This window comes from Chelonia mydas, chromosome 17 (genome assembly GCF_015237465.2).
Source record: "Chelonia mydas isolate rCheMyd1 chromosome 17, rCheMyd1.pri.v2, whole genome shotgun sequence".
In the NCBI taxonomy this organism is placed as follows: domain Eukaryota; kingdom Metazoa; phylum Chordata; order Testudines; family Cheloniidae; genus Chelonia; species Chelonia mydas.
The window spans coordinates 16,612,203-16,860,835 of NC_051257.2; the positions used below are offsets into that span (position 1 = coordinate 16,612,203).

Below are 248,633 nucleotides of genomic sequence, written 5' to 3' on the forward strand. Positions count from 1 at the left end.
GAAATGGTCTCTGGTACAGTCCCGGATGGACATTCATGTAAGTCGCTATGACTGGAGAGGTCTCCTCCCCCACGCCTCCCCCCAACATCCGTCCTCCACTGCTCCAGCCGAGAACTGCAGGGCTTGGTTCCTTTTAACTCTCCCAGGCTGGACTGGGGCCCATTCACAAGCCGAAGGTGCAGCCTCGGCAGTGGCTCTGGTCCTTGCCAGCCTGGGAAGCAGGAGCTGGGCTGTGGGCCAAATTTCCAGCAGGTGTAAGTGACACCTTGGCATTATACCCACTTACGCCAGCGCTGAGTGCTTCCCATTGGAGCCACTCGGGTGCCCTCTTGTGCTGTGAACGCAGCAGGCCCCCTATCGGCCACGCCAGAGTGACGCCCTCCTGTCTCCCCCTTCGCAGTAGGATGGTCTCTGTTGAAGCAGCATTTACCGGGAGGGTTCATGTCGGGCCAGAGGCCCTGCTTCCCTAGGGCTGGGATGTGGGTTCCAGCATTGCTGCTTCTGAACTGCTTTACAGCTGGTGGGGTCGGCGTTCTTGACGGATCTGCCCCAGATTACAGGTATCCTTTCCATATAGTCACCCTTGATAAGTGCCTGTAGTTAGTAAATGGAGACTAGAATGTCAAGAATCGATCGCTTCTTTTAAAATTTACCTGTAGAAACACTCACTGGGTCTTAGAACTGGCTTCAGCTGCGGTTCACCCTCCCGGCTCCTTTCCCAGCTCTCCCTCCCTGCCCAGAGCACAGCCGAGGCTGCTGGCAGGGAGCGTTATCCCCAGCAGGGACAGGGTCTCGGGAGTATCCCCCTGGATTTAGAGGTGTATGGGCTGGTGGGAAGGGTCTGGGTTTTTAGCTGTTCCTCCAACCTCCTTCCCCTGCTTTATTTCCGCCACCTAAAGGGCTGCTTCTTGCTAATCCAGGTAGGTCTGACCCCCCCAGGTTTCCACCCTGCAAGAGGGCTTCCTCCACAGCAGCTGGGGGCCCTGTTCCAGGCAGCAAATGCTGATGCAGAGGGAAGTCCCATCTGAAACTCTCACTTTCCCCAGGAGGTGGGGTGAGCTTGCCCATTTGTGGCCTCTGTCAGCCTGGCTCATCTGCTTCCCCACTTGCTGCTCCCTGCCCCATTGTACCTGGGCAATGCACCGCTTGAGCTACCCTACGGCATCTCCCATCCTCCTGCGTATCCCAGAACGGCACTGCAGCGCCCCCTGCCCTCATGCTGGTCGCTTTCCAAGGAAGCATTCGGCACCAGCCTCAGCAGCAGAGGCGGGAGATCCCTGTGATTCATACCTGGCGAATCCGTTGCAGAAAGCTCTCCTGCAATATCCCTTCCTCCCTTGGGGTGAGGATCCTCCTCTGATGTTGTGCCCTGTCCGGGGCTGGTTTGGATTTTAAAGTGTGGGGTGGGGAGGTGCAGGTTTCAGTGAATGCTAAACCCACGTCCCCTTTGCATGCCAATTTGCTGCCCCATTGTTCTGTAGTGAGACTTTGTGAGTGATTTTTCTCCCCCCAGTGCACCGAGGAGGGAACAGCCGGTCTGCCCAGCTCCAGGAGGACAGCAGCTGCCTTCAGGTGGTGCAGAGCTGTAGTCACCAATGACGTGAGTCACACGGACCCTGCCACCGTTGGCACTGATCACCAGTTTCAGCAACGAGGCTGGAGATTGACGCTGACGTACCTGCTCTTCTAGGAGGTTTGATGACACCGTGGCTGGCGCAGGAGGTCGAGCTCCCGCAGCCTGGGCTCAGCCTGTTAGTGCAGTGGGATGAAGGGAAGCTTCTGTATCCCATGCTAGTGAACACACTGTGCCCCTTTTTCCATCTCTGCACAGTCCAGAGATGGAAAAAGAGGCTGCTGCTGCTTAAGTAGCCGAGAGGCTCGTGCTTTTAGATCCAGGGCGCGGGGATCAGTCCCTGCCAATGACCCATCTAGGGCCTCGCTCCAAAGCCGTGGCCGTACCAGGTTGCATGGGTAATGCTTGTGTGCTGGCTGCCCTCGTGGCCGACACACCGGGGATCAAACCGAAAGCAGGAGCGGCTATGACTAGAGCTAAAGAGCTGTGACTCAGGAGCTGGGATGGTTCCTGCTCTCTGTGGATTGGCACAGCGGGGACCTTAACACGTTCCCCGGTGGGTTGCACTGGCACAGCCGCTGTCCTTGCTGTGCCCGCTCTGTTGCTCACCCCGCCCGAGGGAATTCTGACTGTGTATGGCCTGACTGAGCGACTCAGGCTTTACTTCCAAGACCACTTGCTTTTAGGGTTTGAAGGGTCCCTGGTGACCCATGGCTGTTCCTGGAGGGACTGAAATAGCCTCTGGTTTAGCCTGCGGAACATCTGCGAACCCTATCTCATTCCCAGCATCCCCCGGTCAGCTATTACCCTTGATACGGCCAAAAAACCTCCCTATGAACTTCAGAGCAAGGTGATGACACGCAGGGCACCCTCTGCCACCTGGAATTAGCGGGGCCAGCACCTTTCAGAGCCTCTGCCCTAATAAAGGGCCCCACACTTCAAATGCCTTTCAAGACTCCTCCTAAGAGATGACGGGTGATAAATTATGCAAATGGAGTGTGTGGCGTTCAGGCCTGGCCTGCCTGATGATCTGCCATGGGACTGAGAGGGGTCTGAAGCTGTGTGTGTGTATCCGCTGCTGATTGATTCTCTCCTTTGGAAAGCTGCCGCCGCTGCTGCGGATCGGGATTTGCTGTCACTGCCCCTGCAGAGCTGGGGAATGAAGCAGCGCACGGGCTGGGCAGCCCCCTGGCAGCAGAGGTGAGCGTGGGGATGGGGTCTGGCTGAGCTGTCTCACTTCCCCCACCCCCTGCTCCAGAGGCTGCCCCTGGGCAGTATTTTAAGCAGCAGTTGAGGGGCCCGATTGCAGTTAAAATGAGACTCAGTGTCCTTGTGCTTGGCCTTCCCGTAGCCTGGTCTGCTGGCTGAGACGAGCCTGGAGCAGAGCCAGGCACGTGTTGCACACAGGCCCCCTTGTATGCGGGTGTGGAGCCTGCTGCCCCAGCGGGAGCCTTCTCGTGGGCCTGATCCTGAAAGGTGCTGCGCACAGCGACTCCCATTGATTTCAGTGGGCCAGTACTCGGCCCCTTTCAGGACTGGACCCCGTGTGTGTGTCTTCCCCTCCTCTCCCACCCCGGGTACAGAGTGGGTGAAGCAAGAGCTTGGGATGTTTTGAACAAGGGCCTGCAATGCTATTCAGTGGCTGGCTGGAGTGGAGATCAGATCTCAGCAGGACTGCAGGGGAGCAAAAAGCTCCTGGCAGCACTGAAGTGTTTCTAGGAGACTCCCCTTCGCTCTTGCAAGGGACGACAGGGCAAAAATACATAGGACCAAATTCTGCTCCCAGTTGCGGTGGCTTTAGCACCTAGATACCAAAGGGGAGGGCCTGTCGTTGGCTGTTTGTGCAGCAGCCGGCACGAGGGGGCCCTGCTCTGTAGAGGCCTCTCCTAGAACATAAACGATTGACTCTGACAGGTGGGTGGTAAATGTAGCATAATACCATGGAGGCTGGTTGAGTTACACCAGCGTACATCCAGAGTAACTGGGAGCTGAGTTTGGCATTTTGTCCTAGTGAGGAAGAGGCCAAAGACGGGAGAGGTATAAGCCTGAATTCCTGTGCCCACGATGTTCATCCACCTCTGTCTGGGGGATGGAACAGATTGCAGTGGGGCAGTGTGGTTTGTAGCAGAAGAGCTTGTGTGAACTGTCACCTGGCAGTAGTATGTGTAAGGCCATGTCTACACTATCACGTATGTCGGCAAAACGTACGTCGCTCACGAGCGTGAATACCTCCTCCCACCGACATAGCTACCGCCGCTCGTCGGGGGCGGATTTTGTCGACGGGAGAGCTCTCACCCATTGGCATAGAGCAGCTACGTGAGATCTTACAGCGGTGCAGCTTCATTGGTACGGCTGTGCCGCTGTAAGCTCTCTAGTGTAGACATGGCCTTACTCTTGGAGATATGGGGGGCAGAAAATCCTTGTGGGTTCACCCAAGCCATTGTGCTAGGATAACAACTCTGTTGCCATTTACATTGCCTGGTGGAGCCTGGCTTTGATGTGCAGTTTACAGAAAGTGTTTACTAATCCACCAAGTCCAATCTTGTTTCCCCGGTACTTAGTTGTGCCTTTTAACAATTGCAAAGGCTTCATTTCACTTGGTTTCATGTCCTGCCCATCGCCCAGTTTTCAGGAGACAGATGAGGTGTTGATTTCAATTAAGGCTTTTCTTTCTGTTGGTGTCTCAAAAATTCCAGGCAGAGAAACTGGTCAGCAGCCTTGAGAATATAACGGGGTGAGTGCTGAGGGCTGCTTCGGCAAGCAGTATAGTCACCCGGGATCTGGACTCACTAAGGAGACCAACAAATCTGTAGTAAGTAATTATGTAGAGCAGCATCTGTGCAGAATAACTGGGCTGTGGGTCTGAAGACAGCACAGGAAAGATAAGTGACAGCTGCCCTTCCAGCTTATTTGCCTTAGACTACAGAGAGTGGGTTGGTGGTTGGAGCAGGGCACCAGAAGCTGGGGCTGCAGGGTTCCCTTCCCAGCTCTGCTTCTGCCTTAGGCAAATCGTTTTGTGGTGCTGTGTCTGTTACAGCAAGGGCTGCAGTGGTTGTTAGGTGACGACCTGCCTGGTGTTTCTGGGCCAGGGGTGGTCCGTTGCCTGCGTCAATCTCCCAGCACATTCAGTGACTGCCTCCACCTCCCCACAAGACCCTGTGGAGGCAGGTTTGCCCAGTCCCGGGGCACTCGGGACTGGAGAGTCCATGGGGAGCTCCCTTTCAGAATTGCAGGTTCAAGTCCTGCTGGAGAATTTTAACAAAAACAAGAGTGAGTGGGAGCCAGAGGAAGTTTGTGCTCCCAGCCACGCAGGGAGCGAGGCAGCAGAAAACAGTCTGGGGGTGGTAAGGAGGACCCCCATTAGCAAAGTGAAGCAAATTAAAAATCCGTGTGTCAATCGCCCCAGGGCAGGGCCCAGGGCGCCGAGGGACCCTTGGCCGGGGTGGTCATGGAAGGGTGGGCGACAGGAGCATTGTGGGAGCAGCATCTGCACCACGGTAGCTGCGGTGCTCCGGGGTTCCCATCCATGACTGGAAGAGTTGATTGGAGCCAGCATGGGGGGGGTGTGATGGAGTTGGGGCGATGCTGGCAGTGCCTGTGAAATGTTAGCAGCACTTCAGTGGGGATGGTTACCTCCAAGGACCAAAATTCTGAGTTCAGTGCCATTTTCCTTTGCATCCAGGACACGTTACGCTCCTCACTGGGCGGGGCGTACGACATGGAAATGCAAGGTGTGGGTGTTAACAAACCCTCTGTGGCCAGTATGCTCCTGGTCCTAATGACAGGGTGCACAAATTCACTAACTAGGCAGCCGCTTGTGCTTGGTTTGTTTAAATGAAGAAATAGCGTTTACGTCTCCTAGGAAAAGTACGTGGCAACAGATGCAACGGCATTCAAGACTGCGCTCGTCACCTGAAGTGGAGTAGCCACAGGTGGATTGCACAGCATTTGGGGCAGGGCGAGGGCAGTGGCACTGCATAGCCAAGAACAATGCAGCTGTTTTACGTGCACAAAGGCTAAAATCGCTCCAGGGATAACTGGAACTTCTGACTCTCAGTGGATCTCTTTCGGGATTGCTCTTGGCTGCCAAGAAACTAACAGTAAGGGGTGTTGATTTTTTTTCAGCTGCTACAGTTGTCAGCTGTGTATGGACTGGGCTGGGCCAGACCCTGCTGTGAAACCAGCCTGGAGGAGGCACAGAGAGACGAGGACACAAATATGACCTGCTAGTTGAGGAACATTTAACGAGGAGTGCAGCGTGGAAAACTGTGAGTGTTTTTCCCAGAGAAATTGGGAATAATCCTAGGAGACGCTTCCAGTGTCTCAGCTAGCCGTTTGCACCCTGCTTAATGAATTTCCAGATTAAGCAAAGGTTGGGGGGGGGCTCTGGGGCGGTACTAAGGAATCAGCTCTTCTCTGGGGAGCTCCTAAACTCAGCAGGCATAGGGTTTCAGCACTTAGCGCTGAAGCGGTGTTATCCCAAGCCCCAATTTGGACAAAGGTTTGGAATGCTGGCCAGGACCTTTGTGTAATCAGGGTTGATAGTGACATGTCTACAGTCTCCAAAGGGTTAACCCTTGACCCAAAGAAGCCCTAAGGATAGAGGACAAGACTCTCATCTAGTAAAAGCTAAAGCCAGTTTACGTGCCTCTAAGAAACCCTGGGGATTGGCACATTAGTGCAGGCACAGGCAGTCTGAGGCCTTGTGCTGTGATCCCAAGAGCTAAGAAGCTATGCAGGGTCTGTCTTGAGTCCATATCCCCAGGGGAGGCCTGCTGCAGGAAGTGGACAGATTGAATGAGTAGTAGTTCATCCCGCTGTGTCAGGATGGGCGCTGAGCTGCAGGAGAAGGGAATGTTTTGGATGAGCTTTGAAATGGATCATGAAAGATCCAAAGCAAGACATTGTGGTGTCCTGGGCTCTTTGTTGTGTGGAGACCGTTCTCTCTCTCTCTCTGCATCTGTCTACCTCACTAACTGAACAAATAAAGACTCAGGTATTACAACTCGTACTGAATGACTTCATAACCCTTGAGAAATCCCTGTTAGAAAGCGGTTTTCCCCTATATACTGTAATTGGTATTTCCACTAGTGCAGACTGACGTTTTTTGCAGCCGCTGGTAATTGTGGAGGGTGGGTGAGGGAAGCTTAACGCCTTCCCTTAAAGCATTTGTTTGTCACATTGTGAGTGGTTTTCAGTAAGTGTGATATTCTGAGTTCTAAACAAAGCTCTTGGGCAGGGAACACAGGAGTCATTTGCAGTGATATGTCTATTGCAGTAGAGCCTAGAGGCCAATGCGATTGGGTCCCTGTCATGCTGGCTGCTGTACAGATGTAGTAAATGGCAGTCAGTCATACTGCGATCAGGAACTCTGTGAATGAGACTTGGACTCCCAGAAAAAGCGCGCGTTGGCATTTCATAAGCAGATCCCATTCACAACGCGGGAGCGTTGCCCTCCATTGAAGGTGGCGTGAGTTGCAGGAGCTCAGCAGGTCTTAGGACCCTGGGTCTCTGTACCAGGACTAACCCAGTAAATTGGGCTGTGGTCTACTTGTCCTATTGCAAAAGCCCTCAATCAATGCCTTGGAAAGATCTCCAGGGCCAGCAGCAGATGGGAAAAGGAGTGACTAAACTAACATGGTAAAGGAGAGGAGTTGGAGGTGCAGTATCTAATCCAATTTTTGTCTCATCGCTGCAGGGCCTGCTAACGAGAGTGCCATGTACCTCCTGCCACAGCCCCCCAAAAAATGTGACCAGGAGAGAGATGCTGAGAGCTTTGGCTTCCAGCTAACTGGGCAAACGCTGCTGAGGCTCCAAGTTCAGCTGCAGGAGTATCTGTATGCATAAAAACCTGCATAATCAAATCATTGGCACAATCTGATCAAGCTGAACGCCTGATGCTCTCTGCCTACAGGAAATTAGCACTGATGACAATTTCTGTATTTAAGGGGCGCTGGGATTTGTGGTGCATTCCCTGGCTGGCACAAGGGCTGGCAGCACATCAGCTTCTGCTGGTGCGGTGTGAGGAGCACTGGAACTAACAGATCACTCCTCTTGGGCTGGGGGAGGACCCCCGCCACCTGGGCCTCTTCCCCCCACTCAGGCTGGGGGCTGCCAGGAGCGTTGCGCCCACTGTGCAGTTCAGCTGAACGTGTCACCGGCTTTAGGTTCTTGCTAAGTTTAGCCCCTTTTCTGTGATTCTCATCCACAGGACGAATTGAAGCCATTCCTTAAAACGGGTGAAAGGTTTTGCCCTGGCAGCCCTGGAGATGTCAGCCTTTTATCCACAGAACAGATCCACCAGCGGGATTCTTCTTCTGCACCTACCCCAGCTCTGCTCCCACGTGCTGTGCCACCCCTTGCACTGTGGGCAGTTCAGTCTCCCGGGCTCCTTCGAGCCGGGGGCTGGAGGCTGCCTGAGGTTGTACTTCTGTGAGACAGATGAGTGTCTGGCCTCTGGACACCACTCCCCTGAGAGCACTGATTTCACATGGGTCACCAGCTGAACACTGTGTTTGCCAGCCTGGTTTAGACTCAAACCAGCACCCTGAAGAGGCTCTGTAGTCCCCTTACTCTCCTCCCCGCTGTGTTTCCTTTGGATCCATTTAAGAAAAGGTTGATGCTTCTCCCATCAGGAGCTGCTGCAAACGCTGTTGGAGCATGACTGTCCAGCTCTACGTTAAATCTAAGGCAGCCCTGAGCAACCTTCTCTCTGGGAATTGCACCCCAGCAGTGCATGAGTGCGAGCCTGCAGCTCCTCTGGAGGCCGGAGCCATGACACAGACAAGAAAGCCAGGAGGTATGTTTTAAATACTTTTATTTCTTAATTTACATAAAGGTATATATTTGGCTTTATTTTTCTTTATACTCTGAGACTGACAATCAGTTGCTCTTAAAAAATAAAATAGCCATTTGCTTCTGAAAGAAATCAGAAAACTATTTTATACTCCTCCCTTGTATAACAAGAAAATGTACAATATACTCCCATACATCACATAGTAAAAGTGATTGCAAGTGCTGGTTTACAAAACAATAAAGCAAATAGAGAAGAAACCAAATAACTAGGATGTGGGGGAAAGTGAGACAACCTTAGCGTTCCAGTCTACAGAGAGTTTATTTATGTCTCCATCACTAGTTTGTCTCACTCTGAGGTTTGACTGAGATTAGAGGATGCTGGCCCAGTACTTCAAGCTTCACTCAGGTAAGCAGTCCTGTAGATTTTACCAAACCCTCAGCTATGAGAGTAAAGGCTGCAGGATGTGAATACTTATTTGGTGTGGTTTCAGTGGCACAAATGCCGCTCTTGGTGGCAGAGGGAAATGCTTTTAAGATGAAGTGAAGTATAAGGAAGCTCTTGCAATCTGTTGTAACAATCTGGTTTTGCTGAAGGCACCCTGCAGCCTCCCCAGCTCTCTGTAAACTTTACCCCACCCATTCATGCAGAGTGCCATTACACTTAATATACCAGGGTAACCCCAGACTATTGCACTAAGGGAGCAGGTGTCTTGCAGCAAAGCATCACAGGTGCTGAAAGAAGGGTGAAATTAGGGATTTCAGAGGAGCACTGAGGGAGAAGGATGGACTTAACAGTAGCGTGGGCTAAACCTGGACAAAAGGTACAGAGTATGCTTGCCCCTAGCATTGACCACCTCACCTCAGGTGCTCTGTGCATACGGGAAGGAGGGGGAAAGTTCGCCAACCCCCCCTTCCATTCAGACTGTTTTAGCTGCTCTAAGGTTTTACTAGACTATGCACTAGTTATCAACAATGCAGTTTGTTTGGGGTTTTTTTGGGGGGGTGGGGAGGGGAGAGAAGGTAAGAGGACAGTAGCCTTACAGATGCTCCCAGGACGCATTTAAATTAAAGACTTAAGTCTAATGCACTGAACCACATTTTGCTTACAAATAATCAACCCAAGCCATGCTTCTCTTTTGTGATGGGTGCTAATAGATAAAGTTTCTTAAGGTAGATCTTTAATTGTGGCCCCTCTAACAATTACACTGAGGTGTGTTTTCAAGTGGAGTTGATAGCTCTACAATCCTACATTTTGTGGCCTAAATACAGAAATGAAAGGGTCTCTCCTTCCATCAGCTTCACTCTAATTCTACCTTCATATCCTCCCTCTCCCCATTACGCCAGCAAGTGCAGATACCCACAAGACACTTTTGCTGTGTATGTTAAATAATAAGCCCATGGTTCTAGCTGTTAAGTGACAAGATCCCATTAAACAATCTGGATTGTGGTGCAAAACAACATTCACCACATTCTCTGTTTCTAGATGACTTTTCCTGAAGCACTTCTGTGGATAAAACTCATAATAGCTTTGTCAAAACTAACTACTAGAGACCCTGCCCTAGTACTACAGAGTAACCCTAGCGTTTGGCACGCTGCACCAGAATACTGGAATTGGATGTTCGAGAGGGTGGTAGAGAAGAGCATACTTCATTGAGACAGCGCCTCATAGGTCAAGTCTCTCCATTTTACAGCTGAAGAAACAAGCAGAGAGGTAGTGACTTGCCTGCAGTCCAAGTGGCAGAGCTGGGCCTGGAACCTCACTCTTCCTGTCAACAGGAATATGCAGCCTCACCAGAGGGAGTGGGCACTAGCAGACACCCAGAATGTTACAGCAGAAGGTAGGTTGTACCCGGCCACCACCTCTTAGTAGTGTTTTTCAAACCTCTCTTCTGAGAGTGGTTGGAAAGCTTGACTTGACTTACAGCTTTGTTATTGTCTTACCCCTTTTATCCCAATTATCTGGTTTCTTTCTAAGAGAATAAATATTTAATAGAAGCTCTAATAGAACAACCCTTGAAAAATTCCATCTCGGAATAGAAATATGTAGCTACAACTTAAAAAAATACCTTCATCTCTTCGGGTGGCTGAACTTGGATTATGGTCTGTCACGGGGAAGTGGCAGCCTCAGGATGGGGGTTCCAAATTCCCTGCTCCTTCCCCTCCCTTAGTTCTCATGGCTGGCTACTCTACCTCCTCCAAATGGAGAAGAAATCAATCAGTGAAGGATCATTGGTGTGTGGGGACTGGAACTAATTCTCCATTTGCCTATCCGTGGCTGTACTGGGCCTTGTTTCATAGGAAGTGAGGTCAGCCCTTCCCACCAAGGAGATGAAGTTGTTGTAAAATAGAAAATGCTGCCAAATGAAGGGGTATTTATCGGCTCTTTCCATTGCAAATTTATGGGAATAAAATCTCAGTAAATGCCAAGGTTCTGCTCTTGAGAGTAAGTGCAGTAACTTTTAAGACAAAGCACTTCAAATAATAATTTAGGAAATTCAGCTAATTTTCCCTTAGCCTCTGAGATCAAGTGACTAATTGTTGTTTGTTTTACATAAATTAACGGAGAACATCTTAATGAGAAGCACAAAAAATTCATGTGCTTCTAACTCAGGCCTTTGGCTGCCAGACTGCAGAGTTGACATTTTCTCCAAGTAATGTTAATAACGGTATGAGATGGGAAATGAAGCATTGTTTTGAACTTGCTTTGCTTATTATTTTAGTGACACACAAGTGCATTCACTGTTCTCCTGGGGGTAGGGCTTTTGTCTTCAATTGTTTGCTCAGCCTATAAGAACTACTTTAAAAAAAAACCAAAACAAAACCACCCTTTAAGAGTATTTTAGTGAAAAGAAGCCTTTGCGGAATTCTATAGGGCACTTCCATAACAGCCCTTTAATCCTTATTTCCACAGTTTAGAAGAAATTAAAACAACATCTTGTGAGATTTGTTTTAGCAAACAGGTAGGGTCACTAACCTCTCCATTTAAGGTAATCTAGGCAATGCTAGTTTCTCTAGCATTACTGTTCGCCAGCGTGAAGGCTTGTATTGCTCTCATTCCTCTGGTAGGTTATCCCAGATAAACCACCTCCTAGTCCCAACTACAGTTAAGAGCTGGTCTCCTTAATTCCAAGGGGATTAACAACAGATATTTCTGGTCTGTCTGGTTTGACCAGGCTGCTGGTAACTGGAAGTATCTGCCCTCGCTTGTGTTTTCACTGCAGATCACAGCTGCCTCCCTTCAATGTCAAGTGTGAAAGTGAAAAGACCTGAAGCATTTTAAATTGGGGTGGACTCTGATTACTTAATGCAGATATGCAGTCACTGCAGTGCTGCTTGAAAGGATGGAGACATTAGCCAATTAATCAATGGCTCCAATGATCTCAAAAACACTGATGAGTTTATGCTATTATTAAAACGATCCCAGAGCTGGTAATGCCTTTGCTAATTTAGTATTGTTTCCAATCCAGCCCTGGCCACAGTTTGAAGGGAAGTGTGTTCTGCTGGACTGGTTGAGAAGGTCTGAGGCCTACAGTGATGTGTAGGCCTAACAGAGTTTTCTCCCAAGCAGGAAAATAAGGTGAGTGGGCAAGCGGACATTTTTCTGGAGCCGTTAGCACTTCATTGCTCTCACAGCTGTACTACAATCCATGCTGGCATCGTGTACATTTTATCCTTGAATGTCAACTGCAAGAAACAAGACCCCTTTGTTCATCAAAATCAGCTAAGAAAGGCTCACTTCTTACTAACTCAGTTTAGACCAGTGTATTAAAAAGAAAATCCCAGTTGCATTTCTGTAAAGATCAAAGTGAACTTAAGTAATATAGTCACTCCCATGGGAGGGAGCAAACCTGAACAGTAGGACGGTGGGGAGGGGGAACGGGGTGTGCGTTGAATCTAAAAATCCTTCTATAAATGCAGTTGCTGGATAGAAACAAAGCTTTGACATCATAAATGTGCCTGAAAATACTGGAAAAAATTATTCGTATTTGCAACATGCTTAATGATGAACATTATATGCACGTAAACAAAGACGGATCATCAGGGCACCAATACCAGACTCCACATAAAGCAATTAATCTCTGGATTTTGGTATTCTGTAAACCTTCTTCTACCTGGAACTGAAACTAAGTATGTTAAACAAAACTGGAAGCCACCAGATATCACTGACCGTGCTTTTCCTGGCTCATCTGTAACAATCCCAAAGAACACCTTGTGCTGGGAGAGATTTCTCCTCCTTCCAGCTGATCAGGAACAAGAGACAGATCTCCATGCTAGCTCCTCCGGTACTTCCTTAAGCAGGATGCTGTTGCTTGAACATCTGTGCCATCCTTTCTGAATGTTCCGTGGAGCCCTCTTGGGGATAGATGCTGCAACACAGTGGAAGCTTTCACATCCAGTACAGGTGCATGGGCCTTTCGAGATGCTCAAAGTTTAAATACAACTCTATCAAATCTCTATTTTATGAACATAAAGCATCCTCTGACTTGTTTAAATAATAATGAAAGAAATCTGGCTTGAGCCTTCAATTTGTAAAGCTGTGATGTACAGAAAAGGTCCCCATCTAGCATAGTCTCTGGCTGACAGAACTGGTAGCATTTAATAGGACGGAAGATGCCCTGTGTGCAACACAGACTTCTTCACTGCCTAAACTTAAAACTGTATACACAATGTACAGTCACTCAGAGGGGTAGTGTGGTTGTGGGCTCTTCGGACACTCACTGTTGACACTCAGCAATGTGGGGAAACCCTACAATATCCTTAGGCTTAGGACCCCTGATATCTAGGCCATCCTCATTCATGTCTTTGACCCTGACCCTGCAGCTGGTTAGAGTGAAGTGATTGGTTTAGCACTCGATAAGACTCCAAATGCATCCCGGAGCTGGAACTTTTGGTTGTGTCCAGTGCTGGGGTTTCCTAGCAGGAGGTTGGAGCGGTGGTTGTGGGAGCTGGAGTCCACGCAGCGTTTCCTTCATCATCCATAATGGCAACTGTGAATAAAAGCGGGGAGTCTTGTTAGTGTGACAGGGGCTGCGTATGGATCTGTGAAGACAGGCACTGGTTCTGTTCTTCCCGTGAGCTTGGAAAACAAGCCCTAGTCTTCACTCAAGAGGTCGATCCGAACAGACGAGGCCTCATCTATGTGCAAGTTGTACCGCTTTAATTATGCTGGTATGGTTAAAGCAGTACCGCCAGCCTATTGCAGAAGCTTGTTCCCACAGGAGAAAGGGGAAATGTCGTACCAGTATAAGGTACCATGTACTCACCTTACTATATCCACATTAGGGCTTGTACTGGTATAACTAGAGAGGTTAAAAAAAATCACTCCCCTTCCCAAAATAGTTATACGGCAGCGTAGACCTGATTTGTCTTAGCCAAGTTCAGTGGTAATTTACGGCTGTGTAACCCACACCAGGGATAAGCACATGAAGAATGGACAGTAGGAAAAAACAAGGGAGGAGGCAGCGTAGGTGCACTTCGCCCTGCTGCAACACAACCAGCTTTACCCCATTGGCACATTCGACATCCCCTCTGAGACCAGCTCATTATCTCTATCACAGGACACCCAAGAAAGATGCTTGACTATTGCTTGAGGCTCTGCCAGTTACCGTGGCTGTTCAGATTAGAGCCACAAGCCTCACGCTTGTCTTTAGAGGACCCTAACCTGTGTCTTAAATTGCTCAAAGACTAAAAATTAAGTTTTACTAGGTGACATGGAGTACTGGGAAAATTCCACTAAAATTAGGAAGAAAAGGAAATCAGCAATTCTGCTACTAAAGATGATGAAATAGAACCCAGCTACCTCTCTTGGCACTGCAGGGGTCAAGGGAGTAAAAGGCAACATAAATTTATTTTAAGCAAGTGGCACCAGCAGTGTTGATACTGAATTCCCTGTTGAGTAGGGAAATACTATTCTTACATCACTACATGACCTTCCATTTCTCACTGCTCTAATGGGAAACATGTTAATGCCATTATAAGTAAGTCTTGCAGTCAGTCTTTAATGATTCTTTAACCATGTAAAACAGCTGCTATTAAATGGCATGAAGTTGGTGTTAGACTCCCAGCCCAGCACATGAAAGGTATGAGCTTGCCTATTAAATTCTTAGATTCTACAGTGATCTACGTCCCCCCATAGAAACAACACATCTGCTGCAGTCAAGATTGCATTACATCAGTCCCCCAAAAAGGCCATTCTTGATTGTGCTATTTCATGATGAGTCTCCCAGTGCGCTTAGTTTATGGGAAAGAAAAATCTCCTCTTTTTTTAAATGTGCTTAATTAATTTTGGCCCCAGTCAAAACCCAGGAAGAGTTTATCCTTTGCTCTAAGCTGTAGTTCTGTGACTGGCAGCCAGTGATTAAAAACACCCTGAGCTGGGGGGACAGGGGCTGGTTGTCCAGTAGTAAGACTTGCCCGGGCGGGAGGAGAATGATCCAGCAAAGAGCAAGGTCTTGCACTGTCAGAAAACATTTTTCAGTGAAAGGTCTTGGCTCTGACGTACATTTATGGATAGTCACATGGCAGTGCCATAGAAGATTTAATATATGCAAAAGAATTTCAGGAGGGGCCAAATACTGAACTTGGATGAGTGCAGCTGGCTTCCACTGAAGTCAATAGGGGTTGATTATGCACATGGGCCCTATTCTTTTAGAGAAATGGTCATGGTGTTCCTGGACATCAGTCAGTCCAGTGATGGGCTATGTCTATCGACACTGCAGAGACTATGCAGGCATAGCCCTTCGTGTGGACAGTGTATACTGATGGCCGGGTGGTTTTCTTCATATCCCTGACTGACACAGCTACACCAGGATAAATTTTAAGAGTAGACCAAGCCAAGAGCCGGTGGCTTGACATTAGTGTCAGCGTTCATGTGATGCTCCTTATTTGGTTGGGACTGCAGTATCTTTCAGGGGCTGCTGCAAAATTGGGAAGTGTTATGCCCTAGAGCTCCCCACTCTCCACCAGAGCAGAAAATGAAGGAGATGTAATGTGGTTCTTTTTCAGCACACGAGCTGGTTTAATAGCAGGGAAGCTGGATGAGGACTCAGACAAATTTTATAGGCCCTTTGTTCTCCACGTTTATTTATTTTAATCAAGGCAACAAATCTACTTCTCAAACTATATCTCAGGCCATGCAAAACACGGAGTGTTGTGCAGGCCTCTCAGATGCCTCAGTCCCTTGCACTTGTTTTGCCTAAAGTAGTGATTTTATTGCGAGAGTCACTGAGAGATCTGATGCACTGGGTTTTTGCTCTTATGGGTAAGCAAGGCTGGAGGTAGATCACATGTAATTTGCTCCTAGGAGGCTGTAACATAAGGCCTTGGGGGTGGGCAAATAGAGTAAAATGGAGAGAGTTTGCAGCTGGGGCTGTCTTGCTCTAATTATCAGAACCCACTTTGCACTCTATCATATTGCTCACCCTTGATCCCTGGAAGATGTATAGGGGAAACCTCCTAGTACACAGTTCAATCCCTCTGCCAACCTCGTGTCAGGAACTGGAATTTCTTTTCCAATGCCCAGCACACACACAAGTCACCATTGTCATTAAGAAACATTTTGTGTTGGTTTTGGTCACTCACCGTCTCAGACTTTCACAGTGGCTGGTGGCATCATCAGTTGATTCACCCTGGATGGGGGGGGGGGGGGGAAGAGGGGAGGGAATGTCAAGTATAAACCACTACCATGGAGGTGTTAGAGCATCAATTAGCCAAAAAACACTACCTAAAATCTACCGTCCTTGCATTGAATTGTCAAGGTTCATACCGGCAGTGTCTCTGTTATTTCTTTCAGAGTGCTCAGTCTCTAAAGAGATAGGAAGATAGCGTGCATTAGCAAACACAGGGCTGGGGCTCCCAGCTCTTTCACGGTAGTGTCTGATGGTAATTCTGACAGCCACTGGAACACACAAAGTAACACGGCTGATACTAATTGACAAGAACCCGGCAAACCTCCAAAGGCATTCAGACGGGCAGCAATTGTTTCCCTAAGCAGGGAACAAGGCTGTTTGTGCAGTAGCGATTGCTTGGTGTCCTTTTGACTGACAACATAAATGTAAACAGCCACCACTGATAAAGGTTAGTTAAGGCAAAAAAGTCATCTTTCAATCACTGGAGCTGAAAGAGTTGTTGGGCCTGACAGCAGCTCTCAGGGCCAGATTTAATCCACCAGGCTGTGCAACTTCTGCTTGACAGCCCTGTTCTCTGTCCCAGTCAAGGTAAGCTGCCTTAGGTCGACCTAACAATAGTGTAGACCAGGGCTCAGATCTCAACCAGTCGCTCATTCTGAAGCTATGCAGAACAGGTTAATTCTGCCAGCGTTTTATTCTTACCACAGAGTATGCATGTGCATTGCTGGCAGGTGTGCCAGGGACACTCAGAATGCACCGCTTGTGCTCCTTATGTGCAGCATGTGACGGGTTAAAATGTATCTTCTCCGTCTATCTTGGGTACTTCTATAGCCCCCATCACCATAGTATTTGAGTATCTCCATCTTTAACGTATTTATCCTCAGGCTCCTCTGTGAAGTACGGCAGTGCTATTACCCCCCACCCCCTTTTACAGATGGGGAACTGAGGCTCAGAGAGGTTAAGTGTCTTGGTCAAGGTCACCTAGGAAGTCTGTGGCAGAGGAGGGAACTGAACCCAGATCCTCACGTCTTACCCACTGGATCATCCCTCCTCTGCCAAACACTCCAAGTGTTCATATGGTTTTCTGCCTAATCTCCTAGGAACAGCCAAGTAGAACCTTCCTGCTCTGCTGCCCACCTACATCCTAAGTATCCTTTGATTTCATCAGAACTCCCGGGAGGCACCAGAAGGTCAGCAGTGAAGACTTACCAAAGGGGGGGAAATAAGGGAAAAAATGCTAATAATTCCAAATTTTTCAATGGTAGTAAAATGTCCCCCACGGACCTGAGCTGCCAGGAGGCTGAGGAGTATCCCAGACCTCAGAGGGGTCCCACTGGTCTAACAGCGATAATCCCACGTTGAAGAGTTTGTCACTTCCCGTTTGGGAATATTTGCTGACGAAGCAGCTATTCCTAAACTGTGCTATTTTCTCCCGAGGGAGGGAGATGGGAACCGTTCTGTTATTTCCTGACAGGGAAGGAAACTTCCAAACTGCCTTTTAAGAACCAAAACTGGTCAGAGGCACTTTTTTTCTGGTTGTTTTACTGTTATCTCCACCAGTTCCAAATGAGTCCCTGTCCCCAGTTTCCTCCATCTAGAAAACCCAAATATTTCTCCTAGATGTGATCAAACAGATTTCATGATATGTGACAGCATCTGTAATTACAAAGTATTCATAGAGCCATCTCTTTAATATTAGACTACATGTCTGAAATTATGTACTAAATATTTAAGGTTGTAAACAGATCTAATTTTGTTCTATCCATAGCAATGCCTAAGATAGAAACTTCTGTAAGAAAAAGAGCCAATTTAATATACAGTTGCTGTGACCTTTTATGGGTTATTTTCTCTATGCACCAGCCTCACTGGAAGTAGTCTGGGCAGTTTAAAAAAGGCTATCCTCCAATTACCCTTTTAATCCAGGCAGTATACATGGCCAGCCAACGCACCCCAAGATTTATTATTTGTAGCACAGTAGACGTCATTATGCTAGCAGCTATACAAACACATAATATGAGGCAGTCCCCGCCTCAGCTTCTGAAACAGAATTTGCTGCCAAAATGCTAGCAGAGCGAAATCTTCTCCTTCCCTATGTTCAGGCATAAAGAGGAAGTCAGCCTTCCCCTTCTAGCCGCCCACTCATCTTGTCCTCATTTAGGCTAAAGTTTTCAAAAGTATCTTAGTGGCTTGGGAGCCAAGCTGCCCTTTTCAAAAGTGACTTAGACAATTGGGAATCTAAGTCCCCTTGACTTTCCAAGGGATGTAGGTTCCAAAGGGCTGGAGGCACTTTGGAAAACGTTACCCTGCCTGTGCTTGTGACTTCCCAAACTCTAGGCTGAAGTATCACTGACTGAACTGAGGAGGAGCAGAAGGGAGAGAACACAATTGCTAGCTAGAACCTAGGGGCATTAGCAAGGGTGAGACTCAAAAGGAAGGAAAAGGCTGTGATTTTCTAAAGGGGAGCAATATTTGTCAGTGCTTTCCCAACCTTTGACCAGTATGTTTCGTGCACTGATTACATCTATAGTGTGCACGTTTTAGTAGCCGACACGTTTTCAAAACACCTCTTTTTGCAGTACCCAAATTAGAGCTATCGTTTTGCTACAAGGAGAGAGGGATATTAGGAAATAGTGCCCTAATTTTTACAGCCTTCTGTATCTAACGTTAGTTAACTTATGAACAGCAGTAAAATCCCTTTACAGGGTTCCTTTTGCCCTGTGATGTTAACAGCAAAACGTCATTCAACCTTCGCAATACTCAGGGCAGTGGTTCTCAACCAGGGACACGCATACCCCTGGGGGTACGCAGGGGTCTTCCAGGAGGTACATCAACTCACCTAGATATTTACCTAGTTTTACAACAGGCTATATAAAAAGCACTAACAAAGTCAGTACAAACTAAAATGTCATACAGACAATGACTTGTTTATACTGCTCGATATACTATACACTGAAAATGTAAGTACAATATTTATATTCCAATTGATTTAATTGTACGGTAAAAATGAGAAAGCAATTTTTCAGCAATAGGGTGCTGTGACTATTGCAGCCAGTACTTTTGGGAGCAAGTAGATTTTTAAGTGAGGTGAAACTTGGGGTACGCAAAACAAATCAGACTCCTGAAAGGGGTACAGTAGTCTGGAAAGGCTGAGAACCACTGATTTAGGGCCTTCAAATTCCATAACCCCCAATCTCCATTGACTGCAACTGGAGTCAAAATGCTAGAGCCCAAGATATACACAATGCAGGCTGGCACTAAGTTTTAGGACAGGTATCTGACCATTTGAAACACAAAATTCTCTGTGGTCAATTTCCTACAGAAATAGAGGCATCCTGCAGAACATCCCTTAGAGCAGGGGTTCTCGCAAGAAAATTTTTGGCCTCAGAGTGTGGCTACAAACTCTTGCTGGTGGCCACTCTGACAATTTTTCCTAAAATACTTTAGGAAAAACAAATATGCACATCTACATGTCCAAATCATTGTAATTGATGTAAGTCGGGTTTTTTGCTGACTCAATAATAAAAATAATGTACAACCGTCTCCAGTCTTTATTGGACAGAACAGAAACAAAGTAAGATGCTCTGCATGATCTTGCCTTTTTTGTTGGTTTTTTTATTCTTTTTTTGAGACTTGCTAGCTAGGAAGTCTAGGGCTGTGAAAACTGATATTTGTATGCTTGTTAATATCACTTTAAACAGCTGACTTACTATCTAGCTGGGAGGCAGTGAAAAGTGATATTAACAAACATTCAAATATTGTTTTTCACAGCAGTCTTACTCAGCTCTGACAAAAGCTGGGTGATAAATTAAACCCTGGATAGAGAGGTGGGTAGGGAGGCGCGGGGCCCAGGGGTGATGGAGGGCTGAGGGAAGCAGTGGGACCCAGAGACAATGGGGGTTGGTTAGCCTGCAGCCAAAGCTTGAAGCCCTGCAGCCGGAGGATGGAGACCCACAGCCAGAACCTGCCACAGGGCGGAAGCTGGAAGCCCAAGCCTCACTGCCCCAGGAGAGGGGCCACTGCTGTGTGTCCCCCCATCACTGTCCAGGAGGCTATGGCCGCAAGAAGAGCCCCTGGTGGCCATATTTGAGAACAGCTGCCTTAGAGTGTCTCCTGTTAAAGTGATGTGGCCAGAGGGACACCTGCAAAAAAAACTACCTTCTGTCCCACTAAAATGGTGCCTTTCTGCAGACACCAGTTACGTCCAAGAGAATTTCACCTAGTCTTTGGGAAACAGGAGCCTCCCCGAAAACACCAATGTCACTATTTGTTTCGTAAACACCAACACAGCTTTCAAAAGCTTTTTGTCTGTTTGAATATATATAATAACCGACCTAAGGAGAAGATTTCTGATACCAGAGTGTTCTTTAATCTAGCAAACCAAGGCGTAAGACCCAATTACTGAAAGCTGAAGCTAGACAAACGCAGACTAGAAATAAAGCACAATATTTGTTTTAAAACAGGGAGCGCCGTTAACCACCAGAACTAGTTCCTCAGGGCTGCGGTGGAGTCTTTCTAAATAATACACAATAGCTAAACCAAAAGTTAGGCAGGAATTGTTGGTGAAATTCTCTGGCTGTGTTACGTGGAAGGTCAAACTCGATGACCATAATAGTTCTTTATGCCTTTAAAATTATGAAAAGCAAACCTTTCCTTAAATGCTAGAAATAATTAATCTGCTCGATTACTTTTCTTAAAGGGCTTTTATACTCTTCTGCCCCAGAGCTTAGTTAGCAACAACTCTCCCCTGCCTTGCGTGTGTGACTACAATTGCCTGCAGTAACTATAGTAATTAGCAGCCCAGCAGAGTCCAGCAGTCTGTGAACCCACCCTCTGGAACTCATGGAATCTGTCGCGTAGCGTTAACTTCGTAACGCTTCTGTTTGAACCTGCCTGACAAAACTGGAGGCAAAGGATACACCACTCATAGCAGCCTCATCTTGTGGAAACGCACAGTGAATAAGTACGTTGAAAGAAGCCCTATGAATCGGCAGAGGAATAGAACGAGCTAATTGTACAATGGTTCAGCTCATATAGTGTCTAACCAGAGGGCCTGTACCCAGTGAACATCCCTGGCTGAATGTCCAGGGTAGGCGTCTACTATTGGGTTTCTTGGTCTTAGACTGGCGCACACCAGGCTTGTATTCCAGGGGGATAGGCAATGGTGTCAGCGTAGTCTCCCGACAGTCCGAAAGGGACTAATGCAGTTGCGGCCATCCAGAAGGAAGGTGGGCAGGGACTCTGAGGGGAAGGAGGATGGGTCCCAGCGTGGGGTGGGTTGTGGGAATCTCCATGTAGTCTGGGAGGAGTGCTCCCCGCTATGGAGCAGAGTACCAGCAACTCCCCCTCATTTACAACGCGAGGTTCTAATGGGCTTTCCTGGACGAGGAATACAACAGGAAAAAGCCTGAGCCCTGGAACCAGCTCACTTAATCAGTGTTGGGGTAACTGCAGGGAACATGTGAAATGGGCTCGTCCCTGTAGAAGCAGAGCACTGAGATAGCTGCATGTTAAGGTTTTGATCAACCCACCCTGAGTCAACTGTCTACCGCTATTGTTTCCGCAACTGATCTGGTCACATCAACAACTTCATAAACACGCTCCAAGTAGATTTAAAGCTAGTTGTTCTGCCAATCCTGTCCCAGCCTGTGATACAAACAGGTGGCCATGGACTAAAAGACACGTTCAGATTTTGTTAGGCTAGGGCTGACCCTGTTTAGCTCACTCGGACTCTGCACGTACCCACAAGCTGTGCTCAAGGCAGCGACAAAGCCGCTCCTGCCTCTCGCCATCATTATTCAGCCTCCACATAAATTACAAGCGCCCGTCTGTACAGCACCGTCATGGAGACTGCACCCAGCTGACATATCACTGCATGGGGATTCACACCACATCCCCTGGAGGGCTCTGAGTCAGTCAGACCCAGTTAAATCCAACTAGTTTCACCTGATGTTGCTTGTTGCCAAGCTGTCTATTGGGCCCAGGTTCGTTCAGAGGTTCTGCCCAGTATTGAAACAAGTCAGAAAAATCCCTGAATTTCCTTTAAAATTATTTTTTAAAGAGTCCAAGGAGCAACAAAAACCAAACCAGCTGTCTAACTATTGTACAGTGTTCTCTTCAACAGCTCCCCACTGAGCGCTCTCGCCACAGCTGCACGGGGAACAAGCACTGGTCACAGCAACGCATCCTCTTTATGTCAGTTGCCAGGCTCTTCTAGCCAATAGGAAAACGACAGCTCAGAGCCTCTAGCTCAACAATTCAGAGCTTCAGCTGCATGGTTTTTAATCCATCAACGTACACAATGCTTCAAACACCTCCTTTATCTCCTTCCATCCCCCAAGGCAGGAGGGACAGTCCAGTGGTTAGGCTGCCAGGCTGGGACTCAGACAACCCTGGGACTCAGACAGGTTCAACTTTCTGCTCCATCACAGACTCCCTGTATAACCTTGAGTAAATCAGTGCGTCTCTGTGCCTCAATTTCTCCTCTGCACAATGGGATAAAGGACACTTCTTTATCTCACAGGGTGCTGTGAGTCAACCCCATTCAAAATGGCAAGGACCTCAGAAACTATGGCAGTGGGGGCCATATAAGTGCAGTATGTGGCTTCCTGACCAGGATTTGAGAACAACCAGAGCAGAGGGTGCTTCCAGAGAGCCCCTGCCTGGCTTTACACCGAACCCGGTGCACTTTGGGAGTTTGGTCCGTACAGTGTAGATACTCAAGCAGTGCAGAGGAGGGTAATACCATGCAGGGTGGTGTACCTCACTACAGGAGGTCAGTGCTTTGATTTCAAGGGCTCCTGGTGACCTGGTACATTGAATGCAATGCCCATGTAAAACTGCATCCAAGCAAGAATGCAGGGAAGGTGAATGGTGATGATACAGCAACAGAGACAGGAGCCCAATAATTTGCAGGGGGAAGAGACGGAGAGTTAGTGCACAGCTAAAAATATTCCATCCAGTAACCATGTCCTGATGCAGCACGACAGATTTGTCTAGCCTCTCAGGAGCAGGATCCGTTTGATACAGCAAAGGTCAATCTGCCAAGGGAAAAGACACTAATGATTTGAGTGCTTAAAAATGTTAATGAACAAGTAGAGCTGGCAGTAGCTTGGTTTGGGGTGGGAACTGTTACTTAATTTAACTCTCCCTACTGCTTACCCAGGAAATTCACCTCTTTGCAGATGTGCAGCCCAAGGGTTAGACATACTTCAGCCCTCCAAAGAGGGAGTGACAGTGGGAGGTCAGTAATACACAGACCTCCTGCTAGCCCTCGGCATGGAGGTGAATTTCACCCTAGGCATTCGATAGCCGATCTCACAAAAGCACAGCCCTTTGGCGAGACAACAGTCTGGTCTGAGCTTCATTCTGGTGATGTTACGTGCTCTGCCAGCTGCCCTAAGAAATGAATTGGCTTAATTCCACTATTTCTTCCTATACATCAATGGCTTTATTGAATGGAATCAGTAACCACGTACAGTACTATTTTTCCTCTTCATTCACCTTTGTCCCTAAAAGCTGCACAGACTTCATTCAAGTTTTCCATCTGCAATATTTAATTCAGGTACTATGCATATTTACTTAGAGGGAGAAATACAGGCCAACTGTCTATGTTCCTTTGCTACAGAGATCTTGAGAGAGGGATAAGACTGGAATTAGGGGGAAAATCCATAACTTTCCATTCCATTTTTCAGGCAGCAGCCGAACGGTTTTGAAGATGAATGGTTAACAGCACTCATTAGGTATCAAGGACCTGGAAGGAAATAAACTTCAAAGATAAGCCTGTCACACTCCTTTGGGGCAGCAGGCTAACGTGAACCTTTAGAAAGTGCTATTAAAGCTGAAAATCTCTTTAAATCCTTCAAAACCTGCTGACAAAAGGTTTCTCTGTCATGGACAATTCTACCTTGGTGACAGTACAGCTCCGGTGGAAGCATTCTGGCCTGACAGCCAACAGTTCTAGTGCCAAGCTTGACACCCTGATCAATGAATAGCAGTATTGGAGGGAGGAGGAGGATTTTTGTTTTGAGTGGAGGTGGGGAAGAGGTGTCCTCTGGATGCAACATTAAACTCTGGCTCCCATCTAGCTCTGAAGATAATTTTTGATGCAATTTGGTTAGGAATGTACCTCACCCACGATATTTCTCTTCCATATAGTCCAGAGAGTGCAGGTAAGGACAGCCAGCTAACGTGGTAACATCTGTTGTTATTGTCTGATCTAATAGCATATAGAGAGACCTGAGTGCCTGACTGAATGTACCCCTTCCTTCAGCCTACTGTTAACAGTCTGATCAGGATCTGACTAGGATGTTGGAAATCACTTAAATTGGGCTGAAGCCCAGTGCTTACAGCATTCTTTGATCCAGCACTGGGAGACACAAGGAAACAGCTGTGGCCTCGTTTCACTAGTGGGTGCAGTCTGGGTCACCCCTCCAGACACTGTAAGTGGAGACAGCACAGTACCCTATAACCCAGCCTCACAACTCAGTAGAGTCCGCCTTACTGTGCATTTAAAGCCTACTGTCCTGATTCAGAATGGGTGTAAGTGCATGCATCTCCACTGATTTCAGTTATGCCAGGTGTAAATTAGCTGACTATTATTCTCTTGCCTTAATCATAAACATGTAATTCTTTATATGAACAAATGTTACCCTCCTTTGGCAAAGTATTTACGGTCTATGGTGGCATATTCATCCCATGACAGATGACAATGGTAGGCATCAGGAAATGGAACAGCAAGGCTGAGTTTTTCATGATTTGCTCTTCTGGTTCCTTGTGTCAAAAAAGTCCCTGGACTGGAAGGCAGCCTCCTGTTCCCTCATGTTAACCACCTGCCTGTGATCTGATAAGATTTCATATCTGTGCCAATGCGACATTATCAAAGAAACTGTCCGAGTATACACTTAAATCATTAGGATCTTCCAACTGGATACAAAATCCATTATAAACCCTATGTATGCCAAGAACTGTCCCTCTGCAATGATACTGCAGTGTATATAATCTATTGGGAAAGATAAGGATTAACAGCATTTAACAGTTACATAGCTCTTTGCAAACATGAATACTTACAATGCTTGGGAGGCAGGCAAAATGCTGTTTATCCCTATTTACAGATGGCAGATTTTTATGGAGAACTTTGACTTCCTTAAGGCCAAAGAGGGGAGTTAGTGGCAGAGCCAGGATGAGGACTCCAGGGCGTTCCTGGCTTAGTCCTGTGCTCAGACCACTAGGTCTCCCCGTCCTCTCAATTCAAGCTCAGGAAAATATTCCCTCCCGTCTGCAGCGCATCACACAATTGACTAGGAGCATTCTAGAGAGTATTTGTTTCTCAGCTGCATCAGGTATTCATGTTCCCGCCTCTGCAGGAGAGTACATTTGGATGACTAGTCCTCACATGGAATTGATGGGCTTGGAGAGTCGAAGTCCTGCCTATGTTTAGGATGCAGTTATAACTGCCAGTGCCAGCTGTCCCAGTCTTTCAGGCCTTACTCAAGCAAAGCTCCCGCCGCCTGCTGATTAGCTTGAGTGGCACATTTCAAACGCCACAGGAAATTTACCTCCGTAAGGGCTTCACTACTGGACCCAATGTGTCTGAAACAAAGTAATGCCACAGGCAACCACACCAGGCTTGGATGCCTTCCAAAATAACCTGCAGGAGATCAGGTTGGACACAGCAGTAAAACGCCATGACACTTTTTTGATAGAAGACAGTCTTTTCCCATCTGTACAGTGGAAAAAGCCTGCTGCAGTGAGCTAGTTACTGTTCCCATCTCCCCTAATCCCAAACGGTCATGTTTCTGAATCTATCAGCTTCTTTTGCCATTTTAGAATCGTGGCTGGGTAAACGGTTTAAAGCAATGGGGAGAAAAGAGAAAAGGTGGCTTTTTACACCAAAAATGGCAGAGATAATAAACCCCCCTTCATCTCCACTCCTGTTTCCCCTGCATTCCAATTCTCCAGCCCTTCCACTCCGTTTGGTGTCCTTTCCCCACCCTCAGCCTTGTGCCTGCTAATCCTGTTCTGCCCCCAGCACACACTCCTTGACTCTCTCCTTCTTTCAAACCTTTCCCCTTCATGCAATCTTCCTTTCCATCAATAATCCTCCAGGATCCTGAATCGTGCCCTGCATCTTCCTCTTTGTTAGTCTTATCTTATTAAGATTGTAAGCTCTCCAGAGTTGGGAGTGCGTCTTATCTAGGTTGGAGAAGCATAGGGAATGTTTATAGTGCCATGGAAGATAAGCTCTATTTTAGAGTGTAAGGCTGGGATTTGCAGTGGAACTCAAAGGAGTTAGGTGCTCAGTTTTCACTGAATTCCAGTGGGTTTGGGCTCCTAACTCCAACAGGCTCTTTGGAATATCGCAGCCTGGCTTTATTTGGGAAAGGACGATGCTTGAGATCTGCAAAGCTCACTAGGATTTAGCTACACAAGTTCCATTCTTTTGGGGATTTCAGTCGGACACATTGCTGGTTTGTGGTGATGCCGTGCACTGTTAAACAGCGATCATGTTATTCCTCACAAGCGGCTGTATGCCAATCGTGGATGAACTGACCCTCAAAGATCCCTTTACAGGAGTTGTGTAGGTAAATCACCAAGTCAGCTTTGAAAATATCAATCTACAACTGTGTTTTGTACAGCACTGCGCACATCACATCCCTCTAAAGCGGGTGTCTAGCTTCCTCATCAAGGAGAATTTTTATGAGTTTGTCTTAAATAGATTTGCAGAAAAAACATTTTCCAATTATGTAAATGGGCACAGCCCACTAACATGTAGTATTAAACAAACACAATGTACATATCAGCTTAATATTGCATACATCCTCTGTTGCGGGGACTGTATCCTGCCCCGGCAGGAACATGACAATATCTGACGCATCTCTTCTGTCTCTAACTACATTCCTACATAAAAGAAACTGAAAATAATTGCTGTAATGAAACAATGAAACAAAATAATTGCTGCAATGTGGGAATTTTGAGATGATTTTGTACCTGCCTCCAGAAAAGGCTAAAACAAGTCTAATGTAAAGTAGAAAAGAGAGTCTGAAAATGGATTGTTCTTCTCTTTGCTACAAGAAGAGTCCACAATTTGTAGACTGAACTCATTTAGGAAAATATAAAGATGCATGCTAATCAGGCAATGTTCTTTTTGGGTCTTGCATCACCTGATCAGTAGTGTAAAAGCAATAGCTTCCTCCGAGTAAGTGTCTGTACTAATCACGTTTAAATGACACATAAATCATAATAGTTACTCATCTGGAGTTTCTGCACTCCATCAAAGGTGTTAAGAGCTGCAGGGATTTTTTTTTTTAAATAAAATGTTTAATTTTTCATTGCAAATATTTCAGGGAGGGAAAAATGGAGCCCTTCAGCTGGCCTTATCCTTTATTGAAAACATGAGCTAACAGGTGAATTATTTACCCTCATGAGTCCCTTTGAAATTGCCTCAGTGTGCTATCTAGTTAAATACCTACACTCTTGTTTAAGCCAGCTGCATCTGGGCAATTCCTTACTCCTGTTCGTGGTTGCATGGGGGATACGTACAACAGCTGCATCCTGCTGCCTGATCCACATTGTCAAACATCTTGTAAAAACCTGACTGTGCATGTATCATGCAAGATTCAAAGAGGGACTGGCCGATTATATGGATAACAAGAATATCCAGCGTTATAACAGTTAATGCTAAAAAAGCATGGGAAGGGATGTAAGACCTCATGCTTTGGGGCTTACACTGGGAATTAGAAGGAGACCTTCATGAGCAGCAGATTATCCCACAACTGCTTATTGTGGGGTCCTTTCACCTTCCTCTGAAGCATCTGGCACTGGCCACTGCTGGAGATGGAATTCTAGGCTAGATGGACCACAGGTCTGATCCAATTTGGCAATTCCTCTGGTCCTATGTCAAGGAGGAGACAGAGTAGATGGTTCTTCCCACGGGAGGGTCAATCTTTAGATGTATGATAGATCAGCACGAACCATATGAAAAAGACGTCCAGTGAATGCGAAGTGGTCATGAGGGTCTATGTATTGACTGGCGTAAGGCCATGTATTGGCAGGAGCCTGTACCCAACATTCCTAGTAATGTGGGAAATGGCCCTTATTCTGTTTGTTATGAAGAGGGTAGATTCTCCCTAATTAAGGAGCACCAACATAATGCATTTCTTCCATGGCGCTCTACGTGCTTCATAGGGGTGGGCAAATATTTATTTTTCCAGGGGTTATCTGCTTTACAGACAGGCGAAGGATGTGATTTTCAGAAGTGCTGAGCACGCAACAAAAAGTGAAGTCCACGGAGCTGCAGATGCTCGCATGTCAGAAAATCAGGCTTGAACTGACTTCCCCCAAGGTCCCACAGGACGGCAGTGGCAGAGCTAAGAGTGAAATCCCCACCACTAAATTTACACTCAGGTGTTGTATGTACTCAGCTATGCAGTCACAACACTGTACTTGTATACACCGCTGAAAGAATCTCAGACTTCACGTACATTAATTAAGCCGCACCACACCTTTATGACTTAGGTAGGGATATTTTAGGAGGATCAGTCCACCCACAAATAACCTGCAGCCATCCCCAGAGAGCAACACAACAGTTGTTTAACAGTGCACCATGACACCGCAAAACAGGAAGTGACATCTTATTCATTCAAGTGCAACAACAGGAGAAATTTCAGGTGAACAATGTACTGACCCAAGTCTGAATGTGACCAAGGCCCAAAACTAATACTCCTGTTCTTTCAAAAAGGATTGAGAGAATTTTAATTACTATAGGTTGCTAAGACTCTGTAGACATCCCTCTCTCTCTGATCACTTTTTCTTGTTGGGCGGGGGAGGATTGGGGGGTTATATTTTATGTATATATGAAAACACACCAAAAGTAATTAAGTTACATTATGGACTAAATGATGTCCAGATTGTTCTCTTGTGTCATTCCTAAATTTACTGAAAACCTCTTGCAGCTAGAATATTTCCAAGGCCCTGTTATGTATGTGAAAGACCCAGTATTTGAGAACAATCTCATCTGAAAGGAGAAGATTCATTGTATTGCTCTTATCATGAGATTTTTCTGATTCGTCTTTACAGTGTGTGTGGAGGGGAAGCTTTATCTACTGGATTTAACATGCTAAAAAAAGTAATTCACAAAGTAGGCCAGGAGCTGCCGTGGTGACACAAGGAGCATAAAGACACTGCGAGGGAGTGACAGGTTTCATCTTTTACATTCTCTCTTCTGAAAAGGAAGAGTGGTGGAAACTGCAGTGCAGCTTTTCAAAAGGGGTCACAGGGGGTTGCTCTATTTACAGCTTGCGCTGCCTGGATGAGGAAATTTTTCCTAAGCAAATACCCAAGCACAAGCCATAAACCTTGAACTGTCTTTTAGTCTGGCAATTAGAGATAGGACAGATCCATCTCTCCCTTCCCCCTCAGCAGAAGAGGACTCCAGGCCACAGAATTACACCTCTTGGCCCCCATATTTATTCATTAGTCAGGGCTGTGACCTCCAGCCTTTGTAACCTGACCCTACCTGTGATGAATGGGTTTAATCTCAGGCGTGACACTGGGGCTTTCAATTCCTGCAGGTTAATCAATTTCACTTGGCAGGGCACATTTGGGAGTTCCGATGACTGATCGGTGGGATCCTTGGTAGAGGAGAACACGGATTCCTGAAAGAGCAGCGCTCTGTGCCCAGCCTATAATGGGTGCGTGGAAGTGGGGATTGGCCAGGGCAAGGAAACTATTCTAGCTGAAGATGCATAATGCCATGTACAGACTGCCTGTTTCCACCACCCAGGAAGCACGTATACAGCTGGAAGCTGGAGATCCTAATCCCAAGGCGCTCAGACTTCTTCTTATCACTGCTATGTGTTCAGCCACTCCCAAGCCCTGCTCCTCCCACCCCCACCTCAAATGCACCTGTTCCAATGGGATGGTGGTTAGGGACTATTTAGAAAAGCTGGACATGCACAAGTCCATGGGGCCGGACAAGTTGCATCCGAGAGTGCTAAAGGAATTGGCAAATGTGATTGCAGAGCCATTGGCCATTATCTTTGAAAACTCGTGGCGAACCGGGGAAGTCCCAGATGACTGGAAAAAGGCTAATGTAGTGCCCATCTTTAAAAAAGGGAAGGAGGAGGATCCTGGGAACTACAGGCCAGTCAGCCTCACCTCAGTCCCCGGAAAAATCATGGAGCAGGTCCTCAAGGAATCAATCCTGAAGCACTTACACGAGAGAAAAGTGATCAGGAACACTCAGCATGGATTCACCAAGGGAAGGTCATGCCTGACTAATCTAATCGCCTTCTATGATGAGATTACTGATTCTGTGGATGAACGGAAAGCAGTGGATGTATTGTTTCTTGACTTTAGCAAAGCTTTTGACACGGTCTCCCACAGTATTCTTGTCAGCAAGTTAAAAAAGTATGGGCTGGATGAATGCACTATAAGGTGGGTAGAAAGTTGGCTAGATTGTCGGGCTCAACGGGTAGTGATTAATGGCTCCATGTCTAGTTGGCAGCCGGTGTCAAGTGGAGTGCCCCAGGGGTCGGTCCTGGGGCCGGTTTTGTTCAATATCTTCATAAATGATCTGGAGGATGGTGTGGATTGCACTCTCAGCAAATTTGCGGATGATACTAAACTGGGAGGAGTGGCAGATACGCTGGAGGGCAGGGATAGGATACAGAGGGACCTAGACAAATTGGAGGATTGGGCCAAAAGAAACCTGATGCGGTTCAATAAGGATAAGTGCAGGGTCCTGCACTTAGGACGGAAGAACCCAATGCACAGCTACAGACTAGGGACCGAATGGCTAGGCAGCAGTTCTGCGGAAAAGGACCTAGGGGTGACAGTGGACGAGAAGCTGGATATGAGTCAGCAGTGTGCCCTTGTTGCCAAGAAGGCCAATGGCATTTTGGGATGTATAAGTAGGGGCATAGCGAGCAGATCGAGGGACGTGATCGTTCCCCTCTATTCGACATTGGTGAGGCCTCATCTGGAGTACTGTGTCCAGTTTTGGGCCCCACACTACAAGAAGGACGTGGATAAATTGGAGAGAGTCCAGCGAAGGGCAACAAAAATGATTAGGGGTCTGGAACACATGACTTATGAGGAGAGGCTGAGGGAACTGGGATTGTTTAGTCTGCAGAAGAGAAGAATGAGGGGGGATTTGATAGCTGCTTTCAACTACCTGAGAGGTGGTTCCAGAGAGGATGGTTCTAGACTATTCTCAGTGGTAGAAGAGGACAGGACAAGGAGTAATGGTCTCAAGTTGCAGTGGGGGAGGTTTAGGTTGGATATTAGGAAAAACTTTTTCACTAGGAGGGTGGTGAAACACTGGAATGCGTTACCTAGGGAGGTGGTAGAATCTCCTTCCTTGGAAGTTTTTAAGGTCAGGCTTGACAAAGCCCTGGCTGGGATGATTTGATTGGGGATTGGTCCTGCTTTGAGCAGGGGGTTGGGCTAGATGACCTCCTGAGGTCCCTTCCAACCCTGATATTCTATGATTCTATGATCTGCCAGAGGATCTATGCTGCTGAGCAAATCAGGAACAGGCTGACCACACAGACAGCATGCCCACCGCAGATGGCGAGCGGGAGGAGGGAAGAGGCGTTGTGGCTTGGTGGTGGCTCAGAGGATCAGAACTCAAAGGTTACTAATACTTATTAAAAATACAGTAGTATTCCTCAGTAATGGTCCAAAACATTGCAGTAAGCAACACCGTCCTGGAGCGTGACTGTAGGACAGCAGGGTATTTTTAACAAGGGAATAACTGTTAATGGGCATATTGAAAACCCAGCTGACGGAAAAGCAGAGAATTTACTTCGCCAGCCATGATTTATAGTAACTGTTCTATCTGTATTCTATCTGAGCCACTCAGCAATTGCACACGACGGAGCGCTAGCTAAATATCAGTAATACACAACCAGATGCGAGTCAGACAGAATGGAAAGGGGAAGGATGCTGAAGGGGAGACAGAAGTAAAAATAGGTTGGAGGTCTGTGTATGTTGCTTTGATAAATGGAATGACTAAGGGGAAGGAAACTGGGTGGTTCTGGACGTGAGCAGAATACATGAGGGCTCTGCTCAGGGTGGAGAGAACCATCTAGATACGAGCGATTTATATTTATTGCCGGGGAAATGAATGCTTGGGGGCTCCTGTCCCTTAGGATTTGGTTTGCATATATCAAGTCACCTCAGCCAATGGATCTTGCATGCTGCAGGGCTGCGCTGTAAAAGGATCGGGTAAAATATGCCACTGCACACTGGCACCGAGACGAGGTCAGCTAACAGCATGGGCATTTTCAATACAAGCTGAGAAGCACCCTCCTTTTTTGGACCAAATAAGGGCTCTTCCGGAACCATAACACTAGCCAGACACTGCAGAGAATTCACCAGCTACCAAGGGGTCTGGACTGGGCTGGTGCTTCAGAGTTGCCATTGCCTGAAAGCTGTTTCTCCCACACTCTAATCCTCTAATGCAGGTGCTAGTTATTCACGTGCACAGCTGAGGATGAAGGATCATACTAAACTAAGTGCAGAGAAGGTTGCTCAGCCCTACTGGCTGCTCTCACAACAGAGATGGAATCCACAAGCAAAGATTCACACTGCTGCCAACCCCCGTGAAGAATGAGATTTCTTTAAACTCATAACATGGCAATGTTACATGTTATTATTAAATCCAGTTATCACCCTGGACTCTCCGGCAACGAAAGCCAGCCTGAGTTCCTATTGCTGTATTAGAAGCATCCGTTCACCTCACTGCATCCCCCCGACGATTACCACGTTGATTCACGGCTAGGCACCATCTGCTTTACGACTCTAACAGAGTCAGGAGACAGGGTAACATACCGCTAAAAGCGGCAGTGCGGGGTGGACAAAATCACGCCCCCAAAGCCAGGTTAAAGTCTCTGACTGTGCAAGGCTGTAATTCAATTACAAGGGACATGACAGGGTCCTGTCCAGGCTACCCCTTGCATATTGGTTAGAAGACAACTTGTAAACAGGTCCCTTCCCACAATTATTGGTGACGCATGAAAAAAGGTCTGAGGGCGAAGAAGCAGAGACCTTTGCTTAATGTGACATCTTGGCTCTCTGCCACCCTGTCTTCTCTCTCCACCCATCAGCTGGCTCTTTCATTCACTTGCTGCGTCTTGACGTAACCCAGATTGTGAGCTTTTGGGGGCCTTTTGACTGCGTGTCCGTACAGCGCCTAGCCAAAAGGCCCATGATCCCCAGGGACTAATAAAAAGGAATGGCAGAACCACAGAGATCCAGCTAGCCTTGTGCACAACCCAGACCCCGTTATCAACTGCCCTGTGAGCCAGAAAGTGCTTCTAGCTATGCACATGTATTCACAAAGCGAGGTACTCCCAGCACTTCACTCTGCTCTTAGATTTCTCATATGTGATAACGCTGGGACACGGGGCTTTTTTAAACTAGAACAGGGTTTTTCCTCCCTCCCCTGAGCCTGGCTTGCAGACAGACACACGTTTGGCCCTGTTAAGGCTCTGGACCTCTCTGCGTTGAGGAGATTTGAACTGGTGTAACAACAGCAGTGTTACTACACCGGCACGAGCCCCTAATGCAGATGTGCTGCGCTGGAGCTGGCACCGGGGCAGCAGCATCCTGAACCCTCTCGAGGTCGGCTGCATTCGGTCAACGTATCTACATGGATGTAGCTGCACCGCTGCAAGTTTCCTTAATGCAAATGGGGCCTCTCTCAGAGCGAATAACGTCACCTCCTTCTTAACAAGCAGCAGCAACACAAAGGCTACTCTCAGGCAAACACCGGCCCAGGCACTGCCAGTGTTCTCACCGTGAACATAATACACAGACAGTCATAGTTTTGTGCAAGGATTACGAGAAAAAGACTAACCCAAAAACTGTGTGTCATGTGGAAGCGTCTTCTGAGTTACTGTAGTTGCCAACAGTGAAGTGATCTGAATCGGTTTCCTTACTGAAAAACACGTAGCTTTTTTTTATCAGCTGTAATTAGGAACCAGGAAAGACTATCTTTCACATAACAACTCGGGACTTAATATATGTATTATCTCCCCTCCGCCCCACGCACACAGACACAATGTTTTTAATTTTCTCAGTTGTTCCTTTTGACTATTTCACATACCGAGTAGTGCGAAGGTGGCCCAATTGTGTAACCATGAGCTAAAAGTTAACCACTGAGATCTACAATGTGGCTCACGTTCATCCTCTGCTTTAATGTGGAGAGGTGGCCCTGGGAGAGTACAGTTCCCAGAATGCAATGCTCCATCTTAATCCAAATGGACAGGATTCTAGTGCCCCCTGGACACACCCACGCAATAAAAGATCAAAAGGAGGCTGCAGTCTAAAATCAGATGCTAGCTCCAGGGTGTTGCAGCCCATGGTTGAGAACCCCTGGAAGCAGAAATTTAAAAGGATTCAAAACCAGCATAACTAATTCCCAGTGCCTCTTGCGGAATCATGTGCTCTGCTGCATCCTTTACCTGGAAGGGCTTGGTGAAACTCTCCAAACCTAACTGTGGTATGAGATAACATGCTCCCCTCCCTCCCCCATTCCTGGTTGCCTGGCTACTCACTGTTGTTCAGCTTTGGTGCGGTCATTTAGAAAGAAGAGGGCCGTGGCCAGGAAAAACATCCCTCCGAGGACGACGACAAACGGGCAGAGCATGAGTGCGTAGCCCAGGCTGAGGAACTCCCAGATCGGGGACTCCTTTGTGCTTTGTCGTATCAGGTCTGAGATCTACGAAAGAGGGGCAAAAAAACCCAACAACAACATTACTCACAACTCCGGGCACGGCGTGATGCAGAAAGTGATTTATCATCGTTATAGGCAAGGGAACATATTTCCTTAAACAACTACCTGCTGAACACGTGGGCTTGGAAGTTCTGTTTGTTAAGTATCTTGTGTCCTCTGTGTGCTTTAAGACACCTCCTCTGTACACACCATTATTCTCTGTTCTGGAGTCCTCAGGACATTTGCAGAGAGAGGTGTGTTAAGAGCTCTCTTTTCCTTATCTCTCTTGGCCTGCCTCCTTATTATTCCCACGATCCTTCCCCACCCCGCTTTGGCATCTGAATGAGTGAACAGCTAACCTATGTGTAACCAAGGCTGTTAGTGAGTCTGCAATGCAACATGGGGAAGTATGACCCTGCAGTGATTCCTGGTTATACCTACCCATTATCTGTCCTCCAGCAGCAGATACATCGAATTCCATGCAACTTAACTCTATATGTGTGTGTCAGGGGGTGGGCTTTCAGACAATGTCAAAGCTATGGTCCTATCAGCTTTTCATGGACATTGTGCACTCTTCTGAGAATAGGGACCCCTGTCCTCTCCCGTTCGTTATTTTGTGTGCCCATTATTTGTCTTGCAGTAGTGCCTAGGGAGACATGGAAAAAGGACGCACTGTGCTAGGTGCTGCACAAACGCTGAGCAAAGAGCCTTGCCCCAAACAGCTTCTAGGCTAAGTAGCTGGCTTATTCTACCAAAGTGGCGGCATGACTTCAGTGTAGGAGAGAGAGAGCCTGGAGCACTGGCCCTGGTGCAAGATCTCAGGCCTGAACGAGAGGCTGCAAACCAAAGTCAGGCCATGTATTAAAGCAGATAAGCATCCGGTACCTGAACTTGCTAGTTGTTGTTGCTAGCTGACTAGGTACTAGATATGTACGTAAATATATTCCAGCTAGTACAGATACATCCCAATCTAGTACAAGGTAGGTTGGTTTGACAAAATAATGAATAGGGATGTTTTGTCCGAGATATCAGGAACAAGGGAAGGTAAACAGCTGTCATGAAACATGTAAAGTGGTATGTAAGATATTTATCCCAGTTGTTTGTCCCAGTCTATAAATGTTGGGGTATCTCGCCTTAACCCTTTGTGTGGCCTAGGGGACAGCAGACATTTCTGCTGCTAACTGAAACATTCCTTGCCACTGGACACTCATTTGTTAGTGTACCTGTAACCACGGAGCCAGGGCACTAGGACTATGCCTTGAGGGCAATAAACCTGGCTGAGCACCTTTGTCACCGAACCATGCCTAGGGTCTTTTTTTCTGAGTAACATAGATGTCTGCTGAATTAGTAGGCTGCCTTATCAGCTGTTAGTACTGATAACACTGGAGCTCCAAGGCAGAAGCACTGAGCAGTGTTACTGAGGCAACGACATTCTAGCCTTCAACACTTAACAACATTCAGCAATGAAACGGCATAATTATATGACAATGTGCATGCATCTGGGGTGACAGAAATACAACGTAGAGTGGCATTATTTATTCCAATCTTCTGGAAAGTTTGGTTGTTAAAATGTAGTTTTAGGTAAATTATTTCTATAGGCAAAATATCAATCATCTCTTAGCATTAGCTGGTCAATGATCTAGTAAACAAATCAGCTTCCAATATGACAAGAGCTGTAACAATGATAATCCGCTGGAAACGGGTATTTAAATCTCAGTGCCCATTCAATCTGTGGCTTGCTTTTTTTTTTTTTTTTTTTTTTTTTTTTTTTGCTGATACTGCATTAGTGCCAAATACAGCAAGGTTTTTGTACTGCAGACTCCTGCTGAAGCCTGCACTGAGACCCACCAGACTCTTTCCAAACTATCTGAACATACACAAATCTTTAAAAAACCAACATTTCAATTCTAGGAATGGACAAAGGCTGTGCAAGGAGAATTCCCTCCTCCCTCTTCCCCCAAAAAACTAGTTTCACCTCATGAAGCAAGTTCCTCTGTGACAAGAGCAGCTGGCTTAAAGCACAAACCAACAGCAATAAGTGACATTTAAGTTTGAAATTTAAAGACATCGATTAATTCGAGTGGGAGAAAATCCTGTACCCAGAGGGAATCCCCAGCTCGCAGCCCTGAAGCTGAAAGTACCGAGGCAGCAGGTAAGAGCCATTATAAGAGGCACCTCTGCAGCTGAGAGAATTGAAAACAAAAGGTCATAGAAATATGGGACATATCGGGACTTCATTGAAACTGTAGCACAAAGTGCTCTAAAGGTCTTGTGGTTAGACACCCTCTAGATGAATGGAGCAGCAGCACTGGTCTCAATGTCTTACTATTCCTACCAGCACTCAGATTGGGGTCTACTATGGAGAAGCACATGTCAAGAAATATACAGAGGGGCACGTGGCCAGATGCTGACAATGAAACCTGTCTCAGCTTAGAACAGCAAGAGGAACATCTTTAAGGAGGGAGCTACCAGAAGTATACGGGGAATGTTTCAGTAACTATAGTATCCAAGCCATCCCAGAAGTGGAAAGGGATTTCTCCCTAGGAGTGGAAATCTGCCCCCTGGCCACAGGTGAAAAAACTGCACTCACAAAGAGGATTTAAATTCAAAATCTAAGGATATGTCTACAGTACAGCGGCACAAATGCAGCGGTCCGGCTGTGCCACTGTAGCACCATCGTGCAGATGCTTGCTACACCGACAGGAGGAGTTCATCAATTGATGCAGTTAATCCACCTCTCCAAGAGGCAGTAGCTAGGTTAATAGAAGAATTATTCCATCGACCTAGCGATGTCTAGTGGGGGTTAGGTCAACCTAACGACATCGTACAGGGTGCAAAATTTTTCACAGCTCTGAGCAATGTCACTAGGTCAGCCTAAGTTTTAAATGTAGCCCAGGCCTAAGCCTCTTTAGCCAAACTCCTGTCCCCCATTCCTTGCCCTAGAAAGGAGGAGATTTAAGTGTCTGGGATGGAGCAGAGGGAGGTTTTGCAGTCCTCTACAGGAGAGCTTTGTTTCAGCTGATCAATGCTTCATTTGCAGATAGGAAATCAGAAGAGTTGTCATATGGGAGGTTATTGTAAAGACTGGTTTTAGACTGAAAAGCAAATACAGTGGCTGTGCAGCATTTTTAAAAACATAACTACAAGACAAGAATGTGAAGAGCATAAATGCGCAGGAAATTAGCAGACCACACAGTGCAGCCTGTGTGCAGACATGCCAAACCTGTGGGAAAAAACGCAGAAATTGGGCTTGTTTTTTACTTAATTGGTTTGTGAGTTGCTTGTTGGCTAGTTTTGGCTTGTAGCTTGTTGCTTCTTTTTTTTTGTTCGGCTCCCGGCAAGCAGGGGCAAGGGCGGGAGAGAGTCAGGGGTGCACAGCGGGCCCACCACAGTTCCAAGTTGTACGACAGGGGTATCTAGTTACATAGGGTGTTGGGGTTCTTAGGAATTGGCTTGTTTTGGCCTTGTTTTGAAATGGGACTAGCTTGATTCCTGGTTTATTGTGAAAGTTGGGGTGCATATTTACCACATGGAAGTTGGCAACTGTGCCTGTGTGTGGCCAGGAGACAGGGACCTCAATTTGTAGCTATTATTCCCTGGCATGCCCAACTGTCATCAAAGCAGCATCTCAATGTGTAATAGCAACAATTCTTGCTTTGCACTTCAGAAGCACCTTTCACCTAAAAATCTCAAAGCCCTTTTCCACGGTGGCTGGTATCATCCTCCACAGGGTCAGGTGGCTTGTCCAAGTCACATGACAAATCAGCAGCGCCGAGAGGATTAGAACCTGGACTTCACCTCCCATGTGCATTTGCTAACCACTAGACATTGCCAGATGACATGACATTCCAGGCTACATGGAGCTTGTTACACTGAAATAGTCTAACACAAATACCAAGGTGGCCTCCGCACACCTGTTCCTCTCTTACTGACCCACCACCACGTCAACACCTGCCTTTCACCACTCTTGGTGCGAGAACTAAGCCAACCCCAGGCATTCTGCGGCTATGCATTGTTCAATCCAGAACCATCTGGATACCAGGGAGTAGCTGAACTGCCTGCCGAACTTCTGCAGAAAAAAAGCAGAATTCCTGCACAAGTGGCATGATGCTGGGAATAAAGGGTTTGAGCCTCAGTGGGGCTGAACACCCACAGCTCCCTAGCAGCTAGTGGTCGATGCAGAGTATTCATCCTATCTCTGGAGCAAGCAATGCCAAATCGTGAGACCAGTCAAATGACGACTAACGTGAAGGATCTAACTTCTTACAGGGTGTTACAGCTCAGACCGTTTGATTTTATGGGCAGAAAAAAAGGGGGCAACCCAAATGGGACCAGTGGGCAAGCAGTGTCCCCAAAGCTTACGTAGAAAGCAAGGCCCCTGAGTGCAGCTGGGCCAGAGAATTCCTGAACTTGATATTATTGCACCAAAAAGTTGACCGTGTATAAAACAGAGCCCAGCACGAATCCTGCTAGATGGATCCATTGGGGCCAGCCCTGCTTTAATCCTTATACCCTCATTCATTTGTCTGCACAGACTCAGGGGGAAGGCTCCTAACAGTAGAAAGCCCATTGTGGGGGAGGTGGCTGGTAGGGGGACCCAGCACAGCCCAAAATGTGGGTAGGGCTGGCTGGAAAAGAAGCACACCCAAGAGATCCCCTGGCGCAAGTCTAGTCACCATCCCAGAGTGGAATCCCTGAAAGAGGGCGAGATGGGGCAACATCCCCCCACGGAAACACAGGGTCTCCGGCGTGTGCAGAGAGCTCTAATGTACACCTCTCTGCACCACCAGGGGAGAATCTATCCCTGTGGCCAAGGGAAAGTTACATCTCAAGCCACAATACAGTGATTCCCCCAAGCAGACAGGCATCAAATAAACACCACCGTTTTGCAAGGGCAAAGTGAACTTTACTGCACATTTGATGTTATAATTGTCTCTACCCAGTACTTTCCAACCCGTCACCTCTTTTACCAGCAGCGGAGTGGCCCTTAGGAATACATGATAGGATGGCAAGACCAAAGAAAATCAGAAAAATTCCTTCTGATCTGATCTTTAAGAACAAAGCACCCCATTACCGATCAGTACAAGCTAATGGCAAATACATCAGCCCTCAATAGGAAATGGCATACAGGAAGTAGCATCCGATCCATCATTATAAGCAGAAATCACTAGAAACTCAATTCCACTCTGCTAGCAAGAAAACCCACAACATGCACTGTCCTTCCGACACTCCCTGGAAGGTGTCCTAGTGCAGTGGAGGTTTCAAAGCTTCTGCAGACTGTGGGGCACATCTTAACAGAGAAATTGTCTGGCAAACGTCTCCCCTCCACTCATAAGCTTACGACCTCTCTCTCGTCGTGACAGCAATGGCTCACACAGAGAAGTCGTATTGGGAAGGCACGCCACGCATTTTTAGCTGTTTGAGCATGGTAAGTGTTCGGTCCTTTTTGGATTCAAGTTCATCTCACACTGTACTTCTGCTCTTCATTTCACCTTCTCCTCTCCCATCAGTTCCGGTGCTTTCAGATGGAAACAAGGATGCCAGCCAGCACCAGGTGAGCAGCAAGTGCTCTGGAGAGCACAATTTGGAAACTACTGCATTACTCCTCTCAGGTCTGGGCTACTCCTAAAATGTAGGTCAACCTAGCAACATCACTCACAAGTGTTGAAAATTCACACCCCGGAGAAACACAGTTAAGCTGACCTAAGTCTCTTGTTTGTTAATGGCTGTTTTCACTGCAAAATAAAGGTGTGTTTGTACATCAAGACAGCAATCCTGGGGGAGACAAAGCACTGTAGTTTTTACTTTCATGTAGCAAGTAAAGGCAAACCTCAGGTGTAAAGTGTTAATTCTGAGATAAGAACTGGCTGTGCTTTGGCTCTACTAGGATTTTACATCAAGGGTGGGCCTAGTTGAGAAGTTATTCTGGAATAATTCCTGATTAACCCTATATGTGGGAATGTTCCTATTCTGGAATAAAGGTGTTTTATTCCCAATTAGTTTTATGCAGTGGATTAAGCTAAATTTGAAAGAGGGCACTTTTAGGGCTTTTCTACACTGGGAAGTTAATTCAGATTAAGATAGGGTATGAATTTAAAGATTAATATGGGGGGGTGAATGTAATTCCAGAATAATTCTCTTTCACAGTAGATTAAATTAATTTGGAATTAGACACTTTTGTTCCAGAATAAGAAAGTCCACAGAGGGAGTTAATCAGAAACAACTATTCTGGAGTAACAAGCACTTATCCAAGAATCAGGGCATTCACACATGGAGTTCATCTGCTTTAAATTCATAGATTCATAGATACTAAGGTCAGAAGGGACCATTATGATCATCTTGTCTCACCTCCTGCACAATTCAGGCCACAGAATCTCACCCAACCACTCCTGTAATAAACCTCTCACCTATGTCTGAGCTATTGAAGTCCTCAAATCATGGTTTAAAGACTTCAAGGTGCAGAGAATCCTCCAGCAAGTGACCTGTGCCCTATGCTACAGAGGAAGGCGAGAAAACCCCAGGCCTCTTCCAATCTGCCCTGGAGGAAAATTCCTTCCCGACCCCAAATATGGCCATCAGCTGAACCCTGAGCACGTGGGCAAGATTCACCAGCCAGATACCCAGGAAAGAATTCTCTGTAGTAACTCAGATCCCATCCCATCACAGGCCATTGGGCCTATTTACCATGAATAGTTAAAAGATCAGTTAATTGCCAAAATCATGTTATCCCATCATACCATCTCCTCCATAAACTTATCGAGTTTAATCTTGAAGCCAGATAGGTCTTTTGCCCCTACTGCTTCCCTTGGAAGGCTGTTCCAGAACTTCACTCCTCCCAATGGCCAGTTTATATCCATTTGTTCTTGTGTCCACATTGGTACTGAGCTTAAATAATTCCTCTCCCTCCCTGGTATTTATCCCTCTGATATATTTATAGAGAGCAAACATATCTCCCCTCAGCCTTCTTTTGGTTAGGCTAAACAAGCCAAGCTCCTTGAGTCTCCTTTCCCAGGAAAGTCTCCTTACCCAGGAAAGAATTTTCTGTAGTATCTGGCTGATGAATCTTGCCCATATGCTCAGGGTTTAGCTGATAGCCATATTTGGGGTTGGGATGGAATTTTGCTCCAGTGCAGATTGGAAGAGGCCCTGGTGGTTTTTCGCCTTCCTCTGTAGCATGGGGCACGGGTCACTTGCTGGAGGATTCTCTGCTCCTTGAAGTCTTTAAACTACGATTTGAGGACTTCAATAGCACAGATATAGGTGTGAGGTTTTTTGCAGGAGTGGTGGGTGAAATTCTGTGGCCTGCGTTGTGCAGGAGGTCAGACTAGATGATCATAATGGTCCCTTCTGACCTAAATATCTATGAATCTATGAATCTAAGACAGGTTTTCCATTCCTCGGATCATCTTAGTAGCCCCTCTCTGTACCCGTTCCAGTTTGAATTCATCCTTCTTAAACATGGGAGACCAGAACTGCACACAGTATTCCAGATGAGGTCTCACCAGTGCCTTGGTATAACGGTACTAACACCTCCTTATCTCTACTGGAAATACCTCGCCTGATGCATCCCAAGACCGCATTAGCTTTTTTCACAGCCATATCACATTGGCGGCTCATAGTCATCCTGTGGTCAATCAATACTCCAAGGTCCTTCTCCTCCTCCGTTACTTCTAATTGATGCGTCCCCAGCTTATAACTAAAATTCTTGTTATTAATCCCTAAATGCATAACCTTACACTTCTCACTATTAAATTTCATCCTATTACTATTACTCCAGTTTACAAGGTCATCCAGATCCTCCTGTATGATATCCCGGTCCTTCTCTAAATTGGCAATACCTCCCAGCTTTGTATCATCCGCAAACTTTATTAGCACACTCCCACTTTTTGTGCCAAGGTCAGTAATAAAAAGATTAAATAAGATTGGTCCCAAAACCAATCCTTGAGGAACTCCACTGGTAACCTCCCTCCAGCCTGACAGTTTACCTTTCAGTATGACCCGCTGTAGTCTCCCCTTTAACCAATTCCTTATCCACCTTTCAATTTTCATATTGATCCCCATCTTTTCCAATTTAACTAATAATTCCCCATGTGACACCGTATCAAACGCCTTACTGAAATCTAGGTAAATTAGATCCACTGCGTTTCCTTTGCCTAAAAAATCTGTTACTTTCTCAAAGAAGGAGATCAGGTTGGTTTGGCACGATCTACCTTTTGTAAAACCATGTTGTATTTTGTCCCATTTACCATTGACCTCAATGTCCTTAACTACTTTCTCCTTCAAAATTTTTTCCAAGACGCATCAATGCATACCCTATCCTGTTCCAGATTAATTTTCATGTGTAGATAAGCCCCAAAATAGCTCTCTAGACCCAGTGTATACACAGTTCTGCCACAAAGTGACCTTCCACCTGTATTTAAGAATATTCACGTGCATGGCTATGAACCCAGACAGCTCTTCAAAAATTAATCTGCAATGAGGCCACTTCAAACCAGGCCAAAAAGCCTGAGAAACCTAGAGCTCCAATTATAATTTTCATTAAATAAGTATCCCAAATGCTGCATTTACTCTGATTCTCCCTAGCTATGTTGCCGATCTAGTGCTGCTCTATATTTGTGCAACTCAGCACCAGCCATAATTAACACTGTTCTGTTAACTACTTGTTAAAAGAAAGTCATTAGCATTCTTGCTATTTAAGTAGCTCATTAGATCCATGTTATCAGCCCACTCAAATAATGGAGTTGGGACAGGGGTGGGAGGTGAAAAGTGACAGGTTTATGGCTAAAATTTTTCCAGGAACTATTCAGAGCCACACTAAGCTCTTTTAGAATAACAAAACATCTCAGATTTGCCTACAGTTGATTACAAGGTCACCTACATTCTAGTCACTGCAACCCTCTGTTTTGGGGTAAGATGGGTGGGTCAAAAGAGCAATGAGCCTTCTGCAGACACTGCTGTCATCTGCCAGCCACATAAACGAAGCTCCTGTCTTGAAAAGGAATACCTCCCTGGGTCCCAGAGTCTCAGGCCTGTGGGTTCCACAGGGAGGAGGCTGTGCAGAGCACAGGGACTCAAATGAAGCCAGCAGCAGAAGCACCCATTCACGCTACTGGGAGCTGTTCCAACAGCCTACACGAGGGGGCAGAGTGGGATTGTGAGGTCCTGAAGCCCAATGCCCACTCTGACAATGCACAGTGGAGATGTCACACACTATCTTCAGGATGTGTTGATTTGAAGTCACTTTAACAACAACAAGAATAATAAAAATGGCTCTTGAGGCTCTCCAAATTAAAAGAGGAATCTTTTCAGGGGATTCCTTATCACCAATACTGTTCGTGGTAGCAACGCTGCTGCTGATGTGGACACTCTGCAATTTAACTTCTGGCTCTCGTATCAGCAAAGACCCACCACCAGTTACCCATTTGTTATACACAGATGATCGATCACAAAAGGAGATGGGGGACACACAGGACAGTTTGGTGAAGATCTAAAGCTTGGCTTGGCTAAACACGCGGTGGTGTCTCAAAAGAGGGGTAAATTGGTACAATCAGATGGCATATAAGTTAACGAAGATACTATCCAAGATATCTCGCAGCATGCCCCCTACAAATACCTTGGAATCAGGGAACTGATGGAGTTACAACATAAGGAAGTCAAAGAAGAAGTGAGGAAAGAATATTAAAGACAAATAAGAATTACTCTAAGGACAAAACTTGAAGAATCTTGTCCAAGTCATTAATATGTGGGTCATACCAGTCGTATAGCACACTGCTGGACTGAACACGTGGAAACAAGAGGAGAAGAAAAAAACTGACATCCAAACAAGAACACTCCTGGCAATGCACAGCGTAATGACGATCACTCAAGAAGTGGAGGAAAAGGACCTGTAGAGGAAGCAATTGACAATGAAGAATACACGATCAAAATATCTGAGGACTCAAAGTAGAAGATCTGGTGGCAATAACAAGTGTTGGCTGAGTGTGCATCCCAGCCCAAGAAAGCACAAATGAAAGGAGAATGTAAATCACCAAAGAAAAACTTGAAAGATTTACACAGAAACCAACGCATGGACAGCGGTGGAGAGAGACTGAACCCATTAACGATCAAAGATTAACAAAGAGCCTCATTATGAGTGCACAAGAGCAGTCCTTAAGGCTTAATTACATGCAAAACAAAATTGACCGACAGAACTGCTCCCTGAGTTGCAGAACGTGTTCTGAAAAGGAAGAGATGGTGGAGCACGTGCTGAATGCAGGCAGGGGCCCGGCTGGCTGAGAATGAAGAAAATAAGGGCTAGTCCTCACTGGAACGGCTACATCAGTGCAGCTGCACCGCTGTAGCGTGTCTGGTAAGATGCTCAGTGCTGACAGGAGAGAACTCTCCTGTCCGCAGAACAAAACCACCTCTGTGAGTGGCGGCAGCTATGTTGGTGGGACAGCTTATTGTTGTCCACATCAGCACTTAGGTCACTGCTCTCATATAGTGTGTTTATGGTAGATCTCAAAGCATTTTACAAACGTTGCCATATCATTATCCACATTTTATAGACAGGAAACAGAGGCACAGAGAGAGCAAGTGACTAGCCAAAGATGACCCAGCAAGCTAGGAGCAGAGTCAGGAATAGAAACCAGGTTTCCTGAGTCCCAGTCCAGTGCTCCATCCACTAGAACCCGCAGGGATGATCTGGAAGTGGCAGGTCAGTGTGACAGACCTGGCTGATGGAAAGTGCTGTTGGAGGGATCCGAGTGCCTGGTCAAGCTGGATCCCTGGCACTCCCAACGCCTACTCCTCAAGCCTCAAAGCTGCCAGATAACCAATGGATACAGTTGAGTTTCAAACCCTCATGCAGGTGTGGGCCTCCGCTGAGGAGGATTTCTATAAAGCTACGAGGTAAACAGAGGAGGTGGCAGTGCGGACAGCTTGTGTCAGTGCATGAAACTTCTCTTGCAGATGAAAGGCAAGAGCCTGACACAAACCCCTGGTCGCCATCATGGCCAGGCCTGGAAGCAGAAGGGAGGATGAAGGAGGAAAGCACTGGTTGTGCTCAGATAGGAAGTGACTGAGCGTGAGAAGAGTGCTAAAACACAGCCTTGAAACTGACACCAAGAGAGCTGTCTGTCCACACTGGCTTTTCCTGAATCGAAGGAATATGTCAGTATACCAAGGAACACTGCCTTTCATGTATGGAAATACTGTAAATCCACACCAGTGAAAACAGGCATATACACACCCACCCACCCCCAGAAACACTTATTCATCCTAATACTATATCTGTAGAAGGCAGCAGAGACATGGCTGGTTAGAACGAAGAAAAAAGGCAGCTTGGCACATGAGGAGTTAACTATGTACCAAATACTACCCTGCATTAACACCCAGGCAACTTTACTAGGTGTGCAACAATGCAGCCTAGCACAGGATCAGGTTTTGGGAGGCTTGTGTTTTATGCCAGACAATACCACTGGGGGATTTTGGACAAGCCAGTTAACTGCTCTGTACCTCACTTTGTCATCCCGTCTGCAGAATGGGGATCACACCTTTGCAAAGTGCTTCAGAGCACTTCGGCTGCAAAGTGCTATATAAGGGGGAAACCTTGTTGGCCTCCCTGAGGCTGACCAGAGCACAGGGTATCCCTATGTTGTTCAACAGAAGTGACGTCAACTCTGCAAGTTACTGAAAGCTCTTTAAAAAGACAATTACAGCCATCGAGGAATAGAAACTATCTCACCCAAAGTAAAAGTGTAATGGTGCCTTCCCCTGCTTGCAATTCATCCGTCAGCACCAATTTACAAGTAATTGGTCCCTGTGCTAGGCAAGTAATAAAACCATTTATACAAATTACAGCCACTTCCCTAAATGAACACATTTGCACAGCATCTTCATAACACAGAGTCACGGGGCCTTTTACCACAATAAAGCTGAATGAAAGTTATCAATATTTTAAAAGCCGTGAAAAGCAGCCACACACAGACTTCTTGCCATTTAGTTTTAAATACTGAAACGCACTGGGAAAGTTGGATGATAATACGAAACCACATAAACAAGGAACATAATTACCAAATGCCCCAGCTCCTGTGGTCTCAAGGTTTGGAACTGGAATAGATTAAATGAACAGCCAATTCTGACCCCAGCAAACAACTTGGGGCACATGACAACAAAGGATCACTCGAGCATGGTAGGCCATAGCCGCTAAGTGTCTTATATGTACCATAAGAGGGCTTTAAAACCAATAGGACATTTTACCAACAGCTGAACCACGATGGAAACAATATGTTGACACAACCGAGTGCCTGCAAGGCCGTGAGGGCTTGAGTTCTTCATAGAGAGCCATTCTAGAACACCCACTCCCAGAGATAGCATCCAGCCTTATAATAAACATAGCGGCTTTTACACTTCAGATCAAAAGCCTCCTTGATGAGCAAGGGAGTCTCAGCTGGTTGATATTCTGTAAATGGCTAAATGAAATGAAATGGCAGAGTTTAGCGATTAAAGCACATGTTGCGGGACGGGGGAAGTTATCCACACTCAGAGCTTGCTTGTCACTTCATTCTTTTCTTGCCTTGCTTTCCCTCTCCCTAGGAGGATTTACACTATGCTGTAGCGTGCCACATGATCACTCTGGTCCAGCAGCAAATTGGTCTAAGGTCCTTAGGCAGAGGCTCACAAGGGAGCTAAAGGGACGTAAGTACCCAAATCCTATCGGCAGTCAATAGGAATTAGATGTTTAATTCCCTTAGGCTCCCTTGAAAATCCCAGTCTTAATCCAACCCCCTCTCACCTGTTTTATCACACACTTAGGACCTGATCCTGCAGCCCTTATTCCAGTGGGCAGTTTCACTGACTCACATGCTGAGATCTCCCTGCAGTATAAATGGCTGGCCTGTCTCCAGGAAGTCAACTGTTCACATTTTGGCTCTAAATAATATTTGCTCTTTCCCATTTTGAAAAATGACCAATTGGCCTTTCAGCCATCGCGCTGCAGGGACCGTGAGTCAGCTAAGCCAGGCCAGAGAGGGCTGCTGAACACAGGGCTCTGACACACCTCCCCCCAAAGGCTGAAAGCTTTCTCTCCTGAACCCCATTACAATTGGATTTGCTTTTGGGACGGTCTTCCTCCAAAATGAGAAGTGCTTTATCGCCAACACATGAGACACAAACTAATCAAAATCATTATTTAAAAAAAATATCTTCAACTAAGATAGGGCCAGAGAAAGTCTAGGGCTGCTGTTACCTCACACACCTTAATCACGCAGTTTGCAGGCATCCCTAGGTAATGGAGAGCTCACTCAGTCTGTGGAGACTGTAGGGTCAGGCATGTTATTTTTATGAAATCCAAGTCCCATCTAGTCAGTGGCACAAAGCAGCTCTGGGCAACTTTCACAGCTAATTACATTCATTTTAGGGTCTTGGTCACCTCTCTAGGACATCCCTTATATATAACACAATAAGCAAGGGAGGAAATGTTTCTTCCAGGATGTTTGCAAGGCGTAACTGTGCATGTGTGTGATATCAAACACAAATCCAAGCCTACAGAGCAGACCTTGCCTCTTATATTGCCTTCCTCCCCCACACCCACCACTTACGCCAGCCTCAGAGCCTGGTTTATTTTGTTCTCCCACCCGAATAGCCATGCCTTTCCCCATGCTGCCCACCCTACCCAGCCTCTCCCCATCCCTGGTTTGCTAAGCGACTGCCCTTTCCGCATCCAAGTCCCTTCTAGAATTCAATAGGGTGCCCACCAGATTTGAATCAATTACAAGTGAGTACAATTACACAGATTTATGCTGTAAGTTCTTCCCTTCCCGCAGTTGCCCCGCACATTCTGTCTTCTCGGTGCCTGTCTTTTAGCATGTAAGGCCCACGTGGCAGCAGCTTTCTGTGTCGTACAGGCAAACTGGTGGTACAGAACAGTCTAAATGTGTATCATGTTTCAGCTGCTGCCCCCTTCTGGTCGTGCAAGATGCACCTCATTGGATCTGAGACTGATGAAACAGAAATGACTTTTAACCATAGAAACCACACAGCTAAGTAACACGGGACGTGCCAGTGGACATCCAAAATACTCCAATCAAAGCCATGGCGCTCAGCTGGAAGGACTAGCCTGAGAGTGATGTCTATGACATGATGGGTCAAATTCAGATCCCAGTCATATCACTGTAAATCTGGAGTAACTGCAGTCACAACTCTGGCAATGCTACTCAAGATTTGCACTGGGGTAACAGAGCAGAATTCGGCTTAGCCTTTTAAGGCAGTGGGTCAAAATCTCCGATGACATAGCTGCATTGAAGACAGTGGAGTTGTAGTAGTAGAGAATTTGGTCCAATATACCCAGAAATGTTTCTTTTCACGAAGCTTCTTAGGCCTTACATTTTCAATAGGGAAAGTTTTCAGACTCTTGTCTTTTTGTTCTGTACTTGTACAGCACCTAGCGCAATGAGGTCCTGGACCATGACTGAGTGTCCTAAGTGCTACCATCATATACATAAATAATAAATCGTCGTAAAAGATACAACCACCCACACTGCCTTGCATTTTGTTTAATCATTTACGCCTATGAGAGTGTAAAATACCACCCGATCAGAATGCTGGCACTACCATAGCCACACCTTCCCAGAGATTTTTGGCCAATGAGACTAGGTATTTAGTTAAAAAACAAGAGACACACACACAGAGTGTCTAATTTCTAGTGCACACACGTCCATATCACAGAAACCACGGCTGTCTCCCTTGTTGGCATTTGCCTACACAGTGTGATGGGCCTTTACAGATTCCTTCAACTGGGATGCACTTAGAGTTCCAACTACCCTCCCAGAAATGGTCCCACCAAGTCTGCAGCGTGCACTTACGAATCCAATCAGGTAGGGGCTGCCAGCATCTCCCAGCAGGTGCGAAGTGAAGCTCTGCAAGGCCACAGCGGTCGCGCGTCGTGTCGGGATAACCACATACTGCAAGGGAGAGGGGAAAAAACACACAAGGGAAATGAAATAAATAACCTGCCAACCTTCCCTGTGTGGCTGGGTTTCTTTCCACCTACAGATCCAAGCTGAGTGCTTGTGTCGTCGGGGAATGGGAAAAACAACCCCATGGCTTTCAGTGGCAGCCATGTCCAGCTCCATACTCACAGCTGTCCTGCAGGGAGCTTTGCTATCGCCACCACATTTCTAGTGCGCCAGTCTGCAGATGGTTAACAAAGGAGACTCTCTGTCCCATCTGACCCGCGCCTTCTCTCAACAATATCATAAGCACAAAGGCAGCTAACAAACGGGCTCCAAGGTGTGCACCCCCTGCCAACTCCTCAAATCCTACCTCCCCCTACTTGCCCCATGGCACTAGAGCCCTTTATGCCTTAGGAGGAGAATGTAAAGGAGGGAGCATGAGTTTTCCAGGGTTTCACTTATGCAGCAGAATGGGGTCAAGCCACATGCCCCTGCCTCTCCCCCCAGAAACAAGCAGCAGCTGCTTTTTATAGGGCCAACGTGGACCTTCTTTACAGAGGAAGGGACCCTGTTATGTCGGCACCAAACTCAGCGGTGGCCTTGATCCCACAACGCTTGAGGAAACACCCAAAGCTTGGGGAGGCTCAGGTCTGGTTCTGAACTTTGTGGCTCTGACCCACCTCTACTAGAACAAAGCCATGTCCGAAAGGGAATTTCCCTGGGTGATTTCTAAGAGTTTAGTGGATTTTATACCCACTCAGGTGCCTGCGTGCTTGATCAGAACTTTGACTGAGTTAGAGCGGTGGTTCTCAACATGCAGCCCCGCTGCGTGCTAAAGGCTGCCAGGCCCACGTGGCGGGGTCCGGAGTCCTGGCTGCCCGATGCAGCTCCCGCCCGGCCCCACACAACAGGGGGCAGGGTTCACGGTCGGGGCGGGGCTGCCCTGCCGCCCAACCCAGCCTGGCCCTGTGCCCAGGGCTCCACTATTGGCCCCACTCTGTGGAAGGGTCTCTGGGCAGGGGGCGCTGGGTACAGGGGTCTGTGGGGGAGCTATGGTTCTCAACCTGCGGCCCACAATGATAAACAGGTTGAGAACCATTGAGCTACAGCATCTCTTTTAGAGGGAGATCCCGTCTGGATTTACAGAATGCAAGTGATGGAGACTCCACCATGTCCCTAGGCCTGAATTTGTTGTGTTCAGCTTCCAAGCACTGGATCTAGTTGAGCTTTTTGCTGCTGGATTAAAATACTCTATCCTACCAGAAATCTCTTCCCCGTGTAGATTCTTGTAGATCTTTTAACCTTCTCTTTGATAAACGAAGCAGACTGAGCTTCAGCCGTTTAATATCAGCCACTGTTTTTCTAGACCTCAAATCATTCATGTAGCTCTTTTCTGAACCCTTTCCTAGTGCGGTTCATTTGCTGATGTGCCACTCTAGCCCTGATGTAACCCCATAATGGAGTTCCACTAGGAACGACTCTGCCTCTGTTTCACTAATTTATTTATCCGGGGTTTTAGGGAGCTAATTGCTGCACAGTAACATGCCGCGCTCTCAGACGAAACGTGGCAGCTTTGCTTCAATAAAGCATCATTTCCTCCTAAGTGCTACCATCGTATACATAAATAATAAATCATCATAAAAGATACAACCACCCACACTGCCTTGCATTTTGTTTAATCATTTACGCCTATGAGACTGTAAAATACCACCCGATCAGAAGGCTGGCACTACCATAGCCACACCTTCCCAGAGTTTCCTTCCTTCCTAAGGTGGGAAGGTGCAATCACTGTCTCTCTGGTGTGTAAAGGGTTAATCACATGACTTTAAAAACTTTTCAAGGCCCCATAATGGAGCAGAGCCTACAGCAAACAGGCTCCGTGAGGGACATGTCTGCATGTGCATATATCACTTTAGGAATGATGGGTAATATGGGACTTGGGCACCTGGGAAAATTTTACCCCATTTCTTGTGATTTTGCCCCTGCTCCTCAGGAACACCTGGGGGGAGTGGGGGTGGGGTCTTTCATCCCAGCTGTGATGGGGCTGCAACGTAACCAGTGTGCACTTGAAGCAGCATGTCACTCAGACGTTGTTCCACTCCTGAGGTGCAGCAGCACTCCACCAAAAGAACGCAAAGCTCAGTCAGCCCCCCACGCAACATCCTGGTCACAACGATAATAGAAAAGGAGGACTTGTGGCACCTTAGAGACTAGCCAATTTATTTGAGCATAAGCTTTCGTAAGCTACAGCTCACTTCATCGGCTGTAGCTCATGAAAGCTTATGCTCAGATAAATTGGTTAGTCTCTAAGGTGCCACAAGTCCTCCTTTTCTTTTTGCAAATAGAGACTAACACGGCTGCTACTCTGAAACAACAATAATACACAGCCCTTCCAGAGCACCTTCCATGCCAGGAGTCAAAAACACCAGGCCTCACTGAACTCCCATGGCAGAAAGGAGCGTTATCCCTGTTTTACAGGTAGGTAAACCAAGGCACAAAGACATAAGATAGGTCACACAATGAATTAATGGCACATCTAGCAACAAGAAGCCAGGAGTCACAGCTGCCACACAGGTCCCCACACCCAGATGACGAGACAGCGTGCATGGAACTATCTGGGCTGGTGAACAGCAGGTGAACTCCAGCTCACCTACCCCACCCAGTTTGCACAGGAGCTACAGGGAACTGCTGTAAGAGTGACTTTGAAAAGGTACAATCACGTTCCACCTTTGAGGGGTCAGATCTGAACACAGGAGTATTCAGCTAAACACAGTAAAAAAATATGTATTTGTTATATTTGTTATAAACAGCAGGTGAATGAAACTCAGCTCTTCTGACTCACAGTCCCATGCTTTAGCCAGAAAGCCATCCTTTTCCAGCAAAACAATAATTTAAAGGCATTAGAATTTACTACTGATAAATGAGTAGCAGTAAATTAATGCTATTTGGGGCAAATACAGCTTCTTGTCTTGGTTAACTGGGTTCGGACCATTAGTTGTTCTTTTAAAAAAACATAGCATTGCAAATAGCAATACAACTTCCAGTAAGATTTTAAGCTAATGAAATTATTGATGGCTGAGACCAGACTTTATAATGCCAAATACATTTGCGTGTCTAGCTTGAAATCCTAGTGACAGAAATACAACACAGCAACCAAATGAAACGTGAGATTGTTTCTCCTCCCTTAAATAACGTTAGGGGGAAAAACAGTTATTCCTCCTTAAAGGATATTTTATTTTGACAGAGCGGAAATAGCTGGTAGTAAACCTTAGCTACTGTCCTAGGGAGGAGAGCAGTAAATTAAAGATCTGAACTGGGATTTTGATATTAAAATAGAGCTAAATTCAAACCATGCACAGGCTGGTTAGTTAGAACGTCCCCGCGGAAGCTGGAACAGCCACACCAGCCAAGAGGAAGAGTGTGGGATTGTCCTGGCTCGTCTCCCTGACTGCAGGTTGGGTGGCACACATCACACAGGATGTCCAGGGAGGCTGATGAAGCTGCTCTAGGGCGAGCCTCGCCTCTTTAAATAGAGGCTCAGAAAGGCTGTGGTTTTATTACTGACGTTGTACTCCCCTAGTGGAGCTGGCAGAACTGGTTTTCCCAGACATGTGCCCTGTCCTTACTCAGTTTAACTGTGAATGCCTCATAGCTAAAGGATAAAATATCTTTCCAATTTAGGGCTCCCATGTCAAAGACATAACTTCTAGATGATGGTGCTGAGAATAAGGCTTGTTTTGTGCAAATCTGCATTTGGAATAAATATCAGCCTTTTGGAATTTCAGACAACAAAGCACAATCCATCCTGAAGCACTGACTGTTTATCAAATCCAGTTCATGAGGGCGTTTTGCAAGACAGACATCAACCAGGGAGCTGGGAGCACAGATAAATCTACAAGAACAGAAGCGTGGCAACAGCATGGAGCTAGCTAGCAAGAACTAACATTTAAATATCAAGATAATAAGCAAACATAAGGACCTTGGAACCTGATCTTGCAAAGTCTATGAAGCTGCTTAGTAACCTGCAGAATCGGGCCCGTAAGTAGTCATCAGAGTTGCAAACCTTGGGTGACCTTGGCTAAGTCACTTAGGGTGAGATTTCCAAAAGCCCTCACTGCTGGCCTCATTCTGCTCCCACTGAAGTCAGGATAAAATTCTCATTGACTGCAATGGGAGCCAAGGTTGGCCAACCCTGAGAGCTTTTGGAAACTACCCTTCATCTCTGTGACCCAGGTTTTCCATCTGCACAAACAGGATAACAAGATTTGTGTGCGTCACAGGGGTGTCGGGAGTCTCATGTCCTTAATGTTTATTAAATACTTGGAGAGCCTCAGACTGCAGGCACCCCAGACCTGCAAAGTGCTGTTACTAGTCCACCAAATAAATATATTGCCAGTTAATTTCTACTGGGTGTTGTTCAAAGTGAATCCCAGCTGGAGCATTTACACACCTCTCTGCTGGCTAGGACTGTTATAAAGCTAGCTGATAAAACATGGTTATATAATCTTGGCTCTCACTGACTGTCTGACTACATATCCTTTCAAGGTCCACGTGTAATATAAACGCACTTCAGACCATTTCTTCAATTTATGGGCTAATATTGATCTGCATGGATGTTCACATTTATTTATACAGTGCTCTTAAGTTCATCCTCCCACTAATAATGTATTAAGCAGGGGCATTATTGTATATTACAGACAGCTCATTTGTGTAAACAGCCAACTGCAAGAGTGGCTTCAAAGTCTATGTCAATTAAAAAGTATTATTAAAAATCATTTTTGATGTGATTTTATGTTCTCTTTCCTGTGCTCACTTAAGTTTTGTTTGTTTGTTGTTTTGCTTTTAAACTGGATCTTAGAAATTATTTCAGTGTTAATTTGTTGTTGTTGTGAGGGGTTTTTTTTGTTTTGTTTTGGTTTGCTCTGAGACAATGCCTGGGACTACAGCAGTGTCTCTGCAAAAAACAAACAATGTAGGATCCAGTCATAAAAGGCAGACTGCAGACATCAGAAAATCTATTCAAAAGCTACAGGATCCTTCACTCCCATTGAAATCAAGGCAAATTTTTAACGGGTTAAAGAGGGTCATGCCCTGAGCCCCTGATTTAACCCAAAACATTTAGAGGAAGGATAAGGATGGTCCAGTGATTAGGGAACTAGCTTGGGACCTTGGAGACCTAGATTCAAATCCCTGCTCTACCACAGGCTTCCTGTATGACCTGGGCAAGTCATTTAGTCTCTCTGTGCCTCAGGTCCTGATCTGTAAAATGGGGGTGGATAACAGCACTGCCCTGCCCCACAAGAGTGTGGGAAGGTAAATACAATAGAGTGACGTGCTCAGGTACTACAGTGATGGGGACTATAAAAGTACCTTAGACAGACATACATAGGCATTTGTTCTGGGTTCGTACAGCACCTAGCACAATGGGGTCCTGGTCCCTGGCTGGGGCTCCTAGGTGCTACCATAATACAAAGAAATAATGTGCTTAACTTTCATCAGTATTCCCCAAAGTCTTTAAGCATGTGCTTAGCTTTAAGCTTAAGTTCTTTGTTGAATTAAGGCCTTAATGTGTAGAAATACTGGGCCTGATTCTTCACTTACTTACGTTTGTGTAAGCGAGGAATAACCCTATCGGTATGTCTACACTACCCGCCGGATCGGGTCCAAACTCTGTCATGTGACCTTGGGCAAATCCTGTAACCCCTCTATGCCTTAGTTTCCCCACCCGTGAAACGTACCTATTAATAACCTTTCTCACAATGGCACTGTGAGGATCAATATGTTTCGAGATCCTTGGGTGGAGGGGGCTACAGATGTGCAAAAGCCTGTTGGGGAGGTGAGTACTATAGGGCAGAGAGGCATGAAACGTTTTATGCAGAGAACAAATGGAAGATGAGGGACATGATGTGAAAAAGCCTTGAGTGTTTCCTCTTGGAAGAAGTGGACACAGTCCAAAACTTCTTCATACTTTTTTTCCCCCTCCCCTCCCCTCAAAGTGATACTCTATTGTGTGTGTGATGAATGGCTAGTTTCCTGGGGCTGTGAGCCAGAGGTAGATGGCTGGCTTTGTGTGTGTAGGGGGTGACTTCCTATTACTAAACAAAGCCAGTGGGAATTCTGGACGGTAAAACTGGCCAATTGGCAGCCTATTCACGAGCTCTCACTGAGCTCCATTCACAATTCCTTAGGATTTCAGGGCACCCGTGGAATTCTACGGAGGTTTCACCGAACTGACGTTCAAAAGGAAGATAAGGGAGGATATACAGCTCTTTCCCTCGCAGCAAAAAAAAAAAACCAGGCTGGAGTTGGAGTTAGACTTTTAAAGGGACTTATGAACACCCACTGGCTGTCCATTGCAATCTGAAAGGCTGTTTCGACCCCTCCGCCCCCAAAAGGAAAGATGCTTGGACAGCATAGACTCACCATTAGTATATCAGCTGTGATCGCCCAGTTTGAAAACAGAAGAGTTTCTCCGATAAAAATGCAAATCTGTCATAACAAAACACATACAAAGGACAAGGTTTAGTCACATGAAACTCAACTGGGGTATGGGGGGGGGGGGGAAATTATCTGCCACAAACCTTCCTATACTGTTTGTTTATTTCAAACTTATTCCAAGGCTTCTACCTACAATAAGTCCCCGGTTAATGTTCAGAACAGACCACATTACAAATACATAGATTTTTATCTCAACTCTGAGGGCTTGGATTAGGTCTCCTTTAGCAAACATTGTTTACAATCTAGAGAACAGTTAGGCAAAAGGCTGACACCTTCAGTGACAGATTAACATGAGAAGTCAACATGAGTGTACGTTGTCACGGTGGATTCCTGGCTTCAAAATATGTGGTCACATAGACCTAATCAGAAAAGGAACAACGTTTGTGTGAAATGGAACTCCCCGGGACACACAAGTCAGTTCCTTCACTAGCAATTAGGTTAAGTATTAAAGGTCACATAGCAAAGTGGGAATGAATTTCTCTAACCCCAGAACAGGTGGATCAGTGCAAGATTCCCTCAATATAATATTAGGTCTCTATCCCTCCTCTGGAGCGAACATACATCTAGGAATCAGCAGTAATAGTTTAGGCTCCAATGCACTAAGTGCATACTTAGCTTTCAATACATTCAACAAAACACACAGCACATGCTAGGTAGAACTGGGGCTTTAGTCTCTGTAGCTAAATCAGTTCTTGGCCTCTTGCGGAGAATCAACAAGAGTAACTAACTTATTCCAAAAGTACACCTAATTGTTTTGAAGACCCTAAAAATAAAGGTGAAATGCCTTAAATGGGGATTCATTCCTCCTTTCAACTTTATACCTTATGCTTTAATATCATCTGTTTGTAAGATGATTGGCTCAACTCAACAGGAGTACACACCATTTTGATAGGCTTGTGATGACCCAATACTCCCCAAATCAAGAAGGTAAGAAAAGCCACGAGTGTCATAATACGCCATCTCAACAACTTATTTTGCTTTGTCATACCACTCACTTTTTGATACTCTACCTAAAAGAAACAGTCTTCCTGAATTCAGTACTGGTGAACATAGTGGACCATGGTGGACACTTGTTCTCCACCTGTAAGGTAACTACCTTCTCTTCATGTGTGAGTATATTTATGCCTGCATCTGTAATTTTCACTCCATGCATCTGAAGAAGTGGGTTTTTTACCCACGAAAGCTTATGCCCAAATAAATCTGTCAGTCTTTAAGATGCCACCAGACTCCTCGCTGTTTTTGTGGATACAGACTAACACGGCTACCCCTCTGATAATAGACGGACTGACAACTCTGGAGACTCAAGCTCTCAATTTATTTTTAATTCACTTCTTCAGTATCCTCTCAGGTCTGGTTACCGATTCCACTTCTAACTGCCTCATTTCTCCTTCCTACTCCTTGACCTCATTACCTTCAAATGGGGTACAATTCATTTCTGGAATGAAACTAGCTATGGGGGATATTTCTGAAGTACATTATTTGCACTGTCCCTGTGAGTTCTGATGGCCTCTGAGAGGGAATGAAAGATTTAGCAACATGCCCACTGAAATGAATTGGGTTAATTTCTCTTGGTCGTGTTAGGGCTGAGCAAACTTTTTGTCCCGAGGGCCACATCTGGGTATAGAAATTGTACGGTGGGCCATGAATGCTCACAGAATTGGGATTGGGGTGCAGGAGGGGGTGAGGTCTCTGGCCTGAGGTGCAGGCTCCAGGTGGCACTTACCTCAAGCAGCTCCCGAAAGCAGCGGCATGTCCCCTCTCCGGCTCCTATGTGGAGGCACAGCCAGGTGGCTCTTCTGCGTGCTGCATCGTCTGCAGGCGCTGCCCCTGCAGCTCCCATTGGCCGCGGTTCCTGGCCAATGGGAGCTGCAGAGGCAGTGGTTGGGGCAGGGGCTGCGTAGGAGCCGGAGGGAGGACATGCTGCTGCTTCTGGGAGCCGCATGGAGCAGCCCCGACCCTGCTCCCCGGCTGGAGCACCACAAGCCCCAGACCCCGCTCCCCAGCAGGAGCTCAAGGGCCAGATTAAAACAGCTAGTGGGCTGGATGCGGCCCGTGGGCCATTGATAGCCCACCCCTGTGTTAGACGTACATTTTTTGGGGTGGAACATCTCATTGCTCCCTAGCAGTTCTGATCCGGACGTGGCCACGTCATTTGCTTTCACTGCGTGCTAGTTCCCTGAACTCTGATCCTTCTGTTGCTGCTGGGAAGAGTTTTCCTTATTTAGCAAATCTTCACCCCTGCACTTATTTGTTTCTAAAATTATCTTTATTTCCCACCCCACCTCTTTGTGACTGGTCTTGTTTCCTGTATTATGGTGACTGGGCCAATTACGACGGTACGGCTTCTGAGCTAGGAATTCTCAGTCCTTCCCTTGGTTCTTATGATATGCCTGTCTGCTCTGCCATTGAGTTCCTAGCTTCTTCTCCATTATGCTTTTACATTAGACATCTGTACATATATATACACCTGTATCTGTATACACATACACACACACACACACACACCCCCTACACCTGCTTGGCTATGAGGAATATATATATATGAATTATTGCATACAGTGGGTGAAATTTGACCCCATGCAAAGGCCCATCACCAGGCCATGGCACACAAGTCTTGTGCTGGCTCTGCACAGGGTTGTGTTTCTCTCAGTATGCCTTTCAGAATTACCCTCTTTGTATATGTGTGCTCGTGAAAGAAAAAGAGAAATAGTCAGAAAATCGTATTCAGCATTTCTACTGAAGAGAGGTGCCAAAGACATGTGCTGTAAACAGGCATTGTCCCAAACCGTACCGACTCTGCAGTTCTGGTACCAAGCACATTAGGAAGCATTCTGGATTCCCTACAGATGTTTTTGGTGTCTACAATTTAAAACTTGGTTTCATAGGCTTCAAAATGAGGTTCATCATTACAAGTATTCTGAAGGAAGGGGAACACAGCTGCTGTGCACTCACTCAAACTGAAGAGTCCCTAATTCTCAGTGTTGGATAGTATGCAAATCTCAAAAAGCGAAGGAGGAACCGCCTTCGGGACAAAAGACAGATCACAGGATTTGGAACCAAGCAGCCACCAAAGCTACATTGGAAGTGTTTCATTTGGGAGAAGCTGTTTGTTTTTAAGATGATCTTGGGAAACCGAAGTAACTGCTGAGCCCAAGGTACCGCAACAGCTAAAAGCTTGGCAAAAGGCACATAAAACACCACTTTGAAGTTGTCTTGAGATTTAAACTAAGTGTTCAGCACCTGAAATCTGCTTCTAGCCCCAGAATCTTTTGACCTACATGAGTGGCATGACATCATGATGCTGTGCAGATAATGGGTTTGGAAAAATGAGCTTGGATGTCCTGACACTGAAGGAGAAGTGCAAACTTCAGAGAAAGTGGGACTTAAAGATGTGCAAACTGTTGTTTTAATGTGCAGGATGACACCACACACACATATATATGGCAGAGTAAGGGGTAATCAGGATTTACAGCAAAACACAGTAGTAACCAGTGGAAATTGGAACAATCAGTGGTTCCCAAACTGAGTCCAGGGGATCACTGGTGGTCTGTGGACAGCTAGCTAATTGGTGCTCCCTCTCTTACTTCAGAGTAACAGCCGTGTTAGTCTGTATTCGCAAAAAGAAAAGGAGTACTTGTGGCACCTTAGAGACTAACCAATTTATTTGAGCATAAGCTTTCGTGAGCTACAGCTCACTTCATCGGATGCATACTGTGGAAAGTGTAGAAGATCTTTTTATACACACAAAGCATGAGAGTGGGTTTAGGGGGCGGGGGGGGGGAGGAAATGTGCTGGAAATGTCCCAACTTGATTATCATACACATTGTAAGGAGAGTGATCACTTTAGATAAGCTATTACCAGCAGGAGAGTGGGGTGGGGGGAGGTATTTTTTCATGCTTTGTGTGTACAAAAAGATCTTCTACACTTTCCACAGTATGCATCCGATGAAGTGAGCTGTAGCTCATGAAAGCTTATGCTCAAATAAATTGGTTAGTCTCTAAGGTGCCACAAGTACTCCCTCTCTTACTTGTTTCCAGCTACTTCTACTACAGCACAGAACAGCCTGGAGGCATGTAAAGATAGCTGAAAGAGAGAAAAGAAAAGGAGTACTTGTGGCACCTTAGAGACTAAGGCAGTTTCCACAGTATGCATCCGATGAAGTGAGCTGTAGCTCACGAAAGCTTATGCTCAAATAAATTGGTTAGTCTCTAAGGTGCCACAAGTACTCCTTTTCTTTTTGTGAATACAGACTAACACGGCTGTTACTCTGAAACCTGAAAGAGAGAAGCTAGCCTACATGGCCTGTCTAGGGGCTGCTGCTACATAAGAGAAAGATAAACAGAGCTGTGTTCAGGGACCAGAGCCACCAATGGGAAAGGAATGAAAAGGGGAGAAATGAACCAGGAAGCTGAGTACATTCAGGAAAGTGTAGACCAGATGGCTGGGCAGCTATACAAGCAAGCCTATATCCTTCATTTTTTTCCATATTCAGATATGACTTCCCAAGCTTATCAACTCACTTCTCATGCAACCCCCTGAGTGACCGTCTATTACAGTTACTGCTTATATTTTTTAAAACTCCATGCTGGTGTTTGGATTGTTTCATCACTTCCAGTCTCTCCTCAACAAATAGAATGGCCACACAGAAATATAATCTACATAAAATCAGCTCTCTTGAGATAATAGACAATGAAGAAATGATTAAAATGGGATCAATGAAAGCATAGTATTTGTCTTTTGTTGCAGAAATAGGTGACAGATAACTTTATTTAGAGCCAGCTAGGAATAAAGGAAGGGTAACAATTTTGCTAACCTTGAACACCCTTCTCTAAGGCATTGTGGTCATTTTTCTGCTGCTCTCTGAACCAGAGGTTAATACTAGACCAGGCCACGAGGCCATTGGTCTGGATTTCTTTGTGACTCTTACTCAGTAGGCAGAGTGGATTTTTTTTTTTTTAATTTTCACTCTCTTCTCAGAAGAGCCTGTATATAATGACCACAGCAGCAGCACACAGAACGATCCCAATTAACCTAGTGATGGGTTAGACAGGAAATTGTAGTGCAACTTTTTGTTTCATTTAAAATCAAGCCCTACATCCCTGGATTGATTGTGTTCTGGTCAGGGAAAGCAAGGTTTTGACTTTCTGATTTTACTCTACTCCCACCTTCCTGCTTAGTCCCTAAAAAACCCACCTAGCTTCTCTGTCCTGCATAAAAACACAAGGGCTTTAGGGTTTAATGTAACTGGGATCTGTTTCACCGCCCAGGATTTCCATTCTCCTGTGTTAAAAGCAAGATCCAGACCTGGGACTGGACTGTGATAGGAGTTCCTCCCCTAGGCCAGCCTGCACACAGTAGGGAAAGACGACAAAAGAAATGAAGGATTCTGCGTGGGAGTCTGAAGTGTACCTGGTCACACTTTATTACAGTACAGCGCTATTGCAGCTGTTGTGTAATCACAGACACTGTCCAGAAAACAAGAATTCCACTTTGTGAAAAATTCTGAGGTTTCAATATTTGTTTTTGTTCTGTATCAGAGTGAAAACAGGACCTTTCAAAGCTTTGACACACCCATCCACTCCAGAAGTTAGGGCACTTGCCTGGGATGTGGGAGACGCAGATACTCAGGATGAGGGGTACTGTAGCTAGGTTCAAATTTCTGCTCTGCCTGATTCAGAGGAGGGACTTGAACCTGGGTCTCCTACATCCCAGGCAAGTGCACTACCCCCGCAGGCTATTGGCTAGACTGAAATCTCAATCTTTCTTCACTACCATCCTGGACCATTTCTGTGAAAAGTTTTGGTTTTGACAAATTAGCATTTCCAACGAAAAAAACATGTCGCTGAAGAACTCCCAACCATCTCTGGTAATCACACACTTCTCACTATGTAATTACCACTAATTCTTCCAAATGTCCAGTGAACTGCATGACTGATTTACTTACTACCCCTTTGGTAGCCTTTTCATTATGCACTACCTCATTGTTTCCTTGTATCCCCATCTGTCTGTATCCACCTGTTGTCTCATACTTAGATTGTAACCTCTTTGGGGCAGGGACCATCTTTTTGTTCTGTGTTTGCACAGTGTCTAGCACCATGAACCTCCAGTTCATTACTAGGGCTCCTAGACCTTATGGTAATAAAAATAGATAATAATACACTGTATCTGCTCTATTATTCTCAGTCATGCAGCAAACTGTTCAGTCTCAGGAATTAAAAGGTAATTACCGGTTTCAAAAAGGATAGCCACAGTGCGACTGAAATTTAACTACATTGTAATGACAGAACTTTCATAATAAAAGTGACCGACATTTCCCGGTACTGGCATTCTGGACTAAGGCAATGCCCTTACCTGGCTAAAGCAGAACAAAGGAGGAGAACGATGGATTTCTGCACATGAGCTATATCCCTGTGTCTAATCTACAGCACTTATTGGTGAGATTTTGATGGGAAAGTGAAAACGGTACAATGCTGTTTTGCCCCGAAACAGAGCATGGTAATGCTGAGATGGAAGTGAGCAAAAGAAGGAAGGTCAAGCAGAAGAGAGGCACGTACAAACCAGTGTCTCAGCCCCATTGCATGGAAAGATGCACACCGATCTGCTAAGAAGTTTGGTGGACAGGGCACACGCGAGATGGCATATGCGTATTCAGAGAATGCACTATACTTACGTAGGCTCCCACAATGCTGCTCTTGGCAGCAACGAAGATCAGACAGATGAAGATGGCTGACCCTAGCATGCCGACAGCACAGACCAGGGGGTCAGCTCGCTGGGTTTTTAACCGGCACCATTTGGTTGCCCCAGCCCCTGTGATCACGCCCAGAAAACCAGTGAAGCACGTGATTGCTCCGAAGATCAAACTATTAAAACAAAATATTGAGAGAGGGTTATTTGTTCACTGACACACTAATGTGGACAAGTTTTATTCACAAACAAGCCGGGAAAATACAGGGTGATGGGATCTGAACTTCACTCTCTGGCTTTGCAGATTTAAGAAATACAGTCTTTGTCACTGTCAATTTTCCTTGAAGAAAAGAACGGCATACTAGGTGCCCCCAGCTCAAAGGGCTATGGACCTAAATGGGACTTAGGAGGTGCATGGGGCCTTCAGCTGGCTCTCTGAACAGGGGTGAATTTCATACAAAGTGCACCTGACTAAGCCTGCCTTATGCATCTGGGTGTTAAGCAGCAGTACAGCAGGGAAAATTCTCAGTGTTGTCAATTCTCATGATTTCATTGCAAGTCTTGTGATATTAGATGCTATTCTCAAAGCCTCAGCTGCTGGATTCATTTGATCGGGGGGAAAGTTTCTCGCCCGCATGGCTGCGGAGAAAAGCTTGAGATTTTAACATGGGCTCGGTCGGAACGCAGCGAAACGCTGGTCCAGTACTTATAAAGAAACGAAATGGCATCCTCTGCACAACAGGACCTCACACGCTCACGGTCATATTGGCAGGGGCATGCGCCCACTGGCAGGGATGGAGTAAGGGTCCTTAAAAAATCAGGACTGCACCTTACGCCCTAGTGGCTAAAAAAAGAAGGGAAATAAAACAATCTCCAGATCATCATTTGAACAAAATTCTCGTTGGGATTTTTAAGCCCCTCTCCGGATTTTCTGACACCTGACTCATGCTTTTTGAGTGCTTTTGGCATTGGCAACACTGAAAATCTGTAACTTGCAGTGACCTGTGGCAAATTCCTGGACTACCAAGGAACTGGGAATACCACGGTGACCATAAAAACTAGAAGGCCACTTGTTCCAAAACTGGTTGCCAGACCATGTCTGCAAAGTCTGCATGGGAAAATTTTGGAAAATGTCATGTTTGCATGTGAGGAAAGAACGGAATAGGTGTCCATTGTGGGGAGCCAGCAGGGGCCTCGTGCACAGTTAGTCTGACGCAGAGTTCAGAGTAGAACAGGGGAGCAGCTTATTTCAGACCCAAGCTAACACAGAAAGGGCAGAGTGGGCACATCCGGCAGCCTCACAGCACTCCTGGATCTGCCCTTAATTAATTCCAGTCTGCAATCTTTACCACTGTCTCTGCCTGTCAACAGGTTATCTTCTAGCTCCCTCTAAAGTACAGCAGCCATTACTGGTGAGCTGCGTGCAACTTAAGTGGCCAGTTTTGAAAACATAGCCCTAAGAGTCCAGTGCCAAAGCCGCTTTCTTCTTCAGTCTCTTGTCCTGTTACAGAGTTTTGCGGGCGGAGCTGAGACCAGTGCGGCTTTACAACGGTATCATGCAAGGAACTCTGTCTTAACTGGGAATGGGGAGGGAGTAGACAGTATATTAAATGCCCCCTGCCAGCTCAAACGTGGCCACATTATGGCATGAGAAACAAGCAACAGGTTGATGATGGATTAGGAATCACTACTCCACTGGAGCCCTCAGCTCCTCCCCCTATGCTGTGGGTCGAACGTATCATCCAAGTAAAAGGCAGGGTGAGTGCGAAGGAGTGTAAAGGGAGTTAGACACTCAAAGCTCACTGAATGAGGAAGGTTAGGTTCCTAACTCCCTTTGGTCCTTGTGAAATCCCATCCAAACAGACTCCTCTGCTGCTGCACTACAGATTTGCTATTTATTTGTCAAAATGTAAAGGAGTGTCTGTTCATCGCCCAGGTGCTCTGCATCTTGTGTGCATGATCTGGAACACAACAGTCTTTGCGGTAATGGCCAAGAAGCTTCAGGATAGCTAAAACTGTAGGAGGAGAAAACCTCCCTTTATGAACGAGAGATGGGCAGGCTGTTGGGGCTGCTTTCTCCACTAGCGACATTTTTGCAGGATGGACTGAGTCTGCTGGATTAACCACTCTTGGCAGTTAATTTATGATATGATATTCGCTTAGACAGGTGGATTTTCCTAATATTTGTTTTCTATAGTCAGTACAAAGTCAAAAAGCTGGCAACAGGATGCCTTCCTACAATTTTAACCCAGTCGGAGCAATGCTTTCATCAGCCTCTGAGCACCTTTCATGCAAAATATAACCGGAGACAACACAAAGCAACGTTCCATCAATGGTGCTGAAAGAAGAGACCCAGGTGCAACGTGAAGCAAAACAGAATGGAGCAAGAGCCTTCTGTTATACATTAGCAAAGCCAGTAGGACCCAAAGTAGGACTTGTCTTCTCCCATCATCACAGCTCCCACGCTCTCCCCCACTGCCGTGGTGGATACACATCAAAAGTAGTAACAAAGTACTAGCTCTTAAAGGACCAGAGGACAATGGTATCCAGGTAGGGCAATCCTTAAGTAATTTAATGTAAGATTAGTGAAAGAGGCACTTCAGGCTGTTAGAGATTTCATGGCACATGTTAAGGGTATTAACTAGAGCTGATCAAAAAATTTCCACCATTTTTAAAAATTAAAATGCAACGTATCTGAAAAATATTCCATTTTCATTCAAAATTCTCAGGTTTTTGTTGAATAACTGAGCTAGTTTTCACGTTTTGATTTAAAACTTTCAGTTGTTGAAAAATCTTCAGGTTTTTATTTCCCAAAAAACTTGAGAAAGTCAAGAGATTGTGACACAAATGAAAAAAAAATCATTTTTCCAAATGTTCTATATGGGGAAAAAATAATGATTTCCCAATCAACTCTCACATTAACTCTGGTGTGATGGCCAGTTTCCAACTCTGGTAACTGTGTTCTTACCCAAGTTCCCCCTGCAACTCGGCAGTTATTCACTGTTTTTTAAATAACAGGTTAGACAAACACTTGTCAGGGACGGTCTCGATAATATTTAGTCCTTCCTCCGTGATGGGGACCGGACTAGATAAGTAGGACTTTCAGTTCTGCACTCCTGTGATTTTATTCTTCCCAAATAACGTACTACAATGTCGTCCTACTGCTGCAATCTACTTCAGAAGCGGCTGCATGTTAGTAGCACATGAGCGACACCAGCATACACACCCCATCAAGAGCTTAAGGATATCTTCAGGATGAAAGGTAATTACTAATACTCCTCTTCGGTATTAAGCTACTCCAGCATGGCAGGGAAATTTACTCAGTCTGATACTCACAGACCTTCTCTCTTCATTGCCTTAGGGTCAGCGCTACAGTCATATTAAAGAGAAACTTTCACCCTGGGGCACGTTCAAACCAAGAGCCTTTATATGAAAACAGTAACAGGCAAAACCAGTTTTCGATACTTCCCCTGCAAGTCTGGGATCTCTCTTCAACTCATAAAGGACCCCCAAAGCCCTTCATCCAGTCAAAGATGTTTACAGCACATGGTGCATCGGGCAGAGGAGCGGTGCACCAACCACAGGGGCTGAGTACATGGCCACAAGGGCACTCCCTTGTTGGCTCCTAGAGGGAGAGCAACCAAACTGAGTCCTGAACTTTGGCCACCACGTCAGCCCAATCCCTGCTATCGCTGATGAAATGTGAGCCACGATAACAGCCTCCTCTCTCGCCACAGCAACCATCTTCTGCTGGATCCTGCAGTGAGGTCATAAGCTACTACTTATGACATCACAGTGTGCTGCATTCCATGGAAGATTTCCAAGCGCTATATACATACAAATCAATTAAACGGCTTAGCCCCTCTGCAGATAGTACATCCACTTTACAGATGGTGAAGCTCAGGCACAGAGAAGCCCCATCCCCAGGTAACATCGTGCTGGGAATCAGTGGCCACGACAGAGTAGAACTGAGATCTCTTGGCTCTCAGTCCTGTGCCCAAGTTACAAAGCCATCTTTCTTCCCTGATCACACCTGCCCAGTATTCCAGCTTCACTACAAGTTCATGTGCAGTAGGGAGGAAGGGATCAGCTGCAGCAGCGAAGAATAAATTCTGGATTTAAACCCCAGTGCTTCCTATCATTTTGCAAAGGGCCACAGGAAGTTATAGGGATCCTAGTCAATGGATTTCATTCTCTTAAGCCCAAGCTCTGTAAGTTTGAATGTCGGCTGCAATAGGAAAGCCCCCCTTTACAATAGCACAGGATGAGCCTTACCTGTCCTTTGTGCCGCAGGGCTCCGAACTGCAAGTCTCGACAGTTTTCTGCACAACTTGTGCCCTGTGAAGGTAGAGGGGGATCCACATGCCCAGTGCCCCTGTGGCAAAGGAAACGGCAGAGGTGGCCAGCGATGAGAACACATAGCTGCGGCTGTGGAGATGCAAGAGAGAAAAATCCAAGGGGAAATTTTAGGTCCAGAACTGCTTTATCCCTGCAGTAGGGAAACCCCGAAGGAATAAGGGCCATGGGAGGCAGCAACAGAGAAAACGGCATCAGCTCAGCCCCAAACTCATAAGCCAGGGGATCCCTAGAGCAAAGATCAAATCACTAGCTGCTCAAATAGGCTCAGATGATATAATTACAGTACTTTCTGTTGGAGCTGCCTCTGCATTTTGCAGTGGTCGCCGCTGTGGTTTTAGTCTGTTACAGGCCATACAACATAGGTTTGTAATTCAGGTTAAAGCATCACTCACAGTGTATACGGCCTGGATGTCCCTCACTTGCACCTTGTTCAGTCATTTACATCAGTGCAAAGCAGATGTAAAATTTTACCAGGCTTCGGTGCAGTACTGTTTTGCACTAACTTTGCACAGGTGCAACAATGGTGCCAGGGGATGGAAAATCAGGCCCAGAGTACATTTCTAACACACTATGTTGTGACAGTAACAATACGTCTCACCTCCTGGACAGCACTTTACATCCACAAAGTGCCATGTGACCATCAAGTAATATAGTCAGCACTCAAACATCAGGATGCCCTCCCTCTAGTCCTACCATCATGCCTACTTGCCTGCTCCAAATGCCATTCTCCCCATCTGAGTGACCCTGTCTCACTGGGAGAGTAGTGTCATAACCGTTTGGATTACCAGGCATTCAAACGATATGAGGGTAAGCCCCATGGAGACACCTGTGAATTAACCATAACCACGTGTCCGAACACCCTTGTTCTTGCTGACAACACCGGGAAAATGCACTAGTCAGTACTGTCAGAAGGAACAAGATCACGCGCAAGTTCCACTTTGGAACTCCATGGGCAATCTGCGGGTAAACGGAGACGTGCTCAGAGCAGTCGCAGAAACACCCTGACAGCGAGTGCAGCAGAATGACTGACACTGTGCAAGTGTGGGTGTATAGGCATGTGGAACTGTGTAAGCATGGGTATACCTGCAAGCAAGTGCAGGCATTTGTATATCTGCTCCTCAAAATTCACTATGACGTTTCACTTCCCCCCCTCCTCAGGAAGGTGTCTCCTTTCCTGGCGTCCATCAAGACAGAAAAAAGGGCGGAAAGCCAGTAACACCATTTGCTCTTTCATATGTTTCCACTTCCACACTTGAGCTTCCCTGAAGCGAGAACCAGATATGGACCCGAGAAAACCCTCCAATCTGAACCTTGGACAGGGTAGATCCAAATTTGGATTCTAACTGGGGCCCATTCCTAGTGAAAATACAACTGTGGCTTCCTTTCTCAGGCCCAAGGATCGTGCTTTCTGCTGCTCCTTGAGCATTGCCGCTTGCAAATCGAGCATTGCCACCGGCAAATCCTAGCTCACTCCCAGGCTGAGAGTTGAAGGCCAAGCGCATTTTAGCAGAGCTCTCTTACTTTCTGATCAGTGCCTTCATGTCTCTTAGCCATGAAGTCCGAGCCTTCAGCTGTCCCCCAAGCTGTTCCACGTTGCCTCTTTTAGCAGCAGGTACAAATATCAAGATGAGTGTCCCCGTTATCATGCCTAGGAGTGGAGATACCTGGAAAAGAGGACCTGGGAATCAGCACAGGAAGTTGGCAGTGGTTACCATGGCTAGTCAAAAAGAAACAGACTGCATTAGTTTCATTTCAGTGGCCAGATTCTTTACATCTGGTCCGAATCTGTATGTACCTACTGCCGCATCTGCTCCTCTCTGTCGAGACTCTTACTTACTCTTGTAGCTCAGCTTTGGAGATGCTTGTGATTAAGGTGGTCGCATTCTGTGTTACTGCTGTACCCGGCTCATCTTCTGTGACATTTAACCCTTAGGAAGCCAGCTTACTCCCAGGTGGGCTAGGGGATTGGCTAATTTCTAGAAGTATTTGAAGGGTATCTGGGGTGGTATGACAGGAAGGGGAAAGGTTTTCTGAATGTTGGGAGTCACTTTCTGACCTTTCCCGTACTTTCCCCTGTGTGCACATGCCCCTTGCCCACCTCTGGCTTTCCATTTTCAGCCAGTTCCTGACTGCTCCCTGCATAGGGCATTCAAGATGGAGAGGGGGGAAAACAGAAGAGGACACTGAGGCACACGAGGATTAGGTCTCCTGACTTCCAGTCCACTACTCCAATGACTAGAGAAGACTTGCATCATCCAAAGGATCTCAGAAGGCTTCACAAGCTATAAAACCGAACCACCTGTCTACTACTGAGATTCAGTCATCACCAGGGTGCAACACATCGCTGTTCAACAGGGCACTAGAACGCAACGGGTACATCTACCCAGCCTGCAGCAGCGAGCCACCCAGTGCGGGCCGACGGACTTGTGCTCGCAGGGTGTGCGCTAGCGCTGGAGACATAGCTGCGTACGCAGCACTTTGAAGTTATGGCTCAGGCTCGGACGCCTGGGGAGGGGGTGGGCTTCAGAGCCCAAGCTCCAGCCGGAGCCACAACTCCAGAGTGCTGTCTACACCGCTATTTGTAGAGTGCTAGCGCAAACCCCGCTAGACCAAGTCTGTTGACCTGCGTGGGGAGGCTCACTGCTGGGCAGACATTCCCTAAAGGGGGACGTTATCAATAAGGCTGAGGCCTCCCTTTTGATAGGTGCAATTTTTACATACAAATTCTGTGCCAGCCAAAGGAACTGTAGGCTCCAGTCTGAGTACTGGTGCCTCAGAATACCTAACCTACATGTGCAATGCAAAACTGCAGGCCCAAAAGAAGGCAGGTCCCAGTTTGGTTGCAAAGAGGAAACCTAAAACATGGGGGGAGGGATAGCTCAGTGGTTTGAGAATTGGACTGCTAAACACAGGGTTGTGAGTTCAATCCTTGAGGGGGCCATTTGGGATCTGGGGCAAAAATTGGGGATTGGTCCTGCTTTGAGCAGGGGGCTGGACTAGATGACCTCCTGAGGTCCCTTCCAACCCTGGTATTCTATGATTTCAAGACAGGAAACTAAGGAAAATACCTCATTCAGCTTGAAATGACAGGAGGAACTTATGGCTGGAAGAATGCAAGTAACTTAGCTGAAATTTGGCCAGTTCACAATGCCCCTAACTCTGGTGAAAAGTGCCATGGAATCCTAAAGGACCCCAAGTTTTCCTGACTTCTGTTTTATTTATCTGAAAGACCAGCTCCTCCAGCAACACAGCATCCTCTGGCACTCTGCTGGGGCACTGGAATTATTACTGAACCAGAGGGAAGACTGCCACCTATGAAGCACCTCTACAAACACTCCGGTTCTTCTTCTGGGGTCTCTCATCCAAGTACTGACCAACGTGACCCTGCCTAGATTAGGAGATCTGGTGAGATCACAAGAGGTGACACAGTAAAGCAACACACCTAGGAAATAAGCAATTACACTCATGATGCTACTAGATTTAGGGCTTGACGCTACTAGATTTAGGGCTTGTCTATATGAGGACACTCAAGAAAATTAATCTGAATTAATTTAAGATGTGAATTGAAAGTGGATGAATTAAACCACATGAAACTCCTCTCCTATTCAGAATTCAAGTAGTCTTTATTCGATTCAGTTTAATTAACTTGTGAGTTAATGACGTTTAACTAATGCATTTTAAATTCATACCTTTAGTAAATTTGGATTAACTTTCGTAAGTGTCCCCATGTAGACAAGACCAAAAGACAGAACAACGTCTCCTGATAGTTTCCATATGTTTTGTACAGTCAGGTTATCACTGGCAATTTGTTGTGATGTTTGCATAGAACATGATGGAGAGATTGATGCACAGGGAGCCTGGGATCTACAAGCACAGGAGCCCAGAAAGACTCTTGCCAGAAACAAAGGTGGAGATCTCACTTGAAGAGAAGGGAGCTAATGGCAACTTCCTGCATCAAATAATACCATTAGGCCTTTACAGCAAGGTTTCTCAGCCTGTGGGTCACAACCCAAAATTAGGTCTCCGGAATGTGTCAAGGAGTCACTTGGGCGGCCCTGGGGAGGGCTGCAGACAGAGCCCATCTCACAATCACCCTGCAGTGGTGGCCTCAGTCCCTCAGGACTGACTGGGCTCAGCACCCCACTCTGGGCCTTGCGACCTGGTCCACACGGTTGTAGTGCCACTCAGGGTTGGCCCAGCCACCCCTCTGTCATGATGATAGGGGGCTGGCTGAGCTAAATTTGAGTGAGTGAGTGATGTTTTGATACCATGCACCAAGCCACAACACCACTCGCATAGATTTGGCCTGGCTAGCCCCCTGTTAAGAGGGCTGGCCCAAATCTGAGCAGTGCTGTGACCCCAGAGGTTGCAACACCTGGAGCGGGGAGCTGCGCCCAGCCAGGAGCCGCCACTACAGTATGCATAAGTGTACTTTTTTAGCATTTATTGTGTTAATGTGTATACTATATATCGTGGGTATGAAATATTTCCTAAGCCGGATGTATTTGGCACTAAAGCTATATCCTGGGTCATGCCATCAAGGTTTATAACTGGGTCCTGAGCCCCAAAAGGTTGAGAATTATGGCCTTAGGGTGCCTTTCATTTTGATGCACTAGGCCAGCATGATCCTATGTAACACATCAGTCTCATTTAAGCACAATGGGTTGAGAAAGGGGCTAAGGCCTACCGCTGCTCCTCTGCTCAGAAGTCAGCTTCACCCTTAAAGTATTCCTGCCTTTAGGTAAGATGGCCAATTTTCTGGTCTGAAACTTCATGGCATTACACTTAATTCTTTTCATTCTAGGTTCCTGGTTGGAATCTGCTCCCCACTTAGCTGGCTGCTGATGGACTATTCCCGGTGACTTTACTGGCTTCGCTTCTCATTTCCAGCCGCCAAAAAAAGCCGTTTGTTTGAGGTAGGGAATCCATGTATTTCAGCACCTGCTGTTATAAACTGCATTGGCACGAGCTTCATGCAATTAATTGCCTTCAGGAACTGCCAGCCCTGAGAGAGCATCTCACTCAACCCCGTGCTGGCCAGACTGTCAAAGGCCAGAAAGCAGGTTTGCTGGGCCATTTCCTGCCAGCAATTTCAAGACATCGCTGTGTGTGTATGTGTTTGTGTGTGTGTGGTTTATTATCTTTTCAACACATTTATCAAGGTCCCTAGAGGTTAAAATAGAAGGAAACTGAGTGTCTCTGGGCAGAAAAACAAGCGGAAACTGGAACAAAGTGTTTTTTCCTCAAAGCAGGAGTTTCTTGACAGCAGGGGACTGAAAGGCTACAGAGTTGATTTAAGGTTCCTCCTATTCCCCAGCCCATCAAGAAACCACTGTCAACTGATAATGAAGTGATCGGAAATATGCTACTCCCAGACAGGGAAACAAGCACAAAGAACCAACAATAAACACCTTTCCCTTTTTGTCCAGGAGCTGCATACGTTTAATCTGCTACATGCTTAATATCTGTACACGTATCTTTCCAGTGCTCCAGTTTTTTAATCCTGCCCTGCCTAGAAGTCCTCTTCTGCCCTCAACCTGTTAAATACTGTTCAGTCAGAAGATGGTGCTGCCCACGGATTATGTAAAGCAGAATAAAACTTGGTGAGGTAGCACCATCCTCTTTTGAAATGGGATAAAGACTGTGACAATGACAAGTGCCAGCTTATTGGAGTATGTTGGAAATTTTCAATTTTGCTGGGGGAAAAGAAGATGGAAATTTCACCCACCTGAAAAACTGCAAAAATTCTGTCCATTTGTTGGCAAAATGTTGATGAAAAATGACAATGAAATTTTATATTTCAAAATTTTTGACCAGCTGAAGAGCTGGAAATTTTCAAAAAGTTTTCATGAAAGCTACACCCTGTTTTCTGGCCAGCTCTAACGTGTGTGTGTGTGTGAGTTCATGAGGGATATTTTAACAGACTTATTGAATATGAGACAGGTGCTTACCCGCAATGCCCAATGCCAGTCTCCTGCTACTTGCTTCACGCTTGATCCAGTGATGTATCCCAAACCACTGCAAAAAGTACAAAGAAGGGAGCCAGTTTTAATAATGTGCTATCGGTGTAGCTGTTCTCAAAGAACGTGAAATGCAGACAAACAGTCATGGTCACCTGCTGAGTCTGCAAGTTCCCTTTTCCTGCAGAGACAAGAGTAAGCATCACTAAAAGCAGAAAAAGTGGAGAACACGTAACTTCTAACAGCATGATGGGACCAAATATCCTCTAGTTTGATGGAAATTTAGCTACTGACCTGAACTTCGCTGCAGGCCCTTTGCCCTATAAGGGCTTGAAACAAAGCCCTAGGATCCAAAGACTGTCCCATTCAGATTCCTACATCACACCAATCACTGTAATAAGCTGAGCACCTGTGTTTTTGGGCCCAGACCTAGAATTAATAAGAAGTGCCATCAAGTTTATACTGCACCAAACCATTTAAATGCCATCTGTTAATTTAACAGCAGTTGTTCCCAAATGTGCATCAAGAGACTGTTTTTTATAAGTTCATACCAAAAATCTTAGAAGAACCAGCACATAGGGCTGATAGGCGAACACCATAAACCTGTCAGGAGGTTAGAGAAACCAGCAGACTTTCAGCCAGGTATCACAGAATTATGATCAGGTAATAAAAGGCAGCTCTAGCTGAGTGGTCCAGCTGGTGAACTGCAGTGATGCTTCCCTATAACAAACGAACAGGCACGAAATCCATCTTTCGGAAATGCCAGCATTCAGCGCAAAGGCTGCCTTGGGTAAAAGCTGCCAGAGCTGTTCCAGGGCGGCTGGCTGTTGCCAGACACATTTATTGTACAGCTTTCTAAGCCATGAAGGCACCTGAGTTACCATCAATACCATTCGGGTACTGAGCCATTCACAGATATGGCTCCAAAACCAAACCACAGATCCAAACTCCATTAGACTTTGGAAAAAATCAGGTCCAGAGCCAGATGAAGCAACTGGGGCCCATTTCTAGCCATTTGCCATTATCAAGCATGTTTGTCTTTGGAAGGAATTGATTTGTTGCCAACCACTGCTCAGCTCAATTCTCTACGTAAGTGTTCAGTTTCCGAGGGCTGTTTAGGAAAAAGTTATTTCCATCAGTTAAGGACCAGCCATTTCTTCTTCCTGAAGAGCAAAAGAATGTTTCAATCTTTGTTTCAAGGTTACTACAGTAAGTTCTAGCTGGCGTATCGCCACCCTAATCCAGATGTTTTTCACTGCAATGGTGGAGTTAACTGCTGTCCAGGTTTTCCCTTTCTGGAAATGAACTTATTGTGCCACTTCTTCAGAGGAAGTCATCTGCTTCTGGGAATCTGGATCCATATTGTCTGAGCCCACCCTGTCTACAACCTCACAATGCAGGGTCAACCATTGTAAAACATACAGGATCTCTCTAGTCCCAGCAATCAGATACTGCACTGGGCTGATAAGGGAACTCAATTGAAAGAAAGTGCCAGGGGAAATAATTACTCAAAGACTGAGTCTGTCTGTTACATTCATCAGGAGACTATGGGCTGTATGGTCCTAGACGACTCTGCGTAAATTGAAGCGTGAATGCTCCTTACAGCAGCTCTCCTCAGCCTTGTCTACATTAGACTTTTAAAAGTAATTTCCCACAGTGGTCGCTGCAATGGTGGGAGTACTAACAAAGACTAGCTACTGTGGTTTTAACCACTGGGTCCTGTAGAGCGTCTCAGCCAAATTTTGCAGATTCAAGTAGGTCGGAGTTTGAATGTAAGCTAAAGAATACTTTGGAAAGGCCAAAATTTCAAGAGCTAAATTGTGCCTCTGACCTGCACTCTCCAATATTCACATGCCTTAGGGAGATGTGCCTGCAATTACACGTGCACAGTTTTGACCATTTAGCCCTTAGTACCTTAACCTAATGACTCTTCTAGAGTATATGGTAACTTGGAGGAACTTGACTCAAAAAGGCCCATATCTCAAATGAATATAAACAGCAACTAAGAAAACTGGTATAATATTATTCATCAGTTATACAAGTAACATTGCTGTTATTCCAAAAACGTATATGCTGAATAGTTATTTTCTGTTTTCATCCAGCTCTGTTAATTAGTAATACCTCACCTTTATTCCATGCAAGGGTCTTAAACGAACGTGCACATGAATCAGTGGCAACACAGGTACCAGCACCTCTTTCTTCTAAGCAGCCCCTACTCTAGCCATCAGTCTGCAAACTTTTCCCTTACAAAACAATTCAAATCTAAGAAAATGTGTCTTTCTTGTCAGCCGCTTCGGATGTATGGTAATTCAAGAGAACAGCAGTGGACTGGTTACCTGCCAAGAGGGATTGCAAAGTAGAAGACAGACAGCATGAGGGTTCTGGTGTTTTTGGTGAAAAGGTCTCCTATGATGGTGGGAGCGATGGTGGAATAACTGGCTTCACCGATGCCGACCAAACCCCGTGAAAGGACGAGGAGCCAGAAATACTGAGGGAAGTAATAAGAAAAAATTAATCAGTCTTCAAAATGGTTCATAATTAAACAGTCCACAGGGAAATGCAAGCCCATGTGACCAGTGGATAACACTTACCCCCCTCATCCCACTGTCACTCTTACCACTGCTCCTTGTGTTTCTGTTCCCAGGGAAAATGTCAGTGCCATATTTCTGTAGTGGTTTACACATATTTTAAAAAATAACTGTAATAATAAACCCTTGCCCTAATTGGCATTCCAGAAGATGTTCCAAACCTTCTGGCTATGAAGGGTCCATTGGCAGCTAATATGGTTAAAGAATGGGAAGCAGGAGATTCTCATTTCACTCTCAGGGGGAGGCTCAACCATAGGAGGTTTATGGGTATAGACAGAGCAACCCAACAGAAGGTTTGCGGGGAGCTGAGCTGATGACGACTCTCGTATTTGGAGGTCTTAAATGATGAGTATAAATCCTCTGTATCCAAGTTGACACAGAGCACTGGGCTGAAAAGTCAATCCTGGTGCAATTTTTAAGACTCTTCAAAAAGTATGGAAGAGCTTCTCCTGTCGGCATAGATAATCCACCTCCCAGAGATGCGGTAGCTATGTGGACAGGAGGAGCTCCCCCATCGACATAGCACTGTCTATACTGGGGGTTAGATCGGCATAACTACATCGCTCAAGGGTGTGGATTTTTCACACCCCCGAGTGACTTAGTTATACTGATATAGGTCTGTAGTGTAGACCTGGACTAACTTTGCCCAGGGAGCATTGGTCTGCAGTCAGTGTGCTGCTTATCAGTAACAACAGCGGATTCAGGGACATCCTATGCAATTGTACCCATTGCACAAACGTAAAGCCGGCAACAGAAATCACTTGGAAACAAGTGCACTCTCTGAAAGCAGTGGAAGTGAGCAGACTGAATACAGACCAGAATATGTTAGAAAAACGTGAGATGCAACAAACTGAAATCTAATACAAGCCAACATGGAAGAGGAAAAGGAATTTTCTACAGATGTCACGGAACTAACAGAACGTATTTCCTGATGGTGGCTCCCCTCACATCTGACATTGTATAAAACACTGTAAGCGCCTGATTTTCAAGCAAGCTCCTCTGTACGCTTGCAGCTTTCTGGCTGCAACTGTTTGCAAGCATAGTTTATGCCACTTTGATGTCTAACTACCTGATGCACTAGCACAATCAATACTTAGACATCAAAGCAACATGAGCTGCACTCAGAAATAACTCCAGGTGCAGAAATACAAGAGCAATTAATTGCAGCTGCAGACTAAGGACAAAGAAAAGGGCTGGGGAAAGCCAAATTTTAAATATTTAACCCTTACAGGTCCCCATATACTGTCACTTTTGTTATCCAGTAGGTCACTTGGGAGAGTTGGAGCCATATGGATTACACTCGTCCCTCAAATGCAAAGGTGAGTATGTATTATTGATCCCCTTTTACAAAGGGGAAACTGAGTCAGTGAGAGGACAATTTGCCCTAGGTCACACAAGTCTAAAGTAGTGCTGGGATTGGAACTCAGGTCTCAGGTTCCCTACTCTAACCATGCAAAGTCCTTGCTGAGATGAGCTGAGAAGATGGGCGCTGAAGCACCTGCTTTACCATATATACACCTGCTGGTAGACAACTTCCGTGCTTCCTCTAAACACACTAGCAGTGCTGTGCACAGCCATCATCAACCTCTTATTTGGATGCCAGTTCTACCCTGGTACGCATTTTCTGAACGTAATTATAACTTGCTGGGTGTTTGCAATTACAGGTATAATTAAATGTCTCCTCTAGCCCTGTCATACTGAACAGATGCACGTGGGTGCCTGCAGAAAGGGCAATATCATGACTCAAACCAGTTAAATTATGTCCATTGCCCAATGCTAAACCATTCAGGAATGCTGCGGAGATACACTGCCTGTGACTGGCACACTGGTAGCCAATGTGGTTGGGATAAGCAGCATTATTCATATACATGCTGAATGCATTAGTGAGGCAGAATTAGAATTGGGCAAAACTGGAGGCTGGTTTTGGTTTGCACACATTCATCCGCTGGTTTCTGGTGTTGCAAAATCAAAACCAACCATGGTTCAGATACGGATCCCAACATGCGATGGAGATGGGGTTAAGGAGCCTCCGTTCCAGACCAATAACCAGTAAATATGAAATGTCAACCATGACAGGAAAGTGGCAATCTTGCTGACATATAGGACCTTTCTAAAACTTTATCTATATGAAAATACCACCAGAGAGATACAGCAACAAGTACAATTCTCAATAACCATTCTGCATGGGGTTTACTCTGACCATTGCTACAGCAATGGTGACCTCTCAAATCTTGCCTACAAACCTTGTGCAAAGCTTTCTCCCTGTTGTTAACACCAGTTCAGCTCCACCAATATTGATAACGTTGGGTGTCCTAGTGCACTGAAAACACCTGCAACCCCTAGTAGCCTATCCACATCAGGGCTCATTCTCACACAGAGAGCCAAATCCCCTTTCCAGTATTTCTGCCACACTCTCTCTCATGCTTTGAGAGTCTGAAGATGTGTCTACACTACAACAGCATAGCTGTGCCACTGTAACGCAGATGCTTCCTACACTGACGGAAGGGAATTCTTCCATCAACCTAACTGCGTCTGCAGTGGGGGTTAAGTCAATTAACTACGCTGCACAAGATGCAAAATTTTCCACAATCTGAAACGATGTAACTAGGTTGACCAAAATTTTAGGTGCAGACCAGGCCTGAGTGATGAGTTTCTGACTCTAGATGGTGATCAACATAAGACTCGCATAAGAGAAAAGCAACATATAAAGATGTAAGCAGTGCTGCATTTCACAGAAGGCATCTTCAAGGCAATGGACAAAAGCACCTAATCAGATGTGGCAGCTAGGCAGAAGATATAAAAACATAAAATCAGATTAGGGCATTATTTACAGTCATATCCTAAGGACTCAACCCCCGGATTAAACCTGATTTATATTACGGAGAGATTTCTCCAAGGTATTTCGATAGCACCTATCATCTAAGTACCTAAGTGATACAATTACTCAATAAGTCATTTCGCTGTATGAACCATACCCTAATCTTCCAAGTTTAAAACACACTGGACCATCGTGTTAACACTTTTCTTGTCAATGTGAAAAGAAAGCGCTCACTAGGTCCCATGGGTAAAGTATGGCCCTCTCGCAAGGAAGCAGACATTTTCTTCTGTCCACACAGACAAAAAAAACCCAGACAAAAACAATCACCCCCAAACTCTTATGCTATAACATGCTGAGGCCACAGTCATGTAGTGAACCAATAAGAAGTCCACAGATGTAATATATATAAAGAGACGTACCATACACATACATTCATAGTTCTAAAGGCCAGAAAGGACCATGTGATCATCTATTCTGACCTCAGACCTGCATGTCTCTTCCCCATGGGTGGGCAGGATAGTTTCCATTAGGTTGAGTCCCTTTCTTTCTGTTGCTTTTCCTTTTTGTCACACCCCGAGGCCTGGGCAGAACAATGAGACACATACCCTGGCCACCCTGTCTGCTCTGGACCAAACTGCCTCTGAGAACACCATGAGTAGCAGAGTGGGAATTGTTAATCAAATTTTACCCTTTCCCAAATAAGGATTGGTATGTATTAAAGAAGTTTATTCCTTCAAACATTACTGCGTAGTTCTTCCATAATTTGTTCCCCTGTGCAAATGCTTCTAACTGTGCTGGGGGATTCTAAAAGCCTGAGTCAGCTTTCAGCACCTAAGCATATTTTATATGCATACAAATTAAGACCAGAAACCTCAAGGTTTTGGTGCTTTTTTCCCTGGGTCAGTGATGACAGACAACTTGATGGAATTTTTGGACACTTAAGAACGGACAAAGCAAACACTTCTTTTTCAATAAAGGTTAACGATCACACTCGGGAGTATGGGTTTGCCATTGCTTCCCATCATGTCTGCCAATGACCTCCCCGGCACCTGAGGATGTATCCCCCAGAAGTGAATGCAGTGTGCAAATCCACATCCCTCCATCTGCTGCACTCTCAAGCCCTAGACAGACCAGCACAATTCCAGCCAAGGCGCTAGAAGCACCAAAGTGGGGGTACAGACAGCAGGAGAGGGAGCAGCCAATCTGCAAGGCCTAATCCCCTGGAATTCCCCCTGCTCAGCTTTTCTATACCACAAAGGGATGTCAGCATGGTAGGATTCAGGTGCACCACAAGCTGACATGGTGGAGAAAGGATGAAGGCTGGTAGAGATATGGTGCCTCTGCCACTCTTGTTGGACACTCCCCTGAAAGCCACGTCACCACAGGGCGTACCACCCGGAGGGGGCAGTGGAGTGGATGGCAGCAAGGCAGGAACTGTGGACCTGGCTCTTCTCTTCCAGTCTCTTTAAGGGAAAATGTGGCCTTTCTCCAAGTTCCCAGGGCTTTACTGCTTTGTCCACACATCCCATTGCTGGAAATACAGGGTTGTACATAGTCATAACTAAAAAAAAAAGGAGTTTTAGAAGATGTATAAATCTTTATGATTCAGGACATAAGCCAACCACTAAGAGGGGCTGGCAAGTAATTTTCTCTGGGGGTAGGCTATCCCATAACTGCCCACTACTGGGTTTCTTGCACCTTCAGCTGGGCTGACGGAGAGGGGACACTGGGCTAAGAGGTCCCTGGACTGATCCATTCTGTCAAACCCTACAATCCTGTTGAAAACTAGAGACCAAATTGAATCCTTACTCAGTTCTTAAACAGGCACAACACACACCGCAAAAAACAGTAAGGGCTTCATTATTGGACGCTACAGTATTTAAAAGGCACCAAGGCATTGCAATTTTCTGTAGCACACACACAAGAGGTTTACATTAACATCTTCATACTGTTTCTATTCCTGATCTCACACATCACATCAGAATTCAGTGGGCCAGGACATCCTTTGACTAAGCTGTACATGTGACTGCCTTTTATCATGTTTGAACGAAGCCCCTAATTACACATTTAGCCCAGTGGCACAGACCACTGAGTGAGTAATGTAGGTTTTAATAGGTCTAATAGTGACCTTACCTCTTTCTCTTTAAATAAGTTAACAAAAGGAATTAGGCCACGGTTTTCTACAAGATTAGTTGCCACTGATAAACCTATAATCTGCCAAAGTATGCATAAAACGCTGAAGAACCAGCCGTGTCTAGAGAGCCATGTGATCCGTAAGCCTGGTCATTAAGCATCTGAATGTGAAGTAGCTGTAAAGCATCCCATAATACAAAGGAAATATTGGCTTGTCCAGATTAGGGAAATTTGCGCCGGTCTAACTATATTCAGTGCTTAAAGTGGTCTGAAAAAAGCATGTGTGTGTGGGGGGGGTGTCTATTATTTCCTAAAGAAATGGAAGTGACATCACAACGGCCTCTCCCCCTAATCACCACATCAATTCTGCACCCCAGGCTCATCTCAGTTCCTCCTGCAGCTCCTAGGCCTCTTCACCCTGCCTGTTCTGTCCCCGGTAGGGGTGGGACTGAAGGAGGGGAGAACACGGCCTACTTCTGCAGCAGCTCTGATTGATTGCTCTGGCCCAGGAGGTGGGTTAGTGGGGAAAGCAGCCAGGGCTGAAATGTGTGCCCCTCAGCAACCCAGCCAGAGCTTGAGAAATTTTATTTGCTGGGCCCATAACCTAGCACACTTTAAGCACTGACTACATTGGAGTGGCTGCACCAGTGAAATCCCTAGTATAGATGCACTGCAGGTGTGCAATCCATGTTTTGCACTGGTGCAACCTTGTCCACAATACAGGATTGCAACAGTATAGCTACATCAATCGCAACATGTGAACATATTCTTCTATCTGACAAACACACAGAGTTGACCTCCTAAAGATCCCATATTTAATTTCCTTAAAGGAGGCTCAGCTCCATTTAATCAGGGTGTGGACTGCTGAGAGTTGCTAACATGGCATTATGATTATATACATGAGGCATAATTCAGTATGAGGAGTCAGACGGGACCAGTATTTTCTGACCAGATGAATAACACTTTCTGCTGTGTTCCATTAACAGCTTTCCCAAACAGATCAGCACTGTGTCAGGTTCTAATGACTGAAGTTGACACACCACACCTTCTGCCGTAGGTATGCAAAGGCGTTCCAAAATCATGATACAAGCCAGAATAGCAATGTGCTTCTCCAGTACCAGTACTGTGACTAATAGGACTGGCAGCTCTGAAATCACAGTTCAAATTTGAGCTCATAAATAGACACTCCCTAGGAGAAGTGAGCAATGACACAGCATGACAAACTCAGGTGACATATTTCTTTAAACTCCCCTGCAAAGACGGAATCATGTTTAAGAACCTGCGGGTTTCCAAACTGCACAGGGACATCCTCCCTTTGAGAAAAATGAGTAGATACTGGAGACAGCTGTAAGTTATTTTTGGAAACATGGTGGGGTGACAGGCGTTGCTTATGGTGGAAGAGATGGCCCTAACGATAAACTCCTGATCTGAAGCCCGCAAAAACTTTTATAGGTGTTGGAAATCCATAACTGAATAATGGATAAAACAAAAATCCTGGATCCAAACATCCCAGAACATTCTGGATCCATATCTAGATTTGGAATGGCAATGATACGTGCCTCAACTTTATTATACACCTGCCCACAAGAGTGCTCTACCCTACAATTTCATGCATTGTCAAATTAATTTAAAAAAGAAAACATTTTGGGGGAGATGAAGAGGGGAAGATATTTAGTGAAGATGAAAGCTGCTCTGTGAACAATCCGGGAGAATGGGGTCTTCTGTAGAACATGTTCAGGTCAGGCCGATAGAGACTGAATTTTAATATCATCTGATGGCCATTTCAGGATCTATGAACTGGGAAATCTTTGTCTAGCTCCTCAAGAAGACATGTCCATGCCATACAAACTACCTCAACAAGAGGCACCTAGCCCCTTGTTGGGAGTGCCAGCACAGATGCCGAAGTCTGAATGAGCCAGGAAGATAAGCCAGAAACTGAGGGCCAGCATATAAGCAGGGTGCTGTCCATGAAAAACTGGCTCCCCTCTAGGACTGAGGGCATGCTAGGAACTTGTTCAGACGCAACAGGTAACTTGTATTAGAAAAGGGAATTTAACTAATATAGAAGTATAAAGCCTGAGGATGTGTCTTCACGTTTATCTTCTGTGTAACTTGTACATATTTGCTTTTCCTTACTATTTTATCTTTGAATCTATGATTTTTCAATTAAATAAGCTTTTTGTTTATTTTTTACCACTAGCTTGCCTCTATTGTGCAAACCGTATGGAGTGTATCCCCCTGAACTGATAACTGGGGCAGGTTTCATTCCTTCGAGTGTGACAAACCATAAGGGCAAAGTCTGAGTGTCTGGTAGTGAAGAACTCAGGGAGATGAATTTGTGGGGTTATGGGGTGGGGTCTCAGGAGCAGAAGGGCTGTTGGAGTTCACCCTGCAAGGAGTAATAGGTGGGTGGAAGCCAGAGTGAGACCTTTATTCTTGCAAGGCTGGCAACTGCCGTCAGAGCTTGATCTTAAGGCATGCAAAGTCACAAGACAAGGGTGTGTGTGTGTGTGTGTGTGTGTGTGTGTGTGTGTGTGTGTGTGTGTGTGTGTGTGTGTGTGTGTGTGTGTGTGTGTGTGTGTGTGTGTGTTTTGAGGCTATGAGTTATCAGCACTGATGCAAAGCTATGAATTTACCAGCATTCACTTCTTTGTCTTAGACTTGCAAGGGCACATAGAGGCTTGGGTGATGGGCACTTGCTTGGCAGATGCACTTATAAACAACCCTCTCGCCCCTACAAATCAGCTCTCATCAGACATGAGTCACATTCGCAGAGTGGCCTGGGGAAGCTTTCACTGCAGCTGCCAGTTCTGTTCCCATCTGGTATATTTAGGCTTGGCAAAATTCAATTTTTTTGAAATAATTTCAACAGATAATATCAATGTTTATTTTTAAGCATTTTTACATTTTTTATGGATTTAAATTTTCACATTTGTGGGAAATTTTTTTTGGGGGGGGGGGGTCAAACAATCAATTAATGACAGCTGATATTGAGATTCAAAAATTTAAAGCTTTATAGCTATTAAAACATAAATTGCCAACATCACATATCAAAATATACACAGTAAATATCTTTACATGAAACTAAGAAGTTCTGAAGCAGCATTTTTCTTACTTTGCCTTTCTGCACATTTCAATGATTACGAAAGGAACCGTTTTTTGGGTCAGTTTGTGTGGGTTTGGTGAAATCAACCAATGTACTGATAAAACTCCATTCCTTCCAAGCTTAGGTTTATTAAGTAGTTTTCAGCGCTCCTCATCCTCCCTCCCTCACCATACCCTTCTCACCCCATCCAGGCTGTCACTAAATCCTAGTTTCAGTTACAGTTCCTCCAAAATCTGACCTTTCCTTTGAGACATAATCTGCCCAGAAAAGTTACATCAGCCTAGCTATGTCGGCCAGGGCGCAAAAAAACCATAGCACTGACCAACCTAGCTAGGCCGATACAACCCTCCATGTAGACTCAGCAAGGAATGGAAGAGTGCTTTTGGCAACATAGCTCACTTGGTTCAGGAAGGTATTGTTCCTACACTGACAAAAAAAAAACCCTTCTGTCAATGTAGATTGTGTCTACACTTCAGGGCTATGCCGGCATAATTATGGCGATGGTCTCCGTAGCACAGACATACCTCAGGGCATGCGGAACGCTAACAGTGCTGCACCTGTGCCACCGCAGAACAGACACGACAGCGACAGAAGGGCCTGAGAGTTGGTAGCTAGGTCGATGGAGCAAATCTTCTGTTGACCTAGCACCGTCCCCACCAGGGCTTGGGTTCGGTTTGACTCTACCTAATTTTGTAGTGCAGTCCAGCCTTCAGCCTCTACTGAAAAAATCCTTTTCCACACCTTGGGTCATCTCTGGTCTCAAGTACTGCTGTCTCCTCCTCGCTGGCCTCTCTCACCTTTCACATCAAGCTCAAGCTACTTGTCCTTCCCCGCCTTCTTCATGGCTCTTCACCTCCATCTGTGACTATGGCCTGGTCTACACCAGAAAATGAGGTCAACCCAGCTATGTTGCTCAGAAGTATAAAAAACCCACACCATGAGCTACGCAGATAAGCCAACCTAACTCCCAGTGTAGACAGTGCTGGGGTGACGGAAGAATTCTTCTGTCAACCTTACTACTGTCTCTCAGGGAGGTGAACTATCTAGCCCTCAGTCTCAGGTCTCATTCTTCCGGCTCCCCCTCAACACACACACTTGACATGTCCTCTTCCTTCTCTCGTCAGGCTCATCTACGCTGGAACTGGAGAAACTGAGCATTAGTTTTAGTCCATACCTTTAGTGATTTCAATACACGCCTGTGTGTGGACACTCTTATTTCACTATTGCATCAAGAGGACACGTTTATTCCCAAATTAGAGTGTCTACACACAGACTGCATTGAAATAACTAAAGGATGTAGATTAAAACTGATTCAGTTACTTCAGTTCCCAAGTCTGTGTGTGGACAAGCCCTCAACGAGCAGCTGGTAAAATAAGCAGGAAACTTGTGTTTGATTTTGCAAAGAGCGCCTGCAGCTTCAGGAGTCTGTGAAGCTTAATCCTGCAAGTAAGTGTGTGTGGGGAGTTGGGGGGACAGACAACAGCAGGGTGCACAAGTGGGGCCATTACGATTAAGCTCAGCACACGGAGTGATAATAAATCTCAAGCCCCTTGCACACCCTTACGCACAGGCTAAAAAAGGAGCTAGGCTGGAGTACGGGTATCTAAAGAGGTCTGTGCTTCAGTGTGATCTTCAGCATGCTAATTAATGAGGCATACAGCTCTGTGCTCCCCTCTTCAGTCTCAATCCTGCTCACTCCAGCAGCTTGAGTGTTTCTGAAGAGCCATGTGCCTCAGATTGGCCAGTGGCACAGAAAGCCCTCTCTGAAACACTGCTTTCCAGCAGGTGAAGCCCTTTCAAATCTCCCCCAGGCTCAGCTTTTACATACAGTAATTTATTCCTGCTCTAAGATTATTTCAGTCACACTTTATATTTAAGAGCATTTTTCTAAAGGGTTAACAAATGACTACTAAATGTTATACGCATGTTACAGACATGAGCAGTACCGGTTCTAGATTACTGACCTGTCAGCCTCTAACAATTGTTTAATCATTTATTCAAGTGTCTATTGATTTATTAAGCCTTTAGAAACTACCCTTAATATAAACGGTGGCTGATTTTTCTAGTCTCAATAAGCTAAAATCAACACCTCAGTTTTAACCGATTTCGACTGCTTTAAGTATCCCAGAAGCTCTCAGTATCACGCACCTGTCTCTAGAACACGCCCCCTTCGGACGAGTTTGGCTGCTGTTAGTACCCCACTAGGAGAGGAAGGATTTCAGCAAGGAGAAAAGGAAGAAATTATATTTAAATATAACAGTGAGGGAGGGAGACGATGCTAAGTCCACTAGCCTCTGCTCTAATTGTTCCTAGTATTTGTTAATAGCTTTAGGTCTCTCTGGTGACTTGTTCAGTCACACTTGATTGAATACAGAGTGTTTTATTTGGAAATGTACTTGCGATCTGCTTGAGATTCTGCCTGATTAAAATCCCCTCTAACTTTGTCAGATTTACACCACTACTTAGTACAGAAACCTATCCAGTGAAGGGAGCTTGGTGGGAAGTTCCATCCTCATTACTTGCACCCTTAGACCAAGATGTTTTACAAATGGGTGTCTACAGGTATGGCTCTAAGTCTCTATTTAGGCACCTAATTAAGCATTTGGATCTTCAAAAAAAAACCAACAACAAAAACAAACAAACAAAAAAACCCCAAAGAGTACTGTGCATCCCATAGCTCTTACGAGTCTATTCAAACTCAACAGGAGCTGCTGGGTGCTCATCATTTACAAAAACCAGGCACCTATTTCAGTGTCTGAACACAGATTTAGGACTGAGATTTTCAAAGCTCCTTAAGGGATGTCCAATTTCCATTCAGATTTGAAAGCCTCAGCCTTGGAAGCCTGACTTCAGGCACCCACTGTTGAAGGTCTTGGTTTTAATGCAGAAGACCTCAATCTGCCCCCATTTCTAACCTGTCTGGAGCCTTGGAGACTCTGCCTTCACATTTCAGATATTTTCAGATAAAAAAAGCATAACTCTAAGCCCACTCCCCACCATCACCTGATTAAGTAATTTAAATAGAGGGTCCAAATGATAGCCTCAGTATAGGCAAAGGCAGCAATTCAGTTTGGTAACTGAAGTACCTCTCATTTGACTGTGCTGTCTTGCAATAGAAATATTACTTGACACTCACACTGGCAAATTTTTGCTCCCTGAAATGTCAGTCACCCTTTCTGTAATTGAAGCTGACTGGCAAGCTTTCCCAACTAATAGGCAACTAATAGAAACACATACAGGGACATGTATAGGGATTTATTTATTCACCTTCTGCCAAGAGTAGACTCAGCCCTAGGTCTTCTAACACGCTCACCACTGGGCCAAGGTAATTATTTCAGTTTTCTTTCTCTCTGTGAAAGATTATTAATCAAGCTGTCCTGAAGCCCTTCCAAGAGTGAGACCTGGAGAACACCAACCATAAATGACCTCTTCTACTCCCAAAGCAAGGATACATTGGCTTACAACCCCTCTTCAAAGGGATCACTCTTCAAGACCTATATCTGGATAGCCTGAAGACAATCAAGCACCAGACTAACTCTCAGGTCTAAATACAATAGAACACAGAGTGCAAGCCAGGGAATAGCACCCACATATTTACCTTCTATCAGATCGTCACAATTTTTCATGGGCTTATCCTACCAACTTGATTGACAATTAAAGAGGCCTAACTTTTTTTTATGCTTCATGGCAATGCAACAATACATGAGTAACCTTATTTCACAATAAAGACACAAACACTGAGATGGCATGATATCACTGTTGTATCATCGTTTTATTTCACAGGATACCTGTAGTAAACGCCTTTCCCAACCTAGTCCTGGCCTCCTGCAGTTAAGAACCCACCTGCTCTTATCCCCACCTCAGACAACTGCCTTTCACCTTCACTTTATCTTCTCAACCTAGGACCACAACTACTGAAGTTTAATGCCTTCTCCTGAAGCTTTATAGGACATGCTAATAGTGAACAGGTTACACGACTGGACAGATGGGCTCATGTAGAACTCATCGATGAAATTGTTTTTAATTGTTCACTTTATTAATATAACTTCATAAGCAAAGTTTTATGAATGAAACAACTTTCATTCATAAAACTAGTTACCCCAATAACTGGCTAATTGAGTTTCACTTTCAATCCAATTGCTGCTTAAATCGCTGAAACTTACACTGTTTCAACATTGTAACTTCTGCTCACTGTTTGCCATTCCTTACACTTGTCCATATTGTAACTCAAACTCCATTTTAACTTGTCCCAAACTCCATTTTAAAATGCTCACTTCATTTTGTAAAAGCTTGCTGCAACCTTCATTTTTGCAAAACCTTGCTGTAATCTTATTAGTTTAGATGTGTGAATGAGGTATGTATGGATGATGGAATCAACCTCCAGCCCCAGCCTGTCCTGATGAAATAAAGTGTAAACACCCAGTGGCTGAAGATGCAGACAACAGCCCTGACAAAGTAAGAGGAGTCCACCCTCAAAAGAACAGAACAAAAGTACAATTGAAGAAACATCAAAGCCAGGTCTTAGGCTGAAAGTCATGTCTGCAATTGACGCGTGATCAATCACACCGGACCCAGAGGCAGCGTGACACAGCAAGACCTATAGACTCTGGATTCAAACTCAACCCTACAAAAAGGATGGGTGAGATGGAAGACTTTGGAGGGAAACATTCTGCTGCCAACATGGAAGGGCATCGGTGCATGTCCAACAGAGACCCAGCTCTTCCTTATGCCTGGCTTTCCTGGCCAGTTAGCCGCCACAAGCTACGGACCCAAGCCACGAACTCACACTACATTCAGGACTGGTAACTATACAGCAGCTGCAGAACCTGTGCGTGTGTATGAACGAACGTGTGAATGAATGTGAAACTGAATGAAATGTTATAGCTATAACTGACTGCCTACTATGATTCTTTCTGTATTCACAATAAATGTGACATTTTGTCTTATCCCCTTTAATAAGATCCTGCTGGTTTTTATTTTATTGGTATAACACTCATACGGTGAGAGACATTGTACACTCCACCAAATCACGTTTAATTCTCCAGAAACTTTAGGAACAGGATCACATGGGACTGCAAGGCCATCGCAGTCTAGCAAACTGCCAAGGCAGGCTTCCACAGTGTTGAAACGTAGCACGCAATGCCATCAGTAATGAAATGCTGCATACTGGGAAGGCGTGCAGCTGTCTTATCACCATCGTTAAAAGGACCACATGAGGTTTATGGGCATTTTATATGTACTCACTCTCCCCTGTAACATGCATTTAGAAGCTTACAAGCATTTCTGTCCTTGCCAATTCAGTCCTGTTTAATTTAAGGAACATTTCCCCCTCCCTCCATACAGCCCCTTAACTTTTTGAACAGGGCTGAAATGAACAATGATAAAAATTATTTATGAAGCACTCCCTAGCACTTAGTAAACATTCAAGGAGATAGGACTGACAGACACGCCAGCACCCTACGCAATATGACATCTCGGGTTGTGCACCATCAAGCTCAGCTCTGAGAATCCACAACAGCTGCAGCAGGACAAACAAAACACTGATGTTACGGGTCTCACAAAAATAGAGACCGCTTTAAAAATGTATCCTGGTTGGCAATGAATTAAATACAAACACACCCACTGAGCTTCCTCACTGAATAGCTCAATCAAGTCTAAAGGTCTTTCCCCACCAGACAGCTTAAAAGCTGAGACAGGATGATTTTTGCTCCTTGAAATGTCAGTTACCCTCTCTGTAATTGAAGCTGACTGGCAAGCTTTCCCAACTAATAGAAACACATACAGGGACATGCACAGGGATTTATCTATTCACAGAATGGGACAAAAATACTTAAGACTGCAAAGCTCTTCAGGGCAGGGTCTGTCTTCCTGTTATGTACGTACATTGCCTAGCACAACAGGATCCCACAATTTCAGTTGAAGCCTCTAGCTGCTACCAAGATACAAATAATAAATGAACAATAATAATATATAACCATGTCCATTTAAAGAGACAGGTTCTGATCCTACAACTCCCATAAAGACAGTAGAAGAAGTCTCACTGACTTCCATGGTAGCTGGATCAGGCCAACAATGCGTAGACTTCATGGCGATGTCCAAACATTTTTCAATAGCCTAAACATCCAACATCTTCCTAAACAGAGAGGGGAAATGCATGCGCACGCGCACAGATGCACAGAGCCACCTCCTCAGGTCCCTACTCCGTTTTTACTCAGCCCTCATGCAGGCCTGTTGAAGTTAACGAGAGTTTGCAAGAAAAAGGATCCAGCCCAGGGCGTGCGCAAGTCTCCTCTAGCACAGTGTTCTGTCAGGCTCACCCAGAAGGATGCCTGAGCTCCGATTAGCAATCCTGATGTCTCAGTGCTGGCTGCTGTCTTCATTACCATGAGCTGGCAGGGGCCATGAAAGCCTTTGCGGCAGCGTGCATGAGTTATGCTTACAGTGATTCTGAACGATAGAGACATCTCCTCTGATTTCAGCATCCACAGCGTTAGTTTCTGCATCTCAGGACATTAGACTAGCTAATGAACCCAAGAACAGAGAGCAGCAGACACACTGCTACGAACAGAACAGTATTGTGCATGCAGTAAAATCCATTCAGAGTTATTTTAAAGGTTTCAATAGGACACGGTGCCGTTCTGCCCCTACCAGCCAGGGAGCTGATATTCTGAGCAGGCAGTCAGGCTCTCATAGTGCTCCAGACCCCCGGCGGGGAGAGGAGAACCAGCAGAGATGGGAACTGTTACTTGAGAACAGTTGACAGGGACATCCTTCTTGATAATTTTGTCTCCTTTATTTTTTGTAGCAGAAATGAGCTCACCTTCCAATGAACGCTTCTGTCACATGAGGTGGAAATTCGGGGCTTTGGCGCTACAGCTGCACTCGAGACACCTTCATCACCAGCTGTCACGTCTTTGAATGCATCGCACGCTCCTGAATGCACGGACAGGGGGTAAGGTGAGGCGAGAACACAACTCCTCCCTTGCTAAAAGCAAAGGGGGGGCTGCCCTCCTTCTCCCCAACTTGGGTAAACAGTGCTCCCGCACAGCTCCCTCTCCTCCTCAATTGGTGCTGAGAGAGCTCCCCCTCCCCTTTCCATCTACTGTAACCACTGAGGAAGGGCCCTGGGGCCAGTAAGGGGTAGAAAAGGAGCACAGGATGGGTGAGAGACACCTGTATGACTCAGAGATCGGCAGAGCCCTCCTGCTTCAGTCAACTCGAACCACTTCATCCCTGTGGTAACTCTTGCATCTTTCCCCCACCTAGCAAAAGTTGAGAGGTTCAGTGGGGTAAGGGCCCAAAGTCAGGGTGACCATGACTCTGCGCAGGTCTGGCTTGAGCCCTCTCTCCCTGCGGGGCTGTGGTTGCTGCTCGCCCAAGCCCTCCCTGAGCCTTGGGTGAGGCTGTCACTGCACAAGGCTGTCATTGCTTGCTCCAGCCCTGCCTGGTCCTCTCCCTCCCACATGAGGCTGTCACTGCTCGCTTGCCCCTCTCCCGCCCCGCCCCCCACTTTTTTGACGAAAGAGGATAAAGTCAACTGACACAGTCAACAAAAGCAAATGGGACAAATGCCTCGTTTTGGGGGGGAAAGTCAGGATGGCTGGGACAGGGCTTAAAGAAGGAACTGTCCCGGTCAAAACGGGACGTATGACCATGTTACTCAAAGCTCAGCCACTCTTATTTGTGCAAACCTCTCAAGCACCGCTTAGCTTGTGATATTCTGGCCAGAGCCAGTCCGAGATTGAGCTGACCCCAGCCAAACTTCTGTGCCTGGAAACGACAGAAGTAAATGTGAGCTCTTTCCCTGTCTTCCCCCACCTTTTAAAAAAGTAAGAGGATAGAAGGTGTAGCAGTGGGAGAGAGGAACTGAAGAAAATGGCATTCTCCGGTTCCTTCAGGAATTCTCACACTTCCTGTAAAAATATGCAAGACAGGCTCTGATTTTGGCACATCTGGGTCTAGTCCTAGTGGGAACCAAGTCGTCAAGAGGCAGCCAGGAAAGTGAAGAGAGAGCTATCTGGCCGAGCTCCAGCTCAACAGGCCAGGGTTGAATTTGAGAGAGTTTGGGGTATTAATTGTAGATGAACCAAAGTATCCATGACAGCTACCAGAAAGTTCCCCTCTGGAGGAAAGAAACCATCTCTTCCCAGCAGAAAGCATTTGGACAGGACTCTGACACATGTATCTCTTTCTATAGGGTGGGTAAGGTGAGTAGTAGATTTTACTTTTCCCCTGAGCAGTTAAGACTAAACGGACATTTCATATCATAGGCTCATCCCTGCAAGGCTCTAACTCATGGGTGGGCAAACTATGGCCTGGGGGCCACATCTGGCCCTCCAAACATTTTAATCCAGCCCTCATACTCCCACCGGGAAGCGGGATCCAGGGCTTGCCCTGCTCCGGCGCTCCAGCCAGGGAGCAGGGTCGAGATCTTGCCCCACTCTGCATAGCTCCCGGAAGCAGCAGCGTGTCCCCCCTCCAGTTCCTATGCGTAGGGGCAGCCAGGGGGCTCCGCATGCTGCCCCCACCCCAAGCACTGCCCCCGCAGCTCCCATTGGCTGGGAACCGCAGCCAATGGGAGCTGCAGGGGTGGCACCTGCGGACAGGGCAGCACGCAGAGCCACCTGGCCACACCTCCGTGTAGGAGCCGGAGGGGGGACATGCCACTGTTTCTGGGAGCTGCTTGAGGTAAGCACTGCCCGGAGCCTGCTCCTCTGCCCCCTCCCACCCTCTGAACCCCTCAGTCCCAGCCCGGAGCACCCTCCTGCACCCCCAACCCCTCATCCCCAGCCTCACCTCAGAGCTTACACCCCAGCCCCCAATTTCGTGAGCATTCATGGCCCGCCATACAATTTCCAAACCCAGATGTGGCCCTTGGTCCAAAAAGTTTACCCACCCCTGCTCTAACACCAAGCTGTGGCTACCAAAATACTGCTGAGCCAACTTACAGCCCTTGTCCATCAGCACCTGAATTACTTTTAGCACAGATCGATTTAACAGCTGTGCAAACTGACAAGGATGTTAGTCCGGGGACCAGGTACAGCACAGCCACAGCTCCCAGACTCCAGATACAAAGCTGCATTGGGAATCTGTTTTGCCTGCCCTCTGAAACAGACTTCAGCTTGTATACAATGGTACACAACCATTCCATCAATTCAATGAGACTTCAGCAAAAACATCCAGTCCCCTTTAAACCTACAAAAAGATGGCCTACTGCTTTTAATTTTGCTTGTTTCTGCTTTTAAATCTCAGGATTTATTTTACTCAATAGCACCTAACACACATTATTAGGTATACATTTGATGAGGCAACAGACGCCAGAATGCTGTAGAGGGCTTGAGATTTTTCTTTGCTTCCAAGGAACCTCAGTTTTATTTTTTTACACTGAGTAATTTTCTGTGTCTCTTTTATCTGTCCTTGAACTAAAAGGACCTGAAGTAAGCCAGGCATGTTTCAAAGACATGATTTTATGAAGCACTGAACTCTCAGACGGATTTTTGCTTTGGCTGATATTTTGTTCCACAGGGGGTTGTTTCTTCCCTTTTTTCAGGGCCAAATTCAGAGTGGATGCACACAACAAAGGTACCTAACAGTAAGTCTGTATAATTTACCTGCAGAGGGAGAAGAAGCTGGGTTGATTCTGTCTTAGATATTTTTATAGCATCTGCCCTACTATACCATAAGAGCATTTAAGCACTGAACCAACCAACAGGAAGGTGCTGGAGGCTGGAAGATACAAGATACACAGCCCTCTGTTGGTTGCTCTTCCTGCTCCAGCCTCTTCTTCCCTCAGCATTTAATTCACACAGACTTACTGATGTGCAATTTACACCAGCTCCAAACTGCCATCACCTCTGAAAATAGCCCATTAATTTTCTGCCAAGTCAAAAACAGTTTGAGCCTCATATCAGAAGAGCAGTCCACAGCCTCAGGGCCAGGCACAGATTATAAAAAGAATTTGTGGCCCCTGTGCTACCTGAGCCTCCAGAAGTAGATGTGATCCAGCAAACCCTTCTTGGGTGCTCAGCTAAGTAATAAAAGGCAGGCAAACAATCCTCGAATCAATAGAGCTGAAGTTTGTTCCAGGTGTTCTAGCTTGTTCCCCCATTCAACCAGCTTTGTCACAACCTTATCTGGGTTGAGCCTCGTTTATACATAATCCCCTTTCATCCTGAAGGAGCCCCAAATGCTTAACTACACACACACACACACACACCACACTGAGATCATTTTGCCCATCTCTGAAGTACAGCCACCATTAAGGAGAGGGGAGCTTTACTCAAGCCATGTGTATGGGAAATATCACAGCACTGTGAGAAACTGAAAGCACTTTGCAAGCTTTCCACGCCTATGCACCTCCTCACTTTAAGAAATCGTAGCTGTCTGCCCACCAGAGAGCTGATTACTGGACCTTAGTGTGAAGGGAGGTGTGGGAGGCCAGCACGAGAGGGGGAAAAATACAACTCTTCAAGGCTTCCCCAGAGACAGAACTCTGGACAGATGAAGCAACCATGAGAGCTATTAGTCTGACTAACAGAGACAGTCACGGGGTCCCAGCAGCCACATCCAAACACTCAGAAGATCCAGCACATTCTGGTTAGTCCTGATAACTAAGTGGCTTTAAGGTAAAGTTATTTAGAAAGAGAACAATGGAGCAATCACAGGTTTATATGGCCTCCTGACGAAACACCATAAGGCAAGGCAGCCCAGGGAGGATCAGCCCCAGATATATAGGGCAATCAGACCTATGATTAATCAAAACACTATCCAAAAAGAAGACTTGACTTTTGCCATAGTCATTAATCAGTGATGACGGTGTTGGGCAAGGGGGCTGGAGAAATATTCACCTCTTCATGTGGAATGAAAATATAACGACTGGAGCCATGTTTTAGTAGAGGAGCTCTGTGGGGCCTCTTGTGCGCAGTAAGCACCTGAATGAATCGTTTCCCTTTGAGCTCCATGACAGCTCACTCAGGGTTTTAAGTCTGCATGTTGTCATTTCATTACTGAGCCTGCACCAATATCCTGAAGGGGTTTTCTTCAAACACTCACCAAAATGCCAAAAATGGTTTGCTGGTGAAACTGCTATGACTTGCACACGCACAGGGACAGGACTCCTTAAAGACCATGCACAAAGGCCTTGAATTTTTACTGGGTGTTTGCACGTGCAAAGTACAGGCACAGGTACAGACTTGTTTAATTCTGGGCAGGGAGTTGAACCAAAACCGAATCGGTTTAAACCAGTATCGAACCTGAACTATACTTTTGTCCTACTTGCTGAACCTCAACTGGAACTGAACTGGTGGGTTGGGTTACCGCTTCAAATAAAGGTCCGGCATTTTTAAGCGCAATATTTTAGAACGCTACTGTGATCTTATTTTCAACAAGACAACAAAAATAACAAATAGGTACATGGTGGCTACCAGAGAGGCCTGCCCTGGTATAATGAGATGAGAATGAGAAGAAAACAAGGCCAGTCACAAGAGCAGGGAGGGAGCGAGGAAGCTTAGGAGCTGCCTGCACACCACATGAGGCAGCAGGAGGCGCCAGAGATAGATGGACCATCTCTGAAACACCCTCCGGAGGACAGAAGCAGTGGAACGCTTCCTGGTCCCAGAAGTTAACAACTCCTCTTCCAGCCCGGCTCCCCAGCCCTTCTCCCCCTTAGATTCCCTCCTCCCACCCACCCCCAACCTCAGGGGCAGCTCCTCCCTCCAGTTCCCACACTTGAGGCACGACTCATGCACCAAACTCAGATTTATCCTCTCAAGGAATAAACATTAGAAAATGTTATTTTAGTTTTCTCAAACAAACTGTTCACAGAAAAAAAATAATTATGCTTATTTGACAGCACAAAAGCACTAGGAAAACTCATGTAAAGTTAAAGTTCATAAATAAATGGCCAAAAAGCAAAATAGTTTCAATTTTAAGTTTCAGCTCTCCTTCTTGAGTTTACTTCCACTGAGATCGAAATTTGATCTGAACTGGTTGAAACTGATAACCGAGCCATTTGAAGGAAAAAAAAATCAGAACTAAACCTGAACACACTGAACCTGAATCAAACCAAAATAACCATCAGTTTGACTCCCTGATTCTGGGCATGCACAAGTGGAGGCAGACCAGAAGCTGGCCTGAACATTTATCCATGTATAAGGAGCTTGCTAACTGCTTCCTTTATGTCCAATTTTCAGTCAGCAATGAATATTTATGACGCAGACCCCATAAAAGCCCGTTAACAATCCAGTGGCCTCATTTTTCATGGGAGCTGTAAGGTACTCAGCACCTCTGAAAGGCAGGCCCCTTGTATTTACAGTTAACATGGTAAATACCATGTAACCACAGGGATAGGTGCTTAGTAGTGTTATTCATGACATTGTGGTAGCATGCACCATGCAGTCAACACTTTACAAACAGAGAATGGCAATTTACCATTTTCACTGAATGGCTATTGTTTCTTGCCTACTTCAGTATTTCTGCTGTCACCACATAAAGGAGTTTTCTATGCTGTATTTCTATGGGCTCAGGCTGTGCCAACTTGCTGCTTCTCGACGGGTGTTTTCATGTCCACATGAACGTGGGCAACCTCTTCTGCTAACAGTAGATTCGCTGCTGCTTTTATTTAAACCAGTGAAGGGATCTTCATATTTTAAACCACCATCCCCTCCCACTATCACTTCTCTCCCTTCTTTAAGAACCACAAGTGTTTTCTCCTTAAGCTAACGTTAGAAATCAAAGATCATAAGCTGGGAAGCTACTGTATAAATAAAAACTGCACTTCCTCTTCTCTGACCTCTTGTCATTGCTATTTCAAAGAGTCACCTTGTGCAAGCTGGTGTGACTCGTCTGTTAGATTTCAGATTCCTGCCCAGGAGAGAGAAGTGGCAGCAGGACTGTTTTCAGTATGACCCAGGATCTCTGTCCTGTTGCTGCAGCCCTCTGATATACTGGTTAAAGAATGTCCTCCCACTGGCTGTAGAGTCTACGCTGGAGGTGGATCTCATGGCTTACAAGAAAGGTTTATGGTAAAGCTGAAGATCACAGTGGACCTTGGGCAGGGAATCAGAAATGACCCAGAACTTTTTCAGAATTTGGGGTTGTTTGGATCCAGGGTTTTGGTTTTGGCCCACATCTATTGGTGACTGCAATCCAGAAGGAATGAGTCTGTACACAGAACATATTCTCCTGTTACTTGATGTTTAGAGTTGTATCCTTGTTTTACGGCAGCACTCACTCTTTCTTAGACTAACAATAATCCCACATCCACACTGAGCTACAGGAAAGCCTTTCACCTGTTGGCTCTTCATGAAGGGTTTAATGGCTTAACTCTGTTGCATGTCCTCTGTGGCTTACAACAGAGGGGTGACAACAATAACTATCTTTTTGCTATAACCACAGTTGCTTTCACAGCATGTTTCCAAAGAAAACCAAAAGAAACCTGATATCATTCCAGATGGGAAGCGTTCTCTCTCCACTAAGAGTGCGGCATAACCGATTTTAAACAAGAGCAATTTGCTGGCGTAGAAGAGTATATCTACACTGCAATGAAAAACCTGCAGCACCGAGTCTCAGAGCCCGGGTCAATTGACTCAGGTCAGCGGGGGCTTGGGCTGCTGGGCTCAAAATCGCAGCATAGATGTTCCTGCTCAAACTGGAGCCCAGGTTCTGATGGGGGGTGGGGGGAAGAGAAGGTCTTGGGAGTCCAGCCTCCAGCCCAAGCAGGACACCTACACTGTTATTTTTAACCCTGCAGATGGAGCCACCTGGGCTCTGAGATGTGGCTCCATGGGGGGTGTTTCTTTGCAGTGTAGACGTTACCCTAAAGACTTCTACGCTTGGCCCTATGATTTATGGGGGCTTAGAAATGCCATCCTATCCAAGTGGATGTCAAGGTGAGCAAATCACAGGTGTGACTTCCACCACTTCCACGGATGGTGGTGGCAACCTCTGTATTAAAAACAGCACAGCATGCTTGTCATCCTTGGGGTGTGACCACAGCACTGCAACCTCTGGAATGCAGCTGAACCAAGAGGATGAATGGCTGATCCCTAGGGAAATCCGTCTGCGGCTCCCCTAGCTGTGATTTATCTCTCCAGGAATGCTGCCACCTGCAACAATTAAGCTTCCTCTGTGGTATAATTTAAATGAGAGGATTCTTTTCTCAAGCACTCCCAAGCCTTTGTTGTTTTGCAGTATCCTTGACAGGCAAGAAAACAAACAGACTGACATAGCCTCATTTACTGTAGGCTGAAACTGGGAGCATTGTGAAACGTATCGAAAGCTATCTTTGACTTTCCAAAATTAGGTGAGCCTGAGGATCCTATCATCAATTCCCAGAGAGATAATTTAATATAGAAAGGAGCTGACACTGTACTAATCTAAGTCCTATTATTCACCTTCACTGCCTTTCAGGGAAACTGAGCCAGGGTGGTTACTCAAAATCTGTCTCTAAACTCCATCTGCCCAGCATTTTGCCATTCTATATAATCTGTTCAAGCAGAGTTAATGATAACTTACCATGGTTTGTGCAAAGAGGGGGCAAAAGAACCAATATTTGATTATGGATAGGTTTTTTTGGTTCTGTAAACTCTCCCTTAAAATAAAGCCTACGCATCAATTTGAACATGTGTCTATATCTGCTTCCCCTGGGATGTTTAGGCAATTCACATGACCAGGGAAGAACACACTTCACTTTCAAAGAGACATGTGACCACAAACATTAAATACTTTATTACACAATACCCTATGTGATATGCCACACATACATCAACGGGGCATCTCACGTCCCTATACACTGTGTTGGGGAGTTTGGAACAGAATCCCATTACATTCAGTACACTATGTGGAATGCCTTTGCTTATAATCCCGGACACCACGCAGGTCTTACTTGCTCAGTGATGAAGGAGCTTGAAAAGGTGATAGCTGACCAGAAGAAGATCCCACAGCTGAGGATGATCTTCCTGTTGAAGCGGTCACCAAGGTAACCAAATATAGGTGCTGCCACCATGAAACTACAGATGAAAACTGCAGAGGGGAGAAAAGCAGGGGGGACATTTAATAAACATCAGGCAAAAATACGAAAACTAATTTTCTTCAAGCCAAGCCCTCTGGAAAGTAGTTCCGCCTAATTGGATGTTCTGCAGTCCTGCTTACCAAGTTAGGCAACCCAATAGGCTTTCAGAAAGCATAGTGCCCATAAGCAAACAGACTTCTCATTACCAGAGAAAATTCGGACCAGTGAACTTGCGTTACCTTTTACAACACTAACACCCCTCAGAGTCTGCTGCAAGCTTACAATTGAGGGATGGGCGAAACAAGGACGGGATAAATCAAGAGCCTCTGCTCAAACCTCAACAAGAAGCGGACACAAAGGTTTGAGAGCATTCAGATATAGTGTATAGATGCTGTCCCCCTTGTTGGCTATCTCAGCACAGACCCTGGGTGAAACACCCCATGGAGACTCACCCTTAGTAGCAGCCTTTTAATGCAGCGCTGAGGCAGCGTGAGAGGCGTTTTCACTACCATTCCCCTAGCTGCACCTGCGTTTTCACTACCATTCCCCTAGCTGCACCTGCTGTGTGGCTCAACAGAGGGCTCCACCCTCCAGTTCACCCACCAGGACCTCAAGTCACTTTTCTTTAAATTTTTGCCTGACCCAGCATGATATACACCAGGGAGTAACTATTCCACTACAGGGGATAGTTTTGACCTATAAGGCCCTAAATGGTGTGGGACCTCTATCTGAAAGATTGCCTTTCTCCACATGCCATTCTGACTCAGTTACAGTCAGCTGAGGTACCACTCAAATAAGGTAGGAGGCAGCTGGCAGAGTATCCTCTGCCAGGACTTCTCAGCTTGGGAGCTCATTCCTCCACCCGGCTCCAAAATAGTACTTGGGTCTTGTCCATGTTAGATCTAGGGACACCTCTATATACACCTAATGTAGGTGCACTTAAACTAGTTTACACACTGCTTGTGTCAATTTGGCTAGTAAAGAGACTTATGTTAAAATCTATACAAGCAAGGTTTAAACCAGCATGTGTCTATATTCAGGATTTGCACTGGTGCAACTACAGTGATTTTTACATCATTGTAGGCACACCAGTACAGTTCTTCTAACACAGTGTTTCTCAACCTTTTGGATACCAGGGACCGCCTTGCTGCCTTCCTAAACTGTATCAGGGAGACCTCATGCACCGGTGCTGGTCCATGGACCAGTTGTTGAGAAACACTGTTAAAAGACCCTAGTTTATTGACATCCAGAGCATGCTGCAAGGCCCATGTATTCCTTGAGCTGACAGAAACTCGATATGGTCTGGTGGCAAATTAGAGAGACTGGAAATATGTATTAAGGGGTATAAATCATATTAATTATTGGGTGGCTCCTGGCAGGCAAGGTGGGTTTCTGGCATTGTTTATTTGTAGCGTTCTATTTTTAAAACGCTAAGAGGAGACTGTGGAGCAAAGTACAAGTACTCCTTCTGATGAAATGTGTGTTTAAACAAAGTAATTAAGGGATTTTCATGGTAATAGGAAATAATATCCTAAAAAATGTGTGTAATGCTGGATCCTGGGAAGCTGTTTTAGAAGATATATGTGTATCTTTTTACATACTAAAATTCCAAAACCTTCAAATAAAACAATACATGTATGTCAGTCAAAGTCCATATTTTGCAATCCATACAATGGTACTTTATATTTTATCTCAACTTTTTATATTTCCTGTAGTAAGCAACATCACAACGCAAACATGTATCATGTATGTAAATAAAATGAAGGAGTAATTCAAAGATAGAAAAACTAGATAAAAAAGAAATAGAAGTGCAAGATTATACCCATGTTCCTGTTTCACTTGTAGTGAAAAGCCACTACTCTGCTATATGGACAATATACAAAATCTCACGCTGGATACATGGAGCCTAGTTTGGCAGTCCCTGCACAAGCAGAACTCCCAGTGGAATGTTCTATTTTTGCTGGAATAAGCTCTTTTCACCAGTAGATCACAAAGTGCTTTACAAAGGGAAGTCAGGATCATTATCCCCATTTTACAGATGAGGAAACGGAAGCATGAGCAGGGCCATGGTTTGCCCAACGTCACCCAGCAGGCCACAGCCAGGAATAGAACTCAGGTCTCCCAGTCCACTGCTCTATCCACTAGGCCATGCCAGCTCCATAAAAGGAGAGCAGGATAAGGCCTGTAGCTACTAGGATTATCAGGTGGTGCTACTCCTACATTGCTATAGTACATGGAAACACACTTTCATGTGTAGCTCACGAAAGCTTATGCTCTAATAAATTTGTTAGTCTCTAAGGTGCCACAAGTCCTCCTTTTCTTTTTACGGATACAGACTAACACAGCTGCTACTCTGAAAACTTTCATGTGTAGGAAACACAGAGGTCCCTGAATACAGTGTAACTGGTGCAATTCCACTATACACCAGATTTAGGGATTCTACACAGTGTTCTCCATATGCACCACTTACACCACTCTGCAGGACTCCCCCTGTGTCCTCATTGAGAAGGGGTGGGAGTGACCTGAGCAGGAGCCAGTTGGATTCACTACTTTGCTGGACACTGCCCCCCGTATTGCTGAAGGAGCTGGGGAGCACCTTGGCTGATGTTCCGTAGCCTGGGGCGGGAGAGGGGATTCCTTAGCCCCCTACCCTCCCCCGAGCCCCTCAATACACAGTACAGCTACTCAAGCTGTGCATTCAGTGAAGGATTTGCCCTGTACTGAACTCGGCTTAAAGAGTTTGACTCTGCAAGGTGCTAACCTCAATCTAGCAAGGCACTTAAGATTTAAGCACTTGCATAGTCACTAACCAAGTATTTGCTGGATGGGGGTGACAGTGGTCAGCACTTTGCAAGCTTTAGCCCACAATGAACTTGGATCTCTCTCGAGAGAAAATCTGTTTACAATGAAACAGAAGAAGATGACAGATCCAAAAAGTGTCAGAACGTAGCAAAAAGGAAAGGAGTACTTGTGGCACCTTAGAGACTAACAAATTTATTTGAGCATAAACTTTCGTGAGCTATAGCTCACTTCATCGGACACATGAGTGGAAAATACAGTGGGAGCTGGTGAGCTGTAGCTCACGAAAGCTTATGCTCAAATAAATTGGTTAATCTCTAAGGAGCCACAAGTACTCCTTTTCTTTTTGCGGATACAGACTAACACGGCTGCTACTCTAGAAGGTAGCAGTGTGCTGATTGCAGTTCCAGGTTGAGTGACCCTTTCGCTTGGAATCACACTGTAATTCATTCATTCCAGATTCACAAAGTCTGCCATTTTTATTCAGACAACAAAATAGAAAAAACTAAAGCAAGCATCCAAAGAAACCTCAGCCCTGCATTTCACTTGATTCAGGTACCGAACAGCCTCATCAAACCACCTCTGGGGCATTTAGGGCCTGATCCAAAGCCCACAAAAGACTGGGACTCACAAGACCTGAATTGTATTCCCAGCTCTGCCACTGGCTTGCTGGATAACCTTGGGCAACTTTTTTCTATTGGCTGTAACGAACTCTGGATCACACCCCTAACATCTACTTTCAGCATCTGCGTACAAGCAGAAGACAAGATCCTATGTGCATTCAAATATCCTCTTCCCAACTCACCCAACATCTCCCAGTTCCACACCAATAAATAACATGTTCCTTGCTACTCATGGGCCCCTGGGGGAACATGATGTTGGCAAATTCTCTTCTGAACCAAGCTGAGAGCTCTCTCACAGGTAAAAAGCTGAATTCACAGCTCCACAAAGGAGTAAACAAAGGGACAACAGAACCTAATAAATAATAGATAGCTGAATAAAGCTGTCACAATAATAAATTTAATTTGCATCAGATTATTTATGACCCAAATATGCATCAAAGCACTGATTGACTCTTAAGCAAATGCAGAAAATGATGGCTATGTGATCTGTCAAGCGGATCTGCCTGTTAGATGTGTGTCCCACAAATCAATTTTTGCGATTGCTCCTGTATATGACAGATGAGGTTCCTGAGCAGGACAGACAGGTGCAAACACAACAAAAAGTGACTCTACACAACTTACAAACTAGGACAGGAAAGCAGAGGAGAATGAATCCAGGGCACCTCACTGGGCAGAGGGGAAACCTGAGTTACTGTTCCAGATCTGTGTCTCACTCTGGATCCTGGCCCAGGTCTCAGTGCTAAGTAAACCTCATGGCAGGAAGGATTTTATCCCCCACACAGAGCTACCGCAAGGTTATTCATTAGGCAGAGGGGGAACATGAGGGTAAAGGAAGATCACTGGTCTGTAACACAAAATAAAGAGCTCAGCTCTCATGCTAGCCCCTCCTCATTTCTATTTCCCCCTCCAGCTCCTCTCCCCTTACACAACAGCTTTCACCTCAGAGCACCACACTGCAGCCACTGAGTGTCTACATTAGAGAGAGGACAGTGACAAAGAACCACCATGAGTCAAATGTCATTTCATTACCCTCCTCCCAATGAGCAGCTGCTCTTTCCATTTGCACCTCCTGCCCTTTCAGAATAGAATCAACTGCTGAAAAGAGAGAAAGTGAGATGGCACAGTGCCAGGCACCCACTGAGGTTCAGGATAAGCTGCTCAGGAGGTACAGTGGGAATGTCAGCGCAAACCCATAGAGGAGAGGGGTACAGGTAATGTGGGTTGACAGCCATTATGTAGGCTGAGAGGTGAAGGACCTAAAACAGGGCCAAGCAAAGCAGCCAACGCCCAGCTCCAGGATGGAGTTGACGTGCGCATCAGCAGAAGCAAAGCAAGCCTCTGAGGAGCGGATGAATAAAAATACATTTAATAAATGCCTCCCAGAGGAAGGCTCTTTTAAGCACAGGCGTTTTCGAAAGGGGAACGCATTTGTCTTTATCCCTCCTTCTACATCACAACTAAACTAAAATGCCTACTGTGGTGAAAACACAGGAAGTGTCTAATTGCCTAAACAGGATGGCTCCGTATCTATTTCTGCCTCTGAATGTCTGACCCACCCTGAGACAGGTGGGCCGGCACTCCCAGCAATCTTTCCGTATGTAGTTGGAATTATAAAAATTATATCTTTGAAAAACAAAAAGGCAAAGCATCCTCTCTGGGCTCCATTGCCTACTTCATGCACCGTTGCCCCCGAGTGCTCGTTCAGTCATTTTGGCCAGCAAGCTGCCTTTCAACTCACACGTTCCTCCCTCAGGAAATAACCAGCTGCCCGTTTGCCCAGTAGAAAAGAAAAACCCTAGATACTTGAGACAAAGGGCGGGAGGGAGAGAAAAGAGTGGAAGTGCAGAATTTAGTGTCTTATAGCCATGAAATCCTCCTGGAACTAGACCCATTGTTTTCCCCCACCCCCTCAATAAAGATTTGACCCCTGTTGTTGCACCCTGTAATGATGGCCCTAAAAGAACCTGCTGGTGAGAACAACCACCATCAGCTTTCCACATCCTCACTCTATTCCGATAGCACTGTCTGCTTTGCCACACTTGCTCCCTCCCTTGGGATGGACCAATCCTTTCAGGCTTGTGGGGGCCACAATAGCAAGTGCTCTGAGGGGAAGACTGAGGGGAAGATGGGGTTCTACCAAAGGAACCAGGAATAAGCTGCATTTGCCCAGCTACTGAAAAGCTGCTTGGCTCCCACTGCATCTGCCAGAAATAAAAAGTCCAGCCAGGCTGTGATTTAACCCTTACAAGGGTTGTTTTTCCATCGGGGATCATTTAAAAAGGCTCCGTTTCAACTAAAAATAGCTTTCTTTCTCCGAGCAGGGATGTTTCCTATAAAAAGTGGCCACTATGTTAGAACACTGAATCAGCATGGAGCTGTGTATTTACTACTAACTGAGTGCTGATAGTACACGTGGCTCTCTGGAAGGCAAAGCCAGACAGCCTCTGCCCCAAGGGACATGCAATCTAAACAGAAACAGAGAAGACAGATGCGCTGTGAGGTTGTTAATATTTTCCCAAGAACAACATATTTCTAAACAATGGTAACACCTGAAACACCCAGAGCACCTTTCTGGGCTCTGATAATATTCAGATATATACAAGCACAATCTTTCCCTGCACCTGCAATGGCAAATAAAGTTCTTACCATCTACATAGCCAGCTCCACTGTCTTGAGGACACTTTTGTTGAATACTGCATTATTGATGGTTGCTTTATTGGTATAATAATATCACTTAGCACATACATAGCACTTTTAATCGCAAAGCACTTTTCAAAGGAAGCTGAATATCATGAACTCCATTTACAAGATGAGGAAATTAAGATCCAGAGAGAGGGGAAGGGACTCGCCCAAAGTCACCCAACAGGTCAGTGGCATAGCCAGAAAGAGAATCCAGATCTCCCGAACCCCAGTACAATGCCCTACCCCTCATTGAAGTGCACCTAGACGGGAAGGTGAATGAGCAATGCTAATTCTTCCCAGGGCAAAGTCTAAGTTTTTAACCCTACGATCACAACTACTGAGAAGAACTTTTATTATAGCACCAAATGCAGGACTGGCCACTCCACAAGGAGTGTGCTCATCCTGTGGTACTGCATATCGCTGTCCTCGATACATGAGGGGTCGAACGTGGCTTTCTTGCCATGAACGGGGGGGTTCTGCTCGCTTGGCAAGCCGAAGCAGTCTATCATCCTTAATCATTTTGCTCACACATTTCATGCATTCGTCTCAGCAGCATCCTTATGAGTGAAGGGACAACTGCACTCACATGTGAGATGCCAATGCATTAATACAATCAGAACCAATGATACAGCCTCCTACATCAGAGTTCAGCCTCCACTCCATCATGACCACAAACGATTTGATTACGGTAATATTGTCATGTAACTCCCCATGATCATTATGTTTTACTATTTTCCTAGCTTCGCAGCCAGTGGCTGGATCATGCCAAACAAAAACAAATAAAAGCCATGAGATGGGCCGATTTGAGACAATGAGACTGAGGCGCACAGATTTCACAGATCAGAGATCTGTAGGGGTTGGAGGCCGATTCAAACCATGCCATCAGTCATATGCTGAGTATGCATGCTGTATATTGACAATACTGAGACAGCACCGCAGGGAAAATGCACTAAATTGATCTCAGCATCTCCAGAATGGAGCAGAGGCCAAAATCAGCTCGGGAATCTAATCAACGTTTCATCCTTGTGTACTCTGAATTCTTAGCATACTAATAAGAACACATGGACAGTAGGAGCCATTAAAAGTGAGATACTTCCCACTCACAGCAATTACATTTACCATAGTCTTCCTCTAGCTCTGTGCGAGGTAGGACATTCCAGAATACGTTTCCCCATGCTGCTGTGTGTGCATCTCCTCCAGACACTCTATATACTGCTGAGGGACTATGGGATAGCTGAACAGATTTTCCCACAATACACTGCTACAAAACATTGTTAGGAAGCACAGTCAGCGTGGCCGCACACACACAGTTGACATGTAGTTACGCTGAGAAACAGGCTTCTGTACAGACCCCTCTCAAACTGCTCACTGTCACAGGGTCCAATGGTTGTCACGATCAGGGTCCTGAATGCACAGCTTTCCCAACAAATTCATGACTCACTGAGCTTCTAACAATACTGTCTACCGGGAAGGATCAAATACTAACAGCTCCATCCCTCTTGATCACTTCAGAAACTGGGTTCTTCCAGAAAATAATTTCCAGGCTCCCAGCAAAGGATATCCTGAAAGTAGACTCTGTGTACCTTAGCTACCATGAATAATTGCTTCAGTGGGAATTGCTGGGAAATCCACTCCTCTTGGAAACAGAAGAGCAGATAAAAATAGCTAGAGAATCAATGCAATAGCATATTAACATACCAGTGCACTGGGAGAAACTGTGCTAGGCAAAAGGTATCCAAAGTCAAGTGGGTAAAAGGATGAGCTACAAGCTAGCACCACCTCTTACAGGAACATAAGATTTACTCAAAATTGGAGCAGACCAACAGTTCATCAACTCCAGGATCCTGCATTAGCAGGTATCTGATACTTCAAAGGTAGACAACACCCCCAAGCCAATTGTGCAATGCTATACAAGGGGGGGAAAGATTCCTTCCAGCCCCCAGTTTACAGTTTGTTTACCATTTTTTGTAGCAGGTCATGATTGCTCAAGAAAAATTACCCATCAATAAAATCAAGGCTTAAAGAATCAACTCAAATAATATAACCATCCACTACCAGCCAGAAGGCTCAGAGATAAGAGATTGTGCACAAAACAACATAAACAGTAGCAAAAGCCTATAAAGCACTACCCTGACAGCATTTAGATTTTCTGAAAAGCCTTTTACAGAAGCAAGATGGAGGATAAGGAGAGGTCATGACATTGATTAGTAAGAGCTGGTTACAGCCAACTAGCTGTCAAAAGGTGGCTTTGCTCATCATTGTTACTGGTGGGTTGAGACAGGCAGGGACTATGCCTGCAGCCAACAGGACATTACCAGAGGGAGAAAGAAGGGGAGGAGGAGGAGGAGTGTGTGTTTTCTGGTGGTGCTACCCCGCTCAGCATCACTCCTGTGCTGCTTGGTGAAGTAAAGGCTAAAAACATGGCTGCTGTTTACAGCATTTGTTGCCCACACTTGCATCAGTGAATTTCTAAACTAGCCACTGAACTAGGGTGACCAGAGGTCCGGATTTTATAGGGACAGTCCCGATTTTTGGGTGTTTTTCTTATATAGTCTCCTATTACCCCCACTCCCTACCCCATCCCGATTTTTCACATTTGCTGTCTGGTCACCCTACACTGAGCTGGGATTTTTCTGCCCCAGAAGAGCCACGTGACAGGTTTTCCCTGATGGGCGAGGAGGATTTAAAATGTCTGCCCCATTGGGATAAATCTCCTTCTGCCAGAAATAGTGTGTGTGTTTGGGAGAGAACTAAACAGAGTTTAACATTTTGGTTTAGGTCCCAGTCGGATCCTAGAAGAGCAGAGGCAGCAAAATGGTGGGCTAAGAGGATATAAACTGCAATTTTTTGAAATATTTCCAAACATCAAGAAGGTCTGAACAGAGTTTCAGTATGGTTCTGAAGTTACCAGAACCCATTCATTCACCTGTAGTCAGTGAGCCATCTCTATTTTGCCTAACTCCTCCCTAAACAAAAGGAAGCACTAGAAGTCCAAGATCACTTACTGAATTCAATGAGATTTGGATCAGACAATTTTTTATTTAGAATCAACTGAGATTTTTAAACAGTGAAAACATTTCTACCACCAATATGTTTTATTAAAGCTTCTAAAACACAACAAAAGCACAAAATTATAGTTTGCAGTGTTTCTTTAACATAAAACCTTTGTACTGATTAGGTTTAGGAAGACAACATTTCATCAACATAGTAGATTCAATCAGCTGAACTAGCAAAAGGTTTACATGTATGTCTACTGAAATGTACGCAGAAGAGTAAGATTTCTGGAGGCAGTTTTGTGGTTAATAAAGTTGTAATTCCAAAAGCTCAAAACAAACACACAGCCCCCTCTTTTGCTACTGTAAAGTAATAAGCTCCCTTGTCAGGCAACAGAAGTTTCCTTCCCTTGCGATTTCTCTCTCTCCATTTGATTTAACTTGGTCTGATGATTTGAGAACTTTGCAGATTAACACAGTGGAGTAAGATAGCAAGTCATCCCTTCACAAACACAGCCTCAACACACAGAGAACGTGTCTCGTGGGTTTATTTGCCATTGCGCAATCTTGTTAGGGATAATCTTGTTAACTGAACCAACCGATTAGAATGGATTTGCATCCATTTTGGTCAATGCTGAATGAGAACAGAAGTCCCAGAAGTACAGAGTCTGGTCGATAACTTTGCAGCACTGAAACATACTCAGAGACGTTTATACAGGATTGGTTTTGCTTTAGCACGACTGCTATACACTTAAATGAGATTGATTGCTGTTCTGGAAACAGTTGTTGACTGAGAAAGTTAAAGAAGACCTCATTTGAAAAATATACCAGTTCTCTCCCTTCCTTTGTGCTCGATCTGTCTATCTTTCTAAGAGGAATTCAGGTCATATAATGTATGTCCCCATCCTGATGAGAGTGCTAATTCCACATAAAACCCAGAGAGAGCAGAAGGCAGTGTTTCATGAGTACCATGCAGTGGGATGAGCAGGAGGATGGAATTTTCATTCCCAGTCTTTGGGTTAGAGAGAGATGGCTGGAAAGAAACACTAAACAGTCACGAAAATTGATTATTTTATCCCTCTCTCTCTAGCAGAAATATTTTCCCACTGTATCTATGACACAGCACGCACATGGCTGTTGCGTTCACTGCAGCCCCAATGAAACAAGGCCAAAATAATCTGAAATAGCTATGATTTTGGGGGCTGAAATTGAGATGCCTTAAAAGGGCCTCAGTGCCTGCACTCTTAGATATAATCAGGCCCCTATTAGGTGTCTCAAGTTGGCCACCCAAACACTGAGGCTCCAAAATCACTAGTCACTTCTGAACAATCTTGGCTCAGGGCTGCATTGCAAGTGTCAGGAGTCAGACTTCAGAAAGAATGGTAATGTACAACAGCTCATGCTGGCCTTACAGGGTGCAGAGGATGTCACTCGGCTGTGAAGCCCCATGCTGCAAATTTTGGTCACACCAGCTGCAAGTCTCTTCTTAGCCAATGGGTATTTTAAAACCAGCCACTGCCACCCGGAAGCCTGCACTATCATTTGGTAGAAGATTATCCCTCAAGCCTGGTTTCCTATGGCAGAAACAGATGTCCATGTGCTATGCACCTCTGCCCACTCAGCAGTGTCATCATGGGTGTGTTACAGCAGCAGGGTGGAAAAAAACCCAGCATGTAAGGAAGAAAAGGAACAGAAAGAAAATTGACTTCAGGGTCTAAAGGAGAGGGAGCCAATAGAAATGCCTTCTGTGCTCCTGACCAGGACTCTGGAACAAGTCAGTCCTGATGGTTTCAGGAGAATCCGTCCCAGGCTTTATACAGGAAATATTGCCTGTCAAATGAGGGTTTGTTTAGATCTCTAAAGCCCTCTAGTCCAAGCAGGGTACAGTCAAAGGTACTAGCTCTTAAGATCTGACCTTGTACTCCATATGCAGGCAAATTTCAAATGACTTCAATCAAAAGTATTCCTATCTGAGGAGTACAGAATTGGGATTCAAATACAGGCCAAATCGTGACCCTCTGGGCCAACTCCCAGATTTCCATAGGGGTCAGGGTCTGTTTTGTGTATGTAAAATCATCCCCCCTCCTGGAGGCTTCTCTGTGACTGCAACAACAGCCTCCAGGCGGCTTCATGGCACCAGCTAGACCAGTGAATGTGAGTAGCACAGATTTGTTTGCAAGACCTCCACCTCCACTGAGAAGGAATACAGGCAGCAGGCAAGGAAAGAAGCTGCTGAGACACATACCACTCTGGAGTCAGGATCCCCCATCAGCCCAGCTGCACCAGCCTGACCAGCCTGTAGGTCACTGGCAGGATCTGGTCTAATATTAACTGAAGGTGCCCACAGACCTTAGACACAGCATGGCTCAGTTGGGCTTTTAGTTAATACACCCAAAGATTTTTGCTATCTGTATTTAATTTGGTGAGGGTCAAAATAGCTGGTTTTTATTTAACAGCAGTATTTCCCTCAGCAGGGAAGGGGGAGGAAGGGGACTGTTAACTTGTATTGCAGACTAGAGCCTATAAAAGGGCACCCACTGCCCTGCTCACTGAAGGGTGGCAGGGAAAGAATTTCAGATGGAGATTTACTGCTTGGGACACTCCACTCCGGCTCCAATATAGCACATTTCCCCAATTCAGAACAACAGGGAAACCCCTTGTCTGCTCCTATGGCACATGTCCGCCCTCTCTCCCACCTCCGGCACTGCTGCCTTGCTTTTGATTTTTACCCCTTGTATTGATTTGCAGAAGGGCAGGCTGTGCTCAGATTGAGCTCAGCATTAATCAGTTCAAACCTAGGTGCAGGAGCGCTGCAGGCAGAAAGTCCAACTGGAGCATGGGGTCAGGCTTTTGGCAATGGCAAGTTGTGGTAACTTCCCATCTGTGCGAGGTGCAGAGCAATCAGAGGCCAAAACTGCCCAAAGTGTAAATTGCACTGGCTGGGGACAAAGCATGGCCAGGACATCTAGTGATTCCTGGGCCCAGAAAACCACTTAAGCATATGCTTAAATTTAAGTACAGAACTGGGATGATTTCATTGCTTAAAGTTAAGCATGTCTGTGCTTCAAGAGCTCTGCTAGATCAGTGCATCCTCCTATGGAGCCCTCTGGTAGAATTAAAGCTGCCCCAGAGGAAACCCCAACAAGGCAGTAACAGAGCCTGTCTTCCCAGAAGGTCAAGTCCCCCCATTAAAATGTGTAGCTCAGGAATTCTCAAACTTCATTGCACCGTGACCCCCTTCTGACAACAAAAATTACTACATGACCCCAGGAAGGGGGATTGAAGTCTGAGCCCACTGGAGCCCCACCGCCCTGCACGGGGTGGGCCCAAGCCCCGTCACCTGGGATGGGGGTGGAGCCCAAACCCAAGGGCTTCAGCCCCAGGTCGGGGACAGTAAACTGAGCCCCACTCCCCAGGCTGAAGCCTTTGGGCTTTGGCCCCGGGCGGTGTGGCTTGGGCTTTGGCTTCAGCCCCAGGGCTTAGGCTTTGGCTCTGGCCCTGAGCGGTGTGGCTTGGGCTTTTGCTTTAGCCCCAGGCGGCAAGGCTCGGGCTTTGGCTACAGTCCCAGAGCTCAGGCTTTGGCCCCACGCCCCAGCAAGTCTAAATACCGGCCCCAGCGACCCAATTAAAAGGGGGTTGTGACCCACTTTGGGCTCCCGACCCACAGTTTGAGAACTGCTGGGACTCTAGCTCGTTTAAGTTATAGGTCCCTATGTCAGTCAGAGTGAATCAGGTCTATCCCCTCGTTGTATCCCTAGCAATCACCATTGTGCTAACTCTTCCAGACCAGACGACCATAAGTGCCATTAAACCATCCCAGATGCTCAGTGGCACGGACCAGAGCTTGCCAGCAAAGATGGCACAAAGCAGCATCTCTCCTTCCCAGAATCATACCACGCCAATATCATTGGAACCTGGTGCACAGGAAAACGTGATGTTTCCTGATCCTAATTTTTATTTTTTTTACCATAAACACCAAGTCGACATTTCCCCCTTTCCAATGAATCACTAGTTCCATTTCTTGCCCCAGTAACACATCCCAATTCCAGATCATGTCCTAGTTTGCACTAAGTTATCCCGCCTCAGAACAAAAATCAGCCCCAATACCTGCTTTCTGCAGTAAGCAGAAAACAGGAAAGAGAGAGCGAAAATACACCATAAAAACACAGTGTATTCCGAGTAAATCCTTTGCTACTTTTAGCTCACCAATAGCAGCAACTTCCTAACAACAACATTACAATAGAAAGTACAAGAGCTTCTCATGCCATGGTTGCTAATGGAAACCTGCTAAAAGAAACATATTCCTATCCCAGGGCTTGAATTCAGGCTCTGGGTTTTAAAAAAATAAACTCACATGTAAATGCCTTTTCCCCACTGGGGGGGGGGCTTTTATTGTAATGGGCTCCTGGGAGGGTTCTGGCTGCACTTACAAAGCTGGAGAAATGCTGTGATGCTTGGACTTGTGCTTCAAAATATCCTGTCTGAACAACAGGGACACACGCCAGCAAACGGCTCCATGGCAGCCACTGCAGTGCAAAGCATGATGGGAAAGCTAGGCTTCAGTTGCTGTCCCACAATGCCCTCTCCCCCTACGTTCACCCAAAGCAGTTAGAGACTGCTGGGGACCCTGCAATACTCAGCCCCACGCAGAGTGGCCCGCATGGAAACGGGAGAGGACGACACCGACAGTGGCAGATTCTCTGCTGTGGAGAAGGCTCCCACAGCGCCCCAATCAGAGCTCCTGTCACACCACTTGTGCCCCTCCGCCGCTGTTTTACCCTGACGTCAGTGCTGCTGCCCCCCTGGTAACTGGTCTCCCGGTTACCATCCCCTGGCTCTTTAGGGGGCTGTTTTACTGGCTGATGTGGGATGTGGCAGAGTCCCTGCTCCCTATTTTGGGGGAAAGATACCCTGCTTACATTTTCATTATGTCATTGGCACCCAGACAGAACAGCGATGGACACAAGTACTTCCTACTCCTATCTGGCAGTGAGAGAAGCGAGATGCTAGGTTTTGCTGAAGCTACTGATCTAGTGGGGTTAGGTAGCCAGGAGCTGCTCTCACTATCTTTCCAGCACAGCCTGTATTTGGGGTGAGGTCCTGCTACTGTACCAGAGCAGCCAGAACTGTGGGAGCGAGGGCTTTACTACATGTTCTGGGCACTGCGTGAGTAAGCACAGTAGGGTGAGTGAACAGGAAATGCTCCACTATGGGGTGAGATGCTTAGAACTTGCTCCAGCTCCTACTTTCATATTATCCAAAGGAGCACTGCTGTGTGAGTGTTTCTCCTGCATGAAGGATAAGGAATGGCATTTGCAACACACTTTTCTACACAGGCAAATGAAAATGTGCAGGGTTTGAAAGCAAATTCCTTCACACGGCTCTTGTGTAAAATTCTGACCTTTTCAATCAAAGACATGTACGTACATGTGCAGCAGAGAACTCTAACAGCTCCAGAAACAATAGGCTATTAAAAAAAATGAATCTATGAATATATTTTAAAACACAGATAACGTCTTTGCAAACTGTGACCAACTTTCTTCACTGAAGTTAATTCAAATCCCTGTGAACTTCTGAAGAGATAGCACAAGACCAGGAGTGACTCTCTTGCTTCTCATTCTTTAGGGGAAGGAAGACATTTGTCAAATTACATTGGAATTCAATGGGTGGTAGGGGGGCAATGTATTATTATACTCCACACCTGAACATAGCCATTATATGAACAACATACCCCCATACCTCAATGTCTGTACTTTGACTCGTTAAACTTTTACCCCCAACTGGGGAGACTGCAGATTATGTATTCCTTATGCCAGCCGTTCCTAAACCGAATTTCGCACCTCTTGATAATCTGTACCTTATTCCTTGATAACCAGAAACTTCTATGCTTAAACTCTGTACCGTTTTCTTTTTACTTCAACACCTGGCAGCAAAGGCCTCAAGAGGATATTGGAAACCTCTGATCTTTATTCACCTCCCTGTTCTAAACTGGGCAGTGCATGGGCATGGGGTATAACTCTGAAAATCATGCCGTCAGCAGCTTTATGCTAATTCGGTTCTTTAGGAATACAAATCACTGTGGAATGGGAACACATTTTGTTTAATACCCAGGATTTTGTCTCTCTTCTTTACAAGTGATTTTTTTTTTAACTGCTAGTGAAAGATGCCAGGCTGACAAAGGGCTCCCTACATCCCCAGTTCATTAAGAGAAATCACACAAATTTCCTCATGTTGGCCTTACCTGTAGGGGAGTATGTTCCAGGGATTAGAGGGGATTTCAGACTCCATTGCTCCGTTCAATGGCCTGCCTCTGTGGCCATCAAGCAGGAGAGTCAGTGCCCAGTGCAATTACAGTTTTTGTGATATGAATGCCTCCTGTCCATTAGGAACTGGACCAAGAACACGCTCATTTCACAGAAGCCATCTAGTCCAGTGATTAGCACCAATTGCTTCAGAGGAAGGTGCAAGAAACCCTGCAGTGGGCAGTTACGAGATAGCTTGCCTTCAGGGAGCTTCCTCCTAAAAAACACATTAGTTATAGGCTGGGTCATGCCCTGAAGCATGAGGGTTTACATTACTTCCAAAAAACTCTTGTTTATTTTAATATTTACGGGAGGGATAGCTCAGTGGTTTGAGCATTGGCCTGCTAAACCCAGGGTTGTGAGTTCAATCCTTGAGGGGGCCATTTAGGGATCTGGGGCAAAACTTGGGGATTGGTCCTGCTTTGAGCAGGGGGTTGGACTAGATGACCTCCTGAGGTCCCTTCCAACCCTGATAGTCTATGATTCTATGTTCAGGCTTTTTTTTAAACATTCCCGCCACACTCTTAGCCTCGATGATATTGCTTGTGGCACTAAGTTCCACAGGCTAATCACTCATTGCATGAAAAAATGTTATCTCCTATGATTGGTTTTGTATTGGCCATCTTTCAGCTTCACTGAATGTCCCCTTGTTCTGGTATCATGAGAAAGGGTGAATAGAAACATCCAATCTACCTTCTCCAGACTCCTGGTCATTGTATGTGCCACCATCAAACTCCCTCTTATTTCTGAAGGGGAAATCTACAGTACACTCCTCATCTCTGAAACTGCTGCTCCAGGGAAGGAAGCGATTGGGGTAAGAGAAGGGACATGGAGACAGAATGACAGTTTATATAGGAGTACGGGACTGGTGAGCTGAGCTAGACATGCTAGCCAAGAATGTCTTGAGTGCAAATGAACTTGGTGTCTAGTTTCATTATGAACCACCAATTCCTGTGCAAAGCTGACAAGAGACTGTCTGCGCTGGCATTTATCCCCTACCCCAAATTTATTCTCACTTATTTTATTTCCCCAGCTGTTATAGTCTTCAAATCATTCACGTGCACAGCTACAGAAACAGTTTATTTAGTCCTGACAGCATCTGACCCAACAGATATTTGCAAGGGCCAGGAAAGAGTTAAAACAGACACATTTACAATATGCCAGCTTCACTCAAGGAGGAGTGTGGATACAGCACACAGCAAATTAAATTCTCAGCTCAAAACATGAGCTGAACCTCTGGAATCTCTGTAGTCACTGTGTGGCTTTTCCCTTGTAATAAAATAACACTCACTGCATCTCTAGCTACACTCACAGCTGCTACTCTAAAAACTCTCTCACTTAGTTATTTCTAAGCCATCTACCACCGTGGTATCTAATCTCCAATATATAGGCTTTCCATACATTAACCAGTGAATCCTACACCCCAGGTAGGAGGGAAGTAAAGTTCAGGACCCAATCCTGCGCAGTACAAGGCACCCTCAGCTCCCACGGACTTCAACAGCAGAGAAGCACCCTCTGCATACTTTTCAGCATTAGGCCCTATATTACTGGACCATAACCGCAGAGGGGGTCATGGTTATAGCTGGGATTCAAATTTGGAAAGGTATGGCCTGAGCACAGGACTAGAAGCCATAAACACTCAAGAGGGATAATCCCAATTTTAGAAGCAATTCCATCATTAGGTACAATATATACGCTAATATCCAAATGAATCTCTCCTCCTGCTTAGGCCTGTTGCCAGGGGTTTGCCAATCTGTTTCCCCAAACAGCTAGCAACCTTTTGCTGTGTCTTTTGCACCATTAGCGACTACAAAGAAATGTTGGCTATAGACTGTAATTTGCAGTTATGCATCAAGGGGGCTGCAGGACAAAGTGCTGCAAAAATGGCAAGCCCACAAATAAACACGTATGCTAACAGACAAGCTTCATCAGACAACGAAGAAGGATTACCAATTTTGTAAGGAAGCTTCTGTTTTACATTTGTAAATGGCTGGTGCTATTCCATAGAAATTATTCACGGGCAATATTTTCCTGGCAGCAGTTAGGAACTGCATTGCCTCATGCAGTTATAAAGCAATCTGTTCACGTTGGCTGGTTGCCCTTTCAAAGGGGCAAATTCATTCAGGTGAGTTGTTAAACAGTGATGCATCCCTGGATTGAGATTAATTTGAACTAAGAACAAACAATCCCAATTAGAGAGGGCCCTGGGATGGATCACTATTGATTTATAAGGGAACCATCCTGTTAACAGCCAAGTGGCATCACTGTGTAACCTGGAAACACCCCCAACCCTCAGTTTTTGGGAAATTCAACTAAAGAGCTTGAGCTGAACTTTGCAACTCAGGAGCATCTCTAGATACAAAACACGACCTCTAGACAAGATCAAGGCTATCAGCAATTCCAATTGCCATAGAGGGCTGCTATTCTTGTGATAAGTGTCCCCCATATTTAGGAGATCTATTCTGACTGTTATGCTCTATTTACAGAACTAGTGCTACCAAAATAAAAAAAGGCTGAGTGCAAACTACTGTAGAGTGTAAGGTTTGCAAATGCAACATATACTTGTGCATCATCAGTTACATTGTTAATTTATTCCTTTTTTTTTTTTTTTTTTTTTTTTTAAAAGGACCGGATGGCTCCAGGGATTGTTATTTGATTAAGGAGCCCATCACTTCCAGATTGCTTGTTTCGATCAGGCCTCAGTGTGCAGTGGATAAAAATAATGCCATCTGATGGGTGCTGAGTAGCTCATTTGAAATTAGTTTGTGCTTGAAGCCCAGTCCTTTCCATTTTTTAGGGGACACGGTGTTTGTAGGCATCCTAAGATCCCACCCAAGATAGCATCTTCCTTAGCAGTCTCTGCAGAGACCAAGGACTGAATGGTCCAATGCATACTGAATTTGTGCAGGGAACTTGTCCTGCTGTTGCCAGCACTATATCTTTCCTGTGGTCAAAATGAGGGCCCTAGTCTTTTGGACTGTCAATCCAGCACTTTTCACCCACACAAAATTCACTAGATGCCACTGTGAAATAAAAACAAACCAGAAAAACAGAAGTATCTTCAGCGTGTGAAGCGAGTGTTTTCTCAGCACGCATGTACGAGATGTACTCTATTATCCAACCCACTGTAAGCATAGTACATTAACGAGCTCATAGGTATATCTCACTGGGGAGCTTTTCGTGTGAATTCAGCATTTCATTGTGTAACATTCTGCTTTATCACCTCTAGGATCATATAAAATCCTCAGCAGGAGTGAGGGCAGATTTGGCCAATACGTTTCCCAGGGAAACCTGCTTTCTCTCTCTCTCTGCTTCGGAGTCCTTCAATCCCAAAGTCAGCTCTTCCCCCACACAGTAAGTTTTACATAACTTCAACACTTTTCCCTTCTTCAGCACCCTCCCCAACGAAGGATTTCATAGCACTTTGCAAATGTGATGATTGTCATGTTGGCTGGCACCTAGGACTGAACTGTGGACCTCTAGAGCTAAAATCATGAGTTTGCAGCTTGAGCTAAAGAACCAGATTCTGTAGTAGGCGCTGTATCAGACTCATCCTCTGTGAATGGGGGACACCTAAACACATACTGGTTATATGTGCACATCAGTAGAGTTAGTCTCACTGTCCCTGGGATGCGTTGCAAAGCCAAGTTTTCAAAGCAGCTTTAGCTTTGTGTGTCCAAACTCGAGCACCCCTCAGAAACAATGGATTTTGAACGCAAATGATATTTGCACAACGAGATTGGAAAATTAAGGAGCTACTGCTATAGTGGAGAGTTAGACCCAACATGCATGGGCCACTCTGAGGTTTTGGGCCTGGAAAAACAGAGGAACCCAAATCTGTATGTGGACATCTTCAACAAGCAGTTTAAATTCAGCGGCCCTGAATAACATTTCTACTCTTTCCATCAGTTGGTTGAATAGGGTTTCCCATTAGAGGAGCACCAGTTTAACCAAACTTCAAATCGCATATACAAGGGTACAGATGTATTGAAACAACTCACACAATACATGGTTCCAAAGCAGCAAAGCCTCTATGTGCCTGCAGGTGGTTAATCAAAGGAACCTGCATTTGTAGCTCCATACAACTTCAGAGCCTCTTATCCCAGCATTCTCACACATTGTGAACTCATGCCTGGGATGGACAAACCCATTTGGGGCAGATAATATACACTCCCCTTTCTCCCTGCCTACTGGCCCATTTTTAACTCAGAACTGTTATGCTTTTCAGAGGCATTCACTTCCCATCCCTGCCAGAACCAGAACTGGCAGAGCCAAGACATAGCCAGAAGCTGCTCACATGTGATTTCCAGTCCAGTCTGCAGACTCTAGCGGTTCAGATCAGCATCCAAACCAAACTGAACCTTCTGAGGTTTACCCATCACTGCAGCATTCCTAGTGACCATGGTTATATAAGAATGCAAAAGAAATCTTGGGCCACATCCTTCTCTGGTCAGGGTGCTCTCTAAGAAGAAATAGTGGAACACTGATGAGGGTTTTCTCTGCTCTGCAATTCTTGTTGGCAAGGCAGAACTTCATGCAATGGGCATATAGTGGACCACACACTGCTGATCCTTGAGAAACAAACAGAATCACCCCCACCACATCCCGTTAGATGCACTGCAAAATGCAGCGTGCGTGTTAGCCAGCTGGGAAGCTGGCAATAACCAATCGCCAGCAAGTCACACTTCTTGGGGGAGTCTCTGCTGGCACAGAAGTGGGTCTGCCTACATAGCATTAAGGGTTGCCTGCACTGGGGAGCTGCCCCAGTTCCAGTAGCAGTGGCCAGACACCAAAGTAGCTGCATCAGGTCAAATCGCAAGGGCAGAAAGGCAAAAAAGGGATTTGCCCCATTGCAGCTCAATCCGGTTTCAAGCACTGCGGCCAACTGCAGCTTGTAGCAAGTCATCCTGTCTGCACGCTAGGGGTTTCATGCTGCAATAACTGCACCAGTGGCTGAAATCCCCAAGGTTCGCAAGGTCACAGGTGGAGTCTTGGAGCTTAACAGGAATGGAGAAAAGAAAAGAGGCTCCCTGTACTCTCTCATGTATTAGAAACGCTGCTCAGCAGAGAGCAGGGTCCAGCGCTTAGCTTTCTGCAATCTCTCTCACGCCCCAGTGACACACTTCAGCCAGCAGGGCTACTCCACTTCACGCTGGGTCGACCACTTATCCTGGGGAGCCCAGCATTTTGACAGCTCAGTGACAGTGATTAACGAAACCAACAGTCACAGAGCAGTAACCTTCCAGCAGAGGGGCTGTGTTCACCTTATGAGGAAGGCAGAGAATAGCCCCACAGGCCACGGCTTCTTTACAGATTTCCTCTGCCTGGCCCCCACATGACTAAGCCAAAAGAAACTGTATGGCTGGTCCCCTTATTTTCATTCTTAAAAATCACAACCATAGCAATACAGCAACAGATGGATGTTAAACTCTCCCGCACTGCTTCTGAGAAAACCCACCAGGGAGATGTCACTAATGACAGCACATTAGTGGGAGAAGGTGTCAGTAAAAAAACAACTATCCTTTCAAAATGAAATGCAAAGCCACCTAACCAGATCTGCTGTGCAATTTTACATGGAAGAGTGATCAGTCAATGAGGTGGCTCTGTTTACCCAAGTACGTACCTGGCCCCCCATCATCATCACACTTTCCTTCACCCCACCCACCTAAAATCTGTTTTAAAAGGGCCTGATTTTTAAAGGGTCCTCAACTCAGCCACCAATTTTGAGCCTGCAATTTACCTGAGGAGCAATTCTACAGGTGCAATTTATTCCATTTAGCTTTGCAGGCACAATCAGGGAGTTAAATGTCTAAATGCTTTAAACTACACCTGTAAAATTGGAAAGCCAGGCCCTAAATACTTGAATTAACAGAGCTCAGCTCAATCAGACTTAGATTTCTCTAATCCATCACATGTCATTCAGAAACTTAACAGAGGAAATTACTTTTTTTGTTCATTTTGTTTTGCAAGGATGCCCTCTAACTTTCCCATCTTCCTCAGACAAGCACTTACTGTGACAATGGCCACGTCAAACAGATAGTGCCCATCTTTCTTTATTGGACTGAGTCAATGACATCTGATGCTACGGAGGGGTTTAGTATTGTTCATATCACTATCCAGGGCCAATAAACCTGCTGAGTAAAAAGGCAGGAAGGTCCCAGCTAACTCCATCAATAGCTGTGATAAAACTGGACCATCTACGTCACAATGGTGGGAAGCTGGGGAAGAAGTGGGAACTGGGAAGGGGGAAGGAGAAAAGCAAGAACTTTCTTTGAGCACATTACACACATGCACCCAGAAAAAAGGAAAATCTAAATAATTAAATGGGGACCCAAGTCTGCAATCTTCACTGTGAAGTCAACTTTAATAGGACTTTTGCTGTCCAAGGAAGGACTTCTGGATGGGCGCAGGGCACATCTCTACTGCAAAGAAAAGCCCATGGTGCCGAGCCTCAGAACCTGGGTTAATTGACTCTGGCTCGCGGGGCTAACAATAGCACTGTAGACTCCCTGCTCCGCTGGAGTCTGGGTTCCAAGACCCTACCCCCTCGCTGGGTTTCACAGCCCAAGTTCCAGCAGTAGCAGGAATGTCTCCATTGCTATTTTTAGCCCCACAGCCCAAGCCCAAGCCCTGACTACAAGACTCTACACCACGGGTTTTTCTTTGCAGTGTAGACATTCCCTCAGAGATCACTTACCAAATACAACTCATCATCTGTTATTACACTTAGAGACCCTGACTGAGACTGGAGCCCCAGAGTGCTAGGCACTGTACACACAGCCAGATTCTGCCCCTGTCTCAAAGAACTGACTATCGAAATAGACAAAGGGTTGGGGGTGGGGAGGGAGCCAGAGAGGGGAAGTGCCCTGCGCAAGGTCACACGGCAGGGCAGTGGGTGAGCTGGGAACAGAGCCCTTTTCTTCTGAGCCCAGTACTTTACCCTAACCATGCCGTCTGCTTCATATAACTCCAAACCTACCCTTTTCTAGCAGTATTTCATTATAGCCACCTTTTTAAACTGCACCTTTTATCTCGGCACAGATTGATGGAGAATTATTAATACAACTTCTGATTTGTCTCCAGCAAGTCTTTGCAGGATGATCAGATTAGTATTAGTGCGATCAGTGAAACACTGTTAGACTGCAAGAGAACAAATGTGAGCTGCCACAGTCCCGAGTAACCCTCAACTGAGACATGGAATGAGAAGGAAGAGATGAAATGGTATGTAAAGTAAATGCTGGCTGTGCAAGGAAATAAGTGTTGCATGAAAAGGTAAAGAGAGAAAAGATGGGAGGAAAGAAGTGATTAGGGAGGAAAGAAGCGATTACAGCAGGCTGAAAATTTTCATTCAAAGCACTTCATTTTTTTAATGAAAAATGGCTTCCCACCCCCTCCCAAAAAACCCAAAAACCTGACATTTCCATGCGAAGTATCCATTTCTGATTAAATGTTTCCGGTTTTCATAACCAAACTTTTTTTGCTTTCATGTGCCAAAAATGGAAACATTTCAAATGGAAACCAAAACATTTTCCTGCTTTTGGCAACTAAAAACAGAAACAATTCTGCAACCTCCCCAAATTCAGTTTCCATCTGAAGTTTTTCAATTCCCGGCAACAAAAATGTTTTTGGTCCCTTGAAAACCTGAAAAATTTAAAAGAAAATTTTCAGCCAAAACAAAAACCTTTCCATTGAAAATTTTCAATAGAACAAAGAACATTTCGCAGCCAGATGCAGTCAGAGTACTAATGATGATACTATAAAGGAGCGGGACATTAGACATAACATATTATAATAATACTACCTAAGTCTTATTATAGCACTTTTCATCCACAGATCTCAAAGCACTTTACAAAGGAGGTCAATATCGTTATCCCCGTTTTACAAATGGGAAAACTGAGGCACAGAGAGGGTAAGAGACTTATTTAAGGTCACCCAGCTGGCCAGGGGCTAAGCTGAGAATAAAACCCAGGTCCTCCTGAGTCCTAACCCAGTGTCCTGTCCACGACAAGGCTCACGACTTGTGATTCTAACCATAAATGTAGACGCTGGGTGTTAAAACCCAGAACTGCTGATTCTATCAGGGTGTGAACCATCTCATGTAGCTTGTGAGCTTTTCTAAACTGCAGTTTACAAACCAACTGGCCGACCAGCACAGCCACAGGTCCTGTGGAGTATTAGTTCGTTATAATAACCCTTTTTACCCTCGTAGCTCATTTCCTGCGTCCAATCACTGCACATGAGTAATTACAAACCCAGCCACAATAACTCTAATGAAGGCAAGCAAGCAAGTAGGAGACACAGAGCTCATTTCCTCTGGGGTTGAACAGTGACTGCTCTCTAATTACACTGAAAATACAGTGGTTCCTCCCTATCAGCTGCCGCGTATTTTCCTGTGGTCTCACCTAGGCAGTTACTCAGGGATAGGTCTCTCTCTCACACATACACATGCACACTTCACTTACATACAATACTCCAAATCAGTGCAGTGTTGTTCAGACTCCTCTTGTAGCAAGGATAAAGCACTCCGGATTACGTGCTCCAGAAAGCGAGAAGGGGGTGGGGTAAGTGTGAGTAAAGGTGGGGGTAAACCCTCCTGAACAGCTCCAGTAATGCACCTTTTATGCAATTCAATGTTATTGCTCAAGTTGGAAACCAGTTCTACAGGTTAATAACACTGCTAAGGCTGAGAAGAGGGTCATTCACTTTTAAACACACAGCTCTGGCAAACAGCACTGAATTCATTTTTAAAGTCTCCAGATACCTTTGCACACACAGGTACATACATGCATGTAGATTTTGTACATACGTTACAATTCAAAGGAGTGTCCCTTTTTCAGACAAAGAACTTCATACTGAAATGCAGCCACTTCTGATGTAGAACACATCACCAGCACACAGCAACAATACACAATAGTTTAGGGCAAAAGCCAAAGATCATCATATCGGACTGGAACCAAATGGGGAATTTTAGATAGGCAAAACTGTCACTCACTTGGAATATGGCCAGGACATCCCTGTGACTGCAAAACAAATGCCATGGTATTATCAGTGGCTGCTAGCTGTGTCAAAGAAAGACAACACCTTCAGCATCACAGCACTCCTGACAATATGCTGGGTTGCTCAGTCCATACTGAATCAGAGGAAAATGACACCTATTGGATCAAACACCCACCTCTATCACCAGCACCTTCACCTACACCACACTGGATTTGACTGGAAATCACTGATCAAACCTGACTGCCTGTCACAAGATCTGAGCCTAAATGAATATAGTTGCTTAGTTTTTTCACATCACAGTATGTTACGCTGCAGAGAGCGCTGCAAAAGTGCAGGTTTGTGCTTTGAGAAAATGAGAGAATTATTGCGAAAAAAATTAGGGCAGAAAAAACCCTGTTGCTTTTTTGTTGGGTGGGTGGGTGTATGTGAGAGAGAGAGAGAGAGAGAGAGAAGAAGAAGAAGAAGAAGATAAGAACCTAAAAAAAGTGCTTTGGGATTCCCTCGGGTGACACACAGTATGTAAATGAAATGCATTACAAACAACAACTGTATTCTTCTCAGTATTAATTCATATAAAGTCCTGGATGAAGGAAAAAAATTTGGAAATATCAAAATGGCTTTTTTTTAGCATTACCAAAATGAAATGCTCCAATTTTTCATTCGAGAAAGACATTTCATTTCAGAATTTCACTCAACTTTATGTAAAAACCTCACCAACACTTCAATTTTTTTAAAAAACTTTGAAATTAAAATGTTACGTTTCAAGTAAACCTGAAATGAAAGTTTTCTTGACATTTCTCTTCACCAGAAACTTTGAAACACTTTCATTTAAGGCTGACGTGAAACAAATTTGTTTTTTTATTTTTCAGATCTGCACCCATGCCAAATAATCATTGTACCAATCACCGGTTCCAATTTAGTCCTGATGTTAACTAAGAAGTAATTGCAATCTGAAGTCTTGATTCAGGAATGTACTTAAGCACATGCTTAATTTAAAGTACACCTCTACCCCGATATAATGCGGCCCTCGGGAGCCAAAAAATCTTATAGGCGAAACCGTGTTATATCAAATTTGCTTTGACCTCGAGCATTTCCGTTATTAATAGTCACTTCCCACCCCCTGACTGACCCCTCAGAACCCCCGACCCATCCAACCCCCGCCCCGGCTCCTTGTCCCCTGACTACCCCCTCCAGAGACCCCCCCCCGCCCCCAACCACCCCTCCCAAGACCCCACCCCCTATCTAAGCCCCCCTGCTCCTTGTCCCCTGACCACCCCCTCCACAGACCCCCCCCCATCCCTAATCACCCCCAGGACCTCACCCCCTACCCAACCCCCTGTTCTCTGTCCCCTAACTGCCCCGATCCCTATCCACACCCCCACCCCCTGACAGGCCCCCCGGGACTCCCACACCCTATCCAATGCCCCCGTTCCCCGTCCCCTCACCGCCCCGCCCCCAGAACCTCCGAATCATCCAACCCTCCCCTGCTCCCCTGTCCCCTGACCGCTCCCCCGAGACCCTCTGCCCCTTATCCAACCCGGCCCCGGCCTGGCACCCTTAACATGCCGCTCAGAGCAGCTTGTCAGTGCCAGACGTGCTGACCCGCCGGAGCATGCAGCCCCACCCCCCAGAGCACTGCTTTACTGCAGTATATCCGGTCGCATTATATTGGGGTAGAGGTGTATGTACTTAAATCCCACCAAAGTCAGTCGAACACAAATACGTGTTTAAGTGCTTTCCTGAACTGGAGCCTGAAGGCAGTTCAGGGAGTTACAGGAAAATTATTTAGAGTCCTAATCTAGTCTCTAGTGGACCAATGTCTAATACTACCAAAACCACCATTATAATTGGAGGGCTGGCCAGAGAGCCCTTTGCTTGGATGGGCTGCAAAGTGATTAGCCATCTCGCTCATAAGCCTTGTCTTCACTAGGAGAAAAGGTGTGTTCTTACCTTGTGTTAGTTACCATGTGTCAGTTAATACAAGGTAAATCCTAATGAAGACAAGGCGATTTGTAGTTTTCACACGAGTTAGCAAGTTGAGGTGAACACTAGGCTCCTGTATAGTCTTAATCTTGACTTGCTAATGTGCGAAAACTACCAACTGCCTTGTCTAAACTAGGGCTTTACCCTGTGTTGCTAATGAGTGGTATGTAACACAAGATAAGAACTTACCTTTTTTCCCTAGAGAAGATGCATCCTTAGCACATGTCTACACTACCCCTTATGTCGGCAAAATTTATGTTGCTCAAGGGTGTGTGAAAAAACGAGCTGCCACCACTTGTTTAGTGGTTTTATGTCGACAGGAGAACTCTCTCTGTCGGCTTAGGGTATGTCTACACTGGGAACACTCCTGCGGCAGCGGTCTGAAGTGCGAGTGTGGTCCTGGTAATCCACCTCCACGAGGGGATTAGCTCCCAGGGCTGGGAGCCTGTCTACACTAGCGCTTTATTAAAGCACTCAGACTTGCTGCGCTCAGGGGGGTGATTTTTCAGACCCCTGAGCCAGCAAGTTACAGCGCTATATAAAATGTAAGTGTAGACAAGCCCTTAGAGAGGCTACACAGCTGCATCAATATAGCTGTGCCGCTGGAAGTTCGCTAGTGTAGACATGGCCTTAGTGTTGATCTCACTGTAGCGCAGGGCCAGGCACACGGGCTGCATATTGTGAGAAGAAGCTTGCACTGCCATTGCCCATGCTGTACTGCTTCTGTGAGTAAATCTAAGACCTCCTTCCCCAGGGCTATGAATCCAGCACCTCTCACCAGTGCTATATTCACTTGATTTATTGACTACATTATTTAAGGAGAGAGACCCACACCACAGAAATTAGAGAAGTTACCATTCCACCAGAAGCCCTAATGGTTTTTACATTCACCTTAAAATACCCTGCCCGTCTCTCCTCAAATACCTCCACCAAACTCTGGGATTTCATCTAAGTCTTTTATAGTGGGAAATGAAATATTTTTGTTGTTTAGTCGCTTTATGCAAGAGCAAACGTCTCTTTCTCAATAACTAGAATGCAAGCAATTGCCAGACATCTGGAGCACAGTGTATTACAAATATTGTGCATGAATATCTCAGAAAGGAAAGAGTTGCCTGTATTGCTGTCATTTTGCAAACCAGACATTTAGGGTTTTGTAAAAACTTCTGCAAGTATGAACAAATTTACATTGTGAATGTTTTAGAATCAGGCTGATTTTAACTTGGGGGGGGGAGGTATTTGGAAACATAAACAAGCCAAAATTAGCCTGTTTTTACTAAATATCATCCTATTTTTTGAGCAAATGTCCAAAGCATTACAATTTTATTTTGTAAAATTGGAACATTTTTTAAGATTCTAAACAAAATGTAAACATGTTTTTTATTTAAAAAAGGGATTTTTAACTGAGCTATTTATTTTTGCAAGCATGTAGTACAGAAATACTGGTCAGATTCATGTCTTCAAAAATAAAAAGGACCACAAGAATTTGTGAAAAACATGCTGGTGATAATCCGCTTATGCATCAGACCTCCCCAATCTGCCCCAACCCTGAGCTGTAAAGAACTGCCTAGAGAAGAATTCTGAAGTGTAGTTGTAGCTGTGTCCGTCCCAGGATATTAGAGAGACACAGGTGAGTGAGGTAGTATCTTTTATTGGACCAACTTCTGTCGGTGAGAGAGACAAGTTTTCGAAAAAAGAAAAGGAGGACTTGTGGCACCTTAGAGACTAACCAATTTATTTGAGCATAAGCTTTTGTGAGCTACAGCTCACTTCATCGGATGCATGCAGTGGAAAATACAGTGGGGAGATTTTATATACACAGAGAACATGAAACAATGGGTGTTACCATACACACTGTAACCAGAGTGATCAGGTAAGGTGAGCTATTACCAGCAGGAGAGAAAAAAAAAACCTTTTGTAGCGATAATCAAGGTGGGCCATTTCCAGCAGTTGACAAGAACGTGTGAGGAACAGTAAGGGGGAAAAATAAAAATGGGGAAATAGTTTCACTTTGTGTAATGACACATCCACTCCCAGTCTTTATTCAAGCCTAATGTAATGGTGTCCAGTTTGCAAATTAATTCCAATTCAGCAGTCTCTCATTGGAGTCTGTTTTTGAAGTTTTTTTGTTGTAATATTGCGACTTTTAGGTCTGTAATCGAGTGACCAGAGAGATTGAAGTGTTCTCCGACTGGTTTTTGAATGTTATAATTCTTGACGTCTGATTTGTGTCCATTTATTCTTTTACGTAGAGTCTGTCCAGTTTGGCCAATGTACATGGCAGAGGGGCTTTGCTGGCACATGATGGCATATATCACATTGGTAGATGCGCAGGTGAACTAGCCTCTGATAGCGTGGCTGATGTGATTAGGCCCTATGATGGTGTCCCCTGAATAGGTATGTGGACACAGTTGGCAACGGGCTTTGTTGCAAGGATAGGTTTCTGGGTTAGTGGTTCTGTTGTGTGGTTGCTGGTATTTGCCTCAGGTTGGGTGGCTGTCTGTAAGCAAGGACTGGCCTGTCTCCCAAGATCTGTGAGAGTGATGGGTCATCCTTCAGGATCGGTTGCAGATCCTTGATGATGCGTTGGAGAGGTTTTAGTTGGGGGCTGAAGGTGATGGCTAGTGGCATTCTGTTATTTTCTTTGTTGGGCCTGTCCTGTAGTAGGTAACTTCTGGGTACTCTTCTGGCTCTGTCAATCTGTTTCTTCACTTCAGCAGGTGGGTAATGTAGTTGTAAGAACGCTTGATAGAGATCTTGTAGGTGTTTGTCTCTGTCTGAGGCGTTGGAACAAATGCGGTTATATCATAGACCCTGGCTGTAGACAATGGATCGTGTGGTGTGATCTGGATGAAAACTGGAGGCATGTAGGTAAGTATAGCAGTTAGTAGGTTTCTGGTATAAGGTGGTGTTTATGTGACCATCGCTTATTAGCACTGTAGTGTCCAGGAAGTGGATCTCTTGTGTGGACTGGTCCAGGCTGAAGTTGATGGTGGGACGGAAATTGTTGAAATGATGGTGGAATTCCTCAAGGGCTTCTTTTCCATGGGTCCAGATGATGAAGAGGTCACCAATGCAGTGCAAGTAGAGTAGGGGCATTAGGGGACGAGAGCTGAGGAAGCGTTGTTCTAAGTCAGTCATAAAAATGTTGGCATACTGTGGGGCCATGCGGGTACCCATAGCAGTGCCGCTGACTTGAAGGTATAAGTTGTCTCCAAATCTGAAATGGTTGTGGGTGAGGACAAAGTCACAAAGCTCAGCCACCAGGTGTGCCATGGCCTCATCAAGGATACTGTTCTTGACAGCTTGTAGTCCATCCTCATGTGGAATATGGGTATAAAGAGCTTCTGCATCCATGGTGGCCAGGATGGTGTTTTCAGGAAGATCACCAATGCACTGTAGTTTCCTCAGAAAGTTGGTGGTGTCTCGAAGATAGCTAGGAGTGCTGGTAGCGTAGGGTCTGAGGAGAGAGTTCAAATAGCCAGATAATCCTGCTGTAAGAGTGACAATGCCTCAGATGATGGGGTGTCCAGGGTTTCCAGGTTTATGGATCTTGGATAGCAGATAGAATACCCTGGTCAGGGCTCTGGGGGTGTGTCCGTGTAGATTTGTTCCCGTGCTGTAGCAGGGAGTTTCTTGAGCAGATGGTGTAATTTCTTTTGGTACTCCTCAGTGGGGTCAGAGGATAGTGACCTGTAGAATGTGGTATTGGAGAGTTGCCTGGCAGCCTCCTATTCATAATCCGACCTGTGCATTATGACTACAGCACCTCCTTTGTCAGCCACTTTAACTATAATCTTAGAATCTTAGATTCCAATACCAGGGTTGGAAGGGACGTCAGGAGGTCATCTAGTCCAACCCCCTGCTCAAAGCAGGACCAATCCCCAAGTTTTGCCCCAGATCCCAAATGGCCCCCTCAAGGATTGAACTCACAACCCTGGGTTTAGCAGGCCAATGCTCAAACCACTGAGCTATCCCTCCCCCCAATGTCAGAGTTGTTTCTGAGGCTGTGGATAGCATTGTGTTCTGTACGGTTGAGGTCATGGGGCAAGTGATGCTGTTTGTTCACAATTTTAGCCTGTGCACATCTGCGGAAGCATTCTATGTAGAAGTCCAGTCTGTCATTTCGACCATCAGGAGGAGTCCATGCAGAATTCTTCTTCTTGTAGTGTTTGTAGGAGGGTTCCTGTGGGTCAGTGCACTGTTCAATGGTGTGTTGAAAATATTCCTTGAGTCGGAGATGATGAAAGTAGGCTTCCAGATCACTGCAGATCTGTATCATGTTTGTGGGGGTGATGGGGCAGAAAGAGAGCCCCCAAGATAGGACAGACTCTTCCGCCAGGATAAGTGTGTGGTTGGATAGATTAACAATATTAACACCATTAATTTGGACTTGAATAGGGACTGGGAGTGGCTGGCTCATTACAAAAGCAGCTTTGCCTCTCCTGGAATTGACACCCCCTCATCTATTATTGAGAGTGGACTACATTCACCCTGATCAAATTGGCCCTGTCAACACTGGTTCTCGACTTGTGAGGTAACTCCCTTCTCTTCATGTGTCAGTATATTTATGTCTGCATCTGTAATTTTCACTCCATTCATCTGAAGAAGCGGGGTTTTTACCCACAAAAGCTTATGCTCAAATAAATCTATTAGTCTTTAAGGTGCCACCGGACCCCTTGTTGTTTTTGTGGATATAGACTAACACGGCTACCCCCCCCCGATACTTCTACATGGAGAGTCTACTAGGAAACGACCCCGGGGGAATGTGAGCTCAGGTCAAGCCTGACATCACAAAGACTCCCTGGAAAGCTATCTATTGAACGGGATTCAAGGGTGGTACTCTATTTTCTCTCTACACCGGACAGCAAAGCATGGTTTCCTCTTGAGAGTCCTTTCAGGCTACTCCCCTCCCTTCCCTTCCTCCTCTTGTTCCTGACCCCATCTGTCTGGCTTCGAGATAGCAGGACTTCCTCTTCTGATATTACCAAAGCCTTCCTGAAGATAGCCACTGTTATTGCTTTTCAATCATCCCCACAGTCCTTTGCCAGCTGGTAGTCTGAAACCGACTGCAATACCGGCATACACTGCGCCCATCTGCCAGGTGGCTTTACGTGGCTTGCCTCTGTCATGCTCAGAGCTTGGACTGTTTAGTGTTGGAAGAGAATGGTGCTCATTAAGGAATCTCACTGGGTCAAATTTTGAATCCTTTCAAATGTTATAGGTTCAAAAGTTGGCCCTGGCTGGGAGCTGTTCCTGGCTCTGCCCCAGCCAACTGTGTTACCGTGGACAATTCCCCCCCTCCCTCCCGCCTCATGTTCGCCATCTTTAAAATGAGCAAACATCATTAGCCCTTTTTTGTAAAGCAGTTTGAGCTCTGCAGAGGAAGCAGTGTGTAAGAGACAGGTACAATCATCATCAGCTCCGTGTTCCACTTAAGAGAGACAGGGGGAAAGGGCAGAGAAAATAAAACCACTGTTGGGAGGAAAGGAAAGTAGGCAATGTGAAAAAACAAGGGTGATACTGAAAGAAGGATAGGAAAATTTTTTTATCAGCAGTACAATATAGTGTACAGGGCACCCATTCATACAAGTTGGCGTGTGGGTATCGGGTACCTTCATCCCCAAGCCAGAGCACAGATGTAATTGTCAGATATGTCTACACTGCAGTATAAAACCTGCTGCTGGCCCTGGCCAGCTGACTCGGGCTTGTGAGGCTGAGGCTACATACACACAACCGCTTGCGTCAGTATAAGTTACCTCGCTCAGAGGTGCGAATAAGCTACCACCTGAGAGATGTAAATTACAATGACCTAAGCAGGACAGAGCTATGTCGGCGCGAGAAGCTCTCTTGCTGCCGACGGGGACTGGAGTAATTAAGTGGTCGGGAGAGCTCTCTCCTGTCCGTGTAGAGCATCTGCATTACAACTGTGCCGCTGTAAGCACCGTAGCGAAGCCAGCGCCTTAGGCTAGGGATGTTTAAATGCAACGTAGACTTCCAGGCTTAGGATGCAGCCCCAACTCTGGGACCCTCCCACCACGCAGGGTCCTACAGGACGGGGTCCAGCCGAAGCCCAGAAGTCTACATGGCAATTAAACAGCCCCTTAGCCCAAGTCCCGTGAGCCTGTATCAGTTGGCACGGGCCAGTCACAGGTGTCTACCTGCAGTGTAGACTTGCCCCTAGAAATTTGAGTTTTTAAAACATGATTCAGGGGTTTTTTTTAAACCAAAAGAAACAAAGACAATTTGAATAGTTTTATAAACCTAATTCCCCTCTCTCCCCCAGTTTATGAGGTTTATAAAGCGTTCAACTCCAGGAGCTTCTCTCTGCCCCAAGCACTGTTCTAGACCACCTCCCTCACAACTCTGCACTACGGAATCACCTTTTGCATGGCACAGTTTATAACAATCATCCTGACCGATCACAGCTGCCCTCACTCAACTAGCCAAGAGAATTCTATAACACATCTAAATATCAGCCAGCCTTATCCACTCTCCACACGGCAAAGGCTAAGGGTGGGAAATGAAAGGAACCTCAAGATAAAAAACCCACACGGCACAACACTCATGCACAAGCCTCAGGGATAACTCAGCAAGAATTAGTATTATTTGCATAACAGCAAGTGCATGTAGCACTTTAAAAAGAAAAAGGCTCAGCTCTCAATGTAAGCACCATCGAGAGATCACTGAAGTTCTGGGGTCGACACGGTTACATGCCTATCACCCAAAAATACTGAGCAAGCAGCAATTGTGATCCATCTGTCAGCGCGTCCTTCGCTGTCGCAGAATCCTTGTTAACAGAGATTACTACATTTTGACGGCGGAGGCACTAGAATTCAGGGGATTTCGCCACACGAGGCGTTACTGTGCTCCTCAGAGCAGCTTACATTACAGATCTGGTATGCACATGAAGTACTAATTAGTGCACAAAATAGAACACAACTCAGGTTTCCTCTCTTCCCTGCCAGGATAACAGGCACCTGTATTATCCAGAAACATTTGGGCCTAGAGACTGAGAACGAGTGCAAGTCAGTTCTGATGTGTTTAGACAGTGATTTGAGAGACAGTTCATGCGTGTGTGGATGAGTGTATGAATTCAGGAGCATATGGCTTGCCTTTGGGGGATTTCTTTTCTTCCTCCTTTGTTTGGGTTTGCAATACCATCGGGCCCAAAAGAACTTTCTATGGCATTTTGTCTGATCTGCTAAGAGGTTTTTTTTTTTTTTTTTTTATGAGAAATTAGCTTGATTATTTGATGAGTGATAAGAACTAACAAAGCATGTCATATTATTTTTATTCCTCCACGTTAAGGAGGTTTTAAATTAATTTGCTGCTCATTAAAATGCAGGATTAATAACCCTGAAAACTGAAATCCTCCCTTTATCCATAGGGCACGAACAGGATGAGCAGCCTTTCTCCCCACATCATCCCCAGCAATGACTGGAGGGACCACCTCTGAGGGGATCAGAGGCTATTTCTGACTCTAAGGCCTTTTTACTCTTTGGAAGAGGATGGATGAAGTAATGAGTTTAAGGAAGAGGACTAAGAGATGCAAGCTCTACTCCTGCCTTTGCTGCAGGCTTCCTGTGCAACTTTGGTCAAATCACTAACTCTATGTTTCAATTTTCCCCATTTGTAAGATGCAGACAGTAAAAATTATCTTAACACTTGAGGGTCCACCCTTACGTGAACAGCCACTTACTCTGTGAGCAGTCCTATTAACCCAGTGCAAATACTCAGAGGGTAAGTCATTATTCAACCTAAGTCAGAATAATGGCAGCATCAGGCCCTCATTGTGTTTATAAATCCTTGGAGTGGAGGTGCTACAGAGGTGCATAGACATCGAGAACCAGACCGCAACCACCAATTTGTCACAGGTAGGACCACTGATCACTCATCGGATGGGAACAACTTTCAGAGCAGCCAAGAACTAGAAGATATTTCTTTGCCAAAGCAACATTTGGTTGCTGACAAAGACTGCTGCATTCCCACCAGCAATCTCACAATGGGGAAAAGGCTGACACATCTAAATGGTATGTTTTCTGATAGCCTGCCTGTTTTCCTACAGAAATCAATCCTACTACTACTTCTCACAATTAATATATGAGATGCCTTCTAGGAACCCAGCTCTTTCTACACTTGCTACTTGTAAATAATCTGTAAAAGCTTCTCATCCAGCAGGAGGAGTGAAGATTAAATATTTGCTTTGGAGGGTGCAATTTTCTGCCAGAATGTTTTATTGGAGGTGCTCAGTGTCTCATGGTGAGTTGAGGATCTCTTCCTCAGAGCAGAATAAATAAATAAAAATAACTGCTGTAGAGGAGGGCCTAACAGATACCCAGTTCCGCTTTGGGCATAACTGATTGATACCACTTCTAATTAGCAACATTTGTAAAGTTCAGGCCTTCTGTTCCTGACATGTATCACGCATATCGGTTTAGCTGAACTCTGCCGTTCCAAGAGGCCAGCAGCTGATGGAGTATTAACAAGCTAGGGATGGCAGATAATTTGCTCTTGTACCCATGATGCTAGAGCAACTCATTGTTAGAATGCAAACTTTGGGCCATTCCCACCCAGTGCCAAGCACCACTAACTCTTAGTGTGTTGCAAGGATCCCTCTCTAAATGGAGCCATTTAGTGCTAGCCTGCAGACCTCTCTGCAATTTGCTACTAGACTGGCATTTCTACCCATTCCCACTGGAGCTACACCAGAGGTGGAAAAGTTTTAGAAAAGTCCTATAGTAGGTTATGATGATTTATTATTTGTATAGCAATAGTACCCAGGAGCCCCAGGCACAGACCAGGACCCCATCGGGGTAGGAGCTGTACAAACTCAGGACAATAAAACAGTCCCTGCCCCACAGAGCTTACAATCTAAGAGAAGGCTTAGGATTCCATCCGATCCTTTCTGGGAGACACACTGTATTCCTACTCTAGATGTACACTCCTGAACAGGGCTATGAAACTGAAAAACCCACGTGCAACAGCAGTCGCACCATCTTTTCAGGACTCCAGCAAACAATTCTGCCACCAGTGTCCCAAACCAGCTCTTTCCCCCTAATATCGCATTTGCTCAGTGATTGTGTCAACTCCTCCCCAACAAAATCAAACTCTTTGTTATGACCGTCTATCTAGCGCTGCCCCTCAAAGTCACTGAATTCAGCCACTTGGCCAAGGTGTCAATCAAGACCACACCACACCCAGGGATCAAAACATACAGGTTTATCCTGTAGTTGACCAGATCTATCTGTAGTTGTTTGCAACACATAAAGGAAGTGCACTTGGATTTTAACAAGCCTTCTCACTTCAACACAAGGACAAAAGTGCTTCATGTTAGTGGCTGAAAGTCAAATGTGTCTGTTTTCATCAACTAACCCAACAGGATGCTGAGCTAAGTGGGTGCAATGGCTATTAAACCTTTCTGTAGTTCTCAGTGCCATATTTATGTCAATAAAATGAATGGTTTCATATCATCATGCTAGCTTGTGCTACACATGATCATGAGACCACATGATCAGCATGTTCTGTACACAATGCCATAAGTGATTAATACCATCTGCCCACTCCCTTTCAGCAGAAGTTTGAGTAATAGGGCCCCACGGCTGACCTATACTGTACCCTCCCTAATACAAGTCCAGGTGGCTGTCTCTCTTACTGTGGCTTGGTACCTCTTTGCCTTGATTCAGTTCCCACAAACTGCCTGACCAGCCATTCACTCGCTCTCCCTGTTGCGTCGCGCCATCCCTGCTGTATGAACTGGTAAGCTGAAGCTGCAGCAGACTTCGCCGGCCCTGTCCAATGCCAGTGAAAATTTGGGTGCTGCAAATGAAGCCACTGCTAGACATAAGCCCAGCACAGCCACTCAGCGCTAGGAGCAGTCTGAACGCCAATTATGATTTAACAAAGCAAATACGTTCATGCAAGGGCAGCACGACCTTTGCTCAAGAAGCCTTACAAAACACCCCATAAGAAAGAGAAAATAAACCTAATAGCCAGGAAACATGCACACTCTTACCTGTCTGTAGCAAGCCAGCCCCACTGTCTTTAACTCCAAAGTGCTGCTGGATGTCTAGTAATACACCTGTAGAGAAAATGGAGAGAAGAAACTCAGTGCCTTATTCCTGTGAAATGTGCTGCAAGGATATGTGGTTTTGGGCAGCAACAGGAGGGCCTGCAAAGCCTGCAGCAACTCACAACACACAACAATGTTCAGAACCTGTGCATTGACTTTAGGGTGACCAGATGTCCCGATTTTATAGGGACAGTCCTGATATTTGGGGCTTTTTCTTATATAGGCTCCTATTACCCTCCAATCCCCGTCCCAGTTTTTCACACTTGCTATCTGGTCACCCTAATTGACTTCTTCTTTCTTGTGCATGTTTGTAACTTTGGGGGTAATTGGGGCAAGTAAATTACCAACAAGTGTCAGCAGGTTAATAGAGTGCAAAATGTTCACAATGAAACCCAAATGTATGAGAAGCTTGCCTTGCCCTGTTCCTTATTTATTATTTATGTTGCAGTAGCACCAACACCTAGGTGCTGTGCAGACACATAGGGAAAGGGGGTCTCTCTACCCAAAAGAGCTCACACTCTACCAGGCAAGACAGACAAAGGGTGGGAGAGGAAACAGAGGCATGGAAATAAAGTGACTTGCTTAAGGTTATGTAACAGGTGAGTGGTAGAGCCAGCACTAAAATCCATGTTTCCTGATCACCAGCCTAGTGTCCTATCTACTGGACCACACTGGCTCTCAAAACTCAGATCAAGTTCTTCAAATATTTCACCATGGTTTGCAAACTTTTCAAGCAAACCTGGGACTAGTTTCAAGTGACATTCTGTTGGGAGGCAGTCAGACTTGGGCAAATCCCCTCTCTGAGCCTTGGTTTCACCATTTATCCAGCTTTGGTGAACTCGTGTTTCTGATATTTTGGGGGGAAAGAAATGAAATCAATGGTTTAGTAAAAGAGGAAAAAGTGACTAGACATTATTTTAAAATAATTGAACAAAATACATCAACACGCACCCACACACGCACACAGTCTAAACACACTGGAGTGTTACATGTATATTTTGTAGGAAGTATATACTTTATACATCTAGATTCTCATACTGCACCCAGCACAGGGGTATGAAGGCCTCACAAATTTAGCCATGTGAATGATGTTGTAGTAGAATCATTGATTCCAGCCAGGCTTTGCAAGCCATAAGTCAAGGTGTGCTGAGTTGTTGCAGCACAGTCTTTTACAGTTACTTATGATGGGCAAATATCTCCAAAGGTTCAGAGGTTCCATTTGGGTCAGATAAGGATCCAAAGGCTTCCATGCTCGTCCAAAGTTGAAGCAAAGTTACTCCAACTTCTCCGGCCTGGAACATGCACACTCACTTGCTTTCTCAATTTCTAGCACGTCCTTGTTTTGGCCAGATAGCAAACAGCACATAAATAGCCTAACTTGTGGAACTGCTGCTTGTGGCTTCTACCAAAACTAGGAAATGCATGGAAACCCTCTCCTCAAGAAACTGGAAAGTTTTCCCAACTGTATTCAACACCTAAACAAGTTCAGATCTAGCTCAAAAGCTGGCCCTAGGTTTTAACCAGAAGGATTCTGCTCGTCCTTACGGGTCATTAGAAGCAACTCTCAAAGTTAACTGGATCTCATTGGCCATAAAACATCTTAACTTTCAGAACAGTCAGGAGTCATGTCAAACAACAAGAACAAAGACAGATAAAACAGAGACAAGTATTTCCAGAAGGCATCTGGGATGGTAGCAGGAAAATTCATGGATTAAAAAAATGTAATAAGGAACAAAGAGGAGGAGAAAAGAAACCCATTTTGTGTCCCAACTGGGTCACCTAATAATGCACCATTTACTCCAGACGATAGCATTCAGGTTGCTTTTAGAATGACTCCAATCTCTGTCCACCAACAATAATTTAGTCTCATATTCCCCACAAGTTCCTTTCCTTAATTCTCTGAATGACATAGATCTTTATATGTCTGCCCCGAGGTAGCATCTCCCTTCATTTCTATTCTTCTACCATGACCTCATATTGTTTGAAAGCATTGCTGTGTTTTACAATTTCAGGATGTATACAATTCTACCAGTCCCTCCAGAGCTTTTGGTTTGTTATTGGATCACAGATAAATCTCCACTGTCACAATTCTTCATTCACCTTCCCTAGGCTCATCCCATTCCTACCCTTCCACCATCCTTTGCTGCTTGCTTCCTTTTTTGCTTCATTAATAACCGGAGTATAGTCATCTAGGCAGAATCTGAGGGATGAAAATAATTTTGCATCTACATAGTGTAACCCACTGGAGTCAGTGTGTGTTCTATACCCCCTTTGATGCCTGAGCCAAAGAGGATACAAGTCTATTACAGCTTAACGGCCTGGCTCTCTAACTCAAGCTGTCGTGATTCCTGCTTTCAGTTCAATCCCTGGTGTTGGCCAAATTATGGCTATCAAGGACGCGGGGGCTCGTCTGGGAATAGACAAGTAAGATGCAATCAAAGAGGGTATGACGACAGTTTCATCTTTACAAAAATGAATCCCATCAACATCCCCAAAAAGCAGGTAAATTATTATCCCATATTCCCTATTAGATGAGGCATACCACCTCTACTATCTACGCAAGAGTTTACCATCACCACTCAATCTTGCTCAGCTGCCATGGCAGGAATTGAACCTACTCCTGCCCATACTTAGCCCTTACTCTCCGCAGCCTAGTTTCACACAGCTACTCCAGCTGGAGACGCAAAACAAGGCAAGGCCACCAAAAGTTCTAAACTCCCTATGGTCTGATGGAGGTGATGGACATTACTCCAGGAACACATTCAGTGCAAGGCTGGGTATAAGGGCAGCCAGGTCAGGTAGGGAAAGAGATATGTGCTTATCTGCTGATCCAAGGGCAATTGCTCCCTGGTAGAAAGATCATTACCCTGGTGGAAGCCCAACTGCTCACCAGACCCACTGTGTTGTGATCTCTCTCTGTTTTGCAAACGGAGGGCCAAGTTCCGCCCTGAGTTCGACTCCCACTGAAATCCTGATGAACTGGAATTTTAATGCTTACATTAATCCCCTGAGACAGACTATTAGCATTATCTATAAATCTCTGAGAGAGATTAAAGAGCCCAGGCTGTGCAATGCCAAGCCAGTGACAGTATGATTGCATTGCTAACCACAAAGCTCTCGAGTTTGGTCTGAAGTTGATGGAAAGATTTTCAGAGCAGCTGGTGCTGGTTTCTAATGGGCACCACCTGATTTCTTCTCCCAAGTGCAGTTAGAAGCCTGCATTCGGAAGAGTGGTCTCTCATGGTAAAGCCATGTGGGTCATCATCAGGCAGGATCTATACCTTCTGAGCTGAGAATTCCTAAGCACATAAGGCAAGCACAAGCTAAAAATATGCTGACCACTACATAAGGGCTTTTATATCACAGGCTGTCTTAGAAGAGGACACTTAGGGTAATGTACTTCCATGTAACTCCACGATTTTCTAAAATTCCTAAGAGACGCATAAAAAATATCAGACGTTACTGGGGAGAAGAGAGCATGGTGTTCGAGAAAACAGAGCCACAGAAAGAAAAGCAGTTTAGATTGACACCAGAAGTCTGAACGGGGGCGGAAGGGATTATAATGGTGCCTGCCTAGTAAAGAGGCAGATGTCTTTCTAGTCATTATAAAGAAATGGTCTATATAAAGATCATGGGGGTTTACATTTATAAAGTGCTTTTCTTCCTGAGGGATCCCGAAGTGCTTTACAAGCTGGAAGTGATGAAACTATAGACTATACACAGTTATTACATCTAAAAATGCAGCCACCTCTGAGGAGAAGGATGGAAACTGTAACACAGAACAGTTGAGGCCAGGAAGCAAAGAATAATGCCTCTCCACCCCAGGAAAACAAATAGGCAGGATTCACTGGTTACATAGTACTGGTTTCATCAGAAAGTGACATTAACCCTTTAAAAGATTCTGGCAATGGTAGAGTCAAAGGAGAGAGAAAGAGAACATATTTTATTTTGCTTTGCTCTCCATTTGTAATCCCTCAAGCTCTTCTTCTGATAAAGCTGTGTGCTGACCAGCAACTCCATCAGGTTGCGGTTTGAATGGATATTGAAGTTCCAGTCATTGTTACACTTGAATCGAAAGACAAAATCTAGGGTTGGTCTACATCTCTTTTGATTCTCAAGCAAGGGGATTTGCTTGCTCTACAGGGTGCATTTTAGGGGGGCTGTGGGGTTGGGGAGGGCTCTCCACTCGTCAGTGAAATATGACAACAGAGCCATACTCCTCCTGGGTGGGGTGGGGGAAACAGTCTCATGTGGTTTATGGAGATCTGCATGATTAATTGGCGTGAATTTCCTATTGCACTTTAAGCTCGTTTTGTATTCCCTTTGGAGCACAGGTGTTTTGATATAGGAATTGGAATAGTAAATTGGAGGCAGCAGGGAGTCAATGATGTAACACATGCACAGAATGAGTTTCTCTCTAGTGGAAGAGAGAGCATTCCTCCTCACTGTGTTCCTATTATGCTGGGGAAACACTCCTGCCTTTCCTTATTTTGCTCAGCTCTGCTTATTTCTGTCTGCATACCACCTATCAGTGACTCACCCAGATCTCTAATAAGATTCAGGGGCACAACTGAGAGAGGAGAGATTTTTTTTAAAGCAAGTAAAAACAGAAGCAACAACAGTGCCTTTGTCTCTTTCCTACACTGCTCTCAGATCTGTGCTTCTGGACAGCGGGAAGGTGGAGATAATCTGGAGCCCGCACCAGGGCCACAGGAAACAATCATGTTGTTCGTGAGCTGTGCATAGATGTCTCCCACTGGAGCACAACACCTGATGCAACTGAGGAAAGGGATGCAGCCAAATGTGGCAGACAAAGGCTTTTCTAATTAGAAAGTTCATCTCTGTGTCTCAGGAGGAGCTGGGAACAACAGTGACAAGCTAACAGGTAGGCAACATCCTTCATGAGAAATGGCCTCTTGCCATAAACTATTACTGTAGGGGATGTGTTTACGACACACATATACAGATTATTATTATAATTATGGTGTGTTATTTGTCAAGCACCATCACTGTGCTCAGGCCTGAACAAATACACAGGAAACATGGCGCCTCCCTGCCTCAAATAGCTTATCCCCTGAATCAGACACAGCTAAGTGTTCACAGTGTGCTTGGCGCTGCAGAAGACAAAACACAGGCAGACACAGAGAAGACAGGAAGCGGTATAAAGCCCAGAGGAGGAAATGACTAGAATTGTTTATTCTGACTATTATAATTAGTTCTGTTATATTTATCTAGAGTATTATCACTGTGATATCTGAGCACCTAACAAAAAGTTTAGAAGTGGACATCGGAGCCTTGAAAGAGGGATCTGGAGGAGGAAAGGGAGAACTGGAACAAACATTTCATACACAGTGAGCAGTGTGGAAGAATACATGGTAAAGCAAATGAACGGAGAATTGGGGCTGACACCATATGCCTCCGAAATCTGAGGGTGTCTGACACCTGACTCAAGATCCAGATTCCAATTTGGCAGATGGCTGCCTCTCTCTTTACAATAGTTTAACCTCAAACTCTAATCTGAAAGACCCTAGCTCTGCGACACTCAGATTTCATGTCCAGTTTTTACAGCTTGAGCCCATCTCTGATTTTAAAGAAGGACTTAGGGGTTAGGTGGAAACAGTTCTGGTGGGCACACAGACTCAGACTTTAAGGTCAGAAGGGACTATCATGATCATCACGGGTGCCGGCTTTTTCCTTTGCCCTGGGGTGCTCAAGCCCCACTCAGCTCCAAGCTCTGCCCCCACCCCGCCTCTTCCCGTCCAGTTCTGCTCCCTCCCCTGAGCGTGCCCTGTATCTGCACCTTCCCCTGCCCCCCACAGCACCTCCTGCATGCCGCGGAACAGCTGATTGCAGCGGACAGGCAGCACTCGAAGGGAACGAGAGTAGTTGATCAGTGGGGTCACCGGCAGGTGGGAGGCGCTGTGGGGGGAGCTGGCTGCCGGTGGATGCTAAGCATCCACTAATTTTTTTCCATGGGTGCTCCAGGACTGGAGCATCCAGGGAGTCGGCACCGATGGTGATAAGCTAATCTGACCTCCTGCCCATTGGAGACCAGAAAACCTCACCCACTAACTCCTGAAATAGATCCCTAACATCAGGCTGAGTTACCGAAGTGCTCAAATCACGGTTTAAACTCTAAAGACTTCAAGTTACAGAGAATACTGACCTCGTGGCGCAATGGTAGCGCGTCTGACTCCAGATCAGAAGGGTGTGTGTTCAAACCACATCGGGGTCAGAACTGGCTGCTTTTTGGGGGAGATATAGCTCAGTGGCTTGAGCATTGGCCTGCTAAACCCAGGGTTGTAAGTTCAATCCTTGAGGGGGCCATTTAGGGATCTGGGGCAAAAACTGGGGATTGGTCCTGCTTTGAGCAGGGGGTTGGACTAGATGACCTCCTGAGGTCCTTTCCAATCCTATGATTCTATGAATCCACCATTTACACTAGCTTAAACCTGCAAGTGAGACGATCAGTTAGACCCTGAGCATGTGGGCAAGATCCTCCAGGCAGAAAAAATTCTCTGTAGTAACTCAGATCTCTCCCCATCTAGGGTCCCGTCTCCGGCTGTTGGGGATTTTTGCTACTGGTAGTTGCCAACGGGCCACATGCCATTGTAGGCAGTCCGATCATAACATCCCCCCTCCATAAACATACCAAGCTCAGTCTTGAAGCCAGTTAGGTTTTTTGCCTCCACCTGGGAGGCGGTTTCAGAACTTCACTCCTCTGATGGTTAGAAACCTTCACCTAAACTTGTTGGTGGCCAGTTTACATTCATTTGTTCTTGTGTCCACATTGGCTTAACTTAAATAACTCCTCCCCCTTCCCTGGTATTTATCCCTCTGTTGTATTTATAGAGAGCAATCATATCTCCCCTCAGCCTTCTTTTGGTTAGGGTAAACAAGCCAAGCTCTTTTGAGTCTCCTCTCGTAAATTAGGTTTTCCATTACTCAGATCATCCTAGCAGCCCTTCTCTGCACCTGTTCCAGTTTGAATTAATCTTTCTTAAACATGGGAGGCCAGAATTGCACACAGTGTTCCAGATGAGGTCTCACCAGTGCCTTGTATATTGGTAGTAACACTTCCCTGTCTCTAATGGAAATACCTCGCCTTATGCATCCTAGGACTGCATTAGCCTTTAGGCATGGATGCATCACATTGACAGATCATAGTCATCCTGTGATCAACCAATACACCCAGGTCTTTCTCCTCCTTTGTCATTTCCAACTGGTAAGTGCCCAGTTTACAGCAAAAATTCCTGTTGTAAAATGAATGACCTTGCACTTTTCACCATTACATTTCACTTTTCATTATTCCCATTTCTATTATTCCAGTTTTCAAGGTCATCTACATCTTCTTGTATGATATTCTGGTCCCTCTCCATATGGACAATATCTCCTAACTTTGTGTCATTTGCAAATTTTATTAGCGCACATTCACTTTTTGTGCCAAGGTCAGTAATAAAAATGTTAAATAAGATTGGTCTCAAGACCAATCCATGAGGAACTCTACTAGTAATCTCCCTCCAGCCTGACAGTTCCCCCTTCAGTATGACCCATTGTAGTATCCCCTTTAACCAGTTCATTATCCATCTTTTAATTCTCATATTAATTCCCATCTTCTCCAGTTTAACTAATAATTTCCCATGTGGAATCTATCAAATGCCTTATTGGAATCCACGTAGATGAGATCTACTGCATTTTCTTTGTCTAAAAAATCAGTTATCTTCTCAAAGAAGGAGATCGGGTTGGTCTGACACGATCTACCTTTTGTAAAACCATGTTGTGTTTTATCCCAATTACCGTTCACTTCTACATCCGTAACTACTTTCTCTTTCAAAGTTTATTCCAAGACCTTGCATAACACTGAGGTTAAACTAACAGGCCTGTAGTTTCCCAGACCACTTATTTCCCCTTTCTTAAAAATAGGAACTATCTTAGGAACAATTCTCCAGTCAGAGGGTATGACCCCCGAGTTTACAGATTCATTAAAAATCCTTGCTATTGGGCTTGCAATTTCATGTGCCAGCTCCTTTAATGTTCTTGGATGGAGATAATCTGGGACCCCCAATTTCGTCCCATTAAGCTGTTTGAGTTTGGCTTCCACCTCGGATGTGGTAATTTTTACCTCTGTATCCTCATTGCCACGCTGCCACTACCCCTAAGCTCTTCATTAGCCTCATGAAAAACTGAGGCAAAGTATCCATGCCTAGATAATCTTTAACCTCCACTCTATCCTCAGTGTTTAGTGGTCCCACTTCTTTCCTTGTTTTCTTATGTATATGGCTATAGAACCTTTTATTGTTGGTTTTAATTCCCTTTGCAAGGTCCAACTCTGCTTGGCTTTTTGCAGTTCTCACTTTATCCCTACGCTTTCTGACATCCAAGAGGTAGCTTTCCTTGCTGATCCCTCCCATCTTTCATTCCTTGTAGCTTTTTGCTTTCTCTTAATAACCTGTCTGAGATGCTTGCTCATCCAGCCTGGTCTGCAACCCTTCTCTATGAATTTTTCTCCCTTGCTTGGGATGCAGGCTGCAGACAGAACTTCTGCAACTTTGACTTAAAGTAATTCCAAGCCTCCTCCACATTCAGATCCTTGAGTTCTTCAGTCCAGTCCACTTCCCCAACTAATTCCCTTAATTTTTTAAAATTAGCTCTTTTGAAATCAAGGACCCTAGTTGCAGGTCTATTTTTGTTCATCCTTCCATTTAGTTTAAACTGAATTAGCTCATGATCACTCGAACCAAGGGTGTTGTCTACAACCAGTTCTTCTGTGAGGTCCTTACTATTCACCAACACCAAATCTAAAATGGTATTACCTCTTGTTCGTTCAGCATAACTGCCTACTGCTGGATTTCAAACTCTGAAACAGGTTGTGCTGGCCACTGTCGGAGACCAGTTGCTGGACTAGATAGGAATTTCTGTACTGGATCAGACCTAAGGCAGGAAGGACATTTGACAGAGGGGTAAAGAGGCTAGCCCGAACATAGGGTGGACGTCACAAAAGGAGATTTCAGACTGACAAGCCATGGACCGAAGAGCACATCACACACATTTTAAATGCTACCTGTGTGTTAAGATCCTATTAGCAAACTTTAGTCGCTATTAATTTTAAAAGTATTAATTTTCTAAAATGTGTATCACTGAAAAATACCAAGGGCCTTAAAAGGACATCACAGTCCAAGGATACAACTCACTACACTAAAGTACATAGCTAGACATGCCAAGCTAGGACTCATGCCCAGAGTTGTACTCAGTCCCCCACAATCCTGAATTAAGCAGACAGCGGAATGGCATATACATGTCTGACAATGAGCAGACAGACAGAAGGCATGATGGTTAATAGCCCTAGTCATGGCACCGAAGCAATTTCCCCAGCATGATCCCATTGGAAAGATGACACAGGTATACCATCAAACAGACATCCAATGGATTGCAACTTTTGGACATTGCCAACCTGGTCTGGATATGAACCAGTGATCAAGGCATGAGAGATTCTAGAACACATTGCCACTCCCCTGAGCTATTCAATCACCCCTTGTGTGTGGGAGGAAGGGAGCCCTCAGGGGGTAAAACCAGAGTATGTCATTTCCCCTACACTTCTCCCCTCTGATTGTTGTTTTCACTTGCACTGTATGCAAAATACTGCCAAGGTAGTTTCTGGACGAACAGGGAGTGCGTGGCCTAAAAATGTTTTCCAGCAATCCTCATCATTATAAAGGAGATGCATATAAAGAGATTCAGCAGAGACAGATTTACTCCTAGGTCACAGCTCACTGTGAGAGAATGTTACTGAGACAGTCATTGTCTCACATACCCAACCAGGAAACAGTCACTCAGGAAGAGGAAGAGGGAAGGGAAACTCTTATCTGTCCCACTGGTAATCTGATTGAGTTCTGGTTTGAGGTCCTGGTTTAGAAAGACTGTCCTGGCTTTCTGGGATGGTCACAGAGGTACCTGAGCACCAAACAGGCTGATTCACTGGAGGGGGAAGAGAACAGAAATAGGGGTCTACAGTTTGGGGTTTTATTTAATTTGGACTGGGACCAAAAATCATCTTTGCTTAGGACGCTGGGGCAGCCCTGGCTGCAAATCACGTCTTCCTCCTGTAGAACAGGGGGCCTCAACCTGGGGGACAGTATCCCAGTGCCAGGGGTCACAACCACCCTACCCTTGACATATTTCTAGATAGGAGGTAATGTGTTGGTAAGGAAATGATTGGAAACAACTGCTCTAGATCTTCTAAACACAACCTATGAGGAAAGGTTGCAAAAACTGAGTACGCTTAATCTAGAGAAGAGAAAGCTGAGGGGGGACCTGATAACAGTGTTCCATTATGTTAAGGGCTGTTATAAAGAGAACAGTGATCAATTGTTCTCCATGACCACCAAGAAGTAACTGACTTAGTTTGCAGCAAGGGAGGTGTAGGTCAGATATTAGGAAATCTTCCTAACTAGAAGGATGGTTAAGTATTGGAACCAGTTACTTCAAGAGGTGGCTTCCCTGTCATTGGAGGTTTTCAAGAACAGATTAGACAGACACCTGTCAGGGATGGTAAGTATACTTAATCCTGACTCAACATTGGGAGAGCTGGACTTCCTGTGGTCCCTTCCAGCCCTACATTTCTATGATTCCATTATTGCCACAGATGTTCACACAAATATGCTTTGCTACTGCTAAATCCACTACCATGGTGGTAAAACCGCTAGCTAGCTCCTACTATTGCATTGATGAGGTGTTCACTTTTGCCTTTGAAATCACATTGCAAGCTTTTAATCAAATAAATTAACAAGACAAAATCAAATGCAGAGGCTACAAGCAAGTAAGTGTTTCCTCTAAATCTCTCACACACACATACACAAACCCCCATACAAAATGACCTTGCGACAGAGCACCTACCCTGAGAGAGATCCCTTTACACCCACAACAGCATATCTAGAAAGCAGCGTCACTAAGTAATACAGGGCTGAGTGCTCAACAGACCAGTTAAGCACAATCCAGTTCAGATCAGAGTGAGCCGGGCGTCTCAAGAATCAGTGTTGTAATCCTTCACAGGCACTGCAATAGCTGCTTGAGAATCTGTTAAAAAAACAGGACAACCCAAAAAAAAAAAAAATTGGGAGGGTTCAAAGCCTTAGGCTTTGTCTACACTACACACCTTTTAGTGACACAGCTGTGCTGCTGCAGCCGTGCTGCTAAAAGTCGCACAGTGTAGCTTCTGTTTGCCTCCTGCCAACAAAAGACTTCCACCCCCAACGAGTGGCAGCAGCTTTGCCAGCAGGCAGCGCTCCTGCCAACAAAGCGCTGTTCACACTGGCGCTTTTCAACGGTAAAACTTTTGTCGTTCATTGGGATGTTTTTTTTAACACCCCTGAACGACAGAAGTTTTGCCAACAAAGTTCCAGTGTACACAAAGCCTTAGAGTCAGCCGTGATGGCACTGGAGATTTGAGAGGCTTCCTGTAAGTTTGCACATGTGGAAAAGGGATGGTCTGAGGCTCAGCTCAGGAGACTGTGTTTGACAAGGGAGGTAAAACCAAAGGACAAACATCTGTACCTACTCCACCCAGGAGACCTCCTTGCTTCACTGCGGTGGTCTTTTCAAGGGGGTTCTGTGGAGCAGTAGTTGCTATGCATCTGAATCTCTGTTTAAGAAATTGCTGGCTACTGTACAGGAAAACACTGAAGCAAGCATTTCCATTTGCCATACCACAATATTCCTATTCAGGACAGGAAAACAGGTTTCACTGGAGAGCTGCTCCACCTGTCACACCCATTTTTTTCCATTCAATTTTTTTTTTATTATTATTATAGCTGTGGGAAGATATCTGAACTATTCCTTCATCCCCAAGGCCATTGGCTTATCCGCGTGGTATGTAACAGGTAATTAAGCATCAGACAGGAGGAATGGAATTAGCCAAGGGGGGAAAGAGGAAAAAATATTTAAAAAACAACTCATCACCTCTCTCTCTCTCTCAGGGTTTGAGTAGAAATGACTATGGGCTTGTCTAAGGTGAAGTTTTAGCCGCCAACCCCTCGTGTAAATGTGGTGTACCAGGACAAAGACTTGCACCAATGCAGTTTCAAATCAGGTATAAGATAATAAGAGTACCTAGGTATTAAACAGCACTTTTCATCTGTAGATTTCAAAGTGCTTTACTGAGGATGTCAGTAACATCCCCATTTTACAGATGGGGAAACTGAGGCACAGAGAGACTTGCCCAAGGTCACTCAGCAGGCCAGTGGCAGACCAGTGAACAGAACCCTACTCTCTTGTGTCACAGTCCAGTTCTCTGTCCACTAGGCCAAGCAGAAGTTACTATTTACATGGGTGAAATATCCTCACAGTAAGGGTTTATCGATGCAGTTACTCTGGTGGCTTGAACTCCAGTGCAGACAATCTCTTACCAGCAGAATTAATAATTTTATTAAGATGATGTTAAAATAAAAGAAATGATACAGAGTTTAAGCGTAGAAGTTTCTGGTTATCAGGGAATAAGGTACAGATTATCAAGGGGTGCGAAGTTTGATTTAGGATCGGATGGTGTTATACTCAGGGACCTTCACACACATGGCACCTGGGTACAGCTCCGACAAAGGGAAGGGCTGAGGAGGTGAGAAAGCACAAAGAAAGCAGATAGGTGGCACTATGCAGAGCGAAAGGCAGCTTTTCTTTCCCATCACACATGCAGCCAGAAAAACCCTGACATTCTTATTTTATGGAATTGAAGTCACTCTCTACATTTCTTCCCAGATGCCGTTCCCAGAAAGTGGGCAGGACTGCGCTAATCCTGCTCTGTTTTTAACAAGAGTTTGAATGCAAATTGCCTGCAGAGTGCTTTGGTGGCAGGATCACACCCTAATCAAATCCCTGATCTCCCTAATTACAGCTCAGGATTATGGCTGGGAAGCAAACCTTGTGCATGTCAGAAGGAGGGTACAGTGTTCTCAATCAATGCAAGCAGAAGAGCTATGTGAAACCCAAAGGAATGAATGCCTTCCATATATGACCCCAACAGCAGCTCCCTCTGATACAATTGTGGACTAACTGCAGATTAAGTTTGAAACCCAGATCCACCAAATCTTTGTCCCCACTAACCTACCCTCATCCTCCAGTTTTCCTACCAACTTCTTACTCTTGCTCTTTTATCTACTCATGATTAAGTGAGATATACCCAGATAATCCTGGCAAGTGACCTGCACTCCACGCTGCAGAGGAAGAAGAAAATACCCCAGGGTCACTGCCAATCTGACCTTGGGCTAATTCCTTCCTGACCCCACATATGGAGATCAGTTAGAAAGTGAACATGTGAGCAAGAACCAGCCCAACAAGCACCTGAGAGAATGCTCGGTGCCCCCTCAGAGCCCTGGCCCACCCTGTCCAATGTCCCAACCTGACCTGAGCCTTCACCAGACTCATCCTTTGAGGTTTGGAAAGTTCCACACGGAGATGGAGTGAGGCTGCAAAAATTGGAACTGGTCTGAATTCTGAACACACAGCTCAGGGGTGCAATGACAGGGGCGACAGGCAACATTCAGGCCTGGTCTACACTAGGAAATTAGGTCAGTATAACTACGACACTCAAGGGTGTGGAAAAATCCACACTTTTGAGCAATGCAGTTGAATCGCCCTAACCCTCAGTGTAGACAGAGCTAGGTTGACAAGAGAATTCTCCTGTTGACCTAGCTCCTGCCTCTTGGGGAGATGGAGTACCTACGCTGATGGGAGAAACGCTCTTCCCTGCAGTGGTGCAGCTGCGCTGCTGCAGCGTTTTGCGAGCAGACAAGCCCTCAGACAGCCAGTGCCCTCATACCGCAATCTCAGGTTCCAGATCTCCATTTGGACCCCATTTCTAGCTCTTCAGAATTCTGTTTAGACAAAACACGAAACCTGAACAATGACACAATTTCCATTCTCACGCCTCTGCTCTGCCAGATCCCAATGGGGAGAGGAAACAAACACTGACATATCCTTGAAAAGGCTGCTCTGGTGGGGTTTGTGATCCAACCAGACACGTCACCCACTCTTGCAACATTTCCAGCCCAATTTTGAAGTCTTGATTGGTACGGCCTTTTGAATCCTGCTTATTCAAACCTCTAAGGTTGCTTGTGAGGCTCCGCCATTACTACCTCAGGAGGTCATCTAATCCAACCCCCTGCTCAAAGCAGGACCAATCCCCAATTTATTTATTTTTTTAATTTTTTTTTTTTTTGCCCCAGATCCCTAAATGGCCCCCTCAAGGATTGAACTCACAACCCTGGGTTTAGCAGGCCAATACTCAAACCACCGAGTTATCCCTCCCCCCGAGTGCTCTCACTGTGTACACCACTGTGAAATGAAGAGGGGACATAACACTGCAAGTTCCAGCTGCCTTTAAGCTTCCAGATGCAGTCCTTCACCACATGCTTTAGCATATCTTAGAGACAAGACTCAGAAGGAGAATTCATGCACCAGTAATTTCTTTCAGATGGTCACCCTGAGTACAGATTAATTAAAAGCAAACCAGCACTGATAAAGACAGCTCAAATCAAACTACATAGGAATCCAGCCAGTGACTCACTGCTCCTTTACTGGAAAACTTGGCATGTCGTAGCCCTAGAACAAGAGTGAGTCATGAGGCTGGCAATAGACGCAAACAGAGAACAAGAATATTAGTGCCTAAATATTTATTTATTGGTTATTGGTTTTGGTGGATTTGTCTCTTTAGAGCTGACATCCACACCAACCCCAGAATAATCTCAGGTGTCCCAGATGGAGGAAACCAACAATGCAGGTTATTTTATTGTCGCAAATATAACACCAGCAGTCTCTCTTTCACTCACACACACACATTGTCCAGTGCATTCCCCGCCGAGAGCTGTTCAATGTGACATGAGCTTGGTAGGTCTCAGCCCAGTTTCTCGCAGATTTGTAACTACATCACAAAACCCACCACAGAATAATAGAAATTTAGGGCTGAAAGGATCCCCGAGAGGGCATCTAGTCCAGCCTCCCATATTAAGGCAACATCAAGTATGCCTAGACCAGGGATCTCAAACTCAAATTATCATGAGGGCCACATGAGGACTAGTACATTGGCCCAAGGGCCACATCACTGACACTGCCCCACCACTACGCTGCCCCCCGCTCCACCTCTTCCATGAGGCCCTGCCCTGCCTCTTCCTACCCCTGTCCCGCCCCCATTCCAACCCCTTCCCCAAAGTCCCCACCCCAACTCCGCCCCCTCCCTGCCCCCATTCCAACCTCTTCCCCAAATCCCTGCCCCTGCCCCTTCTCTGCCTACTCCCCTGAGCGTGCAGCTCCCCGCTCCTCCCCCCTAGAAAGCACTAAGCGCCTCCAAACAGCTGTTTGGAAGCGGAAAGCGCCTGGAGGTAGGCAGAGGAGTGGGGACACGGCACGCTGGGTGGGAGGGGGGCGGGGGGAGCTTGGCGGGCAGCATCTAATAGCTCCACGGGCCGCGTGTTTGAGACCCCTGGCCTGGACCATCCCTGACAGGTGTTTGTCTAACCTGTTCTTAAAAGCCTCCAATGACAGGCAATCCACAGCCTCTCTTGGCAACCTATTCCAGTACTTAGCTATCCTTATAGTTAGAAAGTTCTTCCTAATATCTAACCTAAATCTCCCTTGCTGCAGATTAAGCCCATTACTTCTTGTCTTGCCTTCAGTGGATGGAGAACAATTGATCCCTTCCTCTTTAGAACAGCCCTTAACATATCTGAAGATTTATCGGGTCCCTCCTCAGCCTTCTTTTCTCAAGATTAAATATAATCAGATTTTTTTTTATCCTTCCCTTATAGATCAGGTTTTCTAAACCTTTTATTGTTTTTGTTGCACTCCTCCAGACTCTCTCCAATTTATCCACATCTTTCCTAAAACATGGTGCCCAGAGCTGGACACAGTTCTGCAGCTGAGGCCACAACAGTGCCAAGGAGAGCCGGACAGTTCCCTCCCAGTGTCTTACATACAACACGCTTGTTAATACACCCCAGAATGATCTTAACCTTTTTTGAAACTGCATCACATTGCTGACTCATTCAATTTGTGACCCACGCTAACCACCCCTGGATCCTTTTCAGCGGTACTACCGCCCAGCCAGTTATTCCCCATTTTGTACCTGTGCCATTGATTTTTTCCTTCCTAAGCATCGTACTTTGCACTTTATTGACCTTTATCACAATGGCCTCTATCTGGCCTCCTAGCCGGCAATCTCTGCAAAGAAATCAAGGGGTAAATGGGCCATGGAGCCTGCACTCCCCTTTCATCTTCTAATATGGGCCATGATGGAGTGTAGGTATATTGGCAGGGCAGCAGGGGACTGGGTGGGAAGGGAGGGCTGGGAAGCATGCATTATTTGTGCTATGCCCCATTCACAGAGTTAATTCTCTGAGCTGGTCAGTCGGGCACATTTCATCACCACGAAATTCAATCCACATTTTTAACAAAACATTACCCACAGGAAAATAAGAAATCCATTTCTTATTTGTAATGGAGCCATTCAAGGCACAGGGGACTGGGTGAGGCGGGGAGAGCTGAAGCAATCTGTAAGTCACGGATTCTGTGCACGAGTGGAAAGTAATTGTCGATCCACTGAGCTTCTACCTCCCCCATTTTATAGACACATGCTTTCAGGGCACTGAAGAGAAGGCTGAAATGTGGGTGAACACCGAGGATAATTAGTGACTGAAGCTTTACAGCAGATGACAGCTAATTATTCCATTTAAGGAGATTTCTATCAAATCTGTAGAAATATGTATTTAGATTAGACATACTTCAAAATTATCTCCTCTCATTTCACGTTTGCATTTTGCTTTTGCTTAGCAATGCCTCACAATCTATTTCCAAGAGCTGTGTGCCCTCCCGGGCGTGCTGGTGTATTCCCACACAACTGAGAAGGGTTTTCTAACTTCTTTACTTCAAGTGTATCGTATTATGTAAGGGAGATTCCAAAGATAGGTCTGTCTTACACACTGTGTTCATAGAAGTGAAGGATTAATAGTGCTTGATGGAGTATGATAGGTCAGGCAGGTGCCAGACAAGTTTGCTCTGCACTGCTCTGCCTGATAGGAACACACCTGTTATCCCAATCCTGGGCTACCACGGAGCTCTGCTAACGCACGACAATTCTGATCTGAAACTCATAACTACATCTCTAAGGCTCCCACACACTGCATAGTGGTTTTGCAATACGGGTTAATGCCCACCAAATAATTCTCCCTTTGTGATCCCAGTCTGGACTGGAACCCAGGTCCTTCAGGGCAATAGCACCAAAGGTTAGCGTAGTATAATGGCTTATTCACTCCCTCCACTGAAAAAACATTTAAAAGCTTGTTGGCATGCACCTGCTGCTCTGTCCTACTTCTCAGAAGAGAGGAAAGCACATATAGAATATGTCACTGCAGCCTAACAATCCAGGGGCTCTTGTTTTGAGTTAAAAGTGAAAATACTATTGGTCTAAAGAGGCTGTTAAATACTTCCCCTGGCTATTTCGCTTGGAGCCTTCACTGCTGAACTTGCTAAGGAGTATTGCGAGTGTGCTAACTTCCAGATAAAGCCACTGCAAGGTCCATCTGTGACTTTTCATCTGCTACTTCCTTAATTTTCCATCTCTTTCCCCTCCATGTTTTCTAGAGCACAGTATCCAGAATTTTCAGTCTTCATACCCCGTCCATCTCTTTTATCAGTCTCTGATCCGTGCAGCCATGCGCTAAACACAGCCTTTTAATGCCTCTGCTCCTCACCACACACACCCCCTCACCCACCCTGGGTTTCTGTCTGCCACAAGGGCACTGATCTATCCTGGAAGCCTACGATTAAGGATAAGATTATGTCACAGATGTCACAGAAGTTGCAGATTCCGTGACTTTCAGAGACTTCCATGACTTTTCCACTTCATAACCCGGGGCGGCAGGGCTGGAGCTATCAGCGGTCCTGTAGCCCTGATGCACTGGAGCCTTCAGCTGCCATGGGCAGTGGGTGCTGGACACCCCGCAGCAGGGCTCAGGCTCTCATCCCATCCCACTAAGGTTTCAGTTGTCCCCCCGCCAACCCGCAACCCCCCAATATTTTTAGTAAAAGTCACAGACAGGTTTTTGTTTATTGACCACAACCTGTCAGTTATTTTCAGCAAAAGTCACGGTGACAAAATCTTAACCTTACCTATGATGTGCTGCTTTAATGTATTATCCATGTTGCAAATAAATCAGAAGATCCCATTTGTAGGAGCTCCTTTCATATCCTTTCATATCCCCATATGGCCCAAGGGAGGCATCTCTTCTGCAGCTGAGGCCATATTACTGCAAGGCTGCCAAAGCAGTTGCCTGGAACCCCCTTGAGTTTTCTTCTGCAGCTATTTAAAGCAGCCACTGCAGCCTTCAGCATATCGATTCTAATCACGGCTATTCTCTACTTCAAGCAAGGCTAGAAAGGAGCTGTTTCTCCCTAGCCCAGCACTCCTCATTGATTGAAAACATCCTTTTACTGTGGACAAAACAATCCAACACCTCCCTGCTACTGCTACCTATGAGATAAATGCACCAGCTTTAAGGGACATTTCATTCTGGGTCATGGTCAGCAGCAGTGGGAAATGATCATGCATGGTGCATAACTGACAGAGGGTTGCATTCGTTATTCTAAGCAACATATCTGCAAATTCATCTGGCTGACAAGGCAAGTGGCTTTTGTACAGTTAATTAATAAAGCCCATATGCGTTCGGGAGGAAGAGCTGCGTGAGGTCCAGAAAGCTTGATAATGACTCCTGGAATCACGTGCGGCATTGTTAGGTACCAGAGGGATTAAAAAAAAAGCAATGAAATTGCCATAGCACATATTTAAATGTGTGTGTGCGCACGCATATATATTTTAAAACGTGTTCTATTATAGTTTTTTTTTTAAATCTGTCCTATTATAGCTCCACTGCTGATATACGATCTGTATAACTACCTGTGTATCTTCTGTGTGCATGTATTTATGTGCATGTGTACACACAGAGATCAGTAGCTTTCATACACTTAGGTGAGATTATAGTATAATGGCTAAAGTAGGGTGAAAGAGTCAGGACTACTCTGCTCCATTCCCAGCCTACCATTAAATCACTGTGTGATGCTGGGCAAGTCATTTAACCACTCAACAGTATGAAGTCTCAGCTAGTAGAGGATAATAGTAATTTGTTTCCCAGATGTTGTGCGGCTTGGTTAATAAATGCCTGGGAACTGCTTAGGGATCCTCAGATGAAAGGTGCTAGAGGAGGGGAAAGAATAATGATGAGACACGTGCATCCCAAATAAAACAAAGTAAGGGAATATATTTTCTTGTCATTAAAAGAGAGTCTCTATCTCAGGTTAAGGCAGTGTATATTTCTGTATTTCCATAACACTCTCTGGCCCGTTTTAACCATTTTCAATCTTGTGACTTTTTTGGGACTGCGTGAAGGTGATAAATCATGCCAGGGCTCTGCCGAGGAAACAAAGGGTCCTCTCTGCTCAAAGCAAATCACAGAGCAGGCAGCAAACCTGATCTCAGAATAAATGGCATTCTGGGCATCTGTGACAGGGCAAAGCTAAAATGCCTCTGTTCACTGGTGCTCTGAACAAACGAAAGCCTGGGATCTAAGCGGGGGAGAAATCTCTTGTGAAAAAATTCACCACAGTGAGCAATCAAGGTCCAATAGCTTTGGTGAGCCCTTCAGTGAGTAGTCCCTTTAACATAACTGAAACTTCATGAGTTATAACACTTTTCATCTATAGATATCAAAGGGCTTTACAAAGGAGGTCAGTGTCATTATCCTCCATTATACAGATGGAGAAACTGAGACAGAGAGAGGGGAAGTGATTTGCCTACGGTCACTAGCAGGCCAGTGGCAGAGCCAGGAACAGAATCCAGTTCTCCTGAGTCCCATTCCAGTGCTCCATCCACTAGGTCACACTGCTTCCCCTAACAATAAGTGGCTGACCAGCATGAGGAAGGATTCTGCAATGGGGCCCTCTGTAGTTACAAGGGGAAATAACTTTAAAAAGGAGGGTAAAAATAATTGTACTCCATCTTTCCGTACGCCCTTTCATCAAATGGTCTCCAAGCACTTTGTATCCAGCCTCCCAACACCCCCATGAGACAGGTACATCATCCACACTTTACAAAGGGGCAGACTGAGGCTCAGTGAGACTGAGTGACTTGCCCAAGGCAACTGTATAGGAATCAGTAGCAAAGCTGAGGAAAGTACACAGATATCCTAGCTCCTAGCCCTCCACTCTAACTGCCTCCTTCAGTTCCATCTCTTCTGGAAACCAACACCATTCCAGCTCTAAACTCATTGCATAATATTACCAGGACAATGCTGACTACTATAAGCTGTCCCTTAGAGAGCTCAATAATGACATCTTTAAAGAACACGTGGACAGGAGAATCTGGCAAAGAGATAATTGTACCCTCTCTCTCTCTCCCCCAGAACATGCAGAAACCTTTCACTCACTTTGCGAAGGAAAGTTTTTTTTTCATTTCTTAAAAATGGGACAGTATTAAAATCTCCATTTCTCAGGGGTCAGACGAGACACATTTTTTGAAAGTGCTGCCAACAGAGTCTGTTGTTCTTTAATTTATGATAATTATCAGAGCAAGAGGAGACAGAGGGATGTATTCACCACACATTTCAGAAGGAAATGCACTTAGGTTTGCCAGATAGCCACTTTTCATAGGAAGAGAAAAATCCTCTAAGGGCCCAGTCCTATAAATCTATATTCATTGCAATGGTACATGCAACTCTGACTAGTTATTTGGGTGACTAATACACTCTTCACAGGGGCTCTTATGAAATGAATGTGAATATGAGAAATATGAGGATGGAGATTTTCAAAATCAGACAGGGAATTTGGCATCTAATCCACTAATATGGCATTAACTTTAATGGAAATTGTATGTCCAAATCCCTTTGGCAGTTTTTGAAACCTCAGTCTAAATACTTTGCTATGGTTAGACCCAGGTGGTTAAACAAGCAGTTCTGGACATCTCAAAGACCTGCCTGAAATCTCCACCCATAAAATACTGAGCAATTTCCTGCTCCTTTTATTTTTGGCAATAGGAAGAAGAAGAAAAGCAGCAAGAAATGGCTTTTAAGAAGGAAGAAGATGCCGTAGATAAGGCCACTTCATAGCACTACTATGAAACATTAAAGCCAACAGCCATGTCAGTGTATTCATCACACTCTGATGGGTCTGGCCCTAAGCATGCAGTTTCAGTTTCCTGAACTTGGAAAGGAGGATGTAAGCGGAGGAGGAGTGAGGTGAACCTGCAAATGATGTCACTTCGCCAGTGTTGTATGCTCTCGGAAAGAAGGAGAAATGCTCTGCTCCCCACCCCCATGCCCTGTGTTAGCCATATGTTCATTACAACAACCTGCAATTAATAAAAAGCAAAAACCCATAGCAAAAAGTCACCTTGGAGTTCTCACAGGCACTTCCCCTGAGGAATTAACACCAACCCCCTGGGGACCTAGCCAAGAAAGACCTCCTAACTTCTGGGGACATGAAAAAAGCTGCAAAACCTAGAAGCTACTAAAAAGCAAAAGCTCCTATGGCAGACCTGAAATGCAAATATGGCAGTAAAAAGACGTTGCTACCTCTGGCACATACGAAAATAGGTCATGCATTCTTAGACTGCACTCGGTGAGTCTCAAGAAGACCATTCAGATTCTGAAGCACTGTTATCTAATTTGTCTTCTGCCCTGATGGCTGAACACCTGACCATGGAATAGGAATAGGGGAGTTCTCAATCCAAGAATCAGTTTAGCCGTATTTTAATGCACCAAAAAGACACTGAAATGTCAGGTCAAATCTGAGCCATATTGCAAATCTAGGGAGAGTTACCTTTCCTGTACAACACAGTAGGCTAGCAGGGTTGTGTCTGAATATTCATACATTAGAGATGGAAATGGGTTTGTCAGATCAGAGGGTCTGTCCTTCTTCCAGGATTGGATACAATAATGGACATAGCGAAGATATCAAATAATACTAGACAGGATCTCAGCCAAAATATGTTCAAAAATGCAGAGACCCCACATTCTAAGATAGCGTCCAAGCAAAAACAGCCATATACAAGGTGTGATAAGGAATAGTGTGTATGCCAAAGGAAAAAAGTAAGTAGAGGTCAGAAAAAAACTGTTCCCTCAAATCAGTCTGTCAAGCATTACAGGTGTTTTTAAACAGCAATTTCAAATGAACCTCTTCACCCTTCCTCCCCAACTGCTTCCGGGTTAATTTATGCTTCCATTGACTGTTTTTGCTTTTGTGTTCCTTATTTCGATCATATGGCTCACATTTTAAGATGGAGCTTTGACTTTTGGGACATTGCAACTGCTGTACACATTGTGAATTCAAAACCAGGCACAGTGGCTAATCCCCTCTCTGTACATAAATCAGCACTTTTACTGTAATTACCTATATATAAATATACACATATACATTATCCAGACTGTGTGTCACTGGCAACTTTCATTTTTGTTATTTAGTTAGCAACATTGATATCAATGCTCTAGTACAGATAAGACAAACAGGATTGGGCCGGGGTGAAATGGTGTAGGAAAAAGGAGCGGAAGGTGAAAATGAGGCCAAGAGAAATTTCTTGCAATGATATTTGACAATCTGGAGTCCAAGGCAGGCCATTAATTTATTTCTTTGAGGGAGGGACTAGATGGAACTGCCATATCTTGTTCTCATGGGTGAAGGGGTATGACTATCATATCTTCAGAGATGACAAGGATGCCTATAAGTAGAGCCCTACCAAATTCTCAGTCCATTCTGGTCAATTTCACAGTCGTAGGAATTTTTAAAGTGTTGTAATTGTAGGGGTCCTGACCCAAAAAGACAGTAGGAGGGGAGTCGCAAGGTTATTGTAGGGGTGGCGGGTGCGGTACTCCTACCCTTACTGCTGCGCTGCCTGGAGAGTTGGGCATCTGGAGAGCGGCGGCTGCTCTGAAGGCAGAGCTACCGCCAACAGCAGCGCTGAAGTACAGACGGGATGGGATGGTGTTACGACCCTTACTTCTGTGCTGCTGCCTGCAGAGCTGGGCCCTCAGTCAGCAGCGGCCACTCTCCGGCCACCCAGCTCCCAAGGCAGCAATGCAGCAGTAAGGGTGACAAGGTATGGTATTGCCACCCTTATTGCCGGGGTGCTGCCTTCAGAGCTGGGCACCCGGCCAACAGCTGCTGCTCTCCAGCCGCCCAACTCTGAAGGCAGCACAGAAGTAAAGGTGGCAATACTGTGATCCCCTTAAAATAACCATGCAACCCCCCTGAAACTCCCTTTTGGGTCAGGACCCCGAATTTGAGAAATGCTGGTCTTCCCCGTGAAATCTGTACAGTATAGGGTAAAAGCACGGCAGACCAGATTTCATGGGGGGAGACCAGATTTCACGGTCTGTGACACATTTTTCATGGCCGTGAATTTCGAAGGGCCCTACCTATGAGGTACTAGAAACGGAGAGTTATCAAAAATAGGTGGCACTCATCTTCCCCCCTCCCCCCCGTTTTTGCATGACTTTTCCAGGTTGTTTTTTGGTTTTTTTAACACTGGCTTTTACTGTGGTACAGGGGGGCACTTCAGGCAAGTCACCTGAGGTCTATGCCAGAGCTAGAGCTGCAGGCATTGCTTAAAGCAGTGACAGACTTGAGGATCCTGCTGTGTGTCAAGGGCATAACACATCTCCATTAAGTTAAACATACAACAGAAGAGTAGGGGGCAAAGAACAAAGAAGAAATTGCTTAAAACACAAAAACAAGTGGCATTTTTCTACCAGACCTCATCATATTTGCTTGTTAGTTCTGAATCTATATTTTGTGCTCCATTCATTTCCTTTGTAAAGAAAATTGCTACTTGCAATATTTCCTCTCGTCCAGTGGCGTGTGCAGCTGTAGTCAGACCTCTGAACATTTTCTGGGGGCTGAGGTGATCAGCAGAGGAACTTCTACATGAAGCAATGGTATCTCAGCAAGAAAGGGGCATGTTAAGGACAGACTGGCTGCTGGAGCTCTGAATTGCTTTTCTCTGGCCAATTTACAGCTGGCCCTTTAATGTTACCTTCGTGTAGGCTTCTGAGCATTTAATTCCTTTACTAGACATTAGGAAAACTGAACAGGCATCTTGGGGCCGATCTTATGATCTGCACAAGCTAGCTCGAGAAGCCAAAGGGGAGATGTGGCCACGAGGTGCCTCACCTCTAGTTCAACTGTGGAAACAGGAGGCGCTGATTGGTCTAGGCTCTGCATTAGGGCACTCGTATAGCTCTCTCTGGTGCCGCAAGCAGACACTTGTCTGGCTTCAGCTTCAGCCCTGACCAGGCTGTAGATGCTGCCTCTACCTGCAACTTTTTAAAGAAACAATACCAGGGCTCTCAGCTCTTGTGATTTTATTGACAGTCTCCTGATACGTGGTGTTTTCTTAAAGCTCCAGCTCCTGATGTTAAGTGATTATGGGAGAATCCCAGCTTCCCTTAAAAAAAACAAACCCTAGGTTTCTAGCCCTCATGGTTGTGGAGAAAAGGTTGAAAACATGTCCCCGAAATACCCCAAACGAGAAGGCATATAATAAGAACCCCATTTACTTGTAAATCTCATGATTCGTTGCAGGCCTGACCCGGGATGTCTGAATACCTGGGGCTGGCAATATTATTATTATTATTTGCACAGAGGTAGCACCTAGAAGCCCCTGTATTTATGGTGCTAGGTGCCGTACAAACCGAGAACAAGACAGCAATCACTGCTCCAAAGATCTTACAATCTAAATGTAAAACAAGAGAGAACAGGTGGCCAGACAGACAGACCGACCAGGGGAGCACAAGGAAACAATGAGAGAATATTGGTTGGCATTGTAGGCGGTGGTCTCACTACTGCAACTTTCCCTAGGTCTGATTCTCTTCTCACTGAAACCAATACAAACCGTAACTCCACTGACATCCCCTGAACCATACTGGGGTAAAGCACAAAGAATACATCCACACTGCAGCTGGGAGCGTGCGTCTCAGTGCGATTAGACAGACAAGCACAAGCTCTGATTGAGCTAGTATGCTAAAAATAGATGTGCAGCTGGGGATAGCATAGGTGTCTGCTTAGGCTAGCTGCCCAGGTATATACCGAGGGGATTCGGGCGGATTTGTATCCAGGCAGCGAGCCCGAGCTCCTGCCCGTGATTCCCCCCAGCTACACTGCTATTTTTAGCACGCTAGCTCGAGCAGAGCTTGCATGTCTCTCTACTCACACGATGAATCATGCTCCCAGCTGTAGAAATCAGGTCTCGTGCTTGCTTCTCCACTACCAAAACAGTGCTCAAGGCACATGCCCTGTATTAATCCCTGGGATTACAGTGAATCATCATGAACAACAATACAGACTTTATTTTAGCACAGGGAAACCCAACTGATGCGGTCTCCATTATCCCTTCCAGTTACACATATGCACAAGGAGGCTCTCTGCCTTTTACATGCTCTACACTGCATCAGTTTCTTGTGATTTCTCCCTCCAGTTCCTTGACGCTGACTGATACTTTCTGACAGAGGATGTAATTCAAGTGCTGGCACTCCTGTGCCATCCGTCTGCTTGTTTTTTAAGAAAAATGCCTTTAAAAACAAACAAACAAACAAAAAAACTTGCAGGCATAATGCTGGGGAAGCTTCATGTTTTAATCCACAGTGACATCAGCGCAGATGAGAGGCGTGATGAGGAATTAAACATGGAAATGAACTCATTCACAAATCAAGTCTACATTCATTTGCGCGTGCTTGCTGCACAGGCACACAGGAATAGCTCCCCAAGTGGGAACAAGCCATGGGAATGGCAGTGGTTTCAAGGCAGTGAAAACAACCAGGGTAGGTTGACAGAAGGGTGTCTTCCTTCTGAAAAGCCATTTCAACCACCATGCAATAGAGTCTTTACAATCTACATCCCATCTTTGCTGCTAGTTGTCCTTCAAATATCTCACATTTCCAGCAGCAGACAGGGAATAATGATAATAAACATTCGGCTACCTCAAAGGAATATTGTGAGCCTTAATTACTTGATATTTCCACTGTGTTATATAAGTACTAGGCATCATCCGCATTTCACAGATGGAGAAATAGACGCAGAGGGCCTGTCTACACTGCCATGTCAGCCCAGGGTGAGCAGACCTTGGGTTTGTTAACCGAGGGCTTGAGCATCTACTCTCATTTGCAACCCCAGATGAGGAATTGTTCAACCGGGGCTCCAGCATCTACATTGCATTATGTGAACCTGAGTCCAACCATCCATACATTCTAACAGCCCTCCCAAAATGTGGCCACACTAGTCCTTTCGGAAACCTTGACTGTCCACCAACCTTGACTGGACACAGGACAAAGAAAGTCAGCTTGTGGTACTGTGGGATACTTTGGTGGACTCCCGGGGCACGAGTCCAGCGGGGCTGCGTCAACACTGCAAAGCAACAGGGCTTGACCCCTGGGTTCCTGCCTTAACTCGAGGCTTGGACCCTCCACCCCCATGGGATCCTGAGACTGTGGGCCAGTGCAATTTGTCTGTAGATGGAAGGGGGTTAAGCTTGAGTCGGAGTTCGAACCCTGGGCTTACACTGCAGTGCAGACATATCCAGAAAGGCTTCAGTGACTAGTCCCAGGCAGAGAGCTAGTCCACGGTAAAGTCAGTCCAAGGCTGGCCTTACCATGAGGCAAACTGAGGCAACCACCTCAGGTGCCGGGGGTGGGGGGGTGGAGGGGTGGGCGCCACTAGGATCCAGAGTGTAGAAAATTGTGTCTGCTGCTGGTGCACATGTGTTCTCTCTGCTCTAGATGCACAGAGATGGGGGAGTGCTGTGCTGGAGGAAGGAGGGCACAAGAGACATAACAGGCAAGCAGGAGAAAAGGTGAGAGGGAATAACAGAAAGCAGCAGGAGCTGCAGGGACAGAGAGGAGGAGGAGCCTCTTATGTACCTCTCTAGCACCCCCAGGAACCTGGACTGATTAACACCAGCTTCTTAGGGAGCTTCCTGTTTCCTGCTGCTTCCCTGAACCCACTTGAGGAGAACAGGCAGCCAACTGAAGTACTAGGAGCCAGTTAGGCCCTTAAGACGCTGATATCTTCCCTCGCTCAGGCCCTGCTACCAGCCTACTTATTTGTCCCCTTCAACTGAGTGTTGAGAGCCATTATAGCCAGCACAGAACAGCGGTCATGAGTGAAAGAAGAAAACGTCCCTCTGGGGCAGCATTCAGAAAAAGCAAGCAAGCAAAGGAAGCTTTTCTATCTAAGCAGGAAGGAGCTCTCCTGAGATACATAGACACAAATAGAAAAGGAGTACTTGTGGCACCTTAGAGACTAACCAATTTATTTGAGCATAAGCTTTCGTGAGCTACGGCTCACTTCATCGGTTGCATCCGATGAAGTGAGCCGTAGCTCACGAAAGCTTATGCTCAAATAAATTGGTTAGTCTCTAAGGTGCCACAAGTACTCCTTTTCTATTTGCGAATACAAACTAACACGGCTGTTACTCTGAAAATAGACACAAATGTTCATGGTGAGCCTTCCGGCCACAGTGAGGATGTGAGTGGTGAGAAGATGCCTGATCTTCCAGTCAGTCAGAGTGCAGGTGACCTGGCAGCTACTGCAGCATCCATATCTCCATCTCAGATGGATGTAACCATGCACATTCCTGAAGAAAAGTGTAGATCAGAGAAGAGTGCGATGGAGGGGCAAAAAACAGCTGCTGCAGAGTTTAGTTCCTTAAGCCTAGATGATCCAGGACTGTGGACCCACTTGAGCAGTAGCCCGAGGGACTTCCTTGTACTACATGGGCCACAGCAAGTGAAAACTTCATGTTCCCCAAAGACAATGAAAATAGAAGTTTCCATCCAACACATTACTGGCATGAAATCCCCAATGGTGACAAAGTGGAGGGCCATGGCTTATGTATTCAAAAACCCAGAATGCTGGATACTGGTTTTGTTGCAAACTCTTCCAGTATAATGTTCCAGCCACACTGGGTTCAACAGGAACAAAGGACTGGAAAAATCTGGCTAGAAATTTGGCATGCCATGAGAAGGCAGCAAATCATCAGAGCGCATTCCATAGGTGGAAAGAGCTTGAGATGAGACTACAGTTAAAGGCCACCATAGACGATCAGCATCAAGAGAAGATTGCATCAGAGTCTCTTTACTGGCAAAATGTTCTGAAAAGGCTCATTGTCATTGTGAGAATGCTTGCTACCCAAAACCTAGCACTGCATGGCACTTCAGATCAGCTGTATGTGCCAAACAATGGAAACGTCCTTAAAATTGTGGAGCTGATGGCTAAGTTTGATGCTGTACTCCAGGAGCATCTAAGAAGTCACCACTCAAGAAATGTACACATACCACTACCTTGGAAAAACAATTCAAAAGGAGATCATACAGTTACTGGCAACAAAAGTCAAACACAAGATTGTGGTAGATCTGAAGTCAGCAAGATATTACTCTGTTATTCTGGACTGCACACCTGACATCGGCCATACGGAACAAATGACTTTAATGGTGCGTTTTGTAACAACAACAGAATCTAGTGAAAATGTCCCTGCAATGACGACTGTCAGAGAGTGTTTTCTAGAATTTATTGACATTGATGGTACTACAAGAGCAGTATGACAAATGTGCTTCTTAAAAAGCTGGAAGATACAGGAATTGCAACAGCTGACATGAGAGGTTAGGGCTACAATAATGGTGCCAACATGAGAGGAAAGAACAGAGGAGTGCAGACACTGATCCAAGAGTTAAACCCTTGAGCTTTTTTTGTCCCTTGCAGTTCTTCAACCAGGTGCTAGGTTGTGCAATACAGTCAGCTGAAGAACATTTCATGCAGCTCAAGGAACACAGCAGTATATTTGGGATGTTGTATGATATTCCAAAACTCCTCATTATACCTGAAGAAGACCTACACCAGCCCATCAGGGCACTAGAGACAGTGTTGACACATGATGACATGCGCGATATTGATGCGAGTGATTTAAGTGATGAACTGAAAGCCCTTTCAAGATACATTTCAGCAGGATCAACTCCAAAGGCTGTTCTGAAATATATGTGCACAAATAAGATGACCACCCTCTTTCCAAATGTTTTTGTTGCTCTGGGCACACTTCTAACACTTCCTGTAACAGTTGCCAGTGGAGAACGCAGCTTCTCCAAGATGAAGTTAATAAAAAAACATCTACGCTCCACAATGACACAGGAGAGGCTGGTTGGCCTTGCAACCATCTCAGTGGAGCATGAGCTGGCCCAGACTATGGACCTTCAGGAAGCAGTTCAAATCTTTGCAAGCAAGAAGCCACGGAAAGCACCACTTTGATTATTCAAACAGATAAAAATGTCAGTGTTTACTACGCAGACAAGAAAAGTTACATTTGCTGTTCAGACGTTTCAAAGTTAAGTCTTATTTCGAATTTTTGAACAAGGCATTTTAAGTCGTTAGTTCTCCTTTATTGGGTAGGTAGCAGAGGAGTACCATGAGAGGAGTAGAACAGGAAGAAGGCAGAACTGAGACCTTTCAAAGTTTTGGCCCAAGCGAGGGGGCATGGGGGTGTCATTTGAGCTCCCGGCCTCAGGTGCCAAAATGTTGTGGGCCAGCCCTGAGTCAGTTATAGAACACAGGCAGCTCCTGCTCCCCAATCCTGTGGTCAAACCCCTAGCTTGACTGTCCAGATGAGACATGTAGCCAGTAAGTCAAAATATCACTGGACTCTCCAGTGACTTTTCCCCACCATTGTCTGTAATGAATACAGGGAGTTTCAGAATAAAAACCTAGTGCAATGGGGTCCCAACCTCAGTGCTGTCTAGGACTCTATAAACAACAACATTGCTCTGAGAGTATCTGAAGCCTAGCTTAATCCCTACCTTCATTCCTGACCTGCTTTGCCCATAAAAAAAAAAAAAGGAAACATAACAGGCCAAATTCTGATCTCAGTTGCATGGTAGAAATCCAGTGGATTCACACTAGGCTAAACGACAGCAGAATTTGGCCAGTTCACTTTTTCTTTCCAAGCCATCAGGATCTTCTTGATTAAAGTTTTAGGAAAATATTGATATATTTCACCTTCCAAAACTTTTCATCCAAAACCAAAAATCCAGCCTAAACACTAGTAGCAACTCTCTGCTAATGCACCGGAGTGAACTGGAAACAAACACCTGCAGAGTATCAACAAACTAAATGGTCGAGTTCATTTAACCACTGTCCCTTTGTTTGATTAAAGAAACAATCCTTTTGCTTAGTTGCTGCATCCGAGGCTTTTCAGCAACGCAGCGTAGCAGAGGCTACTGCAGTTATAGTATGCACATCGCATGCTGCTTAACCAAAGCCTTCCTCACACCACATATTAAGCAATGAAGAGTTCTATTAGAGCAGTGGTCAGTTTATACCTGTTCTGAAATGAAGCAGCCAACTGGCATAACAGTTAAAACCATTACCTAAGGGAGGGGATATGATGCTATCTGAAGCCCAAGGTGCAGCTCAGATACAGTTAATTTGCAGAGAGAGGTTTAAAAAAAAAGTTCAGAAGAAGCCAATGGCCTCAGCACTGGCTGCTGGGAGTAAAAGAGCAGTGCATAACCTAACCCTAAGTACCCACAGCCTGGATCAATGCTGCCAGCTCCCCAGAAGTCCAGAGAATGGGGGCCTATTCTAAATAAAGACCACGTGAGAGAGCATTTGTTTTCCCTGCTTGTTTTACTTCCAGTATGGGAAATCTCATATTTCTTCTCTGTAATAGCTTCTTCGATATCACACTTTGGAGTAGAAAAGCCTGCTTCTTTGGCATTCACTTTTGCAGGAACGCTGCACCACTGTCTAAGGATACAATACGGTTGTCCTCTTTGCAGTGAGCGACAGCTCCAAGTCTCTGCCACGTGCACAGCACAGCATGTACTCACTCTACCACCCAGCAACATAGCTCTTAAGATTCCCCCCTCCCGCCACACCCCACCAATGCCACAGAGACCTCCCTAGCTCTGGCTGGTAGGGCCTATAATCTGAACCCTCCCATCTTGCTCCTAGGAGATTTCTCTCCCCCTCAGGCCCCACAAATGCTATAGAAATACTGGACTGTGGGTTTTGTGACAGCAGCCTGTGTAATGGATGGTCAAGAAAGCACCTTGAGACGGAAGCCATGGGCAGCTCTATCACAGAGACCTTTGCAATCCTATTCTCCATATACACATACACAGAGCTGGCCTATTTTATATTTGATAGACACAAGGAAGGCTGCCTACAACGTACACACAATCCCCCTGTTCTGGGAATGAGGAAGCAGAACGCCCTTTAGTAGTTCAATCTCCTGTTTTCTGTTTTACTACTCTGGTCATTCTCTGAAAGGGAACCCCTGCACCTCAAGGCACTGTCTCCTCAGCTTCTCTCTTTTACTCCAGGACATTTTGCTATAGCTCGTTCCCCACTACAGGCACATCCTCCTTTCACCTGTCCACAGTCACAGTGTGGACAAAGCCTTCAGCTATGTCTAGATTAGTAAAGAGACCTATTTTCCTCATCTAGACAAGGCCTTAGAGAGAAAAAGGAACCATAATCACAAGGTGCCTCTGGTTCATGGAGTCCAACGGGCTAACTCATTCACAACAGAATCTGGCCATAGTCGGTTAGGGCACAGTGAGGACTAAAAATACACAAAGTCAAGTCAATCAGGCACCAAAGGCTCACCCTGATAGGAGAGTGTGCCTCAGTGTTATAAAACCACTCAGCCTAGCCCCAGGCTATCTAACCCTGCCAGCCCTTGTGTTCACTTGCAACAGAATCTGAAATTCTATGAGGAGGCATCACATTCTTCCTGTGAAAAACCAACCAACCAGCCAGCCAACCACCCTCCTTTTTCATTCTTTTTTTGCTAAAAACATACATCAGAACACAATCCTCAGCAATGGGGGGACAGGGTCAGATCACAGGGCCATCTAATGCGCTGCCTTTGAGGGCTTTATGGTCCCTTCAGAAAGGCGAGAAGCTCTTCTTTGGAACTAGCTGTGAAAACGCATGGTGAGAGTTGAAAGTGAGCCAAGCTCCAATTCAGAAAGAGGCAGCTACCCATGGCCAACGTTTCCAAGGGCAAAATTACAGTGTGTGGGAATTACAGATCTGCAGACAAACCAGCAATCTGTGAGGAATTCAAGTCACCAGGAGAAACAAATTAGGACCACAATGATAACAGAATTAGACACAGTCTTCTTTTAATCCCATCTCTATTTTTAAGATTTTTTTTTAAAGGGATTCTGTTTTTGTTTATTTGTTGTTGCGCTGTTAAAGGTTCCATGAAATTGGACAGAGAACAACTATTCTGAACTAACCTTCCCCATAATTTGCTCTCATTATTTGGTGGTGTGAAATTATCCCCATGTGTGCAATTTAAAATAGTGACAGCCAAAGTCCGGAGTCATGCTGCAAGGAGAAAACTCTGCATGATCAAGTAACCCTAAATGGCCTCTGTCAACATGCCAGCTAGGAGAGGGATGGAATTTGCAGAGACTCTCTTGCCTTCTTAAGGATTTTCCCCAGTGGAGGACAGGAAGGGACATGACTAGAGCTAGAACCCCTGTCTTCCTCTCAACTAAAGCCTGATGGACTGCACGCAAGACACTGTTTACGTCCACACTAAAGCTTCCTTGCAACTATTCTTGTTAGTACCGGTAATCAATGGAACAGTTCATGTGAGCAGCACAGAAACTGAAACCTGGACCACCATCGAGAGCAGAGGCTCATTCGCTAAATGCAATGTTGGGAAATACTGGGCTTCCCCAGCAGATGTGCAAAATCCCTTGTGCGGAGGTCAGGTGGGGTGCCCTCATATGCCAATTCTATCACTCGAAGTGGTTATATACGCATCGGGTTCCTCAAGCACCAACTACCGCATATATCCTCTACTGATGCTGATTTGGACACCTGGCTGGATATTTTTCTAGTGTCTGAACAAGGCTTTCTGTAAGTTAATTTAGTGATGGTGAAGGTGATATTTTGGCAGTCGAAGAAAACAAAGTTCTTAATTTATCCACAAAGAAATACAGCAAGAGCGGTAGCAGGACAAGCTTCCCCGACATTGCTCCATCAGCATGACTCAACTCTGACCAGCCGAGACAGCCTTTCAAGATTGAAGAGTATGTCATCCTCCCTGGCCCATTGAATTTTTGGCCCCTCTGAGCAGCCTGCCAAGGCTCAAATGAGAAAATGCCACCCAAAACAAAGACCCAAAATATGGGGCACAAAACAATCATTCATGCAGGAAACTTAAAGTACCATGGGATTTGTCCCGTTGCCCTTATAACCTCATTTTCACAATGTTTTGGGGCTGATGTAAATAATTTTCAATAACAGAAGTGAGAAGACACCAAATCTGCAAGGAACATAAGGAACTTTGGGACTAAAATGAAAGAAATCCCTTGCAATGAGGGACATTTGAAAGGTAGGTCTCCAAGACCAATGAATACCAACTGCGGCAGCAGTTTCAGCTTTCCGTAACGAGTTCAAGGCCTAGGTGAAATGAGTTTGGTGGTCTCTGTCTATAAGGTCATCAGATATTACAGCGATGAGCGTGGTATAAGAACCAATATAGAATAGAACACAGCAGCACTGGATGCTACCAACCTGGGACTGGAATGAACTAAGAATCTATAGTGTTTCATCTCCTACTGCCAATCCCTCGAGCCACCTGGTCCCCTTGCACAATTATCCGACTCTTCCACTCCTGGTCAGATAGACCTTTCTTTAGCTACAGATCTAATATAAACCATGTAATGTTGCCCTCTGCAGCTCTCAGCACATTCACTGGCAAGATTCCTCAGCCAGGAATCGGACAAAATATCCTTAATGTTTGTGGACCAAAACAAGCGTCACACCAGTGGGAGACCTGAAAGAAAAAACACATGTGCCTCAAATGAGGCAGAGAGAAGAGAAACAGGGAGGACACTTACCAGTGGGGCTGCTGGCATATGAGACCACATCAGTAGCAGGTGCAAATGATGAAATCTATATGTAATTTCTAGTGGGCCAACTTCCTAACAGGGAACTCAACTCTTTTCCACTGGGGCTTGGGCCACTGTTTACTTTGATTAATTACACAGCTGCCAGATTTAGAACATTTTTAAAAAGCAAGTGCCCTATAAGCACCCATGCTGAACGTGAAGCATACACATGCAGCTTCACGATCAGCAGCAGGGATTCTGAGCAACAGTCACAGCGAAATTACAAGGGGCACCACACAGCTGACATGGCACAATAATTTACTAGGCAAAAAACGACTTGCCTTCCGCTCAGCAAACCACATGCTGCACAGCAAATTCAGCGGCACAGAGGCGCTCCCACTTTTAAAGAGAAACTGGTCTTTTGTTTTAAAAAACGAAAACAAAACAAGGAGATTCTGCAGTCCCCTCTCCACCCATATCCCATCTAATCTTTAAGTCTTGCAGGCTCAAAATGGCCATCATGAATTACAGAAAGCCTGGATCCTGAGGATGTTGCTACAACAGAGAGGAAGTGCTGCATTTCTTCTTATTAGTGTTATGTCCTTTAATCATCCTACTAAGGATCCTGCATACACTTACACGTGTGTCTGGTATTATCCACGTGTGTAGAGTTTTGTATGCATATAACTGTTTACAGCATCAGGACCTTAGACGTGGTCTCAGCACCTTCACTGGCGATGTCTTGTTTTGCTGAAGGTCTACATAGGACCAACTAACCTGTCCAGAGTGTCCCCGCACTGCAGGCACTAAATGTCATGGCAAACGGATGGATTCTTTGGGATACTAATACATATACAGAAGTACCTGCCCAAATATACATATACAGAAGTTCCACCCAAGATGACACCATCCAGCATTAAACCCAGGAATATCACTAAGGAAGAAAATCATTGTTGCTAAGTAGGCTAGGCACATTTTTTAAACTACTTTAAAATTGTCCAGACAGTCCCCCATCAAAGTCTAAATGATACATTCGAAATTATATATATTAATATCTAAAGTATATAATTATAAGTAATGGATATAATTATAATATATTTTAAAACCACCACACTTTCACAAAGGTATTTTTTAAAATAGAAGCACCGTCTGCGTGATTACAACACAACTTCTAGGTCTGCTGCCTCGAAGCTGGACAGCTCACAGAGGGAACTAGAGTCAACACATTCTATTTCCAGGACAGGAAGCTGCAAATGTATTACAGGGAATATCATTCACAATGAGGATGACAAACAAGGAAGTAAATACACTAGGGTCTTAATGCAGGGAAAACATTTCGACATTCCTCCCACAAAATGTGGCAAAACTGTGTTGCTATGAAACAAGTCAGTATAGAAACAACTTGTTATAGCGAAGCTCACACAAACAATGGAAAGTTTTGGGGGGTTTTTTTGGTTTGTTTTTTTTTCTTAAATATACGGAGCATTTGACAAGTGTCCCTGTAAATAAGAATTCCTGGCCAAAATGGTGATTACTAAAATTAACAGTTAAATTATCTCAGTCCAGTCCCGAGTGAGCTGATGTCTACATCACAACTGATGCTACTTGGTACTTTTGGCAGGCTCTGCACAGAGACCAGAAATTGAAGGGCCATGGAGACTGAACTCTTCTCATTGCTAGGCTTTGTCTACACTCACCTGTTTTACCCACCATTGCTATCACTGGTGTAAATGGTCTCTCCAGCTCAGGGGTGGAACACACAAAGGAGAGCAGGAGTGAAGAAGCTCGTAGCTCCACTGCACATGCCATGCAAGTTCAATGACCAAACAGAAGACCCAATCTCCAGGACATTCGGTCCACCACTTTGTAAGCTTTAAATGAACAATTTCATCATTATGTATGGGAAAAACAAATATTTTATAATGATCTATCAACTGGAACAAGGAAGTTTAATTAATCAGATACGTCAGGATTTAGTGGATGCACTTGTGAGCCAAGAAACCTTTATCTACAGACTCATACAGTCCTCATCAGAGTATTAACTGAGCACCTGGGTTCTAATCTTGGTGCTACCCCTCATTTGCTGTGGGCAAGTAAATGGGGATAGCAGCTCACAGGGATGTAAGAAATGATTAGTTGACATTGGCACCATACTCTGACAATATAAAGCAAAGCATTATCTGAAAGTGCTAAGTATTAATGATGAAGAGTCAGTTTTAAATTGTAAAGGCAAATTTGAAAAAGCAAAGAAATTCAGTATAAAATAAAAGCTGCTTGCCTCTCCTTTTCCCCAGGCTGTTATCCATATCCCTAGCTACAGACATAATATCTCATAGCTGCAGTTTAAGAGCCAGTTATTTAATTAGCTTAATCATGATTAGTAAAAACATTAAGATATGAACAGTTGCCAAATGAGGGCCTCATTCAGCAAATCATTTACACGTTTAACTTTAAGCATGTGAGTCAACCCCCCCTTGTTTAGCAAAGCACTTAAGCATATGCTTAAGTGCTTTACTCAGTCAGGGCCTGAGAGACTAAGCAGCCCTTGCAAGGACTCAGTGGAAGCATAGGTAGGCTTTCACCGGGAATAAGCACCCAGAAGTATGGCTGTTTGCACTGCATTGGGTGCAAGACTCTTTCAATCCACATGTGATATCGACAGAGACATGACGATTTATTCTTCGGCCAAGGAAGACTCCCCACATCTCTAGTATGCCCAGTTCCCATGAGCTCAGAGCTTGGTTTATAAAGTCATTGAATTAAATGAAAAGATTCCTCTTGACTTCAAGAGCCTGATCCAACGCTTAATGAAGAACAGTACTCCAGATCCCAGAACTGGTCACCGTCCCTAAGACCGTGAGCCAACCACTAGAGCAGGGGTTCTCAAACTGGGGATCAGGACCCCTCCGGGGGTCGCGAGCGGTCAGCCTCCACCCCAAACCCTGCTTTGCCTGCAGCATTTATAATGGTTTTAAATATATATAAAAAAGTGTTTTTAATTTACAAGGGAGGGTGGCACTCAGAGGCTTGCTGTACGAAAGGGGTCACCGGTACAGAAGTTTGAGAACCACTGTGCTAGAGGAGGTTCACCTATGCCAAGCTCCAGCCTGCTGAGGAATAAACTGTGTGAATTAAAAGCCTCCAAAAATACAGGTCTTACGATGGAAATTGCGCATGACCCTGAACTACAGTGTTGCTACTAAGGCACAGCTATAATGAAATAGGCGAGAGAAGTAATCTCATTTATTTTATTGCTTTTTCATTTCTGCTGTACGGTTCAAAGCAATCCACAGAGCTGGCAGTCTCCGGTACTCTAAGTGCTAGGGAACTGTTACAAATGTCTCATGAATATTCGGTGCCTGAATACATACAAAAATTTAAATTAAATTAAGAGAGACGGTAGATGAATTACAGATACCCATACTCAAAATGCCAACTACTCCACACAAGCATGGGGGATATTAATATCTTGTGTTGGTGCAAGTGCATGTTTTATTTTACTAGTCCCAGATCATGCAGCCCTTACTACTATGCCATGTACCCTTCAGTCTGAGTTTGGCTTCAGTATGGGAATTATTGTTATCCGTCACTCTGACAGCTCTGATTGATGATTTGGAAATTCCTTCCTGGTGGGACTGTAACTTTTTATGGACCTTGTATACAGGTGCAGATGCAAATATTACAGTTTGGCTTCTCGTATACAAGAGGATCACAGTAATTTTGTGTCTTGCGATAACACTTTTATTTTTGTGACTTTAAGCCTGATAAGCAGCACGGCAGAAAGTTGATTAGCAAAAGCCCAAAATGTGCTGCATGCTAGCAAGAGTATCCAAAATAAAGAGCTCGCAATGAGCAATTTAGGATTTCCTTTACCATGTGAAAGGAGAGGCAAGGTAAAGGAGTGATTTGAATATGTTTCTACCTCTGAGTTTAAAACAATGATATTGTCAAACATTTCTCATTACTAGAATATAACCTGTGTTTATACACTCTGAGAAGCAACATCCACTTAAGGGGTGTGCTTTGTGCATCAGGGAAATCAGGGTATTATGATAACAGACACAAAGCCTAAACATAGTGGGCCCAATTCCCCTCCCATTCAGACCAATTTTTATATTGGAGTTGCCTTCAATGTTATTTTTAATTTACAGCAGTTAGAAGAAAATCATAGCCAATTTATTTTGGACAAAAATCATTTCACATTGAAAATATAAGACATTTCAGAAGTTAAGATTTGCAATGTGAAAATGGCTATTTTGTTTAAAAACCTTGTGGAGCAAGAATCCAGTCAAAATAGAAAAACTAAACATGAGATTTTAGTATGACAACATTTTTGTTGACTCTTACACTATTCACTATGACGCCAATTCAGCAACACGCTTAACTTTATGCACCTGGTAGTCCCACTGAAGTCAAAGGGACTATTCACATGCTTAAAATTAAGCGCAAGCTTAAGTGTTTTGCTGAAACAGGCTCATGGCCGATATTTAGATGCAACAATTTCTCTCATTGTCTTCAATCTTATGATGTTGCAATAACACATTCTTTCCGCTTCCCCATCCTGCAACCATGGAAATCTGACAGAGAGACCAAGGATGGAATAATCAGGAAACTTGTTGTTCAGCTCTCAGTGGAACACAGTTCTAATCTGAACACTACAGCTGAGGGCTACAAGTAGTGTCTGAGAACTGACTCTGTGGACGTCTGTTCCTGCACACATATATAAGATTATCCTGAATGTTAGTGAGCAGTTTTGGCTGCTAGGAAAAAAATCAAGAATATTTATAAATGCATTAAAATTAGTGTAGCTGTGGCAGTATTAGAATTTTAATAGCCTAAAAGTAAAGGGGGAGGGGCGGAATGCATCAAAGAGCTTTAGGGGTTTTATGTTGTATTAGAAAAGACAAAGCAAACATTTTTCCATTAAACTATAGAAAGAAATATTTCCACAGCTAGCGCTGTTAATAGCATTGCAATGCCATGCAAATTATTTGTTTAGCACTGGCAAAGTGCTAGGAACTGAACAGGGTACAACATACAGTCCCGGCCCCGAAGAGCTTAAAATAGAGCTAGCTAACAGCATCCCTTGCCTGATGGTTCTTACAAATACCTGTTCAACTGATGGAGACTAAAGAACTACAGGACTCGGTCAATCCATGTAAGACCACGTTATCTAACTTACATTATCAAGGCTGGCAGGCCTCAAATGGAACTTTTCAAACCTAAGCACCCTAAACAGAACACCCAAACACAGCTCAGATCAGTGCTTAGGGATGTAAAAAGGGGGGTTTTGTACCGTATGGAGATTTCATGTTTGTGAACTGGATGTCCTGGAATAGCACTGATGTTTTGAAATTAGATGCCTTACTCAAGAAATATGAACAAAGACTGCCTGGCCAGCTGCTAGTTCCCTGTGCAACTGTCCACATTAGAGCACTACCTTCCCCATGGTGAACCCAAAGCAAGGGTGTACACAAACAAATTCTGCGACAGCCCAGCTCATTCCTGCAGCTCTGGAACAAATGGTGAAATAGACTGGTAAAAATTAAAGAAGGATTAAAAACCCATTCTGAACGATGATGGGCAAAATCCTCCTTTCAGATCCACATGCAAGTACTCTGTCTCATCAGCCCACTTTTCCTATGGGTGTGGCTCACCCACTTACAGCAATGGCAGACAGGGAGAGCCTGGAATGCCCAGCTGGATACGAGAGGAGAGTTAACATTGAATGGTACTGGACTGAACTCAGCAGACGTCACCTAGGCAAAACTCCTGTGAACTTCAGTGAGAGTTTTATCTGAGTGGGGTCTCCATGGTTTCACAGAGTCTTACTTTTTGCACAGTCACCAAGTATAGTAACTGGTGCTCATATAATAAATAGTTATTGGCAACCATTTACTTATAATAGGGATAACAAGAAGAACAGCCAGGCTAAGAAAAGTAAGTCGTTAACTGTGTTCTTTTAATTACATGATTATTAGCAGAAGCCTGAACAAAGAGCAAAATGGATTATAGCAGTTTTGGTTTAATGCAGCCTTTAAAAAAATCATCATCACATGCCAAAGCTAAAAGGATTATCGTTCCAGCATGTGGTTCTCTCGCTCTGTCGGCCAAGCTCTCAGCTGCTACTGCAGCTATTCTCCCTAGAGCTTGCCCTCATCTTTTCCCTCTGCTGTTCTGTTCAGCCACTACAGTCACTAGCCTCCTCCAATAGAAATACAAAGACTGTGGGAAAGAATAGTGTTCGCCAACAATCAGAGGCCAGTGCGCATGGACTTTAGAAGGCACATTTTTGCTCTCTTCCGGTTTACAGCTGGATTTGGACTCAAATTTGTCTTCTTCTCTTCCTGTTTTTTTTCTTCTTTTATATTTAAAATTGCTTTGTGAATTTAGTGATGGCAGAAGCTGCCAGATTAAGAGCCTTGAAGAAGGATGATTGAAGCTACCCCAAAACCCCCGCATCAGATACAACATACACAGCAGCAGCCACTCAACGTATCTATCTTAGGTACTACCATTGTCCTCAAGACTGTAGTATCTGAGCGCTTCACAATCTTGACTGTAATTATCCTCTACACCCTGCGAGGCAGTGCAGTACTAGTATCCCCATTTTACAGAGGGGAACAGAGGCACAGAGAGTAAGTGACTTGCCCAGGGTCACCCAGGATGTCTGTAGTGGAGCAGGAATTGAGCCTGAGTCTCCCACAGCCCAAACTAGAGTTCTAACCACTGGACCATTCTTCCTTTCACGAGTTTCTCAGCATCACCCTGCTAACATGCTCACTGCTGCCTTGGAGTGACCACCTCTACAGAGGATGAGGGTAGTTTGGATTCTCAGCTGAGGACTAGTAACGAGAGTTCCCAGCAGTGCCAAATGTGGTGATGGCTTTCGTGACATGAATAGCTGAGCACCGAGACATGCAATGAGAGGACCAGCTCATAGGCCATCATGCAATCATCAGATGGAAACTTTCAATCACTCCAGACCAGGGCTGGTGACCAAAGAGGTAAAAGATTCTATATCCCATTAGTCATCCAATCTCCATCAGATTTTCACTTTCCTAACAATTGTGATGCTGTAAGAACCGGAAGCATAGAAATGAGTGTCCCCCTTCCTCTCAGAGCAACTTCACTGAAATAGCCAAGTTGCACTAGATGTAGTTAGATCTCTCACCATGAATGGTCCTAGTGCAGATATTCAAATATCTCCATCGCTGATAATGATATTTTCAAATGAAACATTACAATTCAGACTAAAAGTTTTTTAAAAATATCTTCCAATGATCATCATTACGTGTATGTATACATCACATTAGAAACCCATTAGAAAAAACAAATTTGCCAAGATATTTTAAACCAGGATATTTATATAGCATGGATATATCATTTAGAGTCATATATCATGAACAGACCCAGTCTTTGGAAAGTTAAGGTAGTACAGACCCATAATGCAACATTCCCAAATAAGTCTGAGGGATTTTTTTTTTAAACTAGTACTACATTCTCATTTGTACCTTTGTAACAGAGTCATAAGATACTGTTTTAGGCTCACTAGACTCCCAGCATGCTGCATAAAAGCATTAGACCAACACTGGATAACAAACCTCTCTAAATCACAAGTTGCTCAGCAATATGACAAAACCATTTCTAAAGATCTGAAGCAAGAACTATGACCTTCACAAGAGGGGAGAGACACCAGACTTTAACAATGTCTACTGAACTCAGCAGACTGCTAAGCTACCTGGTAAGCAATATAGTTACCTACGACGTGCAGCCTATATGCAGTAATAAGAAATAAATGTATAATAAAGAAAACATAAGTTGTCTGAGGGAGTTTAACCCAGTTCAACTCAGCACTCCCCTAAGGTATGGTTATAAAGTTCCAATACTCTTGATCCCGAACGTCTTTTCCACATGGCTTCCAGTACTGACGAATATAAGCACAGAGATTGTGTGTGCCTGATTATAATATCAAAGTATTATAGGAACAAGATTATCAAGTATTTACCAGAATCTAACAGCCTCGTTACAAAAGGCTTTAGTCATTAACTACAATAAAGTACACACTTTAATTCGTTGGGGGGAAAGAAGCTAACTGACCAACGAGCAGATCGTAAAATGTATGAGAGTTAAAAAGATTGACTATAATAACAAAGATACAATTAGTAGCTGGAACACACAATTCATAGAGAAGAAAAATGCTTCCACAAAGCCTAATGTGACTTCACATTAAGTGTAAAATGCTCTAGGCCAAATCCTGCCAATTCACACAAAAGCTGGTGCAACAGAATGTAGCTGGATATGCCAGAAGCTGGGAATGGGCAACAGGGGATGGATCACTTGGTGATGACCCATTCTGTTCATTCCCTCTGGGGCACCTGGCACTGGCCACTTTTGGAAGACAGGATACTGGGCTAGATGGACCTTTGGTTTGACCCAGTCTGGCCGTTCTTATAAAGCCCACCCTGTGTAAGAAATACCCTTCCACTGCACGACAGGATGCCACTTCACATCACAAGTCTTTGTGCTGCAGAATGCTTCTTATTGCTCTTTTCTGCAGTAGCAATATAGGTCTCACTGCTGCTGGCACGCACTTAATTGTACAGTGCTTCCTGAATTTTGATTCGGTCGCACCCATTACCCAATCAAACCACGCCCCTTGTGGTCCTGTTGCACATTCCTGCCATGCTTGCTGGTTGTATCTCATGAGCACCATGGTATGGTTGGGTAACAAGTTATGCACACTGCTATATGAACAAAGATCTGTGTGGCTATTTGCACCTTATTCTTTCCAGCCACAGTTCTTTCCACAGCCAAACCTATGTTACAATAATGTTGAGTTTAGCTCAACAAAAGGTGAAAAATAAAGCTCTAAAGCTGCCACTCTATGCTTTCGTCACTCATACTATAAGCACTGAGCACAGTCTCATTGCAGGGATATTCCAATCAGGGATTAAATGGTTTATTTTTAATGTTACATCTATTAGTTTGTTAACTGTATAAAGCTCTTTGGGATCCTTCAGAATGAAATGCACTATGTACAAAGTAAGATACTACAGAAAACGTGAATAGGTGACAAAGATAGATTGGCCTTTTTAATTTTTAAAAGTCCTTGCATTTGAGAATTAATGTTGAACCTTTCCAATCTTGTTAGCACAGCTTGTACTGCCCAGAAGTAAACCTGACTTTTACATTTCAGTGGCAGTGTATACATATGTATTTAACTAGTGTCAAGAGTGGAGTTGGCAGCTATATGTTGTAGTGAAAGGCCACATCTCTTCAGGATTATATAAATGATTAACACAAAAATGTGGTCAGACTTTACAACAGAAAGTGATATAAAAAAATGATCTAGCAAACCTAAACCTATGGCTCATTCTGTGTCACAGAGGTATGCAATCTTCAAAGGATGTTGACCGCAAGAGTCAGAACTAGGATTCTAGTCCAGCCTCTACCACAAACTAGGTGTATCACCTTGGGCAAACCACTTAATTGCTGTTTAACTCAGTTTCCCCATCTGTAATGGAGACAATGACAGTGACCTACTTCATAGGGGTCTTGGGAGGCTCAATAAACATTTTAAAATATTATCCTTAAATGAAAGGTGCTAGAGAAATGCAAACTACTACTGTTTAATTAGGAGGAGGAGGAAAGAGATGACAATCATGATGAAGTGAGACTACTGTCATAGTCATCAATGGGAACAACAAAAGCTCATTTCTGACATAATGTCAGAGCTGCATTCCAAGACTCTGAAGATAATAGGACTTCCCCGAAACTTTACTAAAGAAGAGGATAAGGTCAGGTATCACTAAGACCTTTGGAATGCAGCTCTGCAATGATGTCAGACTCACAGGTGATTTTTAATGGCTTCAGATTACCAGTCTGTCTCTCTCTCTCTCATTTCCTCATGATTTCCTCAGAAAGAGATTTCCCTTAAAGTCAGTATTGTTCAGTACAGTGGTAATCAAGTTTGTCCATATTAGGAACCATCCCAGAAAACCCTATACATCTATCTGAGACCCTCCCCTTCTATTTATCACTACAGAAAGGGTAGGTGGCTGCGATCTTCGGACACATTTGTTACCCCCAGGTTTAGAACCCCTGGTTTAGTGTGTGTGTCTGTAGAATGTTATAGAAGATCCATCATCACCTGTACAGTAGTTTCCTTTAAACTTTTGGGATAAACTTTCTTAAACAGCAGGAAAAAAAACCCAAAAAACCCACTCCACAGCAGTTGTCCAGATCCACCTCACTAATGTACCACTAATTCCCATGGACTTCAAAGGGTGTCCTTGAGTGTCCAAGGTTTGCAACATTGCGTCCTAATCTGCGGTTTACTGGATAGAGCACTGAACTGGGACCCATGACATTTGGGTTCTATTCCTGGCTCTGCTACTGACCTGCTGGGTGACCCTGGGCAAATCACTTCACCTCTATGCCTCATTTTCCCATCTGTAAAATGGGAATAATGATACTGACCTCCTTTGTAAAGTGCTTTGAGACCTACTCAAGTAAAGCACTATTTAAGAGCCAGTTATTGCTACTTCTGGCCACATGAAAGACCTGTAAGAGTTTGCAAGGTACATGGAAACACATGCTATCTTGACTCATTTCAACATCACTGGTACGATGAAACCAAACTAACCAAGAAGAAACTGAGTGTGTGACACAACATCCCCCTCAAAAACTGCAAGAATACTGAAGAACTCAACTCACTATACTCAGTCTGATTGTGCCTAGGCAGAACAGTATAAACACAAGGAAATAAAAACAAGAAATTTTTGTTTGAGTCTATCGCAGCAATGAGGAGCAAGAAGTGCTAGGGATGGAGAGTTTTCTCTCTCTAGCTTAAAACCTCCTTGCATTGATGGAATTCATGTTCTTTAATTTCTATGTGGTCAATTAGAAGTATATGAAGAATATTTGGGGATTCACATTTTAAATATACTCTACATATTTACCCAATTGTTTATTGTATAAATACATATTTGCAAAACTTTAAAAGACGTGTATTAGTGACCAGATAGCCTATAAGTGCGTAATAATCTAAGTGCAAATATGGGGTCTTCCTTCAAAGCCAAAGATTTTACATTATTCTTTCTAGGTAAAAAGAGGAATAATCTGAGCCAGAAACTAATTCCAGTCTGACATCAACTCTATGGCCTAAAGTAAGTCGCAGCTTCTGACTCAGTTTCCCCTTCTATAATGGGCATGCTTGACTCTCTTCATTGTATTGCAATAATTAAGGTATATAAAGTGCTTTGAAGATTTAAAGAGCTACAAGCACTAATTATTACCTGGCTTGAGAGGCAAACTGGATTTTTGACCTACTAATTGGATGCATACACAAATATTTGTCACACTATTATGTAGTGTGTACCAGAGATCTAAAATACTAACTTGTAGGTTTTCTTATAAAATAACTTTATGGAAAGTAGTTTTTGAAGTCAGTAGCCACACCTTTTTTACTACCTCAGCTGTTTTATTGGACTGAATTAAAATATTTCATGTTCTGAATTAGCAACTTGCAAAATGTCATTGTGAAAAACAAATATCAAGTTAGAATACACCAGAAGAGCAGGGAAACTTTTTGCATTTTTGCATCTTAAAAAAAAACTCCAAAACTCACGTAAGCAAAATCTGGCTCTTAAGCTAAAATGTTTATGTCAAGCACAAGCCAACAGCTAAATTTTACATCTGAGTTATCACTCAGCCCCTTCAAAACTAGGGTCTCTGCTGGAAACGATGAATACCTTAGAGTCAGGCCTGGTGCTATTATACAGTAGTCAGCTTGCATTTACACTCTGTTTGGACAGACATTTCCTGGCCTTCCCACAAATGAAGATACTCAGTTTCTCCCTGTCAGAGGATCCCTTCCCTTTTTTCCTGCTGCCAGAAAAATCAGATGGTAGGTCTCTTTACTGGAACTCCTGTAACAAATGGGTGAATATAATATTGAGCCCCCTCCCTTCCTTTTTTTTTTTCTCCAGTTCTACCTAGGGAAAACTGGTTTCCTGCACAATAAGCAAAAACCCTCAAAAAATGTCTAGTGCTTTTCAGCCTACATCTTCTGTCTCAGATGGATTTCCATTTTCTGTGCACAAAAATTACAGGAAATCACAGTGACAGAAGATTAACCTGGTAACCTGATCCTGCAAGATACTGAAGATGATCAATGTCTTGCAGGATTGGGATCTTAATTGTCACATAGAAGGGAATCTCTTTTTAAAAAACGAGGTAGCATAACAACTAACTTCTCTATCTAAACACACACAGTTAAATTTGAATTAATCTTGGGTCCAAACTGCAACATATTTTCCCAGTCCCCTCCAAACTTACACTGTTTTAAGAAAGTCTAAACAAACACAAAGATTTTTTTTTAGTACTGTATATCCTGTTGGTTTTCAGTCATTGTGAATGAGTGTATATATAGATGTTTTTACATGCACAAACCCTATTTATGGCTCTGAAGATAGGATTATCAATATGGAAGACATTAAAATAAATATTCTAGTAGGTGGGTCAATTTAATACCAACAGGCCTACTACATACCTAATTACACAGAGTTCAATAAGCATTTTCCTCCCTGCTGCTACTGCCTGACAAGAATAAATGAAGAGTCCCTCTAGGTGCTATACAGTAAACATCTTAAGACATATTTGTTCCTAAACCAGGCTTCATAGTAGTACTGATTGCTTGGGCACAAGCTGCAGACTGCCTTCCACGCGATGCAGCATGTAAAATGTATCTGTGAGGGAGCGCACAATTTTGAAATGTTTGTCATCCCAGGGAAATACAGGCTTTACAAAATGCACTGCGGTTGTATCATTGCTTCTGCATGTCATTCCGTTACAAGCAAGCAAAATCCTAAGCCATTCTCTTGTTCTGTTGTGTCACCTATTAGGGAATTCTGCAGACAATTATTCTCTGCTCATAAAGAATCCTCTTCAGTTAAAAAGAGAAGGATGGCCTTCCCCTCTTCTTCCCCCCATGAAATTACACGTTTTCAATGACGCATCAAAAACAAAGCAAAGGTGATTTGCTTCTGTGTGGATTTTCCAAAGAAACAGGCAAATGCAATTCCAAGCCCCACATTTCAAAGTGCATTTTATCTGTCTGACAGCAGCTGCACCTGTCACCCAGGGCATTTTATGTTATTCATGACTTTGTCAGCGTTTCCCCCCCATCAATTCATGGTTTTACACACTTTGTGTGCATTGTCAGGACTGTGTAGCCAACAGCTTTCTTTAATGATCGAACATGTATGCTATCACTAAACCAAAGGAAAGAGTAATTTTTAGTTTCTACAAATATGTGCAATTAAGATAGCATAGACGATAAGAGAGAATCAGCACAACAGGAACTAATTACAACATATGTACCAGCTTTCACCTAGTGCTAAATTATTATAACTAAGCCATCATGAAACTGGGATTTATTTGTTGATCAGACTATTTGTCTTCTGATCTGTATTGGGATAGATGAACCTCTGTGTCACTGCTTATACATACCCTGCCTACTAATGGATAGACAGTTTTGTATAGAAGACAATTGTATTATAAGCATTTTCTTCCTATCCACTAGACAAGGAGAAGACTCCTGGTCTGCATCCTACTAGAATCGATTCCCTCCCTTTGAAAAGCATGCTTCCGCTCCTGCATCTCCTGTGTCCCCAAGCATCACACATTTCCAATACAAAAGGCTCCTTGCTTCCAGGTGCTCTCAGAACCCATCCCTCTCCCTGCTGGGAGGGATGGTCACAAACCAGATCTCCTGGGAGTTTATCCTTTTGTATATTGCCATAGAGCCACAGCGCTGCATTTCCAGGAGCTGTGCTCACAGCATGCGGTGGATGCGGGGCAGGTGGCAGGCAGAACCGTTGGAGAGAGGGAGGAAAGGGGTGGACAAATGAACAGAGACATGGGAAAGCAGCGAGGTGAATGAAAGGGGCGGAGGGCTAGGATGGGAACACAGAGGGAGAGGAATGAGAGGGGGGGAAGGACCAGGGCACGAGGGACGAAGACAGCCGGGCGGCGAGCTGGGGGGGGCAGCTGGGGGGGCCCTGCCCCTTACCTGCCACCGTGTACCTGTCCAGGTAGTTGAGCACGTTGCCCACGCTGAGGATGCCGGCGGCCGCGACCCGGGCCCTGCCCAGGCTGGCGGGCTTGTGGCGGGGCGCCAGGCGCTCGGGGCTCTTGCCCGCGGGCGGGGGGTTCATCCTGCCCGACAGGGTCTGCACCTCGCCCTCGGCGCTCCGGCCGCAGCAGCCCCGCTCGCCCTCCTCCTCCTCCTCCTCGTCGCCGGCTCGGAGCCGCCCGCTGCAGCCCGGGCTGCCGGCCGCGGAGCCGCCGCTCTCCAGGCACATCATGGGCTGCGGGCGGCAGGCGGGCAGGGAGGAGCCCGCTCGCTCCGCAGCGCGGCCGGGCAGAGACGCCAGCGGGGCAGGCTCAGCGCCGCATCCCGCAGCCGGCTCGGCAGCGGCAGCAGCAGCAGCAGCCTCCTGCCTGCGGGACCGGCCGCCGCCAGCCTCTGACAGCGGGGCGGCCCCGCAGCCCAGGCTCCGCCTCCGCCCCCGCCCGGCTCCCGCCAGCCGCAGCGCGCCCCGCACCCGGGCTCCCCGGAGAGGGGGCCCGCGTCCTCCGCGCCCCGCCCGGCTCCCCCAAGAGGGGACATGTGTACCCAGTGCCCCGCACCCTGCCTGGCTCCCCCGAGAGGGGGCCCGGCTCCCCTGCGCACACCAGGGGGCCTGCCCCTCACAAGCAACCTCCCCGGGTTAGGCACCCAGGGAACCCATCCTCCTATAGTGCACTGGGGAGCCCCAGTGCCTACCCTGGAGAGGGCCTCCACTGCCACCCAGCACTGGCCAGGCAGTACCTCACCCACTCTAGCCCCACCTGGAGCCCCCTACTCCCCATCCCTTTTCACTGCCCCTCCCATACACAGCAGGAGAATCCCCCTCCACCCACTACCCTATTTCCACCCAAGGCCCTCCACGCTGCTCAGAAGGGGTCCTTCTCCCCCCAGCCGTATGCACCCCTGGGGCTGACCTTTCATGTCAGTGTGCAGACCTCCCGCCAGAGGCACAGGGCTCCCTGCAGACACCCAGGTTGGGTGGCCATACACCCAGACGCACAGAGCTTCGTGGCACGGGTCTACAGGGTTAAAACTTTAACAGAGTGGAAGTCACTGCCTATTCATAGGGGCGTAAGACCATTCTGAGTTTAGAGAGTCCAACAGTTTCAGATCCTTGAAGGGGGTTCAGAGGCTCTCAAGGGAGGCATGTTGTGCATTATTACCTCCATGTGTACAGCCTGGAGACTAAGGCAGGGAGGGCCCCATTGACTCAGCCCCTGTACCTTCTGTCATTATTTTACACCCTTATACAGCAGGTGTGAAACACTACCAAATCACGGATAGCATGTTACAGCCTGTTGGCTAAAAGCACAGGTTCTTAGCGCAAATCAATGGTGATCCTACGAGCATCACACCGATTCCTGAACCCAACTGATGCCCACTGACTGCAGAAAGGTTCATCTTGAGCACAGGAGGCTACACACAGAGCTCTCATTGCTGGATTAGGGCCTAAGGTCACACACAAAGTCATGGCAGGGCTAGAAATGGAATGGCAGAGTCCTACCTCCCTGCTCTAGCCCCAGACAACACTCCCACCCCAAAGAAGTTGGTTTTGGAACAATTCCATCATAAGCATCTGAAAACTGCTCAAATATTCCACCTGCTGAAAATCAACAACCCACATTTTACCCACATTCTCCCCGAAGAGTCACCTCTGCACTAAGAACAAGCAAGAGACAATTCGGCTCAGAAAGTAAAGAGGTAGAAGTGTTCAGAATGAAAGTTCATGTACACATAGCACCGTGCTGAACACCAAGAGCTACCGGAATACAGGACAGCGGAGCAGCTACCATGGAGCTGCCAAAGAGCAGTGGGTTTCCAATCCAGAGCCTTCTTACCCACACTGACCCTGCTACACATGAGGGAGAGAATCGTCATATTCAGGACACACTTGAAATTAATGTATTTATAAATCATCAGCCATGCCCTAAGCAAACTGGGGCAGAGGGTGCTACTCTGGGAAGAGCACAGGAGTAGCGTTTGAATGAATATGTGCAGCTTTGTCACACCCATTCACCGAGAGTAGGAACTAGAGTAAGCAGCAGCTAAGCTGTGCTCACCCCAGGGTTGGGCTAAATCCGTACTCTGATGAGACTCAAAGGATTTAAGGTCAGAAGGGACCATCATGAACATCTAGTCTGACCTCCTGCACAGTGCAGGCCACAGAACCTCACCTACCCACTCCTGCAATAGACACGCCAAAGGAAACCCCAGGATGCTGCAGAAGACGGATGGCCCAAAAGACAGCACTTTTCCATCTGAGTCAGTGTTTGAATCAGTTCCTCTGGGGTGACATGCTTAAGACACAAACAAACAGAATATGACTGGCCACTAGGGGATCTTTAAAAAGATGCCATGGGTGGTAAGGGTTAGCCCCAGTCTCCTACTCAAATTCCAATAGAGCTAATTATGTACCACTTAAATTGCTTTGGTAGGTTCAACTTGATGCCATATTTTTTCTTCATTTCCTGTTCCAAATAGTTGGGCTGTCTGGTATTAAATAGCTACCCATATTTTATCCAGTAAGCGCCTGCAATCTAACAATGGAGGAAGTGATTGAGCGTGTAATAGAGAATTTATTTGTAGTATAGTAGAGTTTATAGGCTGTAATTCAGATCAGGGCCCCACTGTGCTACATACTGTACATACATGTAGCAGAGACAGTGCCTGCTCTGAAAAGCTTACACTGTAGTCTGTATAGATACACAAAGGGTGTGAGGAGAAGCAGAGGAACAGAGAGAGGTGAATTGACTTGCCTGATGAACCTCTGTTCCTGGGTCTTACTCCAGAACCCTACCCACTTCAAGCAGGCTCTCTCTCACTTGGGAAGAGCTTTAGGGTACATCTATGCTGTGATTAAAAACTCGTAGCACAGCTGCGGCTGCTCGGGTCAGCTAACTTGGGCTCACAGGTCTCAGGCTGCAGGGCTATAAAATTGCAGTGTAGACATTCAGGTTCACACTGGAGCCTGAGCCTGAATGTCTACACTGCTATTTTCTAGTCCTTGTGAGAGAAGCAATAAACCAAGGCTTCAATGTGTCCACACATTCCAGATCTGAAAACAGCAACCTGTTCTTCCCCCTTTCCTCTCCCTTTTGTCCAGATTTCTATCATTTGGAATCAGCCCATATTAAACTAAAACACTAACAAAGTCCAAAAGATAACATGACAAAAGGTCTCACAATATACTCAGTATCAAAATTAATGTTTCAATTAATCTCCTAATAAGTGAGACAGAAACCTGCACAAAGGATGCTATAATCTGTTTTCTCTGGGTCTATTCAGACAATATCTCCTTCTAAAGTTCACAAACATATAGGAAAAATAAGTTCATACACATAAAAAAATCTTTTTACTAACAAAATGTATAGATTTGTGTGTAGAGAATATAGTAATTGTTCACATATTAGTAAATTTAAAAATGTATGAAATTTAAGTGTGGCAATTGTGAAGATGTCATTATTAGTAAAAAAAATTAGCAGTCTTGTTGCATTGCTAGTGTTTTCTAGTATCTAGGACAATACTTAATACAAGGTAGACTATTCTAACCCTATGGAGTTAGGATATTAATTGTATAATGAATCTAGAACTTATTTAAAATTAGAATCAAATTGGGAATAATTTCTTCTTGCATTTGGAAGTGGAAGGGAATAAAACTCTCCTCAAATTGAAGTTAAAGGTAAGAAGAAAACATAATAAAGCTTCCAGAAGATAATCACCGAGTTAAAACAATATGAGAAAACTTTATCCTGGCATTAAATGATTCAAGAACAAGAAAAAGAAAATGAGCCAAAAGACTTTTTAAAAAATTCTGTTAGTGTTTATTTTAACTAACCATGCTAAAGAAAAAATTAAGGATTCTGAGGAAAGGCTGGAAACTCTTGGAAAGGAACTTTGTGTAAAGCTTGAATGCCTCCTACTGGATGGGCAAGAAATTTGCCGTGACACTTTGACCTGTCCAGTTAATGAATGACCACTTTTCCAAAAGAAAAGAGCCAATAAAAATGACTAAATATGTCCTTTTGAGGTAGGCCAAGCCCCAATCAAATGGGGAGATAATACATTAAAAGGATTGCCAAGCCCAAAACCTTTGTCCAGCAAAACCTACATTCAACAGATCAATGCTTGATCCAAAGGAGCTGGTCCATTCCATGAAATAAGTGTTTAATTTTCCCTAAGAGAGTGATTTTCTTTGACTAAGAGTCCTTTATGGAGCATTTTTGGGAAAGAGATGTCTTTCTGAAGACCGAAGCCTAAGCCCCACCATGAAAAACAAACAAACTGCACACTGAACAGAAGGAAGAGTAAGAGATTCCACCTGCTTAAAGGTACAGAATGATTTAGGAAATCAGTGCTTATTGCTATAATTCCACAGGGAATTTCTGTGCTTTAAAGAACATCAGAATTTAGCTGTGGAGTGCAGAATTACTGTTTTCTCAGAACACTGAACCCATTAGAGTTCAAACCTATTCCATTAAACCAGACTCTTGGGCTTACAGGAACTCTGAACTTGAAAATACCAGTCATAAACTTAATTTCCATAGATACTATTAAAATATCCATTTCCAACTAAACAAAACTAAAAAAATTATACTAGAAATAGGAAAACGGAGTCTTATAGTAGCTCTAAAGATTGGGGAAAAGTTTCCTAAAATATAACTGAACTAAGTTATATAATTTAAATCTAACAACATTTTCACTAAAACTGATTTGGTGCTAATTTAAATTGCATGTCTTCACCTGTAACTTCCAGAGTTATTGTTCACACCTAGTGTGTAGTGCTAATATTACTTCGCTTGAATTACTAAATTACCTGGTTTAGAAAACCTTAACATCTTTGGTTCAATACATACATAACTAAATCTCAGATGTACTTATTATGTTATATGTTTGTGGAAATTAATTATTTGATCATTTTGTTTTGTTGGCTTGTTTCAACTCAATTCCTCACTTTAAAAGTGCTATTAAGAACTAGCAGCTTTGTAAAATCAATGTTGTTCTTTGCCTTGTATTTTACACAGCACTTTGCAGTTATGCTGCCTTTGCATCTGTGAGTGTGAATTACTTGCCAATGAGAAACAGCCTTTGATCTCTCTCCCTTGTAACACTACTCTGTGTGTGAGACAGTAAGACAAGGGGGTAGCGGGGCAGGGAAGAACCCAGCTATTACCAAGCTACAGCTTCCGCTAGAGGAGCCATACCTGCAGTTTTTGCTTAGGTTCTTTCATGCATTACAGAAGCACCAAGAAGCCTCATCTGGGTCTGAACCAAGTTATGCTGTACAAAGTCCTCTATAATCACTGACAGTCCCTCCCCCAAAAAGCTTGGACACTGAGGTGATACCAGATTCATTTTATTGTCCTACATTTTACATTACTGCAATTACAGAATAATACACTGCACTGCAGTAGCACCTTTCCCCCAAGGATGTAAAAGTGCTTTGCAAACACCAGTAAAATCCTCACAATATTCACATCTCCCCCCTCTGTGCACATACGATCACACACTCCGCCACAGTAAGTATTAGGACCAACCTGGGGGATCTGCGCTGATTTCAGCCATTGGTAGCTGAAGTCTGGGCAAATGCTCAATGCAGGCAAGGCATTTTATGCCCATTTCACAGTAGGGTAAATTAGGGCACCAAGAGATTATGTAACTCAATCCATATCACAAGAGCACCCTCTACACTACAGCTACTGCCACATGGCAGATTCTGTTGCAACATGATTATCCCCCACAGTTATTTAGCACAGGTATTATCGAAAAGACTAGAGGCCCCAGCTGAGATCAGGGCCTCCCTCATGGTAGGTGCTGTACAAACACATAGTAAGACAACGTCCCCCTAGAAACAGCCAGGTTACATTTTGTTAGGCATTAAGAGTGTCCCTAAAACATTCTAAAGTTTTGGACATAACCAAAGCGTTAGCACACACCAAGGACATTGTTAAAACAAGGTTAAGTCACAATGGATCCATGTTGTAACTGTGTCCCCGGACTCAGCTGAAGCTGATGGAGACAAGGATATACTGAATCAGGGGAAGTTTCAGAAGTAGGATCCAGGAGTCCTGGGTTCCACCCTGCTGCTTTAACCACTAGGCTACAGATCCCTTAAATACCAGGTCAGATGCACAAGATAAGCTATGTTGCAGTGAAGAAGTTCATGCCTTGTAACAATATAAGAAGGCTTGGAAGGATTAGATTTTAATCAGTAAATGTTGCTAAATGCCAATTTCACCATATATGCACAAACCAACAAAAAAATATTTCCATCGATGATGATCAAAATTTATAGAGAAGCAAAGTAAGAAAAATGCTACTTGAGAATGCATTACAGTTGGATTTAAGGATATTTACTTTGTATATTTTGACACATGATGTTGTGATTTAACAGTGAATCTCAATGCCTACGGCCATTAAATAAGTGTCTGACCCACCCCATCCTACTGTCTGGCATCCCTCCTCCATTATTTCCCACAACTGTGAACATTTAAATAGATGAAAATAAAAGAAAGCTTAAAACCTATATTTTTGCACCACTGTGAAAATTTAAATAGATAAAAATTGAAAAAAGCATAAAAATAAACACTGATATTATCCATTGAAATGATAAAAAAAACCAATAAATTCTGCCAACCCAAATTACAAGCAGTTGCCTGGCTCCCCTAGGTAAGTGACTGTATATTTGTTTGTACATCTTGCAGTGAAATAACTTTTTATTCAGTTCCGATATGCATGGAATTCTGTGGCCAGTGCCAAGCAGAAATGAAAAAAGTTACAATCATATCAGGCTGCCGTCGGAACCACTGTGTCCAGAGGCAGTTGCTACAGCAGGCAAATAGCTCACCCATCCTTTGGAACTGTTAAGTGAATAGCCTTTGATGTTTGGGGTGGCTTGTTGAATGTTGCAATCCATCGCCAGAAGCACTCAATTTCATTGCACTCAGAGGGATGTCAATGTTCCAAATAAAATGAGTTTTGTGGTCTCAGCTCAGCTCCCAATGTAGATTGTCATCTCATATACAGCACATTTTTGGCAAACCCTGCCCCACGTTCAAATGAATGAGCACTGACCTGAAATACTGCCTCTTCCCACTAGAGGCCTCAGTCTGCATGAACAATGACATGGGCATTTGCTGTTCGAAAGCATATCTGCTCCTCAGAGCTGCCAAATAGTTGAGGTCTGATTAACTAGCATTTAAGAATCCTGTGTGGAGCAGAGAGCTACAGAAATAGTACTGCCACCCCACCCCAGCATTACAGGATGGGACTGCCAACCCCTCGTGGGAACGGAGGAATCACAAAACAATGCGGACAAACCCAGCAATTACCAACTTACAACTGGATTCTTGGCATCTCACTAAAGGACTTGAGACAGATGAGGAGTTCCTTAAAAAACAGCATCAACAAAAGGCTTCCACCATTTTTCTTAGCACACAGGAAAGAAATGAGCATCATCGAGAAGAGAGAAGAAATGAGGTTACACAAAATGAAACAAGTCAAGGTGAGAATCCAGGGTGGATAAAAATAAATGATTTTTTTTTAAATTTAAAAATTGGATTTTTTTTTATTTAAATCAGATTTTTTTGATAAAATGCTTTTTGAGGAAAAACCTATCTAAAGATAGTTTTAATTAAGATACCTTATAGCTCAAAGATAAAAGAACAGGAGTACTTGTGGCACCTTAGAGACTAACAAATTTATTAGAGCATAAACTCATCATGGAATAGGGATTATAAATTCTAATTCTATAGCAGGGGTAGGCAACCTGTGGCCTGCGTGCCAAAGGCGGCACGTGAGCTGATTTTCAGTGGCACTCACACTGCCCAGGTGGCTCTGCATTTTAACTTCATTTTAAATGAAGCTTCTTAAACATTTTAAAAACCTTATTTACTTTACATACAATAGTTTAGTTATATATTATAGACTTATGGAAAAAGACCTTCTAAAAATGTTAAAATGTATTACCGGCACGCGAAACCTTAAATTAGAGTGAAGAAATGAAGACTCGACACACCACTTCTGAAAGGTTGCCGACCCCTGTTCTATAGTATGAGACAATATATTCATGTAATGGGTTAAGAAAAGTTTTGTAAATTAGTTCCAATAGTTCATTGATTAGGGACCCAATCTTATGGGGTTCCAGGGGCTTCCGTATAGATTATTTAGGTTAATCCTTCTATCTACCCAATGGGACTCAGTGCTCAGTCTAGAAGATACCATAAGAGATGCTTAGTTTTGCAGTTCTCAAACTGTGGATTTGTGTCTCCAGAGGTAACAGCAAAAATGTTGTTAACAGCAAAAATGTTGTTAAATAAATAAATAATATAGAGAGGTGAGAAACAACTAACCTCAACCCTATTGTCCCTCTGCAAATTTGTGTGCACAGAGTCAATCCCTTACCTCTCTCTAAAAGTGCAACATTTCAAAAAGTTCAGTGAATACAAAATTGTTGGGGGCGGAACAGATCTGGACAAGGAGAAGAAGTCTGGAGATAAATGTGAGAAGGGAGGGACAGGCAGTAGAAACAAAAGTGAAACCGTTTGAGCATCATATTCCAGAAGTCTTGATGTCTTTCTGAATGTAGCCTTCATTGATTTGAGATCTACCATACCTTGAAAACCTATAATGGTAGCAGGCCGTAAAAGAGACCCACTTTGGGAATATTTTAATGAAGGTCCTCTACCTGTGCGTAAGACAGGCATGTGTGCAAAATGCAAACAGTGCAACAAAGAAATGCAAGGCCTGGTTGCCTGTATGAAACAATATCACGAGAAGTGTTCCTTCTCAGGAGGAAGCTGCCTTGAAGATGATAAAAGGAACATGTCTGAACATGCAGGATCTTCAGGTTGGTAAACTTTTTTATTTCATACTTCTCTCTTAAGGACTGCCTGTCTTCCTTCTGGACTACTCTTGAATTCTCATGTTGGAGCAAAAAATATAGTTGTTACTCTATGGTACTATCATTTTAGATGCAGTTGTGATAAAAAATAAATAGCTGAATTAGGCAGATCTTCCTTTTACAATTTCACCTTTAAAATAGTCCTGAGTGTCAGTGAATGCAATGAGTAATACTAAATGAGCCGTATGGTTATAATAATTAAATAACTGCATTGACTTATTTTGTTTAGGAAAATCCATCCTCAACATACAGGATTCTGAAGACTATCCACTTTCAAGATCACCATCATTTTCTACAGTTTCAGAGTTATTTGCCAATGATAGTGTTTTAATCACATCATGAATGTCACATAGCCACAGTATATCACCTATAGCAAAGAGAAAAAAAAAAATCTCCATCGTCCAGTAACAACCATAGGTAAGTTTGTGATAAGAACCAGCAGATTACGGTCTGTTTATGTAACAAACTCTCCTTTCCGTATGATTGAGAACCCACACTTTATTAACATGGTTCAGTCATTAAGACCAGAATACAGTCCACCCAACAGAGCAGATGTCGCAAGCAAATTGCTGGATAAAGTGTATGAAAGAGAAATTGAGCAGTGTGCAAAAGGTGTAGAGGGTGAAATTATTAACCTGAGTCTTGATGGGTGGAGCAATGTTCACAATGATCCCGTTGTATGTGCTTGTGTGACAACAGAAGAGCGGAATGTCTTCCTTACAGAAACAATTGATACATCAGGAAATGCACACACAGCAGAATACTTACAAGAAGTATCAGTAAAAGCTATAACAAACTGTGAAAAAAAATTCAAATGTCTAGTACGCAGCTTGGTCACAGACAATGCTGCAAATGTATCCAAGATGAGAAGAAATTTAGAAGAGAGTGAAGACGGTCCCAAGATAATAACATATAGTTGCAGTGCTCATTTAGCCCTCCTAGCTAAAGACTTCAGTGTTCCAGAAATAAGGTTAATGTTGAAATTGCAAAATACTTCCACAATAACCACTTTGCAGCAGCTACTCTGAGAAAAGTTGGAGGAACCAAGCTAACTCTCCCTCAAGACGTGTGATGGAACTCAGCAGTGGACTGTTTTGAGCACTAGATCAAGAACTGGCCTAATCTGATCACAGTTTGTGAATAAAATCGTGAAAAAAATAGACGGCCCTGTCACAGCCAAAGTTCTCAACATTAGGCTTAACAGAAAGGTTGAACACATGCTGAGTACCCTGAAGCCTATTTCCGTAGCCTTGAACAAAATGCAGAGTTGTTTTATTGCCAACACTGTTGAAATTTGGAAGGAACTGAGTGAGATCTTAAGAAGAGAAATATGCAATGACAGAGTTAAATTACAAGCACTAAAAAAATGAAGGAGACAAGCACTATCTCCAGCTCATTTTCTTGCAAATATTCTCAATACTCGTTACCAGGGTCAAACCTTAACTGCTGAAGAAGAGGAGTTGGCTATGAATGGACATCCAGCAACCATCCGCCCATAAGGCCAACTAAGAGTGAACCATTCAAGAAATATATGTTTACTGATGATGTTTTAAAGAAAGTCACACCAGTGAACTGGTGGACGTCACTTCAGCACTTGGATTCAGAGACCGTTGAAGTGATAATCTCACTTTTATTAACAAACGTAAAGGAGACTGGAGGGCAGCCTCAGGTGGTGATAGGGGGTTTTTGATTTTGTTTTAAATTGTTGGGGGGGAGGGGTTCTTTTTGAACAAAGATAAAGAGAAAATCAGACTCCAAATACTGCAGTGATTGGTGCTCTATAAACAGCACAGGAAGTGATTATTTCTATCACTTGTCTATTTCTAAGCTTGGTGCTGTAAAACATAACGAACCAAAACTAATTTCTGGCAAAAGGGCAGGTTTTAAGGTTTGTTAAATAATCCACAGAATGTGTAAAAAGCCAGAGAAAAGCTGGAAGGGAAGGCCGAAGCGTTAAAACTTCAGGCTTGCAACAGATTCCTTGGAAGCGCACCTTCAAGCCTAGCAGGGTCTGTTTGGCAGATTATGTTTCCAAGGTAGATACACTGACATAAGCCCACAAACCACACAGTGGAGCTGAATGGTTTCAACTCCTGATTTACACCAGTGAAGTTCAGAGTGTGTCTTGTGCCTCCATGAGTCTCTTTCTCATGGGCGACAAGCACTGAACCCCATCATCGGCATCATGGGGGTGAAATAGAACCAGACGACTTGCGAGCTGGTGAGGGCTAGGCTGGTGAAGGCTACCAACTGCAGCATTTCCCTCTCGTTTGAAGATCCTTGGCAAAATTGGCAGAAGGGCAGCAGCTAGAGGAGAAGCCTTGCAAGCAATTTCTCTGTTCCCAGCCATGCTGAAATACAACCTTACATTGAGACCAACGTCATTAGGTTAGGAGAAGGGATCAACTGCATTTGCATGCATACCTAAAAATAACATTAAGGCAAAGGTAAGGACAAGAGCACCATCCTTCAGGGAAATGAGTTATTTGTCTATAAGCATTGGGTAGGAATCCCACTCCCTTCTTCCACTCTTCAACACTGCACTTTCCCATAAAGGGGACTGCTTTCCCAAAACGCATTTGACTCTAGCCACTGCTGGTGCGGGAGTCATGCTCTGATTCAGGTCAACTTCTCATGGTCCCTAGTGCCCATCCAAGACCTGATGGGTATACCACAAAGACAGCTTAGGTTCACAATCATGGTTACAGCTTTCGGTAGGCACAGCAGCGAGTCCATTAGCAAATTTCTTCACTGCAAGAAGGAGAAGGGCAAAAATAAAAGCTACACAGTAGAGAAATCTGCTCCAACAGGAAGAATGCTGGACAGTCCCCAATATACATCATTTCCTAAATGAAGGCTAATCAGCAAAATTCCAGCACTTGTGCTTTGCTGCCTATTTTTTGGGCTGTGAATTCCAGACATTTTTCAGCATCACTGTAAACTGCATTAAAAATAAAATCCTTGCAAGCGAGGACTGGCTTTTGGCAGTGGAAGATCTAATTGAATGCAACTGTAACTCACGTTTTCCTGCCATTCATAAGCTGAGTGAACTTCCATCAGCAGTTCCTCTGACTGAATTACAATGTGGCATGGAATCAGGAAACACACGTTTTCTTCTAGGCGATGAAGAGATTGTAATGGAGAGCTCAGAACATCCCTCCTGACAGTGCACACTTGCGTTTAATGCTATGCCATAATCAGGGAAAGAAAGGGTATTTGTACAGCAGGAAATCCAGGAGAATTAGTGGCCTGGAAGAGCTGCCAGAAAATGACGAAAAAAACAGAGGTGAAGGATGCTTGGAATGCATCAGGACAGAGTAGTCCAAGCTCATTAAAAAAAAAGTTTATATATTAAAAAAGAAGTTTTATTTCCAGTTAGCTGTGAAAAAGAAGAATGTGCCAGGCTCCCTACAGAGCTTTTCTCAGTATTACAGCTCACCCAGTATTGTTCACGTTATTCATTCCATAAGGGCCCCGCAACATTCTTGCCTCAGCTACGACTGACTGATGCCGCCATCCTAATCCTTAACGTGTCTATCACCATTATTATTGTTTAGTCATTGTTTGTATTACAATGAGATCTGGGCCCCATCATGCTGGTGCTGTATGGAGTAGAGAGACTCTTGCCCCAATTTGGAATTGAAAGAGACAGGACAAAGAGTGGGAGAAAGGAAATATCTGTTCCACAGAAGGGGGTGGGAGGCAGAAGGTCCAGGGAGATTAAATAATTCGTCCAGGGTCAACGAAAAGCTTGTTGTGGTGCTAGGACCTGAACCCTGATCTCCAGAATCCCTGTCCACTGCCTCAACCGCAAGACCCTCCTTCCTCCTCTCTGACCCCTCTTATAGCGAGCTTCTGTCCCTTTCCATGGGGGCAGGCATCAGTAGCATCCCTCCTTGGGATGGCACTAAGGGTCTGTCTACACTGCAATTAAAGACCCGCAGCTGGCCTGTGCCAGCTGACTTGGGATTGCGGGACTCAGGCTGTTTAATTGTGGTGCAGACTCTGGGCTCTGGGACCCGTCAAGGGGAGAGAGTTCCACAGCTTGGGCTCCAGCCGGAGCCCAAACATCTTCACCCCAATTAAACAGCCCCGTTGCCTGAACCCTGCTGGCATGGGCCAGCCATGGGTGTCTCATTGCAGTGTAGATAAACCCGAAGGGTTGTTCTCGCGTTCTTCACACTCCTCTCTCTGTTCTTTAGAGAGGGCAGCGACTACATGGCAGGTGATCTTTGCCAGCATACAGGTTAAAAGAAAATGCTGGTGCATGGGCTTATGCCATTCCACAAGCCAGGTTTCCCGACAGAGCCCTTCCACCATAACTGTGGCCAAGCTCACCCAGCTTTCACATCACTTAGCCACCTTTGCACGCTGGAGACAAAATGGGAGGACTCAGGTTGGAGCTCATGCGGCCCAAGTTAAAATACACCCCCATCCCCAAATCAGTGAAATGAAGTATTAATACCTCCCATCACACACATACATTACACCCATTAGAGAACTAAGCATCAGTTTGAAAATGCCTAAGGGCAACACTGGAACCACAAATTCAACTCAGCCCACTAACCTTCTGTAACAGAGAAACTGAATTATCTGCAATTTCCTATGTGTAGGTCTCTCAGACAGCCCATGGCACTTGTTTTAGGAGTTGGAGCTTGCCTCCATTGTCCTTGGACAATATCTCCTCCTCCTTATGGTTGTGCAATGTGCTGTCTGTTGTCCTCCACCCCAGCAGTGGCTGCATTTCAGGCCTTGGCCACACAGAAAGGGTTTGCCGGGATATCTACACAGCAAATCCTCTTAGTAGAGCCATAGCTTATACCAGCAGAAGAGTTCTTATGTTGTCACTTGTGCCAGCTCCCTGAACAAAATAAGCTACCACAGGAAAATGATGTTTGCCAGTATAATTGTATCTACACTAAAGCTTTTACTGGCATAGCTGCTGGCTACAGGGTGTGATTATTTTTTTTTTCACACTGCGAACCAACCTAGCTAGGCTGAGAAAACTTTTAAGTGTAGACCAGGCCTCAGTATTCTTTCTTAACATCTTGAAGTGCTTTATGCTGGTCCAATGAGGTTGAATCTTTAAAAAAAAAAAAAAGTCCTAAAGTCAAATTCAGAGACAACATAATTTACATGTCTCGGTAAGTGGGTGTAACTTGCAGATAGAAGGGGTAGCAAGAAAAGCCAGAAGGAGGAAGCTGTAAATTATACCCACCTAAAATACACAGCTCATAAACTTAGTTGCCACTTACATTTTGCTTAAGAGAAAGAGAGTCCCAACTCCCTGGTTCTTGTTTTGATCGTATCACTAGATAAACTGATCTGCTCCTATCTCCCAACTGATGCCTCCACGAACAAAACTTTTCAGGGCATAGGAACAAAGCAAGATATTTTACAAATCAAACCACATGGAGCACAGCACAGCGAGGATGGCCAAGTGGCTCGGTCTGCGCTGAAGGGCAGAGGAAATGCCTTTTCACTGACCTCAGCTTGTTTTAACCCAAAAGATCGTAGCTCATAGCGAGTTCAACTGCAATGGATGCCGCCACCCCTTTGGATAACAGGGTAAGAACATGTTGCCAAGTGTGCTCTCAAACAAAGACGACTCCACAGGAGCCATAAGACTCTATAGGCTCCAGTGCAAGTCAGAAAGAAGGACACCCATCAGGCCATCCTGGGTTTGTTCTTCCATCAGTTCAAAATGTTGAGCAAAGTCTTCCTCACAATCAGTGCGTACATGCGCATGAGTGTGAGCAGGATGGCCAAGGCAGAAATAAAGCAAGAGACATGGCCTTGTGGTCTCAGCACATGACAGCGATCCAGGAACTCCACAGTTCTTAATGCTGACTCTTAGCATTCACAGACTTCTGTGAAAATACAAGGTTCTCAAACTCCTTGCCACAGGTTTCCCCCGTGAAATGTGGATGATACTCCTTTAGTCCACCAGTAAAGTGGAGGGGGGGGAGGGAATGAGGTTGCGGGGAGATAGCAGGGATGTTGTCAGGATAGGTTCATGTTCACAGATGAATATGCAAATTAGATATGCTAGATTTTAATTAACATAAGATAAACAGCAACAAAAAGAGAAAGGGAAAAAGTCCCAGTTGGAACATTTTGCATAATGCCAATGGATTTTGGAGAAGGATGCTACACACAACTTCAGAGCCGAGTTGCAATAAAAATAAACTTAAAAAAAATTCCCACAATAAAGTCAACATTTTATGGTGGAAGACAACCAGGCCAGTCCATTACACTAGCTTAATTTCTGTGTCCTTTAAACTGGACTATAGCCAATAGACTGAAATAAAGGGGAGGCGGGGAGGGGGGCAGGGGAGAAGGCGAGACTGTTTCGTTTATTATTAGCGTTGACGCTGCCAGGAAGCCAATGCCTCGACTGTTCTACGGAAAAGACTCAAAACAGCCCCTGCCTCCCCAAGTCTTTTGTTCCATGGGCAAACCAAGGCCTTGAAATTGCTGCTCTTAAAGCTGCTCCAAACCTATTGCCCTGCAAAAGAAACCACAACTTGCAAGGAACTGTGCTGTTAAATCATACATAACCCACAGGACTTTCACCACCACAAAGTAGCCTGCCCTTTAAGCCACATGAATGTGCTGTGGTTTTTCTGCCCACTAGAAATATTTTTGGTAGTTGGGTTTTCCTAGCTTTTTCTTGGATTGAACTCTCCAGGGAACGGGTGGTTCAGTGAAATACACTGGACTTCCCCACATCTGAGCACCATGGGAATTTCAGGCCCCAGCCATTAGCGCAGTGGAGAGCAGAAGCATGGCCCAAAGGCAATTGAATTATATAATCATCGTCTTGCAAAGGCCAGCTTACCTCGTCACAGTATGAAATGTTCTCCTCCCACACAAGTTTAGGGAGTTGATTTACAGCCTTCTGGATCAGGAAGCAAAGGGCTGGATTGCCATAGTTATTACTGGGAGGGTGGGGAAAACTAGTCTGTGAAATTTTACAGACTGTAGATCTCTGCAGAAACCTTGGGTGACTTCATGCCATAAATATACCCTGCTCCACCTATCCAGCTCACTGAAGAGGTATGGTCCTAGCACAGGTCTGGGAACCAGGACTCCAGATTTCTAAACCGAGCTCTGACACAGACTTCACTTCCAACCCTGGGCAAGTCACTTCACCTCCCTGCCTTTATTTCCCATTGGGAAATAAAACAAAGGCCTTGTGTCTCTATGGAAAAAGGTGTTTAATTTAAATGTGTATTTAAACTGGTACAAACTCTTATGTGGACACACTTATTTCAGTTTAGCTTAAACTCACTCTCAATAGACTTTAACTGAAAAAAGCCACTCTGAAAGCAAGCTAAGAATGCCCTCAGTGGGGCTAGTGCCAGTTTAACATCAAATAAATTGGTTAGTCTCTAAGGTGCCACAAGTACTCCTTTTCTTTTTAGTTTAACATCAGTTGAATTCACACTTTAGGTTAAGCTGGTGCAACTTTCTCATGTAGGCAAGCCACAATTTACCCAACAGAGTTGCTATGAAGATGAATTAATTAACATCTGTAAAGCGTTTTGAAGTGCTATGCAAATACCAAACCCCTTTACAGTCCTGGTCATAGTCCAGTTGAACAATTAAATGCTGCCACCATCAAATTTCATCCGCTGGCACTTTTTGTCACTACTCTTGCATGGCAGGGAAGTGTTGCTGATGGTAATAAGCAGCTGCAAGTGCAGGGTATGTCCCTATTTTTTTTTTTTTAAGAAGGCCAAGTATGAGATCATCCTTAGTCAGGATCAGCTTGGGGGCGGGACGGGGGGGACAGGGCGGGAGAAGAGAAAAATAATCAGGTCTATACCCAGCCATCCTACTGTCAGTATCTTGATTTGCCTTCTTTTGGCCTTTATCATCATCTGTATTGCATAAGTGCCCAGGGGCCCCAGACACAGTCCAGGACTCCACTGCGCTAGGTGCTGTACAAACATAGAACAAAAAGATGCAGTTTACATGGGCTGTGGGCTCCCCTGTTTCCACCCCAAGTGGCTCCTTGCTTTTCTTGTCCTCTCAATGCTGGGGATGGTCAGGGTTGTGTGACAGAGAGAGAAGCTCCAGGTACCGAAGAGGAGCAGAACTGCCTTTGAGCTGTATGGCTGGGAGACGTGGGGGGAAGGCTGTCCTGATGGGGTACTGAGGGTAAATGGAAGCGTGAGGAAAGTCCGCAAATCTGTTATATGATACTACAGTGGAAACTGGAGAAATTACTTCATTTCCCTCCCCAGAAATCTTGAGCCAAGTTCATCCCTGATCTAACTCCATTGACTGCAGTGGAATTACATCACAGATGAACTTGGTAACATCTGTCCAGCTGCCCAAACTGTTGTAAAAAGCAACCTACATTACTCATAAAAAAGGAGAACAAAGAGTGAGGGGTTGATTAAACAAACAACACTGCACCATGTTCCTCTGCAGAGCTGGCTGCATTTCAGTGCCAGGAGACGCAATCCCAAGAGAGACAGAGTGTATTACTACTGATATCCATATACCAAACCAGTGATTTCTATGGGTACACAAGAGTCCCCATCTCCAACACCAAAGAATTCAGCCAGGTTGCAGCTCATTGCGCCAGCTGCCAAGCTACTTAATTTTAGCTCACCTGGCTGAGCAGGAAGTTCCTGGTTCAAACCCCAGCAGAAGCGGCATGCAAGTCACAGGCAAGGGTGAGTCCTGTTGGAGGGGCTGGGAGCTGTCTACTCCCCACACTTCAGACTGACAGGTGCAGTTGGCACCAGGGGTGGGACTAGCTGCTGCAAACAGTCCTGTAAGCAAGAGGGAGGAAATGTGAAGCAAAGAGGCTGGTAGCCGAGAGAAAGATTAACTGGCTGTGGAGAGCCAGCCAGACATCACTGCACTGCAAGATCTAACAGGAGGAGGCCAAATACAGCAGGCATCAGCAAAAATGAACGAGGAGACCCAGCAAAAAGAACAGGAGTCCTTGTGGCACCTTAGAGACTAACAAATTTATTAGGGCATAAGCTTTTGTGGGCTAAAACCCGATGAAGTGGGTTTTTGATGATACTCCTTGTTCTTTTTGCTGATACAAACTAACACGGCTACCCCTCTAAAACCTGAGAGACCCAGGGGTACATTAGGCTCTACACAAATCACTGTCAGTCAGGTCCTCATCTGAGTGCTTGGGGGGTGAGGAAGATCATTTCCCTCCAAACCTGCCATACCTGCAGATTAGAGAAAATGCTCTGTCCAAGCCTGCTTCAGGAAGCAACTTATTTATATGGAGTCTGCTTGGAGGTGACAAGGAGCAGATGCTCCTGTGCTTTGGATTCAGTGGCACAGGAGCATGTAAAGCTGCAGTATTGTGGGTCTCACTGCACAGAGCACGACCCATTCCCACGTAAAGGTTGTCATCACACAACACCAGTTTCTGCATACATTTTCCTAGTTTCTTTTTAAGAAGAGAAAGGAGACTCTGGAGCGTTTTGCGTGTGCAGCTTAGACGTCTCTCTCTCTCTGCATCTGTGGAGGGAATGTGCTTGTGGAACTACAAGGTGCTCCCATATATTTCTCCAGCTAAACTCTTTGCTGCCCTTGTTTGGAAAATATTGGAGTGAGCCAAAGGAGAGACATTTCCTTAATATCTCCTAGAAATGCACAAACATTTAAAGCTATTTTATATGTTGGTAACCAAGAATCTCATTTAAAGTATTTGGATACAAAGTGTCTTTAAAATTAGGGAAACTGCCGAAGTGTCTTATTTTAAGAGTAAACATAACACAGTAACATCACTTGAGACCAGCCACAGATCAGATCAGTGGCCCACCTAGTCTAGCATCCTGGGTGACAGATGCCAGCACCAGATGATTCAGAGGAAGATAAGAATCCCTGCAGTGGTCAGATATGGAATAACACACCCAGATGGGAAGTTTTTTCCTAAGTCCTGTCAAATAGTAGTAGACTGATGTCCTGAAGCAGGACGATTTACAACCTTAAAGAGACATTTTTACCATACTGAACGATTTGGTAACAATGTAAGTGCTGACTCCTTGAAGTATCCTTCCACTACTGTTTTGAGATCTCCCTCTCAGTACAAGTTTCTTTTAAGGTATCGAGCTCATTCATTTGAAGAAAATTACTTTTCTTGCCCCTGTCTTATTCCTTGGTCTAGACTTTAAGTCGCTGACCTGAGACTCAGAAGATATGGTTCTATTCCCATCTCCGTCACAAATGCACTACTACATCTTGGACAACTCCATTGTGCCTCAGTTTCCCCAACTACAGAAAGGATAACAATGCTTTCCCGATTTCTCACTGATGTTAAGAGACTTAATTCAGTAATGCTGGCAAAGCCCTTTGCAAGCCTCTGATGGCAAGTGCTGTAGAAGTATTATTTACTACTGTACTTTCCTGGCTGCCTTCCTACATCGTCCTCGGAACAGATGGAGTATGAGCAGCACAAACACCAAAGCTTGGGTTGCAATCATTCACACATGCCTAATACTCCATTAAGTAGCAGCCGCTTCACTTAGGAAGGAAAAATCTGCTGACTGCGATCAAGGTGCTGCAAAAAGAGGGAACTTCCTTAGTGTAGTTACCTGGCAGCTGCTATGCACAAGCGTTCCTTTAGACACAGTTTACAGGGATGGAACCTTGCTGCTTCCAGTTCTAAAGCACCAGACTAGGACATTGCAGCAGATGTGGGGTGATGCAGGAAATAAGTGAATGATTTTTCTCCCTATGCCAGAGGTAGCAATCTTATCATCCCTGAAGCAGACAAAAAAGCTCTTGAATAGCTGGGGTAGAAGATCTGTTACCCTTGTGAGAACAAGTGAACAGTTTCTAAACACACCTCGAAGAGGAACTGTGATCGAGCAAATGGAACCTAAAAGTGGGATCAGGCCGTCTAATGCTGCACTACACAATTTGGCCCCATCAGATCCGTCCTATAATATTTTTCCACCTTTAATCTTAAACTGCTTCATAATGGTGGGTTAGTATGCCCATTCTGCAGCTGAGGCACAGAAACTGAAGGCACAGAGCAGGAATGCAACTTGCTCAAGGTCACGCAGCAAGTCAATGGCATATTCAGGACTTTATGCCGGAAAGCTGCACCAGTGATACCCAGGTAGTAAACCCACTGTATTTATACCGGTATCATTTCCCAAGTGGACACTCATTCTGCAATAAGAGTTGCCTTTTTTTTTTTTTGAGACTTTGTTTAAACTGCTTCCAAAGCAACCATAACCTAAACCGGAAAAAGACGCTCTCTAGACCAGACCAGTTGTGCAGCCTTCCCAGTCTGTACTCTCTTTCTGCTCCCTGCAGACAATCCTATCCTTTGTACTCCCACAGAGATGGCCTGTCACACAGGCACCTTCTGAGATCCTCCTCCACACTTCATAACATTGCAGGTATAAATATGCTAGTTAATACACCCAGACACAGGGACAAGTCAGCAAAGTCCGCTTGGCCTTGGACCAGCATCTTCTTCAGCAGATGTTCATTAGACAAGTAACTGAGCCCCTCCAAGCCAGAATGCACCCTCAAACTCTGACACAGAGGATCATGAGATGGGACCTAACCTTTGGCAGACAAATCACCCATTCCATTTATACACATGCATCAGCTGAGGTCCTCACCACACCTCTTAAAAGAAGAGGTGTATGCAACAATCCATTCATTTCCAGGGAGAGGTGGAACAAGGCATTATAGCAGCGTTGCATTCCTACACAAACACAGTGCCAATGGTGCTAGGCGAGCAGTTCTGGAACATGGTGTGACTTACTGACCCATATGGCACCTCATTTCATGAGGTGTATGGTGCCCTCTACTGGTCACTGGCTACGTGTCACATCAGGGATCACTAAGGCCACTGTTTAATTTGTGTTTACAGAACTGTCCTTTCACTCTTAGGCAATTACATAACACAATAGGAGCTAACATACATTATACACAGGCCAACTTATCTACACTTAATCATTCATTGTGCTATAAATACCAGTAGGGGTGAACCTCATGGAGTGGGGTCCAGTGAATCCATCATTTGGGAGTTGGCAGAACGAGGTCACATTCGCTAACATTTGTCCTGTAATTTAACCCCTTTAGGTAAGGCAGATTGGTTTAAAAATATTTCTAGGCAAAAGGAAGCCTGTGATGTGTATAAGAGTAAATTAGCTCTTTGCATTACAGTATCCCCAGCTCAGAACAGGGCCCCATTCTCGGCACTGTACAAACACATAAGTGAGACGTCCCTGCCACAGAGATCTCAATCTGAACAGACAATGTGCAGGAGAAAGGAATCATTATCTCCATTTTACTGATAGGGATCTGACACACACAGAGATTAACTGGCTTGCTATAGGTCACATGTAGCAGAGCCAGGAACGGAACAGAGATCTGAATCTCCAGTCAAGTGTCTTATCCATAATACTTTCAAAGATAAATTGAAGCACATGGGTGTTTAAAGATTCTCTCCCCCCAAAATATTAGAATCTCCTCCTCACTTTGGTCCTTTTCCCAATCTCTAAACAGTTGTGTTTAACTCTGGCCTCTTTATTCATTCCTTTCCTAACCTCTAGGAAGAGCGTTCAGGTTTAACTCAGGATTAGCTAATTCGTGTTAGCTGAGCCTGAGCTAAATGTGACCTTTTTCCCAGTCAGGACAAAACCTGAAGCATAAATCGAACTTCAGCAACACACAAGTTGGAATTCTGAACCCACAGTGTTAGAGCTGGTTTGAAGTAGACCAGACTAGCTTGCTCACGCATCCAACAGACTCAGTGTACAGAACAGTCATGAGTCCACCCCTGCAGGGAGCTCAGAAATCTTTCAGAGCTAAACATAAGACTCATTTCTTCCACTTAGTTTCCCCCTCAAATAAAGTTCTAAACACACACACACTCCTGACTCACACCAGTCTACAACAGCCAAGCTAATCAAGCTGTTCCTCCTACAAGTTAGGAACAAAAAGGAAGAAAGAGATACAAATAATATTGCCAAGTATCTGGGAGGCACCCCGATACTGTGAACCTAGGTACCTCGAGAGATCAAACAGATTAAAGGGGGGGAAACAGGGGAGAATTTAATACCCTATAATCTCTTCTCAGTCACCTTTGGGGTATTTGTCCTAGGAGGAGGATACTGCTTCCACTTCAGTAGCACTCCTCCAGCCCTGCATCCCCTGACACTGACTAAGGGTTAGGCTGTCATCGGGGAAACACTCCTATTTCAAGGCTTGTCCCATCTCTTCATGTGGCCTTTGACCTGCACATCTGCATTCTCATAATTAAATAATTACAGATGAGGCAGACCCACTCATGGTTTTGAATGGCAAAACATCAGTTCAGTACTACAGCTCAATTACCCTGTTCGCAGGCAGGTTTGGATAGAGCGTTCTGGTTTGGGTCTTGCGCCAGCAGGAACTACAGAAACACACACGCAACACACTCATTCTAGGAGGGAACTACTCTGCGCTTCCACAATACTTTCCCATCCAGAGATCTCAAACCACTAGTGAACTAAGATCAATATATTTTTATGCACCTCACCGAATTGTTATTTTATAGAGAGGTGCACATAGGTTACAGAAATACTGTTAATCATATGTATCATTTTAATGAGTCTCATTCCTAGGCTCCTAATACCTTATATTAGCAAACACTTGCTTTTATATCCTATCCCCCGCCCCATCCTTCATCTATACATTCACTTAATTTGCCCTCTCATCAGTCAGGGACCCTGTCAGATATCTGTAAATGACTTAGCACATTTCTAGCACTGCATGCTAACTAATTAACACTGAACATTTTGTACATTTAATCTACATGTCACTTACCTTGGACAATTAACCATTGCAGCACTGAGCTACTGCTGAGAACCTGACCGTTTTAATTGCACGCAGCAGGGGAATGATAAAGATGAGCCTTTTCCCACGCACTCAAAAAAACTATGGAAATACTCCTATTGCTCTTAGGCAGACATCGCACAGCTTAGGAGGCCATGTGGTTCACCAGTGAGAACAAGGGATCGGGAGTCAAGGTTGAACTTCTACACCCCAGTCTGCCACTTATTTGCTGTGTGGCTTTGGGCAGCTTGCACCATTTCATATCAAATTCCCTCTGCAGCTTAGTTTTAGTACATCAAAGAGAGATAATCTTTATCCTCATAATCTAAGAATGTCAAAGCAACTTTATATCGAGAGCTGTATGCAGTGCTAAGTACTATGACTCTCCTTGGAGTGCTTTCCATTCCCCAACTGCAGCCATTTAGATGGACAAGCGCGCCCCATCTCTTTGAACCTGCACTCACACATGCTCCCTCTGAGCACCAGTCTGAGAAGCGCTGTGGTGCTCTCTGAAGATAATACCCAGGCATATCACATTGCACTGTATTTAATTAAGCCTGATGATGGAGAATAGCAGTAGTATTACAATAGCATTACAGAGCCTCCAACTGAGATCAGGGCCCTCTTGTGCTGGGGGCAGGGGCTGTCTCCTGGGGAAACACAAGCACAGAGAAGGGAAGTGACTTTCTCAAGGTCAGTGTCAGAGCCAGAAACAGAACCCAGGTCTCCCCAAGTCCCAGTCCTATGCTCTAGTCACAAGGTCACACTGTACTGTTACAGCTTGCTAAGAGCCAGATGGATCACCACCACCTGGGTAAGCAGGCATCTTCCCCGTATGCTAAACCAGAAGCTCAAGTCAGTCTTTGGAACTGAGGAAGAAACCTGCCAATTCACCCTGCCATGTCAGTACAGGATGAATATAGCATAGCAGGCATGAAACGTCAACAGCTGCCCCTACCTGGGTTAACAGCTGCATAAATGACATTTTGGCTCCATTTATTTTGGGAAACACCTGCCCATTAGACTGGGTAATTTATCCACTATCCTTAGGGGGGGAAGCAATTTTCACTTCCACTGACAAGACTTCATGAGTTAATTACTGAAGGTAACTAAAGCACATTAACTGTAAAAATAATTGGACCTAAATAATGGAAGTTATTGGATGCCAATGTATATCAAGGATCTAAACTTCACCATAATTGCTGTTCAGGGCTTAAGAGGACACGCTGCTTTCCCCCCCCAGATTTGTTTCTTTTCTTCCCCTTCTTCTGGTGACAGCTGTGATTGGTTATCATCTTCTCAGCTCTCTTATCTTAAGTGGCTCTTGCAAAAATCTGATTGGATTTGTGGACCTGAAGCTCTATCCTCTACTTTTACCACATATAAACAGGGTGAAAAGTAAGAGGTGTCCTTCCCCTGGAGTGAAGTGCTGTTAGTCCTGCTGAGCTGGCAAGGTCCTGGAATGGAAGCTGAGTGGTTTTTGCTTTTTTGTTTTTTTTACATTTCTACACTCTTTTATTAACAGTTTGAGGGAGAACAGTTCATTTCTTCTTCTCCACATCCTGCTCTGCAGCTTCCTTGGCTCGTTTAGCACAGATTCCAAAGAGATGGGCATTTGCCCGGGCCCTATGCAGGCTGGCAAAGGCTTTGAAGTTCTTCTTGTCCTCAGAGATAACACGGGCCTTTTCCTTTTTGTAAACGTTCCTGATTGGCATAACAGGTCCAGAGAGCTGAGTTGCCATCTTGAGTTCTTCTGGAGAGCTGTCTCCCTTCTTGGGTGCACAGGGCTTCCTTGGGAAGAGGATAAGTTTGGAGCGATACTCCTTCAGTCTCTGCACGTTGGCCTGCAGGGATTCTGTAGACTTGTTGCATCCCAATTGTCTGGGCAACCCTTTTATTGATGCCAGCCATTCTCAGCTTTTCCAAGGTGAATCCTCTGCCAGCACGAACTTTCGTGTGGTACCTAACAGTGAGACACCTCACAATGGGTCGGATTGGCCCTGACACTGGGCATGGAGCAATGTGACGAGCCTTTGACTGACGGGCCTTCCTCCTGCGGATCTTCCTAGCAGGCTGGTTAAACCATGTGGCAACTCATCTGCAGGGAAGAACACTAACCACACAGTCCCAACACCCCAACCCAGACCAGTGGAACTTTATCTTCACTATACAAGTACTCCAAGATCAGCTGAGCTTTGGTGGGTCAGATTGGAAACTCTTCTGGATGTGTAGATGCTTACTTCAGTTTCCACTGCTCAGCTACATTGACTGCCTGACCAGTAACATCTGCCTGTCACTTCCTGAGTTGGGTAATTAGGAACATCAGCCAATGCCATTTGCCGTTCCTAGTGACCTACTTTGAATTAGCAGCAGATTGTGAGATGGTAAAATAGGAGCAGTTTTCCAAAGCTGCCTTCCTGTAGCTATTTGAACAGCTGAGGGAGACCAAAGCCTGAGCAATAGTTAAGTCAATCACATTCTGAATGAGCAGAGTCCTCACCCTGCTTTCAACAAGCCCACAAATGCCACCTTAGTGTCCAAAACTGATCACCTTTTCCTTTAATCTGAAAAAAGAGCTTAGCCTGAGGTTTCCACCCTGCAAGATCTCCTGTGTCCTTCACTGGAGACTCTCCACCTGTCTTCTGAGTTGTAGCCAATGAGGCCCAACCAATTTGTCTCTCAGGCGGAGTCGGTAAAACATCCCTGCATTTTCACACAGGGTCCCAGGACCCAACACACCACCAACATGACCAAATAATTCTTCAGATTTTGCACCATCTGGTTGCCTTTATAAAGTATTTGTAGTTCAACTAATACTAATAGTTCCTAGTTGGCATTACGGCAAACTACAAAGAAAACAAAAACAAAAACACCCCACAACACTTCCCCTCTTCCGCCATCCCAGAGAGGCTTACAGGAACATGAAACACTAAATGTACACTCCTCCCAGTTCACATTAAAACCACCATGGCACCTTATCCAATATTAAGTTTCATGCACCAAACAGGGCAGCAATTGCCACCATCAGTTCTCAACGGGAAGAATTCTTTAATGCTTTAGTCTATTGATTCTAGGCAGAATTATTTCACATTCACATTGTGGTAGTGCCTTGTCCCCCTTGGAGACACATGCAGTTGAGTGAATGCTATCCACTAGAGCACCCATCAACATTCATTTGAATTCACAAGTGTTCATTTTTACCATGCTTGCATCTTTTCGTTGCTATTCTCAGACATTTCCATCAACAGGTTTTTGTCTGCACATGCCCTGGGGGAATGGCTGTTTTTCACACAAACCCTGGGGTTAATGTACAGACGAGTATTTATCCACCACCAACAGAATTTGCTATTTTTAAAGCGTTTCAACCATGCAGTCAGGGAGCAGGAACACTTCAGTGTGACTTAGGTCAGCTCTCAACTTCTACCATGCCAGAATTCACCAAGATCAACATCCCATCTAGCCAGGACCTAGGTGGGACGCCTTCCTACCACCTCCCTTTACCCACGCAGGAAGGACTGGATGCTTGTGACTCTCCGACACTTGTTGAATCCCACCTTAGATGATAAATCACATGCTGCAAAGAGCCAGAAGTAACCAGTCCAGACACCCCATGCAATTATATTTATTCACAAACACTAGTCAGCATTTGCCAATAATGAATCAACTTGCAGAAATGAGGATCAGTGCATGAACAGAAAGAATGTTACATTTGTCAGATATCTTTATCTGCAGCCAATAATTCAAACTCTCTAGTTCTGGCATCACAGTATGTTCCATGAGGCAAGGTGAAATTACTTTCCACTACAGAATACACTTTATGATCCCAGAATAAAAGGTAGAGAATGAAGATTCACTTGTGGGAGGCTGACAGCAAGTGCCATTCAGTTTGCTTTAAAGTGCCCATCAGTCAACACTGCAGATTGCCAAAGTGCCAGGCAGGATTTGGCAGGTACGATTTTATACCATGCACATCCAAGCTACAGGTAACTGGTTTCAGAGTCAGGAAAAATAAGAAGCATTCCAGCTTCTCTACAGAAATCCTTCTATTGCATTTCCATCAGTTTTAAAGGGCCACTCTCCTTTGTAATCTGCCTGTATTCCGATTGCTTCCCATACAAGATTACTGCTATGCCCACCCATTACTTTATATAAATTCCATTGCTCCAGCAGTACTGCTGCGTCCCAGAAAGCTCTCACCATCGTAAAGATGCAAAGATCCTTTCACACTCTGTGACCTTGAGGTCTGCAGCCAAAAGCAGCAGTGGAAACCTGGCTACATCCTTCCAGAGATTTCCGAAAGCCTGCTCATGCTAGGAATCCTCAGGTACTACATTAAATGGGGTGGGAAGAGGCATCTTACACTATTGTGTCAGCAAACAGACGATATAGAAACTGTCAAAGTACTGGCCATTATATCTCTCCCCTTCTCCCCCGACCCCTCCTGAATGTTCCTGTTTTGAAATATTCCCAACCCAATCTCTCTCTCTCTCTCTCACACACACACACACACACACACACACACACCCACCCACCCACCAGCACAGGGCTGCTCATGAGCGTTGGTCAACTGGCACTGATTTTTTGTTAAAGAAAATTTGCTTTAGTATTTGTTCTTTTTAAAGACACATGGAACTATGTAGCCTCTGCAAAGAGGTAGAGAGAGAAGGAAAGATACTGATCCTACTACCTTCAGTCGGGTCTCTTTGAAAGTCAGTTACAAATTAGCCCAACACATATGGCTGTCCTACATGCTGTTTGCAGCTACCTGTTCTGGGGACACTTTGATTTCAGTTGGTTCAACAAGAGTCCTACAGAATCTAATAGGAACAAAAGCAATGGAGTTTTATTGGAACAAGTTTCTATAACTGCAGAAACCTAGCGCCCAGCGGAGTCTATGGAAAGATTCCTATTGACCCCTGTGAATTTTAAAAATGAGACCCTTAAGAATTTAGATTGGGATTTTCAAAAATGCCTAACTAATTCAGGAGCACAAGTCCCACCGAAAGCTAATTAGATGATTTTGAAAATCCCACACTACAGAGTACTACAGGTTCTCTCCCGCTCTGGTATTTACATGACCTCCATTACCATAGTATTGGAGCACTTCACAGTCTTTCATGTATTTACCCTTACAACACGCCAGTGAGGCAGGGAAGTGCTATTACCCCCATTGCACAGATGGGGAAACTGAGGCCCAGAGAGACTAAGTGATTTGCCCAAGGTCACAGAGGTAGTCTGTGGTGAACAGAATTGAACTAGGCTCTCCAGAGCCCCAGGCTAGTGCCCTAACAACTGGACCATCATTCCTGTCAGGTTGGTTTAGGAGTTCAATGGCGACCTTACCATTCTATTAAATCCCAGAGGATCTTTCCATAGGCATTGCTCTAACTAGCTGGTGTGTCACTTATGCAGTACTTCTGTCTACCAGACAGGTACTGCCCAGCATCAAAACACGCATGTCAAAAGCCATGAGTGCAAGAGGCCTGAATTAAGAATGCTGCAGCAGCTTCTTTCTCTGTTTCCAGGCTCTTGTGGGATTATTGCTCAGCTATATTTTGACTTGGTTGCTTTCGGGTTTAATGCTAATAAGGATGAATTTAATTGCATTCTTGCTATTCTCTTCAAACTCATAGGGGATGCGCATAACTTGTTGGCGGCGAATAATCTTTCTAGTGCAGTAACTGGCTCTTTCCATATAGGAAAATCAAGAGGGAAAGAAGAGAGATGCTGCTTGGTATTGACAATGTACCCTCCACAGAGGAGTTCACATTACACCGACAGGCATTGTACTAGATAAAGTCCTTGACAGTATTAATTTACATGCAAGCCTGCCAAGGACTAGATTTGGGAGGCCCTCCAGTGAATGAAGAGATTCCCCATGGTCACTGCACAGTGGTATGTGCTGATTATTTCTCTTCCCTGCTTTGATGAAACTGGATTTGCTTATGTTTGCTGCCAATTCCCGTTCATTTACTGTTCCACCATCTGCTTCTGGTAATTTTTTCCTGTGCCACACACTTTAGATTTTTATTTTAAGATGTTTATTGCATCAATCTAAGGGTCTCCCCCTCCTCCCCCCAATTCTAGGGAGCACTGGTAGGGGCAAAAGTCTCTAAAAGAGCTACATTCCTTGGCCTAGCTCCTCCTAGCTAATAAAAATTGCAGGAATACATCATAATACACTCACAAACATCAGTCATTAATGCATCATAGAATCCTACAACTGGAAAGGCCCTTGAGAGGTCTTCTAGTCCAAGTCCCCAGCATGGTGACACTTCATCAAGCTTCCAGCTCATGAAGCACTCTGTAGAACACCGATATTGATTTAGCTCTCAGTTTTAAAAACAAAAGCCATCGGTCAGATCCCTGTCAACAGAGAATAACATTTACAGTGGGGACATGCAATACTGGCATCATCATCAATAGACAGGAGACCCAAACGAATATGTTTTATTTCTACAGTGCTCTTGACCGTAGCACCTGCAAGAAAAGATTCCAGTATCTCCAGGGAATATTCTTCTCCCAGGTAATTTATACGCATGTGTGCACACAAGTGCAATGGTGCCACAACCTGTAGGTGCCAGGGGTGAGCTCCTCTGCTGGCTCAGACAGACTGGCAGAAAAGAAACATTAAAGGGGCTATAGGGAAAGGGCTACAGCTACACCGATCCAGTGGCCAGGAACCTCTGTTTAGGGGTTCACAGGGGTTCATAGTTCAAGCTAGAGGGTGGAATGACAGCAGCAATGGGGCTGCATTGCGAGATATGTGGATTCCATCATGCATCCACCTCCACTTAGTTCCTTGCAATTCATTTCTATCTACCTACACAGGCTTTCAGTGTGGCATGAACTATCCAACACACTGCAGCAGGCCAGCTCCTGTAATGGGATGCAGCAGAGCTCAGGGTTTAAATCTAAACCACTCTCTCGCTCTCTCTTTTTTTTTAATTAAAAGCTTTCCCACCATTTGTGACCCCATTGCCAAAAAGCTAATTATGCAGAATTAGCCCACTGAGCCCCTACTCATCCGCTGGCAGGCTGAACACCGCGCTGCTCCCATATGGTCAGATATAGAGGGGATACGCTCAGTGAGTGTTTAAATTCCCCCCCCCCCCATGTGGATTTGGCTAGAACTCCAGCCAGATGGTAGGGTATACTGCAGTGTATTTATTTTACAGAGAAGATGCAAACACACTCCAGCAAATGCAACCCTGTCCCCTTACAGAAGCAGTGTGCAATGACAACTAGGCTCCTAGGTTCTATGGTAATACACAGATAATACGAAGTTATCCCATCTCACTGGGGAAAGGTCACTGCACAGGGCTTCTTGATGGTGGCTTCCTTTCACTGGAAATAGAGGGGCAAGCCCTGGTGCCACTGAAGGGAAACAAATTTTGCGATTGATTTCAAAAGCAGGGCTTTGGCACAGTCTGCAAAAGAGAGCCAAATAATGTAGCAAATATCTCGCTAGACTGAGTCACATCAGTACACAATACACATAATAAAGAGGCCAGTTATAGCTCTTCCTCAGCTCCACTAAGTTTTCATCTAAAAAAAAAGACGAAGATTGGCAAAAATTTAGTTTTCCGCTCATTATGGATTATTATCATTACAGTTACAAACAGCTCCTAGCAAAGCACAGAAGAAACTGGAACACACGTAGTTATGCAAGACTGTTATTAATGTGAATATTAAAAATTTATTATTGACCCAATTAGATTGAGGCCTTTTTTCTAAACACCAATCACATGAGCAACTAAATTGCTGTTCATGGTCTCCAAAGGATTAACAATGGTGTGAACTATGGGTAGAAAGACCTGGCATGCAGAATGCATCCTGCTTTTCCTTGGCTGGGATGGAAGCATCTGCATTGGAAGGAGGCATGTCATGTCCATTCTGGCTGGAGCTTGTCACACAGATACAGTCCAGTGACTCAGTTCACAAGAAATGTCTATGCCATAAAACTATGGACATTATTGACTGAGCTGTGCTTAAAATGAAAAACTCACTACCAATCCCAAACTGCCCAGTATGGGATTGTGTGAAGCCCAAAATTGGAAAGGCTTGCAAATGCAGCTCCAGGTTATGGGGAGGACATTGGAGTTAATTCTCTTACTTTTATGGAGGAACAAGGGTGCCAGAGGATCTTAGCCACCCACGCTCAGCATCTCTGTTTGAAGCCTCACAGCATCCTGCAGCAGTATAGTACCACGGTAGGGCACTGGTTCAGGACTGAATCCAAGGAGAAAATGCCACCTACATTGCTCCTGCAGCATCCAAGCATTCCTTGGTCTCCCATCTAAGTACAGCATTAACCTGGCCGAAGCACCCTTAGTTCGGGAGTTCTTACAAGGCTGCAGGAGGATAAGGCATGCTGTCCTCACAAATGATGCTAAAGGAGGTGCAATTAATGGCTACAAGTAGTGGGGAAGCTCACAAGCCCTGCAGCTCAAGGGAACGATGCAAAGGTTTACAGAATACGTGTTTTGGAATCTCACCAGGACTTTGCTAACATATTTATATACCCAAATAAAATATCGAGTGATAAAAATACATCTCCTTTCATGTGCTCAATTGCGGTCATGATTCATTCTGAGCAGCCAGAACAACACACTGGTCTATACGGTTTAGCAAATCCTTAATTCTCCGTGTTTCTGAAATTCAGTCATCAGCACATTTGCTCCTGCACTGTCTCCACCCAACAGAGCTTTGCAGACAGATATTGATCAGGTTAGGTATTTCCCCCATGCCCCTGTAATTAAACTCACAGGACTGTCTCTGAATTGATGTTCCTTTGCAGTTCTTTGACCCACTTTTATGCTGTCTGTTAAGAGTCAATTATGCTGGGATCCTAGTTTAAAAATATCTCAAACTCTGGTTTTTATGCCCTGGTACTTGCAAAAGCATGTCACACTAACTGTGTATTTGCATTTTTTTAAGCTTTTCACAGGCAAAGGTCTGTGCATTAAGGAAGAACAGGTACAAATGCCAAAGTGCCCCAATCACCTTAATACTAGGGGCTTTATGCCATCTCAGTTCCCACATGACAACAGTTAATTTGATTCCCTGCTCCCACAGAACTCCTAACTCAGAGCTTTGACAGGCAACTGCACAAGCGGCTCCTAGTGCTTGCAAAATCCACAGCCACTGACATTTTCTTTGCCTCTCCTTGGCATTCAGGCTGGGTGAAGGGTCCCTCAATGGCTCTCCTCAAGTGTCGCCTATAGCAGAACTAGAAGAGGTGGGAGATGGTTCATGTACACGTTCCACTGTAGGGGAACATCAAAGGAAGGGACACCCCCTTACCTCATACAATACATTTTGGGTCTCTTTTGTTCTCTGTTGCCTGCAATTTGATGTTCCAGCTGCATTCTTTCAAGTAATGCTACCGTAATATAAATATATACAGGCCATCTACAAGTTTCATAGAGCACAGCACTGAACAAAATTGAGCAGATATTCCTGCTTCAGTGAATATGAAGATACCTACCTTTACTCCTTGAAAACAATCCATCTTGACACTCTCAGACTCATGGTATCATTCAGTGTATTGTTACATACATTCACTGTGACAGTAAAATGATAGATGGCATTCCAAATCTGACTGCAACTGCCAGTAGGATTCTGCATTGCTTTTAGACCAGTGTTTTAAAAGACAGATGAAGTTCTACGTCCAGAGAAGTAACTTCCTGAGTAATAGGTTTCACTGAACTCACACTGCAGCCAATCAGGATACATTCACTGGCACACGCAGTCTGACTGGTTAATATTGCTCCAGATATCAGTATTATTCATGCTTTATTATTATAAGCAGACCAACTCAAGATCACCATATGGAATTCTTTCCTGCCAATTAGAAGCCACGATTTGCTTCATGTCCCTAGCAGTGCTTTGCATTCACCTTTCATCCCAAAGTCTCAAAGTGTTGTACAGTTAATTAAGCCTCAATTTACCCGTGTGATAAAGGCAAGTATATTCCTATTTTGCAGACTGAGAAACTAAAGCACAGAGAAATTAAGGGGCTTTCCCAAAGTCTCTGAGCATGTCAGATACAGAATTCAGGAGATACTCTGGTTCAGCCCCAAGTTACTGGGCTCAACAATGTTCACTCTCACAAAGGGGAAGAATAAATCCTTCCCACGCAGGAATGGCTGAGTGAAGCTCTCCAACCTGAGCTACACAGGAGTTGAGACTAGATGTTGATTATCATCCCTTCTCACTTTACAATCTATGAATCTATAAGCCCCAGCTCTATTCAGATATTACTATCTCCAAGTTCATTAGACAAAATATCAGAGACAGGGCAGAACGTGCTTACTCCCACCAGGTAAAATGAAAATGGAAAGCCTTCCTCTACCAAACGTCTAGGACAGGCATATCAACTCTTACCACTCCACTACATGACTTGTCTGCAACTAAGAGACAGGTGCTTTCTTCACAGATCTCCACTTCCACTAATTCCAGGTCTCCAGCAGCAGCAAGCTGGTTATCCATTGCCCTCGCTGAGCACCACACATTCACAATCTCCAACACATACTCAAACCTCCTCAACAGTAAAAATCCGTCTCTGAAAACAAACCTATTTTCCTAGCTTTGGCTAACTCCTCAGATCTCAGGGTGGACTAGCCCCTGGTTAATCACCCACAGCCAAGTTGTTTCATGTGTAATCACTTTTACCTATTAAGGCTATCCATTCTAGGCAATACAGGCAGGGAGAGGTTTAACCCATTCCATTCCACACCAACACAGTTACCTGTTTTCAGAGTAGCAGCCGTGTTAGTCTGTATTCGCAAAAAGAAAACGAGTACTTGTGGCACCTTAGAGACTAACAAATTTATTTGAGCATAAGCTTTTGTGAGCTACAGCTCACTTCATCGGATGCATTCAGTGGAAAATACAGTGGGGAGATTTATATACATAGAGAACATGAAACAATGGGTGTTACCATACACACTGTAACCAGAGTGATCACTTAAGGTGAGCTATTACCAGCAAGAGAGCGGGGGGGGGGGGGGGGGGGGGACCTTTTGTAGTGATAATCAAGGTGGGCCATTTCCAGCAGTTGACAAGAACGTCTGAGGAAAATTCTTAGGCAAAAAAAGAGAGTTATGTTGGAGTTAAGGAAAGGCATTTTTATTTTTGAAGCAGCAGTGTAATCAGCAGTACTGGACTGCTAATAACACTTTGCTTTTACACAGCGCCTTTCATCCAAACAGCCAGAGCACTTCGAAACCCTTAAGAGTTACGCTTCAAAACAGCCCTGACTATTGCATGAACCGGCTGCTGTAGATGTGTATCACTGCCTCCTACTTTCAATCAGAGCTGTTGATCTGCATTGCCAGCAGCTAATGGAAATATTCCATTAGCTCCCAAGGCAGGAAGGAGCCTGTGCTTTTGAAGCCGGAGGATCAGAATTCTAGCCTCCCTTTCACCAAGTGGTCAAGCTGTGCAACATATAGATACATGTGATGTTATGAGACAGGCATGGGTTTGTTGCAGTATTAATATTATCCCCATTTCACAGAGGGGGAAACAGACGCACAGCAGAGTCAAGTGATTTGCCCAGGGTCACACTGCAAGTCAACAGCTAAGCCTGATGCAAAACCCATGAGTCCTGATTCCTAGCCCCACTCCTGTTCTGACCACTAAACATGCAGGACTAGATTCTCCTCTCATATACCAGTGTGGCTCCACTGATTTCCAGGGAGTTACTCCCAATGTACATTAGTGTTAGCTCAGAATCAAGTCCATCTCCCTGCACTGATGTCCAATTTGCTGACATCATATAGGAATCAAGAAGTCTAACTGTCTTTTTATACAGTACCTCGCAGAAAGGGGTCCTGATCTACAAATGGGGCTTCTAGGCACAGTGATAATACAAATAATAATAATCAGAGGGAATAACGTTTGTAACATGCTGTTTTCCTGTGTTCATTAACCTTTTAACCAAGTTGCCAGTCTGGGTCCCCAACAGTACTTGGGGTTAAAAAGCAATGAGAGGTAACCAACTGGAGAGATGGCACTGTGCAAACTCTCCTGTCATCTGATGAAGTGAGCTGTAGCTCACAAAAGCTCATGCTCAAATAAATTTGTTAGTCTCTAAGGTGCCACAAGTCCTCCTCCTCTTTTTGCGAATACAGACTAATACGGCTGCTACTCTGAAACCTGTCTCCTGTCATTGTAAGTGCTGCTTTTGGCAATATCAGGAAGCGGTACGTGGTGTGAGCTGATGCTGCATGAAGCATGTTCAATAGGATACTGTACTCCCTAACTTGGGAGCTACTCTGCTACCCAAGCAAGTGGAGTAAATCAGGATGACTCAGGTCCCTCTGACAGCAGCTGTCATATTGAGCGAACCCACTCCCCCAGCACTGCTGTTACTGTGGACCAGGGAGATTTTGAAATACGAAGCCAGAAGGATAGGCGGTTTAAAGCAACCAAGAGAGATACAAGTATCAGGGTAGGAATCCTCAAAACAGTTAAACGCCTTCACATTTGATTGAATTGCAGCAAGGGCAGTTTAGGTTGGACATTAGGAAAAACTTCCTAACTGTCAGAGTGGTTAAGCACCGGAATAAATTGCCTAGGGAGGTTGTGGAATCTCCATCATGGGGGATTTTTAAGAGCAGGTTGGACAAACACCTGTCAGGAATGGTCTAGATAATATTTAGTCCTACCTTGAGTGCAGGGAACTGGACTAGATGACCTCTCTAGGTCCCTTCCAGTTCTATGATTCTATGATTCAGTGGGACTAACAGCAATCTATTGGAGAGAGACAAACCATTTTGCTATTTCCCTCACCGCCACCTGGTTATTTTGTTTCTTAAAATCCCAGCCTCTAAACATCTGATTAAGTGCCATTCAGAAGGAAATATGGCTGTACACTCTTGGTTTGATTTGCCACTTGTACACAATCCTCTCGCTCCTCTATACAAAAGGGAGCCTTGGTGAAAGGGAAGATGAAAAATGACTCAGTGCCTGTCTAAACCTCCAGTCTCATGCTGGTGAACTATGAAGGCTGACACATGTTATTTAAAAGTAGGATGACATTTTGTATAACGTATCTGAAGTGCTTTATATGCAAATGAAAGATGACTAGAGGAAGGTAAAACAGACTGGGTAAGAAATAAGCCAAAGTAGCATGTTCTTCCCATTGCCTCTCCTTCTCAACTCCTTCCCAAGATCCTTCTATGAGAAAAATGGGACCTGGGTCCTGTTTCAGGAAGGTTTGAAGATGATGCAGAAATTAATCTGAACCTGAATTTCATGACATTCTAAGGAGTAGTTTATTGCGTGTATCTTTGATATTCTGTGATGTCATTGGACCCAGTTAACCCCTGGCGTAACTCCACTGCCCTCAGTGACGTTGCACGTCCAATGAGTTTGGCCCACTACATTTAATAGTACCTTCTCTTTTACTTCCCCCAAGGGTAATAGCTGTAATTTTTTCTGATGGCCTTTTTGAACCTCAGATTTTATTATGGGAGCTGCAGCTTTATGCAATTTGTGATCATCTGTTTTCTAAGCATCCCAATTTAGGCATGTATTACAGAGGCCTTACCCCAGCCATGCCACATCCCTCCCCCATCACAACCCTTCTCCATTTCACAGTGACCTCTGAGAGGCACTGGTGACATTTCTATGCTCTAGCCTATAGGAACTCAGTAAGGATGAAGATACACTAAATTCCCATTTTAACCAGAGAGGGGCCCAACCCACAAGATTCAGATCGAGGTCCAGATTTTGAACTCACCAAAATCCAGAGGCACTCAGAGCTGATTCATCTCTTTGTGACGATGGGCTAGATGCAAAATTCAGATTTAAATCCAAGTTTGGATTTCATAGCATCTGCAAAGTTTTGGAGATGCTCATTTAGACTTGGGCAATCCCACTGAATGACCGGAACTTAGCTAAGAGCAAGATGCATTCTATTTTTCTCTCGGCATTGCAGTGTTGTCTGTACAGAGTTAAGAGTAGTGAAAGGCAGCAAAAACTGACTTTAGTCATCGAAGTGTGCAGATCAGACTCTCAATGCACAAAAGAGGCAGATCTGCTGAGTAAGAACGTGCAGGTTTTCTAGAGTCTCTTTTCAGGGCAGAAACAGAATTTAAGCGAAAAGAAATAAAGGAAACGAGCGAAAAACACATTTGCGTCACTTTAAAACTAAATCAAATAAAGCCCACAAAAATACAATCCTGCAGTGGCGAGGAACACGGATCTAACAGAACATTTTCATCTCCCTAGGATTATTCTGTAGCTCTCTTATATGCCAGATTGCAGAGGAGGGGGTTATATCTTTGTTCTCAGCAGTTTACAGGGCTGATTCATTTAGACTCAAAATAAGCTATGAAAATCTTTTCAAAGTTCTTTGCTTTTCTGAAATAAGGGTCCAGTGCCAATGGATGTCAAGAGGAGTATTCAGTGGACATTGGATCAGGCTTAAGGACCTTATTTCGTTCGGGAAGTGAAGTGTCAATGAATTTTGGATGCTAGTATATGGCATACCGGCTTAATATATGGATGCATGTGTAATGAATGTACTGCTGTGGAACAGTGAGATTTTCCAGTGCAGCCCACAAAGCTCTCTGGGGAGTAACTGAAAACAATGTCAAGCGCTTGCATGTTTGAAATGAGTCACAAACTGGATCCCAGCAGAAAGGTTGATAGATCCAACTGAAAATTGATGGTGAGGCCCAAGGACAGGAGTGTTACCGTGTGGCCAATAGCTAGTGAAAGGAACTGGGAGGCAGGATTCCTGGATTCTGTTCCATTCCCAGCTCTACCAATTACCTTCTGAATTGCCTTGGACGAAGGGAAATGCTGGCAAGTAGCCTTGGAAGGCTTGAGTCAGGGTGCAGGCAGTTCCCTCTAGAGGGAGTTATACAGACTACTTGCGTAAAGGATGCATAGGCAGGAAAAGCCATGATGGCGTAATGGGAAGGGAGATGGGTACCAGCGAATGAGCATCCTTGCCTCAGTGTAAGTCACAGCACCACTCTTAATGATTCAGCATCAATCAGTAGAAGCATCAAGACTATGCAAAGGAGAGCCCAGATGAAATCTGGCCATCCAGGATGGTGGTAAGGTGCCTGTAAGCGATACAGAAGAGGACTATGCTGTATGCTGAAATAATGAGCCTGCCCGGACATGTGTATGAGATATGCTGGCTGTGTGTCCAGTCAGTCTATCTGGTTACAGTGATATACAGAAGGTGAACATACAGGCTCCCAAAGGTGTATTTTGCTTGCAGATCCAATGCCCTTCCACATCTGTAAACCCATGTATGTGCATTGTTACAGCTGCAAAATGGGAAATGAATGACTGCCAGCATGAAAAGACCGCAGCACCCAAGCCACTTGGAGCACATGTGCAATTGTGCAGATTGCCTGGTTTCAGAGAGTGTGAAGAATGTTTACTCCTGGCCACCTTCTTCACATCCTTGTACAGTGAGATGAACAGGCTGGGGGAATGTTGATGTAGCTCCCCAGAGCATAATGTAAAGTAACACTTGCTTGTATAAGAGTCATGCAAAGCTAATTTAATAGATTCAGGCTAAGTATTAGATTTGCATGGAACATGTCTATCTCCAAAGTAGATCAGTGCTTTCCACATTACAGTTATCACTTGCAGCACTGACAATGGCTTGAATATTTCTCCTAAAATGTGATCCTTACCAGCTTTATTTGATTCTCTTGTTAAGTCATTTACCAAGGGATGAGCCTCTTGCTTTCATTTCACTGGAGTTATAGTAGTGGTGAAGCTGCTACATCATTACTATCTACTGCAAGCTCTAGAGACATGGGAAGTATCTGACATGCTTTAAGGAGACCACCTATGCCTGACTTGGGAGCTGTGCAATCCCATTAAGTCCCACTCCCTTCAAGGGGATTACATGGGGAGTAAGACAGCCAAGAATCTGACCCAAAATGTTCACTACCCAAATCTGCAGTTCTTCGGTTTCAGTGACCACATTGCTGATGGGAAAAAGCCTCAAAGACAGCCCTGAAGACTGAAGGATTCCATTGATCCACCGACTGGGTAGCAGGAGGGCTACCGAAACACCAGGCCCGAAGTCTGTATGAAAGAGTGAGAAAATCAGATCAAACTTCTAAAGACCTTTCAAGGCCTTAAACGCTTTATAATCCAATAAACTGGAGGGTCTGGACCATCGCTGTGAGGCACTGTGAGTGAGGATTTCAAAAGTTTTCAGTGTTGGTTTAGGTAAGTATGATCTCATTGAAATCTGTGGCAGTTTGACTGTTCACTGCAGTGGAAGTAGTTAGGCCAATGCAGACCACTTTTGAAAATACCACACTTTATTTCTTTTTAAGTTAGGAAAGGATACAGGACAGCTGTGATGGTATTTTTGATCTGTTCACATACGTCCTTTAGAAAGTACACAGAAACCAACTTGTGGCAAACAGATCATGGAGCAACAACCAATCAGATGCACTTTTGATCATAACTGACCCATGTTGGCTTTGACCTTGGGTGACTTACGTGAAAAGCTCTGCATCATCTAGAATGTCCAGGTCCCTAGAGCTTCTTCTCAACATGAGCCTAACCTGCATACTCCCTAAATCTACAGAGTCAAAGAGAGAGATTTATTCAAATTGTATTTACAGCCACAGCAAGGAAATGCATCACTACAATAAAGGAAACATCTTACATTTACAATACAGCCAAATAATCTATGAGAAATAAAAAAGCCCCCAAGACTGGTCTAAGCCTATGATCTACTTGTAACATGCAAGATACCATGACATTGAGTTAAAACCAAATTGTGATAATCTCCAGAAAGGTGTTAATCTCTTCTTTCAAGATTTTAGACCTACATAATATGAAATACTATATCGTTGCACCACACGGTTTTGTACAACCATACTGCAAACCAGACCTGTTTAACCCCCCAAAACATATGCAACCTGTTATACACGTGAATAACACACTACATTGAATTCCCAGGCACCCATCAGCATATAAGACAAGCACAAATACCAATGTACCTGACATATACATCTAAACCAATCCAAATGCACATGCAGCCCGTGGTGTAAAGACATAGCCCTCCAAATACATGTATTATCTACGAGCCCATAACAATTCTACATCAAACCTCTATACTTGTATATTCATCTGTGTAGTTACCTGTTTATGTCTCTATGAAACACAATCCACTTAAAAAAAGAGACTCCTTAGTAGGGACACATATATGCTGGTTTTCCTCAATAACAGTACTGCATTGTCATGACAACATGATGCTAAAGGCTCATGCTAAGTGGAATACTCAAGATAAAAGCTTTCACTTTCTAAGTGAACTGGGAAGGCCTAGAGCAATAAGCAATGGCTTCAGAATCGCACGTGAACTGAGTCAAGGCCAATAGAAAATGTGTACAGCACCATACGTGAGAATATTGTATCTTGCAGGCACAGTAAGCAGAATGAACTATGCTAGGGGCTCTCAAATCCACATCTTCAAAAGAAGGTTCAACTGTGAGCCTGACTGCATGCTCACACAGGGGAGTAGAAGACTATAAGGCATCCCCTTAATTCTCTGCATGGGCCACCTGCATTGCCAGACCTATACACGGTTGACTAGGAGCTGCTGCTGGGCTGCTACTCCCCATCCCATGCAGGTGGGCAAAAATGGGTGGAGCCTTGGAGCTTCCCCCATCCCCAAAACACAGGCAAGCGTGGCTAAGTCCGTGCAGCGAGGGAAACAGTCTGCACCAGCCAAAGGGCAGATGCATCTTACTTTACCCGTGGGACACGGGACTAGATTGTGACTTGGAGTCCAAGTGTAGCTGCTGCTCTGTTCCTGGGGCATTACACAGGCTAGATTGCAAGGTGCCCACCCAGCCCAGAAAGATTTGGGCTCCTTCTGATCAAGTGAATACCTCCCCACCTCACGACATCCCTGTGGTAACAATAATCGCTTACATGGAAAACTGATATTGGGAAAGTAACATTTTTTAGCTGCCTCTATCTTGACAAACGCTTTGTCCTGTTTGGAGAAAGCTAACCACACTCTACTTTTGTGCGCTCTTCCTTTAGGCCACCTTTTCAGTTCCCCTTGGCTGGAGAGGAAGAGGAGAGGCACCATGTGACCCATCAGCTCTCCACAGACCACCAGGTGCTCTGGGAACTACTCAACCACACGGAAAGCAGCTTTCACCTCAGGGTGAGACGGCCATTTAAAAAAAAACTTTTCTGGCTTATTATAAAATTATCTTCAGTTCAAAAGCAGGCAGTCACTTTTAATAAATCTAAGCTCATCAGCAGTACTTACTAGTATGGTCCAGCAGATAAGAAGGTACCTCACTGGGATCTCAGCTCTGAAACCGACGTCCTGTGGGATCTTGGGTAAGTTACTTCTCCTCTCAGAGCCTTGGCTTTCCCATCTGAAAGACAGGGATGATAAAGCTTACACATCTTTGTAAAGTGCTTTGTAAGGGCGAAGTGTTCTGTCTTCTTATTGGCCTATATTTTCAGACTCACGTGGGTAAAGTTAGGCCCTAAATCAATATTTAGGCACCAAAATAAGAGGCTCAACTTTCAGAAGTGCTGACTATCCTCCACTCTCATTACCTTCCATGGGAGCTGTGTGTGTTGTTCACTTCTGAAAGCCCAGCCACTTATTTACGTGCCTGACTTTAAGCACCCTGGTTTGAAAATGCTGACCTGGAATTAAGTGACAGCTTCTTCAGAGAGTCCTGTACCTTGGAGATACACCCTGTACCTTGGAGATACACTCTAGCCAACACCCTTTCATAAAGCATTTTTAATACAGACACTGAACTGTATCGTATTCTGGTCTTAATTATGGAAGCATTGGTTAGCGCTCCACAGTTATGGTTGTGTTTTGCATTTATACAAACGCTGAGGCTGGAGACAATAAAAGAGTATGGCCAGTGGGTGGAAGTGGATTCAGAGATACAGTTCCAACACCTTCTTAGCTAACTCGTGAGGAAGAATAATAATTTAGTGCTCTCTAGCTTTGAACAGCGTGTCTTTCCATGGATCAGTACAAGCCTCCTGCTCTGAACTCAGAAGTTTATGGGCTTGCAGTGATGCCCTGATTTCTTGATATAAACAAACAAATGGGCTTTAGCATCTCCTAGTGAGAAGGCAGTCTGGGTGCTGGATGGGTGTAAACAGCTCTGCCTTTCTGTCCAATCAAAGACACCCCACTGGACCTGGGAAGCCAGTGGATAATGTCTGCTGTTCCCTTGCTCAGAATCAATGCATTGGCATCACTTGCGAAGACATTCTCCCTAGGATACTGCAACTTCAAAGAGACTGACAGATAACACAGGTCTTGCTCTGAGTAAACAGATACAGGACAACAAAAGAGACCCCTGCGCTGCAAGTTGGGGCCCTACAGACTAGCCAAACCTTGGAGAAAGAACTAAGACGGTTGGGGAGAAAACAAAACAACAATTTCCCCCCAAACCTCTGCTCATTTCCAGTGCCACACTGGAACTTCTAAACGGAGCCTCTGTGAAGATCTGAATTGTTCCCTTAACTCCCGCTAGCCCCAGAGTATTTTTTCCCCCTACTCATGCTGACACTGAACCCAAAAGGCCAACAATCCCATAAGGAAGGCAGCTCTTGGGGTAATTACGGCCTGACCAAAAGTCTTGCGAGGGAGCCTGTTCTCAGCCAAAGCTGACGTTCAGGTGAACATCAGACTCCTGACGTTCAGGTGAACATCTGAGCGCCAAGCTGAACTGAACCCAAATTCTAAATCATCTGACATTTCTTATTTTAATGTACTTGGTAGTCCTGACCAGGCCTTTGCCACCACCACAGAAGAGACTCTGTCCCAGGGTTTACACTGAGTACAGTGCATGCTTGGACAAGGGATGAGGGGCTACAGTGTAGAACATATGCCCATGGGCTTCATGAACATGATCGACAAACCCCATGGTTCTGTACTACCAGACAGCACAGAGCCTCGGTGCTTTGAGAGAAGCAGCTCCCAGTCACTTGGCACGCCACACTCACTGACACAGAGAATACACCCGAAACACAGGGCCCTAGTCTGTAAAGTGGAGGCCACCTTCTACAAAACGCCAAGGGCCCTGTGGCGCTAGCACCTTCCAGGATTGAGACCATCATCTGGAATGAAGCCTGTATGTAACATATCTCTCACTGCTCTCACTAGATAACTTACTGTAGTTATACAGCCTAGGCTGCTGTTGTGCTCTTATGTGACAGCTCCCCATATGGTTGCACAGAACCTGCCCAGATATCAATTGCAGGTGTGGTGCAAAGCCTAGATCCTGCAGTCACCCCCAGGCAAGAAAGCAATAAGGTAGGAGGCAGAGAAGAGAAAGAAACAGATGGAGCCTGTAAGGTAGAAGTCAAATGGCCCCTAGGAATAGGTTTCACAGCTTGCTTCCTTCCAGGGAGTAATGAATCTGTCTGAATAGTTATAATGCCTTCCTTCCCCACACACCACCTGCAATGGTGCAGCTACCCACGGCTCCTTACTCTGGACTGAGCTCCATATAGCCCACAAGCACGTCAGCAGAGCTTAGGTCATAGTTTGCACACTGGAGTGAGGAAAGCTAGACAACTAAATAAGTTGGTTTTCAGATGCCGAAAGAGCAGACCTAGGAAAAGGTTAGTTTAACAGTATGTAACTTATATTGAAAAAAGAAAAAAAAGTATGTAAAGTTTCAAGAAAAAGACAGGGGAGAACCCAACTGCACAGCTAACATCTGCCTTTCCCCCTCTAATGGCTTTTATCTCAGTAGCAAAAACATCGATGCTCTTACCTGAAGGCAATATTTTAGTGGAACTTTCTCGAGAATTAAGAGAAGCCCTCCCTTACACCTTGCTGTTGGACTCCATTTTGGCTTGTGGGTGGGGTTACAAAGTGCTGCTATTTATAACTTTTGCAGACCACCTTCTGGTGTCAGGCATGCAATACTGCAAGGGGACAGGAGCTCTCCACTGAAGACTGGGAAAACGCTAAATATTTGTTGGTTTGCTTGTTCTACATTCAGTTCGTTTATAGGGGCGCTTTGCTGATAGTGACCCCTTGCATCTTTCTGGCCAGAAGAGGGAGCAATGGGGAGAATCCATACAAATAAGAAAGCAGGGGGAAAACACCCCAGCATGGAAAGGTGAAGGGGGCTGATTGGCCAAAAACCAATAAAGAATGGAGCCAAGAGATTCTAAAGCTGGCCTCCAGCTCCTCTCTTCCCATATCTTGTAAATGAAGAGTTAGTGTTGCTATAATTTTAGGTTAAAATTTTCTTCCAATGCTTTCTTGTCCTAAAAGTAGATATTATAAAGGGGTGAATGCTTCATTTGACTAGTACTGTTGGGACTCTGTAAATCAAAATGTATTTCCTATTATATTTTTCAATTCTTTGTTTCTATAGTACATTGACCTTCTTCTGTCCTATTGGTCAGCACTGTATTTGAGTCTCTAACCAATATTTCCTATGCTACAACTATTTTATTTATCCTGAACATGGATAAGACTTGCTTTCACTGTGGCTTTCCCATTTTGCTTTGCAGTAGACAAGAACTTTTGAGTGAAATTCACCTTATCCACAAGATGAAAATGCTGAATGGGGGATGAGTAGCTAAATAACATTACAAGCTAGTGAAAAGTTAGCTAAATAAAGGGATGGTACATTAAAGGACTACTCAATTTCTGGAGCTTTGAGCAAAACCAAACACAGTCAACTTTTAAATAAACTTCACCCTTGTGCTGAGGGCCAATACAAAACCTGTGCACTACTTGAGTCTTTGGAATAGGGTTGCATAGATGCTGGCTCTCCTCTACAAAGAAATGAACTTCTCCCTCTAATATGACTCCCTTTGGTTCGACAGTATGTTCAATGCCATTTCATACTTAAGAAATCAGTTGCTACATTCTGCTACTAAGAGCTCTTTTTCTGTGATACTCATGTATGTGCAATGCTTGCAAATACTTCATAAATGCTTTGAACTTTAAAGAACAGTCACTTTTTTTATAACCACAACTTATGACTTCTCCAATAACTCGCCAATTTATTGTATCTAACCTTCTGGAATAGCTCCAAGAATGGAAGCTGAAATTAAACTGTGTGTATTCTTACTATAAACATGTTGTTGTTTCTAGTAAATAACTCTAGCTCCAGAAATGTAGCTGACATGCTTCAACTGGAAAATATTTGGTGATCCTAGTTTGCTAGTCTAACTAAACTAAAACTGAAAGAGGAGCTGTTTTGAGTGGGATGAAGGGAAATATCCTTGCTGAGTATAATTCACCTGTGGAATTCATTCCCTCAGGGAATCCTTGAGACAGTTTAGCAGGCCTCAAGAAAATAATTAGATGTTTGAGCAAGAATAACCTCCCTTGGAGACAGTCACTTTAACTAGCTGAGACAAGCTCATCGCAAATCCTGGTTGGGGTAAAATTCCCCTCAGTGCAGATCTGAACAAGGCCTATGCACTCCTTAAACTTTAAATAATATATAGGATTTGCATGGGTTCTCTGTGGGAGGGTGAATTTCACTTTTGAAGGGGAGGAGGCTCACCAGGTCAGGTTGCCACCGGCAGACCTGAAAGACCCTGCTTGAAGTATTGATTGATGCGGCATTCGGGCAGCACCCCACAAGTCCTCAACACTACTGTATCCCAGAAAGGTTAGGCCCAAGTAATGTCTTCAGCCCCAGTAGAAAAAGTAAGCTTGAGCTAGGGGAAAAAATTAGAAATGGGTGTGATTGAACCACCTCTAAATGCTGGGCAGGTCTGCATCTAGCTCAGCCCTTCGCAGTTTGGGTCTGTTGCTTACCATGTTTTGTGTTTCATAAGCTGTTCTATGGTGGAAGATGGGCAAGAATTCCCATCTGTCATTAGTGCATAACTCATACCTATGGGAGAATGTCTCTCTCTATTTACCTCTCTAAATATCATTGTCAGAGGCAGGTCACCTGACCTGATAGATCAGTTGCCCTCTCCAGTATTAACTCACGTTAATGGGGTTGCAGCAGTGGTTGTATGCTGGAGAAGTGGCTTCCAGTGCTGCTTCCAGCCCACTCCCAAAGCGTGAACAAGTGAAACTGGAGGTGGCTCTACGTTTCAATTACACATGCCTTGCGCCCTGTCTAAACATAGCTTTTGTACTGCTATTGGTATTTCAGTTAGGGGTGTGATCATTACTGAAATAGCCCTTACTGGTACATCCTTCATCACGTGGCTGTAGTTATACTGATGTGAAGGTGCTTATTGCAGTCTAGCTTATTTCCTTTCTTGTACAGGAATAGCTGTACCAGTATGAACACCTTTCACACAAATATAACTGTCCCTGGGCGGGTACCACTTTAACTACAGTGATATAGTGAAAGCTCTAGGACTTTGCGTAGACAAGTCCTTAGTCCAAGAGCAGAATTCACCTTTTGTGGCTCTGCCTACTCCATCTGAAATGGAATATGCTAACAAACCTCATATGCTTTGGCAGGTGTGTGTTTTGTGGTGGTCTTTTTTCCCCAATGTAAAACAAACTGATCCAAACGTCCTAGTGATGCCAAAACTGAAGGGTGACAGTAAATGGGTGAGAGGACATAACCAAACTGCTGAGTTAGACAGGCAGCAGATTGGGAGGAGACTTAATACATATGGAGTTCAACAGGGCAGGAGAGGATATAATCATCGGATCCAAAATGGGGTGGAGAATCCAAGTAACTGAACCCACCATGTTAAAGGATTTTTACTTACATAAAAATATAGGACAAGATGCAACAACATCTACTTTAGTTTCCCCAGGGAAGTTGTGGGAGTGGGGTCAGGACAGAGCAGGTGGCTAATGAAAATCTCAATCTTAAAATGTGGTTCAGACTATAAAAATGCTTGATCAATTAACTAGACATTTGAAATGCAACTGATTAGTCATCATATGTTACTTAGTCAGGTGAAGCGTATATTTAGAGGTGTGATTTTCTTAGCATGCTGTATTGGGTTAGAAATAAACAGACCTGGAAGAGGAGGGAGTTAATAACTTTTGCAGTTTAACAGAATTGTTTATAAAAATTGCACTTCAAATTACAGCCAGAATAGGAATGTGCCTGACTTCTATTGAGGCAATATATTTGCACGTAGCTGATAAGCAGCAGCTGGATAGAAGTGCCCTGGGTACTGGGTGCTTTTGCAAATCAGGCCCCTGGTACAAAATGAGCAAGATGCATTATCTTGCCAAGAGCTGAATATTGCCAGCCACTCTATGCATGGAATTCCCATTGAGTTCCATGGATGGAGTGCATGGAATCTGTTTGAAAACAGTGTAGAATCAAAAGATGAGGGGCAGTGGCTATCATCCCACATGCTGCATCCTTCCCCTCCCGCCAGCTCTTCTATCTTGTAACCTTCATTTTACCACCGTCGTCTTCCTCCTGAGCGTCTGCGACACCACGGCAGTCATCGAGTCAGCACCAGCCCAGGTTAGCATACCTCTAAAAATATGTAGTATTTATATAGCCCTTCAGCTATAGATAGTGAAATGCTTTACAAAGGTGGGTAAGCATTATAAACCCCCTTTTACAGATGAAGAACCTGGACACAGACCTTGAGTCACCTAGTGTTGGAAACACAACCAAAGAGATCCCATGATGATTCCTGCTAAAATAGCATATTAAGTCCAGTTTCCTAACAGTTTTCAAATAAACTTATTGTGCAAACTCTGTGGGGCAAAGACTGTGGCCTTATGTGTTTATACACGCTACAGCACAGTAAGGGGCCTGACCTTGATTAGGCCTCAGGGGGCAGTAGGGAATCTACCGTAACAAAGGTTTCAGAGTAGCAGCCGTGTTAGTCTGTATCCGCAAAAAGAACAGGAGGACTTGTGGCACCTTAGAGACTAACCAATGTATTTGAGCATAAGCATAAGCTGTAGCTCACGAAAGCTTATGCTCAAATAAATTTGTTAGTCTCTAAGGTGCCACAAGTACCGTAACATAATAAAATCTTAATCTGAAGATTCTCTATTTCAAATAGGTCATGCTCCAACCAAGTGGTTGCATTTCAGCAGTGCATGGAGCTGTAAATAAAGCACTTTGAGATCCTTAGGAAAGAAAAGCATGACATCAATGTCAGATTCCCTCCCCCCCCCCCCCCCCCCATTTGTTCATCCATTTGGTCTTGTTCTCATCAATGCCCAATTTTGCACTGATTTGTTCAGTCTAATTAGTGGTGCTCAGGTGGGCTGTATGTATTTGTACACTACCCCAATCCCACATGAAAATGGATTACTTGGATCATGAGCATTCTGTTCCATCCATTTTGATGGACTAGGCAAGCTCATAAGCCAGTAAAACTATAAAATACCAACTGACCTTTCCACTTGTAGTGGTAGAGAGCAATTAAGACGAATTAACTGAAAGACCAAGAGCTAAAAAGGGACACTATAACCTGAACTGGTTAATATTTTTTTTTTAAATAAACCTTCTCTCCCTCTGAAGTGGTGCTGTGCATCACAAATTAAAAGTAGCTCCTGTTCAAAGGGGGAAAATAACCTTTCATTCAAAGGAGGTGTTAAATCACCCAAATTAATGTTCCCTTTTTGGGAAGCATACTCCTCACCTCTCATTCATAGTTGCTGTTGATTTTTACAGTGACTAATATCAGAGGGGTGAGAAAGGAAGAACACACACTGGAACCATAAATTCTCAATGGACTAAGGTAAACTAACAAATCAGTAGTCAAAATAACAGCTTCCTCATTTCAGAGATAGGTAAAAGCAAGACTTAAGGAGTTTAAGGAAGGGCATGAGTAACTGGAGGAGGGGAACTGAGTATTGGGTCACCTAGGTTTTATTCCCAGCTCAGACATAGATTTGCAAGGTGGCCCATTGGCAAGACAATCTCTGCCCCTCAGCCACCTGTCTGTAAAATGCATAAAATGAGCTACGTATTTTCAGTGGCACGTTTGACATCACATTTGTAAAGTGCTCAGAAATCCCCATGTGAAAGGCAGTGTAAAAAATGGAAGGTAATTTCTCTGAATACTGGAAGCAGAGATAGTGGAATCTGCCAACAGCACATCGAGCAGTAGATAACAAACTCAGCACTAGCGTGGAGTCTGAGAGGTCCCACTTGCAGCTTCCTGCAGCAGAAGGCTTCTGGGGTATTTAACAGTGACACTAGTATGACTTCTACATTGAGTAGGCTTGTCTAGATTAGGATAAAAGGTGTTTGTAAAATATGTTATCTAACATATAAGGCAAGTTGTATTCTGATGTTAGCTTGTAGAGGCAAGCCTTGCATTTCCTCTTGCGAAAACTCTCTACCAGATAAGTTTGTTCAAAATACAACTTGCCCTGCCTCCACTGTGTTAAAATGCTAAAACCTGTCAGCTAACATTTTAACAATACATCTTCTATACTAGTTTAGACAAACCTGGGAGACTACTCTTTGGCTTTGTCTTAACAGCAAAAAGGGGTCCTTCACAAACTATGTAAAATTCTACTGGTGATAAGGCAGAGGTGGCCTTTACCAGTCAGTGTAGCCAGTTGACCTCAACCTTATATCCCTGACTTGGTGTTTAACTGACCTAACTACAGCGAGGTAAAGGCTACTGTGCCCTGTCTCCACTCATCGTCAGCCATTTCCGTTCAACCATCCCTCCCCTTTGCAGTGAAGACTCAGCTTACACTACAGCCTCTTCAAGGTCAGAGTCAGAAGCTTTTATTGCCATGGTCTGTGGCATATAAATAATGGACAAATGAGCTTTGTGTAGACTACAGTTCGTGTGATGCCAGCATGTCAGCTAACACATTCTAGCAGCCTAGTGCAGACAAGGCAGAGAATACTTCAGCACATGCTTAGTGCATGCTTTAACATGTGCTGCCTTGGCTAATTTTAACAGCAACATCACACCTTTAAATTATAGTCTAGACAAGGCCATAAAGGAGTTAGAGATTCCAGAGCTGAAGGGTTGACTACTTTTTGCCGGCGTTAAAATGGCTTTATTTTAATGGCGCAAACATTGCACTTTCCAGATACAGCAAACTGGTGAGAGAAGCCCCTGCGAGTGAGACACCCAAGATGGGTTAATGTAGCAGAGTTTGTATAAGGATTAGTCCTGGTTCTGAGGCAACATTTTCTCTCTTCTGAATGAATGTAGGGATCGGAAGTGTGACCCAAGAAGTAGCAGATCAGTCTATATAGAGGTGACAAATGCAGAACTATTCATAACACAATTACCAAGAGATGCTTCAGTTCTGTCACTGAAGAAGCCCCAGAGCAGTAACATTCCATCTTCCAAGATAATGCAAGGCAACATGATGGAGGCTGCTTTGGACTCTGAAGTAATCTTGCGATACTCTGGGCAAGGAGCAGTCAGTTCTATTTGCCCCTCAGCTGTTAGGATGGCCTACGCTTCAGGGCAGCTTAGAAATAATAAAACTGTGAACGGTGGCACTGGGAAAAGGTGCTGGTGTGACAAACCATTAATGAAAGAATCCCACACATGCTGTCCTGCATGCCTCGACAAAGGGACCACTTCAATAGGCCAGTTCAGTCTCAAAGGCTTGTAGAGACATTGGTCCCTCAGTTGAGAATACCAACACAAATGTCAATTGGTACAGAGTTGGGTGCTGGTTCCTATGTCAGTCACTGTCCATTGGAGTCTACATGCTCCTGCACCCCAACACCCAGCCCTGAGCCCCCCCCAACCCAAAGCCCCTCCTGTACCCCAAACCCCTCATCCTCGGCCCTACCCCAGAACCTGCACCCCCAGCCCAGAGCCCTGACCCCTCCTGCACCCCAACCCCCGCCGCAGCCCAGAGACCCCTCCCACACTCTGAACCTCTCATTCCTAGCCCCACCCCGCAGCCCTCACTACCACACCCCAACCCTTTGCCCCAGCCCTGAGCCCCTTCCACACCCCAACCCCCTCATCCCCATCTTTGCTGGGTCACGGGCATCAACAATTTTCTTGAACTCGGTCCCCAGGAAAAAAGTTTGAAAACCACTGCTCTAGGCCACTCAGCGTAGTTAATCCACCTCCCCGAGAGGCAAAAGTTAGGTCAATGGGAGAAGCTCTCCCGTCAACATAGTGCTGTCTTCCCGGGGCATTAGATCGGGATAACTACGTCTCTCGGAATAGTGGATTTTTCACACCTCTGAGCAATGTAGTTATAATATTAGTCTGTAGTGTAGACCAGTTAGTCTACACTGCAATTGGCAGTGTGACTGCAGTACATGAAGACGTAACTGAGCTAGGTTTGATCTAGCTAGCTTGGGTACAATGCATCATGGAAGCGTTCAGGTCAGATCAGAGCTTTGTCTCTCTCCAGGTGCTTTCATCAATACGATGGAAATCTGAGGCAACCAGTGTGATGCAGCCACCTGATGAGATGTACACAGGGGCGAGATTCATAGAAACAGGCAGCAGGAGGTATTTAACCAAGGCTTTCTTCTTTCACTGTCAGAAATGGATTTAAATTATTGATCCTTTGAAAGAGGCTAAAATCAGTCCCTGCTAGTTGTGGATGGACAGACGCGAAACCTGCCCCAGCTATCAGTCAATGGGTATTTAAGTGCTTTGGTACATCTTCAGCTTTCAAGTGACTTCATGCTGTGAGAGTCTGCTTCATTCATATTTCATTATGCTCCCTTCAGGAAAGCATGCTTTTCTGTGTTGCAAAACTAGCTTCACTTGCTTTTAACATGAAAATATCATCATAGGCTTGCAATATCGTAAGCTGCTGGCAGTACAACAGAGTGGCAATAAGATGGGTGGATATAATATAGTGATAGGGAGAGAGAGTTTGGGCTTGGACAGACGTGCCCAGAAGTGCAAATGCTTCAATATCCACATCTCAGCTGAACCCTGTAGGCCCCTAAAACTAGGGCTTTAGGAAAGATCACACAAGGACCACTGTCCTAATAGGAGTGATAGGAGAGAAGACTCCTGTCAGACTAGGGGTTTTTGAATGCTCCTATATACTCTGAGGCATTAAGATCCGGAGTGCGTTTTATTTATTAGAGACAGAGGTGCAAGAAAGTGGAGGAGTTAGTGGGCCTGCTGCTTCAGGACACTGAAGCAAGTTTCTAAGATTAGGGTTACCATAATCATACCCTGTGCTGTACACTGGAAAGGCCTGGACCCTCCCTAGAAATGGTTACAGCCCAGCTCTGACCAATACAATCCATGGGACAGCAGGACAAATGCAAGAAGGCAAAGACGTGTAATCCCTGAGTGCCACAGGAGAAGGAAGGCAGATGTTCAAGCATCAGGGATGGCATGAAAGAAAGCGTGAGTCAGGGAATGTGAGGAGAAAAGCGCATTGGGTCCAGGCTAGGGGCAGAGGTGGGAATAGGGAGCCTTGAACTGGAAGCTAAGAAGCTTGAATTTGAGGCAGAAATAAACAGGAAGCCACGAAGGGGGTTGCAGATTGGGATGGCTATGTGGCCAAAGCAGGCAATGCTTGTTTCTCTCTGAACTAGTTTTGCCATTCCTAACTGATGGAGGTCTGACGCTCTTGCTGGCCCTCACACTATTTATGTTTTCACAGATTCTATGGCCAGAAGGGACCACTTGATCACCTAGTATGACCTCCTGTCTGTCACAGGGCACAGAATTTCACCCAGCTACCCCTGTGTTGGAACCAATACGGTGAGTTTGACTAAAGAAGATCTTCTAGAAAGGCATCTAGGTTTTGTAAAGCCCTATCGAATGGCATTAGGTGAGAAGACCATAATTTAAAAAAAATAAGTTCCTAGTCTTCACAGGTGTGGAGAAAAGCTTGAAAATGGGACAAGCATACCCTGGCGGCTCAAAAAGCATCAGGCAATAGAAAAGCACCTTTTTTTAAAACCAGTACTTTACATCCAGTCACAATATTGAGGCCTGACTCGGGATTTTTCAGTGTGTGCAGTTGACAATACCGTGTGTGGACGTAGTTGTGTAAACCAACTGCAGCTTTCTTTTAAAGAAAGAAAACGAATGCCCTTCTAATTAGTGCCAGCTGGTTCGCTGAGGTTTAATTTTCACATGAAAATGAATAGGCCTAAATATGAACTCATAATACAGATTGTAATGGCTGTACATAATTCCTTTGAAAAGATCTAACTCCTATTCCACTATATAGAGCAGAGTGGTGGCTCCCAATTGTTGTAACTCAATGCTTATTTTTTTATGACAGTAGAACCTACAAGCCCCAAATGAGATTGAGGCCCTATTGCATTGGGTATTATACAAAACCCACAGTCCCTTCTGTGAAGAGCTTGATCTATTGCAAGAGAAAGGGTGGGTGAAATTAAGTAGCAGATTCCCATTTTATAGACAGGGAACAGAGGCACAGATTAAGTGATTTACCCAAGATGATTTAGGAAGTCTGTGGCACAGCCAACCCTGGAAGCTGGGACTCACGCCAATGCCTGAGCCACACAATCTTCTTCTGTCAGTGTTTATTTATATCTAATAGTGGCACTTCCATTTGGTAAATACCTGCTTTAAATGACTGTGGTAGGCAGGGCCTTTTTCAGGGGTTGCACACCTTCAAAGCCCTTTCCCCTTTTCAAAGGCCGTTTGGGTTTTGCTAAGTCTCGGGGGGGCGGGGGGGGGGCGGTGTTGTCAGCTGTTTCCCTTTCAGCTCCTCTGCAACACAAGTCAGCTCCTTGTGAGGCATGGCAGCTTTCCTCCTGGTTGCTGCCCCTTCCTGTGACCCACTCTCCTTTTTAAGTTTGCTTCCTCCAACGGTGTGTCTGTTTCGTGGGACTGAGCCCAGAGGAGCTCATTAGCCATCTCCTGATTGGGATGGGAGCATGCCTCCTCACAAGGAATTATAGTCACCTTCGTACTGCTAGGGATCCTTTTCATCCAAGCATCAGAGCACTTTGCAAACACCAAGTACCAGAATTCTCCTGAGTGGAAAGTATTACCCCCTGCTGTGCAGATGAGAAAAACTGAGGCCCAGAAAGGTTCAGTGGCTTGTTCAAGGTCATACATGGAAATCAGTGACACAGCTGGGAACAGAAACCATGAGTCCTCACTATGAGTCCATATCCTCAACCAGCTGGTAGCACCTTTCTCTCTCCTCTTGCTGCATGGATGCATCTATAGCTATATCTATCAATCAGCCTGGACCAGATGGCACCCAGGAGAGTTATGGGAGGAAAAAAGCTCATTTCAAAGTCTCTCTCCTACACCAGAGTAGGGAAATATTGCAACGTGCAGTTGTCTGATATTGTCCATTGGATAAAAGGAACCCAGCTGGTGGTAGTTAACTTGTATTGTAAGATACACAGGGTACATCTACACAGCAATTAAACACCCACAGCTGACCTGGGCCCGCTGACTTGGGCTCATGAGGCTCAGGCCCTGGGGCTGTGAAATTGCTGTGTAGACGCTCGGGCTGGAGCCTGAGCTCTGGGACCCTGCAAGGGGGGAGGGTCCCAGAGTTCAGGCTCCAGCCCGGGCCTGAATGTCTACACAGCAATTCCTTTAGCCCTGCAGCATGAGCCCTGCCTTGGGTCTTTTATTCCAGTGTAGACATACCCATACAGAACCTCTAACAGCTTCTGAATTCCATCTCACCAGTAGTTACTCTTACTGTCTTCTACCTGCTCTGTCCAGTTAAGCTGATTCTAGCACGTAGAAAATCAGGATACCAACTAGCCCCTTAATCACAGTTTAAAGGGGAAGGAACGTGAGGAGAAACAAAGGGGATTTTATTATATATTTCCCTGCATAGCTCCTCCAATGTTTTTTCCCCTCTAATTGGAACAGATACTTAGTGTTTGACTGGGTGGAGATGCCCCATTTTTTTCATTTGACTCGCTTATCTGACATTTTAGGACCTTGGTATCACTCAGAAGTATAAAGCATCTCGACATGTGTGTGCTTCATAATGGTAAATTATGCTCAGAGCAATTTTGTGGTAAATCACATGGAAAAAACCTTTAGCAGTATAGATTTATGACAACAAAAATTAACAGTCCTTCTCTTACTGATTGAGAGCTTTTAAATCTGAGCCAGAGCCATCCTCTCTTACAGTATAGGGAAAACGTATGGCAACATAGTACCTGCTACTTTCAATAGTACTAGGTACAGTTATATTTTATAAATATATAAGACAGCCCACAGCCCAAATCCTACAGGCTCTAACAGAAAATGAACTTATCAAGCAAAGGAAGATTTCAGGCACATATATAAAATCTTGACTCCTGATATTAATAGGACTGAGGCCAGTTGGCAATGATCTACAGATGATATGAAAATGTCAGTGTCCTTCTGTTAGGGGTGTAACATAGAGGAGGAGGAAGAATTTCATTGGAGCCACAAGCCAGGTCTGTAGCAACATAGACCAACTTAACACACAGATTGCAAACATGGTTTAAGTAACTGGAAGGACTGATTAATGAGGAAAGACAAAAAGAGCTAAGTATGTATCGTTTTCTTAACATGAGTGTAACGGAGCTGACTACAAGTGCTTGAAAGGCATAAAGGGAGAAGAATTGAAGGGGTACTAGGATGACATTAAGAAAAGAGGAAAGTGAATATCAGGGGAAATATGCTCTTGGTGAAATCCATTAGACTCTGGTATGGTCTGAGGGAACTGACAGAAACTCCATGGGTAAATACATTTAAAACTAAACTGCACAGAGCACTCAAGGGAAAACTTTATTGAACAATCTTGCATTGGCAAACTGGTCAGAGAACGGATGGCCCAACAGATCTTTTCATCCTTAAGGCTAAGCCTATGATACAAAAACAAATGCTACTAACTACGGGATAGGGGTAGGGTGGTATATTTGGGCGGGGGGGAAGGTATATTTCCTCTCACACTCTTCACCTTCAATTGGTTTTACATTTTTGATTTTTTAAGGTCATCCCTGACAAATGCCATTTCTGACGGGGCTTTCAGAGATGTCCCCAACATGGTACTGGGCTACCCATTCACAGAGCCTGCCAACCCAGTTCAGTTTTGCCTCTTCTTACAAATACATATTCAAATATCACGTTTTGGGGGGATGGAAATCTGTCTGGCTCCTACCAACATTTAAAAAACATGTAGTTTGTGCCTCATTCCAGGGGCATTCCAATGGTACACACAATCACAGAGCCTCTCATTACCATTGTACAAATATCATTATGGAAAATTACAGATACCCTATCCAATTGTAGCACTATTACACTACTGCCCTTGAACACCAGAGTATAGATTACATCTAAAGACACTCAGACTGTCCTCTGCCAAGACAGAAGATAATGACAGAGTGTATATCAACATAATTGCTACAAGTGACTGGCTGCCTCATTTGAAGGATTTGGCTGAGGTTGCTTGTTTAATTTCACAGAGAATAGAAATGTCTCAAGTGTCATGCATGGAAGTTTGGGTGGCATCAACTGGCAATTTGTGAACCAAACTGGGTGTCCCTGGCTACCAAGTCTCTTCTCTCCCTTCCCCTTCTCTATTTCTTTAAGGTCTTCCTGTTGTGTGGGGCCTAGGCAAGGAGGAGCATATCTATGACTGAAAGATACCACGATGTTAGGCTCAGAATCTCTGTATTCCAACACAAGATCTTCTGAGGCCTCCAAAAGCCATGGCTAAGGGAGCATCTGGTTTGTTGTTGTGTGGCTGTACCATGCTACAGACTAGCAAATCAGCGTGGTGAAAAAGCACCAGCAGTACCACTTCTATCTGTATTATGGGGTTCTCACCCAGGTACTGTAGGTAACCATAGGCCAGTTCATTCCATGTGCGAAAGAAAAACACCCAGCTTCTTAAGGTACATTTCCCTCTGCAAGCAACAGGCCTCTCATAATGAAACAGTATGTTCCCTACAATAGGATGCCTTCTTTCCCTCACCTGGACCAATTTATATTGTCCCCTACATGTTCTTGCCTTATGCTCACACCAGGCTGCCAGAGCAAGTGTGAGGCTTGTTCATGACTTCTGCCTGCCTACTGTTCCTCTGTGTACACTCAAACCTGCCCTGGTGCTTGGGCTGCTGTGAAGGCCTCTGGGGTTTACCGAAGGTAGGGCTTGAGCATTCCTACAGCATTTGATAGCAGATACTGGCTGCTGGAAGCAAACCGTGAGCCTGGCCAACTGGTAGCGATGTCCAAGAACTGCTTGAATGTGAAGAAGTATTGTCAATAAATAACGGCCAGCTAGGAAGTTATCTCTGCACTGCAATCCCCTCCATGGCCCCAGGGAACTTCATAGCAAAAGCAGGGATAAGATTCCAGTCCTCCAGCCCTGCAGAGCGAGAGAATGCACTCTTAGCCGTTGCAAAGGGACTATGCCCCACAGATGAGCAATTCTGAGTCTATGCCATAGACTCAATCCAGCTTGCACAGTGGTGGCAGTGTAATATCACTCTGAAAAGGGGCGCTTTCTTTCACAGTGGTGTTTGTCTGTTTCATTCCCTTGTAGCCAATTAATTATCTGCTCTCTCCAGTAGAAGGAGGCAGTTTTGATTTGCTTCTTGTCAATAACAACTCCTCTCACCACAGAGTAGATCAAGAGCTTTAACTTTTTAATACAGCAGTTTCAGTGAACACCCTCAGGTGGGTTTGGCAGGTCCCCCTTGATGTGCAATTAGTGGTTCCTGACACACTCAGATGCATGCCAGCTATTTATGGAAATGAATCCTCATTCACATTTCATCCTTCCACTTCATGAACTACCTTTCTGCTCCAGCTTGCTATTTTATTTTAAAAGGAAATCAACGAGACTTTACTCTCCTATTGTCCTTTAGGGCTGTTTTATTCTGTTGTAGAGAAAATGGACTTGAAGCCACTGAAGTTTTATCGGAACATTTCTTTCCAACTCTGAAGTCAAGCTCAGTTTAAGCCTGGGCAAGGGATGCTTTTTAAAGCTCCCTAGGCTATTTTGACCTTTTTTTGCTGTTCCCTAGCAGCCTGACTGCCCATTCAGCAGCAGTTTGTGGCTTAAGAGAGAACTTACCTTCCATTATAAGAATGAAATGCTCAGCACCTACAATCAGGGCCAAATTTTCAAAAGTGGCAACTAAAGTAAGCAACTGGATTTTCAAAAGTGCTCAGCATATTTGCTTCCAAGCTGTTAGGAACATGTGGGCACCAGGGTTACAGTGGAAGATGTTTGGGTGCTGAGCACCTCTGAAAATCTGGCCTTTATTTAGGTGCCTCAGTGAGGGCTGAGCACTACCACTGAGTCGGTGCACGTCTGTCAGCAAGTCACTTAGAGCCAGAATTTTCAGAAGGGCTCTGGTGCCATAACTGGGGCCAGTTTTCAAGAGAGCTCAGCTCCCACTTTCAGCACCAAACAAGCAGACGGATTTTCAGAAGAACTCCGTGTGCCAAGTGCTGCTGAGCTTCTGAGAATCTGGCCATAAGGGGAGATCACAACGGGAGCTGCTGGTTGCTGGGCACTTTTGTAAGTGTGGCTTTGATTTAGGTGTCTAAATAGGAGCTGAGCTCTTTGGACTATCTGGCCTCAGTTGTGGATGCTGTGCACCTGAAAAAATAGCCCTGAGCTCCTGGAATGAGTGCAATCCTTCACCTCTCTGTGTTTCTGTTTTCTCACTTTTATGATGGGGACAATACAGCTTAACCACAAGGGGGTCAGAAGGACTTATTCACTGATCTTTGCAAAGCTTTTTGAGATCCTAGCATGGAATGAACTTGAGAATTATTATTTATTTTACAACCATGGTGACTCTATTCTGTTTGCACAAGATTCCTCCCTGGCTGCCTCCTGCAGCATGACAGGCTACATCAGTCAATCCCATCCTATCACATCTGTAAGCCCCTTTGTTTTCAGATAAACTGATTTTTTACCGAAAAATTCCCAGGTTTTACAAAAAGTATTATTCAGTTTTTTTCTGATTTTCACCCTACTTTTGTATCATTTAAATATATAAAAAATAACTTGTCTTATTAGGAAAATACAATACATTGCATGAGATATACGTAGTAAGATAATACATTTGTCTGTGTGTATATGCAAAGCTGCCTGTTGAAGGAAGGCTATGTATTAATCTAGAAGATACACACAATAACAAACAGGCGCACACACAAGCTCTGAATGTACAGATGAACCACACACCCACTACGTACACATTTCAAGCCGTTAGCAGATAATGGTTTAAAGATCTGACACACTAAAATAGGAAGAAAACGAAAATCTGTATCAGAATATGTTCTAGAACACAAGGAAGTATTCGAAAGTTTTAAACAAAAACAAGAGAAAAGGATGAAGCTGAGTGTACGCGCTGCAAATGGTGTGGCCCAATTATTAAATGTAAATATTTATAGCTAATAGTTCTAAGTCTACAACAGTAAACTGTTTATTCAAATGAAAAGTTTTATTTGGGGATTAGAGAGATATTGTTTTCTTAAACTCAGAGGTGGCATTGTGTTTTGAGTTTTGTTTTAGTTCTGCAGCAAACCACGTTGATGAACGGAATTCAGAGCATTAATCTACTGAATACCTTTTCCCCATCTTTCCGTCCAACAAAATAAACCCCAATATTTACCCTGAAAAATTATTAATATTTTTGCACTGATTTTCACCTGTTTTTGTTGTTGTATAACAAACACTGATAAATTTCAGGGAAAAATAAAATAAAATAAAAACTGAAAATGAAGGGCCCTACACATCTGCTTTGTGATTGATTGATGCCTGAGGTGTGTCTCCACACTATGGGTGCTCCAGGCTGTGGGGCAGCATTACTTTCTGCCTTCACTTTGCACCTTCCCCACCTTACTCCTTTTGTAACTGGTTCTTGCCTCACCTACCAGTGGCCCTGCTGCCACAAGTCCAAACAAACATGCAGCAAGGTGTCATGAAGAAGCAACAGAATCTCACGATCCTATGCAAACACGGGCGGTCAGTAAACCCACTTCTTGGTCTGGTTAGACTCCCATCACATTTATGCCCCCCGCCCCACAGAGGGAGGTGCCATGCTCTAATAAATATGACACTGAGCAGGGAGTCAGGAGACCTAGGTTCTATTCCCAGCTATGCCTTGGGATCTCTACCTATAACATGGGGATAATAATACTAACTTTTGCCTTTCTAAACTGCTTTGAGAGAGACATATAAAAGGAATGTTAGATTCCACCCCCACCCCTTTCAGTTGGTCAAAGAGTAAAACCGACAGAAACCAGTACAAATGGTCTCAGACTAGCAAACTGAACCCAGGAGCTATAGTTAATCTGTGTCTCAAAGGCAATAGAACTGTTGGCCCTAGTACATGAAAGCCCAGCACCAGAGATTGCAACCCTGCATTGAAAAGTAGGCCTGAGCTATAAGCTTTGGCTCTGGATACAAGCATCTCCACTTCCTCTCTGTTTAAAGTATCATTGCTTCTTATGGCATTTCCACACTGGGTGACAAAGAGCAATATAAGTAAACCAAACACGAAAGTAATTAGGGTAATGACTGACATTGGAGAGACAAATCTCCTGGTGGAAATGGAAGCCCTATGAATAATTAGCTACTGTTAACACAGGAAAATATTGGCTTCATTTAGAGCAACTGAACTGAATGAAAGTGAAGGGCTGGGCAGGTGGAGGAGATTCATCCCCTTTATTCTGTTCTCCCTCATCATAAAAATTAATTTCCTCGCTGCCAATGAGAGGGAAAAAAACCACCTGATTCAATCTGATGAGCCGTTTTCATATAGGATATTTGAAGAAAAGAACCCATGGCGGGGGGGCTCTAAAATTAATCCTATTAAAATGGGAGACACCCATGTACTTCGCTGATTTTAATGAGGAATTAAAATGAATCCTTGGAAGAAATAAATTAGTTTGATGTTTCTTTGAAAAATCTGAATGTCACTACTGTTAAATCAGACACTGTATGTCTGTGAAATGGGTTTTCAATGGATACCGCAAGTAATTTTCATTTTCCTGACCTCCTCCCTGCTCTGCCCCTTCCCACACTACCAGTTTTTTCCCACCTTCCTATCCCCATATGCTTCTTGTGCACCTGCTGGCCCTGTCTCCCATCTGATTTGATCTGCATTGGTTCTTGGCCAGCTTAACCTCCTGATGTGGCCTGTACTAACCATGTTAGAGACAAACAAACAGACCATGGTTATGGACATGGTAAAGGAACCTGAAACGAACAGCATTACTAGACACAAAACCATACAAAACTCAGTGTCTGGGGGGGCGGAGGTCCCTGAAATTCCAGGCCAAACCCACAGGGTAAACCCTTACAGCGCTTAATTTGTAATGAAAGAGGTGCCAGGGCTCAAGCAAGTTTTTTACATTCATAACTCATGCAGCAAGCCCAGAGGTGCGAGGTGTATGACCTGCCAAGCCTAGAGGTGTCGGGGCTCAGCCCTGGCACAAATTAAGCACTGGACCCTTTGCAAGCTGAATGTTGAGAGGAAGATGTCATGAATCCCTGTGAGCTCAATTTGGCCTGTTTCACCCAGAAACGTCATCAGTTGATTTTTCTATAGCAGGTTTTCTACCCTTTAACAATGGTATGAGTTTGAGCGGACAAGTGACCCACCATGCATGCCAGTGGCACTGAAGCTGCTTCCTAAGATTTACCCTTTAGAAACAGGGTAAATCTCAGTGCAGTTTATTTTGAATTAAAAATACCTTTGAGGCTCTTGGAGGCAGAGGTCAAGGAACCGTGACGAAGATCAAATGAACTCCAACCTAAGGCAGCAAACTTTGAGGATGGCTGCATATAAAAGCCTCTCTTCTGGCCCACAGAATGTCACCCAGATGAGCAATAGAGGGTGAAATGGGGATGACCTGGAGAAAAACCAAGAAGTGTAGTTCTTAACTCTAAAGATTTCTGTATCTGCCCCTTCCTGAAAATGCGTATGAATTCTTGTTATTGCCACTAGGCCACACATGCTCTACAAAATCAGGTTGCCAGTGAAGTGCTAGAGCTGGGAAGCATCAATCCGAAGGGGCCTGGAGCTGTCCCCTTTGAAGTCAAGAGAAAGATCGGGCCCTCCATGCCTTTGCTGGTGAGGCAGCAAAGCCTGGCTGGGGAGGAAATACAGAGCAGAGCTGGCGGGGCAGACCTGCTGTCTGGTGGTCCCTTTTGCTAGTGGCATGCGTTGCAGGGCCACCTGAACAAGCTGCATCTCATCCCAGACCAGTGTTTAGGCCCCCCAAGCCGAACACAAACCTGGGCAGTGTTCCTAGCTCTCTCACCCATGACAGGTAAGATTTTAACTTTACTCCCTCTAGCTCTGCAGAGCCAAACAAAGATTCAGTGGAGTGGAATTACTAAGTTCCTATTCCTACATCTGTGCAAACCCACTGTATTTGGGCTGCAAAATCTATCACCAGGAATTGAACAGGGGCCAAAGAGAACCCAGCTTGACTCAGCCCTAGGGCAAGTTTGTAGAGCTGGAAGTTAATGTATTTACTTGTAACAAAACAGGTCTAATCTGAGGTCACTGAGATAACAAAATGAAGCCCCAGCAATGCCCTAGTTGAAGTCATTTCTGAGCAGACCCACACTTCCAGCATTGTTTCTTCTCTAGGGAGCATGCAGCATCCCACTAGAGTCATCTCTCTGATCACGTGACTTACTTTCCATTATGAAATAAGTTTGCCTTTCAGGAGGCATCAGCAATTAAGACACTTCAACCCCATCTCCTTATCCTCCCCTGCACTTCTAAGACAAGCAAAAAATAATTCCTTAAAAATTTGACCCGGCACAAATGTACCCAACCTCCATTAGTGATGAGGTTTCATTCTCTCCAAGGCAGAGACTGTCCACATCCTTCAAAGTCACTGATATCCACAGTGAACACTACAATCTCATTGTTACTGCCAGTCCCTCCTAGTGCCACTTTGTCTCCAAATTGCACAGGCTCGTTAAAGTGTAGCAGAGAGCATTAGTCATTGCACTAAACCAGGAGACACTGGCCAGCTACAACGTGACAGCGCTTAACAATATCAACTGAATTTACAGGAGAAAGCAGCTGGTATGAAAATAACTGTATCTACCTCATTCCCTGACATTCTTCGACTTGCATGCGCTCAGCAGTTTGTTCAGAGATGATGATGAATCATATTTAATCACACGCTATTAGAGGAGGATAAGACCACACAGCGTATCTAGGTTAATAGGTAGGAGACGGGCATATCTGATGCCAGCTTAAAAAAGCCCAATTCCGTAGACAGAATTCAAATCACAGAATTCTCTTTAGGAAGCGTGCCTTCCCATTTGAAGGATTAGGCAAACAGCTCTGTCCTCCATGACTTCCAGGAGGACAAAATGCCAGAGAAAACTAATTCCCCTGCATGGGATTTAGCCCCATGACTCCGACTAAATAACTTGGAGTGACATGTGTCAAGTTTGTGGAAGAGTGAAAATTAAGTGGGGGTGAGCAGCATGTAACTCTGACCTGGAAGGGAGTCCAAGTTTAAATCAGGTGGCTGTTTCTATGGTGAAATTAGGCTCATTGATTGCCTTCCAAGAGAAATAGGTGCAGTTTAGCTACCTACATACTGATACATACATACCTTATCAGTGTGGCATCTACAGCAAGTTTTATTTATACTGCTTGAGGCATTTAAAAGTGGACAAAGCACTAGAAAATGTAGTACAGGAAGATGAATGGGATTGCCAGTGTAGTATTTACCATCTCTACCTTCTGTGGTAACTCCACACCATACCATCAGGTTATTTTCCCCAGGCAGTGGCCATAAAATTCTGAAATAAATGAAGCTATTCATTTACAATCTGACCTGCACTTCAGTCAGCCACTACGCAGCTCAGTCGGGTGATCCAAGTGTTTTGCAGAAGTGTTTTGACCCGGACTTGCGGTGGAATAAGATTTCAGCATGGCCATTAGGGAAAATGAGCTGGGCTTTTTCAATTCATCGTATCCACTTTGTGCACTCTCGCACATCTCCGGTATGTTGGGCAACCTCCGGCTCCAATGCCGCCCCTTGCACTTCAGAAGTCCAGTGGAGTCTTGGTGTTTTAAGAAACCTTGTTCTAACCCTAACCTGCAGCGGCAGTGGTGAAGAGCAGTAAAGGGGTTAGCGTTGCATGGCTCATCATACTGAATATTAATCCCAGGTAGTATTTATTGTCCTGTTTTTTTTTCCATTCAGCAGATTAGAGATATCCTTAAATTGGCCATGAATACATTTAAGCCGGGAGTTAGAACAAGATTTTTAATCATCAGGGAATAAGGATCTTCCAGTAGGACTAGAAGGGGCAGACAACCTAATTAGCTTTTAAGATGAAGCTCAATACATTTATAAATGAGACTGTATGATAGGTTGTCTGCAATAGGATTTGATGAGCTAGGATTGAAGGTCCTTTCCAGTTGTGTGTTTCTAAATGCCTCCACTCAAGATTTTCAACAAATGGATGCCTATGGTTAGGCTCCTAAGTCCACAGTTAGGATCTTAGGTAAGTGGCCTCATTTTTTAAAGTACTGAGCATGCAGCAGCTCCCACCATTAGGAAGAGGTGGGTATTTAGAAAATCAGGCCACTTACTCAGGTCCTTTAATATGGATTTAAACTCCTAGTTTTAAGCCAAGATTTTCAAAAATGATTGCCTTTGCCTTTCTTTTTCAGAGTCCTGACCCACTGTCCCCTCACTGTAGCAGATGATATACATAAACACAAAAAACAGAATTTTATTTTTCAACTTTGTTTAGAAGCACTTTTCATAGCAATGTGGAAAAAATATAGACGTGGGAACAGAAGCTCCACAGTACAAGAGCCCAGCAAAATGGAAATCAGTACTGTCAGGAGGGCCAGATATAGGGCCTTCTAATTCCTACTGTTTTTACTCTGAGAGTCTTATAGCGTATAGGCCAAGGTGCATGCATTATAGGCACCTGATCCTATGGAGGTACTGAGTACCTGCAACTCCTATTGACTTTAAGCCAGTTCCACAGGTCTGCTGGAATTCAGTTACAATTCATTCGTCCTGTGAAAACAGCAAAATGAAGTGAGCTGTAGCTCACGAAAGCTCATACTCAAATAAATTGGTTAGTCTCTAAGGTGCCACAAGTACTCCTTTTCTTTTAGCAAAATATCAGTGCATTTGGGGACAGTGTCAGCTGTGCATTTATAGTTTTCACAGCGGTTGAAACAATATCTCTGAAATTATAACCATTTTATTATTACAAACAAAACTGTGTACTCAACTGTATATATTAGAATAAGACTGCCGTGATCGTTAAGTTATATTGAGTGAAAACAATCCCATTATGTTCTGGAGTTAGTACTGGAGGCAAACCTCTCTTTGTATTATGCTCGAGTCAACATTACTTGACTCTACCACTTTACAATAAGGAGAATGCATGATTAGTAATTTGAACCTCTAAAGGCTGACCGACTCTTAGTAATGAGATACAGCCAATTTCATCTATTTGAATGCCAGCCAAGCTCAGGGGTGACCCAAAGGTATTACCATCTGAAGGCTTTTGTGGCCTGTGTGAAATGAGCTGGTGCTCTCACTCCAGATCCTCGCAGGAAGGGTTTCCTGTCATTCAGTCAAAATCAACACTATAGAGCATCATTGTTGGCAGACTCAGCAGAGTCCCTGGACTGGCTGGGGCCTGGAGAGTGAACTAAACTCTCCTACCTCAGAGGAGCATATTGGAAGGGTAGCATTAGAAAGCATGCCTGGTGCTGTACCTGCTCTA

The 248,633-nt window shown here is 44.8% G+C and overlaps 1 protein-coding gene, 2 long non-coding RNA genes, 1 other non-coding gene and 1 pseudogene across 7 annotated transcripts; 2 read left to right on the top strand and 3 right to left on the bottom strand.

The window, feature by feature from the left end:
- The first annotated feature begins 5,207 nt into the window (after nt 1-5,207).
- Nucleotides 5,208-10,193, top strand: LOC122463212. Its single transcript, XR_006286373.1, has 4 exons — nt 5,208-5,673; nt 7,785-8,372; nt 8,709-8,774; nt 10,060-10,193. It is a non-coding gene; the product is annotated as an uncharacterized LOC122463212 (long non-coding RNA).
- SPNS2 (sphingolipid transporter 2) lies at nt 8,374-183,692 on the bottom strand. Of its 4 annotated transcripts, XR_005222601.2 has the most exons (14): nt 183,250-183,692; nt 135,196-135,261; nt 98,679-98,815; nt 75,486-75,637; nt 73,141-73,207; nt 68,711-68,853; nt 67,106-67,258; nt 62,817-63,006; nt 56,071-56,136; nt 49,558-49,656; nt 34,557-34,720; nt 33,857-33,937; nt 15,950-15,996; nt 8,374-13,356 (listed from the first exon to the last, which is right to left on the bottom strand). XR_005222601.2 is itself a non-coding variant. In XM_037880168.2 (13 exons), exons 1-12 carry the CDS (start codon nt 183,542-183,544, stop codon nt 15,954-15,956), a joined length of 1,575 nt encoding a protein of 524 aa, XP_037736096.1. In that variant the 5' UTR covers nt 183,545-183,692; the 3' UTR covers nt 8,374-13,356; nt 15,950-15,953. The 4 variants fall into 4 exon arrangements, 3 of the variants coding, with proteins under 3 accessions (XP_037736096.1, XP_043387304.1, XP_037736097.1); XM_037880168.2 differs by lacking the exon at nt 33,857-33,937; XM_043531369.1 differs by lacking the exons at nt 8,374-13,356; nt 15,950-15,996 and adding an exon at nt 21,761-23,033.
- On the top strand, nt 141,416-141,487 carry TRNAW-CCA. Its single transcript has one exon. It is a non-coding gene; the product is annotated as a tRNA-Trp (tRNA).
- Nucleotides 183,693-207,512: 23,820 nt separating the features above from the next.
- Nucleotides 207,513-208,129, bottom strand: LOC102937021 (annotated as a pseudogene).
- Nucleotides 208,130-213,287: 5,158 nt separating this feature from the next.
- On the bottom strand, nt 213,288-226,994 carry LOC122463214. Its single transcript, XR_006286374.1, has 3 exons — nt 226,819-226,994; nt 224,325-224,436; nt 213,288-213,412 (listed from the first exon to the last, which is right to left on the bottom strand). It is a non-coding gene; the product is annotated as an uncharacterized LOC122463214 (long non-coding RNA).
- Between the last annotated feature and the right edge of the window lie 21,639 nt (nt 226,995-248,633).

Excerpts from the sequence above, each read along its gene's own strand:
- SPNS2 (XM_043531369.1), bottom strand. The coding sequence starts at position 183,544 with ATGATGTGCCTGGAGAGCGGCGGCTCCGCGGCCGGCAGCCCGGGCTGC. Across the intron at positions 75,638-98,678 it reads GCTCCTTCATCACTGAGCAA|TATTTCTGGCTCCTCGTCCT; the intron begins GTAAGACCTGCG and ends TACTTCCCTCAG. Across the intron at positions 49,657-56,070 it reads TCACAGCTGATATACTAATG|TATGTGGTTATCCCGACACG; the intron begins GTGAGTCTATGC and ends TCTCCCTTGCAG.